This window comes from Pholcus phalangioides, unplaced genomic scaffold, assembly GCF_987345545.1.
Source record: "Pholcus phalangioides strain wild (caught in Gottingen) unplaced genomic scaffold, Ppha-v1.0 ptg000009l_1, whole genome shotgun sequence".
Lineage (NCBI taxonomy): Eukaryota > Metazoa > Arthropoda > Arachnida > Araneae > Pholcidae > Pholcus > Pholcus phalangioides.
In genome coordinates this window covers 36,419,515-36,660,028 of record NW_028301602.1, presented here as the reverse complement: position 1 = coordinate 36,660,028, position 240,514 = coordinate 36,419,515, and the positions used below count along the sequence as shown (strand labels likewise).

Below are 240,514 nucleotides of genomic sequence, written 5' to 3'. Positions count from 1 at the left end.
CAAAAATTCCTTTTGTCCCGAAAAATATAAATTATGCACGAAAAGATGTGCCACAAAAGATTTTCTTGCTGAAAGTAAGGTTTTTTAATTCCTTGGCTTTCCCAGAATGTGCATATTGCATCATTGCTGATGATTGTTGATTGGATTCATAAATATTGAACCTACCTCCAGAGAATGCATAGCAACACATAGTTACTTTCTGTCGATTCATTTCCAATGAATGGAAATTTTTTTTTGTTTAATATTTGTTACACTTGCATTTGGGGGGAAAGTAACCAAGGACATTTCACGATTGACAGGATTCTGTATCACCTCCGCTATTGCAAACACCTGTACTCAAATCAGACTCAGATTAGCAATGACAAAAAACCATGAGGGAGAAGCTGAGGGATTATGGTCAAAGGCAGCATCGCCAACGCATGCAATAAAACATTATTTTTCTTTCTATACATCATATATCTTTACTTTCTAAATAATCCTCATATTTAATGATAGAATGAGGAAACCAAAATGATGAAAAGAATTGTTTATTACAAACCAGTGATTGATTTGAATGAAGTAAGATAAACTCACAAGAATAATCTGTTAACAAGAAAATAATGATGCAAAACAAAAGTATTATGCTGGAAAAAAGTGTATTAGGTAAAATTATGTTGAGAAATTAGGAAAAAAGTCAAAAAGTACACAGTGATACCTTGGCTAATGAAGATGATTCGCTTCAGAATTACATTTGTAAATGTAATTCTATTTGTAAATGCAATTACATTCGTAAATGCAATTACATTCGTAAATGTAATTCTATTTGTAAACGCAATTCTATTTGTAAATGCAATTCTACACTGCTGGCCACCGTAAATGCAACACCCTGAAGGAAGCATGCAAATAATATGAAATTTACAACATGCATTAGCGGAGGTGAGATATGCAAATGATTAGAATTTCAACGTAGACGCACATCACGCGCGCCTGTGGCGCCACTTCAAAGCGCTATTTAAGGCTTGGAGATTTCGACGATTTGAAGTACGGCAATTGTGTTTTTCTTGTGGTTTTTTAAAAAAAACGATCAATTATGCCTCGTAGAAAACAGCGATCATCTTTTGATCAAGTATCCGAGTTCGACAGAGGAAGGATAGTGGCCTACCGAGATTGTGGATTATCTTTCAGGGAAATCGGTAGTCGTGTTGGACGAAACCAAACAACTGTAATGCGGATATGTGATCGTTGGATGCAGGAGGGTACGACGGACCGACGTGTTCGACCGCATCCACCTCAGTGCACCACTTCACGTGATGACAGGCGTATTGTGCGTATGGCAGTGACGGATCGCTCAGCCACATCACGAACCATAGCACAGCACATTCAGTCTGTACCGCATCATCCAGTGTCTGCGCGTACCATTCGACGCCGTTTACAGCAGAGTGGTCTGTCCGCAGGACGTCCATTGCTTCGTCTACCCTTGACGCAGAACCACAGACGTCTCCGCCGCCAATGGTGCGATGGAAGAAGGATGTGGACGGCACAATGGAATGAAATTGTCTTTACTGACGAGTCACGCTTCTGTCTGCAACACCACGATGGTCGGATTCGAGTCTGGAGACACCGTGGAGAGAGGATGCTGAACAGCTGCGTTATGCACCGCCACACTGGTCCTGCACCGGGTATTATGGTATGGGGCGGTATTGGATATCACTCTCGCACTCCTCTAGTACGCATTGCCGGTACTTTAAAAAGCCAGCGCTACATCTCCGAGGTGTTGGAGCCAGTTGTCCTTCCTTACCTTCAGGGCTTGCCCACAGCCATATTTCAACAGGATAATGCGCGACCACACGTGGCACGCATTGTCCAAAGGTTCTTCGTCAATCGCCAGATTGAATTGCTTCCCTGGCCAGCTCGCTCTCCGGATCTTTCGCCGATAGAAAACATGTGGTCCATGGTTGCTCAACGATTGACCCAGATTACATCCCCAGCTGCCACACCAGATCAACTTTGGCAACGCGTGGAAGCTGCTTGGTCTGCTGTACCCCAAGAACACATCCAAAGTCTCTTTGAATCAATGCCGAGGCGTGTGGCAGCGGTGATCTCCAATAATGGCGGCTACTCTGGCTACTGATTTTGGCAGGAACCACACTTCACAGAAGTCTATAAATTTAATCATTTGATGCTTGGTCAACATGTTATCTACAAAATAAATATTGTTGCGATATCTCTTGTCTTTCTTGGTGTTGCAATTTGGGTGGCCAGCAGTGTATTTGTAAATGCAATTACATTCGTAAATGCAATTCTATTTGTAAATGTAATTACATTCGTAAATGTAATTCTATTTGTAAACGCAATTCTATTTGTAAATGTAATTCTGTTTGTAAATGTAATTTTATGGAAAATTGTTTTATTCATTCCAGGTATGACCCAAAATTTTGAAGTAACTTTCATAAAACACTAATAAGCCCTATTAAAAAAAAAAATAGAAACTGACCGATGACTGAGATGAACAATTGCACAATTGATGAAAATTGTTTGTTCGGGTTTGCAATAGAATGAAGAATTAAAGAGAGATGAAAAACTGAACACAGTTTGATTTTACTTTATATACACAAGCTAGTTGGATTCGTTAGCCATAGTGTAAAATAAAAAGTGTGTTTCCCAAAGTGGGCAATATCACCCCCCCTGCAGGGGCGATGGAAGTTGCCAAGGGGCTGGTAGAAGCTTTGGGCTTGGTATGTGGTCCTATGGGTTGGATTGATTAGGGAAGTGATGAAAAGAGAAGGGGCAAATGGAACAAAAAGTTTAGGATACTATGATCATATAGTCCGCACATTTGTCTCTCGTGCAAATTAAAAAAAGTATGCTCCTAGAATTGTCCAGACTGTTCAGTTTGGTATTAAGTTTCTTACAGTATGCACTGAAAACCTTTACAAGTTTGGGCTCTTTTTTAAATGCATTTTCTCTTATCTTTCATTTTACATAAAATGGCTCAAAATATATTTAAAAGAGAAACAGGTTTATCTGGAAAGAAATTCTGATGCGAGAAATAAATTAATCTGGCTCAAATGACAATAACTCATTAAATTCATTTTGATTGACACAAAAATGTATCTCATGATGCAGCTGTTTAATGTCATTGTGTCTATCCATATCAAATAAAATATTTGTTAGCTGAGGCAAAAAACTTCGAAAAAGAGAAGACAGGCTTTCACGGCCAGAGTTTATAATAAATTTCATACCTTTTGGGCTGTTATGGCGTGTTCCAGGCTTTTTTGCAGCAGATGTTTGTCCACTATTGTGGTGGACATCTTCAATGCAGTTTTGGACGAGTGAGGAGATGAAATTACCTCCTTGGATGACCATTTTCCACTGATGCCTTTTGCTGGCACATCCCATCAACATGTCACTTGCTCAATGTCACACCAAGGTTGGTCGTGCCACATGTCCAGCAAAAGCATCAGTGGACAACGGTCATCCAAGGAGGTTGTTTCGTCTTCTTGCTTGTCCAAAACAGCACTGAAGATGTCCACTGCAGTAGTGGACGAAACATCTGCTGCAAAGAAACCTAGAACATGGCATAACAGCCTGAAAGGTATGAAATTTAGTGAAAACATTTTTTTTACCTAAATTCCTAAGCCAAGGTATTCATTGATATCTAAGGAATCACTTTATTGAATCATGTAAAAAGATGAGGAACACCGAAACAAAAGAGATGGCGTGATGAATATTTCAAAAAGAAAGATATTAAATTTAATATATCCAAGGCCTGAATCAGTCACTTGAATCAGCCCATATCATTACATGGGAAGTATTCAAATTTCTGAACAAAGAAAATTCTAATTTAATCTCTTCATTTAAGGATTTTCAGCAACTGTAATTTGGGAAATGTAGAGCGTTATTAAACAGAATTATTAGAGCAATGGTATTTAACGCATGGCCCATGGATCTCTTCAATAACATTTGTGTAGTGCACATCAGAGGTCTGTGGGGGCCTCATTAAAATGTTGAATGTGGTCAGAGCTGTGTCGAAGGTGTATCTAGAGCTTGGTGCTAGGCTCGTCATTTAGGGCCCCCCCCCCTGGCTTTTGAAAATACACTAAAAATGGTATATATATACATACATTAAGTACATATGCTTTGCCTTCCCCCCCCCCCCTGGAAAAAGTTGAAATGTTGGTCCTGCTTGATGCTTATCTTTCTTTCTCAAGCATTCAGTTATGTGTATTAAATGGACAATTGTGAACCATTGGTGATGAAGTCCCATGACAATTATAATTAGTATCGATTGCACAAAGCTTGTAGAGGGTCCTGGAGGACAATGATGCCCAAGTTGATCTATTGAACAAGGCTAGGTCCTTTCTTTTTTTACTCTATTTTTGAGCTGTTTGAATAAAGAAGGTTCTTGTGCATAGTCTCCCAAACTTTTTGTTCCATCGCCACCCCCCAAACTCAAGTCAGCCCATAAGATCCTATACTAAATCCATAGCTTCTACCTGGGGGTGATATTGCCCACTTTGGGAAAAACTTACAAATCTTAGGTACCAGGTTGCTATTTGGCAATTAAAAATTGACCAAAAGTTTCTATACATGTTTACTAAATCGGAATCTAGAGGCAATATAAATTTTTTGGAACTTTGTTGATGCATCTACCTATATCAGTGTGTCCCAAAGTGGGCAATATTGCCCCCTGGTGGGCGATGGAATGGTCCAAGGGGGCAATAGAACCTACTGATTTAACATAGGGATCCTATGGGTTTACTTGAGTTGGGGGGCAATGACAGGAAAAAATTTCTGATGAAGGGGGCGATGGAACAAAAAGTTTGGGAGACTATGACCCCCCAAAGCAGAATGTTTTGTGGCGTTCTGCAACAAGCCCTCAGCTGACTTAAAATGTTCTGCGGTAAAAATTCGCATATATATAATAGCATTTTTCTACACTTTTCTTAAAATTCTTCCAGATTGTTCTGCAACAGCACTGGTTGTTCTGCAACGTACGTCACAGATTTCGGCATATTCTGCTTTGGGGTTATGACCTATATGAAAGGAGGTTAATTAGTCCTAGAAAAGTTAAAAAAAAAAAAAATTGGACTTTTTTCTTGAAAATAAACGTGTTTGGCTCCTGAGAAATTTAGCTGACACCTAATCCCCACCCTGGATTTGTCAATCCCTTGTATATAGGCCTAGAGTTCTTGTTACAAGCTGTACTCAATTTTGACTATCTAAATAAAAAGTCATCAGCCAATTTCCCATCAATTTATTTGACTAATTAACAAAAATATATTTGAAATTTGTAATAGATAATGTATAATATAAATGTACATATAAACAATTTAAGACTCTGAAGGATTCCTAATGTACATTAGAAAAAAAAAATCACTTTTTACATGTGTTTGGATCCTTAATGAAACCTTTCCTTCTCAAGTATTTAACAATAAATGGCGTGACAGTTAGGGTTGTTCCTATTCTCACAGGAGCGAAGAGCTTATGTACAGCATAGGCAATAATCATTGTGCTTCCTTCAGATGCCAATCTGTTTGAAACAGTTTGTTCAGAGAAGCCCAGAAATTTCAGTGTAGCAACTACATCTAAGCCACTGTTTGAAAAGAATAATGGTAAAAAAAAAAGATTTAAATCATGACACACAAGCTCAGATACTTATGGATTCTTATAGACTTGATTTAAACAAATGGAACCATATTTTTGTCAAGAAAATATTTCAATTGGAATGATTAATAAAACATATTTATGAAAAGTTGCATATAATTAATATCTAAACTATCATCCAGCTCATCTTTACATGTCCTATGTTTTTCCCTTATCACTAACTCCACATGGAAAAGATATATCTTTTTCATGTGGAGTTAGCGGAAATTTGCTTAAAATTGAGTTGGGGTCATTCAAGTATTACATCACTGTCGATGGGGAGGTTCAGATTTGCTGATTTTTGATGGGGGGGGGGGGCATTTAAATGATGGTTACGTCACCAACACCCTTTATAAAAATATGAAACATTCTTAATGGCATCTTTACTAGGAATGGGAAAAACGAGAAACCTTTCTCTAGTAAATCTCTCTGACCTCATCAAACCCCCCCCCCCTCCCATGTCCTGTCTCACTTATAGTGGGAGAGGGGGTAGGCTAAACAGTTTTGTGCCCACTCATTGCATCACGTGTTGTTTTTAAGAAAGATTTTAAGACTCCCGTACATAAGCAGATATATGTTCTTCGAATGGGAGGTGGGGGGGGGGGGATTGTTTACTTACCTCTGCGAGCCAAAGGGCAATCTCAATCAGAGGCATATGCAAGTTTGAGGAAGCACAAAAGGCATAGGGGTCGGGTCACAAAGAATTTCTATGAAAGAAATTTTGAGTTCTTAGCCTTCATACAGCATTGAAATTAACAAATTGATTATAATAACATATAAAGGCATTTTCTTCCGATATTAAATTTTGTTTTTGCATCAAAAATCAATTTTTGTTGATTGTCTGGGGGGGGGGGTGATCAAAATGTCTAAAAGTCTGCTGACCTAATACTTGAATGGCTCCTTATGCACAATTTGAAATATCCTTACAATATGAAAAAAGTGAAGTAAGTTTATTCATAAGATTCTCTGTATGATTTAGTCCATATCAATACTTGTATTGGAATCAAATTTAAAATTATTTATTACTTAGAGACAGCCACATAGCATACACCCAGTGATGCAAGTGAAATTCCAACATGAAACACTATCACAGTAACACCATAATCCTTGACAGCTTTCATAAGTTGTGCTTTCTTTGTGGGTTTCACATCATTCATGGGAGCTGCATTTGAATATGTCTGTTTTTCATTTGAATCTGAAAACAAATATATTTTTTATTGCAAATTATGAGATAATTCTATATGTGTGGGGAAGATTTTTTTTAAATCAAAAATTTAAAAAAAATATAAATCCAGTGGAACTTTGATCTACCTAGAGTCTACTAACCGATGCATTTCCACAGACCAAGATTTTTCAGCAGTTATAATTTTGGGCTGTGGAAAAGTGCTAGTTGAGAAGGGACAAACTTATTCTGCTTTTCATCAGAAATCAGTAATGCAGCAGAGTTGATAGCCCTCAAAAAGTGTTAAATTAATATAAATTGATTAAAATAGCATTCAAAGATATCCTCTTTCGATAGAAATATTTTTATAAGAAAATGAAATATATTCCTGCGGATGCCTCTATTTATGCCCTCTTAGTCCATATAACTTCAAAAATATTTTGAAGATTTTTCCCATTTGTGAAGACATTTTGCTCATCTAACTTCAACAAACATGTGAAAAAATTATTGCCCTCAAATTTTAGTGTCCCATGCAGCTAGGTTCTACACCATACACGTGTCTCGTAAATATCCCTTTGGAAAATTTCTAACAAATTATCGAATGTGAGGCATGTGTATATGTTAGGGCTATATATATGCATAGTCCTCAAACCATAAGATGAAACTTGACTATTAGACATGTAATGTCGGATTATTTCATTCTTTTCTTGAAGCCAAACATGAAAGAGCTCAGTTACTGACGGGAGATTCTCGTTGTAAAATTGCTTTACCAAAACAAAAAGAATAGACTTGTCCAACGTGACTCTGCATAGTTAAGTCTTACCTTGCTCTTGGAAGATTACATATATGTGTGTGTGTGGTCCTAACATGTTTATGATGTCAGAGTTGTGAGTGTTTTGTGTTCAGTAGTCAAGAACGGTCTTCCACATTGAAAGCGGCAAATGCCTTAATTTTTTTTTGTTTATATAAGTATTATGTTGGAGGTCTGTCTGCTCTCTATGGGGAAATTTTTTTTTAATGGGAGACTGGCTTGTATTGGCATGTTGAATATGTATGTGCAGCCAACAGCAGATGCTTTATATGGCCATGCTGAAACAGTGTTGATCAGAGTTTCATTAACTTTTTGTTTTATCACATCATTCTTCAGAATTTTTATTTCATTCTCTCCCCCAACTCATGACAGCCCCAATGCAGCCGAATTTATGTCACATCCTTAGCTTCTACAATCCTTCCCGGGGAATATTATTCATTTTGGGAAACATATATAGATCAATCTTAACATTTTCAGAAAGTGGTTTCATGAAGCATTAACCCTTTCAGTGGCAATTTGATCCGCTTAATTTCTGTCACCCCAAGATAATTCAACTTCTAAAATGCAATGAAGCTGTTTTTACAATAAAACATGTTTTCCATCACCCCTCCAACCAATCAACTGCAGTGGATAGAGTCGCCGCTGTAGTAGTCGAGTGATCATAATTACAGACTCGCATTGCGGGGACCCAGGTTCGAGCTCTACAGTAGTGGTCAGCTAAAGTGGGTGTTCTGTGGTTCCCAACTTCAAGGTGCGAATGTGAGCCGATCTCTCCATTAAAAAGTCTAGCCACAGAGCAACTAGCTTACAAACAGTACAAATATTTGGTCATTACACTTCAGAAATATAGATGGCAGCACTGAAAAATCAAACACAACACTAGCTAAGCTCTCAGACTGTTAGGTACACACACTTACACTTCCGGCACAACTCACTAGGTAGTAAATTGTCCATGGCGATAGACCTGAGTGCTCAGTTTGAAAGAAAGAAAAGTAGATAGAGTCAGCTCTTGTTCAACATTAGATAAGAAGGAGCGAGAAAAATGAAGAAAATATACGCTCAGTATAAATGACACAAAGATTTTTCTCCCCCAATAGATGCCCGTAACTAGATGCTTGATCAACAGGAGCAAGCATGCATTTTGGTGTCCCCCCTTGTAATGTTGAAGGGTGAAATTTGCCCCTACTCTCCCCTCTAAATGGGGCACTCTTAGTACTGATTAACAAGTGTATGACAAATAGATATATCTTGGACTGGGGGGGGGGGCAACTGCCCCGGGTAGCAGTTTTAGGCGTAGAACAAAGAACACCGTTATAAACCTATCAAATTTTAAAGTTGTGGGAGCGGCAAAATCCGAGAAAAGGCGGTGTCTCGGACCGACATTACATAGGCGGCGATAGACTTGGAAGTCTGGGGGCACGATGATGTCAATTCTTTCTCTCATTTATACATTAGATCAGTCAACTCCACCTTTGACGCTGGGGGGCAATGCCCCTCGTATCTCCACCCATGCGACATTATCGAATCGGATCAATTTTTGATAATTGAAAAGAAATAAAAAGTCGAAGCATAAAAAGTTGAAGCAAGTTAAAAAAAAAGTACTTGTTAGCTTATTGGACGAAAACAGCTGTCTTGTGCTGCCGTAAACACAGGCTGAATAATTAAACCCACTTCGATAATTAGGATGAATATTTAATTTATTGTTGCAGTAGGTTACGTAGCGAAAATAATGTGAATTTTTCGATGTGTGCCAAAGTTGTTGATTGAACAATTTGTAACCCAACGGAAGTTTCCTCATGATGCTGCTATTAGCAAATAAACGATATCTTAACGATCCCATTTCAAGAATACTACTAGTCTCCCTCTCTGAGACAAGATGAACGGCTTCAACTCAAATTTTATAAATGGAACTAAACTATTCAGGAAAAGAAAAATTGTGGGGGTAGCACAATCTTTTATTTGAGTGAGGCACTTTGAGCTAAAGGAAAGCTTATCAGTGGAGTGAGGAAACCATATCATCACCAGTTGTTACCAAAAAAAGAATTCTTTCGTCAAACAAATGCTAAAGGTGAGCAAATTTGCTAATTATTGCTAAAATCACCGAAAAATTGCCAATGACAAAAAACGAATATTCAGGCTTTCCTAGGAGCCCTCACGCCAGCGTTTTACGTCGGGCTGGGCTAGGCGGTGGCCACCTAAAAAGCCGGGTTTTTCTAGGAATAGGAAAAGGTTTTCTACGGTGCGTGCAGCGTGATTGGTTAGAAAACTTGAATTTCAGGTTTTTAACCAATCGGCGTTTTCACGTTGCTCACGGCGCAGAAACTCTACTCCTAGGAAAACCCAGACTAAAGCCGGATCTTTTTCCTTGAAATCATGAGACGTGGCCCTCTCATCGTAGTGATTCTGTATCTTCTCGGAGCCGATGCTTATCCGGTCTTTGGCGATTTGACGATTCGTCCCATAAGCACCTGCGATCGTGAGAATTCAGCATTCTCGTGGGCGGCTCTCGGTAACGGTCCCAAGATGTCTCTGGTGATTATTTTCTCGAACGTCGCTTTAACGTTGTGATGTTGAAGGTTGACCTGGGTGTGCTTCGGAGGATTTTTGCGGGCGGTGCAGGTGTCGCAATTCTTGCACCACTCTTCCACATCGGTCCTGGATTTGTCTTAACAGACTCATTCACGGACCTTCTGGAGAGTCTTAATCATGCCGAAATGTCCACCGATCGGGCTTTCGTGCAATTCCTTTAATACTTCTTTTGCAGAAGGAGTTGCCACCGGAAAGTCTTTTCATCCTCCGACTCCCATTTGCGGTACAGCACGCCATCTTTCATCTCCAGGAAGTGTTCAGTACCATTTGGTCATCAGACTGGTTTATTCCCCCGGTAGATTCAAGTTCATTATCGGTCGTATGTCGGGATCTTCTAGCTCCAAGGGTCTTCACTTTGAGACTTGAGATGTTATCTGTCCCACTACAGGGTTCACTGGCTCGTACTTTTCTTCAGCCTTGACGCAATGATGACGGTTCTGTGAACCCAGCCCTCTTTTCAGGGCGTCGTCATTTTTATGCGCTTTTTCTTTCCGAGGCTGGATTCCTCTTCGTGCCATTGGGGATAAACACTTTTTCCGCTTCCGGAATGGTCATCACTTTCTGTGGAGGAAATTCGTCACAACCACATCCAAGTAGGGCGATGTTTTCCCTCAGCATGTGCAGCTGGTCATTTCTCATGTCAAAGGAAAATCCATGTTTCCTCATGAAGTCCAGTCCGATGATACACGGGTCTTATGTTTTGCCACGAAGACGGTAAGTCGATAGGCGACCGTGGTGTACTTCACTGAGACTTCCAATTTACCGCGCACAGTCATTTTCTCTCCCGTGACTCTGCAGCGTCAACGGTGGTGGTACGTAAAGAAGTCGTTGCTGGAATTTTTGAGCCAGGTCCGTCCTGACGACGCTCACGTTGGCTCCGGTGTCGATTACCATTTTACATGGGAGTCTATCCATTTCGCCTCTCACGTAGAGTTCATGGTCTCCACCATGCAGCTGTGACTGAGCATGAGCTCCACAGGTGGACTTTTTCAGGGCTTTTCCAGCACACCCGTGACTTGTCTTTCCGGCTCCCACGATCGTTGATGGCACTCTTCACGAGTTCTTTCAGCTCTCTGATGATGTCCGCCGTAGAGTCCTTCGCAACAGCACCCTATTCGTTTTTCTCTCCTCGCAGCTTGCCGGGTTGCTACGAATTTCATAGCGTAGACCAGAGCACTTCATTATAATAGCGTAGATCAGAGCGCCTGCTGGATGTAGGGGTCCTTGGCGGAGTCGACGAAGCACTGCAGGGTCAGTCCATCCTTGATGTCCGGCGGGAAATCGAGATACGCCAACTGTGAGAGCCTCTCGATGTCCATGGCCAGTTCCTGTAATGTTTCCCCGGTTCTCAGTTACAGCCGGTGGAAGTCTTTCAGGTAGTTCTCTTCGAATCAGCTCGAGTGCGTTCGTCCGAGCTTCATAGCTGGATCGGTTCTCGACGGCAAGCGTCTGAAGCACTTCAGCAGCTTCCTATCGGAGAAAAACTCGTATTTGAGAAAAAAACTCATAGTTTAAAAAATTAATTGCGGATGGCAGCACTACACATAACAAACATTACACAGAAACAAACTTCACAATACGTACACGCACATTCCAACATGTACCAATTCGTTAAGATGTGTATACACTAGCGCTCCGATCTTGCAACACACGACCCCCTGCAGCGGTTCTAATCAGCTCGTGGGTACACAAACAATCTTTGTGTTTGTTGAAAAACCCGATTCCTGATGGGTTCAGTGAAAACAGCCCAAGAATCGTTCACAACACTGTACAAATTACTGACCAGCCAATGGCGAATGCTTTCATTGCATGATCCGTAAGCTCGTGTGTACGCGTCTGTAGGAATTCCGGAGAGGAATATGGACGAGGTTTTTAGTAGTAGTAGCTTCCCCTTGGAGTGCGGTAGCTAGGTAGTTGGCTTTGAGAACAGTCCCATCCATTCGCAGAGGTGATCATCTCGAACTGGGTCCTGAAGATTGGCCACGATGTCCTTCCGTCATATGTCGAGGGCTTGATGTTCGGCCGACTGACATCAGCTATGGCTGGCAGGACATGGTGAGCGTCCGCGGTAAATGTAGGCTCTTGAATTTTCTTTCCTAGCATTGTTTTCTTGTATTGTGTTAGAGAACTTCTCGTCGACTGCATTCATTTCTTGGGCAGCGCGTTTTGCCGACGTTCTCTTAGCTCTTGCGTTTTCTTTCGACTTCAAACCAGTGCATGCAGACGACAGAGTAGCTGATGCCAAGGCCATATAATATAACCGTCCTGATCTGATGCGCCACGCTAGGAAAACACAAACGCTTAGCGTGATTATGTAACACGTTTCTACTGGCGCAAAATGGTCTAATTCGGCGCAAAAACCTATTCCTAGGAAAACCCGGTTTCAAGGTAATACATGTGAAGGAAAAAGAAAACTTTTCAGGTAGTCGTCTGTTAAGGGCGACAAAATTTCTAGGACCGCTCTGACGTCGGGCGTGATTGGCTGACTGCTTCTGGAACAGTCAAATACGTCGTGCGCCGCGCGTTTTTCCGATGTTCTCTTCATTTTTCTTTTCTTCAATTATTTTTCAATGAGCAAAATGGCAAAAGAAACTTGGATATGCTCACACAGAACAGCTAATATCTCACGCTAGGAAGAAACAAACGCGTAGTGTGATATAGGAAAAGCAGTATGTCTGTTTTCCTACAGAGCGCAATAAGTCTTATGCCAGCACTTTAGGTCGAACCAACTGTTTCTGGAGGAGTCAAAGCAGTAAGCGCCACGCGTTTCGTCGATCTCGTCAGCCAGGTATTCCTAGGGCCGCTGTGGTGGTCGAGTGGTTATAGAGACGGACTCGTCGCATCGCGAGGATCCGGGTTCGAACCCCACCGTCGCCGCAGTGGTGGTCGGCTGAAGTTGGTTTCCTGTGGTTCCCAACTTCGAGGCGCTAATGCGAGCCGATCTTCCCATTGAAAAGTCTCGTCACAGAAAGAGCAACAGGCCTACAACGATACAATTATTCAATCATTACACTTCACTATCATAGTTAAAAAAACTGGTGGCAGATGGCAGCACATAACAAGCATTACACAGAAACAAACTTCACGTCAGGTTTCACTACGCATACACGCATATTCCAACATGTACCGGTTCGTTAGAGGTTCCGCAGAGGAATATGGACGAGGTACATGTATGGTTTAATAGTAGTAGTAGGTATTCCTAGGAGTAGGATTTCTGCGTCGTGTGTGCAGCGTGAAGGAGGGGATTGGTTAAAAACCTGAAGTTCAGGTTTTTTAACCAACCATCGTTTTCACGCTGCACGGGGCGCAGATAACCTGCTCCCAAGAAAACCCGGCTTTCATTTCAGCCGAGTTTTTCTAGGAGCAGGTTCTGCTACGCATGAACCAAGTAGGACCATTTCCCGTCGGCAGTGTAACTATCGATGGAGGTATTATATGGGGTACTAGATAATACCTCGTGATTTTATCACGCCACGCGTTTGTGTACGCCACGCTAGTATGGCGCATCATCTGTTCTGTCGTCTGCATGTCTACGTATTTTTGACATTCTGAACAATAAAAAATTAAAGGAGACCTGAAGGAAGGGGAAAAAAAAACAACAAAAGTGAACAGAAGATAGGTGAAATATGTGCATGGCGCACGATGCATTTGACTCCTGCAGAAAGCAGTCGTCGACCAATCACGCAGGACGTAAAGTGCTGGCGTGAAGCGTGTTGCACTCTGTAGGAAAACAGTTATACCGCTTTTTCTATTGCTGAGTAGATGGCGTTATAAATCTGCTGAAAACCCGGCTTTCCTGCGGCCGAAGATCCAGGAAATATAGGTTATATTATCACGAAAATGAGAAACTTTGCCTAGTTTTATGGTCACACTATACTGATGGGATGATAGCCTATCGTTTATATTTACTCCTTCAGCTCTTCTGCTTTGGTATACTGCCAACCCTGCGTAAACATTCGTGATCCTGTCATTACGTTGTTGAAGGAGAAATATCTTGTAAATATCGAAATCTTTTCAGAGAAAATGAGTGAAATTATTATTTAATGTCGGAATTGCTATCTTCGTAGAAAAAAATCGGGACACCGTGGCCCTCAGACAATCGCCGTAAACAAGTGGCCCAACATTTTGATGTCAGCTGCCTGGGTATGTAACGTTTTCATGCCTTTTTTTTCTAATCAAGATAGTTTAGTATGTGTTCGGAATATAATTTTCGGCTCCTTAAATCGTTAAATTAGATGAATTGATTTCGATATTTGTTACGTAGGAACATAGCCGATTTTTAAATCTCAAGATTATAATGATGACGTACCAATTACGGCCAATGATTATAATGATGATGCACCACAACAGTCTAGTTGACATTAATGATTACTTAGAGCAGCGTGGCCCGGATTGGGCCCTGGAATGAACCCTAAGGGTGATAGTTCCTGAATACTCTTAGTCATGGACCCCCCTGTTAGAAATCTTGGTGTCTGCCATGGACGTCCACTCATAGTCTTGGTCCCCCGAAAATGTTGGTGTCACCATGGACCCCCTCCTTCAGCAGCAGAAACTACAGCTGTCTATCAGCAAGAATACTCTTGAAGAATGGAGAACATTCTATCCAGTAGTAGTAAATTCGATGTGATAGCAGTCATCTAATGCACTGCAAAAAAACCCTAAAAATGTTTCGTGCTCTTATACAGAGAGACGTCGCCACAGGTACAATTTTTGTCAAATCACACTATTACTACTACTGCAGTCCAACAACTTTGCAGCGGTTCTGTTGTGTGTTAATTTAATTAAAACTTTTTTTGAGTATATATATTTCAACTTGCCATTAACATTTTATAATTCTACATTTGGGTCGTGGATCCCCAGGGGGGTTTGGGCACCCCTAATTGGGAAATGTTGCTCTGGATAAAAAGACTAGTTGACTGAATGACTGAAGTTGCCCATTTTTCTTCCAAAACTCAAGAGACTGAGAAAGAATAAAGCTGGAGTTTGCTAGGAGTAGAACTTTTGTGGCGTGAAAACGCTGATTGGTTAAAAACCTGAAATTCAGGTTTACATAATACATAGAATATATTTATTTATACAACATGCAGGACCATTGTTTGCTTGTTGGTTTTAGCATTTTTATGCTCGCTCAATTCAGCAGTTATTTACGTTTCCATTTCTCTTGTGTTTCATGATATTTTTCATATTGTTTTCTATGCTGGCGATTTTGTTTTTCGGCGCTCGTAATGTGTCTAACGGCCTTGGCGACTTCTGATGGAGTCGTCGGACATATTTGGCGCCGAAAAAAAAAAAGTCGCCGAAAATCGCCAACCTGTCCCCTATACCGAAGCTGTTCCAAGTGAAGATGAGCATTTGCAAAGAAGTCTGAGAGGGAAGCTGTGCCATCTATATGCTACAAACACAACCCCTCTAACAGTCACCCCTGTTTACGGCCGAATAACAATTGTTTTATTTTGAACGCTTTATTAAGGATTTTTTTTATGGACGATTTTTTTTCTCGCCAAAGAGGAGTTTTACTGTATTGCAATACTGGAGGAGTAAGGAGACTAGCATGTGAAGTTGCCAGTCACCAATACCCCAATATCCTTGTCTGATCGGCACCATAGAAATACACATTTTTGTTGCCTCGATACCAAGTTTTCTGGTATCAGACAACATCAGCATCCGCATGTGAGGAGGTCCTTACCTTAATAGTATTTTTTGGTGATTTTCTCAACTAATATTCTCATTAACCCTGAGTTTCTTAACCAACCAAGAAGTTGAGCTGCTTGTGTAAATAATTTTGCCAGTTCAGAAATAGGCTGGCCAAAGCGCAAAATAGTTCAGCTTCTCATATGTTTCAGACTTCATCTGATACTCAGAGGTGGGGGATTTTGTGAAATAACCAGAAGAGAGGCATTTTGGATTAAAATTTTTTGTATGAAAGTTGTATTACACGTTTTATGTTAAATTTTGAAAAAAAATTATGTTCTGATTCTAGGTAATTGGTGTTATGGATCCTTTTGAGCTTATTAATATTTTGTGGATGATGTTGGACAATAACAATTCAATTATCTGATGGCTATCGACGTAATAGTTAATGAACTGTCATGGCTTCTCACTTTGATATGTCTCTGTGTGTTTGCTGTTCTCCTTGCCATGTGTGTTTGCTCAAAGAATAATGAACTGTAAGTAGTTTTACTACAATTGTTGTCAATTTTTTGAAAAGTAACAGAAAATGCACACATGCGAAAAAAAGTCTAACCGAGCACGATTTTTAGTCCCTAAAAATTGTGAAAAGTCCTTGGGGGAAAGTTCATTTTCAAGTCCTCAAAAGCAGGGCATAACAAATCTCAGCTCACCACTTTTTTAAAAATTGGAAATGACACTTAAAATTTTATGTATATAGAAAAAATTTTAAGATTTTAATTTAGTCTGAGGACAATACAAAATTTTCTGCGTTTCTACGTGTATGCCTACCAATATTGAAAGGGGCCACCAAATCGTTAGAAAGTTGAAAAAAAATTAGTTTAGACAAAAATATATTTGTTTCTGAGAAATTTGGTTGGTGTCTGCATTTTATTTTTTTGATTTGTCAAGCCGTAGTTCTCGTCTTCTAAAATGCATAGGTTAAGAACTCGAAGGGAAAAAAAGAGCATATGAGGATGGAGTGTATATCTGTTTTAACTGTAGGTATCATCACAGTGTTCCTAGTGATCTGGAAAAGCAGGGAAGATGTAAAAATACTTACTGAAAGTCAGAGAAATATGTAAATATTTGATAAAAGTCGGGAAGGGAAAAAACAAACTCAAAAAATGTTTAGAAGGTTGAGATTTTGAATTACATTTCTTTCTTCAAGCTTTTCAATCAGGGAAAATCAAGGAAATGGTCGAGCAGATTTTTCTGGGAACCCTGCATTAGTTCTCGTTATCAAGTGGGTGTAGTGCAAGCATCTTCAACCCATTGCTCGCTAGCACAACGGTGCTCCCCAAAGTACCCAGAGTGCTCGATGCTCATGTCCTATTTTGTACTCTTGAGTATTTGATCAACGTTCCAATTAAACACTTGTAGGAATTTCATTCAAGGATTGAAATCACGCTGATTTCATGCATTTGTAAGTCAAACTTGCCGTAAGGTGAGCTCTTCTTTTGATGATAGGTGCAGGTAGTGTTTGCGGCTGGAAAAAGGTTGAAGACCTCTGGTGTAGTGTATGACAGAAACACAAATTCAATAGTCAGTTATAAGTTAATAGTTGTGTAGGGTTCTCCCCCTCCCCCCCCCCACTACATTTCTGTTGAAAAATAGCTCGTGCTGTTGTGGTAGGACGAATTTCTTTTTTCTTCTTCAATATTCTTTATGCATTATTCACAGGTATAGACTGTTACTATTAAGCTACTGTACCATACACGCATTTCATAAACTTTCTTGCATCTGATTTTTGTAAACTTCAGTGCATGCCTGAAAGTTTTGTCTGTGTGAATGCAAGACCCTAACATGCTTATGATGCCAGAGCAAGGTTCGTATGGGTAAGGGAAAACAAGAAATTGTGGGGAAAATTTTTTTACTAAAAGCAGTCAAGAAAATCGGGGAAAATAGCCCATTTTTGTTGTAAAACTTCGGAAATATCTGACAAGTTCTGTGGAAAATTGTTGCAATTGCTTTCTGATCAAAAACAAAAAAGGGGGAAAACAACATTTTTTTTCCTTGAAAAGGGAAATTAAGAATGTAAATTGCGATCTGATAACATGGTAAATATTGATAATCATAAATCCTACTGTTGAATGCCAAAAATTGTTGTAAACAATCTCAAATAGAGATTTTTTTCCCAACTTTTCAATTACAGCGCCAACGCGAATGGGTAGTGTATAAACTAACTGCAAGGAATTGTGATGCAGTGAAACCAACTACATCTTTGTCTAATTATGTCACAAAGGAAACAACAGTGAAGGCTGAAATCCTATGAATATTGAAATTAGTAATTTCCCACTCATCCTATAATAACTCAAGGATGTGAAAAATTTTTAAGGTAATGTTTCCATGCAGTGATATTTGTAGAAAAGAAAAATCCTGCGTTTCTTGACCGTGTTACATTTTTCTATCAGGTGTAGTTGAAAAGCATATATAAGTGTATAAAAAATGTAACAGTAATCTATGATGGGGATGTTTATTATAATATAATATTATAATTAGGGGATTTAAATCTGATTACTCAGTCATCTCCAAGGGTATTTAAATATGACATCATTGGGCTAGTTATCAATAATTTATATTAAATTTTTGATTGAAAAATTACTTTGAACTTTTGGAAAATTTGACGGGAAAACCTGGAAAAATCAGGGAAATTTTTTTGCGAAAACGAGTATGAACCCTGCAGAGTTATGCATGGTTCTGTGATTCATGTTTGAGAAGTGCCGCCATCAGTCTTCCATACTTTACTGCACGCCAATTCCAGTCATATATCGCCATATAGCAATTTCCAACTCACATAGTTGGGTGGGAAATGAAGGTGCCATCTATCACCCCAGGCTTAATAAATAAAGAACTTTTCTTATGTTCTTTTTGCTGGATTCGAATCCATGGACCTTGACAGCAACTTCCATTAGTGGAAGACAAACATCTTACCACTGCGCCACCCTGGAACTCAGTCTTCCATACTGGAAGTGAAAGTGGCAGGATCCTGAATTTTTGCATTTGCGTTAAGTATTGATATTAAATCTCTGTGGAAAGACTTTTTTTAATGGGGGGAGGGGGACTGACTTGCTTTCTGGAAGTTAGAGAACCACAGAAAACTAACTTTGGCTGACCATCACTGTGCCACTTGCAGGATCAAACCTTGGTCATTGTGATGCTAGTCTGCCACAACGCCCACATATTGACATAACTTCCAAATATACCAGGGGGTGCACACCCTCTGGATCTCTGGCCAACCAAATGTGGCCAACAAAAGTGTACCATCCATTTTGCAAAATGAGTCCTGAAAGAAGTATAGGCCTAAATCTCCCTACTACACAATAATTCACCTGTTTATGGCCATAAAGGGTAGCCATCTCTCATAAGTAATGATATTGGAATGTATATTATAACTTTTCATTTGTAGAATAAATAGAAGATGCTCTCCGACACGACCCAGCCTCCTAGGAGGTGAAGAGAGGAAGTTGTCTTGCACAACAGCTCTGGGCATGAGCGGTCATCAATCAATCAATCATAAGTAATGAAGTTTAGCACTTAGTTAGCTAGGATATAAAACATTGTATCTTTACTAATTACAGTGGATCCTGCTTATAACCTTCTTCAAAAAACCATCATGAAAAAATATTGTAAGCGAGAAAGCTCTTCAAAAAGAAAATTTTGATGAATATATTATAGTGTGAGTTATAGAATCATATGAAAATAGGCAGTACTAAGCAAGAAAATGTTCTAAAAGAAAAAGTAGGAATGTTACATGCAAGATCGAATGTATTTTGATTTATCATAAGTCATTTGTTGAGTTTCTTCACAACTTTCTCATACAAATTTTAATATGCCCAATGAGGGCTGGACAAATCTAAAAAAATTTACATGCCTGAATAGCACCTGCCAGGATGTGATTGAAAAAAATTTATGCCTGGTTAAAATGTTTTCATGCCTTGGGCATGTCGATCAATAAATTTGTACAGCCCTTCATGCATGAAACGCTTAAAATTTTTTTTTTCTTGTAGTAAAATATACAAGAAATTATATTGATAATGATAATTTTTTCAGTCCATCCCATGAATATGGCACTGCTGGGCGTCTGTCCATGACCAGAGATTCACCAATATTTCAGCAACATCAAGTAAGATTGAAGCAAAATATTTATGTACATTTATATGCTATTTTTTATATTTCACATGTGTCATTTTGAAAGAGTTTTGAAAATTTGTAATCCAATTCAAATATCTACCATTAACATAGCTACAGGGAATTGCAATCGTATACAGGGAGAGAGAGAGAAAGAATAGCATTAATTTTTGCAAAAACATGGAATTCTTAAAGAAATTGCCAATTACCGCTGAAGTTTCTAAAATTAAGAATTGTTGCAAATCGCAGTAAAAATATTTGACAACAATGAAACGAAATTCATTCATCAACATCATTCATTATAAAATAAATATTTATTCAATTAAATATTAGAATTTAGTATAACACTTACATACTCAGTTATCGCAGTTAACTTTCTTCTCTTAACACATTATACTGAAACAATAATTTAGAACGCTCTCACTACTTGTCCAGACGACCGAAAATACATGCTTTTGCTCACATCATCTGTAAGACAGTCCGAAATACTCTGTCAATTGATTAGTCCTTTATACACCAAGTGGTCGGAGAAACCCTTGAGCCAGGATAACATAGGTTTGCAGCTTGAAGTGCCCGATCAAGCTATCGGCCAATCATTGAGTAGGAGACAGCAACAGATAAACATCGAGGGAAGTCCTGAGTTAGCCGGTCTGGCTACCAATCAATCCATATGATAGACGACGGACAAAGACAGCATTGTATTATCACATGTGAATGGGTGATGAGACGCTAGCGGTGCCGAGGCACACCTTTCCACAATTAGTAAATCACTATGATTGAGAGATCACATGCCTCAACAGTACGAAATACCTTTATGACAAGGTAACAGTTTTGAAGTAGCTGGAATCAGTGATGCATCTCACTATGCATCAAGTATTTATATGAGAGCGTTCCCACCATGCATCACAATAGGAATCAATCCCAAGGACGAAGGCACAGCACTGAACTCTATATCTAATTTACATATTTTCATGAAAGGGAAAATATTGCACAAAATGTATCACAGAATCTGGCAACAACACAAATAAAGGAAATTGGAGATCTGGCCAGGATCCATAACTTATAGGCCTATTGCAATTTGTATTAGCTCATGTCATTATTAACCATGAGATAGTCATAGGACCCACCGATGGCGTGAAGGTAAAATTATTGCACATTTCTATATAGCACTTGCAGGACAATATTGTATTACACAAATATATATAATTTTGCAAAACACTAATATTCCGTATTGCACAAACAATTCATTTCTCAACACAATAATTCAGTAATTCTGAGTTTTGACGACGACGACTCAACACAGTTCCCACAAACAAGCTGCGGAACCCCACAGTGAAAGAGAAGGCAACAAAACGAGCTATTGGGATCTCTCACATATATGTAAACCAGAATTTATATGGGACGTTGGCAGCCAGACCTCTGACCCTGTTCTCACCTGACAGTCAGGAGACCCCAACCCCTGATTGTCAGACTAAACAAACTAACTGGCCCATACCAGATCGCTAGTGGGTGCCTCACGTGGTTTCCAGTAGCCAAACGAATCCTTGGGGTCTAAATAAAGATTAAAAGTTGAAGAATTAAGGTTTTTAAGAGATCCTAGGTCGTCATGTTACAGAAGCTTTCCTCTGTTTTGCATAACATTATAAAATTTATTCGAAAAAGTGAGTGTGTACATCATGCCCTCTATGGTTCATGGATACCATTCGTAACTTTTTTCTTGAAAAGAAAAGAGCATTCAAAGAGTATAAAAGTGGATGAGGTGACCTATGTTTGTTTACTGATAAAAGAACAACATTGAAGAAAGCAATAAGAGATAGAAAAAAGGAAGTTGAATCTAGATTGGCAGATAACATTGGCCCTGACCCAAAGTCACTTTTTAGATACGTCTAATGGATGTAAGGGGACAAGTTGGCCCCCTCTCGATAGGAGGGTCTATCAATTTTTCGCATCTGTTTTTAATAGAGAAACTGATATTCAATGTATAGGCATTGCATGGGGTAATAAAATTCTCAACAAATTCAAGTAGAAGACGTGGAGGTCCTAAATCTTCAAAAAAATGTATGTGTAAGCAAAGTACTGAGACCAAATGATATCTATCCCAGGGTCCTCAGGGAGTGTGCTAATGAATTGTTGGGGCCAGTCACACAGATCTACAGGAATAGTGTTGCTTAGGGTATTGTCCCAAGAGATTGGAAACTTGCTAATGTTGTTCTGATATTTAAAAAGGGATAGTAGAGAAGCAGTGTCCAATTATCGTCCAGTCAGTTTGACGAGCTCCCTCTCAAAAAGTTCGGAAATTATTTTCAAAAGGTAGTTGATGAAGTGGATAGACGAGAATAATATATTGTCGGATAATCAGCATGGTTCAGGAAAGGGGAAGTCGTGTGTGACTAACATCCTTTGCTTCTATGATCACATGATAAAGGCTTTGGGTAAGGGTAAAAATGTAGATGTTGTTTACCTTGATTTCCAGAAGGCATTCGATCGGGTCCAATAGGGTGAACTCTTAAAGCGTTTACACGAGATTGGGGGGCAACTTGCTGAATTTGATGGAATCATGGTTAAGAGATAGGTCACAACGAGTTAGGGTGAACAGGAATTCTGTAGTTGGACAGGCATCACAAGTGGAGTTCCTAAAGGAAGTGTCCTTAGCCCCATACTTTTTTCATTTTTTATCGATAAACTCGATCAAGGCATCGATGGGATTGCTAGCAAATTCGTAGATGACGTGAAGCTAATGGGGGTAATCGCGAATCAAAGAGATAGGGAGTTGCTCCAGACCAACTTAAACAGGATTGCAGCATGGGCAAATGAATGGAGCATGACGTTTAGCTTTGACAAGCGCATGGTAACTCATTTTGGTTTGAACAACCCATGGTTCTCTTACGAGTTGAATGGTGTCACTATCCCGGATGCAACTAGGATCCTTAATTTAGGAATTCTCATTGATGAGTGGCTTAGGTTTTCTGAACATTGTTCAGCAGTGGTCAAAACAAATAGAATGCTTGGTTTAATTTTCAAAAAAGGTCTCTCCACGTTCTTTTAAAGTCATTCTTCCGCTTTTTCGAGGCTTAGTTCATCCTGGACTGGAGTATGCTGTGAGGGTTTTGGAGACCATACCTACAGAGGGACATAGACTTGATTGAAGGGGTGCAGAGAAGAGCTACACATACCCTTATTGGCCATCAGGGCTTGAGTTATGAAGAGATACTTTATTTTTTGAATATGCTTACATTGGATGAATGTAGGTGTCAGGGGAGATATGAACAAAGTGTTCAAAATTTTCAACGGGGTGGATAGGATGAACTATGAATTATTATTACACTGTCAATCTACTGCTTTTACAAGGGGACACCAGTATCGATTAGTAAGAGACAATTCTAAATTATGGTGTTATAAAGAATTTTTCTCTAATAGGGTTGTTAATGAATGGAATAGCTTATATACCCCCAGAGGGAGTAAATTCTAACACAATTGACACATTTAAAAAGAAATACTATAAACATGTGGGGGTAAATTGAGAAGCTACCCATATTTAGAATAAGAAAACCATAAGTATTCTTTTTTTATGGGCATTGTCTAATATTTTATTATGTATATATTGTTTGTAATTGCATTTTTAATTGGGTTGCTGTATTTTTGAAATGTATGACATCCATATTTGTATGGGCATCTTTTTCTCAGCCACCTCGTTGGGCATTTTGCCTGTGTTGGCGTTGTATTTGTATATTTACTAGTTATAAAGAATACTGTGAGTGAGGTGTGAGCGCAACAGGAACATCTCGAATTCACAAAACTGGCAGGGGCTGGTTGTCTGTTTGACAGATATTTAGTCACCTAGGGTTAAAGAAAAGGACAATTTTATGAGAAGTTCAATCTTCAAAATTTGATCCAACCAGAAACACATGAATGTCCCGTAAAATGTGGATTATAAATTTGTACTATATATAGTGATCCATAGAAGTATTTTAGACAGTTTACTGGTCCTTGGATGTAGAAAGGCTGAGAAACGCTGCCATATATATTTGTTTTTTGCCTGTGCATGTATGTGTTGCCAATGAAAACTTCAGAAATAAGTGGTACTAAAGTTTTTTAATTGTATTTTTTCAGTCAAGCAATGGCAATGTTGTTACTCTGAGATCAACAGAAATAGATTCTCCTGATGATGATGTCAGTTTAAAGAGGTATTTATATTATGACTTTATTAGGTTGCACAAGTTATTCTATCTCATGAATTACGACCTATAACTTATCTCCAGAAACTGGCATGATTCTGAGGAATTGAGTATGCTATGTGCGGTGTGTTTAATATGGGATGTGCCTCGAGCCGGGATTACACTATAAAAATTTAATAAAATATCTTTTACAAATTTTGAAAAATCAACTAATGAACCCATTCATTACATTCAAGTAAATGCAACCAATCAGCTAATTGATTGTATTTTTCTAGTTTTATAAAATAACTTTTCTACAACTTTTATAGTGTAATCCTGGCCTTATGAAAGGGTAGCCTGTATTTATGTCCCAAAGATATTCTGAAATAACCTTAATCATGGAGAGACATTTTAATCATGAAGAGCTAAAAAATGAAGTAAAAAAAAGTCATGATTAAGCACAGAAGCAGATTTATGGTTTTGCCTCTTGTAGGCTATACAAGTTTTTTGCCACCCTCTTCCAATTTTAGTCTAATTTTCTTGACCACCCACTCCTCAAATTTTCACATAGTCAAACTTGCTATAGCCTGCTTAACCTCTCGGTGAATATGTCTCTGATTGTGTATCTTCTATGCAATATGCTATTTTTCAGTGTAAAGTTACAGAAAATATGGGCATTTTGGTGAAACTTTTATTGCATGAAAAAGAATTGTTTTCTACAGGCCCTTCTGTATTTTAGTTTCATGCTTGAAGAATGTATTATTTATTTTAATTAACTTCATATAATCTGAATTTGTGAGTTACTTATCATAAAATGTTTGAAATATTTTACCTTGAATGAAAATTCAAATGGATTAAAGAAATCCATTTATGGTAAAGTAAAATTTTCTGTATTCCATTCTATAGATCATATCAAATTTTTATTTCTGTTAATTAAAAACCTGTTTCAGAAATTCGTGGATTGTGAAGGATAGAGCATTACCTGACATACCCGAAACAAAACATGGTCCTCAAATGGTCGTACCCATTGAAACAAATCATATTCCAGCAACTGTTCCTGTTTCGCAAGATGAAACAAATCAAAAGAAAAAAACGCATAACAAACCACTTGCACCCAAACCACCTGCTTCAGAATCATCATTGAAAGAGGTTTGTTAATCATTTAAAATTATAATTTGCATTGATTTTATGATCCTTCGAGTTCTTGAAGTTCAAGCTACATATTTAACTTAATAAATTCAATATATGGTTCATTATGGTAAAACCCCTCTTAACGGACACCCCTCAGATGCAATCACCCTCTTTTATGGCCATATAATAATTTCCCCTTGTATAACAAAGGTTTGCATTTCAAATCCCTGATTAACAGTCATCCCTCTTTTGCGGACAATTGTTTTTGTCCTACTAATGTCTGCAGAAGAGAGGTTTTGCTGTAATTCACTTGCATTATGTGGTTAATTGGTTGCATTAAATTATTCTTAAATGTGACAAGTTTAGTCTCATTTAGATCCCATTCCTTGATGAAAATTTTGATGGCATAGTCAATGTGTTAGGCATTCCATCGGAGCTGATTAGCTGATTTTTTTCTATATAGCAGTATTCGTACATGCCAACCTTGGGACTAAGATGCCCCATGGTGGCAATGTTCACTGGTGGGGGTCCCCCAACTTTTTCTTCATTTTAAAAACTCAAATCAATTTTCTTATTTTATTCAGCTTGACTATATCAGGCATTTACCCAGCTCTGACAACCATTTAAATTAGCCTTTTGTTTAAGTTTGGGTCTGTTTTTGAGTGATTATTTCTCAGGAAATTAATAAAAGTTCATTTTTTTTGGAACAAGACTCTATTACTGCTTCATCATTATCGACATCTCTCTTCTGCTTTCTTTGTAGAAACGTATCTATGAAAAATGTTATGAAGAAAACTTGATAAATTATGCTTACATAAATAAAACTTATAAATTATGCTTATTTGACAGATTGGTGGGCTTGGTGTTGTTTTCCTTTTTCGGCATTAAAATCGAGTCAAATTTCACAGGTTGAAAATTTTAAAATTAACTTTCTAAAATAGTTTTGCAGTAAAAACATATACAGTGATGGATGCAAGTATAAGTTTTCATTATTAATCATTAAAGTCAAACTTTAAACTACAGAATATTTTCGTTAAAAATATAAGACATTAATGGTTTATGTTATAATGATATTCACAAATCACTTTTCTTTAGAGCCAAGAGAAGACCACCAAAGAGGTGGCTCCTCGTGTGATGAAGATTACTGTTAATGACAAGAGCACGTCCACGACAGATGAAACCAGTGGAAGCATCAGTGCTCCTGTGATATCATCAAATTCGCGTCCATGGTCTCAGGTCATTGAAAGCATTCCTGGTACGTCATCGGGATCTGTTGTTTTGAAAGGCATTGGCAATAGTCATCCTCATGGTGATGCAGGTGTTTCCAGTAGCCCCCCACGTAGACTTTCAGACTCGGACACCTATAATTACGAACCTGTTAATTCTTCATATTTAAAACCCAGAGTGGAAACTGCTACTTCTAGTCCAGGTAAAACCAGCTATAAACTTTCTCAATTTGAGAGCAGTATCATAAATGCATCAGTCTTTGAATAAAAAAAAAAAACCTTAAGTTTTTAATACTTATTTGTTTTTTATAGTATGCATAAAAATAACTCAGAATGCTGCATCCAATGAAATGCCACCTTCTCCAGTCACACCAGCTGGGCTGGCTGTTGCTGGAGCTGTGCCTTCCTCAGATATTCCTTATATGACTCCACCTCTTCTTCATAACCCACCGTTGGTGAATGAGGATAGCGTTGAAAGACGAGCTGGCTCATCAGGTGCATGAATAAGAGAATTTTTCCTCTTTGTTTTCTACTCTGATGCATATGAAAATTGTGTTTAAAAAAATAAAATTATTCAAATATTATAGGAACTTAATTTTTATTTTGAAAGGTTCTCGCTCTGAGGTTCCTTACACAGTCATCTCTGTCCGTGAGCCCCTTGCTCGGGTTCGAGAAACAATGAGAAAACACAGAAATACTACCAATCAGGTAAATTTGTTCATTTCTAAGTGGAGACAGCATTCAATAAGCTAGTTGGTTTTGTGTGTGCATGTAAATGATGCTTTACAAGAGATCACTTTTATTCAATGCTCAAAGTTTTTGCAGTATATGTAATTCTTCATGAATATCTTGATTTATTAAAATTATCTTATTTATTTTATGGAGTTTGTGCACGACTGTCCTCCATTTACATTCGAAATATTTTCGGAGCAGTTACAAATTTTTTTAAGCTTGGAAAAAATTAAAAATTTCACCATATCCCAAATTATACTTTGCCAAAGATATTTCTTAAATGAATGTTTAAACAAAATTCTTCAAAACTATATCTATGAGCTGAGCAGAAGCATGGTTTATCAACATTTAAAAGTGCATAAGTAACTAAATTTTCACAAGGAGAGTTCTGTGAAGATAGAGTTATAAATTATGCCTAAGGACACTGATTAACCATACAAAATATTCCAGCATGAGATAACGATTCACACCTCATGTATATCTAATTATGTTTATTAATTAAATAGATCAAATATATATTTTTTAATATATGGTATGATCAGTGATGTCAATGACAAGCTATACTGCATTAAATGCTGTTATCTGAGATAGTTCGAATAGAATGACACCAGTAGTTTGATGAAGTAGGACCCTGATTATCCAACCCTTATTAATCTGGAACTTTCTGTTAACCACTGTTGATTTCCTTAGTTATGAGTAAATAATCTTTAAGTTCTGAAATTCTCTTACCAATGAATTTCTGTAACCTTCGTAACTTACTTTAAAGCTCTCATGCTTTTATAACAAATGTAATGCACTTTAATATTATGCCATATTATTTTGAGCCTTGTGGCGCCGCCGCCGAAACGAGTGGGAAAAGAAAGCCACTTCCTTAGAGCGATGATTGATGTACGCTCTCATAGCGCCATCATGTGATTATTCGAGTTATCACCCGTTTCTCCATCTCATAAGAATGCTTTCAAGATTGATGTTCATTCTTCCTTAAAATCTTGTTCTCATGTGTTCTTACGTGTAGACAAAGTTTGACTAGCATTAAGCGCACCCTATACTGGACCACATCCTGTAGTGCAAAGGACCGACAAAGTTTTTGTAATCAAAGTGAATGGTAAATCTATCTCAGTGTCTATTGACAGAGTCAAACCTGCATTCACAATGGATGACAGAGAATCTAAAGAGGACTCTGAAAGTCCAGTGTCAATGACAGAAAAAACAGTAACAACTCGCTATGGACGAAAAGTTCATTTTCCAGAACAATTTGTTTCGTATTTTTGATTGCACGTGTTTTTACAACCATTTATATTCTTGTATTTTATGTCTTTACATTTGCGCATATGTTTTTATACTATTTTCACATTTCTTGCATGAGTGTTAATTTACATTATTTTTTTTCAAATCCTTGCAAATATGTGTTTACATCGTATACATTCATATTTTTCATTTTGTCTCTGCAAAATATTGAATTCTAACCTGTCGCAGATATTTATACACACATGCATATTGGTTATTATTTGTTATAATTTTGTATCGTCAATATGTAAATGTCAATCTCGTATTTCCTACATTCTCGTTCGCTCGCTCACTGGGGGGGATAGTCTGTGGCATCACCGCCGAAACAAGTGGGAAAAGAAAGCTACTTCCTCAGAGCGATGATTGATGTACGCGCTCAAAGCGCCATCATGTGATTATTCAAGTTATCACTCAGTTCGTTTCTCGTCCTGTACATAGTATGTTGTGTAAATAAAGTCCGTCCTTTCGTGTAAGATAAAAATGCATGTCTCTGTCTTGAAACTACACAAACTAAACAAGTGGAAAAAGAAAGCTACTTCCTCAGAGCAATGATTGATGTAGGCGCTCAAAGCGCCATCATGTGATTATTCAAGTTATCACTCAGTTCGTTTCTCGTCCTGTACATAGTATGTTGTGTAAATAAAGTCCGTCCTTTCGTGTAAGATAAAAATGCATGTCTCTGTCTTGAAACTACACGCAACCATCTAATAATACAACCGATGCCTCTCATAATTCACGATAGCCTATTGTCATCTATCAACTCCATTTTCATTAATCATTGATTTCCAGTGAAAACCTCTAGTACTGCCATACTTTAAGACAACTCTAGTGGCCTAGCATTATATAGTGAAACCTCCCAACAATGGGCACTAACGTAACTTAGCAAATGTGGCTGTTATTTGGAGGTTACCATAGTTGAGAGTTTCATTATATCTGAAACATAGATTAAATTTTTGGATTGCTTGTAAAGTTATAACCACTCATGCTATGATTAATTAGAAGAAGCTGTTTTTTTTTATTGTAGCACATGACATTTATTTTGCATTTAAGATGCATAAATTTTTCATAAAGAACTTTGTGTTTTCTATTAATTTCATTCAAAAATTTCATGAAGAAAAATGCATACAGCTGCACCATCATCCTTGTATCCTGGGACATGTATTCTTTAGACCAGTTTCATCCTCTGGTACAATTAGCTATTTTGTGTTTTTAACTGAGGCAGTATTTTCAATTAGTGCTTATCTAGGCACGCTTGGCCAAACAGCATGAAAAACAAGGACTCTCTGGTCTATGACTAGTCACTTGCAGAATTTTAACCCTAAGTTCTGCTTTGTTCTTTTTGAAATGCAGCTAGTGCACCTGTTAGCATCTACGTGAGGAACCTCATGTATCTGTGGACCACATTTTGGAAACCACTGACATAGGAAAGAACCGGTACTTATTTTTATGTTCTAAGGGCTCAAGAAAGGAAAAACGCAATGGGATAATGCATAATTTTTCTTTCATTTTAATTTCCAAAACGGCCACTTTTGACCATTATTCAGAGGTTAATCTTGATGTTAATCCAATAGGTTGTGTTCTGTTCTTAGTAAATATGGCAGTTGTTCAGATGTTAACCTTTGTTTGGAGGTGACTGTTATGTGAGGTTTTATTGTATATATCATTGATGTATAATCATTGTGATGAGTGTGAGTGTAAAGAGAAATGCTATATTTGTTTTGTGCAGAATTCAGAAGATGGTGAAAACCATTATTCCATGGTTCCAGAAGAAGAACAAATGTATGCTGAAATAGGTTCAGGTCACGAATCCGGCTCTTCTTCCATAACATATGCACATATAGAACCGAGAGAATTACCACCTGTTCCTCCAACTGTGGAGAGCTTGAAATCGGTGGCCCATGCACACAGCCGACAAGGTAAGATTTCCTACATGAAGTTTAGTAAGACTAACTGTAAAACTTGTAAGACTTGAATAAATATTTTTTAAACTGATTAAATTTTTTTTGTTATTTTTCTAAAAAAACAAAAATTAAATTAATTTTTTCCTGATATTTTATTTTAATTTTTCTCGCTTATTATTGATACCTTGAATAGCTTCTACTGTTTCATCATCATCTGTGGGAAGCTGTATGTCTGGATCTGGTGAAAGCGGGTCACCACCACAGTTGCGTCACTTGTCATGTCTATATTCAACTGTTGACAAAGGTGGAAAACAACGTAAAACTATTCATATTGCTGAGGGTGCTAGTGCCATTTCATCATGTAATGATAAACAGAAGAAAGTGGAAGATCTATATGCTAAGGTACGCAAGAAAAGAGTTGAATTGACTGTTAGTGTTTCCAGTGCTGAAGATTATTCAGGTTATCAGGGTATTGGTGGCGAAGATTGCGAATGTTTTACTCCTCCTCCATCTCCATGGGCAACAACAGCTCCTCCAGCTCCACCTCCTATTAGGGGTAGGCTGCAAGCTGCATCACTAGGCATGCTTCCAACAAAAGCTCAGCATGTACGCAGGCACTCTGCAGATCCAAACTTCCCTGAGAAAATTGCTGAAACAAAAAAAAGTGAAGACAAACATCTTCAAAGTGATGGTGATGGTAATGATGAGAGTGAACCAGGCTACGAACAGATCTACAATGAAGATGACGACAATGGAAACGACTCTTGCTATGAAAAGATTAAAGACGAAAATGTTGCTGGAAATGAATTGAGATCAAGTTTTAATAAGACACGAGTTTCATTGAACAAGCCAGTATTTCATCGTTACAAAACTCCAAAATCGCCAGAAAAAGAGTTTTCTGATCCTGGATATGAAACTGTTGCTCAAGTTGAAAGTGAAGGAAACTCTTCAGATCCAGGTTATGAACCAGTGCGAGTTTCAATGAATCTGGATGATTCTAACCATGGGTATATGACTGTTGACATCAGTGAAGATCCAAGTTATGAAACAGTGAAAAAGATTTACAGATCAGAAAGTGATGCTGTTGATCCTGGTTATGAGAAGGTGAAAAAGTTGTTTCGAAATGATAGTGATGCTACAGATCCAGGATATGAAAGAGTTCGAAATAAAGTATTTGAAATCAGTGAACCAGGATATGAAACTGTCAACCGTTTTGACAGTGATAATGAGCCAGGTTATGAAACCGTTAGAGAACAAGCAACAAGTAATGTAATACCTAGTAATACTCAGAATACTTTAGCTTCAGGCATATCAGTAAGTGGAAATAGCACTGTTCTTTGCAGTGCTTCAAACAGTACTGTTCTTTACATTTCTGGCACTGAGGAGAATAATTTAAAAGAGCATTTATCAAAATCTGGCTCCGATGAGTCACTAGTTGAAGCTGATGCCTCAAACACAATGTTGTAGTTTTTTATATATGCAAAATTTGTAACATTAAGATTAGTGGTGTTTTCAGACGTGTATCAAGAGTTTTACTTGACTCGGTTCCCCTTCCCCTTACAAATTTTAATATATATTAATATGGTTATTGTTGAGTGAGTGTTTGATTTTTAAATATAAAAGTTGTTATTGCCATACAGAGGTTTTATACTGTATCTACAAAAATTCATACTGTTGGTTTAGTATTGGTGGTGCTTTTTCTGTGTGAATTTTTCTGAATGAAGCGGTATTGTTAATTAACTATGTGTACAAGGCGTATAACTTGTCAATGGTTTTAAATATCTTGCCAACTTTTGTGAAGTTTGGGGTAATTTATATAATTTTTGGTTGTTGTGCTGATTACTTTTATTTTTTTTGTAGTTTTTCTAGGTAGGCTAAGAGTGACGTACATTTTGAAATCGCTTCACAAATTATTTTGGGCTTTTTGTAGATATTTTATTTATTACCATGCCAACATTCCAATTCTTTTAAACTACTTTGGTGAATAATAAGTGGAACCGGTGACATTTTTTGATTTTTTTGATGACATTTTTGAATATCTTGACATTTTCATTAGACATTTTCAATTAGATTTAGTGATAGTTTTATTCTAGATTTATAAGATTATAACATTTCAAATAGTTTTTTCCTAATGCAAATTATGATATTTTTTTTTGTATAATTTTTTTGAGTAATAAGGTATCTCATATTTTTTTTTAATCAACAAATCGTTATACATCTGTGGTTTTGTATTTCTTGTCCTATCTGCTGTGGCAATTACTTTTTAAAAAATATGAATGTAGAGGCTTGCATTCCTTATACTCATGCATCCCATACATTATCTTTTGTTTTGAAAAAAACAATAATTTATAAATCAACTATAAGCATCATCATATAACTTTCAAATAACAATTAAATTGCATTCCAACTATTTGGAATTGATTCTATCTCTCTCTGTGAGCATTAAGCAATCATTTTCTAAAAAAGTTTGCTTGCAGAATACAAGAAAACAGTAATTATGTGGAAGTTAAATTTTAACTTAAAAAGGTGATATGCAGCGTTTATGTTAGGCTCACAAATATAATTTAATATTTTTTCAAAACTGCAGTGCATAAACCCAAAGCTGATCCCCCATTAAAAAAAGTCTCTTCACAAAGAGCAATCAGCCCTACAATATTCAAAAAGTGTCATGCATAACACAAGAAGCAAAATAACCTGCCAAGTTGTCCAAGAAGACAGAAGACAGGTAACACTTCTTTGAAACACATAACAGGCATTCCTCAGAAACAAACTTCATGTTAGGTTCACAGCACATTCTGACATGCCCCAATTTGTTGGGAGTTTTTCAGAATATTTATAAGGTGCATGTGCGGTGTAGTAGTGCATACAGCCATGGGTGCTTATTTTAAAAGAATATAGTCTGACTCTTTCGTATAATGAACACAGATATTACAAATTTCTATGTATAATTTTTTTATAATGAAGTTTTTTGGTGTCTCGTGAATTTCATATTGCTTATCTATGCTATTTTGATTGCTTATAACGAACACAGATATCAGGCAAAATACCCCTATAACAAATTTTTGATCAATTTTCAAACATGGAATTGTCTCACAAACTTGTGTAATCTCATCTAAATATTTTTATCTGTAAATTTACCTTTCTGCAACCATAGGCGGAGATTGACTTGGAAGTCTGGGGGGGGGGAGGGGCAAGGTCATTATTTCTGGGGGGGCACGATGATGATGATGTCATTTCATATATACATATATATTAGATCATTCGACTCGACCTATGACGCTGCCCCCCCCCCCCGTATCTCTGCCAATGTCTGCAACTTATACTGTCTCCATTCTTTCCGTGGATTATTTATTTCTGAGAATCTAACCTTCAAACCAGCTTAGTTCACATTTGCCATTCTCAAGCTAGACTCGGACATTGCTTGGGGTGGTTTCATCATTTGCAAATTGATTTTGAGAATTGTTCAAGTATAAAATGCTACTTGTTTTTCAAAAGCTGTAGCTATAAAGTTGGTTGAAAGCAAAGCAAAAAGTAAAAGGGGGGGGGGGGAAGAAAGTCACGTATAAAAAAGAAAAAAAAAGCTGGATAACTTAATTACTCAGTTTATTTTTCTGTCTTTAAATAATTATAAACAAGGAGATTAAAAAAAAATTCTCTGGTTCCGTGCTCTTAAAAAAAAAAAGAAAATTACGTTTTGCATGTTTATCTGACAAAAATTATTCAAGTGCAAAATATTTAAAGTTTGCAAAAATGTGAGGGTGAAAAAAAGCAATGATTGACATGTTTACCTATTTGTTGATGTATGATCATTTTAATTAAATTTTTAATTTTTATTAAAATATATTTTGATCCATTCATTTTAAGAATGCTTATACAGTTAAATCTTATTATAGCAAACTCCAAGAGGCCAAAGAAATTTCGTTATAATTCCATATTTTTACATTGTACCTATGTAAACTAATCTGTGGGATTAGAAAAGTTTTCGTTAAAACGATGTTTTTGTTATAATGGTATTCATTAAAATGAGAATCAACTATATTACTGAAAAATGCATGTTGTGCATGTAAAAGGTTTAATTTTGCTTAAAAGCATTATTTTTCAAGCTGGTACAGATATAACAATTTGCATATAATGAATAGTTTCACTGTTTTTTTCTGGCTTCATTATAAGCAGGTCTGACTATATATGGCAAAAAGTATAGTGAAAATCTACAGATTATGCACAGGAAATTATGGTAACATTAGCAACCTTGTAAAAAAACAATTTATGTTTATGCAATGTTGCAATGCATGTTAACTGATTTATCTGCAAGTTAAAAAATGTTTATATGGAATTATATAAATTTTTTTAACTTTGAAGACTTTATGCTAAAAAAATTTTAATTATATTTGATTAGCTGATTGAATATGCACTCCATGAGCCACTCCAGAGGGGAAGTCTAACAGTCGCTGTGGCTTGGAAGTTCAACTTCATTTTTTAATGGGAAATCATATAATTTTATTCATAGTCTTCTATTCTTGTGGCTAAAATGTTTTGTTTAAAAAAAAACTTTTACCATTGCAACCGTCTTGACTTTCAAAAAATTGCTCTTTTTTCTCATGTTTTTGAAGACCCACCGTGAGCATGAAAAACTTGGCATGTGTTCTTTTTTTTTTTCTGCTTATTGCAACCACTAGTAGGAATTAGGAATTTCTCTTCATTTATAATTAGGTCAGACTAATTAGATAAGGAGCTTGGTCACCAAAAACTAACTTGTTTGTAAAAACAACGCAATAATCTTGGTTGTTCCAAAATAACAGAACAGGTCACAACTTGGGTCAGAGAATTTCTTAAATTTTTTGTATTTTTTTGTTTTGTAACATTCTTGAGTTGAAGGATCTTATACTGGTTAAATGATTTTCTTCCTGTTGCAATAATTGATGAAATGTGACATTTGGCATTTGGATGTAACTTTGGAATTATGATCTTTGAAAGGTGTCACTTTTTTTACCAAATAACTTCATTATTGAAGTTTGATTGTATTTTATTTATTTTTCATTTATGAAAGGAGAGTCAGTCATGAAATTATATTGCACAGATAATGTAAGTTTCAGCAAAGGCCTCAATTATTTGTAGGGTATCATTAGGATAATTAAGAAGGTGGTGTGATTATTTGGAAAATTCAGACTTTTTTGGTGGTCTTTAATAATGAGAAAATAATGAGGAGGAGGGAAAAAAGAAACAACAAAGATTGTCTTCTATGACAAAGACTGTGGAGCCCAATTTTTGATGCTTTAATTGTAATCGGAACCTCTGATTTGCAGGTATTCCTGAAAAAGCAGGCATTTGGAGACTCCATGACTAGGGTCAGAGATGTATAGTTTGTTAGCAGATATAATTATGCTGTTTGACTGCGACGGATAAAATTATGGGAGCTCTGGGCAAATGCCCCCCACTTGTCTACGATGAAATCAGCCCTGCTCTTAGTGACTATATAACTGTATAAATAAATTTTGTTTCCCCTTAATTAAATTGTGATTTTCTGATATTAATAACATTAGCATATGCACAAAATATTCATTTTAAATAGCAGGCAATATGCATAAATATATTATTAATTCAGGTTATTTTGTGCTTATTTTAAAAACTTTTTTATTTATTCCTGGGGGTTTAACTGTAGTTCCCAATTATCTGTAGTTGTCTTTATCTTATTAATCAAGGCTCTAATGTATACATGATTCTCCCCCCCCCCCAGGATTTTACTGGAAAAAATCTGCTAAAAATTAAAAAAAAAAAAAACTAAGGAGGCGTAAAGGGAATTTCTTCCATATATATAAAATAGTCTCTGAGATTTTACTCATCATTATTGTTTTAGTTTTTGATATTAATAAAAATAATGTCGATTTTTTTGAAAACGCTATTATGCATTTTAATTTATTGGTCACGTATCAAAATAAGAGACTTGTATACCAGTTCACAGCGGTTTTGGAGAGGAAATAAATCAAAATTATAGTGTTCCTATGCATTATCAGAGACATTGTTTAAATTTTTTTTCTTCTCAAAGTTCCATACATTTAATGTTTTGAAATCAGAAGTAAAAATGAATTTTTTATTCATAAAATTTCATCACTTAAGGCAAAGAAAATATCTTTTTAAACTCAGGTGTATTTGCATTTATTTTTGAGTTTTGCGCATTAAGTATTATTTAAAAATAGTTTTTTAATATTATTTTCTCATCAGTGCAATTTCGTTCAAATAATATATATTGCATTTGGATATGTTTGTGATTGTAATCATATAACTTTTTTGTGTGTGGGTTTCATGTAAATGTTTATGTATGTTTTATGCATTTCTGGATTACCAGGTTTAAATTGATTTACGCTGTTTTGTATTTTGTGTTTAGTGTAAAAATGCTTATTACTTTCTTGTGTCTCAATTTTTTTATAGACATTGACATTTTAACATGCTTAAATGTAAAAGCTTTGACTTAGAGATTATATACATGTGTGATTTATACAAAAAGTAAATTTACTAAAGTAAAAAAAAGCTATCTTTTGCTAATACAATACATTCCTCATATTTTTTCCATTCCTTCCATCACTTATTTATGTTTGTATATATTATTAAAATTATTTGAATGACATTCGTATCTGTTGAAAAAGTTTATCTGGACGATATTCGAAAAAGGGAAACTTCATTTTTATTTTTTTAGCTATTTTTTTAAGTCAATTATTGAGATGAGTTAATCCTGAATAGTTTCAAATGAATGCTCTACTGCAGCAATTCTCCACCTTTTTTGACTCCCTCTTTAGTCTATAATTTCTATGGTGGTCTCTTTTTAAAAAAAATTTTCAATCAAATTCACATTTATTTCATCGTGCTGGAGTACATAGGCTGAGAACTTCTGTTCTAGTTGAATTCAAAATTTTTATTTATTGTTTTATTTCTTGTAATCTGTATTATGTTATTCAGATATATAAAGTAAATTAAATTTCAGTTGACTGAAAAAAATATTGAAGTGGTAATGAGAATAATATTATATTGAATCATGTTATATGATTGTTATGAAAAGAGAAGTAGAGGGCATTTTTGATGTTAAAAAGAAAAAAAAGTGTTATATGATGTTGCAAAAGAGATTTATGAAAAATACTGAGAAGAAAAGCTTTTAATATACTCTTTATACACTCATACAAATGCTTCAATTTTCAAACTTATTGCACATAAACTTAGTACAACTTGCTTATCCATATGCTTTTAGAAATAATATATTTTTGAGATGTGTAAAGATAGAATATGTTGAAACGTTTATAATTTTTTAATTTTTTTTCTTTTCTCTTCCCCCTGTACATTTTGAGAAAACTTCCTGCTCACTGCATACAAATATTTTATACTACTTGTGTATAGATTTTAATAATTATTTATATTGATATTTATATATATATATATATATACCTAGTTTGCAAGATTTATTGTATTGTTGAAACTATCAGGTTAGTGCACATCCATTTTCTCCAGAGTTGAGAAACATGTGCACTCCATTGGTCCGCATTGAAATAGAATTTTTTTAGCCAAGTTTCAGTGCATGATGTGTAATAGAAAGAAAAGTGTTATTCTTATTCATTTGTGAATTGTCCTGCTATTCATGTACTTCTCAAGTGCCAATCAATAAAATATATAATACTATATGTATTTGAATTTATTTTATTTCAGTTCCATTATTTTTATGTGGCATTTTCTAAATCACCTTATTAATGTTTGAACATATTCAATTCAGTCCAAGCAAAAGTATAAAATTACTTATCCAATGTTTGTTATTTCCGAGAATGATACAGTAGAACCTTTCTTATCTAGCCTGATTTGGACTAAGGCTCAGCCTAATAAGAGAAAATCTGGATAAATGAGGGAGATATTTTAACCAGTGTAAAATTAATTGTACAGTAAAACCTGCCAGTTTTCACACCTCTGTATTCTGGACATTTCCCTTCATTTAATGGTTTTGAATGGAACCAATTATAATCCTATAATACAGAGAATGTTCACAATACTTGCCTCTATATCTTGGACACTTCTCTAACGTGAATAGATTTTAATGGAAACATAGGTGTCTAAAACTTAGACAGGTTTTACAGTATTTATGTGTATTAAATATTGAATCTTTTGGGTATTTGTACGGAAATATTGCATTACACACATGAATAATTTATTAAGATTAGTCAAATAAATTGAAATAAAAAATTATATTATGTTAGGAATCATTAAGGAAATTCTTTGTAGATTCACCTTCACTCATAGGTGAACTTCATTCTTTTTTCTCTCTTTTCTTCCCACAATGAATAAATTGTTGCGGTATCACATGTCACTTTTTATCAACCTTTATTATAATCACTAATATAATAATAATCACACTTTTCTCATATTAAATAATTTTTGTGCAGATTCTGCCACTAACAATTTTGTCTCTCCTGAGCACACGTGCAGACCCCAAGACCCAACTCTCAATCTATCTTTTTGTCCAACATTCTTGTCCCTCAAAAAGCAGTTGTTCATTTTGGTAGATGTGTTTAGTGATTCTACTCCAAACAAAAAAAGGGGTTCTCTTCCCCTGAACTTTTCTTCTACCCATATGTCTTTGGATCAGTGGTTCTCAACCTTTTTGACTCGTGGAGCCCTTTCTGGTATAAAATTTGTAGGCCTATTTTTTATTTATTTATCAGAGTTACTGATTTATTTTTAATTTATAAAAATATTTATAATTATGTTTTTTGCGAATTTACTGTTTCTTATATTTTTGTCGAGTTGCCGCGGAGCCCGTGGGGAGTGCACACATAGCACCAGTTGAGAACCGCTGTCTTAGATGAAGCATATCTCACGTACATACTTCACATTACTATACACACACATGCCTACTGTAGTCATATAATAAGCTCACTTACTATACAAAGTAAGAAAGAGGTTTTTAAGGCAGATTTATGAAAAATTCTGGATTTAAGAAGTAGGGGTAGTGGATAAGAGAGGTTCCAGTGTTTGGTGTAAAACAGTTAAAATGAAACTCAACCATTTTCAAACATAGTATTTTAAATGCTTTTAATCTTTCCGTTTCATGTGCGTAAATAATGATAATAAAAAAGTAAAATTTTCAATATATATAAAAAAAAAGTTACAATCTTTATATACAAGTGTGTATGCATTCATTATATATTTGTTATACATTTCGATGGATGGAAGTTTTTTTTTTTGCAAAATTTACATTATATCCAGAAAATACACTTTTTTTCAAAACCAATTGAAAAGATTTATGTTTTTATGCACACTATATCAACTACCAAATACATTTTTCTCACTATTCCTATTTTTCCATCATATTCTTGGCAGCCAAATTTTAATATTGGACGTATCTGGCTTGATGATTTGTAACCTTTGATGCTGCCTGCAGCTGAACAATTCTGGGTACAAACCTTCAATTCCAGAATTTGCAATTCGATAATACATATTTTCAGCAGTTCAATGTCAGTTGTAAACTATAATTTCTAGTCTAATTAGATTGAAATAGATCATAAAATAAAATGTCGATGGAAAGTCATTGATTGTAACTTAGATATTAATCAATTTTGAAACACATTGTTTAAACTATAATGGTTAATTTTTAATATTCTTCCTGACAACCGTAAAATTGAAGGGTAATGGTTAAACTTATATGTAAATAGTTAAGTATATATAGTAATAAGTATAGTTATAGTTAATGAGTATATAGTGGGTATATATCGGGGGGAAGTGAAACACAGAGTTGAAAAAAAATGTGTGTGAAGGGCAGTACTTTTTGGAACTGGGGGGGGGGGCAACCACCCTGGGCTGCAAAATTTAGGGGGTTGCAGTTTTTTTAGGTGGGAACAAAGAACAACATTATGAAATTATGGGATTTTAAAATTTTTGTGAAGAGAAGTAGAATTGAAATTTATTCAGTGTAAAATTAATATAGGATATTAATATAATATGATATACCAATATCACAAATCACTTTATTCTTGGAATGGCTTTTGAATACTTTCTTTGTGTTTTTTAAAAGTCTACTACCACTTGGGAAGAACCAAAATTGAACAAATTTATTTTTTTATAAAGTTTCAAAAAAAAGTATAGCACATATCAATTAAATTTTCTCAAATCAGTTTTTCCCCCCCTTGACAAAATTTCAAGCAATGCCTGAATGTTTTTCTAATATTTGATGACTAGAAAGATAATAGCGATTATAAAATTTGAAATGTTTATATATTTTTTTATTGGGTTTATCCTCTTAGAATTGGTATTTTTGGTAGGCTTGTGTTTCAATAATTTGTTTTTTTTTATAAAGTTAGAATTTTCATTTTTAACAAATCTTGCCAATTTGTTTGATGATTTTGATGTATAGTATGTAGTAGGTTTGTATTTGAATGCAGTTTAATACTCTATTTCTCACTGATGGCAATTTTAAAGTCTGCATATTTTGTAGTTTTTGGAAAAATTAGCAATTATTTTAGTGATAATAAGTGAGTATTGACTAGACAGTCTCATTTTTGTTATACAGGGTGATTACTTTGATTATTTAATTCCCTTTGCTACCTTTTACTGGCGAACCATTGATCCTAGAGGCATACCAAATTAGAAAAGTATCCAAATTAGATCCAATTAGAAAAAGTATCCAAATTAGATCCAATTAGAAAAAGTATCCAAATTAGATCCAATTAGAAAAAGTATCCAAATTAGATCCAATTAGAAAAAGTATCCAAATTAGATCCAATTAGAAAAAGTATCCAAATTAGATCCAATTAGAAAAAGTATCCAAATTAGATCCAATTAGAAAAAGTATCCAAATAACGCCTAGATCTCAGATACATTGGTCATGTTGCAAGGGGCTGTATAGTTAATAAAATAAAAAAAAGTTAACTAAAAGTCAACTTTTTTATATGGACACCCTGTCCTAAAAAAACCCAATTAAAAAGTTGTCCTATCTCTCCTGAGGCCGACAGAAAAATACCATGTTTGTAAAGGCAATATTTGTTGAGATATTTGATTTCAAAATCAGAGAAAAATGGGAAAGGGCAGCATAAAACTAATGGACAATGCTTCTTTCTCTCATTTATGTTGTTCTTTCCCAACTTTTCTCCAATTTTTGAAATGCTATATCTTAATGAATATTGCGTTTAGAAATGTGGGATTTTTTTGTTGACCTCAGGAAAAGACGGGGAACAAACTAACCTGGGTTTTTTTTTTGAGGAAAGGGTGTCTGTATAAAAAGTTAACTTTTTTATGTTAATAACTACAGAGAGGGAGCACCTTGCAGCATGAATTACACATCTGAGGTCTACACATTATGTGGATAAGTTAGTTTTCTAACTGGAAGCATGTCTCTAGGATCAATGGTCGGCTAGTAAAATGCGACAAGGGGAATTAAGTAATATCTCCCCCCCCCCCCCCCATTTATATTTTTTTGGTATGATTCTTCATTTTCCCCCTTCAGATATTTGACTGATTATTATTCTAGCGATGTGACCGTTATTCAGGAGTTTTATTATGCAATGGAAATTATTATTTGCCTGTAAAAGAGAGGTGCCAGATCTGAGGAGTGACCATTAAGAAGACTTTTGCTGTAATTAAGTTCAAGTTTTGTAGCTTTATAACATAACATCCTAAGTAGAGTTTATTGGTGGCGTTTGTTGAATTCATCTCCCACATATTTTTCATCAATGGAATTAATGAGCTGAATTTTTCCATTTCATTATGATTCTAAACACTGGCTTTGTTGCAGACCTTGAATGTTTCAGGTTTAAAATCCATATGTTTTTGGATCTGATACTCATCAAAATAATGATCACACTTTGCAGTACAACATCTGCATTGAGTGCGATTCCAGTTGAAAAATTTCAGTTGATGACTTGCAAAGGTGTAATTTGCCCAACTGTTGGCAATCATAATGTTTCTTCATACTCTATGGTGGCAAATGTATCATACCTGATTGTAAAGTTTCACTTAGACTTGCTAATTGAATATGAACAAGATTTCAACTATCTCCAGTCATCATCCCATTCTGTGTCTAAGCTAGGTAAACTTTTTGCATTTTGAATGTCTGTGTTTGAAGCTGCCCAACCGGAATCTCCATTTGTGCTCCATCCACCACCGCCTCCACCTTTATCATTCCATCCACCTCCTCCTCCAGTGTTCCAGTCACTTCCACCTCCTCCTCCAGAATTCCAATCACTACCTCCACCAGAATTCCAGTCACTTCCGCCACCGCCTCCGGCATTCCAGTCACTCCCTCCGCCTCCTCCAGAACTCCAACCTCCCATGCCTCCACTGCTGCTTGGCCAGTCACTTGAACCTTTACCGCCTCCTCCTCCCTTTGATCTGTAGAATAAAGAGAAACAACCTAAATAGTGCACCATGAGATCATAATATGTGATGTTATATACAAATTGGTCATTTTCATTCAGAAAACATTTCGATTTATTTTTATTCCATGGATATGGAGATCATGTAACTACCCCGTAACAACTGAATTCAAATTTGCCAGGATATTAGATACTAAAATTTTTGTTTTTTGCAACTGCTTTTCTTGTTTTTTCAAAATCCTGGATTTAACTTACAAAAAGTAACAGAAACTAGTGGTTTCAATCATTGATAACTTGCCAAATTATCATTCAAATGTTACAGAGTGAATTTTTTTCATCCCAATACAGAGAGAAGTAAATGTTATGCTTTTGCTCTTTTTGATTGGGACCATATATAACTCCCCTTTATCCGAAAATAATCATTTTTAGGGGTATAACATCACAAAAGTTATGTGTATTTATTTTGCTGATTATTTTTCATTTTCCTTTGAATTTTTAAAATGAACTGCATAACTTTTTCTCTTCATACTTTTCATGAAACGCCCCCTTTGATGAAGTCAATATACAATATACGTCATGTTGCCTTATATCAGGCCTGTAGCCAGAAATTTCATCTGGAGGGGGACCAAAGTGATCGAACAATAGATCTGACCATCTTTTTTTCCTTTTTTCAGTCATTTTCCCACATTTCGGAGGGATCGAGGACCAGACCCCCAAGTCTCCCCCCCCTCACTACGGCCTTGCCTTATATGCAGTGCCGTCTTAAGGCATGGGCCTACCCGGGCCTCACAAAAACGAGACCTGATTGAAATTTTCGAGAATTTGTTTGATAGGGCCTCAGCAAAATCAGTTGGCCCGGGGGCTCATGATGCTCTTAAGACGGCCCTGCTTATATGGAGTAGATTTATATTTCTGTGAATTGAAATATGCCACATTATAAATGATTTTGAAAAGATGTTATGAGCTATGAGTATTAAATTAGCATTATAATTACCGCTCATCACACACACATAATTTACACATAATTATAGCTAGTACCATAGTGTGCCTTTTCGTTGCCCCGGGGCAGACTTTTCCTTTGGGGCTCTTCTTGAAAGGGTTGTTATTATGCAAAATAAGTATAAATTTCTTGCAGCCCCCATTCTGTGATAATTATGACATACCCAATGGCTAACCATAATTATTATGGTTTTCTATGGCAACCCTAACGGTAAGGAATATGAATATCGATATCTTATCGATCCATATCTAGGGATATATAGGGTCTTGCCGATTCGCAAATTTCGGACATTAGCCGGGTTAAATGGGCCGGCCAGTGCACGAAGTGACCAACTTCAGGCTTTGGCAGTAACATATAAATGAAAGAATGACGTCACTCTCCGCAAAGATACGATGGTTTTAAACAACTGGCTTTTGCGAAGATGAATTTTTGGAAAGAAAAAAAATTCAACTGCCTTTGCGGGGGAATCGAACCCACGTCCTTTCACTTTTTGGGTGAACGCACTAAACTCCAAAGGCACCGAATCTCTCAATCTATCCTTAGAGCTCGTGTGCACTGAAAGGGCACCGTCCATGTACAGCAGTGATTCCCAACGTGGAGAGGTAGAAGCTACGGGTATAACATAGGTTCCTATGGGTTAGATTGCTTTAGGGGGCGATGGGAGAAAAAAATTTCTGAAGAAGGGGGCGATGGGACAAAAAAGGTTGGGAAACTGATGGACAGTGATCCTTTCATAAGTCGCCATCTGGTGGCAGCGTCAGCAGTTGTGAGCTTGGCCTGAGTCAAGTCCGGTCGTCCATGTGCGGTCCCTTTCAGTGCACACGAGCTCCAAGGAAAGATGGAGAGATTCATTGCCTTTGTAGCATAGTGGTCTAGGGCGTTGGTTCGATTCCCTACAAAGGCAGTTGAATTTTCTTTCTTTCCAAAAATTCATCTTCGCAACAGCCAGTTAAAAACCTTCGTATGTATAGTTGAGAGTGATTTTTTTTCTTTCTCAATGTTCTTTTTTTCCAAAAAAAAAAAGAAGAGCATGTAGTCAGCATTATATGCAGTAGTGATACTGTGAGCAGTAACTTAATGGCTGAATTAACGAGGCTCGGACCCGAAACTGTTGAAAACTTTTGTGTGCTCTGAATTCTCGTCTGTACACATACACACACACAAAAAGCAAAAAAATAAAACTTACGGCATCGGAATGGGTATGTATTTGATTTTGACGTCATCTCCACCGCCATCATCGCTTCCCCCTCCTCCAGTATCACCTTTGTTCCCACCTTTCATCAAGCTTATGGACGGTAATGACGGCAAGGGTATGGGCATCGGTATAGGGATCGGCACCAATACGCCCTTGATGCCGAGTATGTGTTTCTTCATTCCACCCATCATCATCTGCATCATCATGTGCTGCATCATCTTTTTGACTGAGTGGTGAGCATTCGTCGGTAGGCAACATGTTGCGCTGAATAAGATAGCCAGAACGATACGAGCTACGTTATGAGTTGAAGAAGATACTGATCTTGACGTCGATAGCCTTTTACTTTGTCTCCTGGACCTCATTATGTTGTTCTGAAAGAAGCATTATTAGCATTAATAATGGCTAAACAAGTCAGTATAGAATCGGGTGTGCCAGTCATTCTCTTTGTCGGCAGTGGCGCATTTACACGGGATCTTAGCGGGCTATAGCCCAGGGCGGCAAGTTCTGGGAGGCGCCGAATTAGAGGATTGAGTTACCAAGAAAATTATTATAATGGGAGAAAGGCCATTGCGTGTGCAAGCATGTGGCTGATCAGAAGAGTGACCTAGAGCGTGTGCAAGCATGAAGTGTGTTAGTATGAGAGTGACCTAGACAGCAGGTAGCCTGAGTAGCCTCCGTAGGTACTCAATGGTGAGCCGCTGTGGTGGTCGAGTGGTCATAATGACTGACTCGCATCGCGGGGATCCGCGTTCGAACCCTACCGTCACCGCAGTGGTGGTCGGCTGAAGTTGGTTTCCTGTGGTTCCCAACTTCGAGGCGCAAATGCGAGCCGATCTCCCCATTAAAAAGTCTCGCCACAGAGAGCAACACGCCTACAACGATAAATTATTCAATCATTACATTTCACTCACAGTTAGAAAAATTGGTGGCAGATGGCAGCACGACACATAACAAGCATTACACAGAAACAAACCTCACGTCAGGTTTCACTACACGTACACACACATTCCCGCATGTACCAATTCGTTAGAGGTTCCGCAGAGGAATATGGACGAGGTGCATGTGTGGTTTAGTAGTAGTAGTAAGCGGCCCAAAGAATTGCCTAGAGAGTGCAAGCATGTGGCTGATAAGAGTAACCTTGAGTCAGGGCTGTCTCAAGAGCATCACGGGCCTTCGGGCCGAGTGATATTTCTGGGGCCCTACCTGGCAAATTCTTGAAAACTTCAACCAAGTCTCATTTTTGTGAGGCCCCTTTTCTCTTGTGGGCCCATGCCTTAAGACGGCACTGACTAGAGTGTGTGTGAGCATGCGAATAACCAAAAGAGTGACCTAGAGCGTGTTCAAGCATATGGAGTTTCTAAGAGAGTACGCAAGCATGAGAGTGACCAAAAGAGTGACTTAGAGGCACCAACTTATTTATAGGGTTGAGGGACAAGCGGTTAAAATTCGAGGAATGAGTGGTGAAAGAATGTAGAAAGGGGGGGGGGGGCTGCGGCAAAATTCGTGTAGCCCACACGCGGCGAAACCATAAATACGCCTCTGCTTGTGAGAAATCATGATGTTAGTTCATTAAAGTATCAACTGATATTGACATACAGGTCTAAAATGAAAGGCCTTTCATCGATATGTAATCTGAGATTAACGTCATCAATTGCTTAGAATTCATTACTACTAAAACACGGGTCCATCTAATAATCAGGGCCCGTCCTAAACGCTCGGGGCCTACCCGCGCATTGCCAGTGGGCCTCGTGATTTGGTGTTATGATTTTGGACAGTAAGTAAGCCTATATAAATTATTGGTAGACAAGGTAGTAAGGAACTCAGAAAACTACTTTGCTCGAGCCCCATAGTGGTAAGACGGCCTTGCTAATAATGCACAGACGTCAGGTCGTGAAGATGACCTGTGATCTTGAGTGGTTCACTAATTTTAGGGGGCGGAGACGACGACCAAAAACCCCGTTTTTAAATAATTGATTTTTACAGAGAACAGGGGGGGGGGGTGACAAAATCACACCCTCTTGAAAAATATTAGTTAACACTCTCAACGGTATTGACGAGATATCTCGCCACCTTAAAATCCTCTTGTTCCGTCAATGAAGAATTCGGATACTGCGTTGTGCCCCCCCCCCTTCAAGAAATGTTGTCCATACCCCCCCCCCCCCAAAACCTTATCAATTGCCAGTGAAAGGAGGCAGTTTTTGTTGTCATTTTGATATGAGGAAAAAAGAAAGACAGTATTTTTCGAATTCAAAATATACCGTGTTTTTCCCCTTCGGCGTTGACGTGTTGGAATATGCGTACAGTATAAGAAAGTGATTCCCAACGTGGGCGTTAACGCCCCCTGGGGGAGTGATGGAATGTTCCAGTGGGGAGGCGGTAGAAGCTACGGGTATAACAGGATCCTAAGGGTTAGATTGCGTTGGGGGCGATGGGACAGAAAAGGTTGGGAAATTATGGTATAAGCAATAGAAAAAGATTGAGATTTCTCTTCCTTTTATTTTTTTAATTTTAATTCTCAGAGTTTGGGGGGGGGGAGGATATTATCACCTGCAGGAAATCGGAAAAAACATGAAAGTACTCAGCGTTCCGACCCCCCCCCCCCCCAGATAGGGCCTCAAGTAGGATGGAACAGTCGGGTCTGATGTCCCGAGTGTCGGACAGGGGGGGGGGGGCAAATTTCACTTTTTAACCTCTCCTTCAACATTATAAAGGTGTTCCAAAATGAGTGCTTGCCCCGGCTGACGAGGCATCTAGTGGCGGTTCTGCCCCCAGACACAATTAAAATGACATATTCAGTTAATTGCTATGCTCATGATGACTAAGAGACCCCGGTCGTTCCAGGATGAGTATATGATTTAAGACTGCTCTGTCTCCATGAAGTCATTAACCCCCATTTGCATCTTAGAGGAGATATAGGAATATCTCTATACCAGCAGTTCCCAAATACTTTCAGTCGTGGACTTCCCGGAAATATAAGTGTTTGCATAGATCCCCCCTCCCCTCCCATTTATAACAGAAAAAACTACAGCAACCTCTCAGCGAGAATGTTCTCGAACAATGGAGAACATTTTATTCAGTACTAGTAAATGTTATGCGATAGCGTTGTAATCTACTGGACTGCAAAAGAACTAAAACAACGTTTCATACCCCTCTGTCAAGAGCTGTCGTCATAAATAGAATTTTAGTCAAATCATGACAAAATGTGTGTGTTTTCAGCGGTGCTTTCGCGCTATAATTAAAACTTTTCTTTTCTAGTAAAGTGTGAGATTAGGCTTTTAAGTTCTCTTTTTTTATGATTGTATAATGCGGCCGTGGATGGATCTCTGGAGGTCCAGGAACCCCCAGTGGGGAACCACTGCTCTATACCTCCTCTGATTTACATCTTCCTTCTAAATTCACTGCATGTCCCGTATCACCGTGCATCGATAAGAGAACGAGTTTTTGCGTGCTTTACGAGCAGATTATTCTGCACCTGGTGATGTCCCCCTTTTATGGGCATCTTTTTCTCAGCCCCCTCGTTGGACAAGGCCTGTTGCGGCCTTGTATTTGCATTGTATTGTATTTTTAAGAGAGGATGTCCATTCCCGAATTATTCAAATTGCACATTGAAATGAGGATTGGAACTAACTACTACAACGAACAAAAATTTAAATAAGTTCGCGGACAACACGTCGAACAGAAAAAATAGGTTTCGGTATCCAAACTCACCAAGGATACTTCATGTATCCGAACTCAAGTTATTGAAACAGAGTTGCAATCAGAAATTACATAAGTTTATACCCATTTCATAAATTAATTAATCAAGTATGTTTTCCAAATTCCGTTTCCTGATTCCAAGTAAACATTTCCGGAAAAAGACCGATAACATCTTGGTATTTAAATTGAAAAAAAAACAAAAAACATTGGTCACTCACCTTGCTTTGCGATCTTCCCATATTGAAGCCCGTAGTAAGCTTGTTTTCAGTTTATATACGTTTAATTTTATTTTTCATAAATTTGCGTGTTCGCGGTGACGTCATATTTCTTTTTTACTGTAAATTCATAAGGAAAATGAATTCGAAAAAAAAGTAAATAAAAATCAACCCAGAAGAGAAAAATGGAGGAGGTCATGTACCCCTGGGCAATTCAGTTTTTTTAGGCTCTTATTTTTATTGTTATTAATATCTCGAAGCCAGCAGAGAATGAACAAACACTCCGTTAGCGTGAGGATGCGAATCAGTGACTTAGAAAGTTCTCGGGAGCACACTCTCTCTATTTTCGAACTTTCGATAGTTTCTGAACGGTCTTCTCAAGCTATTTAATGTGATTTGTGTGACATTTATTTTACCGTGTTTATTTGTTTTCTTTTCTCCGAAGTGGATCGCAAAATTTACGTTGCATTCTATGTTTTCTTGGCCCGAAAAAAAAAGGCCGTTATATCGAATTCGTTGACCATGAATGAATTTCTCTTCCAAAATGGATGCCTCTTATCGCAGTGAGCTGGTTTCGAACTAATATCGCGGAACAGGATCGTGTTTTTAGGGTGAATTTCGTTTAAAAAAGAAACTATTTTCTTTTCTAAAGAAAAGCATTAAATATCAATAAAATGTCAAAAGAAAAAAAAACCTAGCAGTTGAATGTAACGTCAAAAGCGGTTACAACCACAACTCACCTTTAACGTCAACAAATGGCGATCCGGGCTGATTCCCAAAGAACAGTGGTTCTTTTGTCAAACTTTTGTCAACAGCGGCTATCTCAGCTGATTCATAGTTCATCTGCGGTTCCACAGAATAGTTTAGTATAGCGGTTCTCAATTGGGGCTGTCTGGACCCTCAGGGGTCGATGGATTTTTATTGCGGGTCCACGGCCCAGCTGTAGAATTAAAAAAATTCAAACCTTCTAGAGCAGATACGTTCTGCTCTAGACGGTATTGGTAGAGTTCGTAGGTGTCCTATTCATTTGTGATTTGGTCAGCTCATTTTTGTGTCTGATACATGCAGATGAAAAGGACAAGCTCCTAGAATGGCCAAACTGTTCAGTTTGATGCCTAAAGGATCCTGCACAAAAAGGACACGTTCTCTGAAAACATAGGCTTTCTCCCTTTTTTTCCAATGCATTTTATATTATCTGAATCTTTCATTTTACATGAACTAGTTAAAAAAATTTCATAACGAGAAGTGGAGGTACGTCTGGAAAAAAATCGAGGTGGATATGAGTTTATCGGGATCGAGTGACAGCAATTCTGGTGATGATTGACACTAAAATCATGATAAAAATCACTCTCGCGACGTGGCTGTTTTATGTTAGCGCGTGCATCCGTATCACCAAAAATGCTCGTTAGCCGAATCTGTATTCGTTTGCAGAGGCAGAGAAATCACGAAAAAAAAAAATCTTCGTTATCAGCTGTACTGTTATTGCTGGTATTGGTGTCATTGTACAATACCATACAATTATTGCATGAAGAACATACAGTCGACGCTCGTTACTTCGACCGTTACGATAGGTCATAAAATTTTTCCTATTTCCGCCATGTTAATTTTTATCCAATATAATAACCAGTAAAGATCATTCATTCCATTACAACGACTGAACTGAGCTCGGTTCCCCATTTTGTTTTTGTTATTGCTTATTTTTTTTTTTTTGCAAAGGAAATGGACAAAATCCGTCATTGAGTGTGTTTGACCATGACCTTTGATGCTTGGAGAAAAAAAGAGAAAAGGTTGTCACTTCTACGGAAAAACCCGGGGTTAAGTAAGGCCCTCACTGGAAACAGGACGAACTGCACTCATGCGAGTCGACTGGATGATGTTTATGTTACCCCCCCCCCCTCCTGTGCTTACCATTATGTTTTATTTTCTCACGTTTTGACTCACTCCCACTTCCCACGTGGTTGATTTTTGGTAATTTTACTTAATTTCTCAATGTCAGAATATACAGGCAAAAAAAATAGGTTCCATTCTGGAAACAAAATGTTCCAAAATTATATTCATTCTACATGACTGTCTTAAATGAATGGAGTGCTATATCTTTAAGCCTCGAATTAAAAATTTTGGCCGAAGTCGATAAGAAATTGATGTCGAAAGCCAAATGGCGAAATCATTGAATATTCCAAAGATTATTTTGTCCACCATAACTAAAAACTTTGATTCACAACTACGAAAGCAGAAGAGTTGTGGGGGGGGGGGGAGGGTTCTTTCTTCACGTAGTCGACTATGCAGGGCCGTAACAAGGCTGGGGCATCCAGGGCACTGCCCCTGGGCTCCGAGCCGAATGGGGCCTCACAAAAAATATATACTTATCTTGCGTAAAAAATACGACTACGGGAAAAAGAAATTCCAACAGTTGGAAAAAGCAGAGAAGCTAAATTTTATGATTTTTTGAAAATGTTCAATATAACGACCGCCCAATGTAACGAACGTTTTCCGTGGAACGAAGCGAGTCGTTATAACTAGCATCAACTATATTTAATGCTGTGAAATTGTATTTTTTGTAATTATTGTAATCTCAATCAATTTTTTTTATGATACGCAAATTATAAAAATGCGGTAATACATTTTGGAATATAAATGGGGAGTCGGTATGAACATTGATCTTCGCTACAGGGGGACTGTGATGCACGGATCTTAGACTTACTAGGGGGGGGGGGTTTGCCACATCAAAAAGGCTGGGAAGCACTATACTAGAGCTATTAATAGCGCTCAAGGAAATCGTGTCCGTGTGTTCAAACATTTCACTTTCATCACCAATGTTTACGACCGTAATTCCAAGTTGACGCTTCTCCATAATTTATATAAGTCATTCAAGAGGAATGGGATAAGTTTGGAAATTCTCCCTCCCACGGTCGTTTCTCTTTTATCTCTCGAGGCAACTACGACGAGTCACGCTCAGAACATTTAAACCCTTGAACCAATACACCGTACAATAGTACTTTCATGAAGTTTATTCATTGATGCATGAATTGGGCGTTTATGATATACGCGGATATGCCTGTCTGCATAAGACAGACCGACAGACAGACGTAATGACATACGTTATTTATTTATTCATTCATTCATTTGATTTTTCGATGGATTCACACTTGTCCCACCATGAGTATGACTGGAAAAGAAAAATCACATTACTAATCACAGAAAAAAAAATCGAGCTTTTCCTCAAAACTTTTTGGAGTTAAAACTTGATCTTTAAAAGCTTGTATAGCACGGTCTACCGAGTTCCCTCTCGAGCGAGGACGTTGTTCCCTGTTATGATGATGCTGGTGATGACGACGTGAGAAGTAACCTCCCCTTCAAAGTTTTCGAATTTCTGGCACGCAAGTGTTCTCACATATTTCTTTCCATTTAAAAAAAAAGAGAGAAGAAGAAAAATGTATACTATCATATGAGATTGTCTTACTCGGTACCCTGTCAACTTGGAAAATATTGTGCGAAATAAATGTGAAACGAGACAAGCAAAATTAAATACCGGGTGCATCACGCACAGCAAATTACTGGCGAACCGAGATCAGCGACGTTTTAACGCATGGCTCCAACCGGGCACGGCCCTGGGGCCTCAAGAGAAGAGGGAACCCACAAAAATGCGATATTGTTGAAATTTTCTAGAATTAACCAAGTGGGCCTCAGAAAAATCACTTGGCCCGGGAGTCCATGATGCTGGGCCTGCCCCGACCGAGATACACGGCTATTTTTTCTAAGCCCAATATATCGAGGAAACATACTTTCTTTACATTATGCCGAGGGAGGCTTTTCTTTCCAAGTTCACCTCGGCATAATATCCAAAAAATATGTTTCCAAGATACTGGCGAATCATTGGCGAATCCTATATAAAGGCACAATTCTTCTTTTAGAAAAAAGAAGTTATCCAAATAAAGTCCAGACCTCAGATAAATCATTCCTATTGCACGGGGTTTGTGTAGTTATTGAAATAAAAGGATTAACTTTTTAAACGGACACCCTGTGAGAGAAAAACCCAATTACAAAGACATTGCCCTACACAAAAGACAAAAAATCCACGTTTGTAAGTGCAATATTCACTGAGACATTTGAATTTAAAAAAAATGGAGAAAAATTGGAAAGAAGAGCATAAATAAGTGAAAAAAGAATCGTTCGTTAGCTTTTGAAGTTCTTTCCCAATTTTTCCCCAATTTTTGGAGTCAAATATTTCAATGAATATTGCATTCAGGAACCTGGAATTTTTTGTGTTGACCTCAGGAGAGACAGGGCAACAGATTTCAAATTAGATTTTTGAGCACAGGGTGTCCGTTTGAAAAATTAATTTTTTTTATTTTAATAACTATACAACCCCTTCCAATATGAATGATTTATCTGAGGTCTTACACATTATTTGGATACTTTTTCTAATTGGAAGTGAGGCAGTATTTAATAGCATACATAAGCCATACAGGGCAGTATATGGTTATTAAAATTCTTTTTGTCAGAAGTCTGCTGCTTCTTACATTTGACAAGCAGCTGTGAATGACTTAATTAATTTATAGATTTTATTCAACATGTGCGTTAAAAGTAACATTGATTTTTTAAAATAAAACGTGGATATGGCTTGCTAATTCCACCGAAATATACTTTTTTTAAAAATTATATATTTTGCAGAATAAACACATTCAGAGCACAAAGTGAAACTATAAATAAGTACCTATGTGAAAATGTGTTGGGCAGTTGTCTTCTTTGCACTTGAGGGGGAAAAGATTGAATGGGGGATGTAAAAAAAAACCAAATTTGAATCCATTAATGAGAAACAAATTTTCAGAATTCTCGAATCACCACAAACGAACTAATTCTGAAAGTCTTTCCAAACTTCGGGATTGAAAACAGCTATTTGCGGTGTTTTCGAAAATTTTAGTAAGTTTTTTGCCATAACTGGCAATTTCACCGTAATTTGGCAACTATAGCGATGGCCCGTATTTGAAAACTAATCCCGTATTTTTCTTGAGGAAATATGGTTGCCTCAAGTATGCAGGAAATATGTGTATTTCTTCATTTAAAAGCATTTTTTTTTTACATTTAAAACAATTATAAAGGGATCCATAAAAAATAGTGGCTTATATGGAGGAGGGCTTGGCTCGAGGATGCAGCAGCCAAAAGGACCTACCTTTGGGGTGGGGGAACCCACAGTAAAATTCCGATGAGTTACTGTACTAACCTTCAAAAATTATTTACATTAATAGAAAATGATCGGAACAGCACATAAAGTTTTTTTTAATATTTAAAATTATTTTGTGCAAATATCCTTTTGGAATTCAAATTGATTTAATTCGGAACATGGGCATGCCTGTATGCTCCCCCCGCCATGAGCATTGGAATCTGTGGGGGAGGGTTTCCCCTTGAGAAAGTTTGTTTTGAGGAAATTAATTAAAATGTTTTTCATTATTATTGTCCTTCACCATATTGTACGAATGGCCCCTACATCCTGGAGCAGGGCCCCCAGGCCAGCGGGCCCTCATAACAGACTTTCACGGGCCCCTTTATGATGAATTTATGCGTGACAAAACAAAAAATGACGAGAATTCTCACGGGTCCCAGGGCTAGATCCCTCTCAGCCATACCTTGTGGGGGGGGGGGGCTAAGATTGTACCCTCCTGAATACCACCCTTACCGGATACCTGTAGGTGCTTTAGCTCCGTCCGCCCCTCTCCAATGTTTTATTCATATGTCGGCGCATTTGTCTCTTGCTTACGCGTTTAGAGGAGGCATATACTTTTTTTCATAACCTTAAGATTCGCCTTTGGTCCTGATTATTTCACTCATGGAAGCCTCTTCTAACCTCCTTGATTTTAGCCTATAGGCCCACTGAGCTACAGAGGATTGGTGTTGGATAAGCTCACTGGGCTATAAGTAAACTCAGCTTCAGAGTAAACTCCCACTTTCCTTATAGTTCATTGGATAGGCCCCCATGGCCCAGAATCTGGTACGAGCGGCCTTGACCAGACTTTTTGACCAAAATAGGAAGCCTTTTTCCATACAACTGCTATCTAATCCAGTGATTCCCAACGTGGGCGTTAACGCCCCCCTAGGGGCGATGGAATGTTTCGGGAGAGGTAAAAGCTACGGGTATAACATAGGATCCTATGGGTTAGATTGCGTTAGGGGGGGGATGACGATGGGAGAAAAACATTTCTGAAGAAGGGGGCGATGGGACAAAAAAGATTTGGAAACTATGATCTAATCCAAAAAAAAAAACAAAAAAAAACACATATTGAAAAAGCCTTAGAACTAATTCAAGAGTACTTAGTTAAGAAAGAAAAAAACCCAATTAAGGGGAGGAGTACAATTCAAAAAGTCTGGTAAAATGATTTGAGTTTTTATTTAGGCACCTTTTTTCCCCTTTTTTTTTCCAAGTCGAGTTCCTGAAAAAGACACTGTTGAAAATGAAATGCTTGAGGAAAGAAAATCACTCTTCATATAAAATTATCATATTCAATTTTATTCATTTTTCTTTAACGATTGCGACTGCGAGCCTCAAAGTCAAAAAAGATCTTTGCCCGCAGGCTATCTCACAATGCGTATCCAGCGAGTCTTTCTACAGTCAGCCACACATGCACATGCGAAAACAACAACAACGCATGTTATTACGTAATCTGCATGTTTCGTGAAGATTTCAGATAAGAATTCAAATTATACTTTAAAGGTATCATTTTTGAGAGTTTCTCTTCCGTTCAAAAATGAACAGTTTCGAATAATTTCTTCTTTTCTTATAAAGAATTCATTGTTAGTAAACGTACCACGGAAGCGAATTTCAATGAAGGCCAAGGACTAATCACTCTTTTTCACTGCCAGGTACACATTCTATCTACCTACTCATTATACTAATTGTATTAATATTTTATTTGCCAATTGTGTGAAATTCTCGGTGATTGAAGAAAAAAATTACCTTTTTCTTTTTTTAAAAAAAGAAATGAATCGTGTAAAAAAAGTCTATGAATTATATTATTATTATTATAAATTTTATTAACATTAACCAATAATTTTTTTTCTTATATGTAATGGTAATATTTTTGCAGCAATTAGATTTACATAAGAAGGCAAATTACACTTAAAGTTTCAAGGAAATTATTTTCTTTTTTATGATATATATTATAAATTGAATAAACAGCATAATAGACAAAACAGACAAATTATAAACAAACACAACCTGCATATATTATACCTACATATAGCCTATATCAAATTTTGTCTTTGTTTCCAGAGATTAATTCTGATGCCTGGAACGATTGGCAAGTATTTTAACAAAGATGAATCCCGATTATAGTAGCGTAGCACTGATATTTATATCGATGTACATTGTGCATTTGCCAAGTAAGTTTTTGAGATGATTCCTATTTTATTTAATCGATCATTCTTTATTATTCTATTCCAATTTAACTATTACTCACAATGAAACTTAACAGCTTCATGTAGAGAGTTTCTGTCATTCAAAATGAATAATAATGTATTTTTCGGTAATGCATAAAAAAAAAGTTACAGATGATGGCTTTTTTTATTATTGGGATAAAAATGTTGGCTACTAGTGGAACTCAAACACATCTGCTTTTTTTTTTATGAATAATATTGCCTTATGACTAAATGTATTTGGGGAACGCTAGAGAGCATATATGAATACTTTAATGTTGGAACAAAAATATTCATTAATGTAAGTAAAGACTGATTTTTTTTTTTTAACAAAACTAATTTTTCTTTTCTGTTTAAATCTAATTTCAGGTCATTCAGTATCATCATATTCCCAGAAAGATGGAAGATCAAATAGCTTGAAGAAAGAGCATGAAAACTCTCCAGTGGCAGATAAAAACGTGTACAGTGAACAGAGCGACGTGCAGAGTGAAAGTGACGATGAAAACATGCAGCTGCATGGAGAGCTGGGTTACATTCTGCCAGAACAGACAAGTTTTGACAACAAAGAAGATCTAGTCACCAGCAAAGTTCTATCAACCGCTCCACCTAAATTTACAATTATGCCTTCTAGTGTTAAAGAGACCAACTGTCATACAAAAAGTAATATGACCAATTTTTTTGAGGTTTTTTTCTCATTTTATAAGCTAACCTTGGAGGAAAAAAAAAAGCACTTTCATTTCTGATCAAACTGTAGTTTTTCAATAATTTCTTACTTAATTTGACTACTGTAATATAAATCAGGGGTACATAACTTTTTTAACCCACGGGCCAGATATGTTGTGGTTTTATTACTTACGAGCCAGAAACTCTTGTATATATAGAGATGATTATATTAGGCCCGTACTTTACGAGACATTCCCATAATTTTTTTCTGTCCAAAGCCTTTTATAAAATGCCCCGTTTTTTTCGTATTTCCAACAAGGCTTGCTTGAAATTTTATTCTTTACTGAAACTAAGAATTGACAACATTTTAATAACTTAGAGATTTAGTTATCCTAATATAATATATATCATAATTAATTATAGTATTATATAATGTATGTAGTATATTATATAACATACTTTTATGGGTGAGTTAAATTTAAATAAATTGCGACCTGCAGTAGCTCTCTATTTCCTTTCATATTGATTTTCTGCAATTTATGTGACAGTAGGCAAATTCACAAACTTTTGACTAGTTCGTAGTTTTCAAACTTTTTGTTCCATCACCCCCTTTTTTTTTTCTCTCATCTTCCCCTAACTCAAGCGAACCCATAGCATTCTGTGTTATACTCGAAGCTTCCATCGCCCACCAGGGGGCAATATTGCCCACTTTGGGAAACATTAGACTAGTTTATTGGCTATAAAATATTCAAAGGCTAGTAAAGTTGCTAATTATATAATTAGCAACTTTACTTGCCTTTGATAATTTTTTTTGGTTGCAATTCTGCTATACTTCTTTTTGACAGTTTTTTGACCATAAATTGTAACTTTACTTACTTTGACAATTTTTTGGCTACAATCAACGCTACTTGGCTTTGACTTAGTTTTTTCTGACAATTTGTGATATCTCGTGCAGATCATGGTTTCATGTATTTTTATCAAGAAGATATGGCCAGCCTAAGAAATGCGCTTCGATTCTAGAAACACTGATTTTAATGTCTTTTTTTCTCCCCTTTCAGATTCCATCTCCTTTAAATCTGCTTGCGTTGAGATGACTAAGAAACATAATGATGACTGCCTATCTGAAACCTCAACATCTGATTTCTTGGTATCTGATGCATTAAAACCATCAACAACATTCAAAGATAGCGTTAGTATTATGTTTTTAGATCTCTGATGAGAGAAGAATTCATTTGTGTGTGAAATAAATATTTGGATTAACCTCATTAGCATAATGCATTAATTCTCACACGGGATTCAACAAAACGAATTGAATTTTTTTTTTTGAAATTGTGTTTATAAAAATTTTTGAATTGCATTTTTTATCTTATGCTTCAAAATGATCCCGCTTCATTCCACAGACTAAGTTTGTCAATATTAAAACATTTTTGTCTAAATGGTAGAATTTGTTTTTGTTTCTTTGCACTTTATGACCAAAATATGAGATGAACAAGAAAAAGTAATGACTCAATCAGCACCTCCTTTCAATAATGTGGGTGTTGGTACTGCTATATTTTTTGCATGTACGTATTAATATGTTATGGATTCTTATTAATCATGATCATATTATTAGGTTGTGGCAATGTCTGGAAGAGTGGAAACACAGTCAAGAACAGATTCTATTGAAGATGTGACTCCAGTGAGATTTCTGACCCATCCATCCACAACATTTGCTTTAGATTCATGTATGTATACTTTTATTTTCGACCATTATCTTACATTCTAAACTGACTTTTTCAGTGTGAAAGCAACCCAGAAAATTATGTAGATCATCAGCTCCTTCCTCAGATAAAATCCTGTGTAAGCTATTGGACAGTTACAGTTAGTTTGAATAGATTCTTGCTAAGGCTGCACACATAGTACAGAGACCAAGAGGTACAGTGGTGTATAATAAAGAATGGTGACGAAAACAATTGTATTGTTTTGTTCTACACTGCACATACTTGAGAAGCGAGGCAAAGTAGAGAAAGGGGCTACTCAACAAGATGCACGACTTGAACAAACCTGTTTGTTTTCACCATGATCTGCTGATTGGTCAGTTTCTCACTTTTTTTCTTTCCCTCTTCTGCGGAGGGATCATCACCACACCTTTCCATTTCAGAATTCCTCCAGTCATTTTCCCTATCTTCCTTCTGCTTGACTATGTGCGGATATCTTTCTCCACCCTATGTAATTTTTCTTCCCAGTCGCAATTCTTGTATCACCTACTTCTTCGTTTCACTATGTGCTCGGCTTAAGGAAACCATGCAGTTAAGTGTGTATTGATTATATGAAAATGTATATCTTCATATGAATAAGCTGTCAGTCTGAAAAACCAAGGTCAACTCTGCTCTTTCCTTTATTGAGGTTCAACACAGATATCGCATAAAAGCCTACATTTTTATCTACTTCTTGAGCATATTAAAGAATTTTCTTAAATATGGGTTTTACTGCTCTAATTTAGAGATGTAAAAGTTTTTTTGAATAATCTGTTTTTGGAGAATATGAGGAGATGAATATTTTTGAGAATATTCATTTTGAGAATCAGGGAGAATATTTGTGAATATTTTTTTAACGGCTACAATTCAATAACTTCAGGATAACTCGAGCAGAGTTGCCAACTGCTACTGATTGTCCATTGTTTCTACTGACAGCTGCAATGAACTTCAGAGCTGCGGGAGACACTCTCAATACTACGGAAATCGGTTTAAAAATATTGGGTCTGAGTTTCTTGTGGTTTTTATTTATTTTATAAAATTGCATTGATCTTTACTGTAATGATGAATTTGTGTACACATGTGTGAGAGAGTTCAAGAGAAGACAAACTTGAAGTTGATCTGTTTTATCTGTGCGCGGAAGTCAATCTCTAATTAAGCCATGTCTAAATCTGCAGCTCTACTCGATTCCCAAATACGCAAAAACTTGTTTTCTGTCAAAACTGCCCCACGCTGTGGGCTAAAAACAGGTTTTTAAATGGTTCAGTGTGGTGGGTCCAGACGTGGCTTCCTTTGCATAGTCCATAATGCATATTGCTAGACATCTATGTATACTGCCCACAAGAGCGTATGCAGGTTCGGATTGCATTGAATATTCATGAATTATTAAGGGATTCTACGACCTTGGAACATTGTTTACGGAGGGGGAGCTCATGTAGACACAACCCTCTAGGTTCCAGTGCCACTGAGATGCTGTATTTAATAAACTTTTAATTAAAATTAAAAATTAAATTTATAAGTGATTATTTTTTATTTTACTATGTTGTTCTGGGGGGTACCCTCCCATGGCAAAGCTGAACATTCACCACTACTGACAAGCTTTAAGCCAATGTTGGCATGTCTGCTCAAGGAATCAACCTTATCAACGAATATCTAGAAAAATATTTATAAAATGCTAGATCTTTAGAAATAAAAAAAAAAGATAAACAGATTACATTAATTTTAAAAAAACTGTATTTTGTTTGAGTTTTCTGCATTTTACTGCACTAAAAGTATAAGTTGAACATCAACATTCTCGAAGGACAAAGAACTGTTTTCAATGGGCACTTTGACTCTAATTATTCACAATAATAATTGATTCATGCATTCTAGATCAAGATATATTTTTTGCTGCATGCCTAAAAATTTCATGATTTTCTGAGTGGGACATTGCGAAATGTATTAGAATCTGCCAAACTGGCAGTCAGTATGTGGTTGTCAAACAATTTTTTCTGAAATCAACAAAAGCTTGCAAAATCTTCCATTAACTCTACAGTACATACTGTTGCTGATTGGCAACATCTATTTTAAATATGTTTCTTTTCTCATTGTCAATTGGCAACTTCATGTTTGAGACTTTCATTATTCCCATATTTCATTTTCATTCAAAAGCCATTGATAGATGGCAGTAAAACTCATCAATTAAAAAAAGAAATGTAAATGTTCTGTAACCAGTCAGAAAAAAAACTTGTGCACTGTAGGGTCAAAATGATTTATTTGTATTTATTTTTTTTATGTTGAAGTTTGCAATACAATTTTTTTTCTTTCTATAGTTTGAATCACAAAAAAGGTAGTTATATATTTGGAAAGCAATAATATATTTCAATACATTTATTTTATATGTGATTTTATGTTCTTTGTATATCCTCTTTAAGACCCTGTATAAGAGTTGCGATTCGGAATAGATTCTTTTTAAAATATTTTTCCCGGCTTTCTATAGGCTTAATTAATCATGGAAAAAATTATCAGCTCAAAATAAAAAATCATGCATTGTAGGGTTAACTCCGCTCCTAAAAAATGAAGAGAAAATCGTACTTATGAATCTGCATACAAAAGAAATAAAAGTTATGACGCTATAAAACCTATCCCCATGCTTCAGATATTTTGAATCTTAAATTTTCCAAGGTGCGAATTTAAGAAAAGATGAGCATGAATCGGAACCCTTTCACCACTACGCCAGATATACCACCAGAAGGGATTCTTCTAGAACATGTTACCAGGAGAAGAAAACTTGCAACAATATTTGGGCTTGTCAATGGCAAAATGAGAGGGCTTTAAGAACCCTAGATATTTTGGGATTGCCAAAATAATGTGGATCAATTTAGGCGAGATAGCTGGAGATCAGGGGCATATGCAGGATCAACTTTTGGGAGAAAGGCACAAAAGGCTTGGGAGGGGAAGCACAAAAATTTTCTGCCCAAGAACTTTTGAGTTATCACCTTTCAAAAAGCATTTAAATGAACAGAAATTGGTCAATATAGCATGGTATTTTCTTTCAATACTTTAATTTTTTCACCAGAGTATTAATTTTTCTCATAATATTTGTTCGGCTTGGGGGGGGGGACATGGGCCCCTGTGCCCCCCTCCCCCGCATATGCCTGTGCTCAGGATTGTCACTGTAACAGTTAAAGGTTTCCTAAATCTTCATAAGAAAAATTCTAATGAACTGAAATCTCTAACAATGGCCAAAGAATAGACTCTCAGTCATGATAGAGAATATTCTGAGAACATCTAATTAAAATTGCCATATTATAAGGTGGTTATGCCAAAAACTATTGTTTAAAATTTCTCAACACAAAAACTGAATTGTGTCTCATAATATAAACAGTAATTTTTTTTTCATTTAATGAGAAAAGAATATCCTTGATTGTTCTCAGAATTTTATGTTCGGGAGAATATTTTCAAATTATTATTCTTGCCCGACATCTCTACTCTAATTATGATATTAATAATTATTAATATTTTGATTAATTTATTCATTGAAGTAAAACTTTTAATTTTTTAGGATACTATTAAGCAGAATTAGGACCAAAGAACCTCAAGAACTCTATATTTTCCATACCAAAAAAGTGATATGCTCAACTCATATTGTATATTCATGCTGCATATAATATTGATCGATAGGTAAGATTACTTAAAAACTGTTTGATACCTGTAGTAGGGGGTTAAAATTTATGTGATGTATGAATGACGATCCTTGATAGCAGTCTCTCTGTCTGGAGATTGTATTTTATGACCCGATGATATATATGTGTATTAGGAAACTATGAAACCACATGTTCTTTCTGTTTACTGATTTTCTAATAAAGTTGAAAAAAAACAACTTTCAAATCTAGTTATTTATATTCATTTGAAATTTTTTCCTTTAAGAAAATTTATACTGTGCATGCTCCTTATAAGCATACCTGTACACCTTCCCAAATGCTTTCGTTGCACTATCCTACCCATCAGAAATAAGGCTGTGGACACTAAGAAAAATGTTATAAGAGGACATATAGTTATGTATCAAAACTATTGAAAACTGTTTCTTCAGATTCCTCATGTCAACCATCCTTGGAAAATAGGCAGAAAATTTTAGCACAACTTTACTATAAAATGATCACCAGCAGCTTAGTGCTTATTTTCGTATCTGTCAACAATCACCCTAACATTTATGCCTTTTGCAGCAACAATATTATTAGGAAAACTATTTCAGCACCATGTTTTAACTGTTCATATAATAAATTATGTGGATTCGATGGATAGCAATGATATCATTTTACGAAGATTTGGATTTGAGTGGAAGTGGAAACTTCAAATAATTGAAGTTGTGCGGCACACAGATGAAAGACATTTTGTAAATGTGAAAGTTAAACACTGTGGAACCCGCTTATAACGAGGAGCTTGTTTTTGATAAACATGAATGAAATGATGGCACACATATGAAATATTTTAAGATTTAAAATTTTTGCAATGAATCTCTCTCTCTCTCTCGTGACTATAGAGTCGAACATTTTGTAAATGTGAAAGTTATACACTGTGGAACCCACTTATAACGAGAAGGTTGATAAGATACTCGCCTAAAATACCAAAGGATGTGTAGAGGTGTCATGAGTTTGATACCTGGTTCATCCTTGTCAGAAAACTTTCCTGACACGGGCACACCAGAAATGGCGACATGACCACAGAAAAAATTGTTACTGCAGGGGTAATGAAATTGTGTTTTTATACTCATCGAGAGATTTGTGCACTAACCCCTCGATGGGGGGTTAGCGCACAAATCTCTAGATGAGTATAAAAAAAACAAGCCTGCCGTTCGGAATCGGCTATAAATTGTAGGTCCCAGTCTAATTAACCCCCGTGTGCAGAAAATGACAGTAGTGCGACAAAAATGATCAAGGTTTTCCTTTTGAATCCCTCAAATTTGATAACGTAAAAAAACCTACTTGCTAAAACTGACGGAATTGCTATACAACTGCAGTATAGTCTTTTTGTGGGAGGGGGGGGGGGGGAATCAACATGATTTTTCTTCCCCAACCACTGTAAAATTGTTTTTATTTCCACCTAAAATTTGCTAAACCCCCCCCCCCCACCACCACCACCACCATAAATTTTGTCTCCCTATAATTCTGCCTTGTTCTGCACTGTGATCACAGGAAGCAGCTTGCATACAATTTTGTAAGTCTTGCATATTATTTGGAAATCCAACCTTTACAGATTTCTCCCATAGGAAAGCTTGCTTTTCCAAAAAATTTTGTTACGCTTTCAGACAGCAATTGCTTCACTACTATGGCTTTTTAAAACCACAGCATCAAGTATGGAAACAGTTTCTGCTAATCAAAGAATGGATGAAGTATAATTCATATTGGCATGCAAAGATTGCATAAAAAATTTCAAAGAGGCACTTTAACATTTTGTATGATCCTTTGGTCTATTGGTCAAGGAGCAGCCAAAGTGCTTGTGTGAAATTTTCCTTTAAGAGGGTAAAATTTTTCCTTTCCGTTTTTGGGTGAGACAGGTTCTGTTTAATCCAGGTTTTTAGATATGTATTTTGGAATTGGAATCACAGGACCAAGATTTTTTTCATTGAAGACAGGTTTTACTATATTTGCTTATTAAATCCACTCTCTAAAAAGTGGACTCATTGTAAGCAGGTGTGACTGTATAAATATAATTTTACTGCACTGCAATTTGCTTGTGCATGATAAACTTTTCTCTGGTAATAACCTATGATAACAGAACCACTTGTAGCAGGTTGAGGCAAATCTTGATGGCTGGCACAAAGAATAGAGACACATTTTCCTGTGAATGATGAACTTGAAATATTTGTGCCATCTGGTGACCAAGTACATGATAGTTGACTTGCTGCTATTATTTACCAGAAATTTTTATTTCTTTTATTAAGAATTCAAAGATTCCTGTTATAATGATTAAAAATTACATTTGTTGATTTTTTTTGCTTAAAATTGAAGTACTGAGACCATTTGTTAAAGTATTGATGTTTGACACCCATAATATGTTCCCTGTCTCACAAAAGAGATATTGAGAATGTCTTCTCAAATAAAGTGGTAGGAAACAAAAAAGATTTTGTATTACTTTTATTTCAACCAAGGAAACTATACAAATATGTCTGCACCTATGCTATTTTTTTTGGTTAATAACATGGCCAGATGATATAATGAGCAATGCTTACATACATAATTTTTCATCATTTTTGTTTTATTTACACGATTGTTTTAATCATCATTAGGTAACACATAAGCTCATGATTAAGAACTTTCATTTTAAAGCTTTTTGTTCAAATGGTAAAAAAAAATATGAACACACAAAATAACACACTCCATAATATACCATCATAATTTCCATATAAAAATCTTTTGATCACAATAAATGAAAATTTCATCCAATAAAAAAGATGGAATATCTAAAAATAAAAAAATAAAAAAAAGTAAATATCACAGAATGAAAAAAAAAACATGCCCATTTTTTCTCAGATTCACATATCAGAATTCACCGGAAAAAAAAATTGATAAACTTTTGAAATTTATAAATGGAATGGATATTTAATAGAAAAATTATTTTCTCACAAAAAATCTTTTTTAAAAGAATCAAATTGATCTACATATATGATATTGAACTTATTTATGTAATTCAAATTCTTATTATCCCCCAATCTCTCGACCACAGGAAAAAGCTAGCTAGTATAAGATTTTAAAATACAAAAATGAAAAATATGGATGCTTTTTATATTTAATATATTTATAATGTGCATAGTTGAAATTTTTTTTTTGTCGAGTTAAATTAAAATCTGATTTAAAATTTCAGATTTGATTTTGTTCTCCACAGGATACAAAAACACAATATAAAAGGTATTTTGTTCAGACAAAATGGCCATAATTCATTTTATATGTTTTAAGAAAATACACTAAACTGATACACATTTTTTGCATATTTATTCATGGAAGAAGCAGTAGTGTGGAACTTGACCTAAGAGTAAAAAATGTAATTAGTGATCATGTTTTTGTCAACCATTTTTTCAAGGTGAAATTTTGGATGGATTGGAAAACAGATGATCTTTGTTCTCTGCGATATGAAAGGATATAAATATGAGAGAAAATCTTTTTTTTAAATGTCTATTATATTGTTTAATTTCTAAAATGACAAGTTTTTTTTATGAATATGGAATAAAATTCGAACTATGACAAGAATTTGTAGGCTTATGCTGATTTGGAATGTGTTGTTTATAGACAGCATATGCCAAATAATGAATGACTGTTTGCAAACGTTAAAATTATACACATTCTTCACTACACGAAGTGCTCGTGTGTATTTTGGACGTGCCTCACATCAAGTAACATTAGAATTAATTTTTTTTTTGAATTTGAACCCTTAATTGCTCCCATTATCTATAAGCGATTGATGTGATATAATCTTTATGAAACTTAATTTTTAAAAAATCTCACACTTCAACTTGCCTTAAAATAATGATTCCTCAATAAATGCATTTAAACAATTCTTGATAATTAAATATCTATACAATGGGACTAAATAAAACTAACATGTAATTTTTTGTGCACTCAAGTTGCTATTTATACAGTTATTGGCAAAAGATTAATGAAAATGCAATTTCCTCAAAGTAAGTTCCCTTAATGTATAAGTTGGTTCTAGTGAGATATTTCAGAGTACCACGAGTCTCTGTAGTTAAAATGATTTATTTTGATTAACTTTTATTTTATTAAAATTCATAAATCATTTTTTTAATCTGATGTTCAGTCCTCATTGATACATCATTGTTGAAAGTATATCATATTCTTTGAGGGGGTCTAGCATTTACATTAGCCATAAAATAAGCAATAAAATATGCATAATTAAAAAAAGAAAAGAAAAACAAACACATGCAAATCACAGCTGCCTGTATATTTAACTGTTCTAAAATTATCTTTTGAGATGGGATTTTGAGCTTGTGGAAATAAAAAGAAAGTATGTATAGTCAAGACTCGAAGATGCATTATGGGACAATCTATACTTTCTGGTTATTGACTTGTTTTTGATTACAGTTTGGCGGACGGTGTTCTCACCAGATTTGCAGTTGCACTATAAAATACACAAAATAAATCAAGGCATATAAAGTGTACACTGAAAATTTGTTGGACGCCCGTTTTTTTTCGACTGGACAGAATAAACTTTAAAAATTAAAAATGGAGGGTTTTTATATGGTGAAGTACGCTGTTCCTTTTCTCTAAGTACATAGGCTGCCATTTGACGTAAATTTAAGTAACATATATTCACATGTATTTTTTATCAAGAGGAGATGCCTTAGTAAGTTTTTACTGCATCTGTATTTTCTACATATTACAGGGATGGAGAATTTAAGAATGCAGTTGTGTGGTCTCACCAATTCAATATACTTCACAAAAAAAATCTCATCTACACAGTTTTCAATGAAATAAACTATTTATTCTATCTATAGCCATCAGTAGCTGCTTTGCTACTAACTCATTTAACGCCTAAACCGCTCCCCGATGACGGTCAACGTTTCAATCTTGGATATTGTTTATATTTAATATGATACAAATGATTGAGAGAGTTAAGTGAGTACATTACAATAAATATATCGGTACTGCAACAGCTGTTATGAGAAGAGTGCCTTATTAATGCCCAATGATAATTATTATTCATGCTGTGAATGCGAAATCTAGTCAATCTAAGGAAATACATAAAGGAATATTGTTTTCCATCACCGTTCTGTATCTTGAAACATGAAATGAAAGCACAAATACATATACATTTATATATATATATACCTAGAAGTCTTTCATGCAAAAAATGAGGAATAAGTTACTAATGCCAGTGAATATTAGGATCATACATGTTTGGTACACTGGAACAACACAAACGATATTGACGAGAGGTTAAACAAATTAATGAACAGATATATTTGGACAGTAGTGTTCATTTGATCTGACGACTGTTCGTAGACTGCTTCATCATTGGAATTCTGTGATCTTGCAACAATAGACGTCATGAAATGGTGATCTCAGGAATTCTTGTTATGAAGACCATAGGAATTGCGTAACATCTTCAAACCATTAGCTTTATTTTTCTTCTAAATGTTATTTACGGCTCCTGGCAAGATGAACTTTCGGATCTCTGCTTCGACTTCTTGCCTTAGAGGTTGTGAAGTTTGAATCAGATGTTCGACTCGTCCGCTTTTGACTTGTCAAATCTGCTGGACTTACAACTAAATTATTTGATGTAGAAAAAAAAAAAAAAACATTTATTGGTGTCAATTTCTTCAGTTAATACAAAAATGTTGAAATGTCAGTTTTTCCTTATCAAATGAGTTGAAGACTACTAACCATCAATTTTTGATTTTATTTTCTTTAAATTTGCATCGTTTGTAGTTGCAGGTGTATTTCCATTCAGTCTTGCAGCTCTCATGGCCCTACCCCTGCTGTCAACGACTAGTTTGTCTGGTCTCACAAATATTCCAAACTTTGGTTTACAATCGAAATATCTCACACCGTTTACATGGCCATCATTTTTGCCTGTAAAACAAAATAATTTTGGTAACAGTCATTGACTGAATTGAATACAGAGCCATCCTTGGGGGTGCAAGACAGGTGCGGAAGCACCAGGCCCTACACTTTTTTGGGGATGGGGAAGTACACGTGTAATAATGATAATTTCTTTCATAAATTCTGAATTTTCATTAATTCTGGGATTATTTCTTTCACTGATTTTGAATTGTTATCCATTCTGAAATTCTGAATTTTCACTGATTTTGAATTGTTATCCATTCTGAAATTCTGAATTTTCACTGATTTTGAATTGTTATCCATTCTGAAATTCTGAATTTTCACTGATTTTGAATTGTTATTCATTCTGAAATTCTGAATTTTCACTGATTCTGAATTGTTATCCATTCTGAAATTCTGAATTTTCATCAATTCTGGAATTGAAATAGTTCTGGGATTATTTCTTTTATAAACTCCGAATTTCCACCAATTCTGGAATTGTTTCTTCTATAAATTTTAAACTTTCATCAATTCTGTAATTATTTTTAATTTTCATGGATGCTTGAATTATTTTGTTCATTTATTCTGAATTTTCATGGATGCTTGAATTATTTTGTTCATTTATTCTGAATTTTCATGGATGCTTGAATTATTTTGTTCATTTATTCTGAATTTTCATGGGTGCTGGGGGGAATTACCTCTTAATATTTTTCTCTTATTTTCTATTCATAGATTATGAATTTTCATTAGTTATCAGATGATTTCTTTAATTAGGTCCAAATTTTATTGGATTTTGTAATTCTTCCCTCAATTTAAATTTTTTTTCAGTTTTGATATTTTTAATTTTCTGCAATTTTTTTTGTTAATTGATTAACATTTAATTCTGTCTATATGTTTTAGCATTCCTATGCATTTTGTAATAATGTTTGAATTTTTGAACATGATTCTCCTCTCCCACAGAATATATAAAATTAAGGGCTAAGGGGTCCCGAAACCATTATGATGCCTCTGGCCTCGCTATCATTTTCGCATTGGGCCCCGCGTCTGGTAAGGGTGTCCCTGATTGAAAGCCTTTATTATATGCAGTTACGTAAAATTTATTTTTGTCACTTATCAAACTAAAAGACCAAGATTAGCAGTGAAAAAAAATCAGAATTAAAATGAAAATTTACCAGTAGGTGTGTCCAATTCAATGCCAACCCACGATCCTGCAGCAAAATTAGTAGGACCCATATAAGCAACAACACCACTCTTATTGTATGGAGATATTAACACGCTTTCTCCAATTTTCAACCATGACGGGAACTTCATTTCAGCTGCTCCTTTACTTTCTGAAAAAAAGAAATCAATCTTAAGTATTCTGTGTGTGATTAAAGCTGTTATACAATTAAATTTTCATCACTCTTATTTTTTTTATACCGTGAGATGCACACTGTATGAGACAGTAGCCTGTCTTGAATGGAATCGAAAGATATTCCATCGATGATTAATGATTTACTGTGCATCTTTATAAAATGGAATATTTTCCAGTCTTTTGACTCTCCATTTCATACAGGTTACACTGTATAGTGTATGTACTATACTTCACATACATTACACATATATTGCATGTATTTACATGTATCCACTTTTGGTTGTTGGAATACTCAAGTTTTTGATTGCATTAGAAGAGCTGTTTTGAGGAAACTATCGAGCTAAATAATGTTGATTTTTCAATAATGAATAGAGAAAAAAATACTCGCCATGAATAAGGACTTCATCATGATTATTACGTATCTGAAAATGGATTGTAAAGAGGACTACATTAACTTTTTTTTACAATTTTACAGAATAGAATCAATACTTTGTAACTGATTTGAAGAGAATAAATATAAAAATACAAAATTTGTATTTTACCTTTAAACGACTCGTATCAGAATGAATGCCATTTACCATATTTGTTGAATCATTTAGATCTTCGCTGTAAACAAAAAATTGAAGAGGACTGTAGAAATTAGAAATCACTACAACAAGCACTTTATCAATATTTTATAATGTGTATATAGTTTTTAGTTTTTATTATTGCATTTTTAATTGGGTTGCTGTATTTTTGAAATAAATGCCATCCATATTTGTTATAGGCATCTTTTTTTTCAGCCACCTCATTGGGCATTTTGCCTGTTGTGGCCTTGTATATTTGTATTTTTATTTATTTGTATTTACATAATTCAAATTTTAAATAAATTTAAATGAATTTCAATTTAATTTTTTTATTTTACATTTGATTTTCAATTTTCAAATACATTATTTTTATATTTCAAATGAGAATTCCGTCATTTTGCATACAAAACTGAATAATGAGGAATAGATGGTTAATAATTGCTCAGTTTTTTTATGCAAAATGCCAGAATTCTCATCTGAAAAATAAAAATAGTAGTTTTGGTTAGTTATAAGAAGTTTCTTACCTATATAATTACTGAATGAAATTAATGAAAATTCATTAGAGTAGATATTAAAAAATATTTTAGTGTATGTATAATATATGTTAGTGCTTCAAACTAATGTTACAACATTTAAATGTGTTGTACTTTTAACCCTATGAACGTATTTTTTGAATATACGCCAGGCTTTGGAAAACTGTTAAGTTTGGAAAACATGAAATAAAAATGGATAAATTGTAAAGAAACCAAATTACACTGCTGGCCACCCAAATTGCAACACCAAGAAAGACAAGAGATATCGCAACAATATTTATTTTGTAGATAACATGTTGACCAAGCATCAAATGATTAAATTTATAGACTTCTGTGAAGTGTGGTTCTTGCCAAAATCAGTAGCCAGAATAGCCGCCATTGTTGGAGATCACCGCTGCCACACGCCTCGGCATTGATTCAAAGAGACTTTGGATGTGTTCTTGGGGTACAGCAGACCAAGCAGCTTCCACGCGTTGCCAAAGTTGATCCGGTGTGGCAGCTGGGGATGTAATCTGAGTCAATCGTTGAGCAACCATGTACCACATGTTTTCTATCGGCGAAAGATCCGGAGAGCGAGCTGGCCAGGGAAACAAATTCAATCTGGCGATTGACGAAGAACCTTTGGACAATGCGTGCCACGTGTGGTCGCGCATTATCCTGTTGAAATATGGCTGTGGGCAAGCCCTGAAGGTAAGGAAGGACAACTGGCTCCAACACCTCGGAGATGTAACGCTGGCTTTTTAAAGTACCGGCAATGCGTACTAGAGGAGTGCGAGAGTGATATCCAATACCGCCCCATACCATAATACCCGGTGCAGGACCAGTGTGGCGGTGCATAACGCAGCTGTTCAGCATCCTCTCTCCACGGTGTCTCCAGACTCGAATCCGACCATCGTGGTGTTGCAGACAGAAGCGTGACTCGTCAGTAAAGACAATTTCATTCCATTGTGCCGTCCACATCCTTCTTTCATCGCGCCATTGGCGGCGGAGACGTCTGTGGTTCTGCGTCAAGGGTAGACGAAGCAATGGACGTCTTGCGGACAGACCACTCTGCTGTAAACGGCGTCGAATGGTAAGCGCAGACACTGGATGATGCGGTACAGACTGAATGTGCTGTGCTATGGTTCGTGATGTGGCTGAGCGATCCGTCACTGCCATACGCACAATACGCCTGTCATCACGTGAAGTGGTGCACTGAGGTGGATGCGATCGAACACGTCGGTCCGTCGTACCCTCCTGCATCCAACGATCACATATCCGCATTACAGTTGTTTGGTTTCGTCCAACACGACTACCGATTTCCCTGAAAGATAATCCACAATCTCGGTAGGCCACTATCCTTCCTCTGTCGAACTCGGATACTTGATCAAAAGATGATCGCTGTTTTCTACGAGGCATAATTGATCTTTTTTTTGAAAAAACCACAAGAAAAACACAATTGCCGTACTTCAAATCGTCCAAATCTCCAAGCCTTAAATAGCGCTTTGAAGTGGCGCCACAGGCGCGCGTGATGTGCGTCTGCGCTGAAATTCTAATCATTTGCATATCTCACCTCCGCTAATGCATGTTGTAAATTTCATATTATTTGCATGCTTCCTTCAGGGTGTTGCATTTACGGTGGCCAGCAGTGTACTTATGAATGATGTCATTCAAGTACAATTTTTTAAGTAGCACATACTAAGCAAATCATGTGAATCATAAGATTTGTTTAATAGTATATATGAAATGCATCTATTATCAATTATGAAGTATATCTTACATGATCAAAGGATGTTCTTGTTCATAGTCTCCATCATGAGAATCGCCGGTAATACTGTGCACAGATATAGAATCCTCACTCGAAGCTGGAGTTGTTGAAAGAATCTGAGACCCATAGCCACTTGACATGATGCTTGGAGTTCCCACTTTGGTCTGAAAATGAATTAAATGTGTCTATCAGTGGTAAAAACAAAACTGTAGAAATATATTATAAGAAATGTGTTTGAATTGCAACATCATGCAATAATACTGTGCATATTGTGTGTTCGTACTTAATTTTTACAATCAAATTTATTTGATTGTTTTGCTCCTTTTTAATTAAATGAAGTCAAGATTTCTATTCAAAACCTGAAAAGAAGTTCTATGTTTTCTGGATTTTATTTTTTTATTTGCAGAAAAAAATAGTTAAAATAAATTGTAGGACTTATTTTTGCAAGGCAAGTTGCAGTACATAATTTTTCAATAAGTCACAAATTTTTAAAAAATTTAATTTCACTTGAGACAATATCACGTCAATAGCTTGCAGGCGATTGAGCAGTTTAAGGGTTTGAAACTGATAACACTACAAGTATAGCTCGTAACAAAAATGAAGAATTAATTAACTAACTTGTACTTCACTGATGCTATCAGGCGTGATTGATGAATGATGTTTCTTGTCTGTACTTCCGTTATGAAACCTGAATCTTTCAAGATCATTGAGTTCCTCTTCACTTTCCACATGTTTTTCTGAGGCTTGTTGCGCTTGAGATTCATTGCAAGTATCCTATGAAGAGTTTTAAACACCACTTCATTTCTCATTGATTAATTTTGCGAAATTTTTCTTAATTCACCCAATGTAGGGTTTAACAATTCAATTCTGCCTGACTTAATAATTTCTGAAGAAGAACCTTACTTTATCACAGTCATCTTCATGAGGATAATGATTTTCTCTTTGGCTTTGTTCTTCCAGAACAGTGCTCATCGGTTTCACCTTGGCTGACTGAGGCGTATGAGATCCCAAAGGTGAAGCTACAAATTTCATATTCATGAATGAATTTGAATAGATATGGAATTAAAAAAAATTTTTGTGGTATAATTAATTACAGTGTGAGAGGTAATAAAAATTTCTTAGGGCCAAAAAAGATAATTTTTTGCTTGTATATAGGCTGTACCAAATTGTTTGCACAGCAGATATCTCTGCAACCGTTGACTTTAGAAACATACTTTCAATTACAAAAAGTTTTCAAATGATGTGAAGTTACTTAAAATGTCTTAAATTTCCCAAGGGGTCATATACATAAAAAATAAATTTAGCTTTTTATGTCGATCCTGTATGCTAAAATTTCCAGTTAGTGAAATGTAGATTCCGCTCTAAAATTTGTCATTTGCAAAAAGTTTTATATTTTTAAATTAATTGAGATAATAAATATATCAAATCACACTATGTTTTGACAACTTATCATTGTGTTGGCAAGTTTTCATTGGCTGAAAAGTAGCCATTTTTAGAGACTGTACAAAAATAGAATGAACTCGATAATTTTTTTTTTTCACAATGAATAACAAGTACATTTTCTGACAATTGATAATTATTAAAATTTTTGCAACTTTGAATTTAGTTAACGTTCTGCAATTTGTGAATAGCACCCTCGATCATTGGCGATAGATGCTGAAAATTTCAGACAAATATCTCTGTTAATGTTGCATTTAAAAATATAATTTTTTTTTGTAAATGACTTCTCAAAACTGCATTTACATTTCACCAATCAAAGATTTTAGCACACGGTCCACATAAAAAGTTAACTTTACTTTTGTATGTATATGACCCCTTTTGGGAAATTTAACACATGTTGAGTACTTACACTTCATTTGAAAATCTTTTGTAATTGAAAGTATGTTTCTAAAGCTAATGGTTCAGACATATCTGCTGTGCCACCAATTTGGAACAGCCTGTATAGTAAATTAGATTTGTTAAAAAAAAAGAGAGAGAGGGAGAAATAAATGCATATGGATTACAATCACTCAAAAGAATAATCACATTCAAAAAGAGCAGAATTAATTCATGATTAAGGGGGTAGGAAATTCAATTTTTTTTCAAATAATGTCTGAAAAAATGAATTAGGTCTTTTTTATTTTCAAATTTTACATTCATGCTGACTGTATATCTGTTTATAGTGTCTCATCAATTTGTTTCACAGAGCGAGCACAAAGGGAAAAAATGTCAAATCATGCAAAAAAGCAAGAAATAATGCAATTTTAAAAAATCTCTAAGTGATTTCAAGCAGTTTAGATAAACAATTAATAGCCAAAGAAATACAGCCAAGAAAATTCTGAAGGATAAGCAAATCATTGAAGTAAGAACATTACATGAAAAAAAGGTTAAAAAGCAGAAGAAAGAAGTTTTAGATTCACATCAACCTACTTAAGCCCATAGTAGCTTGACGATACTGGTGATTGAGATTAAAGCTGAGATTCAGGAAAGTTGGCCGAGCTGAAATGTTAGATTAAAAGGGAGGAAAAAGGAAAGATAAGTCCCAAATCTACTGATAACTGAAAAATTTAGAAAATATCCTTAAACTTCACATGTATCAAACAAAAGAAGAAATCCTCTTTAACTATAAACACAGTATAACATTATTTATAAATGAAATTAATGATTGCGCATAAATTATTAACCCATTTCAGTTTTTTTTAATTCTTTTAAGAGAATGAAAATAACTTCTGTTCCAAAAGTTTCAAGTGAAATTTTTTTCCATTTATGATAATTTTGAGATGAATAGAATTATTTGCTCAAGGGGAATTTTTTTTTTGGCTATTTGGCATTAGTTGAGAGTTTTCTCTAAATGGCAGGGATCTTTTAGAGGAATATGATGTTGATAGTTACCTGACTGAATTGTCACAGTGCATTGCAAAGGCTCTTTCTTTGACACAGTATGACTACTGTAGATGCCCACCACTCAATGAATGTAATATCATGTGAAAACACACTATTGTGATGATCAAATAGCCCAAAAATATTCTATTGTCATTTTATTTTTCTAAATATTGTAAGAAGTTTTGCCCTCTAGCAACTATTCAGAGCCTTTAATTTAATGGAATTTAAGTTTAAAAAGTTGACGATGGCCAATATATATCTTCATATATGCAATATGTTATCCTGATTGATATAACTTCTCACAGTTACTGGGATTTTGAAAAAAAAATTTAACCTAAATAAGCTTTATAGTGCAGTAGACTCCCACTAATCAGGCACGTATAGAACCAGGGTGTGACGGAAAATCTTGGCAAATATTTCCTGTTTAACCCTATAAGTATTTTAAATTTCACTTTTATTAAAGTAAAAATTGTTTTTTAGGGAGTTTCAGATTATACTGAAAATAATTTTATTACTTTAAAAGTTATGAAATTATTTTTACTATGAAAATAAATTTGACACTCTCTCAATTTTTTTTAGAAAAATTAAAACAAATAAATTAAAAAAAGTAGCATTATGATATATACTTTTTTTTCATGATATTTGTTATGATATACTGTCAAGAATCCGGCCATTTGCTAGTCTGGCTCATCCAATAATCCAGCATTTTTTAGGCTGGTTTTGTTTGAGCATATATATATATATATGTATAGAAGATTAAAAGATATCACTGGATGACATACTGACTGTCCTGCATATTGTATAACGTTTCATGTTTCCCTTTTTTTGTGTAACCCATATCTATTTTGATTTTCTGTCTCGTATCATCTTAAGGGAGAGTGCTTGACTGGTGTGCGGGGACTCGTCTGTCTGGGTTACCGGCTGGAATTTTTTCCAACACAAGGATGTCCTTCAGGATAAGAGCTAAAATTACTTTGGTGTCAGAGCCTGATCTTGTTCAGTTTACCCTGTTCTCTTCCCCCGGTCATTGGATGTATTTGCGCAGAAGTTTATATCGTTTAAATGGATTTTTTCTCAATTGACTTGACCAGTGATCTGGCAATTTTGATAATCCATCACACCCTGGTTCGATACGTGCCTGATTAATGGGAGTCTAATGTACTATAAAGCTTATTTAGGTTAAATTTTTTTTTTCAAAATCCCAGTAACTGTGAGAAGTTATATCAATCAGGCTAACATATTGCATATATGAAGATATATATATTGGCCATCGTCAACTTTTTAAACTTAAATTCCATTAAATTAAAGGCTCTGAATAGTTGCTAGAGGGCAAAACTTCTTACAATATTTAGAAAAATAAAATGACAACAGAATATTTTTGGGTGATTTGATCATCACAATAGAGTGTTTTCACATGATATTACATTCATTGAGTGGTGGGCATCTACAGTAGTCATACTGTGTCAAAGAAAGAGCCTTTGCAATGCACTGTGGCAATTCAGTCAGGTAACTATCAACATCATATTCCTCTAAAAGATCCCTGCCATTTAGAGAAAACTCTCAACTAATGCCAAATAGCCAAAATAAAAAAAAAATAAAAAAATCATTCCATGGTTCTTTTAATAATAGCTGCAGAAGCATTGTATGTTTCATGTCAGTATTTAGCTTACTATTTTTATTTACAAGTCAAAGAAAAATTTTCTTATCATGAAACAGCACATACATATTCCAAAAGGTGATCCAACTGGACTGCTAGCACTACCATTGGAAGTGCTGTCTCTAAGAAGGGAACTTGACGAACTTGACCTCTTTTTAAAGTCTATGGTTTCACTAGTGAATTGGGATGATAGCTCACATGCTGAATCTGCACGGAACTGGTTTTCAAGCTTGGCTGGAAATGGTTCCATCCTTACCACCTAAATTCATTAAAAATATTGTTTATTTGAGAATTTGGGTAAGAAAATCCCTTCCAAGATAAGAACCAGTAATGTAGATATGAAATATATACACAGGCACATAACTTGAGCTTCTAAATAGCGCATTAGATCTGAATTTATAATAGAAAATTAAATAATTCAAGTAATTATATGCATGTCATATTTCATAACAAGTAAAATCAGTTATTGCAGTCCCAATAACTTATTTGTAATAAAAAAGTTATTCATGTGAAAAAATTATTCATTTAAAATTATTACTGTCATTTTCTTCATATTTTATTCATAATATGTTTTGTTATGCCTCAATTCTGAAAGACAGAGCAGTTCAAAGTACTGAAAAGATTCTTAAAAACTACCACCTATATTTGCTAACCTTGTGTAATATAAACAATATATTTTATTCATTTTTAAATCATAAATACAGTATATAGGGCTTATCTTTTTTCTAGTTTTATAAAACTAGAAAAAAGAAAATAATAGTGAAAATCCTATGTAATGATACCCTCTATAACAATAATTGCTTATATAATGATAATTTCTCTCTGGTCTAGATGCACGTTTTTAGAATGTTAATATATTCTATTTATAAAATGAAATAACACTTTTATTATGATTTGTTTCTCTGATCCCCAGAGTATCATTATGTAGGTGTTTCACTGTATATCATTTTAATGAGTGGTGAAAAGAATTTATAAATTTCATTTTGTAATTGCATTTAGGTATTATTAATAATGCATGCTTACATGAGTGATATTTGGCACGCTGGAAGTCTTTCTCAAGGGACGACCTTGAGCTGCAAGTAATTCTTTGACAGCAACTTCCTGTTGATAAAAATTAACACAATGTACATAGCAAATATATATAAATTACACACATATGGAGAGAATAAACTATTGAAAATTTTGGATTTATTTAATATGAGGTGTACAATCCCTCAGCTGAATACCGACCTGTCTTAATTTATCAAGCATAAGAATGCTTTCTACTGCTGATACACCTTTAGTGTACTTCTCGATGTAGCTTTCTCCATCATTTGTCAAAGCATCTTCTCCAGATGCAGCCATAAGAGCTAGTGTTTCCCGCTTTTCAGGATCTGATGATGCCTTCAGATAAAAAAAGAAATTATTTTTTAGAAAGATTCATGTAAAACAAGAGCTTAATGAAACAAATTACTCAAAGTCTAAGTTTAAAAATAAAAATATATATAGTCAGTAGTGGAAAATATTTTGTATAATGAAATATTGGAAATTCTCTGACAAAAAATGTTTATGAGGAGAAAAAAAGTGATTTTAATACGATTTTAGAATACTCTCTTCTGTGTTTTGCGATAATATTTTCTGAGCATGCAAAATTATAATTCAGTAAAATCTTTATAGGTCACAGGACATGAATTTACTTACTTTAGGAATGTTTGAAACTACTTCATAGGTAACCCCTGTGGATGTTGGAATGTCCTATTCGAAAAATAGAACAAATGAATAAATTAAAAAAAAGTATTTAATAATACCAAATATCTTAAAAAAAGAAGAAAAAAAGTGATATTGGTAAAATTCCAAGTACTAGTCATATTTGTAAAATTATCTCTGAAAATTAAACACAAACACAACGCCACAACAGGCAAAAAGCCCAACGAGGTGGCTAAGAAAAAGATGCCCACAAAAATATGGATGTCATACATTTCAAAAATACAGCAACCCAATTAAAAATGCAATGAATAAAAATTACAAACAACATAAACATGATTTAACTGATTTAGAATGAGTTATAATGTTTATTGAAAATGAAATGAAAGGGTTTTGATGTATCCTTCTAAAAAAAGTATGGCAAAATTGCAATTTTAGTTTGAAATGTGTTTTTTATTTCTTTCAAAGAATATGACAACGGTTATTTCACATAAAAGTATGAAATAAGTTTGGATAAATAAAAATATATTTATCATCTTCCATAACCCTTTCAGACTCTGTATGCGCAAATGTTGGGGTCACTTCTCACTGTCGATATATATTTTTTCACCCTCAAGGAGTTAAGCCCTGACTTAAAGGATTGTGGGTATTTTGAGTTGGAATATGGTGAATATGAACTTTGAGGGCTTTCATCAGAGGGCAGAACTTTTAAGTTGAACTTTCAGGGTTTTATAAGATGACTTCCAGGAGAAAGTGCCTTTGGGAAAAATGATTTATTACATAAAATTTAGCAATAAAATTATACGTGAAGATATAAATATACCTTGCATCATGTCGGCTGAAAAAATTTGAATGAAATGAATTATTTCTTCACACAAAAATAAAAATAAAAATTGAAAATTTGAAAAAAAATAAAGATTTGATGCCATTTAAACTTGCTGTTTTTTCAAGATGGCTTCCACGAGGAGATGCCTGTAGGGTAAGTACTACATAAAAATTATCAATAAAATTCTGGAAAAAAAATTTATGTAAATAAAAATATACCCTACATCATCTTATTTGAAAAAAATTGAATGAGAGGAATCTTTCTTTACTTATTAAGCTCAAAACTTTGACATGCACAATCAGGACTAAATTTCGTTGACAAACCTGTTTGAACTATTTTTGAACTTTCTGGTAATTTTGAAGCAGTTTTTTATGCTTACTCCGATACAGTTTTTTTGAATGAATGAGCAGTTTTTGCATCCTAAGATTGAAAATAATTTAAATTCCTTGTAGTGCACAGATAGATTGCATTTGATTCAAAAACGAATGCTTGAACTATAAAAATCTTATGCAATACAGATAGTATAAAAAAAACCCAACTGTTTGGAATCCGCATAGTGATGTATGAAATATCCCAGAATAAAAATGTACTGGCAAAGAAAGGCCAATTTTGGCCATTGGCATATTGTAGACGATCTCAAATTTGCTAGGTGTTGTAGACAGATAGGCTGTAAAAGAAGCGAGAGGAATGCCAAAAATGTGACATATTTATGTCAGAGAAAAGAGTTGAATTATTTTTATCAGTATCATCCGATGTGATGTTTCGCAAGATGAAACCCATATTACCCGTTTGTGTGGGTTCTATATTTTTGATAAAATTTAAAGAAAAAAATTGCTGAAATTTTTTTTATTATCAATAATGCACAAAAAAAAAATCTTAAAAATTCCAAAAAACGAATGCTCGTTTCTGAAAGGGATAAGCGTATGAGAGAAGAAAAATAATCAAACAAATATTTTTAAAGAAGAAAATACCTATTTTATTTTTATACTAATTAGAAACTAAAATGCTTTGACCTCCCTCGTTTTCTATTTGTTTTTGGAACTAAGTATTTTAAATTTTCTTATCTAAAACATTACTACATTACTGATTTCTCATTTAAATCATTACTAATGATTTCAATGATATAAGTTTTACTTTATAGCTGTGTGTTATGTGATTTTCTGTAACTTCAGTATTCAGTTTAAAAGTTTTAAGTCCCATTCCTTTCTTTAGAATTAAAGGTTATATGCAATGTGCTGAAAATATGGTGATAGCAATCCAAGATTGCAAAAAAAAAAAAAAAATCTGCATACTTTGCTAATAATTATTTTCTTCCGGATTCTATCTGTGATCGACTGTTTCTTGTAGATGTGAATAGCAAGCCTTTTCCTCAGCATGAGATCCATTGTAGCTGGGTGACTCAGCCGCACAGTTGCCCTGAGAATAACATAAACTCTGTCATTAGGAGAAGTGGGCTTGTTCAGTAAACTTGAGTCATGTATGGATGAATCCCAGGCAGCTGTTGCACATACCTGCAAAAAAATATGAATTTCAGGAAAAATATTTTCAAATTATATCAAATGTTAAAAAAAACAGAATTCCAGATTGAATTCAAAATCATCATTGCTGGTCAGTGATCACAATCATGCACATGTATTCTGAATTTTTATTTTTGTAATATTATTGTGCTATTAGAAGAGAAATCAGACCCCATCACATTCATTAATAATTTGCAAAAGACAATCAAACAATCATTAAATTTGAAGTTGTCTATTGCCCTGATTGCAAAAACAATGCTAAATGAACAGATATTCAACATAAACTTTGTAAAATACATAAGAAAATTCAATTAAAGTGAATTTTACTTCAAAATGTTGCATTGTTACAATCATAAGAAATTATTATTGACAAAATCACCAAGAATAGGCATGAAATATATTAATCAAGTATACCTCTTTCTCACAATATTTGACTATGGGCAGGTTAAACAACTGACTACCATGTTCCTTGGGTAAGATGGAATTTGCTCCTGCTACACGAACCTCATTCTCTCCAGTTGATTGAACACTCATGTCATCAGCTGCAAAATTAAAATTTTTTCTTAATAGCACGAACAAGCAAATCTAAATTTATTCATGCAAAGATGCATGTAAAATGAGTTGACATTAGTTGAAAATTTGATACACTGTTTCCCTCCTCAATCATTAATTCATCCCTCATTACCAGGGAATTATAAGCATCACTACTAAACCACACACGTACCCCGTGAACATTCTTCTGCGGAATTTCTAACAAATTGTTTGAGTGTTGAGTGTGTATAATGTGTGGCCTGAATGAATTTATGAAGTCATTAACAGAGTTTCTGCAATTGGCGATGCCCAACATCAGGAATTATATATACTGCAAATATTTCTTTTGTTTAATCGGTGTAAAAATATTTTCTATCATATGTTTTTTTATTTTGTTGGACAGATTCGAACAAATAAGTTATTACTTTGTTTTTTCTTTTTTACTTGGAATTCCGAATAAGTGAAATATATGATCAAGACACTCACCATTTAGATCAAGGAAAATCACTGGCATATGTTTCTCCATTCCTAAAGGTGGATCCCTATAATACATTTGAAAATGTTAAAATTCAGATATTTATTAAGATATTATTCTTATTTTTATCCATTATTTTATCTTAAAAGCTGTGTAAGAAACTTTTTATTCTTTTGGTAACATAGATTTTTGGAACTTGATATTATAAAAATTCACGATACTCTACACAAAAAAAATGTAACTTACATTCCACAGTAAGCACCTTTGATAAATATTTTAATTTCATGTATAAATTTTGATTTAATTTTCTCATTACAACATTTTTGTAACATTATCGTTATATACAAAGGCTTATGAAATTTGGCTTACAGTTGATAATCAAGTAAATAATGAAAAATCAGTTTATACAAATACAAATACAACGCCACAACAGGCAAAATGCCCAACGAGGTGGCTGATAAAATGATGCCCATAAAAATATGGATGTCATATATTAAAAAAAAAAAACAGCAACCCAATTAAAAATGCAATTAACACAAATTATAAACAATATATACACATGATAAAATATTATACAATGCCCATAAAGAATACCTATGGTTGTCTTATTCTAAGAATGGATAGCTTCTCGATTTACCCCAACATGTTTATCGTATTTCTTTTTAAACGTGCCAATTGTGTTACAATTTACTACCTCCGGGGGTAAGCTATTCCATTTATTAACAACCCTATTAGAGAAAAATTCCCTGCGACACCATAACCTTGCATTGTCCCTCACCAATCGATACTGGTGTCCCCTTGTAAAAGCAGTCGATTGGCGGTGTACTAAAAGTTCATGGTCCATCCTATTCATCCCATTGAAGATTTTGAACACTTCAATCATATCTCCTTGACACCTACGTTCATCCAATGTAAACATATTCAAAAATCGTTTGTTTGCATTTGTTAATTTTTTTTATATAATAATACCAAAACTGTCCATATTATTCAAATTTGTAAGCGATCAAATGAAAATATTTACTTCTCTACAGCTCAAAACATTTAGATAGTCAAACACGAAGGAAAAAAGACTCACTAACCATTCCTGAGGTGCTCCAGGTATTGCAGAGCCGGGTACAGGTACAAGAACAATATTTCTTTCTTCAGTGAGACATACCCATTGATCGATGAGGCTCTGTTCTCTTTCAATATCTTGATCAGTTTTATCTAGAATAAAAATCATTACTTGAACTAGATCTTTCAGACAGAATTCACGACCAGTTCAAAATATTCATAATATATGTCATTATTTTTAATGAGTTTGTGTGTCTCACTAATGGTCTGTTAATTATACAGGATGTCCTCTAAGTGCTAATGCTGCCTTTATTTCATAAACCGTCCATCATAGAGGTATAACTTCGATTTAAAAAATGCTCAAAAGACGTTCAAAAATTACCTTGTACCAGTTTTGAGAGTGAAAATACAGCGTGTAACAAAATAAAAATATAAATTTTTATACAGTCCCCCGTCTTCTAACTTCCAATTGGAAAGTTGTCCTGCCTTTTCTGAGCCCGACAAAAAAAAAAAAATTCCATATTTCCAAGTGCAATATTCGCTGATATATTCGAATTGAAAGAAAGGAAAGTCAGGAAAGGACAACGTAAATGAGAGAAAGGAGCTTTGTCCGTTAGTTTTTTGTTGTTTCATAACTTTTCTCTGAATTTTTGAATTCAAATATCTTGGCAAATATTGCACTTGGAAGCATGGAATTTTTTCTGCTGACCTCAGAAGATACAGGGAAACAACTTTCTAATTGGAAGTTGGAGGACAAGAGGACAGTATAAAAATTTAGATTTTTTTATTTTGTGACACCGTATTTTCACTTTCAAAACTGGTACAGGGTAAGTTTTGAAAGCCTTTTGAGCATTTTTGAAATTGGAATCATACCTCTACGACGGACGGTTGATGAAACGAAGGTCGTATTAGCACTTAAAGAACATCCTGTAAAAAAAATATTGTTCTTTATTTTGTTAGATTAGTTTAGTTACCTATGCTAACAGAATTTGTGGCAAAATAAACAACCGAAAACCATACTCATGCATATACACATGCTATGAAGTATAAATGCTATGTATCAAGCCATTTCAAAATGACTGGATTTCATATGGCTTACTTATAGCATGGCCGACTAGACATTGTTTTAGTGGGCTATGCTTATAGTGTGTGTGAATAATCTCTTTGGTAAACCATCAGCGACTTTGGTTTTGAATATTTTTTCGCTTTTATATTTATGTCCTACAAGTGCATAATTATCATACATTTGAAGAAAAATTGAAATTAAAAAAAAAGTTTCAGCATCACGTTAACATCATACCTTTCTTATTGATGACTTTCTGTATCTGGCTATCAAGATATTCACGTCTCTTCATCAAGGCTTCAGACCATTTCTCTCGCAGTAAAGAGAGGTCTTCCTCTTGGTAACTGTCCAAGGGTTTCTGTAATTTGCTTCTGGAGTATATTCCACCCATAGAAACACTAGTTATGGCTTCACATATTATGGGTAATGTACCGGAGTTGTGGACAGGCTTTACTGAGATGACAACTCTGCGTTGTTGACCCTAAATAGTAAAATGATTTGTGAGTACTTAATTTTGTTTATTCAAGATTTCAACAGTCGCTATTAGAAAATCCTTGGTTGGCATTGTTCTGGCCATTATAATGGTTAATTTCTAAGTACTTAACTTGAAGGTTGATTAAATTTTTGGGTTGCGTGCTTTAGTCCAAAGACGAGGATTTTTTTTAGAACAACCAATAAAATTTTATTTTTCAACTCTTAACTGGCGTGGAGGGAGGGAGGGTCATTTCGTACCCCTACGCATTGCTTATCTTGCCATTCTTTGAGAAAGAAATGTATCTGGACCAAGACCGTAGCGAGGGGGGAATTTGGGGTCTGGTCTCCCTCCGAAATGTGAAACAATGACTGAAAAAAGGGGGGGGGGTGAAGATGGCCAAATCTATTGTTATGTTACTGTCCTCCCCCGAAATGCAAGTGATCCCCCTCCGAAATCGAAATTTCTGGTTACGGGATTGATCTGGACCATCCTACTTTCACTACCTTTCAAGCTGGTTGTTTACATGTATTTGACAAATTTATGACGTTGTTCTACCTTTTCCTCCCTTTAATGAGGATCATCGATCAAAGTTTTCGTGTGGGACGAAATGACCCCCGCTACACCACTTGAGTAAGGCTTTTCCTGTCTGACGGCCCCGAAGTGTTCAGATCGGAATGGCATCTCGAAAAAAAGTCAGTTATTTCTATAACGATTTAAAATTAATCGTGGAATATCGGATATCTTATTTGAACATGTGGACGGTGCTGTTAGTGAATTAAGTACATAAAATGTGTGCAATAAACATGTCGTGGTGCTGGTGTGGCAAGACTTTTTCCAACTTCGAATAAGACTAACTTTGGTGCTACAGAGCTATAAAAAAAAAAATATATATATAGAAAAAAAAAATAGGGACAAGGTTAGTGAGTGACCTAGAGCGTGTGAAAGTTTATGAATGACCAAAATAGTGACCTAGAACACCTGCAAGTATGTGAATGACCAAAAGAATAATCCAGAGCATGTGTAAAAGATCAAAAGAGTGACCTATAAAGCAAAGAACCATGTCAGTGAGCGATCAAAAGAGTGACCAACAGCGTGTGCAAGTATGTGAGTGACCAAAAGAGTGTGCAAGCATGTGTGACCAAAACAGAGTGACTCAGAGAGAGTGTGAGCATGGGAGTGATAAAAAATGACTTAAGAGTCACAGGTGTACTTGCAGGGGGTGGGGGGGGGGAGCAAGCGGAATGTAGCACAGGGTGGCGAATTCGGGCAAAGAGTAATCAAGAAAATTAGGAATGTAGGACTAGAATGGTAGAAGGGCGGCAAAATCTGTGTAACCCACAGGCGGAAAAACTATAAATGTGCCTCTGACCACGATGCCAGTAAAGGATTAATAACATACTTGTCTTAGCTGATAGACTCCACCAGTGAAGATATCCGGCCGAGGTACAATCTCAACTGGTGCATATTCACCACTCTCATTCAACTCCTGTATCTCAACCCATAATTCAATCTTTCGTATTAATTCTGACCACCTGCAATAAAAATTTCAAAATTAAGTGTTGTTCGCCAATTATTTAACAAAAACGAAAATGCCCAAAAATAGTAATCAGAGGAAAAAAATTTATTTAATTATTAAAAAAAATTTAAATTTAGTCAAATTTTTTGAAGTGGGAAAAAAACTACGAAATAGGAATTTACAAGCCATAATTACTTTCACTGAATTAATTATATAAGAAAGGGGAAAAAACTTAAATATTGCTCATTCGAAATTCTTAGATAAATGAAATCTGACCATTTCAAGAAATTCCTTGTAATGACGAGAGGATCAGAAAGGATCTCTTGAAGGAGGGGGGGGGGGGTGGGGTGTTCAGGTTATGTCATTTATCTTTGCTGTTTGAATATGTAAGTACACAATAATAATAATAATGTGAAATTATTGAATTCTCTTATTTTTTTTAAGTCAGCATGAAATGAAATCTCTATTATAGTGCGACTAGTCATGTGATGACCCCTTTGAGAACTCCTTCAAATTTCACATACTCACACATATTATGATTTCAAAATATTTACCTGTCAGCCAAACTTCTCGACCTGAGCAGTTGCACATCAACCTCCCATCCGGGCTTAGAAGAGCTAAATCCAGCACTCCGATGACCCCAGACTTCAATTGATAATGCACCCTCAGTACAATGTTCCACAAACTCTTCCGTGACATTCAACGCAAATTCCTGGAAAAGCATCATCACAAGTATTAATAGTGGGGGAATAAATATTTTTCAGCCATTCTAGATGTTATTTTTAACCTTAGTGAGCTCAGCCTTCATTTTAAGGATTGTGGGTGTTTTTACCGTTGAAGTCAAAGATGAGGTCTCCATGAGGTTAAAAAACAGAATATCTATAGCGAGAAAAAAAGCAATGCTCACATTTGTGCGTATAAGGTTTGAAAGGGATAAGTAGCTTGGGATTTGAGGGAAATTTTATAATCTGTGTTTTTTCTTTGGCTGACTCTTAATAATACACAGAATCAATGTGTTTTTGTAAGCCTATACCAAATCTTACACTCACCATCTCATGATCAAACATGAAAGTCATGCAGTCTTTTCCTTTCCTTGAAGCAGGATATTCTGGATTAACAACTGGTGGTACCACAACAGAATCGGGATGACTCCAGAAAACATACTGACAAAACACAAAGTTAGAGAGGGATGGTGGTAGACCAGTTGCAGCTTTGATGCAGACCTACAGTAATTAAAAGAGAGGAAAAAAGGAAAAAAAAAAAAAATAAGTACGTAACTATATACTAATATTTATATAAAATGAGATTTTGCTTTCTCACATTTTAACAAAAAATATTCAGTTCAGAATATATGAATTAGGGTTTACAAGAAAATTCCTCAATATCAGCGATTAATTTTTAATGGGAAATTACATATAATAATTTTGAAATTATTTCAAGTTTTATGGGGGGCGGGGGGAGGACTTTTTCCGAACATTTAAATATTTTCATACCTTTATTTTCATCTGGCGACCTACAGCAAGTTCTTCATCATTTCCATCTTGGCTACTTTCTTGCTTTGCTTCTTTCTCAATATTTGTATCAGAGGTCTCTGTTGAAGACTCGGGAATATTTTCATCTATACGACATAATTCGACATGGAGACGACCAGCAACCTAGTGTTTATGAATGAATAAATTGCAAGTTAAGAAATCTTTTAAAAATACAAAAATGCAATTTAATGTATAACAGAACCAAAAATTTATTGTCTCTTTAATTCAGTCAGGATTTTTCTGTTTGAATATTAGGGGAACAATGAAAAAGAATTTCCCCCTGAACAAAACTTCTTTTTAACTGAATACTTCTAAAATCTGTAGCGTTAAATTTCAAAACATTAGTAATTATTTAAAGAAAATTGTTTACCTCTCCCTGCTGACTGATGATAGGAACTTGATAGTCTAATTTAACATCATGGAAAAGAACATCAAGGAAAACATTAGCCACTCCTATAAGGTTGTGATTTTCTTGTGACTCGTAGAAAGGATCAGATCCCTTTGGTGGTCCTTCATCCTGAATAAATAAATAAATAAATAAAAATTGAAGTTCAAGGGCTATTGTATGCCACCACCTCCAAAAATTTCCGCCTGGGGTAGTTGCCTCTCTTGCCACCCTTATAGTTCTGGTCTTGGTGGGAGTGAAGGGCGCACGGTAAGTATGTGAAAAGACAGTGTGTCACAAAATAAAAAATTATAAATTCTTATACTGTCCCCCTGTCATCTATAGTCCTCCTACCACGAGATGAGATTTGGCTACGGCACGTCATGTCACGTCAAACGATTCTATTTTATCCTAGAAGGACATGTCAATCGTGAAAGCTCAGTCATTGATGAACTTTTTTCGATGTGCAATCGTTTTACCAAAAAAAAATTGAATAAAATCATCCGACGTGACATGGCTCAGCGGAAATTCATCTCGTGGTCGGAGGACTATATCTTCCAGTTAAAAGCTGTTGCCCTGTGCCTGCTAAGACCAACAAAAAATTTCTATGTTTTTAACCAAATATATATATACTATATATATATATATATAGTATTTTCCGAGTTATTTTAATTCAAAATCGAGTCGGAAAAGTCGGGACAGAGCAGTAACGGGCAACAACCCTTTCCCTGATGCTGTTCTTTCCCAACTTTTTTCTCTCAACTTATTTTACTCTCAAAACTGGTATATGATGATTTTTGAACACATTTTGAGCATTTCTTAAATTAGAACCTCTAAATCAAAGGCTCTGCGGCGACTCGAGGAAAACAATAAAACAATATAAATCAGTAAATTTGATAAATAAATAAAAAAGGCCTACAAGGTTCTGCCATAAAAATTATGTATTATATACAAAAAAGGGCGCCTCGAGTCAAACAGGGCTCCGCCATAGAAATTATATACTGGATAGGGCTCCGCGAGTCAAAAAAGGTTGAGCACGGCTGCTCTAAATCATACCTCTACGACGAACGATTAATGAGATAAAAGCCGAATTAGGACTCACAGGGTATGCCATTGCCAAAGCACAAAGTGCTGCCAATTCGGGAAATGGCCGAGAAGTTTTTCCGAAGCCTGATTTTCAGAAATGATCCGGGCTTTGGCCGGCCAATTCGCGAAGTGGCTGGAGATCTATGACCAAAGTTTTGTGCTGATGTGAGACGGTCCGGTAGGTGTCAAATATATTTTTTTCATCGCCTATCTGTGATACGTGACTATACATAGCAGATGTATTGAATCAGCTCCATTTGACAAGAGAGAGAGAGAGAGAGAGACAAAAGAGAAATTACAGAGAAAAAACTATTTGTATATAATAATATAGAAATATAATTTTTTCTGTCAAGGTTCGAAAAAAAAAGAACATTACCGCACCGTGACTGCGGTTTGATGGGCTGCCATAGGCCACGTGGACATAATCATCACGAAAAAATACGTGAACTTGGCGATGACCCCGAATCATGTCTTTTGTTATTGAACTTTGGCCAGGAATCTCCGGCCACTTTGCGAACTGGCTAGCCAAAGCCTGAAATTCGGACATTGGCCAGGTCAATTAACAACGAAATGGCCACAGTTAGCGAATCGGCCAATTTCGGGCTTTGGCAGTAACATATATATATGCAGCCTCGAAGCGAGGGAAAATAGCGGGAAATTATTTCTTGTAAAAAGGGAAAGTAAATTTATTAACATTTCAGCGCGATAAAAATCAATTGCAGTCACAAGGAAATGAAAAATTTTCATTGCAACATGTAGAATTTGATATGGAAACGTGACTGGATGAATAATTAATAGAAAAAATCCAAAACCTCTAACAATTTCGAATATGTCAATTCATAAAATAAGTAGTTTTAATAACAGTTTCTGACTGAATCGTTGTTAAGATTTTACGGTTTTTACCAGTCACTTCGTCAAGCTACCATTTTTACATTTATCATTGAAGCTTTTTCACGCTTAACAGATTCGCGAACTTTTAAAATAACTAAAAAAAATATTGCCCTGTTTCATCAACATGTGATATAATTCAAAAGAGAAGGTTAAAAAAAAACTACCTCACAGTAAACACTATGCACTGTATGCACCTTTCCTGAAAAGTTTTCACTTAACAGTGAAGGAGAGAAAATCACCACATTTTGTAAAAAAAGAGTGTTGATTTGGTTAAACAAGTATTTCAAATACATCTCATTTGGCTGACGCTTCACAAATCTGGTGACAAATTTGCCAACATAGTGCGCGAAGCTAACACGTATTAACAAGAACTTATAACATCACACTACATGGGAAGAAAAGTGTCAATCGTGAAAGAAGGCTGAACTTGGTGTCTAAAGGGATTCAATATTTCAGTTCGTTTTCGAAAAGCTGCAACCTTCAGTTGGGGAAGAGATTTACTTTCGTTGTGTGTTTGGCTCGAAATTGACCATTACAAAACTGACACGTCACAAAAATGCAAAGCGTTATAACTCCCTAAATATTCGTCCGATCCTATTTTACATTAGTAATAAATCCATTATATACCAATTCCTTTCCTTATTTTTTTATGGTTTCAGAAAGTACATACATCTTAATGTAATTTCAGTACAAAATATACGGCTATATAAACATAATACTTTTTTTTATCTAAAGTAGAAAGAGACGATTCCTTGTCGGTGTCGTGTTTATTGACAGCTGCCGGAATTTTACGCGTATTCAGAGATTTATAAAAACGCACCAAATTGAGAGTATCCGAAATAAAATTCAAAGAGAGTAAAAATTATTCGGTTTCGATCGGCAAGATTTTATCTTTTTACAAACCGTTAAAGTCAAGACATACTGTATATTTTTCCCTTATATAATCAACCATTTTATCTAATTAAAATATATACTCTAATTAATTAAATTGCTGTGCTGATGTATTGCTCCAATTAAAAATATGCTAATAAAACCAATTAAAATTGGTTTTCCTAAATTTTTTTTCAACATGTTTTTATGAGGGTGAACCACAGGGAGTTAACGTATTTCCAGTTATTGTCATAAAACAAGTACCACACAGCGAACCTTCTTTTTCCTCACTTTTAGATAAATCACGTTATTCAAGTTTCATCGTAAAACGTTAAACGTCAAAAGCTTTTTTGAAACGTTTGAGGGGAAGCTAGCAGCATATGCACACTGAATGCTGATTATGCATTGTCCTTTATAAATTATGATTTATGATGCTCCAGTGAAAAATGTGACCACAGTTTTCTTTCTTTAAATAGGAAATTCAAAATGCCATGCTCCATATATCGAGCGTGACGTCACTTGCCTAAAAGACACCAAACGTTAATAATAACTTACTGCCCCCTTGTTCTAGGCATTGAACTCGGAGGTTTTCTCACGCGTAGCCTTAAAATAAGAAATTGTCACGAAGCTTTTGTTTAAAGATATAGGTGGACGGTCAAATTCATTTTGCGAGTTGATGTTGTTTCTGATGTGCATTTGCAAGAAAAAGAAAAGAAAAAAAAAGGGAAAACTAATTCAATTTTTTTTTCTTGTTTTACCTTCATGGGCAGATTTTTGTCTTTCCTGTCTTGATACATGTCTCGCATGTCTATCAGCTTATTCTCCAGCTTCTCCATCGACCAGACTTGAGGGTTCTTGTTCTTCCTTTTGACTAAAACGGCAGGTTCACTGACGAACGCACCTTTCTGTGATATTCGGAAAAGAGGTTGAAATGTTTTATTAAAATCAAAATCAATGTTTTTGCAAAAATTTCTCATTCTCAAACAAGATATGTTGTATGCTCGACTTACTTTTCTATTCGGGCTGAGATTAGCTGCAGGTATCTGTAAAGTTACTTTGAATTCCGTTTGCTTTCCCATCTCCTCGGCCAAGAAATTCGCTTCCCTGACGAGTCCATTGGCTCTTATGATGTCTTCTCTTAATTTGGCGAGACTTTTCTTGAACAGCTCCTCTCTGATGAATATAAAAAAAAAATAAAAGTAAAAATCTGTTATTTTTTAGGTTTTTGTCATATACAGGGTGGTTATAATTAATCCAACACTACTGCGACCCCATGTAGAGCCCGTTCTGGAGGGCGTATTTCGTTGAAAATTGGTACGTTTATTATACGTTATATGAATCATGGGGAAACTGCAATAAAAAAAATATAGTTCAATTTTACACAACAAGGTGCAAAAAATTGGGCTTAAAAAACAAGAATCACAAATTTGAAACATAAAACTTCATTTGCAGCTTTAGTTCCATGTGAATTTGTTCAATCATAGCATTTGTTTAATGTGAATTTGTTCAATGTGAAGGAATTGCAGCAACATGGCGTGTTATGTTTACTTTCAATTCATGCAGAGTCATAGGCTTCCTTCATGGACTTGATACTTCAGGAATCCCCATAACCAGACGTCGCAGGGGTTCATATCCGGAGAACGGGGAGGCCAGGCATTCGGAAAACCTCTCGAGATTACCCGAGCATCTCCAAAGAGGCACGAAACAATTCCTTCCTCCTACTCTACATAGGTCTGAGTAGGCCAGTAAGGGGCGTTGCACCTTCTTGCATGAAGACAATAGTCTCTAAACATTCTTTAAGGCAGTGAGTTGTTCCTGAGAGGTACGCAATAACGGTCATTCGTGATAGATCTTTAATAAGGGACCTTGGGGTAGAGCATTTTTCAAAACGCTAAGCATGTGATCGACGCAAATGAATGCATATTAAACAAATAGTTATTAAATGAAGTTTTATGTTTACCATTTGTGTTTCTTGTTCCCTGGTGGTCGAAAATTGGAGTATGTTTATTTCATATTTCTTTTTCTCGTGATCTATGCAACGTATACATGTCTAAAGAGTTTTAACGATGTATGTCTACCAGAAAGGACGCTACATAGGTCTGAGTAGTTTCAGCTCATTTACAACCACCCTACTCACCCATCAATGTACCGTTCTGAAAGGTATGGAAATATTTGCTGAAGAATAACTATAATTTATAAAATGGTGAACTATTTGTTGAGTTTGCTCTACTCATGGATATAGTCACCTGTCTTGAGCCCATTTATCAATTTTCGATTGAACGTTGAAAGTTGGAGTCCCCACTGGTGTTGGTTTGCTCAAACCCAGGGGGTCGAACGGTGAATATGGTCCGTACGGGGTTGTTGGCGACATTTGATTCCGAAGCATCTGCAGTTGTTTCTCATACATCTTCCGCTGTTTCTCAAGAGCATCTGTGAAAGAAGAACAATCTTGATCAACATTTATCATAAATAAAAATTGGCGGGATGACAAAAAAAATTTCCCTGAAGTACCTTTGTTTCGTTTATGGGAAACGAGTTCAAGTATGCTGGTGAAAATTACAGCTATTTTAAATTAATTATTGTACTTGAGTTATTTAAATATTCTATACCTAATAAATCGGTAAATTTGAGGTAGAAATGATGCTGATATTTTCGTATACAATTAAAAAACTACAACACGAAATTTGAATGTGCAATAGCAATATTAATAGGAAAATAGTGGAATCACTTAATCTAGTTGTTATAATAAAATCCATTAACTCGCTGAAATATTAAAATGAATATAATAATAGGAAAATATCTAATATTGCCAGATTTATACAGTATTATGCTATTTTTAGAAAAGCCTCTCCACCGAGAGCGATCAGGCCTGCAACATTTAAAAAAATACACGCATGACACAACAAACTAAATCAAAAAGCAAAAAACTAAAAGCAAAAAAACTAAATCTGCCGAATTGTCTGCTTCCGAATTCGGAAGACAGATAGCAGCACTATTTGAAGACATCACAAGCAATCCTAAGAAACAAACTTCATGTTAATTTTACAACACATACATGTACATTTCAGCATATACTCAAGTATTGGAAATTTCATCGAAGGATATGAACGAGAGGCATGTGTGTGGTTCAGAAAGAAAATATTATGCTTCTTACTATTTTTATCTTCCTCATGTAGTTTCTCAAGAGCAGTCATAGCCGAATTGATAGGGTCGTTGCTCAACTCATTCATAGTCAACTCTTCCCTCGCAAAAGCGTAATCTAGAGCTTTGTCTTCAATGATTGGACTGCTGCAAGGGGAACCTGAAACGTCAGAAAGACAATTCGTAAAAATAGCAATTTTACTCAGAACTTTTATATTATTTCTTTCTATAGTTAATATTAAGAAAAAGGAAAAACCCTGTCATCGGATTTGTAAAAGTTGTATGAAAAAAAAAAGTAATATAATTACTTCGAGAGATAAAAATTTAGATGGAAATGAAACAAAAGCGTGGGAGAAGTTAATGTAAAAGCGTGGGCAGTGTTAGAGCGAGAGAAGAGAGCTGAAATAATTCATATTAAGAAGAAATTATCGAAACTACGTTGAATAAATCCTATTAGTCACATTAAAGGATGGAAAAAAAAAAGAAGAGAGATTAAAATAGTGACAGGGAATATTCACAGGGACACGTACATGAATAATCGTGTCTCTAAAAGATGTCTCAAAATGAAATACTATCATTTCGTAGTCTTCATGTTTCTTGATTCAGTGTTTCTCAACCGTTTTGATTTCGCGGACCCCCTTGAACATACATCAATGCATCGCAGAAATAGGCAGATGGATAACTTGAAGTTCAAGGAGTGGGGGGGGGATCGAAATACTTAGCACCCCTTAAAAAAGGAAAAAATATTCATTTCTATGTTTCTTTAAATCTAGATTTGTTTATTTCATGAGTCGCGCAGGAAGTCGCCATATTGGTTAACTTGGACACGGTTTGTATATCCCTCAAAGAAAGAGGTAAATATCACGTGATCCAAAAAAGTTTCATTAAAGAAAACCCGGGCAGCGCCGGGTATTATAGCTAGTACTAGATATTAGTCAAACGCATGTTCATGATGAGCAAGGCCTGGATGTTGTTGCCCTAAAATACTTTAAAAATGTCCTAAAATTCAAAAAGTTCTCTTGAAAAAATCGGTTATGTACGAATGTTGAAAAAAAAGTTTTGACTGCATCAAAAATCATATGCAAAATTTTTCCCTCAAGTTTCTTCTTCTCTCTCGTTCATCAAAAACAACAATAATAAAAATTTCATCAAAATAACAATTTTTCTAATAAATGAGTTATAATTAATGAATCGGTTAGGAACAATGGCGTTATAGCACCAAACAAGGGTGGGACTGACAGGGCTCCGGCTTGTTCTGAGACGATTCTTATCATTTTTTTTCCAAAAAAATATACTTTTGAGAGGCCCGCGAAGAATGTAAACTGAAGGGCCCTATTGCTAGATTTAGGGGGAGGGGTGGGAGGAATGGGGTTTTTTGCAGTAAAAAACGAAAAATGCCTCCCCCGAGAAAATCCTGTATGCCTATGGTTAGGAAGCCAAAAAAGCATCTTTTACTTTATTGTTCAAGAAATTCAAGCATATTTTTTTCATAAGTGCTCAATGCAATCAGTATTCTCTCTCATATAATTTTTTCAATCTTTTCCTTTGTCGAAAAATTAAAAAAAATCAAAATATCGGGAAAATTGTATTCGATTTTTAAAGAGCCCCTTTGACTTCTTCCTATCATTTCTCATTTAGCCCTCATTTGAGGGCCCCCAGGTCAAATACCAAATGAATAAAAGACGCCTGCTCTATGTCATAGATCAGGGGTTCTTAACCTATGGGTCACGACCCAAACTCGATTTGCAAAGGCTTCCTACATGAGTAGATCTTTTTTTGACAAAATTTTCAATGACAATTTTCTTTTCTGCTATAAATGCATTCATTACGTCATCAGCGCTGAGTTGCGAAACTGATCTTAATGATTTTGGGTCACGGCTGAAAAGGGTTAAAAACCCTTGTCATGTCCTCTTCAAACCTGAGACAAAATTAACCATTAAAATTTTTTTTTTCGATTGATTTGTGTTTATTATATGTCAAAATACCCTTTAAAAAGATATTGAAAAAATTAATTTTTTAATTAATTTGGGTCAATAGCTTTATTATTTCCATTTGAGTTGGGTATCCTTACGCATACCTTAAGTCCTAACTTGAAAAAATAATCATTAAAACCATTTAAAAACCATAAAAAACCGTTAAAAATGAAGGTATCTTTGGAACGACGAGGTTAAAGATACTATTTATGTATTTCATTTTAATTTATGCTTTATTCTGAAACGCGCCTACCTTAAAAGGAGCCCTTTAAAACCTTTCGTAGGGGTACTTAGACCACCTTTGAGCACAGACTACCTTTAGTTAAAAAGTCCATCAGAATGTCAGAGGGGGTGGACAGCCAAATGAACTAATTTGAAATACTTGTGCGATGTTGGGAAGTCATAATCAACCATAAAAAATGGTCCTACCCAACAGTGACCATTTTTGATTTTTACTGGTGGAATAAATAGAAAGTCTGGTGGGCTGTATGACCCACCTGTTAGCATGTTAAACAAAAGCTCGTAATAAACAGGAAGTTCTAGAAACCATGTTAAAAAATTGGATTAAGGGACAGAAACAGGGCATTTTATACAACAGGAGGAGACGTGTAGGTTTTTAACAAGCCTAAATAACCATCAGGTTTATTCGTTTTGAATCGGGCAAAAGAAATAAAAAAAGTATAGAGATAATAATAATGATGATGATAATCCGCCTGTAACGAGAAGCAAAAAAGGAGGGGGAAAGAAAAAAAGTAGCCACCATAAAATAACGATTTGGGTTATGTGTGTGTCGTTTTGTGCTTACTTTTCTTCAAGCTGATGTCGGTCATGAAGTTTTTCTGCACGCAGCAAAAGGCACCGAGCAGTTTATTGGCAATGTCGAAATCCGGCCACGGTAAGGTCCGAAGGGCGGAAGATGCGTTATACCTGGCTATTGAAACGACAATAAGGCGATGATGATGATTTTGCATGTGCATGCTTCGTTTTCTCACATGCTGAGAAGATTGAATCCTCACTTGATGTCAGAACTGCCTCGGCTGATTATTGACGATGTACATCACTTGTACGCACATCTCAGTTGATTTAAATGGACGGAAAAGCTCAACATTTTCAGGAGTTGTGAAAGATCATAATATCAATTCTAAACTTCATTGGCGCATCTGTTGGAATATTTTATTTTTGTCCCATTTTATGTATAACGATCACGAAGAATAATCATAAACACAACAAATGTGCACATTTTACTTCAGCGGCAGTATTCATAAACTGATAATTGAAAGGAAACGTTCAAATTAGAAATGATTTCGTCAAGCCTTTGTCGTTTTAACAATTTGCCAAAAGCCGATTGGAGTCTACCAAGAAACCTATGCTAAAACTAAGATTCGGATTCAGACCTACTTGAGAGAAGTATAAAATGGCCAACATTCGCAAATCAGTACCTAAAATGCGTGCCCTTCTCCTCAACAAATTCCACATTATATCAGGTTATTTATAATTTATTTTACGAATAGGCGAAGATATATACATAAACTAGTTTGGTTCACCGACACTGAAGATAATTCTAAACTTCAAACACGGAAAAGTTCAGGGCGTTAACGAAATTCACGAAATAATTGGGGGGAAAAAATTCAAAATGTTTTAAGGAAATACTCCATTAAAAAACTAAAGAATTTTTTTTATATCCATTTATGCCGGATCTATGGTGGAATGAATTTTGAACAGCTAATAAAAACATGATTGAGTATTTTACATCATCGAACTCAGATAAGCTATGGATACATTTATTATAAATTATATTTTTAGCTTGATGTTTTACCGTCGATAAAATTATTAGCATCAAGTAATTTTGTATATTGTGATATAAGACCTATACTACACCAATCTGGATTTTTGCAGAATTCCCTACGTTTTTTGGTTAAAAAAAATGAAGCGTCAAGAGTGATGTTGAATTTAAAAATTTAATTCTTTCCAGTTAAACATCTCGTTCTATTGAATTATTTTCTTCTTTTACTTTAATTATTTCTTAATTTCCGTAATGAAGCTATGGTTTATGTAACTTCGAAAGTTAATTTTTAGCTCTTTCGGCTACTTCAAAGCAGCGGCCTATACAGTGACTTTTTTTTTTTTTTTTTAATTCTAGCAGAAATTACGGTAAACATTGTTCAATTGAACTCTTTTACGATTGATTCTTCTTCGTATTTGAATTAGGTGGCGGCAAAACTTGGCAGTTCCGAAATCAAGCTCGAAACAGTATCAGCAAATATTATTTACCCCGTCACCAGAAAAAAAAATAAGCAGAGAAGCGAAGAAGAAAGTAACCAAACGCCGTCCGCCAAACAACATCGCTATCACCACACATAAAACAGAGTATAGAAATTTCACACAATAATGTTCTGACATTGAAATTAGGAAAAAATCTACTGGGGTAATCCCAGAGAAAAGATTCGAATAATATCTCAATATAAAAACTTTTTATGGAACATAAATTTTGTATTTCCGGACAGTAAAATATTTTTGATAGCTCACGCACACACGGACATACATTCACACTAGTTTACCGGTGATATTTGAATAAATTTTTTGTTTCATTTACTGGCTGTAAAGGGGAAGATAAGTATTTTTACATAATTCAATGTCTTACAGTTACAGTTTCAATTAACCTTCAGAGTGCTCCCATCATCCACAGATGATGAGCGTAGTATCTTACTTAATCATTCTGTGATGATATGAATTTTTTTAGTTTTGACATGAAGTTATTAAAATGACGTATAGATGGCGCACGCAAATATATTAGTTTTTCTTCATTATTTATTTTCATTTGGTGACACTCATGCAGTGTTTATCTTAAGGCCACTACACATTACTCTGACGTGATCCTACGTCACTTCAGAGTAGTATGTAGAAGGTGTAGATAGGTTTCACTGTATTTGCATCCTATGAGTTTCAGTGGCATCTATCTTTTATAAAAAAAAACTTAAAAAAGAGAATTTTTTTTATGCTGCCGTTGTGAGAGAATCATTTCTCCGATTTTCCCCGCAGTCTAAAAAGGTTAATGAATAAGTTAAAGAAAGAACAGTTTTTTTTCCTTTAGAAGATCAGAAAACAAAAAAATTTAAATTTTTTGAAGACATATCGAATGTTTTCTACATCATGTGGATGTAATCTGGTTAGTGACCAATCGTTTATTTATTAGGATTAATTTAATGAGTCGATTTTCGTATGCAGGTAGAAAAAAAATACGAAGTTACTTGTATAAAGAATAACATTAGAAACTAATTTTTATGCATTTTAATTTTTGGATAGTATAGGTATATAATCATGATTGCCATTGGAATTTCAAATTAAGATTGTCGATCGATTCCGCAATTTAAAATGCTTTGACGCAAGACTATTTAAATACCAAAACATGAGCAGGGGGGGAGGGAAAGAAGACACCGAAAGCCTTTTGCGATTAAAAGTCAACTCACATCCGGATTTGGGACAATTCACTCTGAAGAAGTGGTTGTTCCCCCAAAGTATGCGATCTCCGTGCCTGAGTTGCATCGGCTCACTGATGACTGAGCCGTTCACGCATGTCCTGTAAATGACCAAAAGAAAAGAGAATAAATAATACATTTAGAAGAATATCATAAATTAGGTTTGCGGAGCAACAAACCTTACAAAAAAAAATCTGGTTCAGTATTTTAATAGTCATGGCTGGTGAGAGATTTCAAGAAATCTTTTGTGATTTTTATAAGTTATTGTACATATATACAGGGGTGTCCTATAAATCCTGACTCGACCTTGTCGTAGAGGTATGGCTTCAATTTAAAAAATGCACAAAATGTGTTCGGAAATCACCCTGTAGGTCTACTAGTTTTAAGAGTGAAAATACAGTGTGTCACAGAAAAAAAATCTAAACTTTTATACGGTCTCCTGGTCCTATAACTTCCAATTAGAGAAATGCTACCTGGAAAAATATTCAGATTACAAAAAGTCCGATAATCTTACAAAATTTTTTGACTGAGATACGAGAAATCAAAATCATGACTTTCTCCACTATCTATCACCTAAACGTCATCACTAGAGCCCGGATAAGGGCTGTCTCATCCCTTTGAAGTCACTCTTGCCACCTTGACTCAGTGAGCGTGGCCACGGATCAGGTGCGTGATATCACTACTCTAATACTTTCTAAATAAAGTGCGACCTTCAAATACCGAGGTAGCCAATGGCAATTAGCAGGTTATGTCAGGGCGATGACGCCAGATGGTAGCGACTCCGGCAAGTAACACGACAGCCCTTATTATATGCCCTAGGGATTATTTGCACTTAAAAAGTGGCGAAACATGCTCTTCATAAAAAGAAGCAAATAGGCATTCGAAAATGACAAAATATTCATAAAAAACTCTTAATATGCACTAAAAATCTTGAAAAAGTTATAAATTCTGAAATATGTACAAAAAGAAAATAAAATATTCATTAAAAATTACTATGTAAAAAAAAAAGATATATTTTTTAAAATGCATATTTTCTATTTCTCACTGCATATTCATTTGCGCAAAAAAAAAAAAAAAAAAAAAAAAAAAAATTAGAAACATCTCTATTATAATTCAATAACTCCCATCTGCGGAAGAAATAATGATGTTGTGAAAATATTTTGGCAATATTTATTTGAAAAATTATAAAAAAAAAGTGATTAATCTTAAATAATCCTTCAAACGTATATGCACTCATTCGGAAAATTTGATTTTAGGCATTTATATGCATTACTACTAAAAAAAGGCCAAAATATGCAAATGCATATGCACATTTACATTTGCATATAAATGTAGGTTCTAGTCATCACTTTTTCTGAGGTTTAAGGAGCCGTCTCTTGAAAAATGCACCACAATATTTTCTCAAATTTTCAAATGACAGCTCTTTAAATCTATGAAAAAAGTGATGATGTTTGGGGGGGGGGGGTGGATAGTGGGGAAAATATATGATTTTTATCTCGTATTTTGGCAGATAAATTTTGTAAAAATATCGGACTTTCTGCATTCTGAATTTTTTTCTTGCAGAGAACATATCTCTCTAATTGGAAATTATGACCAGAGAACCGTATAAAAACTTTTTATTTTGAGGCACAATGTATTTTCACTCTGAAAACTGGTACAAGGTGATTTCCGAACACATTTTGAACATTTTTTAAATTGGAACCATATCTCTACGACGAAAAGTTGATGAGATAAAGGCTTCCTCCTCCTCCTCCTAACCAGATCATGGCTAGCCGCATTCTAACAGGTGGTCGAAGAAGACTAGGGCCATGTTAGAAAATGTGAACCTAACTTTAAACGGGTTTCTGTGCAATGCTTGATATAGTGCTGCCATCTCCTATCGGTTTTTCAAGCTATGAGTGAAGGGTTATGATTAAATAATTGTATTGTTGTAAGTCTCTATGGCGAGACTTTTTGACGGGTAGATCGGTTCGCATTCGCGCCTCGAAGTTGGAGCCACAGAAAACCATCTTCAGACGACCACCACTGTTTCGACTAAAAGATTGAGGTCGAGTTAGTACTTACAGGACACCCTGTATATACATTATATTCATACGATCTGAATTAGTTTACAAGGATTCATATTGGAAATGGGTCGAGTGGTTAGAAAGCTAACCTCTCCCTGTGCAGGTCTGGGTTTGAATCCCGGTTCGGGCATGGATGCCTACTAACACTAACAAATTCCCTGGACGGATCATGCTGATCCCTTGAGAATTACGCCAGGATTACATTTTAAAAATTTAAAAAAAAAATTGAGTCAGGTATTATAATGGATTTGTGTAGTGCATATCGTTTTTTCCGATTGCTACAGGTGAAGAGAAGTTATATGACATAAGTCTTCTTAAGTCAAATGCTGTTAAAATTTTGTTTAATAAATGTTTAAATGTTTTTTCTTTATGAGATAACAATGTGTAAGGAAATGTGTGAACGATAAAGAGGATAAGGATATATATCTCCTCGAATTAAAAACATATATTATGTGTGTACCGAGCATCGCTAACAGGATGTAGCATCAGATCCGAGTTCTTTATGACCAAGGTGCAATGATGAGACATAATACCGAGACCACTCAGTTGAATATCAGGTTCTGGGGTCGAACCTGGTTGTCCTACAACTGTATTTTCCTATAAAGTAAAAAAAAAAAAATTTCCATGTATCAGTAGTTTTACTGATTAAATATATTAGTTTCGGAATAACGAACTTTTTCAATGTAGGCCTAAATTTTTACCAGAACATTCACATAAATTACTTTGCAAGTTTTCTATACTACAAATTTTTCGATGGAGAGAATTGATATCGTTATACAGACACTATGTTTGAATTGATCAAATTTAGTGAAAAGATACCTATAATAATACTCATTGATTTTACCATCACGTTTAGTATAGCTGGTCGTGTTTTATACCATAGGACATAGTGTTTCTCAACCTTTTTGACATTGTGGACCCTTTGTAGTGAAGTTTAATGCACCGTGGATCTCCCGTGTAGTGCCGATTAATGATCCGCAGACTCCTTGAAGCATCCGAAGGTCAGTTTTGACCCCCCCCCCTTTCCATAAAGTCGAAAATGTATTGTTTTTTTCTAATTTACATACGATAAAAAATTGTAAAACTACAATTTCACCACACAAACTGTTCGTTCATGCAGTGGTAGTAAATGGAAATGATTATGCGGAACCCATGCAGAGTATTCACGGACCCCCAGATGTCTAGGACCACAGATTGGGAAACCCTGCCATAGGATATACAGGGTGATTCAGAAAATATATGAGAAAAACTTTAAGAGGTGATAGTACTCACCAATACCAATTGTCATCAAAGAATGCCTGGTCTAACATGAAACGCAAATGCACTAGCGCGTTTCGAAACAGCCACTCCGCAAACGTTAAAACGGCATTCCTGTTGAAATTTATCGGGAGGAAACGAACATCATGCATATGCAAATGTAACCTGGGGAAAAAGAAGAAGCCGTATGCAAATCTGCGTCACAGTGAGTAAAAGGCGTGGACGCCAGTCCCGTGACGTTATTCCAGCGTGCAACCGTTCTAACAGTTGTAATGCACTGGATAATGGGGCACTTCAGTAATACTGAGTCCGCGCCTTTTATTCCCTGTGACGCAGATTTGCATACGGTTTCTTCTTCTTCTCCAGGTTACATTTGCATGCATGGTGTTCTTTTTCTCTCGATAAATTTCAACAGGAATGCCGTTTTAACGTTTGCGTGGAGCGGCCGTTTCGAAACACGGAAATAGCGCGCTTGCGTTTAATGTTAGACCATGCATTCTTTGATGACAATTGTTTGTATTGGTGTGTATTATCAAGTATTAAAGTTTTTCCCATCTTTTCTGAATCACCCTGTATATTATTATTATCATACAATATTATACCCTATCATATTATTCAATGGTATGAACTACATTTCGGAAATAACCGACCTTGGTAGGCGGTTCAAACAATAGCGATGGTTTCACGATAAGCGGTGTAATTGTGGAACGGGGGGGGGGGCGGCGGCTAAAAACAGGCTTTAGCCCCCCTCCCTTCCGAAAGGTGGCAAAGTTTATTCATCTGTGGTCAAGCACATCAAGTTGGAACTGGAGAAGGGAGACAAAATTTGAATAACCCCCAAGCGGCAAATACATAAATCCGCCTCTGTTTACGATTCAGTAACTTTTTTTTATAAGAAATCTATGAAGAAGACACGCACCTTTAGGTAATAGACGAGAAGTTCATTGAGCGATGGATCGGCGTTTAGGTTGACGAGGTAGTACTTGTCTTTTTCAACCTTAATGCCCGAGGCCTGCACAGAAATACCCATTTTCTCCAGAGCCTGTTGCCTTTCCTGTTTTTAACGACAAATGAATAAATCAAAATAATCAAAACCAAACGAAATGAGAATTTCACCGCAAAAATATAAACATTTATGTACCAATAATTTAATACGGCAATTTTTAAAACGGAATATGATATTATTTAAGCGGTTTCTACAATATTTTGAAAGTGTCATTGGCATATGGAGGGTTTAATATCATAACGGTACATAAGGAAGACAGCTGTACTTAAAGATCGTTGTACCTCTACGGACATTTCATTTTAACACTTTGATTACTAACGGGTCATATATGCCCATCCCGCCCCCCCCCCAAAAAAAAAAATTCCAAATGCTAAATTTGCCTTACTTGTGACCTATTTTGTCATTTTCCCAGAAAGCTGTAATTTTTAAAAAAATTCATAGTCAAAGGGTTGAAATTCGAAAATAGTTGAGAATGTAGGTTTGGGGGGATGGGGGGGGGGGTTCCCCCTAGCTGAGGTAAACTAGTGATAGGCAGTCACTCACGAAAAGCCGGCTCGTGGAAGACTCAAGGTAAGCAAATTTATTTTTACTCCTCTTTGAAGGTCAAAGTAAAAAAAATTTCATATTATTACTTTTCCTCTAATTTTTTTATGATTATTTGTCATAGTCGTAGTTCATTATCGAGGTTTTGATGATTTATTTTTGAATTTAATGACATTCAAATCTTAACCTGACTTTTGCTATCTCCTTTTAGAAAACGAAATTACTTACGCGAGTACATCGGCCATCTATTTTTATTATCAATTTTTCATTACTTTCTTTTTTTTCTCCAATGTTGTGTTTTTCTGCAAAATAATGTTTAATTTTTGGTTTTCTGTAAAAACCATATAAAAACATGATTGTAAAGTTATAAAGAAGTTGTAGGTCCTGCAAGAACGTTTTAAATTTTTTTTTTCCTAGATACGAAATTGGTTAGCGACTATGTGCTTGTGATTGTTAGGGGGGGGGGGAATCGATTAAATATTTTGTGGCATTATGTCCGCTGGTAAATCTGAGAGCGTCCGTTGGTACATCATGTTGTTTCAACTTAAGGACGAAAATTACAACTCCAAATTTTGAATTTTTAAAAGTTCAGTATTTAAAATTTTAGATTTTAAAAACTATGATTTTATTTTATTCACATAGGTTTAGATCTGATCATTTTACCAAGTGAAAATATGTTTCCCAGTGGCTGAGAGAAATTAAAATGTGAATTTTGTCACATACTGTGAATTTTTGTACCGTAGCAAGTACAGCGTATTTTAGACACGCGTACCTGATGTATTTTTTCGGTTTTCCGTAATTTTTCTTCCCATGTCTGCGTCATTTCCCAGATTAGTTTCTCAGATTCACGAAGGCGATCTTGGAGGTCAACGTTTTGCTGAAAAATAAAGAGATCTTTGATTAATAATTTACGAAAAATACTCTTTTTGAAAAAAAAAAAGAACATTTAAAATATGAATATTTAAAAGAGTATTGAAAAAGAATATGTAAAAGAACAAAATTTATAAAGCATATTTCAAAGAATAAGATAATCACAGTGGTATAATGTGGAAGGCGCGCTAAATAATAACGATCAACTAAAAAAACTGATCTGAAACACAAAAGTTATTTTATAATGTGACATATACCGTATTCCCTCGCATTAGCCGGCATGTCGTGAAACTCGAGAGATCCCAGCTTTTGAATTCCTAGCATGCCGGGAAAAGCGAGGTTTAATAAGGATCGCAATATGCATTTAGCCAATTCAATGGATTTCTAGAATAAAGATATTTAAGAGCTTTTCAGAATCTCAGACTCGATTTTTCCGACATACCAGAAAATACGTGTATTCCCGGCATGCTGGACTCCCTCACTGTTTCTCGGCATGCCGGATAATGTGGTAATATGTGCATCGCCCGAACCATTCAAGTATACCGTATCTCAAAATGGAATAATTATGCGAGTTAATTAGATTATAACAAGCCTATTCACAATAATAACAGATAATAAACAAAGGCCTGAAAATAATTTATACTTTTGTATTACGTCATATGATAAATAGAAAAAACCCGAGGAAGAGAATAGCGAACGTATTAATTCTTAAAATGAAAGTAATCCAACAAATAGACATGCCAAGTCTTTTTTATGTATGTTGTAGCAAACTCTGCGGAGAGACTTTTTTTCCAAATGCCAGGGTCTGACAACATAAATACGCTAGGGCTAAGGCCTGTTCCTCGCATGGGCAAACGGGGCATGTGCAAAGGGCCCGAAATTAGCTATCTTTTGTATTATAGGCACGGGACCCTTCTCCACACCTCAAAAACACTACATATATGGGGGGGGGGGGCCTCAAAAATTCATATTTGTCCAGGACCAGAACTTATGAGAAACAGGCCCTGGTTAGGGCCATGCATATACTGTACATACACTCACACAAGCCGCTCCGACATGTACCGATTTGTAAGGAATTCCGCGGAGAAATGTGTACGGTCAAGTAGTAGTAGTAGGTGTAGCAGCAGCAAGTTTTACTTGCTAAGTGAAACAGTGAAAAAGCAAATGAAGTAATTGAGTTGTATGCAAAATATTTATACTTTATCCTCCTTTTATTCGTTTTTACTAACCTTGTACATGCTCTGATATAAATTGAATCGCCAGTTCGAAGGAGGTAACGAATCCAAAAACTTGACGTTTTGTTAAAAAAAACAAACTTTCCTACGAATTTCAAACTCAATTTCTTCATTTAAAAAGAAAAATATTATGCTTAAAATTTGCCGTCGTCATACCAGTGGGAGCAATACTCGTATTTGTTTGAGAGATATCAGTAGGTCGATGGTAACAAAAAGATTTACTGATCAGGTTAGATTCATTCGTAATAAAAGGTTTTTTGCTTGGTTCTTCAAACCGATGATTCAGTTGAGGGAACTTATTTTAAAAAAGGGAACATTTTCACACTTTTAAGCGATTTCTGAATCTGCGATGAGCACTATCGAATTTTGCAACAGGGTTTATTCAAACGGTAATATTTTTGGTAGAAATCACAATGTAAATTTGGTCTTTTCTACCAAAAAGGGAACATATCAAACTCGTTCATTCACTTCGGTATTTTTCATTCAAAAGGGAACATAACAAAGCGGTTGTCCTACTTACGTTAAAAGATTTTTTTTCCTCCAAAACGACACGTTTTTCAGAAGCATTTTCAAAGTTATATTCTATAGCAGAACCTCTCGATAACGGACACCCATGATACCGAAGATTTTGTCCGCTAATGACGAGTGTCCGTTATAGGATAGTAAAATACATTGAGTCCCGTCGATGTAGTTCACGGTAGTGCCCGTTAGTGGAGGTGTCCACTAACAGGAGTGTCTGTTATGGGATGTTCCACTGTAAAATGATCGTGTTTCTTACGTTACTCATAAGAGAGTAGTAATGGTATATTCTCCTTGGCTAGGTGAAAACCTTCTGGAATCAACGGGTAGAGTAGAAATTTCCAATTTTTCAGATATAATCAGTTCCATTTTTGATTAAAAAAGTAACATTTCCATTAATTTTCATTCAAAACGGAACATTTCTAAAATTTAAATGTAGATAGCTCCTTTGAATGTTGATCAAGAAACATAATATTTATAAATATTATTATACCACTCCCGTGTACTACCTGTTGGGCTATTTTCCATTTTTGTAAAGCAGCCCATTCCGGAGAGAAAAAAGTTTTTTTACTTCTATTTTTTAGTAATTGTGGAATGTCCCCTTTTTGAAAATAAGCTCAGCTCCTCAATTATTCGAAATCCATTACTGCAATTTTTTTCTTTATTGTGAGAAAGTTGCCTAAAAGCTCTGTAGTATTGTAGTTCTGATATTTATGATGAAAGATGTCAGAAGAGAAAGGAGATAACTTACGTTAGTGCCTTTCAGTTGACTTCTCAACAGTTCGACTTCTTCGCGCAGTTCACGTATGATGCGAGCGTTCGGATCTTCATTGACGACGGCGTGATTGACGATCCTCTTGGCTCGGTCCGCGTACCTCAATGTGGATAGTGTCTCGTCGTAATTGTCCGCGGCTGGACTGATGGTCGCGACCATCACCGTTCTACTGTTTCCGCCAAGATTATCCTTTGAGGGAAAAGAAAAAAAGACAAAAAAACACGGATCAAATGATCACATAAATCACAGACGCATCTAAAGAAATATCAGGAAAAATATTTATTTTTTAGCTTTATGAAGAAAATACAAAACCTCATTAAGTGGCTCATCTATTTCAAAAGCATTTATTGAGACTCAAAACCAATAAGATATTTTTGAAAGTTATTTTTTCCCTTGTTATTTCATATAAGAGATGAACTCGCCTAATACGAGCATTTCTAAACCCATTTTTGGTTTGCATTTGTTTGCTTTTTACGAGGACTCAAATACGAAAATCGGTTATTAAGAGCAATTGTTTTGGAATTTCAAGTGAAGCAAATTTTTGTCTTACATGATAAATAAATTCCGAATAGCTCTTGACCACTCTCAAACTCCACCAGTTTAAGGCACTTACTAAAGGAGGGCAAAGAATAATGTTCTGAATGCATCCTCAGTACTGTTCAAGTAAATTAGATCTTCATTTCAGCCCTATCTCCTCTTCATGTACCACTTCGTAATATGGAACAGAGTCCACTTATTTCGGCAGAGAGTGTTGGTCCCTTGCCATAGTCTGTCGCGAATATGATAAATGATTAGACATAATTAATGTTTCCTCTCTGTGTACGTCGGCTTCATAATTCGCTATTGTTTTTTCACTATGACGAGAAATTTCGTTCTTCTATACGATTCCCTCTTGCCTATTATTTATATATAGAATTTTTTTTTGTCACGCGTTTAATGAGTCACACAAACTGGACATATTTTTGTAACAAAATTCCATATTCAAATTAAATAATCGCTTAGATGTAGTCAAAGTCGGTTTTACGACATCGACCCCCCCCCCCATACGGCAATGCTATAAACCGGCCTCATTCAAAAACACTAACATTTTCTTTTGTGATTAATTAGATATAGGACGGAAAAGTTTCTAGAAATTAGTTAAATAAAAACACGATAAAATAAATATTATATTTTACAGTTCCTTTTAAGATAAGTGATATATCTAATATTTTTGCCACCCATTCTATATTTTTCTAATTTTTAGTATATTTCTATGATTTTCTTTTTGTGAGACAAAGGAGCTTTACTTGGAACAATGTACAGCAGGGGTGCACAACCTTAACTGTACAGTTCCAGTGGGCCTACTAGAAAATTAGCAATATGATGTGTACCTAGGTCGACCATACATCCTCGATAAAGATACGGACAATCCGGATCCATACGAAACATCGTAAATTATCGCCAAAAACATTGTCAAAGGCAAGGAAAAATGCCAATTACAGTCAAAAATTAATTGCTAAAACAAGTAAAGTTGCCTTTCATAGCCAAAAATAATTATCAAAGGGAAGTGAAGTTGCCATAAAAAAAAGTCAAAGTTTAGTAAAGTTGTCGATTATAAACCGAACAAAATTTTTTTTTTCAAAATCAAGTAAAGTTGCTATTTATATCCAAAAAGAATTGTCAAAGGCTGGGCCACGTGTAGGGAGATGCCCCGAGCGCTGAACCAGGAAGGGTACTGAATTTGCTGTTTCTTCGTTTAGAATTACGGGAATAGGAGCGCCAAAATGTGGACACTAATTCCGGTTTACCGTGTGGATTTTCCGTGGTTGCCATTTACAGCTGTCAAAGGCAACTAAAGTTGCTAATTATATCCAATAAAATTTTCGAAAGTTTGTAAAGTTGCCAACAATCGTAAAATTGCTGAAAAATCGCCAATAACGGGAAATAGGGGGCTACTGTATGAAGCAATGGATTAAGATGCAATTCATCAAAAAGATGTAAGCCTATATGGTATATAACACATGACTTTAATTCATTACGATAGAATCATAATTACCATTATATAATTTTTAATTCACTAAAATAATCTTAATTCACAATTTCAGCAAAGAATAAAAATTCAAGCAAGCCCCTTGTTGAAAATGGGGGAAAAAGAACGATACAAATAAAGAAGCTTTGGATGGCCAAAAATTACGGATGTGTCCCGTAAAATAGGTTCTTGTGGTCACCGCTATATATATACACACACACGTTTCTGCCCAGCGAGCGGAAAAAAATACCGCGTGTGAGTGAAAAGGTTGTGCACTCCTGCTGTACAATATACCCCAACAGCAGCTGTGGTGGTCGAGTGGTCTACAACGGTACAATCATTCAATCATTGCACTTATTCACAGCTAGGAAAACTGATGGCAGATGGCAGCACTACACATAACAAGCATTACATAGTAATAAACTTCACACGTTAGGTTCACAACACGCACACGCACAATTGTACCAACATGTACCAATTCGTTAGAAATTCCGTAGAGGAATGTGGACGAGGTACATGTATGGTTTAGTAGTAGTTGTAGTAGTAGTACCCGTAGTAGTATATCCAATACGAGGCTTGTGTCATTGACACTATCACCAAGCATCAACTACTAAATCACTATCAAATGTTTTGATTGAGCACTTTTAAAATATAAATGAAAGGAAACACCATTTTTTTTCTTTTTCACGGTTTTTTTTGACAGAGAATCTAAAATAGATTCGTGTCCATTTTTTTTTCGGAACATGATTCGAGATGTTTACTTGTTCGTCCGACTAAATAGACCCATTGATGCATCATGACAAAAAAAAACGAACATCTTTTACAAGATGAATGGACGTTTTGCCACTTTTGTGTTAACTCAACAGACACACACTCACAGTGACATACTTTCGATCTTTTCAGTTTCGATACATATTGAAGTGTTAATATAATATTCGTTTCCGTCTTTTGAAATTGCTTTGAGTCAGTCAGCCATCTTTTTTTTTTTTCAACGTTTTAAGTCGGTCATCACCACCGATCAATCACACATAAAAGGAAAGACATTTTTCTTATGAACTAGGAAGTTGAAGACGTTCCGTTAAAAAAAAATCTCATGTTATTTACACATGAGTGGTGCAAAAGAGGAAACATAATAAGTACAATTGAGATTATATGCGCTAAAAAGTGGCAATATATGCACAAAAAACACAAAAAAACGCTGAAGTACGCACTATGAATAAAAGAGATCTTTTAAAAATCATGAAACGTGAGCGAAAAACGAAAAAAAAAAATCACGTAACAATGCCGAAGTTTAACAATCTAACAATGGCACTAAAAATAGGGGAGGGGGAAACCACTTTAATGTGCCGAAAAATGGAAAAAAAATTTTGTCAAAATAGGCATTTAAAAATGTCGAAATATGCATTTAAAAATGTCGAAATATGCATTAAAATTCCAAAATATCTATTAAAAATACCGAAATATCTATTAAAAATACCGAAATATCTATTAAAAATACCGAAATATCTATTAAAAATACCGAAATATCTATTAAAAATACCGAAATATGTATTTAAATGCACCGAAATATGCATAAAATAATGAATATGTCTTAATAATCGAAAAATATACGGCTAATAACAAAAAGTTTCTCTTAAAGAGGGAAAATATTGTATTTAAAAATACAGAGATACGACAGAAAAATGAAATATATGCACAAAAAGAAAAATATGCATTTAAAGGAGCTTAAAATATGCACTTGAAATAAATAATACTCATTGTTGAAATGTTCTCTTGAACAAATTAAATAAAGTTTGAAAAAAAAATTGAAAATATTAGTACAATATGCGATTAATAGAAAGAAATGCAAGAAATGTGTGCACTTATTCCAAAATATTGGGTGATTTTATGCATTTGTATGCACCGAATATAAAAAGTGCTGAAATACGCATTTGCAAATAAGCTCGGGCTCTAATAGTAAGTGACAATGTAGTGTATGAGAGTTTTTGCAATCGATTTAAATGCAGTAGAATAAAGATACGGATTTCGATCGTTTCTTAAAATGTTTTTTTTTACCTTAAGGAGCCACGTGAGAACAGAATCTCTGTAAGGTACGAATTTGTCTTTTGCTTTACCGGACGACTGATCGGCTAATTTTGATATCACGAGACCGAGCGTCGTCAAAGATCTGTCGGGAAAAAAATGCATCATGAAAGATTTTAAGGTCAGATTAAAATATAAATCAACAACGTTCACTCAATTATCATAGATATGCTCGAATATGCGATTTGATAAAATTTATTACTTTCATAATACCCAAGCAACGTCGGTAAATTTCATAAATAGTACAACAAAACTATTACTTTTACCGGTGATTATGCATAATACCCAAGTATCGTCAGTAAATTTGATAAATGCTTAAAAACTATCACTTTCACTGGTGATTATACATAATACCAACGCGTCGTTGGTTATAGTGAAGTTATAGTTAAGGTTGTTAAGTGAAAGTTCATTACATTGGGGTGCAATCGTAAAATTTGTGAAATAGTAGTTCGTTATGTCGAGGTTCGATTGCAGATTTCATCAACTAGGAGTCAATTACATCGGAACCCAACTTTAGAATTCATTAAATAGGAGTGGGGAGGGGGAAGTCTGATGGTATATTCACAAAACTTTCAAAAATTTGATGAATCGAATAATTTGTTAAATGAGAGTTTGTTATAACGGGGTGCGATCGTAAAATTTGCTAAATTGGAGTTCATTATGTTAAGGTCGGATTTCAGAACTCCTCAAATAGAAGTTAATTATAGGAGTTATTTTGAGGATGTTCAGAAAAATTCGTTAAATCAGAGGTTCAGACTTTGGCTCACAAGTACGGTCATCTAAAATATGTAATAAATGTTATCAATGCAATGGAACCAATTTATGATATTTATAATGCAAAATAACGATTATGCACAATTATTAAATGCGATGACCAGCAAATGTGATGGATTTATTACAACTTATCATATTTATACTACCGACGCATGGGTATTATGCATTACCGAAGGTAAAAGTGATAAATTTAGAAAAATTTATTATACTTACCGGAATGGTGGCGATTATGCATAGTAACCGGTTTATTATGCTTAATAACCGGATTTATACCTCAATATATACGTACAATAATACCCAGAAGTTACGCGATAGGTGGGGCCGACGATAACCGCGTAAGTCGGGGTATAATTTTGCATACAATGACATGTAACTATTAGTTAATTGAGAGCAGAAGTTGATAAAAATTGCAATAAAAAAATGCAGTTATTCCTGCACAACGTGCTATATGGAAAGTTATTTTTATAATAATGGCTCCATCAAAAATCTAATCAACTTTCGCTCTCCGTTGAAATGAATTAAGAGTTGAGATGAATTTATCATTCATGAGTATCGAGTTAAACAAATTTTTTGATGCTGGCAATAACGTAGGACCTCCGGTACGAAACTATAACCAGACTACTAAAATGGCAGATGCCACACCAAGCCTTGGAATAACGTTTCTAAAAAATCACGACAAGGTTTTCATCCTTAGCAACTACCCCAGCCTATACTGTAGCCTCTCATAAATCAGCGTATTTCAGTACATATACTGTTCTGTTCGACCAAACAATTCTCGCTTGATTACAACTTAATATTCGCTATCAATTCAGCAATTATCAAATAAATTGATTAAATAGTATTTTTGATGGTATTTCTATTAGAGCATAGTTTTTCACCATGGTAAAGGGTATGAGACCCCTTAAGGTGTAAAATAGAAACTGAGAAGTACTTGTTGATATTGGAGCCTTCTTTGAGCCTTTCACCGACTGCTCCGGTCTTGACGGCTCTTTCACTTCCAGCGAGATCGACTAAGCTCATCTTCGAAACTTTCTCTCCCGTGACCTGGAAAACACGAGAACAAGATCGAACTGAATCCAAACAACAGCAGTTATCATTATTATTTAGAGATTCAATTATATTTTTCTGAAAAATTTTCATACATACCGGAAAATACTCGATACGTGTTTTCGTGCTTATACGACGCAATCTATTGATTGCATTCTGATTTGAACATGTTTTTGACTTTTCAATGACTTTTTAATGAATAAATGAACTTCATGGGTCATTATAAACAGAAAAAAAAATTATCCGTAATCTTGACAATAGTAAAAAGGTGCGATCCGTAAGAACTTACAGTAAAATCACTAAGAATCACACAAGAAATATAAGTACCGCAAAAAATAATTCATTCTTTTTTTAAAGTATCTTCCCTAGGATGATATACAATGGTCCCATCGTTCAGTCTGCTTTCCAAAGCAAGTAGAGAAGGCCTTTTTCTGGAAGCTGCCTTAGTGAACCCTGCACAACTGAAACTTCTACTAGTTCACGACGCTTTCTCGATATGTGTTGTCACAAATTTTTCTAAACTGGAACATAATATCGTCTCCCCCCCCCCCCCATGCCGGAAGCACGAATGTACATGGAAAAAAAAAAAGAAAGAACGTCTGAAATGACGTTTGGATGTTTATTCTACCCATGTTACTCTAAGGAAGTTATTTCCTTAAAATGTTTTGAAATATGTGTTTCAATAAGTGAGACGCATTCGCGTTTCAGGCTAAACTTAGATACCAAAATAAGAATCCAACCAGCTTATAAAAAAGGGAAAAATTTTGCATATTCGTGCTTCTGCGGGGGGGGGGGGGTGATATGTAAATGCAATATTAAAATAATGCCACAGTCCGGATCTTGCACCATGTGATATGCGCTTTCTGCACTGAAACAACTTCCAGAAAAAGCCTTCTCTATCCGCTTTGAAAAGTGGATTGAATGATGTTTTATTGCCGATTTTTCTTGATTTAATGCTGATTTTTCTTGATTTAATGCTGATTTTTATTGATTTACTGATGATTTTTATTGATTTACTGATGATTTTTATTGATTTACTGATGATTTTTATTGATTTACTGATGATTTTTATTGATTTACTGATGATTTTTAATGATTTATTACTGATTTTATGCATGTGACTGGTTTTATTTGACACATTTTATTTGATTAATATTAGCTGGAACTCACTGACGATGTGCAGATTGCACCTGGCCATTTGTAAATCTTTTATTTGCTGCCAGTTATGGCGAAGATGTAATTTTAATATTCAATAAATCTCCGGAGGCACCCGAGTTCCCATGGGACAATGTGATTAAATCACCTTGTGTGATAGAGAATGGGTGTCTTTGGGTTCTCTCGGATCTAACGATGACACCATTGCATATGATCTGAGAGAAGATACTTAGAAAAATAATTAATTATTTTCTGCCGAACCTATCGATTCTTAATAATATATATTGCTTGATTTTGTAAGATTATTACTTTATTATACATGCATTACTTTATTAAAAATAAAGTAATGCACGTTCCACATTACAAGTTCTAATGGAACGTGCCCTGTGTATTATCAAGATTTGATGTCTCATGTCTTTTTTCCTCTCTGAAAAAAATTTGATTAAATATTTTTTCTTATTCAAACTATTCGTGATCAAGGTTACATCGTATACTTACTCCTGAATATTCATCGGTAATTGAGCACGTTAATATGACATTGAAAACGGCATGTGACCGACTGGATTCACTGTTCATGTTCGTTGATGCGACTGTCCGTGATTTGTTGCCTTCTTCCATCAGGCTACTAATTTCCTGTTAGGAAAATATCATTGATTTTATTCTTATCTACCACATTATGGAAAGTGGAATAAGAAAAAAATGATAATAAACAAAAATATTAATACGATGATGATAATTATTTATTACGCAAATTATTTTTGGTTGGTCATTTCAGTTCTGATTAGCGACAAAAAATTAGGAAAAAGTTGTTGTTCTCCAACAATCAGTGAGCGCATAACAAATTACAGTCCACGCCGCTTAATGTGATCACACCGAGACTCTGGGTTTTTGATAACAATAACCAAATGAAAACTATATGCGAAAAGTTCTGTTTACAAGTACGGTGACCATACATCCCGTTTAGTTGGCTAAACGGGACGAATTGTGAACGAGTATTGGGAAAACGGGACAACACAGTTTTTTTCCCTACATAATTTGTTGCAAAATGTTCAACCGTTCCATTTAAAAAAAAATTATTTTTTAAAACGGGACTTTTTCTTTTCCTTTGAGCTAAGTTCCCGCATTTTTGTTACTCAGCCATTGTGCATTAGAATAGTACTGTCTAATGCAGGGACTTTCAAAGTTTTTCAACCCACGGCGCCCCAGAGCAGTGAAACAAAGAATCTCTTCAAAAAACCTTTGTCAGGGCCACCAATCCGTGGCGCCCCTGACAAATGTTGGTGGCGCACAGTTTGAAAACCCCTGGTCCAATGTATATCACGAATTACGATATTTTCTTTAATGTACAATACACGTTTTATGGATCCCTTGAGAAAGTCTCTCGGAAAAAGAAATCTGAATCTAGTGAACTGAAAGAAACTGATCAAGAACTCTTTTTTTCCGTCATATAACGGAAGTTACTTTTGCAATGGCCTTCACTATAGGAAGGCCATTGCAAAAGCAGCTCTCCACGCACTGGGTCAAAAGTCCCCACACTTTTGATCCAGTTTTATCAATTCTCCTGATGATGCTAGTGTTGTGGAAACGTTGAGAACTAACTCAAACGGACGACGGTCTTCGAACCCGAACAAACAATTTTCATCAAATGATGGCTCAGGTTTTCATCAAATGATGGAAAACCTTATCATCTAAGTACAGAAATGCTTGTCAACACAGGAAGGAGGAGGGAACATTTTCTATAGTCTCTTACATAGTCTTGCAGTCTGATACACTGATAACTTGCACGAAAAAAAAAAGTTTGGTTAAACCTTAGCTTCAAAATGCACAAAAACAAAAAAATCTTTCGAGGGGAAACAAAAACTGATAACATTATTCGAAGTCCCGACGACAAAAAACGAATTCCCCCCCCCCCCATGTTATGATATTCATCCGTTCCGTTCTTTGCGAAAGTGGTAACAATACTCGAATTATAACATTATCTATGCTTCTAATAAGCGACGTTGACTATGTTTAACCGGGTACTTTGAAGTGCCGTCAGTAGATAAAGGGTTATAAAAAATATAAATTTTGTGGAGGACTTCATACAGTGATGGGAATTTGCTTCACGGGGAAAAAGAATTAGTTGCACATGTCGCCACCAGAGGACGTTTCACTATTACTCATACCTGTAGTAAACATGTAAATTTATGTGATATCACGCAGCAATGTGTGGAGTGTGTGTTAAGGAGATGTTCTTAAAACACATTTTACAGAAGAACGTCTCATCAGCCGGCACTTCCCGGATCCTTAATCCATGCGATTTTTGGCTTTGGCGGCATTTGAAACGTCTGTTAAGTCGTGACAATCCAAGAACTTTAGATGATCTTAAAGGCAGCATTTCATTCCACGTGCTGAACATCTCCCCGCACACACTTCGGCCAGTTGTGGAACATGCCATCTTGCGATTTCACATGGTATCTGAAAATGATTGCCATCATGTGGAACATGTTTTGTCCCGTGAAACAAATTCCCATCACTTCATGAAGTTCTCCATAGAATTTCACAATTTTCTGATGCCTGGTTTCGCCTGTAGGCTACTTTAAAATAGGATCTTTTAATTATGGACACCTGTATTATTATTGTACGTATTGTATGGACTATACAATAAAAATTGTATAGTATTGTTAACTCAAGAAGATTTAAATTATCTGTTTGATATTGTAATGTAACCTTCTTTTATCTTGCATACGCTACTAAATGCCAAATTTTTTTGTTTATCAATTCCATTCCTGTTGCCACTTATTTCTTGGTGTTATATACATGTGTGTTTTTTTTTCTTTCTCGTTATTATTTATGCCGACAGATATGTATCGGATATTGTTTTGTGGGCTCACAAGCTTGCTTAGCCCCTAAATGTTTTGTAACTGTGTTTAAAAATCTTAAATAAAGGAAATTTGAAATTTGAAATTTGAAAAATTGCGTTTTTTGAAACCATTTTCGCTCGATTATTTCACACTCTTATAAATAAAGGTATAATGTGTATGAAGTGATTGAGAGATATACATTGATCTACACTCAATAGTTCACACAATTATCTTAATTTAGTTCGCAAAAGTGGTATCTTATCATAGATTTATTTGAATTTCTGTCATTTCCGAGTTGAGAATACTGAGACCACCTCCATGGTGCTACAGTATTATATTCATAAGTATATTCATTAACCATGAAGATATAGGGTGTCCGAAAAATTAATTCATTTTTAATATTTATATTGAATACTAATTACGGCCACACTAACAAAAATTAATCATTTCCAAATGTTATCATTGGTTAAGAAATAGGAACATAACGAATCAGTGATGAAATATGAACGAGAAATTTCAACGCAAGCTCTAAATTTAATAAAATAGGATGAACCAATTTTATTTCTCTTATGATTCTGAGAATGAAATGAAATGCAATCGCAAATTTGCAGTCATTCAACTTTTGATTAATTTCATCTCATCAAAATTCAACTAACATTATTTGACTCAGCAATTTTAAAATGGGTTGCGCATCAAAAAGCTGATTAAATAAATTGAATATACAACCATAAATAAAGTTATGCATGAATTCAGTATGTTTGATTCGAAGTTTCTGATTTAAAATTGAATTTACTTTCAACGGATGAATGAATTGCAATCAGAAATCGAGTCGTCAAATTTTTGAATGTGATTCGGAATGGCACACTCAGATAGAGGAAAGTGCGTGTCATTCACTAGGGGCCGTTCAAGTATTACGTCATCATCGAGGGGGGTGGGGGTTTCCGATTTGCTGACTTTTGATGACAAGGGGGGGAGGGGGGGTTTGGATAATGCTTACGTCATCAACCACCCTTTATGAAAATATGAGTTAGGATTTAGAGGGGCAGAGCTGATGACAAAATTTTGCAGACAAGGGGAGAGAGGGGGTCAGCGTTTTGCTGACTTTTGCTGACAAGGGGGGGGAGAGGGGGGTCAAAAATGGCTAAAAATTTGCTTACGTAATACTTGAACGGCCCCCCCCCCTAGCTTTACGTCTTCATCTGCATATACATGCTGTTTCACCATGATTGACTGAAAGGAATATAAATTCTATGGTTCATTTTAAAAATTCAAAAAAAAAAAAAAATTGGAAAAGGGATCGGCAGAGAACGGAATTTATCTGTGATAGTTGAGTTCCTCCCATCCCACGAAAATCATTATTGGGGCAAAATACAAAAATTAAAATTTGTATACGGCCCCTCAATCTAAACAACGTCACGTCAATCAGTAAATATTGCGCCTTTCTATGAAACTCAGACTGCTCCGTAGAATTTGGAAAAAAACGATTAAAATTCGTCGAGATATTGATAGTCCTAACTCGTGATTTTTGAAACTTTTCAAGGGAAAATTTTCTAAGCCGACTTAGCTTTCATGGAGCCAAATGGGGAACATGAATAATATGTTTTTAAAAGTCCTGGACAAGCATTATATATAAAAAAAATCAAAAAACGAAAGTAAATTTCGTCTTTTCAGCCATAATACCAAGTGGAGTTTGTGATTAAAAGGATATTGTGAATATTTTTATTATTATCCATTTATCTCTAAATGAAAGCGCAGAATTTCCCGAACGATGAAAGACCTTCAAACTTGGTATTATACGTGGATTAAGACGTGTTGAAAATTTTCATACATAGTTAAAAATATTGATTCTGAATAGTTTTATTTTTTGATACGGAATTTCTTGCATTTAATTTGGAATAATTCATGAGAAATGTGCGCGTTTCTTTTCAGTATGCGGGAAATTCTTCTTCGTAAATATCTATCTTATAATTGCTGACAGTGAAGAAATAACCATTAAAATAATTATTCATAATTCATCCTATTCATTCAGAAAAATTCTGTTTTTTTTCCTTCAGTGATGTTTTATTTGTTAATTTCTTTTGTGTTTCTCTTTCTCATGTACTGATTAGTCCCCCAAATACCGTTAGATGAAGAAAAACTGTAATATCTCGGTAAAATTTGATCCAAATTTTACCAGGTAAATTTATCTGAGTTAGTTTCATAGAGAACGCCTCAAAATTTACTAATTAACATTTTTTACATTGGGGGGGGGGGAGTATACAAATTTTAATTTTTGAATTTCCCCCAATATTGATTTTTAAGGGGTTCAATTATCACAGATAAGTTCCGTTCTCTTTGCTGATAATTTTTCATGTTATCATTGAATTTTAAAATGAACCATAGAATTTTTACTCTTTTCGGTCAATTATGCTGAAAAAGGATGTATACTTACTATGTATGGTCAAATTATTTTAATTCTGAGTAATTAGAAGGTTTCTCAAGAATTGCACAGAAAAACAAAGAGTTGATGTGAAATAAGTATATCCTCTTATTTACCTCGAAAGAAGACACGGCCAAAGTAGAGAGACCGTCCACATATGGGCCTAAAATGTTATGCTCCCTGACCCTTAAAGTTTGTTTGGAGCTGCAAAAAACACACATAAATAAACACATAATAAACACACAAAATTAATTTAGCAATTTCAACGCATCAAAAACGAATCAAGAAACACCATTCATAACTATATTCACATAGCTATTCATCTTTCCACTTTTTGACATTTCAATTTTCGCTTCCCGTCAATGGACGCAAAAATATGAAGAAAAGCTAGTTACAGGCACGGGAAAACATCGGCGGAACCATTTCAATTATTGACCCCTGGTTCATAACATTACTGTCTAATTCGGGGGGGGGGGGAGTCCTTCAACGCGTAGCCTGCAGGCCAAATGGGGCTCTCAGAGCTTTTCACCGAGGCCAGCAGACCATTTTTAGGAAAATCTGAAAAAAAAGAAATACAATTTTGAATAACAATAACAATTCGAGGAAGCCCACACTCCACTACCATTAATGTCGTGCATCTGATGCATTACCAGGGCCGTCTTAACAAGTTGGGGAGGAACTTTTTGGATCCCTTAATTTCATTATGTCAAGCGGGAAAAGTCGGCTTTAAAAAGTATGCATTGTTACACAATTTACAGAAATGCTTGAAATCTCCTTATAATGAAGAAAAATTCTGAATTATAACGAAAATTCGTAATTAATAGAGAAATATTTCAGTAATTATTGAAAATCCGTAATTAATGAAAAATAATTTCAAAACTGATAAAAAATAATTTTAAAATTAATGAAAAGGCAGTTTTAAAACCAATGAAAAAGTTTTAAATTTAATGAAAAAATTAGTTTTAGTATTAATGAAAAAGTAGTTTTAGTATTAATGAAAAAGTAGTTTTAGTATTAATGAAAAAGTAGTTTTAGTATTAATGAAAAAGTAGTTTTAGTATTAATGAAAAAGTAGTTTTAGTATTAATGAAAAAGTAGTTTAAAATTTATGAAAAAAATAAAATCAGAATCATGCAAAGTAATTTCAAAATTAGTAAAATAAATAATTAATCAAAAAATAATTCCCCAATTGGTGAAAGAAAAGTTATTTCAGAATAAATAAAAAGAATCACCAATTATTTGGGCCATGTTTTTTTATCCAGAACAGTGCTGGAGAATCCTTTAAGACGTTACTGAACATTACATTACGTCTGGAATACACATGCTACTAAGTAGCAGGAAAGCTTACTATTTTCGAGCATATGCCACTAATGAGCTTATTGGTTGCATGTGAGCATGTTACCAATCAGCTCATTGGTTGCATATGCTCGAAAAAAGTTGCATGTTTTCGTGCTATTTAGTAGCATACGTATTCTAGGCCTTAAATCTCCTAATGTCGCAGTGTGAATCAGTGTTGTGTCCCGCGGGTTTCATAGGAAGTTCGATTGAGCTCGCAATGTCTGAAGGGTTGAAGATCTCTGGGTTAATTGATTAGCAATTATACTTACCCTTTAGGATCTAAGAGGTCGTGAACCTTTTCGTTATAGATCTCCATGTAAGAAACCTCGACTTTGTGATTGGAATCGGGTTGAGACCTGATGCGTTCGAACAAAGCATCACACAATCGTGGTATTAGACCTTTGTTGTCTTCAGAGCCCATCATGGTAAAAGATTTACCAGATCCTATACGAATCAAAAAATACATGTATGAATTTTTTAAAGCCTACATTTTTCAATAATGCATTCGTCTCGTTCAGTGTAAAAAAATCATTTGTGTGTGTGTATCAATTATTTTAATAACAGTTTTGAGCCCTAATTGAGAAGCTTAGATGCTGCTTCGAATATGTGCAGGGGGTGATTCATTAAAAAATATAGTTTCTAGATGTTGTTAAATATTAAGAGTAAGAATTGAAGACTCGGACCGCAGCTGCAGCACTTACTCATGTAGTTTGTGTCTCGCTACTGAAGGGCGTGACGTTGACAATGGCGTGCTCGTCGCATGACTAGTCACTCAAAGTTGCAGTGCCTGCAGTGAAGTGCTTTGCGTTTTTGAATTGAGTGAAATGGAATCTGTAAGAATTATTCAACAACATTTCAAATAGAATTTAAGTAGAGTTGTCACTGTCGTCCTACAATCGGTGCACCTGTGACACCAACTCTCTCCGAGACCGACCATCCCTTTGGGAAAGAGCAAAAACCATCCCAAGACGATCTCTCTGGGCGGACAGCGGTGATGTCTGTCTGTCCGTGACACCAACCAGAGACTTCACCTATCCAGAAAAGAGCCTCCTGTGACAGCTTTCTTGAGGAAAAAGAACTCCACTGTGGACGCTGAGATTGTGACTGACTAGCATGCCTATGTCACTTCCATCAGTAGCACGACGCAACTTTATGAGCACATCTACCTGAGGAATCGCAGTTTCGGTCTGTGTCTGCAACTGCTACTGCTTTACAACAACCGGAAACTGTATATCTCTTTGTGAATCACCCTGTTTCATTTCAGGCACAGAAATCCTCCGATATAAATTCATCAATGAAATTTATGCTGATGTTAGTAAATGTTACCTGTTTGGCCGTAAGCGAAGATGCAAGCATTATACCCTTGGAAAGCGTTATCAAGGATATCCGCTCCCAGACTGTTGAACACAGTTTCCTGACTGGCATAGCTCGGGTGATTATCCGTGAACGACCAGAAACAGTGATCAAATGTGAAACTCTGAAACACACAAATTTCTTATATAAATCAAACTGTAAATTTACATATTGGTAATTCATCAGTAATTAATACGCTAATTATTTGAAATTTTGAGTAGTTTGATACATGGTGTTTTACGAAGAGGGAGGAATAAGAATTCTATGACCAAATCTGAAATTAAAGTAAGTGTAAAAGAAAATTGTGTGTGCGATTTGCGATTCATTCCAGTAAAAAATATTATGCAGGACAATATACAAATTACAATTCTTATACAGCACTTAATAAAAAAATATTAAATTTACTCATCTTCTTATTTTACCGAAAATAACTCATTCCTCCAACATTTTAATGTGAATTTCTTGATTTTTGTTACTACGAATACATTAAGAAATAAATTGATGGAAATCCTGCGGCATACATGAAAACATAGTAATAGGTATTATAGGAAGCATGAAATCTAAACCGGAGTGTAGCATGAAAATGAAAAAAAAAAAATATATATATGACATTATACCATATTTTAATTTCCATGCTGCGCATATCGGTTCAAAACCAACGATAAATTTTTCCTGAACGAATTATTAGAAATAGTTTTGATTTTATTTGATAGGTGGCGGCAGGTGACCTAGCTCAACGCATTTTCTCTCATGTATATCATATATAATACAGCATATTATTATTTTTCTTAAACTACTGCCATCAACAGAAAAGAAATTAAAAATTACATCACAAAATATTCTATTGCCAATTATTTTCGAATTCAAGGACTGAAAATTCAAATTCGACACAACAAAAAGTAATTTGTGAAGTTCTACGAGAAACGTAAAAACATATTAACCGGTATTAGGGAGCATGAAATATACTCCAGTATGCGGCATAAAATGAACAATTTATGTGGTGTCATACTATATATTAATTCCCATGCTACGCACTGGATCGAAACCAACAATCAATTTTTCCTCAACGAATTATAACAAATAGTTTTGTTTTCATTTGATAGGTGGCAGCAGGTATCCTAGCGCGGTGATTTTCGTATTTTTAATAACAAAACAATATTATTCGTATTTTTAATAATAAGTCAATATGACGAGAGCTACGAATTTTATTTGATTGACATTTTTATTTTTATTTCTAGCGGTGTGAAAATTTTAATTTTCCTATTTCTCCGTATTACTTTTTTTTACGGAAGTAAAATCACTATAAGTCTATCACAAATATAAATTCACGTGAACAATATAATTTTTATTACTTTAGGGTACTTTTTCTGCGAAACACCCTGTATAAGCATTATTATTATTATAGGAATTTCATGTATGCAGTATACTAATCCTTAGGGGTTGTTCAAGTATTACGTCAGCAAATTTTTAGCCATTTTTGACCCAATCTTGTCAGCAAAAGTCAGCAAAACTCGAACCCCACCCCCTTGCCAGCAAAATTTCGCACCAGCTCTGCCCCTCTGAATCCTAACGCATATTGGTGGAATCAGAGACCTACACATGGGTGGGGGGAGGGGTTATAGATAAAAAAAATATCTTTTTAATGCAAAAAAAATATTTTTTTTAAAATTGAAATTTCGGAAGAAAATACCTTTATATGTTATTATAATAATCTATTTCTGTTAATTTCAATGCTATTTGAAGAATGAGAACGCAAAATTTCTCTTTAAGAAATTTATTGCAACCCACCCTCTAAGATAGCAGTTCTCAACCTTTTTTGACTCGCGGAGCCCTTACAAGTAAAAAATTCTATGGCGAAGCCTCATAGACCTATTTTTTAATTATTCATCAAAGTTAGTGATTTATTTTTACTATTTAAAAACATTTATAATTGTTTGTTTTAAATTTTACCGTTTTTTTAAATTTTCCTCGAGCTTCCAACGAGCCCCTGGAGAGCGCATAAGGATCCCCAAGGGCTCATCGGAGCACCGGTTGAGAACCGCTGCTCTAAGCCATGTATGGTAAATCGCATAAAGGCTCTTGTCTTGCGGACCAAATATGGCCCTGGGGGTTATCTGATGCGGCCTGTCCTCCTCAAACGTAATTTTGTAAAAATGAACTAAGCGGCACATTTACAGATCTCTTAAGTGACCCGTTGTACAATTCCAGAGCATTTAATCGGCCCGTGGCACATTTTCAGATCACCTAAATGACCCGGGACACAGTTCCAGAACACTTAAGCGATCCGTGAGACATGTAGAGATCCCTTGAGTGACATGTGGCATAATTTTAGAGCACTTAAGCCTTTAAGCGACATTGACGAGATAACTCACCTGTTTGAAAGCCCGTTATTTTAGCTTGTCAAGCCCAGATATTTTGTAAAGTTTATTTCTCAATAGAACATTTTCGCTTATACCGCTATCTTTGCACCTGCTGAAAATCGGAAGAAAGTCTACTCCATTAGAAAAGATGTCAGATTTTAGAGGGGGGGGGGGGTTGAGTGATTTCTGCTGTGCCGCTTAAAGGGTTAATCTCTAAAAATCTTCACCAGTTCTCATTATCACGAGGCCCGAGGTGCACTTAAGGACCGTGCGTGCCCATGCTTTAAGACGGCACTGGTTACACGTACCAACGGTTGTTGACCACCAACTGGAAAATTTATTTGAATTATCCTAAATTTTTTGCGTATAATAATACTGTGGTATCATGAATTAATTGAGAATTTGAATTCTGAAGCAAGAAAGAACACGAGAAAGCTCAAAAATCGATGACGATGTTTTTTTTTTTTGCTCAAGGTTGCTAATACTAACACGCATGAAACGATTACTTGGAAATTATTTTCAACAAAACTTTTTCAATCGATAAGGATGCTGAGGCTTTAAAGATTTGGAAAAGCACTGTGTAGAAAAAGAAAATCGATTGATTGATTTTCTTAGCCTTTCTTTACTCTGACGGTGTACGAGGGGGTAAAAAGGATTACCGAACACGGCCGTCGTCATTTAAATTCATTCCAGGTTCTCATTTATTATCCCACTTGTGTGTTGTTTCCTGTAAGAGCCCCAGCTGTGGCACATTTCATGTAAAAATTTAATCCTACAACAATTTCTTTAAAGCTAAAACCAAAGCCTTGAGTTGCGAAATGAATTTCTGATCGTTTTGTTACTTTTTGTTAAATTAATAATTTTATCATATCGATCTTCGTTTAATGAATACATATATCTCTGTTATCCCCTTTTTAATTTTCATACGAAAACATTGAAATGAGAAACAAATTTTTATCCAACCAAACGATAGTAGGACTTTGGATATTTGTACCAGAATGAAATTGGAAGCAAATAAAGAGCGAGTGCAGTTTCGATGATGACTGTATTATTATTTCAGTTGTAAATTAGTAATTATATTCAGTAGAAACTTGTAATGGTTTGGTAAAGCTCAATCTTAATGGGAAGATGGATTCGTACATGGCAATTATGAGGATCCATAGTAATAAAGACACAGGGTGTCCCATAAATTCGTAAATAGTTTGAAAACTCATAAAAATTGAAGAAATTGGTATTCAATACGGTTTGCAAAAAAGTGATTCTTGTTGAGGGAGATTTTTTTTTTTTGGTGCACGAAAAAGAAAATTAGCTTAAATTTTTTGTAGCTAAAGGACGCTGTATGAAAGCAAATCACTGGAAATATGCAAATCAGAGTCCTATAAAATACAGGGTGAACGAATAACAGCTCATTTTTGAATTTTTCTGTTATTGGTGCTTATGCAGTGCATCCTAGTCCGTATAGATGACGCACTCCCTCCCTTACGCTTCTTGTGTATTATTGTAAAAAAGTTCAGTTTGACTTGCACCATACGCAAACATGTCTTCCTTCTTGTTATACTTCTTCCTCAATATAAACTAATATATTATTAAGTTTTAAATACGTTTAATCTTATCATTATGAAGCTATCGACTCTTACTTAGATTTCATTGTGTTTTTGTTCAAGGTTTTCATTGTGATCTTGACATTGGTGGGTAAAGCATTATTGGTGAAGCTGTTTTACCTCAGCCACGAATCGTCGGCTAAAGCTTTATGAATGCTTCGGACACGGAAGAGCTTGAAGAAAGGTTCATGACCAATCGTTATAGCCGAATTTTCGTGCAGCGTCATCTATTGACATAAATCTGAAATATTTTTTTCTGTGCCAAAATCCCTCTACGTGAGAATAACTTCTCTCGCAAACCGTATTCAAATTCCAACTCTCCTTCGATTTTTATGAGTTTTTGAACTACGAATTAGTGAGACAATGTATAATAGTAAACTAACCACATTTCTCCTACAAGAAAAACCAAAATGAAGCTTCTTTTTTTCTAAAACAATTTTTAAACCTCCAGTTTATCAAATTTGAGAGAATTTACTGCAGTTTCCCCTCCGAAGAAGTGAGTTAACATCTCAGAATATTACCCAGATGGAATCTAGAATTGTATGGTATCTACATTTCACTTTTTCATCGAGAAATAAGCAATGTAGGAATGTATACTGAAATGACTTCGGCTGACAAGAAATCTTCAAATAACTACTTTTATTTATTAAATCGAGGGTGTCGTTGCAAAGTTTAAGGTCTTCGGGAGAACTGTGAAAATCCTCCCGATCCTAGGCTAAGACTTTCTCATGAATAGTACGCCGTACACAGCTGAAAAGAGGGGAAATATTAAAAATACAGGGTGTTCATAATTAGAATGGACAATTTTAGACATTCTGTATTTGGTATATCAGCTTGATTCTAGGGGAAAAAAAAAACTATACATAGATTGATTGATAGAAACACAGGAACTGATAGTACATACCTTTGGCTTGGTTTGACTGCAATCACACAGACCATGAAAAAGAAAAAAAATCAATTTAAGTCTATGGAACTTGAACCATTTAAAAAATAATTAAAATAAAAGTAAAATAATTTACAGACACACACACATTATGAAAATATATTATGAATCCTGGGGAAAGAAATGCAGTTTTTATCAAATAAATATACAAAGTTATTTTGAGATGGCTATTAATTATCGTAAGTACTGTATGTAGTATGTAGTTTTTTCCCCTCAAAATGGAAATAGTAATAAGGTGATGAGCGTTACTCCATCTATAGCAGTAATTTTCAAACATTTTGGGAAAAGGACCGGTTTAGCACTCGAACCCTTTGGCTACAGTCCTGAAGTAAATTATTCATATTAATCTATAGCAGAGGTCTTCAATATTTTTCTAGTAGCGAGCCCTGTCTGTACCCATCATCAAAAGAGGAGCATCCTTACGGCAAGTTTGCATGAGAATGCATGAAATCAGGATGATTTCAATCCTTGAACGCAATTTGTACGAGATGTTTAACTGTAACTTTGATGAAGTGCTCGCGAGCACAAAATCGGACACCAGCATCGAGCACTCTGGGTGCTTCAGGGAGCACCGCGGTGCTCGCGCCAACGGGTTGAAGATGGAAGATGCCTGATCTGTAGTGTTTACGACAAAATTTTCTCTCCATCGGAGGGGGAAATCGCACATACATAATAATAAACGATAAAAATTTTATTCCCTGAAACAGGTAATGATATCGATTGAAATCAGCTCGTAAATACGGGGTGGTTCGAAAGTCACTTAATATTCAATAATTCACGGAATAATGTACGTAGAGGAATAAAAATAGACACGTTTGTGTGCTGGAAACCACGAAATAGTGTTTAATTCAAACCTGAAACAAAAAAAAAAAATTGCAAAATAGCCAATAGATAACAAAAGCGAGATTTAGCATTACAATGCATCTGTTTGCAAAGATTAATTAATACAGTACAGTAGAGTCTCGATAATCCGAGGTGAACAGGACCCCGAGGCTAACTGAAAACTAAAAAACTGTTACTGAAAACTGGGATTATCCGAAAAACAATAGAAAACAACTTTCGGGGGGAGGAAGAAAGAACCTCCCAATATTAATTTTATATGGTAATTATATCATATATATATTGTGTAGAAAAAAATTAAGAGAATACAAGATCTCCCTCCCTGATTCACCAGGCTGGTTGGAACTTATCTCCCTTATTTGAGGAAATTGTTCTAACTTGAACTAAGCTCCAAGTGTTTTGTTGGGCCTACGTATTTGTATTTACTCTTACCTTTTTAATTCTTCATTCACGGGGTTAATACATTAGATTAGAGCCGCTACGATCCATGTTCTTTTCATAAGAGGGGCTCCAGGTCTGGGAACCCGATACGAAAATAAGATTTTTCTTTTTACACTATGAATTTACTGTAGAGGAACCTGCGAAAAATTCAGGCCTGAGGCCCCACCGGATATCCCGGCATAAGGATCAAGACCTCCTTTAGTCATGGACGGAGATCCGGAGCAAGTCCACTTCAAGCTAAAAAGGGCACATTCCTAGAAAAAATGAAACAAAACTCGTTCTTAGAGAAAAACCAAAAGAGTGAGGTTTTTTAAGGAAGGATTTCCAAAAAATTCCAGCATCTCGGATTATACGGAACCTCGAACTTTCGGGATTTGAATTATCGAGACTCTACTGTATATTAATTAAAGATAGATTATAAAAAAATCCGTTTAACGTCATCTGTTTTTGTACATATGTTTTTTGGTTTTCAGTAAAACTCTGTGTCGTTGTTTCCAGGTGTCAATTTTTATTCCTCTACGTACATTATTCTTTAAATTACAGTCGACGCTCGGTATAATGACACCCTTCGTCCCGTCGAAAACGGACGTTATATTGGGAGGGTCGTTTTACTTTCCAACATGGCCCAGGTCTTTGTCCAGCTTATATCTTTTTGTTGAGACAGAGCGGTGGGCCATGTTCCGGTTAGGAAGAGGAGGAGGATGAGGAAGGTCGTTGTATAGAAAGGAAAACATATATGATAAACGTATAACAAAGTATTTGAGACTTATCCTACCGGTCGTTGTATCGGATTGGTCCCTAATTGGTAATGTGGGGTCGTTATAACGAGCATCGACTGTATTAAACTTCCAAATGTCAACTGACTTTTGGATTAACCTGAAAACAATTGCAAATTAATTCTTGATTTATAAATTAGTTTCATTCAAATTACGGTGTGATTACTTGAAAATCTTTTCTTTAACTCGATGTCCAATAAATATGGTGGTAGTTGAGTTAAGTATTATTTAGCATGCAAATTTTCACGATGAAACCTGCTTTTTCCCCCTTTCATTAAATAGCTATAAAAGCACGTAATTTACTATAAAAAAATAAAAAAATGGGTACATCGTATGGACAAAGACTTCGTGTCTCTCGTAGCGCCTTCATAACAATAGAAATCGCACTCAAATAAAAATGCACACGTAGTCTCTCAGATCTGCAATAAAATTTTGGACACCTAACTCTATCACGAATGAAAATCCAATCTAAATTGGGGGGGGGGGGGAGGTGAATCCAGATTTTTTCTGTGTGACGTAACCTTTAAGAAAAAATAGCGCTATAGGCTAAGAAGCGTGAAAATCCGTTGGCTCTTTCCAGCCAATGACAAAATAAACTATCTCTCACCACGAAATAGAAATTCTCACCACCTCAGGGCGACCAATCCGTTTTACTATCTGTGAAAGTTAAGAGATGAGATTTTCGCGAGCAATTTTCGCAAATGAAATCAATTTCCGCGGAAATTACTTTCCGGATACGAGCTTAGCGGACAAATACATATTTTCGGAAAAGTTACTGCATGGGGGGGAAAAACTGCAATATTTGATCTCGTAATTGGATAAATGTTTGGTTTTCCATTTGTACGGAAGGAAGATATCTGCAGCTATCAACGTGTTTCTTTTAGTTTTATATACGCATTTTCAGAATTCATGTATTAAACTAGGTTCTCATAAACTGGAACGAATAGTGAGTAATTTACGCCTGTAACAGAGTAAAAAAAAGACATACAAATATAATTTTTCCTCCTATAGTTACCTGTAGGGTGACTGCTTTTATGACATTAGTAGGATGAAATGTGTGTGTGTGTTGGAGACATTCGGATTAATTTTCCCGTCCAGCAGTACCGATTCACGAGTTATACTCTTATGTCGTCCCCTTTCATCATGTTATTTTTCTTCAGTTCAATTACGTTATCAAATGATAAAAGGATGAAATTTTTTTTAAATGTCTTAACCCTCTAGGTCTCATATATATTTGCATATATATATCAAGTAAACATGGTAAAAAACACGTAATATACCTATTCATTTCTCAATTTTGTTGGTATTTTAGAAAGTGCATCTTTTATAGTGTCATTTAAATGTAAAATAAAAGAGAGATAGAGAAAGAAGAGATAGAGAAAGAAGAGATAGAGAAAGAGAGAGAGAGAGAGAGAGAGAGAGAGAGAGAGAGAGAAAGGGGAAAAATTGGCACCCATTTCAGAATATACAGGACGCAAAAAAAAAATAATTCCAGCAACAATAAAAATTTTAGGAATGGTGAATTAGCAAAATAACTGAAAAAATAATTCCAGCACCAATGAAAATTAAGAATTAATGAAAGAAATGATTCCAGAATTGATTAAAATTCAGAATCAATGAAAGAAATATCAGAATCAATGAAAGAAATATCAGAATCAATGAAAGAAATATCAGAATCAATGAAAGAAATATCAGAATCAATGAAAGAAATATCAGAATCAATGAAAAAAATAATTTCAGAATCAATGAAAAAAATAATTTCAGAATCAATGAAAAAAATAATTTCAGAATCAATGAAAGAAATAATTTCAGAATCAATGAAAGAAATAATTTCAGAATCAATGAAAGAAATAATTTCAGAATCAATGAAAGAAATAATTTCAGAATCAATGAAAGAAATAATTTCAGAATCAATGAAAGAAATAATTTCAGAATCAATGAAAGAAATAATTTCAGAATCAATGAAAGAAATAATTTCAGAATCAATGAAAGAAATAATTTCAGAATCAATGAAAATTCAAAATTCACGAAAGGAAAAAACTTCTATAGAATTTATGAAAATCCAGAATAAATGCAAGAAATAATTTCAGAATTGATTAAAGCCTCCAATAATTTACCATGAGTGCGGGGTTCTCACAAAGCCTTGACCCGGTGTGACTGCACTTGTCTCACACCCCTAAAGGCGGCTCTGCAATTAACTGATCTTTTCCATCGCTATGTAATGATTATTATTTTGTGAAGCACTCCACAAAAACTTAACACACACACTTAAACTGTGTGTGTTAAGCACAAAAACTTAAGAGAACCTCTGATTTAGATGAAATAATTTTCTGTGAGTATAAATTCTGATTTTTACCATTTCGAGGTGAATTGCGAAAATTCTTCTGTCGTTAAATATTTAAGAAATTTTCAAGACAACGAATTTTTAATACTCCAGATACATACAATTCCGAGGTCACTGTATAATTTTGACTCACCGCATGTTCTGGGTCACAGTTCTTAAAAGAAACTAGAACAAATGAAGTACGAAGTTGTAAAATGCAAATGGTGTGATTTGACAGAAAGAAATAGGAGAGAAACAAACAGAAACGGAAGAAACCTTTTTATCTCGTGGCTACTACAGTGGAACCTCGTTTATACGACGTTCTAGAAGCCTGGGTCAAAACGCCGTACAAATGCGTAAGTCGCATAACTGAGACTCCTTTGAAAAGAAAAAAGCTCACTCCCCACCAAAAAAAATACAAAATATTCATTGAATTTATTTGTAAATATTCAAATAAAAGTTCAATTGCATCTTGCGTTTGCACTGTCTGCACTACAGCGTTCATAGTCAACCCGTGATCGAAAACCTAATTTGGTAAAAATAAATTACGCGACACATTTTTCCGCAGAGCAGTTACAGATCACAGTATCCCACGGCACATTTTCAGATCAATTAGATGACTCATAGCATATTTACAGGTCACTTAAGTGACCTGTACGGCAGTTTCAGAGCACTTAAATGCCCGCGCCACAGTTCCAGATCGTTGAAGTTACCAGCAGCCTATTTACATATCACCGCGGCACAGTTCTAGAGCACCTTTAGCGATTCGTAGCACATGTGAAGATCGCTTAAGTGACCGCGGCTTATTTACAGATCACCGTGGTGCAGTTTTCGAGCACCTAAGCGACCCCACGGCGCATTTAAAGAGCATTTAGTGAACCAAAGCACATTTACATATCAGCGCGGCTCAGTTCCAGAGCACTTGAGTGACTCGTGACCAGATCGCTCAAGCGGACCACGACACATTTACGAATCACTTAAGTGATTCATGGCACTGTTCCAGATCACTTAATTAAGTGGCCCGTGACACATTTCATGACAATGAATCACTTGAAGGTTGAATAACTATGGTCTACAGAAAATTGCGCGCATATGATGGAAAATGACGCTTTTTAAAAAAAAGATTTGGAATTCGAGTTCAAGAGTGAAAGCGTCGAATAATTGAGGTTTTGCGTCGAATAATTGATTTATTTTAACCTCAAAATGTATAAGAACCGATTGCGAGCTAAATGTCGTATAAATGTGAAAGTCGTATAATCGGGCGACGTATAAACGAGATTCCGCTTCAGTATGGTCATGGAATGGTCATGTCAACATTTTCCATTTATCTGTCCGAAAAATCTTTCCAGGCTTAACTTAACCAGGCGTTTACCTCGTTTTGCGTGTAAGGTCACGTTCCAATGCATCATAAATACGTACATATAAATATATTTATATAACTTTATTCTATTCCTTGCAAACTAACCACAAACGTTGGAGCATGACCGCCGCGGCTTTTCAACAAGACCATGAGCCCGAAAAACAGCAATTCTAACAATGAGACACACACACATTTTTCCTCATTCGCGACACCCACGCTGCCTTGGCGGATTAATTTAGCGTCATTAAGAAGCCAACGAACTTTTATCATCACTTTAAATCACTTCTGAATTTGTGGTTTAGAATCTCAACAAATAAAAACACCCCTTTTCTCCAGAGACGGAGCAGGTTCTTTTCTCCCTTCTTGTACAAACTTAAGCGTTTTATTCCAATTCAAAAAACAGTTGAGTCATCACAAAGTAATAGATAAGGTAGTGAGTCACCAGGGGTGACGAAATTCTGTCAGGGTTCTCCCGGGGAAATTATAAGAATGATGAATATAGTGAAATCTCAGTGAAATATACGAACATTTCTATAACGTTTAGAAAATTTATTTAAAAATGAAAAATCTGAAAACATTAGAAAGAGAGAGAGGGAGAATGAGTGTCAGAACTCTCTATGGTTTTCACATTTTACTATTCCATTTTTTAACTTTAACGACATTTCTTATCATGAACTGAGTTATTAGGCTATCTGTTGTTCCGTTCAGCGTACATATCATTAAAAGAAAGGAAACTATCAGTGCTTCTGTAGCGTTAGTGCAGTTGCGCGTTTGAAACAGGGCCGTCTTAAGAGCATCATGGGCTAACGGGCCAAGTTGTTTTTCGAGGCCCTACGTGGTAAATTCTAGAAAATTTCAACCGGATTTAATTTTTGTGAGGCCCTTCTTTTTAGGTTCCGGATCCGTGCCCGAGTCAACCCCTGCGTTAAGACGGCACTGGTTTGAAACGTTTCACATAGTTCACGCGGAACCCTCGATAGTTACGGAATATCCGCAGAACCTTTGATGTGTGTGTAATTACGACACTTGAACGGAACCCTTGGTGATAACGAGACCTCCACTGAACCTAAACAAACAAATATTTATCCGATATAGCTATTTGTACTATAGTACCAATGAAAACATTTTACAGTTTCTGATACGCGTGAATGGATTTTTCGAGTAAATCTATAATGAAAAGAAAAAGTAAATAAGAGTCTATATATATATCTCCGGGCCCCTGGGCTAGAGTTCACGTGGCTACCCTCTTGTGGGGGTTCAGTGGACTACCCTCTTGTGATTACGATATGTACTTTTTGCCGATCTGAACCATTTCTGTCATTTTTTCATTTTTGTTTCTTCCATTTATTTATTTTTCGACGATCCGCAAATAATTTTTCAAATTTATTTAATTTTTTTGCCAGTCTGCAAATTATTTCTCCTATTACCGCCGGTCCGCGTATTTTTTAAACTATTTTCATCGATTCACAGCTGTAAAAAGTTTGAATAATGTGTGAGGACTGGCATACACTATATTCATGACATATATTTCTTAAACATTTTAGTGCAAATTATCAACTAAGACACAAATATAAAAACGAAGCTGACAAACTGAACATGTTTCGATGTGTGGGAGTCAGCGCGAGTGTAATACAGTATAAGAAATTTCTTTCTCTGGCAACGAGAAATAGTTTAGTTTGTGTGAGTTTCAGCCCAAACCAAAGATGTTCTCCGTATGCGGTTTACAGTGTCTGTGAGGTGATGGTCTGTGTCTCAAATAACATCGTTCTGAAATGTTTTCTGACTTTTGGATCATTTTCTATAAACAGTGAAATTTCGCTACAGCGGCACTCGATACAACGATAAATATTCCTCTACTATGACATTTCTTTCAAATCTTGTTTGAAATCGCCTATAGTTTAATGTGAAATTGCTCTCGATACAACGATATCCTTTACTACGATAAACCCCACGGTAACTATATTTTTTGAGATTTTGGAACCGCTACAACGATAATTTTTTACATTCAGCTCGAAATATCCTTTAATATACCACCGGATCACCGAAAGTGTTGATGACGTTTTCGGTATCGCTGCTTTTTGTCTGATACACCAGAGTGTATCGCGATAAACCTGTTTACAGAGACACTACACTAACTGATCATCTTTATCAACTAATCAATTATAATCATTTGCGGCGAATAAATACGGTTGATTACGCGTATAATGCTCCCACTTAGAACGTTTTCCTGCTTAGTAAGACTTTTTTCGTGGTCCCAACTCTAATTCGTTATAAGATTTCCCGTTTAAAAAGTGTTTCCCTCTTAGAAAGTTTTTCATGAAGGTTTTTTGAAAAACGGTATAAGCAGGATCCACTGCACTGAAAATCGCATTTTTTGGAGGTACAGTACTCAAAACGCCGATCTAGAAAAGGTGCCAACAGCTGCATAAATTTGATGGCACGAGATGATAATGCTTCATCAAGTTATAACATTAATTCCTCTATATACAACGATATTTTTTCTTGGTCCGACGAATATCGTTATATAGAGGTTTCACTGTAAATAGAAAGAAGAGCGCCTTTCTTCCAATATAACCTCCGTAATGATGTTTATTTTTATTGCTTTTAGAAAACCGATCATTTTATTGTTTTCGTCTTCCCTAAGTCGATATCGTATTTATGGAGCAAGTCGTGATCGGAGGAGAAACCGTATGAGAGAAGCGCATTCGGAATTGCCCATTGATCGAGTATTAGGCGAACTCTTTTTATTTCCCACCACAAAGTGTGTTTTTGTGTTCTTCCGGTCTGAGAAAGCGTTTGTTACGCATGGCAAGGTTTTCCCGGTTCCCATCGAGGAACTACTCACTTATGTGTATTGCACACATAAGAATGCAGTTTCTCCTCCAATTCGAAGTAGGGCCCATCGCTTCTGCGACCGTTTCTGGACTCCCAAAGAAGACAACATAATGGATTATGTTCTAGGTCAGCAATTCTGAATCATTGGAGCCGTAAGCGGGCAATTATCGGCCCTTTTAAAGTTGTTGTACTAACTTCGCTTCCACAACCACTGGCAACAACTACACCCATGATTATAATTTATTCGTCATAGTAGTTTATGGATGGATTGCTGGAAATCCCCGGGCGCAGAATAATAGAGTATTTATTGATAGGCGAGCACGGTGGGACACATTCGCATTTCCTAATTTTGAACACGTGAAATGTCTCTCGGAAATGAAAGTAATTTCTTATCAGTGAAGCCCCATTAACGTCAATTTGAACGGAAGGTTTCGTTTCGAGATTGAATAATCGTGACAAACATTGGTACTAATTATGTTGATGAATGGAGGACGACTGTGAGAGAGCGAAATTATCTTTTGTGACCTTTTAAGAGACTGTTTTTGTGAGTTTAAAAATAATGAACAATGTAGGAGCACGATGTCGAAATCTGGAGTACGTACACTATCTCTATCCATAAGTCAGTGAACACTTTGGAGTTCAGAGACTTTCGAATTTCTGTAAAAATACTTGATGAATCATTCTGAAACTTTTTTGTAAATCCAATGCTTTTGATCACAATTTTCAATGAAAATTTAGCCACGAATGCATTTAGGGGGCTGACAAAAAATTGACTAAGAGAAAATTGTTTTTGATCAACCCTGTATCAGGAAAAGCAGCAAATTATTTGTAAGCTTTTACAAAATAATATTTTATCTGCTGTTTCCAATGTTTGTATGCATTTTCGTGAAAATAGCATGTATATTCACGAAGATATAAATGTTTCTTATAAAAATTGTAATTTGCATTGCACGGTTTTTTTTCTCGTAACATGCGAAGTTTTTAACCGAAGTTTACGAAACTTACAGGAAACTTTACAACGTATAAATAACACGTTATAATGAAATTTTAAATGAATTTGTTTGATATTTCCTGATTTATGACACAGGAAATAATTTCAAAGAACGCATGCGCGAAAAAAGATATAAATTTTATTTTTCACAGTTTTGATTGTCAACTATATATATATATACTTCAGTGAAAACTACAGTTGTATCATGGGAAAAACAGAAAGATATAGAGCTGAAGACATTGAGGTGTATTAAAGTTATTTCCTGAAAGATCTGGTATCCGGATGATAAGAGCCTTTTCGGTTGTTTTTTTACGTAAAATATTTTGTGGGAGTTACGTGTCATTTGCAACTTTTTCTGATGAAGGGTTGATCCATAAACAATGCTTTTATCATTGAATTTTTTGTCGGTCCCTAAATGCACTCGTGACTAAATTTTTATTCGAAATTGTGAATATAAGCATAAGATTTTTCTAGAAATTCGGAAAAATCTCTGAATTTCTCTCTCTTCAAAATGTTCACTGACTTAAATATCTGGATAGTGTATATAGAGGGTGATTCAAACTCAAGGGCGAAACTTTACGGAGTTATAGAGCACATTCTAAACAAGCAAATTTATGGTCATAACGCAAGCTGTGAACAGCTAGACATCAATGAAACGCTGAGTTTGCCATTCACCATTTCAATCCTGGATTGCAGAAGGGATGGTTTTTTATGAATCAGAATCAGGAAGGCTGACACGCATTCCATGCCCGGGGCTGCAGAAAGGAATGCTCTGGAAGCCCAAAGAGTATACCTAAGTTTATTCCTACGAAACTCATGGCAAATCCAACAACCTTTGAGCGACTGCAAAGCGAAATGAACTCAGTCAACGGTATGCGGGATACAAGACATGTTAGGAGTGTGAAGACAACATAAGAAACCCGTTTCGCTCAGATATTGCTGCAATCACTCAAAGATTTTTTGATCTGGCATGTATCTTGTTGGGAAATCACTCCAGGCGCAGTCTTTCAGAGCATTCCAGAGCATTCTACCGTACACGAGGGCCTCCGAGAAAACGGGGAGTGGGCTCTATATTATTGGAAAATTATATTTTTTTCTGAGATTATTTTTTAAGATAACTTTCATAAATATCCAAATTATTTCTTCATTGAATGCGAATTTTCATAAATTCTGAAATTATTTTTCTATTGAATGGTAGTTTTATTAATTCTGAAATTGTTTTTTTATTGAATGGGAATTATATTAATTCTGAAATTATTTTTTTCATCAAATATTAATTTTCGTTGATTCTAAAATGTTTTGTTAAATATTAATTTGCATCAATTCTGAAATTATATTTTAAATATTAATTTGTATTGTTCGGAAAAATTTTCTTAAATATTAATTTTTATTAGTTCTGAAAAATTTTCTTGAATATTAATTTGTATCAATTCTAAAATTTTTTCTTAAATATTTATTTATATTAATTCTGAAATTTTTTAAATATTAATTTGTATCAATTTTGAGAATTTTTCTATAAATTCTGGAATTATTTCTTCATTAAATTTTATGAATTGCTTAATGTTTTTTTTTTCACCAATTCTGGGAATTATTTCTTTCAATAATTTTGAAATGATTTTTCTCAACGATTCTAATTGTTACTTTTAATAATCCTAAAAAAAATTACTTATAATTTCCGTATGTACCATTTTCCATTCCGAAACGCATTCAAAGAAACAAATAACCGATTGTGCTACACCTTTTTAATATCAGCGAACGCATTTCTAAACACAAAAGATCAACCATCAATGGACACGTGTATATTTGAATATACATGAGAAACACATGGCCGGAAAAAAAAAAAACACCATCATACCAATTTCTTTTTTCAATTTTTTTAATTTTAGAAAGTAAACCTTTTCATCTTTTCATGTCATTTCAGTCCGAAATACGGCTATATAAGTACAATACTTTTTCTTTTCAATCTTGAAAGAGTCGATTCCTCGTCTGCATCATTTTTCGAGAGTTGGTGAAATTTTACGTGTTCAAAGATGAAAAAGCGCCAAATATAAGGGATTGGGAATAAAACTCAAGATAGAAACTATTCAGTTTTGCTAAGCAAGATTTCATCTGTTTATGGACAAAAGAAAAATAAAGGAAAACTGTATATTGTTGTAGGAAAACTGTTGAATATGTTTACATTGGATGAACGCAGGTGTCGAGAGATATGATCGAAGTGTTCAAAATTTTCAATGGGATGGATAGGATGGACCATGAACTTTTAGTACACCGCCAATCGACTGCTTTTACAAGGGGACACCAGTATCGATTGGTGAGGGACAATGCAAGGTTATGGTGTCGCAGGGAATTTTTCTCCAATAGGGTTGTTAATAAATGGAATAGCTTACCCCCGGAGGTAGTAAATTGTAACGCAATTGACACGTTTAAAAAGAAATACGATAAACATGTTGGGGTAAATCGAGAAGCTATCCATTCTTAGAATAAGACAACCATAAGTATTCTTTATGGGCATTGTATAATATTTTATCATGTGTATATATTGTTTGTAATTTGTGTTAATTGCATTTTTAATTGGGTTGCTGTATTTTTGAAACATATGACATCCATATTTTTATGGGCATCTTTTTATCAGCCACCTCGTTGGGCATTTTGCCTGTTGTGGCGTTGTATTTGTATTTGTATTGTATTTGTATATTTTACCTTGATTAAACCATTTTAGCTAATTAAAAACCCCACTCTAAATTTATTAAATTGCTGCGTTGATGTATTGCTTCAATTAAAAATATGCTAAAACTGTCCACTTACATCCGGTTTGTGATTTTTTTCCCCTCAATATATGTTTATGGGGGTTGAACCGTTGAGAGTTTAGATCCGGGATGCCCAACCTTATTTCACGCCGTGCCACAATCAAGATTATTTCGATGCTCTCACAACTCTACGAATTTTACACCCAGACCACATGTCCCGTTCTTACGGGACACGAACAATCTCTTCGTTTTTGCAAAATATTGCTCGGCTGTAGTTTGTTTTCACGTAAAAAATTTTCAATTTATCCTTTCTTGAGTTCTTAATTGCTTTTATTTTTGAGCCATAAATCCGATTACCGTGGATTGTGTATGTACGTATAATCAGTAGAAGTTCATCTTACATACACCGGAATCTACAGGACTCTAGGAGCTTGGACCCCCCCCCCCCCTCTTCTCAATATACTTTGCAAGAGGGCTTAAAATGAGAGGCGCTCCCAAGAATTCATGGATGTACAATGGAATCTATACATATAAAATAACATGTCCTGACTGACTGGTTCACTGACTGAATTCATCATCGCCGAGCAGAAACCGATGAAGTTATACATATGACATTTGGTCCGTAGTTTTATTTCATGATGTAAAGACTCACTAAAAAGGGGGTTTACCAAAAGTCGACCCCTAAGTAGGTTCAAAGGTTATATAGAGGAAATCATGCAGAGCCGAAACTGCGGAACATATAAATATGAAATTTGGTTAGTTATTTTATTTCATGATTTTATGACATAAAGACTCCATAGGAAGGAGTGTTTCGGAATTAGACTCCTAAAGGGGGCTCAAAGTTTATACGAGGCAACCATCGCTGAGCCCAAACCGCTGAAGCTATAAATATGCAATTTGGTCAGTATTATATTTTATAATATAAAGACTCACCAAGACGGGGGATTTCTGGAAATGTAACCCCCAAGGGAGCATAAGGGGTTCAAATGTTATACGAGGGAATCATCGCTGAACAATTTCCACGCGAGCGAAGCCGCGAGTAACAGCTAGTTGTATTATACAGGGTGTCTTGTAAGTGCTAATGCGGCCTTTATCTCATCAACCGTCGTAGAGGTATAACTCCAATTTAAAAAAATGCTCAAAAGGCGTTCAAAAATTACCCTATGCCAGTTTTGAGAGTGAAAATACAACGTGTCGCAAAATAAAAAAGAAAATCTAAATTTTATACGGTTCCATTGCCTTTTAACTTATACTTAGAAAGTTGTTGTCCTGTCTCTTCCTAGGCCAACAGAAAAAATTCCACGTTTCTAAGTGCATTATTCGCTAAGATAGTAGAATTCAAAAATTGGAGTTATGAAAAAAACAGCAAAAACTAACGGACAACGCTTCTTTCCTTCATTTATGCTGTTCTTTCCCAACTTTCCTCCGATTTTTGAATTCGAATATCTCAGCGAATATTTCACTGAGAAAACTTCGAATTATTTTTGTTGACCTCAGGAGATACAGGGCAACAACTTTCTAATTGGAAAGTAGACGGGGGGACTGTAAAAAATTTAGATTTTTTTATTTTGTGACACTGTATTTTCACTCTAGAAACTGGTACAGAATGGTTTCTGAACACATTTTTGAGCATTTTTCGAATTGGAATCATATCTCTATGATGGACGGCTGATGAGTTAAACGCCGCATTAGCACTTACAGGACACCCTATATAATGTATGCCTCCCATGCTGACGATCCTGAATTTCGTGCACGTGGGACGTACAGCAACTACGGCCAAAGATGAAAACCGAAGAGAAACGCGCTGAATAGAAAGTCATCACATTATTATTATTTTAAGAGTGCTTATTATATTGAATAGGCCTATAGGTTTGGCATCCTGGAAGACCCATCATTCATAATAAAATTATTGTGTAAAAGTTGGAGAGAATTCTTTTTTGATTGAAAAATGAACAGAATTAATGATGAACGGATGTATATGGTTGTTATTGTGCATATGAGTATAGATCGATACATGTATATGTATGGTGTTACATGTAATGTACTAACTGATATATATAATACGTAATTTAATAATATAACCGTGATTATGACTCTCAAAATGAGAAATCTAACATCTTAACGTATACCGTAATCGTAAATATCAAAGTAAAAATACAATATAACATGTCTAATCTTTATAAAAGCTGTTGTCTGAAACATATGTGATTATAACCCCCTTTAGACCTGCTGGAAGGACTTTTAAGTCCCTTGGGGGTCACAAAGTGTTTGTATTCATGTGTTTTTATGTTTTTATGTTTGTACCTATGCGTATGTTTGTATTTGTATATATGTCTGTGTTTCTGTGATTTGTTTATTAAAAAAACAAAAAATTTTTGAAAGGTGTTCGTGTGCCACTCCTGGTACCAGGGCATGCCACTTATGGCACGCGTGCCGCGCTTTGTCCATCTCTGGTTTAGATCATCCAACTTATTGACTTGATTCATCTCACATGCGAGAATCCAATTCACGTTTTGAACCACACACCCATAAACTTTTCTAAACGAATCTGTTTCACAAATCGTTTCAAGAACCAGGTACCACAACCAGCATCATCATTTTAATTATTTAAAAATCTAGTGAGACTTGTTATGTTTTTCCGAGCATTTTTTTTTTTGAGCGTTGTATCGACATTTACGAAAACAAGAAATAAAATAGGAAAGTAATTATAAAAAGATACACTAATTACCTATTCGTTCGGAAGAATTTCAAATGAGATTTCGGAGAGAAAAAACGAAACAAAATAAAAGTTTCTCATCTCATTAGTTTCCTCAAAAGGAAAGGATATGCACGTTATAAATAAGAAATAAAAATTGGGAAAAAAGAGGGAATTAGGGGAAAATTCAGTTATGTTATAAAAAAAAAAAAAGGATGGAAGAGTATTTTCCGCTTGAAAGGATGTGCTTCCTAGTTCGTAAAAATCAAAGAGAAGCTATAATTATCTATTTTAATCCTTTGAGCAAATGTTTCGAATAATGTCCCCGTAAATTAAGAGTGTTATGTGTTCGCACATAACGTTGTGACTTGCATTTCTTTCACCAAGTCAAACACACGTTGTTTTTATTTTCTAAAAACAAAACCAATCGAATTTGTCAGATCCTTGTTATCATCTTTTAACTAATTTGCATTTTATGTCGGGGATCTTTTACGATGTACATTATGCACTTATTCACGTATTCAGGACGCGAGTAGTGACGGCTCCTTTCACTTTTATTTTACAGTTCAATGACTAAAAAAAATCTGACAAAAAAGATAAACAAAAAGAAAATAGCACGTGAGTGGTGAGATCATGCTCTTTCTTTCCCCCTCTGGTTAAAATAAACTTTTTTTTTTCTCAGCTTATTCATTTCCTTTTATTTTGTGAGTTAGAATATATCATACTGTATATTTCTTCCTTATTTCAGATATTCTCTGAAGGACAGAGACAGAGAGAGAGAGAAACTCCTGACAACAAATCAGAGAACGTTCTTTCAGGATATTGCCATGGTTGCAGAATCGTCATGGCAGAAAGGCGAAGATTTCCACGGATTTCTTCAAAGTTTTTGAGGAATTCAAAATTCCGTAGATAGATTTGGTGATGCAGCAAAACTAGAGGGGGAGAAGAAAACTACGCTGTCTACAGAAACAGCATTTTTTTTTTTAAAATCTTACATCAAATACGAAGACAGTAGAGGCATTTCTTTGGAATAAATAAAACTGGAATTTTTAGCCCTGGGTAAGAGTGAAAACAATCTGTATGATGCTGTGATGAATAATAACTATCAAAATTTGACGAAATTGTAAAACGACATGATTTCGTCTATTCGTAATTCGTAATTAAACAAAACTCGTAAATTCATCTGGAAAAAACCCAATTACCAATTTAACAAGATTTAGCTGTACGTGTTGTTTGAGCTGTCATCGTCAGAAGAAATATGGCATTTTGGACTTGAAGGCCGTCACTGGTTTGTCCCCAACATTTCTACAAGTGGTTGGTAGCATCAGGAGAAAATACTAGTACTACAGTGGTCCACCAATCAGAAAAAAAAATACCGTAAGCCAAATAGCTAAGGGATGCAAGTACAGCCCGACCACAAAAAATTTGATATGGTGTTCCAGTATCCAAGTATTGCAGTACGTGATGATGAGCCGCTCTGCGGTCGTTCGGGCATCGTGCTGGACTCTCGCCCTGAGGATCCAGGTTCGAACTTCATTGACAGCACAGTGGTGGTCGACTGCAGTTCGTTTTCTCGCTTCGAGGCGCGAATGCGAGCCGGTCCCCTATTTGAAAAAGTCTCTCCGCAGAGAGCAGGCAGACCAAAAACACGACATAACACGAAAATTCAAGCATTTCCATCTTTACTTCAGAAGATGGAGCAAATTGACAACATAAATACATTAGGACCACACATACACTGAAAACACACATTCCGACATGTGCCAATTCGTTAGAAATTCCGTAGAGGAATGTGTACGAGTTACATGTACGGTTAAGTAGTAGTAGTACCCGATGATGCTAACCACTACCGCTGGAGAAATGTTGAGGACAAACTCAAACCAACGACGGCGTAAAAAGCCATTTTTCACCTTAGCTGTGGGGTTTGTCATCCCAGGGTTTATTTACACCGTTCTTAGAAGACGTTCTTGATTTCAACTGTCATTTGCTAGCCTCTCTCGTTCCCAAACAACTTGTTGTCGATGAAAGATGATGTTCTGTTCCCTTAATAACACCAAGACGTTAGTTCGTAGCTCGATTAAACTACAGTTTTTTAACCGTTGTTCACAGAAAAGTTGGGAAAAACAGTATAAATTAATGGAAAACGCAACTCCCTTTTTCTCTCAACTTTTCCCGATTTTTGAATTCAAATATCTCGGTGAATATTGCATTTAAGAACATGAATTTTTTTTTTGTTGGCCTCAGAAGAGACAGACAGGAAAGCAATTTTCTAACTGCAAATTCGAAGACGGGAGGGATCGTAGAAAATTTTTTATTTTGTGACACTGTATTTTCACTCTCGAAACTGATAGAGTGATTTTTTGAATGCCTCTTTTGAGCAATTTTTAAACTAGAACCATGTCTCTACGACGAATGGTTGATGAGATAAAGCCCGAATTAGGACTTTCAGGAAAACCTGTATAAAGAAAGTATTAACTGTATGCAGATAAAAGTCGTGGTGATGACTCGTAAAAGTTTGGAAATAGTAGTTTTCCTTCGTGTCATGTGACAATTATCCTATCTGAGATAAGGTGGAAGTTGCACGATGTTATAATAGCTAAGTATTGCTTTTTAGGAAATGCTGTCATATAATCGACAAACAAAAAAATTAGCTAATTATTTTTAATAGCAGAAGTCCTTGAAAGTGGATGTGATTTTAAGAATTTAGTTCTCATTTCTCTGATTGGGTCATGCTTGGTGAGGAAAAAAAGGATTTTTTTTTAAAAAATTTTATTTTATCAGATACCCGCTTCATTGCTCCGCGACCGTCGAATTATTTTCTACAAACGAGCGATCTAATTCTTTTTGATAGGGAGCATTTAACACATGGACCTTGAAAATAAATAAATATTTTGTCTTACAAAGCTCTCAAGGATGTAGCGACAGATGCGTATAGTCGCACTTTTCGTACGACATTCAACAATATTTTTCCCCGAATATTGGGTTGAGGGGGGGTTACACATCCGTTAGTTACAGCTCCTCGAAATATCAGACTTGGCAATTTCACATTTCGGTCCTTGTAATGGTGCATTTCACCGCTGTGTAAATTCCTTTCAAAAAATATGAAGGGAACACTTGTTATACATTTTGGCACATTATTTTTCAAAACATTTTTCTCGGCCTCAAATTTTACCGTAAAATTTCACTGAATTCAATTTTAGTAACTGTTTCCTGTATGAAATATCATATAAGTTTTAAATTATATATTTTTTCCTACTGTAATAGTGAAATATGGGTTTTTGAAGAGGCAAAAATGTCCCAAGGTACAGCAAGGGGTCTTGTACCTTGAATAATGCAATGTTGTACCTTGAAACACGGTAAAATTACAAAGACATAAAATGCAAATGTTACAGGAAAAATAATATAATACGTATTTTTAATACTGTATAAATCATATATTCAAATATAAAATATCAAAATAATGACGCAAATATATATATATAAACAAAAGCAACAATAATGGAGGTAGGGACGTAATTATATAGATGAAATGCATAATTATTTTTTATTGTACTTGTAGAAAGGAAAAAATTATGTTCCTAAATCTTTAGTTCTTCCAGTTCCTTGGGTGCTAGTGATTTCATTAGAGGTACAATGTGGGTTTAAAGTGAAAAATGGCATATGCTAGATTTTCGTGTTATGTGAGTATCGTGTTGAAAGTGGGAGAAATTGCTACTACTACTTAACCGCACATGCACCTCGTACACATTTCTCTGCGGAATTTCTAACGAATCGGCACATGTCGGAATGTGTGTTCTCAGTGCATGTGTGGTTCCTAACGTATTGATGTTGTTGAGTTGTGCTTGTTTAGTGTTCATGCTGCCATCTGTTTTGTCTTCCATTTCCTGAAGTAAAGATGAAAATGCGTGAATTTTCCTGTTATGTCTGTATTGTGTTGTAGGTCTGCCTGCTCTCTGCGGAGAGACTTTTTCGAATGGGGGACCGGCTTGCATTCGCACCTCGAAGCTGGAAAACTGGGAGAAAACCAGCTTCAACCGACCACCACTGTGCCGTCAATGGGGTTCGAACCAGGATCCTCGGGACGAGAGTCCAACTCGATGCCCGTACAGCGGCGAGAGAAATTGCTGCGGAACGTATATCTATTATCATTCCTCTAGAGAACGAAATGACTCCAATAAGCACGTAACCATGGCTTACATCCCGGTGACGAGACACTATATTGCAAATACTCTAGTGTGAAAAACTAAAAAAAATAATGGGATTAATCCCGGGGCTTGAGATGGAATTCCTTTACGGGGAACCATGTTCACAATATCCGAGTCGACAACCGATTTGAGGTTTTTTCTCTTTAAATGTTTATAGAGTGTTCCAAAGACCATATGTTTTCGCACAGGGATTTCAACCTTTCAACAGATGCTGAAATGTTTCATTATTGGCAGTTACTGTAAATTTTTTGACATTTTAAGCCATTCCTTGGCTTACCGAGACTCGGCAACCATGAGGTCCCGACTTGATTTGAAGGGGCCCCGAAAAAAATTAAGCGTTAATATCTTCCGTAGCTGGGATCGAAGTGTATTTGGTTGACTTTCATTATTACTACTACTACTACTTAACTGTGCATACACTTCGGATACATGCTACTGGGGAATTTCTAACGTATCGGTACATGCCGGAACGTGTTGCATATGTATATGCGAGTCCGTAACGTATTTATTTTTTCCAGACTTGTGTTCCTGCTAGTGCCGCTTCTATATTTATCTTCTATATTTTGAAGTAGAGATGATAAATGCTTGTCATGCCTATGTAAGTACCAGGTTGAAGGTTTGCCCGCTCTTTATGGAGAAACTTTTCCAAATTGGAGAAATGCTCGTATTAGCACCTCGAATTTGGAAAACCACAGGTTTGGCGAACACATACAGTCAGCCCCGCTTAAACGGATATCAACGTTCCCAGCACACAATATTCGATTAAACGGGGAATAATTCAATTGCTTTGTGCAGTCTGTATATTGAAAACTGATGAAAGATCATTATTAATAAAGTTTCGGGAACAAATCAGACCAGACACACACACATCGAAATGAAATCAGAATTTTGAATTGCAACTATCAGAATACCTGAGATTTTTACTTTTCATTAAGAAAGTTAGCGCCCTTTATATGAGCTCAACAGAGAACAAAAATAAAATAATCAAAAGTGCGTAATGAAGACAAGTTTTGAAGCCAGTACCCACTCTCAAGGCTAGGTTTTCTTCAAGTCTTAAGTTGGCAACATATTTAGCATTAACACCAAATATTTTATCCAACAAAAATATTATACACATAGTGGTTAATGTGTATTAACAGTTGTCTTTTTAATCGTAATATTCGGTTAAGCGGATAACTTGAACATTATTTCTATACGAGAAATTTTGGTCTCAGAGGATATTATATCCGTTTAAGCGGGGTATCCGTTTATCAGTTATCCCATTAAGCGGGATCAACTGTATACCTCAAATTTAGGGCTACTAAATTATGCAGCCAGAAGCTCCTTTTGCCGAGGCCAATATGAAACCAAGGCGACCATAATCACGATTCCTTGATGCACGTGCGGCAGATGTGGATTATTCATCATCGGAAATCTCATCTGTGAGAATAACAAAGCAATTTTTTTTCCCATATTCAAGTCATCCCATAATCAAGAGACACATAAATTACATAAAAGAAAAATTCTTTTCCCGTAATATATCCATAAGCTTTGACGACAGGTAGTACCACAAAACACGATGATTCGCTGATGATACCCGATATACGATATTGCGATGAATTTTGAATTACGAACGAAAAACCAGCAACAGTATAATAGTAATATAAGCAAACGCACAACATGAACAGATGCATATCAGCAGGTAACGTTATCCGAAGAATGGAATTCGACACGCTACACTGACAAACTGAATCGTAAGGAAAGAATTGCTTCTTACAAGGACAGGGGCTTTTTCGTTAATCCGGAAAAATATTTCAATGCTGTTATTAGGTAATACAATATATGTATACGGTAAATAAGGCCTTGCAAGGATATCCTCTTATATTCGATATACGAGGATGTAGCGAGGCCTAACGGAATGCCGCCAGTGTATATTATGCAACGCATTTCCAGCCTGTGATCGGGTTCTTACTGACTTTGTTAGAATTTACTTTGAAGGTTTCTTATATTTTTAAAAATTAATTTCTCATTTTCCCGAATTACAACAAAAAAAAAAAAAAGTGTCAGTGTAGATTGATTATAAAAAACTGTCAGTTTGGATTTTAAAAAGTTTCTAGCATGAGATGACTTTCCGAAAAATTTTACTCCGAATATCTTGAAAAATGCCAGTTCAAACGGATTGTGATTATTCAGTATAGATGGATTTTTTTTAAAAATTTAAAACAGATAGGTTAAAAAAAATTCAGTATAGATTCTAAATGAAACTCCAGTAAAGGGCGGGTGGGGGGGGAGGGTGGAAAAATATCAATTGGATTTTGAAAAATTATATTTAGGATCAGTATGGGATCTAAGAAAAATTCCAGTATACAGTCTAAAAAAATTCCACTATACAGTCTAAATTCCACTATACAGTCTAAAAAAATTCCAGTATAGGGTCTAAAAAATCCCAGTGTAGGGTCTAAAAAATCCCAGTATAGGATCTAAACATTTCCAGTATAGGGTGTAAAAAAATTCCAGTATACGGTCTAAAAATTTCCATTATAGAATCTAAAAAAATTCCAGTATAGGGTCTTAGAAAGATTTCAATTGATTTTGAAATACTCCAGTAGTATAGACTTGGAAAAATATCCAGTATTATCTTTATTTATTTAACTATATACCAAGCTACAGAAAACAATCCAATTACAGCAAGGTAGGACATAGAAATGAAAATACAATGAAATCAAACAGGATTATAATGCAATACACTGACATAAAATACATAAAATAAGAACAAACACTAGTCACAACACAAAATAAGTGAAATGAAGGCCTGTATAAAATCACCGGATCAATTAAAAATGAAAATAAATAAATAAAAACACACGACGATTGATCTTGAAAAACTCCAGTACTGTAAACTGGGGTGACGGGTACATATTCTAATTTTTTATTTTAGATGACGCCATAGAAACTATTAATAAAGTAAAAAGGTGGTTCCAAATTTAGCCGCTATAATGTGCCTCCATGACTAAAAATGGTGCATAAATTTCTCATAATTATTTTTTTTGCCTTTTTCTCGCCTACGTTTATCATAACCTGATTTTTAAGGTTTCGTGAAAATATTGAAAAACTTCGTTTACATTGCTTAGTGGTTATATTTTACAATTATTAGTGGTTACATTTTACAATTATTAGTGGTTACATTTTACAATTATTAGTGGTTACATTTTACAATTATTAGTGGTTACATTTTACAATTATTAGTGGTTACATTTTACAATTATTAGTGGTTACATTTTACAATTATTAGTGGTTACATTTTACAATTATTAGTGGTTACATTTTACAATTATTAGTGGTTACATTTTACAATTATTAGTGGTTACATTTTACAATTATTAGTGGTTACATTTTACAATTATTAGTGGTTACATTTTACAATTATTAGTGGTTACATTTTACAATTATTAGTGGTTACATTTTACAATTATTAGTGGTTACATTTTACAATTATTAGTGGTTACATTTTACAATTATTAGTGGTTACATTTTACAATTATTAGTGGTTACATTTTACAATTATTAGTGGTTACATTTTACAATTATTAGTGGTTACATTTTACAATTATTAGTGGTTACATTTTACAATTATTAGTGGTTACATTTTACAATTATTAGTGGTTACATTTTACAATTATTAGTGGTTACATCTTTATATTTTACTTATTGATGGAAATTTGTTTTGGTAAGTATACTTTTTGTAACTTACTTTTGTAAGTATACTTTTGTTGTAACTGTGGGGAATGATGATTTTCCTAATGAAATCTGCTTTTTAAACACTGGTTGTTATATTAGTGAAATGTTTAATATTTGCGGGGTGCTGGAGATAATATTTTACATTCCTTACAAGCACACGCAGCTATACAGTTGACATGACCATATAAGTAAATGTTAGGCTTCAGGCCCTATAGAAATTACACACAAGATCCGATTAACAACAAAACAGACATCTTCGACTAAGTAGATTTACATTGCAGACCATCTATATATATAAAATAGGCCGTCCTGACTGATTCACTGATTCATTATCGCCGAGACAAAACCGCTGAAGCAATAAATATGAAATTCGGTCAGTAGTTTCATTACTTAATGTAAGATTCATTAAAAAAAAGTTTTTTCTCTTCAAAACTCCACCCCTAAGGTAGTCATAAAGGGGTTCCAAGGATACATGAAGAACCACTGAAGCTATTAATATGAAATTTTGTCAGTATTTTTATTTTATGACTTACCAAGAAGGGATTTTTCAAAATTCAACCCCTAAGGGGATCATAAGGGGTTAAACATGAAATTTAGTCATTAGTTTTATTACGAGGTAAAGACTCACTAATGAAAGGGACTTTTCAAATTTCAACCTCTAAGAGGTTCAAAAGTTATATGGAGCAATCATGGCCGAGCCGAAGCCGCTGAAGCTATAAGCCTGAAATTTTGTCAGTAGTTTTCTTATACAATGTTAAGACTCACTAAGAAGGGATTTTTCGAAATTCATCCCTTAAAGGGGTCACAAGGATGTTCAAAGTTAACATGGAGAAACTTTAAAGCTGTAAATATGAAATTTGGTCAGTCGTTTTATTTTATAGTGTAAAAAGGATTTCTGCTGGTGTCACATTTTTTTAACTGTCTCAGAGAATTTCTTAACCTCATTAACACTCGTTGGGCAGCTCGATATTGCATAAGATGACGGAATTCACAGCGCATGTACAAAACAATTCATAATTCAATAAAGGAGGCAATTTTACCCTTCTTTTTTCAACTTGTTCAAATATACTCGAAAACAAAACATTTCTTTACATCGACGAGTACGAGTAGCCCGATGAGTAGGCCAATTCAAATCGTATTTCGATGCAGTCTTATAAATTTCTGCCTGGACGACGCGGCGCCTATTTCTTTTTATAGACTCAGCACTTATTAACTCCGAACAAAAGAAAAAAAAAAGTAGTTCTACTACTTCTTTCCTAAAATATTAAAATAATAATAAAAGATAACTCTATTATAAACCGGTAGAAAAAGCTGTGTGTAGGAGAACAATAGCTTTAACAGTAATAAAAAAAAGCAATGAATGTTTTTCAATACGTGATAAAACATGCATTTAACTTTCATAATTATTTTTTTGTTTCTGGAACAGAAGAGGTCTTTGTTTGTTTCCTTTTTCAGAAAAGAAATTGGAACGAGGAAACACAAATGTTAAAGAAATAATTTTTTTTTTTTAAAAAGGAGCAGATCTGTTTTCCCCCCATAGAAAATATCCTGCATCAAGAAACATTTGTTTCGGTCGATTCTCAATCAACCAGTTAATTCCAAACGCTCCAGCTGTTTAATTAAAAAGTCTCATAAAAATGAAGTCATCATCTACGTGAATGACAAAAAACAAAAGAGATATGGAAAGGAATAACACATTTATGTACCGAAACCTTGATTAGACACATTTTTACACGTGATATTTTTTCTTTAATTTATGCGCGTCTGGCGATGATAACAACGATGATAACAGAACTCTTTTTCTCTCTTGTTAGAATTATTTCAATTTTTATTTTAAAGCATTTCAGATTGTATGTGCACAGTTTCCAATAGAGTAGACCAGTGTTTTCCTATCTTTTTAATATCGCTGATCCCTTGCAGTCCCAGTCAATGCTTCGCGGACCCCCCCCCCCCCCCCCCCCCCCTGTAGCGACAGGTCAATTTCGACTCTCCTCTTCCGATAAAATACAAAAGATACTTTTTTTTAAAAAATTTGCATGTCATATAAGATTACAATAAATATAAATTACAATTCCACAGCACAAAATATGTATGTCATTCATGCAGTAATAGTGAATGAAAGTGATCCCGTGGATTCCCGGGGTTTCGAGTTACATAGGTTGAGAAACATCGGAGCAGAAAATTTTAAGTATCCAGGAATTTTCTTAGGTTATTCCAAAGTTTTTTGGAGGAAAAACTTTTTTACTTTTTGAGTCTGGAACTGGTTCACACACAACGTTAGTAAACTCATTTGATCGGGAATTGAATGCTCCCAAACAATTTTAAAACTAGTTCATTTTGCGAAGTAGATTGAGAATTAGTAGAATCAAGATTATATTCTGATATAACATACGTAATAGCAGGGAAGGGGGCATCGGCAATATTTCTACACTTTGCGTCACACAGAAGTCCTTTATCCGTATTATTATAGATCAGTGGTTCCCAAACTTTTTAGGTTGCGGAGCACTTTTTTTGACGAAAAGTTCACAGCGGAGCACTAATGTTCATCTAGCACTTATACGACCTAAACACTAGGCAATTTTATAAGCGATACGTAGTGCAAATGATCTTCTAATGCAGGGGTAGCTAACCATTTCTCGAGCGCTGCCACTATAAAGAACATTTTCAATATTCGCGCACCCTGCTGAAAAATCTAACGTGCATACCATACGTTCCGCTTTTACGGAATATACTGCCTTCAACCCGTTTTTGTGACCACCTTCTTGTTTCCATAAAAATGCTGTTTTTGTCACCTTTTTGAGCAAAATTTTGTTTTGATTTTTCAATCACAAATTCGATGCCCATAATGGAAATCGTGTACGTGCACCTATTAATTTTATGTACAATATGTTGCGCATAGTCATCGGAATCCGAAGGTTTGAAGTAATGTCCCCCCCCCCCCCCATCCAATAATTCACGAATATACAATTTAATCCATGTGGGACGCTGTGGAATTTCTTACATATGGGCAGGTCCGTCATTTGCGGAAGGTCGGTGTCTGAGAAAATTCCTTGCCTGGGTTTAAAAAGTGCAATAGAAATGGACAATATATATATATATATATATATATATATATATGTACATACATATAAAAGCCAAAATACCTTTAACAAAAGTTATCTACAATGATGTCTGTGTCTCAATGCATGGGGCCTGGGGCGTCGTGATAATGCGATTGGTACTAAGATTTTTGAGAGTGTAGTAATCGGTTGACATGGCGGATCGATTGTGTCTAATTGTAAATCAAATGCGAAAAATTTCATGTCAATCGGTAAATTTGTTCTTTCAAAATGAAATAAAGAAGAGGTGAATTATGATCTAAATGTATACAGGAAAATCACTTTGAACGCGATTTTCTGATTGCAATTTGTGAGCTTATCCACTAGATTAAAAAAAAACCACGCTGCACAAGAAATTCTGAAATTTTGCATAAATATTTATTCGACATTTGTTGAATGAACCTCGAACTTGGATATCTGACCATTCGTTAGAATTTTACGAATTTTTAAACTTTGAAAAAAATATATAAATTTCAAAAATTCTGAAAAATCAACATTTTTTTAAAAAAAATTACTCCTCATAAGTCAATTGCTCAATCGGATGTTCATTTTACTAACGCAATTGTCGATAAAACATTTCCACAAAATTTTCAGGATTTTAGGCGCAGTATTTTTTTAAATCTTACGATTGAAATGAGCTCAAAAACCAATCTGAGAAAATCACATTCATAGTGTTTTTCCTGTATACAATTTACACTACAATTAATTACTCCTTTCTGTTATTTGGAAAGAACAAATTAACCGATTTACCCGAAATTCTTCTTTTTTGCATTTGATTTGCAATTAAATGAAATATTTTTTAAAGTTATTTCTGAAAAATTGACTTCAGGAGTCGCGACACCCCTTAAATTCTCAATGCCAACAGCTTTGCGTAAATGAACTGGTTAGCACTATCATGATGATACAGGCATCTAAGAAAGAATTCAGCGTGTATTATTTTTAGTTGTCAGAATTCCCGGTATTTTCAGGAAAAAACAGAGAAACATACCCGGAAAATTGTCTCTCACGAACATAATGGTATATCAAAGCGGATGATTTATAATCAGCACCGAGACATTTGAAATCAATTTCAAGGAAGAAGAGTTCTGGATCATAGCCAAATGGCCAATTTGATCCCCTGATTTCGGTGTATCGTTAAGAGTATGTCTTCTCTAAGAATGAATGTCGGAAGTGTTGTCATACAAATATACGGTAATTGCATCAGCTCTAGAATTGAGCTTAAACGAGTAATACATCATAATTTATGGATGAGTTACTGAATTTCAACGAACATCTTTGAACATCTCGAATAAGTTTTTGTACATAAAAAAACTCTCATTTTGCATAAAACTCTCATCATGCATAGTAGGTAAAAAATGATAATAATTTAAGGACAGACAGTAAGTGCAATTTGTATTCAAAAAATGTAAATTACAGTCAAACTGTTATAACGCCCTTAGTTGTACCGACGCATCGGCTTTTACGTAAATTACTGTCGATTCGAACTTAGACATGCACCTCGTCCATATTCCTCTGTGGAACTTCTAACGAATTGATCATGTTGGAATGTTTGTGTGCGTGTAGTGCACAATCCGTGAAGTTTGTTTCTGTGTGATGTTTGTTATGTGCAGTGCTACGATCTGCCATTCATTTTTCTAACTATGCGTGGAGTATAATGATTGAATAGTATACCATTGTAGGCCTGTTACTCTTTGCTGCCAGACTTTTTAACGGGGAGATCGGCTGCCGATTGAAACTGATTCACATCGAGAGTAATGTTAAAGAACCTTGCTTATAACGTTGATAAAGCAACCACCTCACTTATATAGGGATATAACGTCAAAGTTTTCATCGGTTTTGTTTCTTGTTGAATGAAGTTTTGCTGAAAAATTTCTAAGATTAGGGCTGATCACACCCAGGGAATGTTTTTCTGTTGTTCTATCTATACCTAACATTGAAAAAAAAAGAAGATATACTACATGTTTCATGTGCCGCCTTGACGTGACCACTATACAGAACATTTCCGTATTTTGATCATTTGAATTATTTTTGTCGCACCACGGTCATTTTCTGCACACGAGGGCTAGTTATGCCGGGACCTACAATTTATTCCGAACGGCAGGCTTTTTTTTTATACTCATCGAAAGGTTGGTGCGCTAACCCCTCGATGGGGGACTCTCTGCGGTAGCAGTTTTTTCTGCGGTCATGTCCGTATTTTTCCGTTCCTGACTTTTTCCTTATAACAATGTCCTGTCTTCTCAACGAAGCTCTCTTCAATTTCTAATCTTTACTAGAATCAAAAATAAAGGTAATTTGCGTAATTTATAAATTGTGCTTTAATGAATATGACCATAAATATTCATCTCCTATGTTTGCCAAATTCATTTTTCCGCATGAAATACATACCTTTTAACAGACTTGCTGTAGCATTGCATTTCAACCGATCAACCGATTGACACAAAATTTTTAGTATTATATTTACAATTGAATGAAATATTATCTGAAGTCATTTTTGATAATTCGACTCCAGGAGTCGTGACACCCCCTTAATCGTCTGATTAATTAAATTTCAATCGAATATTTTCAATATGACAAACGTAATATTGATAGCAATATAATATTAAGCAATGCTATAAAAAAAAAAAAAAAAAAATATATATATATATATATATATATATATATATATATTATTCTCATTTTTATGCATCTATTCGCTTGATGTAAACAAATATAGTAATAGATTAAGAAATTGAGGCTGCTCATTTGAAGAAATTTAATATGTTGAAAATATGTCAAAAAAATCCTAGAATTTCTTTAGTTAGATCTGGAAACAAATTTCATGGAAGGTTCACTATACGTACACACACACATTCCAACATGTACCAATTCGTTAGAAGTTTCGCAGAGGAATATGGACGAGGTGCATGTCTGCTTTAGTAGTATAGTAGTAAGTTTAGGTTAGTCACTGATTTCGAGAAACTAGACCTTCTCTTCATACTGTTGTTCGTTTTCCTTAGAAACTGTAAGAAATATTTAAAAGTGGGTTTCCCTTCTAAATAGTACTGGAGAAGAGCTTCTCCGAATACGAACACTTCTGCTCACACAGGGAAGAGAATAAATTTTGTTCTTTCCTTCTAAAAACTCCCATCAAACGTAATTTGAAACTGGAATCATCACCAGTTTCCGTTGAGTAGACTTGTATTCTACCCCAATGCCGAAAAAACTGACCAATATATTGATTCAAAAAATTTTAAATAAGATCACTTATCTGAAATATGCTTAGGAACAGAATTTCAAACATCGTCAAATAAGCAGTTATTTTACTAACTTTCATAACTTTTAATGAAAATTTTATGATCGAATCAGTTAATTTCATTGAATTTTTGAATTGCGATTAACAATTTTTAAATCAATAACATTCAATCAATCGGTTCGATTAATCTATAAATTGAACCAACAGCTCTAATTTTTAATCGCAAAATAACTCGCGTAACCTCAGGGATCTCACGGTACTGCGCGATGCATTGTTTGCATTGTTGTACATTGTTTCGGATTCATTGCTGTAGTAATTTGGTTTAGATAATATGAAACGGAATTAGCCTTACAAGGAATTTTATGAGCTTTTGAGATAAAGCGAATTCTATTCCGATGATTTCGAATCGAATGTTTTCAAGAGAAAACGGCAGGAATCTTATATCATCTCGAGATCTAAAACAACCGTCTGAAGATGCCGAACACAAGTGTTGCTGAAACATTGAATAAAAAATTGGAACCTACGACAACTTTTCGATCAGGAAAACATTTTTCATGTTGCAATGTTATCATTTAATAACCATTCGGTGAAGAAAGAGCAAAACGAGAGAAACGACTTGAAGCATCATTCGACTTCTTAGTTATTTTTTTCTTTTTGGGAGTGCCTCTCACAGATGTTCCTCGCTCTTGTACGATAAGAATCATAAGTTATTGTCAAGTCTTCGAGCACCAATCGATAATATCTTGAGCTAAGCCTTTTTCTGTCTCGTTTACCAAGTTTTCTTTTTCTGTCCTTCGAGTTAGTAAAGAGGCATTCCTTTTCTTTTCCAACCAATAAATACAAGAAAGTATAGAATCCAAGAAATGAAAATCTTAGCTAACCTCCTACATACACTGTTTTTCAAAACCAATGCCATAAGGACAAACAAACTGCAAAAAAAAAAAAAAGTATTGGGAAGAAAAAAAACAGAACCAGGAATCGATGGTGACAGAATCATCAGTCGGGAAGATTCGAGAATGTTCTACGTTTATTTCTATAGAAATTGTTTTTCTTACAACAAGGAACAATATTTTGTATTTATGAGTGAAATACGGATGTTTATTTTCTAAAAACAGAATAAATATCGACGTATTTTCTTGTGTTTAGGATGTTTCGCGAGTGTCTTTGACCTCGCAGTTCTAGGCGTTTTCCTCCACATTTACGCACCAGTAAATCCAAATGTGGAGTTTTTAATATCGCTTCAGTAGGTGTTCAGGCCACCACGTAACGTTTAAAAATCATTTCTCTATTTTTAGCGCCGATAACACTATTTTTTCCCCCAAAAAAAAAACACAAAAAAAAACTTCCCCCTATAAAAAAAAATTCGTTTTTTGGAGTAAATAAAATAATATGTATAATTATGAAGGTATATGTATACATGGAGACATCAATTATCGATTCACGTTCAGCTAATCTGACGAGCTTGAGGCGAATTGATGTCTTAATCAGTCTTCGACGTAAAACGAAGATCGAGGAAATTCTAGAGGGAAGAAGCTGTAGCGATTAAGTGAAAACGGAAATTCGTTTTCTTTTCTGCAAAATCCAATAATCGTAATGGATATTGTGTGCTTTTTTTTCCTTTTTCATAAATCACATCGAGAAAACTATAAATCGTCGACTTGTAGTGCTCACGTGGTTTCTTTCATATTCTCTCTCTCTCTCTCCCTCCGGGTACTTTTCACTTAATTCCACGATTAAACTACGCTACATGCTTTATTTAATTGCTTTTTTAAAAAATCACAAATCCATTTTTAGTCAGTATTGATTGTATATTAACTGGCTTGAAGGAAAAACAAACAAAAAGGAGTCGGCGGGGGAGCTAAGATTCATAATTGTAAATAACTAAATACGGTTGGCCCCCGCTTAATCGTGTAACGGATAATCTGATACAAATACAACGCCACAACAGGCAAAATGCCCAACGAGGAAGCTGAGAACCCCGCTTACACTGATAAAATCATCTGGAACCAAAATTTCTTCCATTAAAGTTCTCCGCTTAGTGAGATTCCGAAAAATTTCCCCGCTTAATCGAATATGACGATTCACACGACATCAGTAAATACATATTAACCACTACAAACATAATATTTTTATTCGACAATTATACAAATTAATACTAAAAGTTTAAATTCATGAAAAATCAAGGTTTGGGGCTTCACGGTGTATGTAATTTGGCTGCGGTATATTTAATTACTGTACTTTATTTTTGTTTGACCAATAGAGAGCGCAAACTTTTTCAATGAAAATAGAAAATTTGCGCAACGCTATGGTTTCATGCAATGACTTAAAACGAAATGAAAAAAAAAATTATTTTATGTTTTTGTTTGATTTATTCGAGAAGCTTAATTAATGCTGATCTTCCATCAGTTTCCAATATATAGTACGAATATATACTAACGTTGCGGAACGGCAATTTAATTAATCTCCGTATAATCAGATATTGTGTGCTGGAATCGCTGATATCCGTTTAGAGCGAGGCCGACTACTAAGTACTACCAGATTTTATTAATTTCGAAAGAATTAACGTTGAAATGCTTAGTTTTCTTTATAGTTAATGATACGTATTTTTTGAAAACCAGAAAAATCAGAAAAAAATTTATTTCGATTGTCACTGGTTACACAGTGACGAAGACATTGAAGACGTGCAAAGCCTCAAAAATCGCATATAACATAAATGAATGGAAGTAATAATTACTTTCCAAGTATATAATTAAACCATCTTTGTGATTTAAACTATAATAAAAAAAAATTCCAATTTTGCAATCTTCAAGAAAAAAATGAAAAGAAAAAAAATGAAAGAAAAAATGAAAAGAAATGAAAAGAAAAGAAATGAAAACAATTTTTTTTAACAAATTGGTGAAATCACAGCCACACATGATCTGCAACAAACAAAAAGTTGTTGTCTTAATTGGGACACCGACCAACAAATTCAAAACATCAAATTTAAAAAACACGACTTCACCTTATCTACAAAGATGATTCTGAATTTTCATCTTCACACTGGCTGCAGTAATGAACGCTCAGAGAACCTTTTGCACATATTCAAATCTACGCACATTTAAGGGTTAACCATTTCGATGCTGACGTATTTTCGATAAAAGTGGTGAAAATAGAGCTTAGCACACTTTCTGGGGCAAATATGGATCTTGCCGTATTCGTTTTCACCCATCCTCCTTTTCCTTTTTTCATGAAGAAATTGTTCTTCGCCTTCTTAGATACATCAATTGTATTTTCAGCCTTTTAGATATTGTGCACCAAAGTGTAAATCTCGAGAGAAGCCAATTATCCGGGAAATATATATTGTAAAAATTTTGTATGTTTGTTATTTTTTTTCTTTTTTTGATTCAAAATAAAGTGTTCCGGACTCCGCCACGAAGCTGGGCTGGAAAAGATCTCGGCAATGGGATAAGTCCATAGTCCAAAGTCCTGGCGTGCATTGATTGTGCGCCGAATTAAAATTTTTCATAAAGATACAGACATTCGCTTGAATGTAACAGTTACGCTTATTGGTTGAATTTTCCAAGTTTTTTAAAAGATCTTTTATCAGACCTTTATAGTGCAATCCTGGCCTTATATGTAGTTTATTCCTGCATATATGGGCATACTACTCATATTGTAAGTTAGTGGTAATGTAATCCCGGCTTAGCCGGGTTATTAATGTGTATTATAATAGTTCAATTAGGAAGCTTGGCAAATGCTACCAGTAAACTTATCGGCTGCATTAGCTCGAATGTAATCGATCAGCTTCTCGGTTGAATTTGGCAAGTTTCATAAAGGAACTTTCATAAAACTTAAATAGTGTAGTTACCGGCCTAAAATAAATATTATTTCAGTCTTTTGACATTTCATTTCGTACCGGTTTCAATTTATAATACAATCGGAAAAAAAGGTGTGATATAAACAGAGAATTCTGTGCTTGAACCCACAATCACTGACAAAATCGGGAATGGTGGCAGACAGGCGCTCTACCACTACTCAGCAGCAAGCACCCATCCTCTATAGTACATGCAAATTTGTTAGAAAAATAGAAAAATGGTAATAAAAAACAAACTAGAATATGTGTATGCGTATGCCATCTATACGCCATTTTAAGAACTTCACGTTAAAAAGAAACAGAATTCAGATCATCGCAGGATGATTGAACAAGGTACTACACTGATCAGCTGTGAATGATGGGAGCGTTCTGAGGGTAAAAAAAAAATTTAATCGGATTTATCGAGTCGATTAACTGAACTAAAATTTTTAACTGCGATTAAGAATTAATCGATTAACCGAACCGACCCGATTAATCACACCAGCCCTAGTATGTATACGTATCGCCATTCTTCCTCTGGCTTCTTTTCGGTTATCACCATGATACGATCAGTACTCTCTTTGGATTACGTTATGCCCCAAATGATTTAAGTTCAAATCCCTAATCACAATTAACCCTTAGAAGCGGTATGATATATATTATAACCTCTTCAATAACACTAAAAGTAATCTATCGTGGATCAAATGAGTAATACCCTATATTGTGGTGGTTTGAAATACGTGAATTATCGCGAAACGCGTCCACTATAATTGGAGGCATTTCGATTTCTCAGGGATTTGGAAAAAAAAAAGAGGATATTATAAACAGTATATTGAAAAGCTTTTAGTAAATACTAACGTGTGATTAGCTCTATATTTTTTGTTATTCCGTGCGATGACCCGTTTTTTTTTCTCTTGCCTTAATGATGATCCTCACAGTTAGCCATATAAAATAATTACCACATTTTTTTAAAGAAAGCACCAGAGCAGTTTCTCTCTTTCTTAAATACGCCGGTTCTTTTTCTGTTAAAACACAAACAAACAAACAAACATTGTTTTCGTTTGTGTGCTTGTTTTACGAGGAATTCAAAGCGATAGGGTTTAAATGGAAAGAGATGGACATCTCATCGCAGAAAATGGAATAGAAATGCTCCGTTAAACTCTCTCATCCGTTGTGAGATAAGAGTCCCGTTTTTTTTGCTATTTCTTCTGCTAAATAGAAGAGTGAAGTTAAGAAATAATAATAATAATAATAAAAAAAGAAGCCAACGCACACACAACGAATGTACTAACTTGAGAAAATAGGTCGATTTTTGTAACAGGCGTTCGACGTTTTGGTTCGTTGGAATAGTGACAGGTCAGCCGTTCAACGCGAGTTTAGTACACGGGGTTAGTGTTTGCGTATCGAAATCGTAGTTGGAGCATAAAACAAAAAAACACGCCTATTTTTTCTATTTTTTTTTTTTTTTGAAAAAAAAGTACAACTACTAATTTTCGTTGTATTCGCTACTATTTACGATAAAGTTTTCTAGAAAACACGGAAAAATTCCGTATCGTAAACGTAAGACATATTACAAGAAATGTGGATGCCAATATTAGAAATCGAGCAGCTTTTCTTTTCCTTGATATCTTTTATCAACAACAAACTTAATAACACGAGGGATGCTCTTAAAGTACGGATCGTTTTTAAATCAAAAATGAAATGTGTCGAGCTCAAAATCTCACCTCCAGCGAGGAAATACCGCATAAGTGAAAGCAAAACTGTCACACAATGAGTCGTTATATAGAAAATCCTATGGAGTGATACCTCGGCTAACGAATGCCTCGGCTTACAAATTTTTTGGCAAACGAAGATTTTTTGTGCGATTTTTTTGCCTCGGCTAACGAACATTTTACCTGATATGGACGCACGCGCTGACATAAAATAACCGTGTCATGATGATTGGTGCTAAAAACTCAGCTCATCAGAATAATTCGCACTCGAGCCCTTAAAACTCACGCCCAAATCAGGGACTTTTTCCAGGTGTACCTCAATTCCTCTTTCGGAAAGTTTTTGAACAATTTCATGTAAAATGAAAGATTTAGCCCATGGAAAATGCATTAAAAAAAGGAGCGTGTGTTTTATTGGCACGCGTTCTTTAAGTGAAAGACTCAGCATCAAACGGAACATTCTAGGAATTTATCTTTTCCATCGGTATGTACGAGACACAGAAATGATCTGATCAAATTACAAATGGATGGGGATACCTACGAACTCAACTGGGTTGTGTTATTACCTCTAAGATACGTGTCATCACACTTGGAACCTCTGGGAAGTAATGGTTGTGCCAACATCAGTTTTAGTAGACCAAACCAAATGTTGGTTATGTACATACATAGTACGAAATAAAAAGATCTTCAGTATTTTTAATCTTCCTGTAAATTGACATTTATTCAATTTTGAAGCTATTTATTTTAAGCTTCGGTAGGTTTTTGTCTTTTACGTAGTTTGGCATTTAAAAAAAACTTCTTGGCGTTGTATGTATGTAACAGAGGTAATAGAGATGAAGAAAGAAAACTCTTTTCAGATAGTCGTATCTTAACCCTTCAAGCGATTTTTAAAGTTTTGATCCGCATTATAATTGTCACATTCGGAATAAAAGCGTGTTAAAAACCCGAGATATTTCGGGGTGACCGAAATAAAGCAGATCAAGTTTGACGAGATATCTCGGGATTGCCGCTGTAAGGGTTGAGGGCGGCAAAATATTATGCGCCTCAGGCGGCAGAATTTCTAAGACCGGCACTGCTCACACCTATGTTTCAGAAAAACAACGAAGGAAAAATGCAGGGTGATTATGAAATTAAAGTTCTCTTACTCTGAGTAGTTTTTCCTCAAAAACTGCTCATTCGAATACGGCCAAATTTTTAGGATATCTTAATGAGATCATGAGAGAGAGATTTATGAAATAAACCATTAAATGTTCAACCACCAGGTGAAAAAGTGTCGCTTTTTCATTGAATTTTCCCTTCTCCTATGGACCATTCAAGTGAATGCGTCTACAAGAACGGGCGCTATACATATTTCTGGATAGTGTCAGTATACTGACGGTTGCATTGGTCTGAGCAGTGTCAGTATACTGAAACGACTCAGACCTATGTAGCGCCCGTTCTGGTAGACGTATTCCATTGAAACTTAATACATACGCTATATGGACCGTGAGAAAATATAAAATGCAATAAAAAAGCGCCACTTTTTCACCTGGTGGTTGAAAATTGAATGACTTTTTTTATTTCATAAATCTCTCTCTCATGGTCTCAAAGATATCCTAAAAATTTGGCTGTATTCGGATAAGCAGGTTTTGAAGAACAACTACTCAGAGTACGAGAGCTTCAATTTTATAATCACCCTGTACGTGGAAAGGTAGTAAAAGGTGAGTGGAAGTAAAACGTAATTGTTTTAAAAAGCAAAAGCTTAAATACCGTGAAAACACGTCATCGTCTACCCGCGAATGCGTCAGACAACGAGCAACATAAAGACCTTAGGCTTTTCCTTATTACTCTTCAAGTTTTCACCAAAAAATGCACTGATGTCATTTTCAAATACGCTAACTTATTGTGGCATTCGGAGGAAACTATAATAAATACAACATTTGAGTAATTAAGAATCGGGGAAAAAGCAAATATCTCAGTTCGAAGTTTTCAGCTGAATTTTAATTTTTCTCTCTCTCGTTAAGCTCCTTCAATTTCCATATTTTGTACAAAATTCACTATTTCTTTTCAAAGTCAAATACAAATACAAAGGCCACACCAGACAGAATTCCCAACGACGTGCCCATAAAAATATGGATGTAGAATTACATATCTAAACTATATCAAAAATACAGCAATCCGATAAGAGCAATAAAAAACCAATAACTATAATAAAATATAAATATCCTGCCCATAAAAAATTGTGGTTGTCTCATCTATAGTCCGTTTCAGGTTAACTTTGCAGTGAAGAGGAAGCTACGAGGGAACCTCATCACTCGTTGCTATGGCAACAAAAGCCTCTTAACCAATGTATCGATGCGCGGCCTCGGTAAGGTATGGACGATTTCTAGGATACCGCGAAAATGTCGTTGTGGTTGCTATAGATTTTTGGATAATGGTAACCAATATTTTTTTCTAATTTAAAAATTTCAAACGAAGAAACATCGGTTCAAAACGATATTTTTCCTTTTTTTTCACAAAATCATTAAAAAAATTGAAATATTCTGTATAAATGATCATCATAAAACTCCGATTTATGGGAACTTTATTTTGCGGCGGAGGAGTACACTCTCTACCTTTCTCTCCACTGCAAAGTTAACCTGAAACGAACTATAAGTATGGATAGCTTCTCGATTTATCCCAATATGTTTATCGTACTTCTTTTTAAACGTGTCAGTTGCGTAAGTATTCACGAGTCCCTGAGGTTAGCTATTCCATTTATTCACAACGCTATTGGGGAACCCCCCCCCCCCCGCGACAACACAACCTGGAATTTTCCTTTACCAACTGATATTACTTCACCGCACCTCGTGATGTCTTTGCTCGGATTCGAGCCCGTGTACTTCGACGGTAACCTTCGTAGTAGAAGACGAGCATCTTACCACTGCGCCACACTAGCACTACCAGCTGATACTGGCGTCCCTTTTCCGAAGCAGTTGATTGACGGTGTATTAAGAACTCGTGGGCCACCCTATCCATCCCGTTGAAAATTTTGAACACTTCGACCATATAACTCGATACCTGCGTTCTTCCAGTGTAAACATATTCAAAAAATCAAATCTTTCTTCTGAGCCCCCAGCACGGCCCAGCCGCAAGGCAGCCTGCTTATATCCCACAAGGGACAGAGCGGGGAGAGAAGGTCGTTGTCGACCACCAATCCACCCCAAGAAAAATGGGCTTTTTGATGAGCTTCTCTCCCATCTTTTTATTCCCTACGAGGGGAAAAAAGTTGTCATGCCGGTAATTATCACCAAAGCGACCCCCAATCTTGTACATGTGAACGGGGCATATATAAATTTGGTTGTCAATGTCATGGCAATAAAAATCTTTGTTACCATTTTTTAAATATTTATTTAAATAATGAGATAAGATAATTTTATTTAGTCAGTTGAAACACACACACAAAACATTTAGGAGCTAAGCAAGATTATGAGGTCACACAAAACAATAATTGATACATATTTGTCGGTACAAATAATAACGAAATAAAAAAAAAATTCACATATACTGTATAATAATACTAAGCAATAAGTGGCAACAGGAGTGGAGTTGATAGGCAAAAAATCGGCATTTAGCGGCTTATGCAAGATGAAAGAAGGTTACATTATATATATATATACAATGTGAAATAGATAATTTAAATTTTCTTGAGTTGACAATCATAATTTTAAAATTTTTGAAAAAGGATGTTCATGAAGATTTTTCACTTATCAACTGAGAAAGTGAATTAAATATTTTGGGAGCAAAATAAAGGAAAAATTTTCTGAAACGAGTTTTATTTGGCTTTGGCACATGTATAATAAATCTAAATTGTATTCTAGATTTATAGAATTTCAGATTGAGATGGGTACTTCTTTTATAAAGTATTTTCAAACTTTTATAAACACACAAATGTTGTAGAAGGATTACCTTTAATTGATTGAAAAGTGTGGAAATGTATGCGTGAGTCTATTTTTACTCAGAATGATACGGATGGAAGACCTCTGTCGAAGAGTGTAGAAATATTGCTGAAGTATGTTTCCCACTACCCCACATGTAATGCCATAACTCAATTTAGATTGTACTAACGCAAAATAAAGCAGTTTTGAAATGGATTGGGAAAATTTATTCTTGATAAAATAAAATTTCCTAATGTTGCCATTTAGTTCCATACTCGAATAATTAATGTGTATATAATATAATAAATTGCGTAATTAAAGTTCAATATCAATCATTTGAAATTACCAATAGTTTTATTTTCAGTTAAATACACCAATTTTATTAATTGCGATGAAGTTTAAGAAAATTTATATTCGGTCAAAACATTAGCAGAATATTCGGTATTCAGCCAAATCACAATTCGTTCCGCCCTACTTTTCCCTAGTGATAGCGTAGATGGAAAATGAGTAGCTCAGCTAAGGGTTAAAGTGTGTTTTAGGTTTGACATATATATTTACTTCCGTTGCGAAAGAACAAAATAAATTTGTTTTAAGGCGTTTAAATTTTGGAAAATATTTCGCCACCCCTACTTTGCTCATTCACGTACCTTCTCCCCAAAAAGAGTCACGACCCACAGTTTGGGAAACACTGTTCTAATCAAACACGAGCCTTTGAATGAGTCATACAAAAATAAACCCAGAAAGTCCAACAATTTTTTGACTTTTTGGGTTATTTTCGTTTGGTTCACTCGACTGAAACATTAAAAAAAAAAAAAATCGATATTTTGTTTCGTATTAAATTTGTTGAATCAGAAATCATTATCGATGATTGATCAGCGATGTATGCATCCATTATGATTGTCCACTACCATGCAATTTTGGACTAATCACTTCAGAAAAGAAGAAAACTCAGCTTATAGGTTTTACACAAAATAAACGGAATCCTATTTGTATTGTCAGATCTATTTGTAATACTATATAGAATACTTGTATGCGTTTTCATTCGGCGTAATGCTTTTTCCTCTGTAATAACAAGTTTAGAGCTAACATTAACCAAGCGCGAACAATGGTCAATAGTGAGAGTGAGTTTGATGTCTTTGAAACCGCTGTTACGAAATCAGTCGATCACGTGATCCGTTCTCTGATGTCGACCTTCTCAGACAATGAATGCCCGGTTCATAGAAATTTGCAAAAAAAAAAAGAAATAAAAGCCATTGAAGTAAAAAAGGCTACGGCCAAGAGAGTGAGTGGTTCATGTGGTACCTCGTGTAAAGTGTTACCGAGCCATTTGAAACTTCCTTCGGAAGAAAAGTATCGTTTCTCGTGGTAAAGCAAGATTGGTTAAAAAAAAAAGACATTGGGAAGAAAGTTATCTCTTTTGTTCTTTTCTTCACTCGAAGGTAACTTTCGCAACGTTTCGAATAAATATTTAATTTTTCCATCGTCCGATGACAGAGCACCATTTGTCATTGATGACGATGGTAACCTATAGAGACACTTATCGAACGGAAATTCCGCATAAAATTTGAATTACTAGATGAATAATATTTTGGAAATCACTCATGCAAAGTACAGGGTTTCGCATAAATTCGTAAACAGTTTAACCGTTCATAAAAATTAAAGGAATTGATGTATTAGAATGTGGTTTGTGGAAAAATTATTTTCACGAAGAGAAATTTTTTTTTGGCATAGGAAAAAAAATAGTTCAAATTTTCGTCGGTAGATAGATAGATAGATAGATAGATAGAACCGCTCACAACCCCGGACTGATGCAAAGCACCTTACTTCCGTTGCCTCAAAAGAGGCAGGGCTGTATCGGAAAAGTTAGCAAAGATTTATAGTGGTTGCTCCCCTTTTCGTCGGTAGAGAGAGTTGCACAAAAGCAAATCAGGAGTGATTGTACCTGAATTTCTCTTCAATCTCTTCGGTGTTCGAAACGTTTACAAAGACTCAGCCGGTGATTCGTGGCTGACGTACAACAACTTCACCGACAGTGTTTTATCAACTAATGGCAACATCACAATGAAAATTTTGTGTATGCGACAGCAACAAGAAAATTCAGGAATGCGCTTTTAATCGTACATCTCACATTATAGGATAGGACATTGATTCGCACATTTCCAGTGATTTACTTTTTTGCAGCTTCATCTATCGATTTTAAAGGTTTTGTTTTTCTGTATCAGCTATAGTTCCTTCGTGAAAATAACTTTTTTTTTCTCGTAAAAACCCCATTTAAGTCCATATACTAAGTCCTTCAATTTTTCTGCATTTTTTAACATTTTACGAATTTACGAGAAAAAAAAAGATCTTTTAGGAGGTATACCTTTGTTCGGATATAAGATGTCTTTTGACGGGAAATAACTTGCGAACACGAGAAAGAGCTACTGCTATGTGATTTAGATCAGTGTTTCTCAACCACCGAGCCACGGCATTAGTTAGACAATAAGATACAAACACCCATATGATAACTAATCTGTAGCCAAGCCGTTATAACTCCTATCAGCCCCTTATGATGAGGTTCTACTGTAATACCTTCTGGTTTCGTAAACGCTTTTAGCGAGATAAAATAAGACGAACTCCCTCAATATATATATATATATACATATATAAACTTAAGGCATTTATGAACAACACCGTTTTCAGGGTCCGTTTCTAGCATGGGCAAGCGGGCACGGGCACAGGCTCACAAATTTTCGGGACCCATTAAGATGACGAAATTGGTATCTTCTTTCGATATTTTAATTTTTTACAAAAATATTAACAGATATTTTACACGGACCCTCCATGCAACACCCCCTAAAGAAGAGGGGTTCTTTAGGGGGTGTTGCTGCTCCATGTCCTTCAACTCCGGCGTTCGCCTCCACCTCAAAGAATGCTATGCGTATAAGGGGCTCCAAAAAGTCGTGTTTGCCCAAGGCCAATTTAAAATATTCCGGAGTAGGAGTAAAATATAAAAAAGCTATTTATGTCCACAACAGGAAAAAAAAGGATTAAACGACGGATGATGAAATGAAACGGATCCCACGGAGTTTTGACATGAATCCATATCTTGAGATTTTTCTTCTCGCATCACTGAGTGATGGTTATTTGGTCAGAAACGATATAAAATGGGTCACTCGAGGCATTTCATATCGCAATGCAATGCAATGCAAAAAAAAATAATAATAATAATAATAATAACACGTTGACATTAAAACAACGGAACATAATTAAGCGGCACAACTGAGTGGAGAATCAATGAAGGGCAAAAAATTGAAATAATATCTCTAAAATCGCAGGTACAGAAACGTACATCGACCAATCAATACTTATTTTTTCCCTACGTTAGAAAACTTTGCACAAAATCTGAGGAAAAAGGTTTTTTTGAGACAGAAAAACCTACCCAAGTTACGGAATATTCTAGAACAAAATAAGAATTTTTCTTTTATTTTCTCGAATTTCTAAGACTGCGAAGAATGTCATCTGTCACCAAGCGTTATGAGAAATAAAAGCCTGGAATATGTAGAAAAGGAAGAAAAAAAATGTATAAAAAAATCGAAGAGAGGAAAGTTCGCAAAAAAAAAGGCGGAAATTGCTTCAGAATTTTTGGGATTGAACGGAATTCCTCTTGTGCTCCCTTGAACTTCTATATATTTTCTTTTTAATATAATATTTCCCGAAGCACGCTGCAATTTCCGTTTCGCGTGGTAAACGAAATTCAATAAGACTCTCGAAACGGAGAGAAAAACATTGTAAAGATAGGAAAAAAATGTGCTACAAAAACAGAGCGAAATGAAGAAGGCAAACACGTGCACGCGTGATAAACGGGAGAAGTGTTTTGTTCAATTTCACCGTTTACATCATAGAATTGAACAAAATTTAAATTTCTTGTTTATCCTAAGTTCCATGCTGCATCTACACGAATTCGTTGTGTATCTACGACAGAGGTTGCTGACCTTTTGTGTTTACGAACCCTTTATGCCATTGAGATGAAGGTCAAGGATGTACCTGCTCCCCCAGCCTATGAGATGAAGGCCATGGTCACCTTCACAGAATAATATTCAAATACAAGCACAAAGCCCACAAATGAAAGTCATTAAGGCAAATTGCCAAAAGAGGAGGCTGAAAAAAAGGTGCCCATTAAAAATACGGGTGTCAAAAATGTAAGTAAAATAACTATACAAACCTAATATAAAAGCATATGCAACGGAAAAAACAAACTAATTATTAAAAATAATAGTAATACACCGCCCGTGAAAAAGATCATAGTCCTATTCAGATCATATTGTATATTCAACATATAATTAAGTCGAAGTCGCGTAGCATAAAAACGGTTTTCCAACTTCGAGATGAAATGCGAGCCGGTCTCCCATTTGAAAAAGTTTCTCCGCAGAGAGAGAGAGAGAGAGAGAGTAGGCAGACCTTCAACATGATACATCACATGAAAATTCAAACATTTACCCTCTTCACTTCAGATTATTAAATGTAGATGGCAGCATCAGAGCAAGAACTCGAAACAAGCACAACTCTCACAACATAAATACGTTTGGGACGCACCCACGCACACTCATTCTTCTGTATGTATCGTTAGAAATTCCGCAGAGGAATGTGCACCAGGTGCATGTGCGTTTGAGTTGCAGTAGCAGCTTAAAAACCTACTCTGCCCGGAACACCTTCAAAGACGGTCTTGGAAATAGCATCTATTATTATCTTTACTAATATGCACGAATTTGACTCTTTACTATTGCGGATAAGAGTAAAGAAATTCATAAGAATTTTTAATGTAGGCATGTGTGCGTGTGACAACATATGACACATCGTGAAAGTCCGTAATAACGAGTACAGCTTATAACGAGAATCTCGCTATTATGAATAGTACAAGCGATTGCCAAAGAGATGCTAAGAGATGCCAAAAAATATTCGTTTATCGCGAGTTGCGAATTAGGAAGTTTCCGGAATAATGTCAACAAAATTCTCAAAAATCAGTTGTCCCTTTCTATCGTTCCAAAAATTAGGATGCATTAATTACCATTCATAATCGCACGCGCACCTTGTAAACATTATTCAGAGGTACTTCTAACAAAGGGTGGACATTACCACATTGTCTACCTCCTTTTCTTATTCTCTGGTTCTACTAATGTACTCACGAGACTCGACTTTCGTTACTATCAGGGAATGACAGAAAAAAAAAAAAGTCTTCTTTCACTGCCAGGATTTATTTGACAGGAGCTTTCGTCGTTTCACTTAACAAATCGTTCTGTAACTTAGGATTAGTAAAAAACATTAACGAGTCCATATTGCTGTGAAATTGAGCAGATATAATAATTGGGAATTTTAGTTGTTCGGTCTCAGTCCGCTAAATCGTTTTGAGAATACCGAATTCTGCGCAAAAGCGTTGTTATAGAGAATCAACTGCCGTGAGCCAGAAAAAAGAAAATCAATTATACCAAATGCTGATCAATTACCATTAAGAATCCTGTTCATTTGTCAATATCAGAACGAAATGATCTAAAAGCGAAAAGATCTATTAAAAAATGAAATTGGCCTATAAAGAGAAGTCCGTTTTAACAATATTTTATTTTTGACAAAAAAGTATAATCAGATACAATCAAGTACTATTATACTATAGAAGCTATTTCAGTATGATTAGGGTGACCGTATTTGAGGAGCTTTATTTTCAAAAAGAAACATTTCCACTTTTTTTCCGAAATGCACTTTTTAACTGCTTATGAATATTTGGGATAAGCTCTATGTCAGATTATGCAGCCGAGATCATTCAGAAGGGAATATTTTTGGTAGAAATTGCAAGTTAGTCGTTTCTATAAAAAGTGAACATATTCACTTTTTTCATACACTTCGGTAGTTTTCATCTCTCGGTAACGGACATATATGGGATCGAAAATTTTGTCCGCTAACGAGGAGTGTTCCGTTAATGGATAATAAGATAGATTGTGAGTCCCGTCGATGTATTTCAAAATTGCGTCCGTTAGGGGAGGTTCTACTGAAGAGTGATGGTGTTGTGTTACTCAGGAGAGAGTAATAAGAGTACCTTTCCTAGCTAGGTGAAATCTTCCGGAATTACTAGGTGGCGTAGAAGTTTCCAATTTTTCAGGCTTAACCAACTCCAATTTTAATCAAAAAGTAACATTTCAAATGATTTTCTTTGAAAGCAGAACATTTCCAAAATTTAAATTTAGATAACTTCCTTGAACGTTTATCAAAAAACATGATATTTAAATATTTTTATTCTACTCCCGTACTCTACCTGTTGGGATATTTTCCACTTTTGTAAAGCATATTTTTTTCATTCCAGAGTACCTGGAATTAGCACTTTTTTTACCTCTACTGTAAATTTAGCAAAAGTGAAAAGGTTGAAAAGTGAAAGGTCATTTGACTAAGAAAAATATGGGAGATTCGGATCCTATACATACGGTACATCGCCGATTCTTGTCAATAGTTAACGAAATTTCCATAAAACTGGTGAGATATACAATGCTAAAACTGCAGTGATGCTGACTGAGATCTCTGCAGTGGTTTAAAATAAATTTCTTAAAAAAAAAAACTATGAAGAAATTTGCAATTTTGTAGGATGGAAATTTGTAGATTAATATTTGTATTGATATTTGTTCAAAACACAATTTATAAACTACGCATCCCTGTTTTCAGTGAAGATTATAAATTAAAGCAAGCTTCGTTAGAAAACCAGGCATTTTGATGTCATTTTGCAGTAATGTTTTTACGCGTTAATTTAATTAAAAACTTTTTTTTAAAAGTATAATTTGTTAAATTTTTTTTTCAATTTAGCATCAATTTCTTTTATAATTTTAAAATTGGACCGTGGACCTCCCAGTGAAAAAGCCGTGGAACCCCGGGGCTTCAGGAACCCTAATTCCCAGTGGTGAATATAGATATTTTCCTAACGAGCTTGAGGTGACCACCGATAAATGGTGCCTTCGTTTCCAACCCAACTGATAAGGGCTGCAACTAGGTGCTTGGTCAGCCGGGGCAAGCACGCATTTTGGTGCCCCCTCATAATGTTGAAGGAGAGGTTAAAGAGTGAAATTTTCGCCCCCCTCTAGTCCGGCGCCCGAGGAACCAGACCCGCCTGCAACTCCCTAGTTGCGGCCCTGCAACTGATTAATGGCAGTAAATTGCAATATAGTGACATCGCCAGATTTGGTGAAGTAGTAGTAGGCACCAAATTGTGAACCGCTGGTATAAAACATTCAAAAATATTAGCTGGTTAAGAATAATATTTGAGGGAAGCATGTTTGATTAAACGTACTATGGATAAATATGGTACTGAAGAGAAGATTTTCCAATGTAAACTCTTTGGGTTACATCACGGATGCAACTCCAGTTCATTTCACGTGATCATTTGTATTCGGAAGTGGAAGGCTATAATAACGCTATTCAAAGGATTTCTCGGTCGTGAAATTTTAAATATGAATTAGAGAAAAAAAGAAGAATGTCCTGTATATGAAAATCGGTCGCTTTTTTATTTTTGTGCGAAGCGATTCCGGTAAAAGTTCTTCGTACAAATGATACCGCAGCGTACGTACGTACGTACAACACGTACAACGGATGAATAGAGCCGTCGCCATTTATAAGGCTCATTCCTATGCATATGACTACTATGAGCTTATAAATGCTTATAAAAATGTCGCTTGTTCATGGTTGGCGGAACACGAAAACAATACCCGAAATCAAACTCAAACTACACACGCCAAGCTGTTGTTATACTTAAAACAAATTGGCCCTTTTTTTGATTCTATTATTCGGTTCTTTCCGGCAAATTAGGCAAATTGAATAACTTCCTGGGTTTTTCCGCAGGATCTACGCACTACAAAAAGGCGAGATGTTCCATTTTTCTCTGGCCCACGTTTATATTATTATCTGCCGGTTGCATTTTAATGCATTTTATTGCATTTAAAAAGTACAACACGTTTATTTCTCTTGAAATGAGGGCTCTTCCAGCCAAAGCATGAGATCTTAGCTCTTCAATTGAGCTTCCACTTGAAAATATCAATGAAATAAATTATTCAGAAGAGAAGTACTGATCATACAAATTAATAACTATATTTTCCTAATACATATACAAATACAAATACAACGCCACAACAGGCAAATTGCCCAACGAGGTGGCTGACTTAAGAACATCATGGATCCCCGAGCCCCTACCTACTACTGCTACACCACACATGCACCCCCCCCCCCGCGGAACCCCCCAACGAATCGGTACATGCGGGAATGTGCGTGTACGTGTAGTGTGACCTGACGTAAAGTTTGTTTCTGTGTAATGCTTGTTATGTGTAGTGCTGTCATCTGCCCCCAGTTTTACTAACTATGAGTGAAGTGTTATGGTTGAATGATTAGGACTGTTGCTCTCTGTGGCGAGACTTTTTAACGGGGAGATCGGCTCGCATTTGCGCCTTGAAGTTGGGAACCACAGAAAACCAACTTCAGCCGACCACCACTGTGGCGCCGGTGGGGTTCGAACCCGGATCCTCACGATGCGAGTCCGTCACTATGACCACTCGACCACCACAGCGGCTATGTAAAATAACCGGAAGTATCATACTCCCCGTAACATATGTTTTTGAAATTAAGAACCTATTTTTCCCTCTCATTTTACGTTCTGTGTCACGTCGGAAATACTGTACATCTTGTGAATTAAATAGAATTTTTTCCACAAAAGAAAACATGATGGTAAAATCAAGCTCCCGAATTATATTGTTTAATGTCTTTTCGGCTGTGGCTCATGTTGAATTTTGGCTTTTTTTTTTTGAAAAATCATTTCAAAAGCGAAACTAAAAAAAAAAAACTGTTTTTGTAAAATTTTTTTGAGATTTGAAAAAAAACTCATTAATTACTCACTTATTAATTAAAGCTACAAAAACTATAAATCAACGTTCCTTTGACACTTGATAGAATTTTTTGACGTGTGTTCACGACAGTCTGAAATCTAAGCACAACATGCTAATAACACGAGGTACCAATGTAAACAAACCACGAAATGTTTTAGGTAAATTATGGTATTTTATTATTAAAGTGCAAAACAAGTACGATCGCTCGTTGATCGAAAAAGAAACTTTTACAATGCAAAATTCGTATACGAAGGTTTTTAACAACTGGCTGTTGCGAAGATATATTTCGGAAAGAGAGAAAATTCAACTGCCCCTGCGGGGAATCGATCCCACGTCCTTTCACTTTCTGGGTGAACGCCCTAGACTACTAGGGGTACCCACAGTGTACACGAGCTCCAAGGAGAGATTGAGAGAATCTGTGCCTCTTTAGTCTCGTGCGTTCAACCGGAAAGTGAAAGGACGTGGGTTCGATTCCCCGCAGGGGCAGTTGAATTTTCTCTCTTTCCGAAATATATCTTCGCAACAGCCAGTTGTTAAAAACCTTTGTATGGTAGCGGAGAGTGACGTCATCCTTGTAGAAAATTAATATAACCCATTTCTGCGAGCGAAGTTAGATGAGGCTTCAAAATATTGGTATGATTCATGCTTTTTTAGGAATTGAAAAATTCAATTTTTATCATTATTTTAATTTTCCTGAATAATCAGTCAACGTGTTGCAAATTTTTTTTCCATCTCGTACTCCCAAAAATGCTCTCCCGCAAATCCCAATTGGGAACCACTGGTCTAAAGGATATCTAAATGATCAAATGACTATTAATAACGATTTCATTTTCTTTGTTCGATTTCTTCAGGATGTCGATAGGGTTCAATCAAAAGACAAACAAAAACATAATTCCCCAACATATACAACTCGTTCTGCTCCAGTGAAATTTAGTTTCGTTTTAATTGAATGGAGGTAATGCATTATGGCTATATGACGTCGTTTAATTTAATTTATTTTTTATGACAACATGGACCTAATTGCAATTCGTCAACCACGTGTTGATTATTAGAGCGGAGAACGTTGACATTATTGGCGTGCCGAATGACTCACGATGCCGTTATCTTTGAGAAGTATCAGTACAGAACTACAAGAGGCGTAGTTGCTCAATCAAAGATTACATATATCTCGCCGAGGAATTGATAGGATGATGACGGTGATTCGAGTTGGTTGAACGACTATGGATGGATATTATTAAATGAGTTACCAAAACCTGAAAATTCCGGTTTTGATAATTTCAAAATGCTCGTATATATATCTGATTTCACTCATGTCAGCTTGAAACATAACTTAAGACCATGAATGCGTAGGTGCCGGAACCTAGGGGGCATGAGGCTGTTTTAGCCCCCTTCCCAAAAAAAAATACATTTCGTAAAATTTTTTCCTTTTTGTATATTTTATTACTCATTGTCATTATAATTATGATTTTTCCGCAATTTGAAGCTAGATATTATGGAAAATGTCTATACAGGGTGCATAGCTAACATCTCGCATCGGATTTTTAGGTATATTTCAATTAGGAAAAGTTCCCAAATAACGTGTGAACCTCAGATCATCCATGTTGCAAGGAGTTGTATAGCTATTAAAATAAAAAAATTAACTTTTTATGGGAACACACAGAGCTCAAAAACCCAATTAGAAAGTCGTTGTCCTGTTTCTCAACAGAAAAAAGTTCCGCGTTTCAAAGGGTTTACGGAAAATTCACCGCCATGCAATTCACCGCCGGAAAATTCATCGCTAGGAAAATTCATCGACCAACAATTCACCGACAACAGTTCGACGCGAGTCAGAAAGCGAGAGAGTGAGCGATTGAGTTACTGAGTCAGTGAGTGAGGGATTGAGCGAGTGAGGTACTGAGTCCATCAGCGAGTGAGTGAGGGAGTGAATCAATCATTTGTGACACTACTAGGTTAAAACTAACTAATTCACTCACTCACTCCCTCACTCACTTACTCCCTAGGTCACTCGCTCAATCACTTAATCACTCACTCACTCCTCTCTCACTGACTCAGTAACTCAATCGCCCACTCTCACGCTAACTGACTCGCATTGAACTGTTGTCGGTGAATTGTTGGTCGGTGAATTTTCCTAGTGGTGAATTGCATGGTGGTGAATTTTTCAGAGGTGAATTGTTGTCGGTGAATTGCTGGCGGTGAATTTTCCGGACACTGTTTCAAAGTGCAATATTCGTTGAGATATTTGAGTTCTTGAAAATCGCAGAAAAGTTGGGAAAAAGCAGCATAAAAACTAACGGACAAGCTCATTCGCTTTTCTTTTCGATTTTTCTCCATTTTTTTGAATTAAAATATATCAGCGAATATTGCACTTTGAAACTCTTTTTTGGCCTCAGGAGAGACAGGGCAATGACTTTCTAATAGCACAGGGCATCCGTATAAAAAGTTAATTTGTTTATTTTAATAACTATGCAACTCCATGCAGACTTATCTGAGGTCCACACGTTATTTGAATAAATTTTCTAGATGGAAGTATGCTTCTAATTTCGCCAGTAAAATGCAGTGTGAGATGTCGGCTACGCACCCTGTATGTAGCTTATGTAAATTGCATTTTACAAAATGAATATACAGCACAATGCAACGCGCCCTTACTTCTCCTGCGTACACGCTTGAGTAATATATATACGACACGATTGGCAACGTTCAGTCCCCCCCCCCCCTTCAGCAAAATGTTTTATTCATGTGAATTTTCCTCTGCACGACTGACGAAGTTTTTTGTAATCAAGAATGATGGCATGTTATATTCACTGGGAATTTACCATATGAAATTATACAAATTTGCTTCGATTCTTGAAATTAGAAGGTACAGTATTTTTAAAAATGTGTTGTGTCAAATTAGCCATAAACAATTGTCATGCGAAAGTTATACGATATGAATGTATATGAATTTTTTACCTCCTTGAACTTGAATTGTGCAAAACTGTCTGATTTTTGTCAACTTCTACGACACATTTGGTTCCCAGTTGAATTTCTGAAAATACACAGAAAGAACATTAACAAAAAATACTTCATATGTCCTATTTTACATGAGACAAGATCAAAAAGCATATATGTTTCATAGCTTTCACACACATTTACAATCGCAGATTCGGGTTACTATTATATTCATGGAATAATCATTCGAAAACGGTATATTGACCCTAATTCAAGTTCCCCCCTGTTCTGAGTTGTCTACAGCAGTAGCTATCCATTGAAAAGCTTGCAAACGTCTTAATGAAATAATAAGATTCATGGAAAGACCCTAAAAAATCTCCCCGAATGATTTTTTTTTGTCACTCTCCTAATCCCTTTATTAAGAAATTCTAGATGTTTCATGGCTTTCTGGTCAATAATTATCGACACCTTATGCTAATTTCAAGAAAATAGGCAATCCTGGTTTTAAAACACCATTATTATACAATGCGATTATTATTCAAAATGACATGATATCCAAAAAAAAAAAAAGATGAAAAAAGTAATTTTATGGAATTGATATCGAGGTAATTGTTTCTCATTACCGTCTTTATTTAGTTCACGCTCCCCTCCTCTTTTTTAGGGCTAGATTTTTATCGTCATTTAGGATTAAAGAGTTTTTAATTCTTTTTCTATGAGCCGGAGATGTTAATTTCATAAACTATAAAATCAGACGATATTTTCTTTCCTTATGTATATTTTATTGCTCATTGCCGTAGCAATTACAATTCCTCCGCAATTCGAAGCTGATATTATGGAAAAAAATGTCTGTATATATATGCGGGATAACAGAGCGTATGGCATTTTAACGGAGCGTATGGATTAGAAAAGTATCCAAACAAGTGCAATACTCAGATATGTAATTCCTGTTGCAAGGGGTTGTGTAGTTATTAAAATAAAAATTTTAACTTTTCGTACGGATACCCTGATGCTCAAAAACCAAATTAGAAAGTCGTTGCCCTCTCTCCTGATGAAAAAAAAAACCAAACAAAACAATGACGTTTCAAAGTGCGGTATTCACTGAGATATTCGAATTCGAAAAATGGAGGAAAGTTGAGAAAGGACAGCAATAAATTCGGATAAACCGTTTTACCCGCATTTAACGCAGTTTTTTTTCTAACTTTCTTCCGTTTTTCGAATTCGAATATTTTAGCGAATATTGCACTTGGAAATTTGGAATATTTTCTGTTAGCATCAAGAAAGACAGGGCAAAAACTTTCTAATTGGGTTTTTGAGCACAGGGTGTCCGTATAAAAAGTTTAAAGTTTTATTTTAATAACTACACGACCCCTTGCAACATGAATTAAATATATCTGAGTGTTGCGCGTTCTTTATTCGGATATTTTTTTATATATATATATAACTGGAACTTTTTTTCAACCTCTATGATCAACGGTTTGCCAGTAAGATGTCATAAGCTTATTAATTTACATTTGACTCAGTTTTTTTCTCCTCTGAAAGGGAAATTCAACTTCAAATGCATCGGTAATGTTGTTCCTCTATATTAATTAGCGACTAATGAGTACAATTAAAATATAGAAAAAGTATTCCTTCTCAAACACAAATATTACTTTAATATACCGACAGACCATTCAATCCGGAACCCAACGGAACAATTCTTTTTTTTTTTAATATTGTATACAGTATATATGTAATTATAATAGTTAAAAATAGACTACATACAAAATATTGAAACATGAAACCTAGCATTAAAACAATGAGATCAGAGGCATTCTTCGCGCAGCTTCAAACACTGATAAATATGTTAATTTGGTGCGCGAAGACTTTTATATGAAGACATGTTATTATTGAACGAAATACGCTTTGGCCATCCGTGTGAGTCAGACGTTTGCAACGCATGTTACGTGGGGCAACTTGTGGGTCACTGAGCTGTTTGATAACGTGTGTATCTTGGTGGCCCGCGGATCTTACTAAAACGTGAAATGTGGCTCGCGATGTATCAGTGGTTGAAGATCGTATGGCAGCACCAGCAAGAATACGAAATAAGCACAATTCTGACAACATAAATACGTTAGGGGCTACACATACAATCAGAACACTCATTCCGGCATGTACCGATTTGTTAGAAATTCGTAGAAGAATGTGTACGAGGTGCATGTACCAAAAACCTTCAGACACTGTCTTGAATATTGTAAAACAAGTACCCTCGAACTCATCTAGGTATACAAAACAAGTGGTGTACATGAAAGTACTTGGTTACTGGGCAAATGGGCAAAGTCGTGCTGTAAAAACTGGTAGATGTTTTTTCCATATATGTTACCACTCTTAAGATCTTTATTTTCTGCGACGTGCTTAAATAGGTCATTTGCCTAGCGTCACGACTCGAACAATCAGATTAGACATGAGATATGGACATGTTTTCTCTCGCTACAAACATTATATCAGAATTTTTAGAGAAATTACCAGCAAGCCTGCATAGATTCTGACGTTTGGATTTAAATTCCGATTATTTCAGATTCCAACCTTTTTGAATTTCTGTGAGTTACATTCAAACAACAGCTGATGAGAACAATTTACAGTCTCGAAAGAAACAAGCAGAGCTTCTTACCACTCTACATGATGACAAAAAACATTTGCTGAATTATTCATTCACGCTAGTTTAAAATTTCTTTTCAAGTCACAGTTATAGCTGTTATGGGTACGCGATTCGGCCACCCTTGCTTAAAATAGAAATGATTCATCATTAAAATCATGTCCGAGACACGTTAACGAGATCCCTGGCAGCAGAACTAACTCCGAAAAACGAACTTGTCTTCGGGATCTATTCCTGGAACGAAAATCCACGAATTTCCTTCCAATGATTAAACTTTTAAAATCGATTACGATTTAATCAATTTTCCACGCCCACCCAGCCATCTCAAAATAATAGGGACCATTCAAGTATTACGTAAGCAGATTTTTAGCCATTTTTGACCCCCTCCCTCCTTGTCAACAAAAGTCAGCAAAACACTGAGGCCCCCCCCCCCCCCATCAGCAAAATTTCGTCAGCAGCTTAAAATATTTCATATCTTCAAAAAGGGATGGTTGATGGCGTAAGCAACTTCCAAACCCCCCTCCTTCATCAAAAGTCAGCAAATCCTGAACCCCCCCCCCCCCCTAATACTTGAATGACCCCATGTGTACAGTAAAACGGATCGTAGTAATTTCCCCTAACAGTAATAATTTCCCTTTCTGTAATAAAGGTATGCATTCCAATTCCCTTATTAACGGTCACCGCTCTTTTAAGGGCGAATTTGTTTGTCCCGCCGACGACAAAAAGAGAGGTTTTAGAGTAATTGATTTTCCCCCGGAACTTTCAAAGAAATCTCTTTCCTGACTAGAACGCCAATATGCAAGTTTGATGACGCTACACTGGGTACATACACGGAAATCTCGTGCTGCATATTATGTTTTATTCAATGTAATTAATATTATTTGATTGCCACGTAAAGGAGAGGGCTTTTCTCTCTCACTGTGAATCAACGTAAAGAAAACATTTCTACAAGTGGTGAAGAATCCACAGCATGAAACGGTTTATGAGCATGTGTATGACCGATTGCTTGTTATACCACCGTCGTCGTCGCGCTGTCAACTTACCCGGAAATTACTCCACGCGTGACAGACAACATTGATGACGAAGACTTCGGACGTCATCGAGGAAATGCGAGAATCGGTGCATGCATTACACACACTCATACACACTCACTAACTTGGATAATTATATAAAATCAAAACACGACTACCACTGGATACGAATGCGACTGATACGACCATCGTTGTCTATGTTGTGGTTAATTTCCCTTGAAAAAAAAAAAATTACAGCTACCACACTAGACGCATAAATCATTGCCGCTTTTACCAGACACGTTACCCTGTGTGAAAATTATAGACTAAATATATATTATTATAACTCTATGGTGAAAATGGTAGCGGGGCCAGGTGCGTGCAAAAATGTTTAGGACTCCTTTGCCCAGATTTTATATATTTCGTGGGTAAGGGAAATCGACATCTATTATTTCAGAAATAATGAGGAATGCTGTGGAATTTTTAACACTCAATTAAATTTAAATTTACACAGAAATAGATGAAAACCCAACACTGAAGGTAATTTTAAACAAATGAGAGAAACAATTCCTGAAACTAAGGAAAATTTTAGAATTGATGAATTAAAAGCAATTGAAAGAAATAATTCCAGAACAAATGAAAGAAATAATTCCAGAACGAATTAAAATTCTAAGTTAATGAAAGAAACAATTCCGTATCGATGAAAATTCAAAACTAACGGAGGAAAAATTCCGGAATCGACGAAAGAAATAAGTCCGGAATTGTGATAAAAATTAAGACTTAATGAAATTAATAATTCCGCAATTGATGAAAATTTTGAATTGATAGTAAATAAAAAATTCCAGAATTGATGTAGACCTGATTTAGAAATAACAGTATGAAAAATTCCGAAATTGATGCAATTCAGAAAGCGCGGGGCCCGGTGCGACCGCAGCTGTCGCAAACCCCTAAAGGGTGGCTCTGTCATGAATCAAATAGGTACAGAGTGTTTCCATGAAAAATATCCGAAACGCTCGAATGAAAATCTTACGGTCGATTACCAAAATTAGATTAACATGTGAAAAATATAATCAGTAGAAAGAGAAGAAGTGAGTGAAAGAGGAGAGGACAGTTTCACTCCCGTGAAATGGAAATGGGGAACATAAACATACACATTGAACCTTTAAGAGGGTTGGTGCACGTAAATTTTCCAAAAAACACATTTTCCAATTTTTAAAGGCTATGAAATTTTATGCGTCTGTGTTTAAGATTTTTTCCTACCTGTAATAAAAATATTTTAAAATAAATTGCGGGCAGACATTATACATGCTAATGTTTTTCACTGAAATAAGTTTTTTGTTAGATAAGAAACATGTTTTCGAACACCACTCGTTGAAATGTCTTGAAACTTTGTGCGTCTCTCAACACTATGGTGTTACATACTTTAACACGAGGATTTTATTAGAATTATTTTAAAAAAATTATGGTGTAAAATATGGGTAAATTTTAGCGATTTTTGAAAAAGTTGCATGTTGTTACAGTTAAAATTCAAGGAAAAAATAACCAACAATTAAAATCCTAGAAGCTCCTGTTAAAGTATGTAACGCCATAGTATTGAGACACACACAAAGTTTTAAGACATTTGAAAGAGTGCTGTTCGAAAACATGTTCTTTATCTAACAAAAAACATAGTTTTGAGAAAAACGCATATTAGTGAAAAACATTAGTATGTGTAATTCCTGTCAGCAGTTTATATTAAAATATTTTTAAAAAAAATTTCTAGTGCAGGGCAGAACAAAAACTGGAACACAGTTAGACGCAAAAAATTTCATAGTATTTAAAAATTGAAAAATGTGTTTTTCCCAAAGTTTGCTTTCAACCAACCTCTTTAACACACGGCCCAACAATAATAAAAAAAAAATGCCAATTGCCATTATTTCCAGTGTATTATACTCGAAAATAGTGAAATTCACGAATACGAATTTCATTATTTCGAGAGAAAATGTATAATCCACATATGCGAATATCATTTACTCATTTCATCTCTCTATACGCCATCTATAAATCTTAAAAATTTATTTTTAGAAGAGCGCGGCAGCCTAGGCCTATAAGATACTCTTATAGACGGAAAGTACGGAAAGGATGTTCAGAGGTGCCGTGAGTTCAAAAGGTAATAAATGTAAATCCATATTCTTTTTCTTTTTTTTTGGCATGATAGCAGCTTCTAACCCTTTGACGGGCAAGGCCGTACACATCTGTCAAGAAAAACCTTTTTATTTTATCACTGATAAACCCAGACATCTTGTAAATCTGATTTCTCAATGAAACACATTTTTTTTCATTTCCCCCTGTACTTTGCACCTGCTGAAAATCGGAAGAAAGCCTACTGCATTAAAAACGATATGACAATTTAAAGGGGGGTTTAGTACTGTGCTCATCAAAGGGTTTTAAAAGTTGGTTCATGGACCTCCTGAAGTCAATGATGGTCATTAAAGCTCAATAAAGTTCACCAAAGGTACATGGAATATATTTTAGAACGAAGGAAAAACAATTAAAAATATCCATGTTTCATTTCGGACGTGGTGAGGGCCTTTGGCACGCTTGATAGATCAAAAGATCCTTGGGTTAAGAGCTTATAAAAACACTAGTCTATGTGAATCATGAAGAATCGATGGAACAAGAAACTAGGATTGACCCGATAAGAGACTTACGGCTATATGTATATAGCCCACGAAACACGTGTTTTACGTATGCGTATCCTTAAGTACAGAAGCATTAAAGCCAGTGTTCTCGAAATCTAATTACTACCGAAGATAAGCGAGACGGGCGATTGCAATTACCAGTCGAGTTTCTACCAATTTGACGAACAAAGAAGCAATAAGACTCGGCTCAACATTATTAATAGCAATAGCGAAAACAAATAAATAAACAGCTTTGAGAGGGATGCATTTCTCTCAAAGCTATTTGAGAGCTATTCAACACAGCTGATAAAAAGCCGTTTCAGCAGACGCCACAGTCTCTTTCTCTCTCTCTCTCTCACTTTGCAAGAGATAAATTGAGCAGATAGAACTCGTAACATAGAACGTATACGTGTATGCAGTTCATATGATTTCATTTAATAACCTATACAGAAGCCCAAAACAAGGGTGAAAATAATATTTCACAAAAAAGGTATCTAAACACCATCATTGACAAAAATGAAAAAGCCGAAAGCATTTTTGAAAACAGTGAAATCAATTTAACCCTTTAAGTGGTTTTCAAAACTTCCCTGATCCTCATTATAACTGCCGTAGAGGAAATCACCAAACCTTCTAGAAATTGCCACCTGTTTTCAAGAAGAATATTTTCCCCGATCTCGCGTAGTGATAAATGCTTGCCCTCCCCAACACCAAAAATAAAATAATAAAGAAACAAGGAAGATAACTATAAATACCATCTCTTTGTTATAAATACTCTATCATTTGTTCTGTACGCCTATATCTGTACAACTCCGAAAAGATGGGGGGGGGGGGAAACACCGTCTTTCTCCTGTTGAACAAAAGCTGATTAACGTCCACTGGCAGTTGATTGACAGGACGGGGGAGGGGAGTGAAGGAAAACATGTTATCAGGCAAAGATCTCTGTACGGAGTTGGTTCGGCTCGGGATTGCCGAAATTTTCCCAGCATGGCAAAGATCTTATAGACCACCTGCTAAAATCTCTTCATTGAGACAAAGCGGCGCGGCGTGCCATGATCTGGTTAGGGGGGGGGATTGCTGAAATGAAAGGGTTTTAACCCATTATTCGCTATAACTCTATTACTTAACTTTTCAAACTAAAAAAACAAAAACATTTTGTGAAACACGAATGAAATATGATATAAAAATGTTTTGGGGAAAGAAATTCTATGAATTAAAAATATTAATTTTTGATTAATTAATTATTATTATTCATTGAACTTTTTACCATATTTTAATTGAGTTTGTAACTTTTTCAGCAGTCAATTTAAAATTTAGGTACAACAATTGAAATTAGAAGTTCTATTAAAAATAAAAACAAGCGTCCCAAAAAGAAAAAAAAACAACAAAAAAAAGGGTTTAAAAAGACGAGATGTCTCAAGATTGCCTCTGGTACGGGTTAAGATCAATCTTTCTCAGTCCCAAGGAAAAGTTTACGTCCTTCGCTGTAAAACAGCCTAACATTTGTTTGTTTTGACAGATGAATATGAATCAATTTGCTACCAAATGGTTACAAAATCTTTCGTGAGCCCTCTATCTCATTTACGCGACAGACCCCCCCCCCCAACTTTTGGAACCCAACTTTTTGCAAAAATGGGTTTCCTTATACATGTTAAAATACGGTAAATAAACATTTTAAAGACTTGAAGATGGTGTATAAATGTGAGAGTAGAAAAATCATAATTTTTCTACAAAGACGTGACAAGCATTCCCTTCCATTCTTTGACCCTTTAACCGGCATAGCAGAAATAACTAAACTCTACGTAAAATGCTATGTCTTTTTTTTATGAAGTAATCTTTCTTTCGATTTTCAGCAAGTGCAAAGTTAGGGATATGGCAAAATGAGTGCGATTTAGAAATCAACTTTGCAAAATATCTGGGTTCATCATTGTTGCAATACAAGAAGGCGAGATATCTCGTCAGTGCCTGTGAGTGGGTTAAGAAACTCATAATTAATCAATGAAATTTTGACTTGCGGATTATACGCCACTGCGGACTATATGATGATATTTCTTCTCAAATTAGCGAATTTGCATCTATGGATTATACGCATGAAATAACGGACCTTGCAACCGCATCAATTTAAATGAGTATATAATCAATAATCCTAAGAACGTGGTAGCCCAGGTCGATAGGATACTCGCCTGAAGTACCAAAGAATGTTTAGAGGTGTCGCGAGTTCGATACCCGGTTCGTCCTTGTCAGAAAACTTTCCTGACACAGGGGTACAACACAGAAATGGCGACATGACCGCAGAAAAAATTGCTTCCGCAAGGAGTCCCCCGTCGAGGGGTTAGTGCACCAACCTCTCGATGAGTATAAAAAACAAGCCTGCCGTTCGGAATCGGCAATAAATTGTAGGTCCCGGTCTAATTAGCCCTCGTGTGCAGAAAATGACCGTGGTGCTACAAAAATGATCAAAACGGTCAATAATCCTGAATATTCTTGGCAAGGTTCATTCACATTCAGCCCAGCACGTGACTTTGGTCCTTCCTACTTTAATTTTCAACTTCTAACGTAAAGAAGTCCCTTTCAGGAATCATAACGTCTTACCTTTAGAAATAATTTTATAAGAACTCTTGTTGAGAAGTACACTGTATTACGTACAATATTCTTTTTTTTGTTTTGTTTCAGTTATGTACATCTATCATTCAAGTCTCGTCGCTTTCTTTTAAGGCGAACGAGGTTTCCAAAGAAGAGGACGGAAAGAAGTAAACACATATTATACATAAGGGGGGCTCTCTTTCAATCGATCAGGAAGGTTGCGATGGTGGTCTTCGTCATAGTACGTGCTCGATTTCTTAAAGGAGGCTCTGGTACTGACACCAATCTTTTCTTACTATCGAATCGGGTATCGCACAATCTTTTTTACTTATTTTCATTTCTATTTTTTTTTTTTTCTGGATCACTGTTGATACGGGTTCGTGATTCTCTTGAAACCAATTGGACTCGAGTAAATGCACGCAAGTCTTGTTCAATCGTGTGCGTGTATGTTTTATCAAGATTGCTACGAAAAACTTTTCTTCTACAATATCTAGTCGACTGACTTCCATAAACAACCGCTAGTGTAATTGCCTTTAATGATCTTCGGGAACTAAGACTATACTGAGATTTGAATAGTCGTGCTCTTTGGGACGTTTGCCTTGTTCTCTTATGAGGAAGACATCTCAATATTATTTGATCACATTCAGAAGTAAAATGCTGAATATAAAAGCTCAATGCTAAGTGCCAATCGCTAAAACTAAGGCCAATTGAATGTAACCGGAAGTTATCGAGCTGAATACTACTTACGATATATACGAAAAACTGACTGTGTGAAGAAATATTGATATTTAGGAAAGGAAAGTTCATCTCTGTCCTCACGCAGACTCGAACCCAAGTCTCTCGTATGCCGGATGAGTGCTCTACCTCTAAGCTATAAAAGCAGATAGAATATTCCCCTCCTCGGAGCGTATATACAGTATGTTCCGAACGGCTTCGTGCGATGGACGGCGGCAACATTACACTAATAGCTCGCAAGGAGAGAATATTCTGATTTCATATCTAAGAGCTAGAGCACTTATACGGGAGACCGGGGTTCGAATCCCCGTGAGGGCAGAGATGAATTTTCCTTTCCTAAATATCAATATTTCTTAACAGCCAGTTTTCCGTATATATTGTATTAGCATAGGAGAGGACGTTTTTCCCTCTACATGAAACGCTACTTGGTTTCAAATTGAGAATTGATATTAAATAATTGTAATTATTTTTCATTAAGAAAATTTTATTCAAACTTAATACTGTAAAATCGTGAAACAAATTTTGAGCACATATTTCCGATTTTATATGCTATAGTATAGCAGCTATATATGCTAGCATTATATTCCCCATATCTTCAATACTTATTTTATTTGCAAATTTTGTATCATTAAGGAAAAAAATTTTGTATTAACATGCACATGATAAAATAGCATGACATCGGCGTAATTGAATAAAAATTTATTCAAAATAAAGAAAATTTTATCAAATGAGGTGAAATGCTTGAGAGATCAATTCATCTGATTTATGAATAAAAATATATTTTCTTAATTTTTTTTCATTTTAAATTTAATTTTAATCAAGATTAAGTCGATGAAACTTTAGTATTTTGCTTCATTTGATGAACTGTATGGTTTCCTTCATTTTCAATCAATTTTTTATTCACTTACATTGATGTTATTCACTTTTATCATGCAAGCAAGGTGCTAATAATGTATATATATATATTTATTTCTTTTTAACTTTTCCATTAAAAATTTCCATTAAAATAAGTATCAGAGATATGGGAAATATTGCGCTAACATAGATTAGCATATACAGTCAACTTGGTTAATTCCAAAGTAACTGAAAAAAAAGGTTCGAATTATTCAATTAATCTATTCGGGATCCGTGAACTGGCTACAAATTGCAACTTAATCATAGGCGTAGATAGACTTGAAGGCCTGGGGGGGGGGGGGCACGGTCAATATTGCTGGGAGGCACGATGATGATGATCATGATGCCAATTTATATATACACATATACATTGGATCAGACGACTCCCCCTTTGACGCTGGGCGGGAACCCCCCCCCCCATTTCCGCCCATGAACTTCATTATCAACATTCACACAGGATAACAATTATCAATTATTGAAATTTTATCATCAGTTACGGAACAGTTTCCTAAATTTGAATAATTGATAATTGTAATAATTTATCTTAGCAGCTACATTATTCCACTGCTCTCGAATCAGCATCACAGAAGAATTTCTCGACCATGTTCAAAGCCCGATTTACGAAAACAGTTCATGATCATTCGTTACGAAACTGTTTCCCAAATTCTGTTCTTCATTCTTTTATGCTATCAAGAAAATACTTTCTAATTCTTTCATTAACGTATTACAAATCCGAACTTTCCGATACTTCCATATTCTTAATGACAAAAAGATTCAGATTTTGAATGTGGTCCACGATATTCATTATCGGTATTATGTGATACACAGTCTCGAAGCACTCCAGCTGAACAATGTTAAAATGGGCATTAAATTATAAAAAAAAGAGTAGAGAGAGAGAGAAAAAAAAACAGAATCGTTAAACTTTTATTTGCCTTTGAAAATTTGTTGTTTAATAACTTGGTAGGCAAAATCAAACTCTGGAATTTTTCCAAGTTAAATTTCATCATACAAAAATCAGGGTTTTTCCCTCCAACTTCGAATCATCATCAAAAAAAAAAAAAAAAAAAAAAAAAAATTATAAATAAATTCAAATTAAAGAGGAAATTTCAACATATTAAATTTTATAGTAAACTCAAGGGAAGTCGTAAAAGTTCAAATTAACCAAGTTCTACTGTACAATCAATAATTGTATTGTGTATTTAATTTGAAATAAATCTATGCTTGAACAATATTTTTAATATTTATACTAGAGCATAAATATTTTTGATAGAAATATTTTCATTAGCACAAAAGTTTTGAGACTTTTGACTATACAAAAAGCTACGAGAGAGAGAGACCCCTTTAATATTATATTCTCCGCAATATAAGAAACTGATCTGGTTGCTATAAAAAATCTTCCACATAGTTGACACATGAGGATTTTGAACGGTAATTAAATATAATCATGAAAATAGAATTTTTCTGAATAATAGTGTTTTATTTATTCGCATAAAATAATCATTCGATGTTCGAGGGGGGGGGGCTAACAACTAAAATTTATAATAAAAAAAATAGTTAAAAGAGTTCTATGAGCACTCTCTGAAATTCTGTGACGATCTAATTATTTTTTCATGTCTGTTAATGATATCATCGGAAAGAACGTTACACATACTGTCTGCCGTCAATGGTGATTCATTCTTTGTCTAGGATTGTATGGCACTGACTGGTGGTCCTTGACCTATATCGATGCTCTGAAAAGTCGGTAGTTTGTATTGAAAGGGAGAGAGAGAGAGAGAGAGGAAGAGAGAGGTATATAGTAGTAGCATCATCATTAGTTCCAAAACTACTGAACAGAAAATTGGAACTGAAATATCGACACTCGACCTATCGAATTCTAGGAGTTAACTTTGTTAACGGCTTTGCGTGATATCAACTGAAATGATTTAAGGACAAATTATATTTTGATACCGAGAATTTTTTTTTTCTGCCCTCACCCCGAAAGGAGAAGGTTGGTGGGGTTTTGAGGCTCACGATGAATTATATTACGTTTTGTTTTTCACGCTATGAACTTATCCAAGGGGGGCACGACTCCAGTTCGTAGACACCCAGCTTTGAATGATTTTATTTCGAAATACGGTCTGGTGGGTAATAATAAGAACTCTATAACGACTATTCAAATGTTTTGGGGAATATTCTTCATGTCCAGAGGAGCGTAGTTCGGGCGTGATTATTTCTGATCCGTGTTGTCACAAATACATAATAAATACCCGTGGCGTCGGAGCCAGGGATGCTGTGGGTGCTCGAGCACCAGCAGAAATTATAGTATGGGTTCGAGCACTCGCAGAATTGATTTAGATTTCATTCTTCTTCTACGTAAAATGTAAAAAATCATATTACATGAGTCATATTTTACAACCTGGACCTGATTTCCTTATCGGTAAGTGGACGATTACCCAGGTAAATGGTTATCCAGTTATCGGTAAGTGGTCTTACCTGACGCGGGTCCCTGCGCGGAAATAAAAACCAGAATTTTCAGAGAAAAATATCTAAAAACTCACACATTAACGCAAAACATGCAGGCATGCTGAAAAATATCTATACAAAAACATAAACAGTTAAATGTGAACACAAAAACTAATCGAAATTTCGACTTGATGAAAATTCGGAAGTACAGAAAATTTTAATTAATGAAATAAATTGTCCAAACCTATGGAAAAATTTAGATTGGATGAATCAGAAGCAAGAAAAATAATATTAAAACAAATAATTCCAGTACCTATAACGAAAATTCAGAATTAATGAAAAAAACAATTCCACAATTGATGGAAAATTGAGAAAATATACGAAAGAATTAATTTAAGGGAGTCGGTGGGAACATCAATAACTTGGGGCCCCCGTTTGATTTGTGGGTCGGAATCCCTTTGATCCACATCTAGAAAAAGGAATGCAATTAGTTACTTGGGGTATGCATTTATTTCTAAATAATCGCTATATACATTAATTTTACAATTCTATTGCTGTGAATGCGAGGCCTCCCAATGCGTGGGGCTTGATGCGACCGCAACTGTCATAAGGGCAGTTTTACAATTATTATATATTGTTATCTACAACTCCTGCCTATAACAATATTTTTATTCTAGGTCCATATTAAGGTGTCCATAATTTTGGTAACCTGATTTAAATCACATATATAACAAAGCATCTTTGACCTTAATCACAAAGCTTCATTGCTTCACCCTAAGCCCCTGAAATTAAAGTCGGGGCTTTACAGTAATTAATATATTTTGAGATATGACATTTTATTATATGTCATGGGTATCAAAACCAAATACCGTCATTTATTTGGGAGAGAATGATATGATAAATCCTGGAACAACAAAATTTAATAGATAATATAAATAAATATGAATATGGATAGCACGCGCGCGCACACACACACACACCCGCCCTTGGGGGGGGGGGGTGGTAGCACAAGGTCCCTGTTGGTGTGGTCGGGGGAGGGGGAGCTTCACCTAACGTTACAATAAATTCTTTTATAAATATTCTGAATTTTCCTCTATTCTGGAATTATTTCTTTCATTGATTATCAATTTTCATGAGTGCTGGAATTATTGTTTTCATATATTCTGAATTTTTTTATAGGTGCTGGAATTATCTTTGTCAGTTATTTTTCTTATTATCATTTTTTCGATTCTGAACTTTCATTAGTTCTCAGACTATTTCTTTGATTACATCATAATTTTAATTAGTTTTGTAATTTTTTTTTTTCATAACTTAAAATTTTCTTCAGTTTGAAATTTTCATCAGCTTCTTTTTTTGTTAATTCACATTTAAATGGGGTAATGTAGCATGAACAATATGCAGTGACACCTGTGTATAACGATACTGACTATAACGATGAAACTGACCACAACGATATTTTCGTTGGCCCCGGGGGAATAAATATTCAATAGGAAATAATGCAAATGCTCAAATTATCTACAACTCTCAATATTTCTTTCTAGCTTCCTACGGCATCGTTTTAGACAGGTTTCACTGTTGTAATAAAATACCAGAAATGTCAGATAAAAATGATTTTCAAAGGGTAATTTTACAAGACATTGATCATTTACTGAATCAACTGAAATTGTTCTTAACTTAAAGTATCCGACTACGTTTAAAACGTTATATTAGGAGAAAATGTGGATTTATGCTATTTTTGACATTTCTCTTGAGTTTGAAACATGATTTTTAAACATCTATACTGATTGTATCATTACAAAAATTTTAATATGATATTCTGCCTCATTTTGTTAAGGTTCTGTACTAAAATCTAAGGTCTATCACATGTATTTGTCTAATTAGATTGTTTTATACAAAATATGTAGAACTAGTGTTATCCGAAAAAAAATTAAAGAGTAATTTTGTTCCTTTCCAAACTTTAGAGGTAGTTTAGTTATAAAGGGTTCTTATGGAAAGAGAGGAATAATCCCATTTTAAAAAATGGCCTAAAATTTGAAGGAGTATTTTCACTCCTCAACGAAGAAATTTGTAGGGAAAAAATGGAATTTTGATGCGTGAGTCACACATCAAGATGCATAGTGGCGAACATCGCGTAGAATGAAATTTCAAAAAATTCACACGTACATCAACAGATTTAGGTGTAACTTACTTGTATAAGAAGGGCTCGGATTTTCATGACGTCATATTTTTATATGACAAGCTGGATATTTCCGATTTATTGGCTATATTTAAAAAAATTTTGAGCAATAGGTCATATCTTTGAAATTTTCCAAAAATTGATCATATTTGTTGCTCCTTTATCACCAAACAGATTAATCTGTCTGTATTTTATTATGGAAATGTCTACAGATTAGGACAAGAACAAGGTAAAAAAAGACAAGAATTCTTTAAATGTGAATTATTTTTCTTTTTTGAAAAAAAAAAACCCTTTTGCTTTCCCTATAGTCACTACTTGCTTCTTGGGGGTGAGCCCTTGCTTTGCTTCTGAAGGGGAACCATGGATGCCACGCCAAGCACGTGCAAAAGATCTTTTTCGTTTTGACACACGAAATCTTCGAATCCAAAGCGTTTTCATCATGCCTAAAGTCAGTAACTAGGGTTTTTTTTGAGGAGGGGTAAATTTGATTTTGCAGCTACCTCCCCCCCCTGCTGTTATGTTGTTGTGCGACACAGATTTGAACCCTACTAGTGACGGCGTACTGGTGGTGGTCGGTTGAACAGAAGAAAAAGAAGAAAAAACAACACACTGTTAGTTGTTTGCTTTTGCAGAATCAAACGACAGATGTCGACACTTCATAAAACGCATAACATGCATTCCATAGAAACAAACTTAACATTAGGGACACAATACATACACGGCACATTCCGACATGCACAAGTTCGTTAGAAGTTACTCAGAGGAATGCTCACGAGGTGAATGTGCGATTAAGTCGTCACGTAAAACTTTAAAGCTCTATAACAGTGCTTTTGTTGCATTATGAGTTTTGAAGTAAATATCTTTTTCTTCAATTTTTATCTCTTTTCAGTATACTAATATTTTCAGTATACAATTTAATTTTTTTAATATGTTAGAAGTTCTAGCACAAAAGTGATTTAACGTGAAGCAACATTGCTATTCAGCTGAAGTGAGAGTTTGCCAGATTGCAGAAACAAAACGTCAGCTTTATGATATATCTTCTTCAGATATTGCTCTATTTGTTTTTGATTTTCAAAAAGACCTTTGTTGGTTTATTCAAATATTTCTTAGAAGAACCTAAACTACGACAGCTTTTTTCTTTTGTTGTGTGAACATTTCAAAATACATTTCACAATTAAATATAACGTAAGTGTGTAATTTTCATTTGAATTTTGAGTGAGATAGTAGAAATTAGAAATCCTTAGAGTTTTTTTTAATTTGGCAAATTGATGCATTTAATGTGTTTAGTTTTTAATTTAATAAGATAAGAACTATTAACAGAAAAAGAAGATATATATGAAATAATCTGTAAAATTATAAGGCAAATTTTCGTATTTTAAGGTCATATTTCTACGTTTTTTAGGTCATAAATGCTTGCATATTTCTAAGATTTTTAGGTCATAAAAATCCTAGCCCTACTTATGAGCATACCATACAATCCTTTAAATTTTAGTTCATATCACTATATCATCATCATCACTGGCTAAATCTACTATGTGGGGGGAAAAAAAAGCAAAACATTTCATTCACAGAATTTTTTTTGCAATCGTGTTTCGAATATTACGTGATTTTTGCTTAAAATTTGGCAGAAAATGACTTTTCATATGAAATGACATAGTCCAATGATTTATTATTGTTTTCACCATTTTCGTGAGACTTCTGTTAAAAAAAATGTTATTGAAGTTCACTCCAATGCCATTTTATAGTATAGTCACAAGAAAAGTGATCGGATATCTTAAGTGAAGATATTAGAATACTCGATGTTTTAAAGAATGCTGGAGACTATATAGGAGGATAGCGATGATGTAACCCCATATTTATTTTTCTTCTATTTCCGTAGGATGAATATTGTTACTACGGTAATTATTCATCAAGAGCGGATATTGTTTGCTTTCAAAATTTAAGGTGGGGTAAAGCAAAAATAGTAGAAGATAATGTAGTGCTTACCTCTTCGATTGAACGGTCTAACACGAACAGCGACCCTAATTTTGTCGCTGGCCATCCTAGAGATCGGTGGTAGTATCCACGCTGTGAAATGAAAAAAAATTAAAAAAAAAAAAAATGAATTTTTACGTGTCCCTCTGGTTAATCCTTAATCCCAGGTGCACTGTAAGGTTGGGGCGCGAAACAATATAATAATCCGAAGTTTATCCGAAGTCGGTGGAATGTGCGCAAGAAAGTCTACTCCATTTCCATACCGTCATACTGACTGATATCGAATTGACTTGTGAGTGTCTGTGGTGTCTCCACGAATTTGACAGCAGGGGGATTTTCAGCTGCTGCATGCGCCATGGGTTGCTACATGCGGTGGCGATAAAAAGATTTTTAGAGGCTGAGTTCCGCCAAAAAACTCGCCAAAAAAGGGTTAATGAATTAGAGAAATGATTTTATATTTTCGTCACATTTTCTTCTCTTTCAGTTTGATGTTAATTTTATTTTTTACCGTTTTAAAACTAATCTTTTTTTGATTTTTGAAGTAGTTTTTTGCAGATTTAAAATGTAATTTTTCTAATTTTAAATTTAATTTTTCATGTTTTAAAAGGTTCAGTTTCAAAGGTCAGTTCAAAGTGGATTTTTTGATTTTTATATTCATTTTTTTTTTCATTGCAGTATTGAAATTCAAGTATTGTAGCTTTGAAATAATTTTTTCAGCTTTAAATTCCTCTTTTTTTTGTTTACAGTTTTAAAATTGACTTATTGTAGCTTCCGAATCAGTTTTTCGCAGTTATTCAGTTACCAGTTTCTTGCAGGTTTGCATACATTTGCAAACTGTATGTTTTTTTCCACTTTAAAGTGAATTTTTTGGTTCTTAAATTACTTTTTTATTAAATTAAGTTTTTGAATTTTCTTTTGAGTTTTGAAATTTAATTTTTGCAGCTTTTGAATCAGTTTTTTTTGCAGTTTCAAATCAATATTTTTTCAGTTTTTAAAAATATATCTTTTGTGTAGTTTTACAAATTTATTCTTTGCCGGGTAAAATTAAAGTTTTCCCAGTTTAAAGTCAATTCTTTTTGGTTCGTAAGCAAACTACACGTTCGTATCTACTACATTATGAAAAGTGGAATAAGAAGAAAATTTTAACAAATGTAAATAAAAATATAAACATATATAATGCTAATAATAAATAACTATCATGTAAATTATTTGGTTAGGCCATTTTAATTTTAATTAAAGATAAAATAAATAGATAGTGTTTCTCAAACAATTAGTACATAAATTATCTAACCTGTTACTTTAAAATACCGTCAGTAGATGAAGGTGTAAATTAATTTTTTTCTGAAGCTTTTGAGTTTGGAATTCAATTTTTTTTTCGTATTTTCGCAATTCACTGAATGCAGTTTTTTAATATAGTTTTTGGTAATTAAATTCAGTTTTTTTTCAGTTTTAAATTTATTTTCATTTTTTGTTTCAATGTTTTTTTCTTTGCCGTTTCAAATTCTCTTTTCTCTCTCTAAAATACAAAGCCGTATAAATTTCATTTTTTACTGCTTTAAAACTTATTTTTTGTAATTTTGAAACTGGTATTGCATAGCGCCTGCATGAAAGAAGCTGGCAGAGTAGCGTGTTATTTGGCATAAGGGGGAATAGGGGAATGATATCCCCTTCCAACCGAGGGAAAAGGAATAAATTTTACGATTCAAAATCCAGGTTTGAGGAGCCACTGTAATCTATATTTCGGGGCTTAATTAATTTAATAATTAATTCAGTAATGAAAATCTCCCATTTGGATTAAGACTGAGCACTGGATGATCCAACACACTTCTGAGGCCACCTGGAGTTGTCGGAAGACTCAGAAACATTTCTTAATTAAAAATGTGGCATATGAAGGGGGATGGATAATATATAAATGCAGTAGAACTTGGATAATTCGAATTTTGCGTGATTTGAACTCTCACGAATTCCCCTTGAGTTTTCTATCTAATTTAATTTATGTTACAATTTTTTGTTTAATTCGAATTTGTTTTTGAATGTTTTGGATAGTTCGAAGTTGGAGGAAGAAAATCATAATTTTGGATACGCAAATTTAGTTTGAAAAATTCTACAAGAAGTCACAGACCAAGTTGTCAAACAAACAAATCTTTAAAAACAAATAAAAGTTTTGAAAATTCGGTTTTTCTCCACTCTTTCTTTGATGAATTAATGACCATTTTAACTTCGTTCAGCTGAGGTGCATCGAGAATGTGTACCACTTGATACTGACTATGTTGTTCAACCTATGGACATTAGTTAGCATTCAAAAATCTGAATCTTTTCACCGTGATTAAGAGTATGCAAAGTATCGGAAAGTAAAACTTTTACGTTAATGAAAGTATACAGTGATATCTCGGATAACAAACGCATCGGTTTACGAATTTTTCGACTAACGAAGATTTTTTTCGTGATTTTTCTGCCTCGACTAATGAATGTGGATTCGGCTGACGAACATTTTCAATAATATGCACTTGCTAACCTAGCACAGCCACGTCGTGAGCTGAGTTTTAGCTCCAGAATTACTGTCACCCGATCCGGAATAACTCCTGTCCACCTCGGAATCTTTTTTTCAAATGTACTTACACTTCTCTTGCTGAAAGTTTTTGAACCATTTCATGTAAGATGAGGGATTCGACTAATAGAACATGCATTAAAAAAACGAGCATGGGGTTCTTTCGGTGCAAGATACTGAGCATCAAATTGAACAGTCTAGAATTTCTAGGATCTTTTCTATCTGTATGTATCAGACACAGAAATGAGTTCAACTGAGTCAAATCACAAATGAATGGTAATACTACGAACTCAATTGGGTTGCATCAACCGCGCAACTTTAGTAAATAAGCTTCTGTTAATAATAGTTATTAAATTAATTAATTAATTATAATAAATTATAAGTTATTAATTTCTGTTGGTTGTATGTGTGTGTACATTAGTGTAAAATAAAAATATCTTCAATATCTCTCATATTCCTGTAGATTTTTATTTTCCCAATTCTAAAGCTGTTGATCGGTCTTCGGCCAGTTTTTGCTTTTTTCCATAGCGTTCCTCGTTGTTTTATAAAACTCATCTTTAAATTGTAGGCAGAACCTGGAACGAATCAAACGATTTTCCGTAGAAACCTGTGGGAAATTCCATTCCGGCTTCTGAAGATTATTGCTAATGAACGTGATTCCGGAACGAATCATCTTTTTTAGCCGAGGTGTCACCGTATTTCCTTGATAGCATAAGAATGACAAGCAAAATGTGAAAAGAGTTTCGTAACGGATGATTGTGAACTGGTTCCTTAAATCAGGCTTTGAGCATGGCCAAGAAATTCTGCAGCGATGCTGATTCCAGAACAGAGGAATGATGTAGCAGCTGAGATCAATAATTAAAAATGATAAATCATTTGAATTCGAGAAATAGTTTTGTAACTGATGATAAAAGTTTAATAATTGATAATTCAAATTCGATAAATTCATAATTCCTATGTGAATTTTGATGATTAATTTGCAATTTATTGGGCAGCTCGTTTGCTCGCAAACGAGTAGGCACTGCCAAAAATTGGGATACATGTTCTCATGTTCCCTTGTTCTTGTTCTTCTTGTTCTTCAATTTACAGTAATTTTACGGATCCCGGATAGATTAATTAATTGACTCGAACTTTTTTCTAGTGATTCTGGACTTTTTGATTGAAAACTACTTTTGCGTATTTAATGTCACATAATTATAAATTTCGAGAATCAAGATGGGGAAAAGAGAAGAAATTTTCGCGTAACGTTTAATTTAAAGAAAAGCAAGATAATTATTATAATTATTCCTTTTTCTTATCGCGTGGACAACCAAGAAATTCAATAAATCAAAACACCTCTCCATACTAAACAATAACGGTATTATATAATCACAATAAGAGAGAATACTTGATCCGATATTTTTTTGCAGCCATTTGTCGCCAAATTAGAGATTACGTAATGTTTCCTATGGTTGATAGATCTCACTGGTCGATAGACAGATTTTCTTATAAATGATGCTGCCATCTATTGAAGCTATTTTGAAACGAAGAACAATTTATAGTTTTGACATGAAATTTGTTTTTAAAATTCGTTAATCGAAAATAAATTTGAAAAAAAATCATCATTAATTTAGTTATATTAAATAAAAACTAAAAAAAGTACTACAAAAAAAATTTTTTTTATTCCTTTAAAAGTTACTTTAATTTAAAATACTATTATACGTATTTAAATACTTTGAAAAATTTTCATCGATCACTACATGTACAGGTAACTCATATGTGATAAGCATACCCACAGAAATTGCTTATTTACAACACAATTTTTCACACACGCACGCACACACACACACACACACAAATAAATCCTTTATAAATGCTTCATGTTACCTAAAATTAACTTTAAAGCTACAGATTACCTTCAGATTATTTACTGGAATACTGGCCTGTTGTAACCCCCAATGCTACGGGAAGTATGTAACGATATTATATTCATCAATTCCGACACTAATATCAGAGCCATCAAAAAGTTTCTCTGTCACACTCAAGACAGTCCAGAGATGTGTAAAACTTGTTACAGAGGCCTATCAACTAAAGTATGTAGACATGAAGCTAGAGATGGCTACATCCAACGTACACTATTATCAAGGTCAGTTACGCCTGATTTTGAACGTGTCAATTTTGGTAAATAGTTTTTAAATATAATGTAACTAGCTATAATACCCGGCGCTGCCCGGGTTTTCTTCAATGAGGCTTTTTGGATCATGCGATATCTCCTTCTTTCTTTGAAGGACATGCAAACCGTGTCTGAGTTAACCAATATGGTGACTTCCAGCACGACTCATGAAAGAAACAAATCTAGATTTAAAGAAACGTAGAAATGAATATATTTTTTTTCCTTTTTTGCATCTTCGTGCACCCACTCCATGGTCTTCCCCAACATTGGCGTACGCAAGGGGAGGGGGGGGGGTTCCTCCCTCAACCCGAGATTATAGTGTTATTTTGCCAGAAAGAAGGTAAACCCCCCCCCCTTGAGACTTGAGAAGAAAAAAAAATTGAAACCCCCCCTCCCCCTGATAAAATTATGCGTACGCCTGTTCCCCAATCACACAACCTCTTCGATAAGTAGTCAATTTTGTTCATGAGCTAGCCTTTCAAAGTCACGTTCAATAACTGAAATCAGTCCACGGTTTTCTCCAAGAATCTAAAAACCTTCAAACGCATATACGCATAGCTGCAATGCTACATCTACACTCATATCCATAAATTAAGGATAATTCAGAATCACACGGAAATCGAAATCTAAAGTAAAAATTTCACCTGTAGAATTATCACACACATCTGCAAGAATGATATGCAAATTTCAGGACGCCACCAGATGATGCTGATAGTACGTCACAATGACGAGAGTGTAAGAGGGGGGGGGTATATAAGGAATGGTTAGATAGATAGATAGAACCGCTCACAGCCCCGGACTGATGCAAAGCACCTTACTTCCGTTACCTCAAAAGAGGCAGAGTTGTGTCGGAAAAGTTAGCAAAGATTTATAGTGGTGGCTCCCCTTGCCCCATGCTCGCAAGTTTCGAATTACTCGCGTCGTTCTCCCCATGAAGACAGCCATCAACTCGATGCAACGTACAAGCCATTTGACTAAAATCGGTGACTGAATCCAATGACTAGGGAGAAAAATTGCACGTGCGCCCAGTGGCACATAAGGGCCGGAGACCGCAGCCTGGGATTTCAAAAGAAGGGTGGAAAAGACTTGTGGACAAGAAAGAAGAAAAAGAAGCTGGCATGTTGAAGTGGGAGAGATTTGAGAATGGTCTAAATACACAATGCATACAAATTACATATATACAGCGCCTCGACTGTGACGGGAAACGAAGAAACAAAGCCTCCTTCCACAGCGCTGAGCAGTTCTGCTAGCCCTTCCCCTTACAGAACATGCAATATATACACACACAGAGCCCACACACTGCGACGGGAACAATCAAACAGAGCCTCCGTTGACAGTGCTGGGCATTCACATTTGAATTACATGCATACATTATTTACTTTACAAAAATTTCCCTTTTTTATACTATTGGGAATGCACATAAACATTACTTATGAAGGTAGTATTGGGTACAAATATCACCCTGAGCTCATACAAATATATATTCAAGGTTACAAAATTACTATCATACTATAAAAGTGCGGCGGGAACAATCAAACACAGCCCCCGTTCACAGTGCTGGGTGGCAGCGATCACATTTGAATTTCCCATACATATATTTACATAATATATTTATATAATATACACTATTTACATAATATAAATTTCCATTTTTATATAATTGTTGATACACATAAACATTACTATGCACGACACATATATTGGAAAAAATGCCATAATGAGCTCATACAAATATTCAATTACTAAACCACCATCATACTATGAAATTGTATATACAAAAACATTCATAATTTATACAGGGTGTATTACTAAAATATTATAGTTTAGCAGCGTATATAAGTGCGCCCCTCTATGTTGAATCTGCATCTGTTTCAGATTCTACTTCCGAATCATTAGTGGATTGTTCACTGCTTTCAGTTATTATCAAAATAGTTTCTTTATTATTCATCAAATAGCCCAAGACTTGTTGTAGTTTTCTCGTTGCAGATCTTTGCAAAATAATTTTCCGTTTCCACAAGATCTCTCTTCCGCTCGGCGGCGCCTCCAAATGGTATCCCTTTGTGTACTCACACTGTGTCACATAGTGTATCACGCTTCCCGGATGGCCGCATCTACACGTGCTGGTCTGGCTGATTTTGAACCTTTGCATGTATTCACCGAATGGACCGTGTTCTGTGAGGAACATTATTATTTCTCTCGGCATGACTTCTTTCATTTTACCCACTTTTGGTATAACGTCGAAGACCTTTCTTCCAGTTGTGCATATTTGCCAATGGTGTTGCCATTTCTCTGACGCTTCTTTCGAGAGCAGATTTTTAATATAGGATGCCGGCAATTTCATTAGGTGGTTTTCAAGTTGATGTTTTGTAGCCTCTTTCGCGAATTTATCCGCCATTTCATTCCCCTCAATGCCTACATGAGCTTTCACCCATCGTATTGTAATCTTCCTGTTGTCCATCAGTATTTTTCTAATGTCATGCACTAGGCTATGAGGGGATTCTACGTCTCTTATTGCCTGTATACATGACATGCTGTCTGTGTTTATAGTTGATTTCTCTGCAAAATGTTTTGCATAATTGACTGCCATCCAGATTGCGTATAACTCTGCTTGGAATACAGTATTGTTATTGAGCAATCGGCAGTTCCATTTGTCCGTTACTTCACCCATATATATACTGACGTAGGCGGCCCCTACACCGTCCACGGTCTTTGAACCATCTGTGAAAATAATTCGATTTGTTGATTCTTCTGCATCTGTGGTCAAGACCTGCGTCGGCAAAATATCTTTCACCGGGTGATACGTCCATGGTGGATGTTTATGCTCTACATCTGTAGGAAGATATGTTACATTGTTTATTTTAATCTCACGCTTTAGCCTTAAATTTGCTTTCTGTACTTCGTTGTCCAAAAGTACATGTAGTGGGGGATTGTTAGTTAATACTTGTAAAGCACTGTTTGGTGTTGTGGAAAAGGCTCCAGTGATGAATAGCAGGAATTTTCTTTGAAGAGAGTCTACTTTTGTTCTTAACTGTTGTTTGGGATCACCGAACCATGCGATGGCACCATATGCTATAATGCGGATGGCGACAACTTTATAAAGCGTATTTCTAATTCTTGTATTAATGCCCCATGCAGGACCAGCCATTCTTTTAAAATTTTGTAAGCATTTCTGTGTTTTCGTGATCAGATAATTCACATGTTTGAACCATGTCAGGTTTCTATCAAACATTATTCCTAAATATCTGATGTTCATATTGTGTCTTATTGGATTGTTTCGCAGTCTAATGGTTGGTCTTCCCTTTTTGTGAGAAATCCACAAGTAATTTGATTTGGAGAATTCGATCTCTAAATTATTTTTCGTGAGCCAAGTATCCAATAATACCATTGCTGCTTTTGCGTGCTCAGTGACCTTGCGGATTGTAGAATCACCAATTACCATAGCAATATCATCCGCATACACTTGAATTTTTATATTTTCAGGCCAGTTTTTTGTGAGTAAGTCATTTATGACAAGGTTCCACAGCATCGGCCCACTGCAGGAACCTTGAGGGCACCCTTTCGTTTGAACTATAGTGGCCTCGCCCTCATCTGTAAAAAGGGATATATGTCTTTCTCTGATTGCATCAATCATTGTTCTTCTCACATTGTCCGGCATTGAGATGTTGAGAAGTTGTTTTACTATTGTTTTATGTGAAATGTTATTGAAGGCTCCCTTAATATCTACTGATATTAGGGCAACATCTTGTTTTTGGCTCTTAAATGTTTGTATGCTGTCATGAATCTTTGAGAGTGCTGTCTCAGTCGAGAATCCTCTTCTAAATCCATGTTGTTTATCGCTGATCCACTTCGTTTTCTCGATGTAGTAGTTGATCCTTTGTGTCAGCAACTTTTCGAGAATTTTGCCCACTGTGTTTAGAAGAACTATTGGACGGTATGAATTGATATTGTTCGGATCTTTTCCTGGTTTTAGAAAAAGTATCAGTTGCCCTTTCTTGAATGCTGTAGGGAAAATATTGAAGCTGAGGCATTTATTGAAGAGAGTCAGGAAAAAGAATTTGTGGAAAGCATGTATACTTTTAATCAATGCGTTTGTTATTCCATCAGGACCGGGAGCTTTTTTCACATTTAGTTTATCAATTAATCTATTAATTTCTTGAAATTAGAAAGGTGGATCGTTTCTAGTATCAGTATTCTGTGTATTTCTTGACTGCCTTACAGTATTTTTATAAGGAATGGTGGCAAAGAAGTAAAACTGTTCACAAGAGTTCTGTAAGGCGCTCAGTGCCATAAGCAAATAGTTATGACACAGAGAACGCATGTGGATGATTTTTTACGTGGTAGAATTATCGGTCGCCTGGAATGTGGGCGTACTCAGATGGAAGTATCCGAGGAACTTGGAACTGCCCAAAGTGTCATCTCTAGGCTTTGGCAACGATTCCAAGATAACGGAAATGCCAGTAGACGTTACAGTACAGGTCGCCCCCGAGTTACAACGCCGAATGAAGACCGGTATTTGGCAGTAACTGCCAAAAGAAGCAGACGGAGCACAGCATCCGACCTGTCTCGTCAGCTATCTGCAACCACGGGTACCACAGTTTCAAGGCAAACCGTGTACAGACGTTTGGGAGATATTGGTCTATATGCTCGCAGGCCTGTCAGATGTGTTCCGCTCACGGCAACTCACTGTCGGCAGCGATTAGCCTGGAGTAGAGAACATGCAATGTGGACATGTGTGATGTTTTCCGACGAGTCCAGGTTTAGCTTGCAGTCTGATTCACGTCGGACTTTCATATGGAGAACGCCAGGTACCCGTTACCACCAAGACAACATCATTGAACGACACCGTTACGGTGGTGCAGCATTGCTCGTTTGGGGTGGAATTATACTGGGTTCCAGAACAGATCTGCATGTTCAAACCGGAACCATGAAATCCCAAATTTATCGGGACATCATTCTGGAACAACATGTACGTTTGTTTAGGGGTGCCATGGGCGCGGAATTTGTGTTTATGGATGACAACGCCCGTCCTCACCGAGCAAACATCGTAAACGAATGCCTTGAATCTGAGGATATAACCCGTATGGAATGGCCAGCATTCTCACCTGACTTGAATTCGATAGAGCATGTGTGGGACATGCTTGGCCGACGAGTTGCAGCCCGTCAATCACCTCCTACATGTGTACCGGAACTGCGGAGAGCATTGCTTGCTGAGTGGAGTGATCTTCCCCAAGATCAGAACGATAATTTGATACTCAGCATGCCTAGGCGTTGTACGGACTGTATTTCATCACATGGGAGACATACAATACATATAACCATCATACCAACCATGTAACAGAAAGTTTTTGTAAAGGAGATATTTTGTACAATTGCTCCAGGGAGCAAAAATCGCAGTTTTTATGAATGGTATCATACATACACCATCGTTTTTGTTCTTTATCTTTTGTTTAACAAATGGGCTTTATGAATAAGTAACGTTTGTTTTGTTTCTGAACCTTTATTTGCCGGAGCTGGCATTATCCTTAATTTATGGACATGAGTGTAGTTTTGTATCGTAAATATTCACACTCTTACGTGCCAATTTTTCGAGTGAGGCAGGCTTACCGGAGACTTTTGGGGAGAATATTATCCGCAATTCCATAACACGTGTGTGGGCGAAAGCAAAAAATCATCAGCTCAGTTGTGATAACGTGGAAATAAATGAACAAAGCACAATTTTTGCTCGTAATGCGGATCATCGCTCGTTAACCGATACAAAATTTGTACAAAATGTTTCTTCCTTATGTGAATTGCTCGTTTACTGAACCGCTCGTGAACCGAAGCTCCACTGTATTCGGATTATTTAATTTATTTTCCAAAAATTTAAAAATATATTCAGCGTGTACCACCTGTGCCCAACTCTGTGAGCGTATGCCTCTGTGCACATAGGATGGTTCCCCATTTTCCTATTACAGTGAAACTTCAGTTAACGAGTGGTTCGGTTAACGAGCAAACATTTTGGACAAATTTTGACTCGGTTAACGAGAGATGATTCGCATTACGAGCAAAAATTTTGTGCTTTGTTCATTTATTTTCACATTATCACAACTGAGCTGATAATTTTTTGCTTTCTCTCTCACACGTGTTATGGAATTGCGGATAATATTCTCCCCTAAAGTCTCCGGTAAGTCTGCCTCACTCGAAAAATTAGCACGTGCGTGTGTGAATATCTACGATACAAAACTGGATGTAGCATTGCAGCTATGCGTATATGCGCTTGAAGGTTTTTAAATTCTTCTTGGAGAAAGCCGTGGGCTGATTTGAATTATTGAACGTGACTTTGAAAGGCTTAGCTCATGAACAAAAGCCACTACTTGTCGAAGAGATTGTGTGTTTGGGGAAGACCATGGACTGAGGGGGCATGAAGATGGCATTCAAGAACTAGCGGTAAAAAATGTCTAGGAAGTGACGGTAGATGAAGTGATGTATTTCTTTTGCACGTACCAGCAAGAGCTTATAAACAGTATTTCATCTGAGGAGGCGAGAAGTAAGGAAAAGTCCCTCACATAAAATGAGAATAGAGAGATGTGTAGAATGTGGGAATCTGTGCAAAAAACTCTGTAGAAAAGAACCCCCCAAATAAAGCTGTAGCAGTGTGTGAGCAATGAATCTGTTCCACGAACACTGCAATTTCCCATTTCCTAGAAATCCTAAAAAGGAGACAAAAGCAAGTGTCATTGCATAAGACTCTTTTTGAAAGTCATGTAAAAAAATTAGTTTGCTAACAACAAGGAGAGTCTAAATTGTCCTAAATAATAGTCCTCCTTTCTTTCGTCGTTTAGAGTAAGTTGTCAATCATGTTCGTATACATTATTGTATTGTATATTTATTTATGGCGTTATTTATATTATGTATATTTTAATGTAATATTTGTTGTTATTATTATTATGTTTAATTATTGATTGATTGCCACTTTTTTTTAATAATTACCCAAGTTTCTATTATTTCCTACGGGAAGTTTGATTCGCGTAACGAGCTATTCGGATAACGAGCACGTTCGTGGAACGAATTAAGCTCGCTAACAGAAGTTCCACTGTGTGTGTATCAGTCCTGTCTTTCATTTCTAAAGGCGGAAGGGGTATCTACTTCTACCTTAACCGTACATTCAACTCGTACCAGCACCTCCTAGAGATTGGAGGCCTCTGCACTGTTAGTCATAAACGTCATTCAGACTACCAAGCAAGAGAGAGTTTGCCACATTTTGAAACAAAGATTCTTCTTATTTTGGCGAAGAATCTTTCTGAATTGCTCACAAATGCCGCATAGTGATCATTCAATCACTATACATAGAAAGGGCCATAGAAATCGCCAATTCTGAGCCCGATCATTTCTTTTCCTCACAACAATGATATTGGCACAATCAGGGAATTTTTCTCCCTAAATATTCTGAGGGAAAATGGACTACTTACTGACGTCACAAGCAGATTGCGGAGGCCTTCTATCTCTAGCAGGTGCTGCTCGTACACATTCTTCTATGGAATTCTTAACGTATCGGTACATGCATGAATGTGTGTTCTGAGTGTATGTGTGGCCCATATTGTATGTTGTGAGAGTTGTGCTTGTTTCGTCTTCGCTGGTGCTGCACTATGTGAAATTGGAGGTAAACGTTTAAATTTCCATGTTACGTAAGTATCGGGGGGGGGGGGGGTTGGTGCCTGTGTCTGCAGATTCAGTAGGCAGGGCCGGACTTGGTCGTTTAGCAGCCCACTGTGAGAATAGCTTTGCGGCCCCTTTGATATTACGAGAGAGATGCTCTATACATCTCATTGAAATTCAATTTATGGGCCCAGTAAAATTCTTAAAATTCGGATCATTCAAAAAAAACCACACAAACAACACCTTTTCGAAGAAGTTCCTGAAAGCAGAGGGTCGTCTCACACTGACATACCGGGCAGTGCAGGTGGATAAAGAGCCTTCAACAATGATAGTGCACGGTCCCGGAGAATCACTTTCCCCGAAGGCTCATGATGTCATTGACCATTGTTTCCCCTTCCTTTGAAAAGGCTAAGGGGGCTCGGGAGATGGGGGCTTTAGGTATCGGTCTTATCTTTCTAATATGTAAAACCTTGAGTTTTCTTGTAAAATCAATATATAAGAAGCCAGACAGCTATAAATATCTTAAGTCTGTGGTCCCGTCAAAAATCAAAGTACTATTCATGATCGTGGGCTAACGGACTCACTACCATATGCGTGTCCGTTAATAAATCGACATATTTTTCACCAGTAGATCGATAGAATTAAAGGTCTGGCTTTTTAGAGAAGTTATTATAGGTAGTCAATTGCATCCAGTTTTACGGCCGGATGCGACAGCTCCCTTCGCACCTGCTTAAGTCCGGCCCTGTTAGTAGGTTACGTAAAATAGGGCCCATGGTAAGTAAGAAGTCAAGAACCATATACTTTTAGGAGGTATACTTTTACCTCCAAAATTTCCGACACCAATTCGCGTGATCATTCGAGAAATCGTTAGAAGCTAGTTCCGGATTCTTGCAACAGATGGCTCTAGTGTTCGTCATAAATATTTCTTTTATCATAATGTTATACCACATCATTAGTACGTACAGACAAATTGCTGATTAAAAAGACATCACACTGAAGTCGATTGAAAGAAAAAAACATTCCTAGTAAGGTCACCTTAACAATTATCGGTCCCCCCCGAATATTTTTCACGGGGCCCTTCAGTGCTTCTTTTAAAAGAAGTGAGGGTGGATAGAGTCATATCCGAAAGACATTCACAATTACAGAACTGTACGTAAAAATATCAGCACGAAATCAAAAAATCAGAATTCAGAATCAATCCATGAAAATTTGGAACAGACAAAAGAAATAGTTTCAGAGCTATTACAAATCAAGAATCAAACGTATTTAAAATTCAGAATCAAACGTATTTAAAATTCAGAATCAAACGTATTTAAAATTCAGAATCAAACGTATTTAAAATTCAGAATCAAACGTATTTAAAATTCAGAGAATCATCTGGAGTCAGAATCGATGGAAGAAAACACTTCAAATTAATGAAAATGCACATTTGTTCAAGAATTATTCTGATTTATGTAGAATTATAGAATTTGTGGCACCCGAAGATTTTCCTGCTGCTTGGATTTAAGTCTGATTCGAGGCAGTGCCGTCTTAACGCATGGGCCCACCCGGACATGGCCCGGGGGCCTCAAGAGAAGAGGGGGATCCACAAAAATGAGATCTGCTTGAAATTTTCTGGATTAAACCAGGTGGGGCCTCCAAAAAATCACTTGGCCCGGGGGCCCATGATGCTCTTAAGACGGCCCTGATTCGAGGACCTTCCCCAAATGTTTATAACTAGACGCGGAAGTTCAAGCAAAATGCCATAAATGCCTTTTTTTAGATATTTTCAAACTTTTTTGGTTTTTTTTTTTGCAAAAATTCCTTTTTAGAATAAATGCTAAATTTCTATTTCAGTATTGTTTTATGTATTCGTGAATTTGTATTGCGTCAGATTTTTTCAATATATATTTCACAAGTGATCTTGTCTATGACCACCACAGGGGTTTTGTAACATACTGTATTGTGTTTTCACTCTCGAAGTAGTACATGGTGATTTCTGAACACATTTTGAGCATTTTCTAGATTAAAACCATGCCTCTACGCCGAACAGACGATGATATAAAGGCTACCTTAGAACTTACAGGAGAGTAATAGCAGTCAATTTTTAAGTAATTTTCGGACCCTTAATATCGTTAGCCTTTGGGTACTTTTCGTTATTTCCATTAATTATAATTGCCTTTTTTTTGGCTGAAATTTTTAGTTCCCTTTTGTCTGCCTATTTTGACCATTTTTAGCGTCTAAACTTCCGGACTCTATCTATAACGTTGATTTGACGACTGAACATCTTAAACCCTTCCCTTATTAGAGAAGCTGCTTAATGTCTGCTTTGCTCAGGAGTGCTTTAAAAGTCAAAATCAATCCTCTTTTTCTTGGTTACTCCAGTGTTTGACCAAAGGTAGGGTAAATGTTAATTGAAGAGCACTATCGTAGGAAAAACAATTAAAAAAAAAACACGTATGAAGACGACGCGAGTATTTCCATGGAAATGGCCAAGAGATTATCGTTAAATTATAAGGTTTCTCCGTTCATAATACACTACTTAACATGTACACCAAATTGCATCAGCTTCGAAGACCCCGCATTATATCGGCATTGCAAGGGTTTTGTGCTCGTAACGTATCCACAAATACTGTAATTCTTTCTAGAGATGACCACTGGGTAATTGTTTTTTCCGGCTATCACACACGTCTGTGATTGTGAAAACACGTGATCGAGTTTTTTGTTTCTTCCTGTAATAACTTGGAGCGTGACCAACGAACCCACAATTCGATTCTCTGGGCTGGATTGGAATTCTTTTGTTTGTATATTCATGTGTGACGCAGTGTGATTGCCAAACAGAAAAAATAAAATAAAATATGGCACAGGTATAAAAAGAGTAAAAAAGGGTGGTGTGTTAGAGACAATGACTTCAGAAAAACGTCAAAACGTCATCTATCGATTTTTGCGTCTCCAGAAATACATTAGAGGTCTCGGAACGCACAAAATGTACGGGACGATGAACCGTGCGTGACTTTAAAGGAATATAAATGCAACCCGACTTGCAATAGAGTTACAACGAAAGGGTCAGCTAACCCTTTATCATGCCATCAAATGAATCCAGCCGCTGTGGTGGTCGAGTGGTTATATTGACGGACTCGCGATGCGAGGAACGAATGCGAGGAACGATGCGGGTTCGAACCCCACAGCGGTGGTCGGCTGAAGTTGGTTTTCTGTGGTTCCCAACTTCAAGGCGCAAATGCGAGCGGATCTCCCCGTTAAAAAGTCTCGCCGCAGAGAGCAACAGTCCTACAACGATAAATCATTCAATCATAACACTTCACTCATAGTCAGAAAAACTAGTGGCAGATGGCAGCACTACACATAACAAGCATTACAGAGAAACAACAAAACTTCACGTCAGGTTTCACTACACGTACACGCACATTCCCGCATGTACCGATTCGTTGGGGGGGTTCCGCGGGGGGGAGGGGTGTGGGCGGGGTGCATGTATGGTGTAGTAGTAGTAGGTAGGGCCTCCAAAAAATGGCTCGGGGATCCATGATGTTCAAGTCAGCCACCTCGTTGGGCAATTTGCCTGTTGTGGCGTTGTATTTGTATTCGTACAGGGTGAACTGAAATGTATCGATGGGTTTTTAAAAAGCAATATCACGAAACGCTTATTGTCAAAAAGTAAGAAAAAAACAACAAAATTTATTTTAGCCTTTACGGTGACAATCCCGAGATATCTCGTCTTCTTAAAACTCTTACATTTCGGCAATTCCGAAATATATCGGATTCTTAAAACTCTCTCAAAATGGCAACCCCGAGCTCGGGTAACTTTGTAAGTTTTCTTCTCCTGATAACAGGTTTTCTTTTCCTCCGTCCTGGCAGTCAACTGCCAGCGGGCGGAGTCAGCTTCAGTTCAAAGTCTGATAACAGAAGGGGGAAGAGGGAGGCGATGTTTTTTCTTCCCCTTCGAGGTAGTACACGATTAAGCGTACAGCATTTCTCCTCCCTTTTTTTTTTCATTGTTATTTTGTATCAGGGGAAAGCATTTATCAACTCACGCAATCGAAAAAAAATATTCTTCTTGAAAATAAGTGGCAATTTTTCTAGAAGATTTAATAATTTTCACTGCCGCACTTATAATGCGGACCAGGAAAATTAAAAAAAAACCGCTTGAAGCAGGGGTTCTCAAACTTTTTCCACTCGTGGTGCCCCTTCTCGTATTCAATTCTTATCCGCGGCTTCCAAGAACATTTTAACGAAGAGTCTCTTCGAAAATCCTTTGCCAGGGCCGACGCATAGTTTGAGGACCACTGGCTTAAGGGGGGGTGGTGCAAGCAAATTTTCCAAAAAATACATTTTCCAATTTTTAAATACTATGAAACTTTCTGCGTCTAACTGTGTTTAAGTTTTTATTTTACCTGTATTAAATACATTAACTGCTGGCAGGCATTACACATGCTAATGTTTCTCACTATAAAATGCGTTTTTCTCAAAACTATGTTTATTGTTGGATAAGGAACATTTTTTCAAACATCGCTCATTCAAATGTATTGAAACTTTGTATGTCTCTCACCACTGTAGTGTTAAACGCTCTAACACGAGGATTTTTTATTAAAATTATTTTAAAATTGTTTATGGCACAAAAATGGGTGAATTTTGATGATTTTTGAAAAAGTTGCATGTTGTTGGAGTTAAATTTCGATAAAAAAACAATCAACAATTAAAATCCTAAAAGCTCGTGTTAAAGTATGTAACACTATAGTGTTGAGAGGCACACAAAGTTTCATGACATTTATATGAGCGGTGTTCGAAAAAATGTTCCTTATCTAACAATAAACATAGTTTTGAGAAAAACGCATTTTATAGTGAAAAACATTAGCATGTGTAATGTCTGACAGCAATTTTTATATTGAAATAAGCAGTTAATGTAAAAATACATGAACAATTTTTTTAATACAGGTAGAACAAAAACTTAAACACAGTTAGACGCAGAAAATTTCATAGTATTTAAAAATTGGAAAATGTGTTTTTTGGAAAATTCGCGTGTACCAACCCCCTTAAAAGGTTAAGGTAACACGGATACATAAAAGCAAATCCAACGATACCCCAATTTTTGGCGGAAACACGTCTCCTGGTTTGCGTAGCAGGCCCGCTGTACTATACCATTATGAAAAACAAACCACTTCGCACTCCAGGAAGTAGCCAGTAGAAACACCACTGGTAGTCGTAGATACACCTAGTTTTTTTTTCTTCTTAAATTCGACGATATCCTGTTCATGTGAATATTTCTTCAGATTTTGGTCCTATACCCAACTAGGTATACTTAGGTCGACCCTAACATCAGGGGCAGTTAATAAACTTATGAGTTAATGAAATTATGAGTTGACCCTAAAAAATAATTTTAAATTAACAGAAATTGATTAAAATGGTGTGTAAAGGAATTTTTCTTTCAATATTTCAACTTTCGATCGTCTTGGAAAAAAATGGTCCCTTATGCATTTCCCTGCGTACGCTTCTAAGCCATGAATATCAGACAAACAGTGCATATTAGCAATAATGACGAGGTGTGAAAAAACGTATTATGTTTGAACTTGTCGATGACACAGCCGACATCTTTGATTTTAAGGGGATTCTTTAGAATAGAGATGAAATATTGTTTGCCTACGTATACTCTGTTTGACAATGTCTTGGCACGTGCTCCGTCTCAGGAGCACGGCCGAAACTAGGGGGTAGTAGACCTGAGCGGCAATCTTAAGCGGTTGGCAAAAAAAGCACCATTATAGAATCAAGAATCAGACATTTACAGTAAAAAGGGAGCAGAAAAATTACGTTCTCCCCTCCTCTTCCGATATATATATATATATATATATATATGATATAATGAATTGAAAAAATATCGTTATGGAGGAATTTATCGTTATATCGAGCATTGTTGTAGTGAGGTTTCACTTTATTCGAATTATACTGGATAGAGTATTCTCGTTCAACTGAACCATTTAATAATTCATCTCATGCAATTCATCTCATTCTCTTTCATTACGCAACGCATTCCGTATTCGGTTGGGTTAAAGGCCTTCGCATCTGATTGAGGCGGTAGTAGACGACGATAATATCAAGTAGAAGACGAGATCAGCAGGTCTCCTCTCTCTCCGCGAACGAAGGTTATCGAGCTTATGCCCTTGGAAATGTTTGCCCTTCTTCATCTCATAACGTTATCCACTGAGATGAGATGAGAGAATGCACATAAAGGAACGCCATGATGGACGCTATCATAATCTCCGAGGAGAAAGCGATAACCACACCTCCTTTTCCCGATAAACTCTTTGCTTCCGAATTCTCATTTTCAAGGATGTTGTTGCCTACTCGTGCAATTTTAGTCATTGAGGGAGGTTATTTATTTACGCATTCAAAGTATATTATTTATTCATAACAAAAACTAATATCATAGTTATGCATCAGTTACCTTGGGATTGGTTTCTTTCAACTATTTAGCAATTAAACACAGTCTCAATTGATCCATGTTATACGTATGCATTTAGGTCTTGCCAGAATTTCTTAGCGCTTTCGAAGGGTCATGTTTTAGCTGCTGTTAACATGTGTTTATGTGTTTTTAATTATGTATTTTTACATATAACACACACACGCACACACACTAAAAGGTATTAATGCACTTACACTGGGAAATACACACAATGTACGGTAGAATCTCATCATAATTGACTATAATTGTTCGTTTTAATAATAGCCCGAGATTTATAACAAATATTTCTTATAGGAGTGTAATGCAACAAGGTGTATGTCAATGAAAGTACAGTAGTTAGCTATAAAAAGTGTTTGTTATACATCAAATGAAAACAACCTTTAACATAGGTTGAATTTGAAAAAGATGTGCACGTATATACGTATATATTACACTGCATTAATCTAAATTTTTCTGGCTGGCGAGCGGTATGAGTCATGTAGCTCATTCATGTTAACGCAAAACGATTGATGCTCAATCGCGTGCTTGGGAATGTAAAATTCGTCAGATAAAAATTAGCACTTTTTACTATTATTATAATTTTTTAAACTGTCCGGTGTAATAGTTATTTTAATTTTTAATTTCTTAAATTTCTTATTTTCAATTTCTAAAATTTCTTATTTTCAATTTCTTAAATTTTTTATTTTCCATTTCTTAAATTTCTTATTTTCAATTTCTTAAATTTCTTATTTTCAATTTCTTAAATTTCTTATTTTCAATTTCTTAAATTTCTTATTTTCAATTTCTTAAATTTCTTATTTTCAATTTCTTAAATTTCTTATTTTCAATTTCTTAAATTTCTTATTTTCAATTTCTTAAAGTTATTTTAATTTTCAATTTCTTAAAGTTATTTTAATTTTCAGTTTCTTAAATTTTTTTAAACTTTCAATTCCTTCAAATTTGTTTTGATGTTCAAGTCATTAATATTCTTTATGATTAAAACTAATCGCTGATGTCAAAAGATACACATGGATAATTCTACTGCTTTTATAATCTGCTAAGTTTTACAAGCAGAGAATTTTGAAAAAATCACGAAAAATAGCTCAGTAAAATAATAATAATAATAAGTAGAAAGAAATGAAGTTGCAAAAAAAAAAGAAAATTTAAATGTCTTTCCTTTACTACCTTAATTCACAACAAAAACACAGACATTTCTGGACGACCCAATACAACACACGTCTGCAGCTATTTAATTCGATATTTTCATGTACTTTGAAGCTTTTTTCAAACCAGTTATTAATACTTATAATTGCATTCCTTACGTTTTGAGAGATAAGCACTTGAACACAACTGAAAATTAATAAGCACCATCAACCCGTAACGAAACAACTATACGCGTGAAACCTATACAATAATCTCATCTTCAATTTTTGATGTTCCGTATGTCTACCAGGAAGACGACGAATAGTTATTATTATCATTTATCTCCGGAATCCATGAGTGGCAATGAAATTAACATGGTTGACACATGAACCGAAGAAATAGGGTTTCTTTCCTCGATCGTACGATGCATGAGTCTCACAAGGACATTTCCTTCCGTAAATCCATTCAGCTTTTTCCTTTTTTTTCTTACTAAATAACAAAAGAAGAGAAAAAGATAGACAAAGAAAAATGAAGGGGAAGCCATGACCATAAATCACAGAATATACAGAGGATGAGTAGGAAATGTTTTACATATAAGAATTTCGTTTCTAATTCACTTACACTGTCTGCTTCAACGAATGCAACAAAGCAACAATAACTTGTCCCAACTATATAGATGGTTTTCATTTTCGAGATGGATAATGTGGGATTATTCATACAATTAAGATGCGATAGTTCCTAATCTACGAGTTTAATTCATTCCCGAGAGTTGCTATGAAGAACCCGTAAAAATCGAAGCAGATACTTTTTCATTAAATACTAGATGGATCTCTTTAATCTTTTATCTACTGATGGTAGTTTGAAGTAAAATTGTTAATAATTTGTTATGAGCTAACTACTTGTACGAAAAACAGTATTTATGTCCTGCCAAAAATTTTATGACAATTGTCTATCATTAGCATCATCATATTTTCTGCTTACTCTACTTTTCATAATCTCGTAAGGGTTTAATTCGTTGCTCATCCCCAAAATATTAGTACTTTTTTATAAAAGTAAATTTACAGGTAAACAACAGAAGCATTTTATGCTGATTGAAAGTATTTTTGATGAAAACAGTGCACAGTATATTGACAGTTATTTTTTTATAGATAAGATAATTACAATTAAATTAACGGTGGGAAAATTTTAGCTACTTATAATTAAGATTTTATCTCTTTAACGTACAGAGACGAAATATCTCGGCCCTGTGTAGATGGAAGAAATGCATTCGAGCAATCTCTCACTCAAGTTTTCCTTTGACGAGGAAGAAAATAAAATTATAATTTTATCATTCACGTAGATGTTCATTAAAATTCTTCATGCTACTGATGAAGGAACTTCATATAGTTCCGAAACACGTTTAGCCGGGGTTCCTTTTTAGCAATTTTTGGTCGACATACGTTGGTTTTCCCTGGTATTATATCCCCTGAGAGACAGAGCCCGGGCAATGTCTGTACGTAAAAAAGGCTAAAGGACTTTGGATAAAGCGATGTACTGGAGTCATTCTATATTTCAACAGTAGATGTTATTGCAATGCAAGATTATTAAGGGTCAATAACGCTCATGCGTTAAAACCCCGTTGTATTTAAATCACACATGGATTAGGGACTCTAAATGTATAACATGCACTTCACTACAACTGCTAAACCGTACATACAGCATGTTTTCTTAGATGATTTCACACCGATTCCCATATTTTTTAATCCTAATTTGAAATTATACTCCCAGTCATATTATTTGGGGGAATTTGAATTATTACTTGGTCGCTGGTCTTTCGTCAAAAATTCATCCTTTTCTTATCTCCTCCCTATATCTACGCTTACTGAAATTTTGTGAGCGAGAATACAGAGAATATTCGGGAGTATATATATATATATATATATTTGTGAGAGAAGCCACCAATTTATTCTAAGATTATTCGTTTATCCTACTACTACTTAACCGTACATGCACATCGTAAACATTCCTCTGCGGAATTTCTAACGAATTGATGCATGCCGGAATGTGTGTTCTGAGTGAATGCGTGGCTCTTAACGTATTTATTTTGTCAGAGTTGAGCTTGTTTCGTGTTCTTTTTGCTGCCACCAGTCTTGAAGTGAAAAATGTTTGTAAATATCGGATTTTTCGTTATGCAAATATCGTGATGAAGGTCTGCCTGCAAAGATACTTTTCAAATGGGAGACAAGCCCGCATTCACGCCTCGAATTTGGGAAATCACTAGTTTTACTTTCGAAACTACCATGTTTCCCCCGAAAATAAGACCTAACAAAAAAATAAGCCCTAGCGTGATTTTTTAGGAAGCTCCTAATATTAGTGTTACTCTGAAAATAAGCTATAAAATCGTCAGTCAGATGGACACATTTTTATGTCCGTTGTTGCATTCGACGAATGCATTGAATTTTAATTAAAATAATAATATTAACATATATATCTTATAACTCGCAAAAAAAACGCCCATCTGTTTAATAAATTTATACTTGGAAAAATGGCAATATCAGTCAAATAACTGTGTACAGGGTATCCTGTACGTGCTAATGTGGCCTTTATACCATCAATTGTTTGTCGTAGAGCAGTGTTTCCCAAAGTAGCCAATATCACCCCCGGTGGGCGATAGAATGGTTCAGGGGAGGGAGGGCGATAAAAGCTACGGATCTAACATAGGATCTTATGGGTTCACTTGAGTTGTCGGGCAGCTTGAGAAATTGACGGGCATGAGAGGGGAAAAAATTGCTGATGAAGGAGGTGATGGAATAAAAAGTTTGGGAAATTATGTCGTACAGAGGTATGATTCCAATTTAAAAAATGCTCATAAGGCGCACAAAAATTACGGTTTTGAGAGAGAAAATACAACGTCTCACAATATTAACAAAAATGTAAAATTTCATACGCCCCCCACCCCCGCAACGTCCAATTAGATAGTTGTCTTTTCTGATCTCAACAAAAAAAAAATCAATGTTTTCAACTGTAATATTCACTAAGATATTTTAATGCGGAAATCAAAGAAAAGTTAAGTTGGGAAAGAACAGCAAAAACCAACGGGCAACGTTTCTTTCCCCTCATTTATGCTGTCCTTTCCCAACTTTTCTCCGATTTTTGAATTCGAATATCTTAGCGAATATTGCAGTTAAAAACATAGGATATCTTTTGTTTGACTCAAAAGATAAGGCAACGACTTTCTAATTGGAAGAGTTAGAGGACGGGGGGGGGGGGGAACGCATAAAAATTCTGATTTTTTCTTATTTTGTTACATACACACTGTATTTTTACTCTCGAAAACTGGTACACGGTAATTTTTGAATTTTTGAACACGTTTTGAGCATTTTTAAAATGAAACCATACCTCCACGACAAAGACCGCATTAGCGCTTACAGGACACCCTGTATACACTCAATCGGTTGCCTGCTTAGACTATGGGAGATTCGTGGTATATTGTAGGTATATTAAACGAGCAATAGAGTAAATAGAGCCGTCTTAACGTATGTTGTCTACCCAGGGATCAAATTAGTGATAGATGTATTGCAATGCACGCGCGCGTTAGGAGCAAGCCCCACAGAAAATAAATGCTCATTTTAGGAGAGCCTTCTTGCTGGGTAAGAGATCAAGGCTAATGGTTCTCTGTAAATGTAATCGTAAAAAATTCAAGCCCGAATTCGATGTTTCAGATAATGAATGCAGATTTCTGTAGATCAGAGAAATATGACATAATTCGAAAATAAGCCCTAATGTATCTTTTGCTCAAAAAATTAATAAGACCGTTTCTTATATTCGTGGAAACACGGTATGTATTGCGAAAAAAATCTCGAATAAATAATTCAAACGTAAAATCAAAGAAGGGATAAGGATGTCTCAAGACACACGGCGGTATTTCAACCTTGACAGAAAATGATGAGTTTCACGTCTTTGATTACCTAATACATAATAATCTACTATTCGTTCGATGAAGAACTCTTAATGGGAAAGGACTGACGCACGGGATCCTCAACTTTTTCGAAACCTTTCAATGGGACGACATTTTTAATGCAGGAAATTAGTCAATCGTTCGCATCAAATTGCGTACGCATCGTTGTTCAAGTGAGAGGATGTTGAGGAAAAAAAGAAGGAGAAACACACCACATATCGATCATGATTAATTATAAAGGACCGAAAAATTATTTGGAATTAACAACCGTGTGTTCGGCGTTTCACGATAGGATTTAGAAAGACAGAAAAAATCTGTCCATTCGTTGGGTTATTGACTGCTCATTATTATAATGTTTTTCTTGTTCTAACTCTGGAAAAGACAAAAAAAAGCTTATTTATTTACTCTGAAGAGTGACTCGAAGCAGTTTAGACTCGTTTTTGATTGATCAGTATACCCAAATTACTATCTCGAGAAACATGTATCAGCCAACCGGACACGAATTATCTAAAAAAAACTGTCATTTCTTCGGAAGAAAAAAGAAAATGATAATTCGATGTAGAAGTCGATGCTGAAAAATTTCAGAAAGAATAAAAAAATTCGAAATTTTGTGAGAGAAAGAAAGAATTGGCGTCAAGGATGCGAATTGAGCTAATCTTCGTGGAGTTTTAGAATTAGGCGTTGCGCCAAGTTGAATGTACCTGAATCGGTTTTGCCATGGTCCAGTTCATGAACAATTTTTTGCATTAAAAATACTCTTTTCTCTTTAAAAAACTTTCTTTCCGAGCATCATTGATTACACTCTGGACAACAATGAAATTGCATACGACATTAAAATGTAAATTGCCGAATGGTTTTGACCGGCTGAACACAAATATTACCATAAAAAAAAGTTTTATTGGCTATGGTTTTGGATATATTACCCTGTTAACAGTTGAAAAGTGCTTTACCAGCGTCATTTGTATCGCGAAAAAGTAGTAAAGACTATAGAAAAACGTCAACTCCTCGATGACTCAGGCTGACTACCGTTGGACAACTATAACAGATGCTCCTTGTGTCCAGTACAAGCGTAATGCAAAACGCAGTACATGTCAGATGCCTATAAACTGCTGTAATACATTTGCGTATCTATGTGTTTTTGAGTTTTTAAGTATACTAATGTCGTGCATCTGTATATTGGTGAAGTTTCTATTTATATTTGTGTTGTTTTTTCTGTACATCTAGTTTGTTTTCTAGTACTGTATATATATACTTATATTGCGTTTCAATGTACCGTATTTTAATGAGTATAAATGAACCTCGTAGTTATTAATAACAGTATTAACAACGAGTATAAAGGAACAAAATAAGAGAACTATTTTGCCAAAATAGTCGCCTAAATATAGGAGAGGTGTTTCTTGTACATGGATAGTAGATATTAACAAACTACTCAATTCCTCAAAACAAAAAACTTCATAATTAATTCATGTAGTCGATTATGATGTATCAGATAAGAGAGTGGTGAGGAATTTAATGGTGATGATGAATAAGATGAATAAACAATTTCCTTTTTTTCCATATATATATATATATAGTCCAAAATATCAGAGGTTCTCTCTCCAATGTTCAAGCATTTCTCATATATAACATCAGACACATGTCTTCGCTCATTCGCATAAAACTGTGGGCTTATTTTTGAAATAATCAATTAACATAATATACGGCAGAGAAATCACGAAGAAAAAAAATCTTTGTTAGCCGAAAAATTCGTAAGCTGAGGCGTTCGTTAGTCGACGTATCACAGTACATTTGTCTTAATTGCCTTTCGTCAACGCATCCGGGTACTGTATTAACAAAACGGCGTCTGCTGACTGACGGTAGAAACTCGGTTAAATCCGTAATGCTCGTGAGTTTTCTTGATTTATATCCGTCACTTTTGGCTCAAGGTTTTGTTCCGAAAGCTCTTCTACTATAGCGCTATAGCTATCGATCCTGAAAATGGCTTTTCTTGGCCGACTTGATGTAGGTTATTTTATCCGAATTACTACATCGTTTTACCCGTTTAGGAACAATTTTCAAATTCCCAAAACGCGGACTGTATAAATGTTTTTTTGTCTTTGCAATTTAATATATTTCACACTTAATTTAGAATTTCCAAGCATTTAATTTTAAAGATTGGAACAAGGGAGATCGTCCACTTGTAATTTTTTTGTGGATGGATTTTTGTACTGATCGCATCAATTACTACGTTTTGAATACGCATCTCTGAAAGCAAAATCTTTGATGGAAAAAAGAAAAACTTGTACATAGTCATTTCGATACAAAATTTTTCCTACAACTTACACTACGAAATAAAACGAGTGTTCAGTCGTTTTCCCAATGTAATGAAGTTTCTGAATTTATGGGATATTTATACAGCCAATGCTCGTTATAATTACCGTACGTTATTGCGGCACTTCCATTATAATGACCGGTACCATGAGTGTCAATTTTTTCCTATATTAACCCCCTGTTATTTTTATCCATTTTATATTCATCCATCCAATACAACGTCCGAACTCAGCTCTGCCTAACCCTTTTTTGAAATAAATGTATAAAAAATCCACGTTTTTCTTTTGCTAAAATTGTGCTTGACCTTGACCCTTGATATCGCAGAATTCTGTATATAGGTGCACGCATGAATAATTGAATATATATATATGCAATAGGTCCGTATCGGAGGTCCTTCAGAGTCCTTCGATGAGGTCTGCGATTATTTTTTTCATTTTAGTCACTTGTGAAAATTAACTAAATTATTGTTCTTACATCGAACCCTCATGCCAGAAGCGCGACTGTGCAAATTTTCCCAATTTTGGTTGGATAACTTATTTTGCTATCTAAGTTTTGCCCGAAACACGAATGTGTATCTCCATTGAAACACATGTTACAAAACATTTTAGGAAAATAACTTCCATAGCAACATGTGGGTAGAGTGAATATTCAAACTTCATTTCCCACGTACTTTTTTTTCCAAGAAATTGCGCATTCGTGCTTCTGGCAACAGGGGGTTGACATGAGCTATTCCGCTCTATTTCTACGTGATTAAACAGTGTTTGTGCCTTAGGCCTGGATTACACTACAAAAGTTTGATAAAAGTCCTTTTATAAAACTTGAAAAATGACATCAATAAGATTATTGGTTACATTCTCGAAAATGAAACCGATGATCTTATTTGTAGCATTTTTCAAATCTTAAAAGAACTTTTATCAAACTTTTATAGTGTAATCTCGGCCTAACACAGGCTCTTTTATTTCATGTTTCGCCACTGCAGTTGCCAATGAGCCTGTGAAAATTTGAAATTTTTATTATTGTAATTTTACCTTGTTTCTAGGTACAACAGCACATGCTTCAAGGTACAAGACCCTTTGTTGTACATTGGAACATTTTCGCCTTTTAAAAAATAAAAATTTCATGATTACAGAAAAAGAAAAGAAAGGAAATTAAAATTTTATATGATGTTCCTTACAGTATAAAATTACTAAAAATGAATTTAGTGAAATTTTACGGTAAAAATTGACTGAGAAAAAAAAGTTGGAAAAATAATATGCCAAAAGGTATAGCAGTCTTCCCTACTTAATGGGTCATGCAATTATGAAATGTGTACTTCAAAGTTGTTATAGAATTGATGGCTACGGATCTTGGTATCCCAATATACGTACGATCTGAGCCATGTCTCAATAGCAAATTAAGATTAACATATTCAAGAGGCGTCCGTAAAATCCTTCGGCAAATTTGCACGATTTTCTGATTATCCAGGCCTTGCGCATTCCTGGCTGTGGCCCTGGTTTAGAAAATATCTTTCCTAGAGAGCCGCCAGATAGACACCACCGAAATATAATGTCGTCTCCTGCTAAGACAAAGGCTTTCTTGGCGCCAAATAAAATCTTTCTCTCCCACTTGTAGGTCTAATAGGATCTCGGTAAGTACTCGGAAACCTATTTCTCACACACACACACGTTTCCACTTCAGAGCTGATGAATAAATAAATTCAGGGAGTTTTAAAAGGAAAAAAAAAAAAATAAATAAAGGGTTTCGGAAGAGAGCTGTGAACTCCGAGTGTGACCTTTACGTTTTCTTACGAAAGAGAATAGCGCTTAAAATAGCGATACACGTTCCGGTTTTAATCCTGGAACTAATAAACGAACGTTTTGTTTCGATTATGGCAGCTACTTGGCGCGTTTTGAAAATGCTAATTCAGTGATTTGAATAGAAGTCACAGTTCGATGAATACGTCTGTTATCTGGGTACTTTGCTTTGTGTCGATTCTTTCAGTTCCTTTTCATTTGAACTCTTATTTTTAGAAATTAAATGTAAGTATTTTAGAACTTACCGACCCTCTATAAGTCACATTTCATTCTACTTCAGTAACTCATAACAGCGGATTAAATGGAGACATTGAAAACATATAAGATGAAAAAAATGACTTCATTATAAGAAATCTCCTATATAAAATACGTATGACCTTATGTAAACAGTCACTTGTGATTTCAATTTTGATCCCATACAGTTCTGTTCTTGAGCGTAAGTACTGTATCGACAAATGAGTCCCATTCGGTCACGGCACCGGGGCCTCAGGTGCATGAGAGAGCCTCATGATCCCGAGATCTAGAACTATGATTTTCGAGATTAGGTATGCAAATTGTGACTGGTTGGTAATTCCAGCCCGATAGAGGTCCATGAGCATCATTCGCCCAGGTTAGCCCCATAATGCTTATGAGACGTGCCTATGAGACGTACGATGAATTGACGAATAGGGAATGAAATATCTCCTTTTTGGTATTTTTTGGATAGTTTGCAACAATTCCGGACACATTAGGAAGCAATTGGTGACTACTATACGTGATACTAAGCGACGATCTCTGACTGTGAAAACATTTTCCCACCTGTTTGATGATGAATGCTTTTGTCCCCACTGCCGATTAACGCTATAAGCAGTGTTGTATGACGTAACGGGAAATTCATTAATTTTATTCACCGTGTCCCTTTGAACGTCCCAATGCTAAAAAACAATCCTTTCAGCCAATCACAAATATAATTTTTATGACCAACCCGGTATAAATTGCAAGAACTCTAAGCATACAGAACGCTATTTCAAGAGCATACTCTTTTGATTATACTACTTGTTTTAGATATTCTAGTATAGATTACCAACTTCGTCAAGACATGAAAGCAAATTTGTAGAATTCACCACTTCAGAATATATCATCAACTACTGTAGTGAGGTATAAACCTCTACGCATTCTACCGAAAAGGCATAACTTTTCTGTTAGAAAGCACGTATAAAAATATTACAATAATAAAAGATAGAGATTCTCTTGAATTATTAACAAGTCATTAAAAAAAAACGATCACATTCTTTTAATGCGAATTTTTAAACTTTTGGCAGCTGTTAATTCTCTGAACCATAATCCCAAAGCGAGCATCTAGGTGAGAATTTTCACTTGGGCTAACATGATAAGACTTTAAGGGGGCACCTACATTGATTTTCTAGTAATTATATGTTATGTAAGAACAGTTCTTCAGACTTCCGCTCTTGTAGGATGGCAGATGGCAGCACTATAACAAGCATTACACAGGAAAAAAAAACTTCGCGTTAGGTCCAAAACACGCACATGCTGATTCCAACATGTACTAATTCGTTAGAAGTTCCGCAGAGGAATATGGACGAAGTGCGTGTGTGGGATAGTAGCTCTTGCAAAGACTATTGCCATAAAGATAACACAGTATATATAAGCATGTTATGTCGTTTCAGTTAATGAAACGTCTGTGTAATCGACGAAGATGTGTATTTTTTTTTATTTAAATCGCATCAGCGTAGGGAAAAAAATGCATGGGAAGTAAATTTAAAAAGGGACGAGGTTATCAACAAGAGATGGATAAGTTCATATTTCCAGTTGAGCATTGCATCCACGCAATGAAACTTCATCTATGTGTAAAGCGGAGAATTATTATTAGACCAAAATGCATGCAAAACTTCTCAGAAGTTTACGGGTTTTATCTTAAGAAAAACAATTTCAAATACGAACCAAAGTTCAATTTGATAAGGCTGTGTCCGTTCATATCACGGCATCGATACACCAATCATTCGCATTCTTCACGCAAGCGCAACATCAGCGTATCAGCTGCACCTTACCAATATAGTACGAAATATAATAGTTACCGTTTTCCTGTATTCTTTAAACAAATATTTTCCCGAAAATGCTTGCCAAATGTCCAGAACCACACAGTGAAATACTATTTAATTATTTTATTGATATTTGAATACTATACAAAATTTTATGTATATATTTTGGCCCGGAGGTCATTCGGGATTCTGGTCTACTAAATCAAATTCCTCTGCGGAACTTCTAACTCATTGGTACATGCTGGAATGTGCCTGTACGTGTTGCGAACCTGATGTAAGGTTTGTTTCTGTGTACCGCATGTTACGTGTAGTGCCGTTCCATCTGCTATCAGTTTTTACATAATCACATCATCAAATAATCATAATCATCACATAAAAATTATCGAGATTTTGGTCTGTGTAATACTGTAATGGTAACACAATTAATATTCATCAGTTTTTTTTTAATTGGCTTTCGAAGTTATTCAGCTCTCATACGGGCACCGAATAAAAATGATCTAGTTTTTATATGGACTTCACAAAAGAGTTATTTAGCTTTCGCACAGGTCTCCCTCAAAAATAGATTCAGCCTTTACACTGGCATTTAAAAAGTACAGTCGGCTGCGATTAATTGGATATCAACGATTCCAGCGCACAATATCTGATTAAACGAATTATCCGATCATGCGGGGCAATGGAAATTCAATTGCCATTTTACAACGTTAGTATAGTTAGCATATTGAAAACTGATAAATGATTTATATTAATAAAGCTTCTCGAATAAATCAGGTATAAATATGAAATGAAAATGATATTTAATAATAATGATCACATTACTTGATTTCGATTTTTCATCAGGAAAGTTTGCGTCCTCTATCGACTCAATAGAGAACAAAATAAAATAATTAAATGCACGTATTGAAGGCAACTTGAATACTTAGAGGCCAGTACCTACTCTGAAATGTATTTATCTTAACTTATTAACATATTTGCCAATAATTTTGAAATTTTTCATTCAATAAAATCATTATCTGTATAGTGGTTGATGTGCATTAACAGTTGACGTGTGAAGCGTAATCGATTAATCGGAGAGAAGTTGAAATTATCACACATATTAAGCGGGAAACTTAAACATTGTCTCGATCGGAAACATTTTGGCGCCGGAAGATTTTATTCGTTACCCGATTGAGCTGGGCCGACTGTAATTCGTGAGGCCTTTTTAAGAAAAGATCCAGCTTTTGTACGGACCTCGAAGTAATTCAGCTTTCATGAAGCCCCGTGAAAGAAGATTCAGCGCTTTAACGAGTCCTAAGGAAAGATTTAGCTTTCACGAGGCCCTCTAAAAAAAGATTCTTAAAGGATGCGGTCTTCGAAGAAGTGATACAGATTTTATACTGACCTCGAAAATGTTATTTAAACTGTAGGGCTTTTATGCGGTCCTCAAAAATAATCTTCTGCGGAATATGGCCCAAGCGAAATAAGTGTGCCCCTATATTATATTTGTTGTATTTGTATTTGTATACGATTATGCTTAAACTTAATTCTTTGAAAATAGTGGAATAATTTGAAATAAAAATTTACGTATGTGCCACATCAGTGTGAGTGCCGCAAGCTTCCAAAATTATGTTTTCAAAAACGTTAGCGCCGTGGCGAGTAGATAAACAAATACGGAACACACTTCGATGTCCCCCCCCCCTCCTCCTAAGACAGTGAAGATAATCTATCTCTTTAGAAGATTATCTAATCTTTAAGAGTAAACATTTAAGAGTGAATCATCACTTTCAGGGCTTCTTGCTCTAGTAAGAATGCTAAAAATCTCGCGGAAACCAACATTAATGCGTGTTTATAACGGCAGATAAAGTCGCAACAATTTGTTTACGACATTCCGTCAGGTTTATTTTTATACAGCAGCTGAACAAATACGAGAAATAAATCCAGGGAACTTTGATCATCGACCTCGGGTTGCTAATATCTAACGTCCAATCCTAATCGATCCATTACCCATTTAATGAATTAGCTCGGTCTAGTTAACTCTAGACAAAACAAGACAATGGAACGACTGTTTTCATTGTCTTATTTTTTCCATCTCCTCTCTGAAGATAGCGTTTCAAACTAAGCGAATTTTCTTAGCTGGGTGACGTTCCATCGCAAGCATGATGAAATTTCGTTTCAGTCGGTATATTAGAGAAGACGATAAAATGTCTCTTCTTTCGCCATCATTACTTTTCCTTATTTCTTTTGTGTCTTGTTTCGCACGTGCTTCGTTGTTTGGCACAGGTCCAGTCGATGACCTTAAAGGTCATCTGGCGGATGCATGAGATCATCGGCTGCGAATCCTCTCGCGTTCAAAAGAAACGATAGCACGAGTACACATGCAGCCTTTGATGTATCTGCTACTTGTCTCTCCTCGCACAGCATCTGGTAGTTGCTAAGTCTTCAGATCCTGAAAACGTTTAACGGGCAAGATGTGATCCCCTTTTCATTTGTTCTTCTTCATAACCGTGGATTCGGCAAATCGAAAATTAAACTGCTTTGAACAGGGCCGCTTTTATGAGGCACGGGGCCCGGTGGACTCCTTGGCCGGGACTTTGTACAGGGTGTCCCGTAAGTCCTGATGCGGCCTCATTAAACATTTGCCGTAGAGGTATGATTTTAATTTAAAAAATACTCAAAAATTATTTCAAAAATCATCATGTCCCAGTTTTGAGAGTGAAATTTTGAGTTCCCTAACCATTCACCGCCTGACAGTCGAGTGGTTAGGGAACTAGCTTCTGACTGTGCAGGTCTGGGTTCGGGCATGGATGTTTACTAACACTAACAAATTCCCTGGACAGATCGTAAAGATTTCTTGCGAATACGTGATGATCAGTTTATTATTAAAAAAAAATACAGTGTGTCACAAAATAGAAAATCTAAATTTTTATTTGGTCACCCTCTCCTAAAAAATCAATTTAGAGAAAGTTGTTCCCTTGTCTCTTCTGAGGCCAATAAAATGTTTCACGTTTTCAAATGCAATATTCGCTGAGATATTCAAATTTAAAATAGGAGGAAAGTTGGGAGAAAGAAAGAATAGCAAAAATGAGGGAAAGAAGCGTTTTTTTCCGTTAGTTTATTCTATTCTTTCCCAAATTTTCTCCGGTTTTCGAATTCAAATATTTCAGCAAATATTGTGTTTATAAACGTGGATTTTTTTTGTTGGGTTAGGCGAGACAGGGCAACAACTTTCTGATTGTAGGTGTGTAGGTTATAGGATAGAGAGGGACCGTGTAAAAATTCAGACTTTTTATTTCTGACACACAGCATATTCACTCTCAAAACTGCTGCAGGGTGATTGTTGAACACATTTTGATCATTTTTCAAATTGGGACTATATAACTGTGCGACGAACAGTTGATGAGGTAAAGGCCGAATTGGGGCTTACAAGACACCCTGTATATTTTGTGAGGGAGGGAAATCGAGTATTCAAAGATTCATGCATTATCACAGAATATACAGGAATTCTGAAGAACATCTACTTGAAAAAATATAGATATAATCAATTGTAAATTAACACAAAAAACATAATGAAAAGTTTAAATCGATGAAAGAAAAAAATTTTAAACTTAAAATTAGGGCCTAATGATCTGGGAACTAGTGAAAATTCAGAATTAAAGAAAGTAAATAATCTCAGAGTTGATAAAAGTTAAGAATTAATGAGAGAAATAATAAAAGAACTGATGAAATTCAGAGAATATTTCGGCAGATAAAAAGATTGAGTCTTAAAAATCGTTCAAAACTTAACGAGAAATACCCAGAGTTTTGAGAAAAAGACCGAAAACTTCACAGATTTATTATTTCTTTATTTGAAATAAGATTTAAAAAAAAATCCATCATTTTTGGTTCCTTTCGGTTTATAACAAGTGAAATAAAAAAGTCGCATTCATTGTGTAGGTTTTCGATTGAAGTTGGTAAAGTTTTCGATCCAATTTCTCAAACGTTTAATATTATTAACACAGCGACATTGACGAAATATCTCGCCTAACTTGATTTCTTTTATTTTGGCAATCACGAGATATCTCCCTTCCTTAAAACCCTCTTATTTCGGCAATGGCAAGCCCAGATACTACATTGGGTTTTTTGCAGTCAAAATTATTTTTCATCTCCTTCAACCAGTATTCACGTGTTTGATCTAACAAAATTCGATTTTACTCCTCCGAATTTCATTGAACAGTGAAATTACTCCTGCAAATTTTAGGTTTTTCATTTTTATATAATGTAGTTATTTCCCATGGAGTTATTTTCTTTAAAAAAAAAGGATCCCCCTTATTACAAAACTACCACCTTGAAACTTAAGAGAGGAGTGAAATTACTCTCCAAAATTATTTTATTAGAAAACACTGCAGTACAGTAAAATGTAAGAAATACCATTGAACTGGAGCTCCTGCTGCCACCTATAATATAAAAAGGCCACTTGTATAATTCTTCGATTAAAATTAGTGACCAGTTTCTGATTCATGTGCCATACAAAAAAATATGGTGTGGTTCTAAATATTTTATAAGCAATATTATTAGTTTAATCATCAAGCTTGCTTCGAAATTTTAACCGTAGTTGTTAGCGTGTTGTAAAATAACACAAGTAAAGCAAAATGTAGTCCTCCTTAGCTTTGTGTAATTCTAATCGAAAATAAAATCGACCTATTTCTGGTCTCCGACACAATTTTATAAAGCCTGGGAGGGCTACATTCTACCAAACATTTGATTTTGGTCTTACTAATACTATTTTGCAACACACAAACAGCAACTGTTAAAACTTCGAAGCAAGCTTTTTCATTAAAGTAATATATTATTGCTTTTATAAAATATTTATTAATATCACACATCATATTTTTTTTCGTGCGACATATTAATAAAAAACTGGTCACAAATTTTAATCAAAGAATTATAATAGTTTTGTCTTTTTTATATGATAGGTAGCAGCAGAAGCTCCAGTTTAATGAAGTTTCTTACATATATAATACAGTATCTTCTGATAAAATAATTTTGTGTGAGTGAAGAGGGTAAATTTATTTTTTCACTCCTGTCTAAAATTTCAATGGGTAGTTTTGTAAAAAAAGGTAGATTTCGTTCCAAGTAAAACAGAGAAATAACTAAAATTATAAGGAAATATAAGAAACACCCTTTTTTTAAAAGAAATACCTAAAATTTGAAAAGGAGTATTTTCACTCCCCAACGGAATTTTGAGGAGTGAAATCGAATTTTGATGCTTGAATCACGCATCTACGTAACGTATTGGTGGACACTGCTGTACTGTATAGTTATTTTCAATATTTTCTTAAAGGCATGTTTTTGCTGATAAAATCTTATTTTCACTATGAGCAACAGTAACTGAGAAAGGTACCATATTTTCATGGGGAATAATTTTACAAAATATGGACGTTTCAGTCTGAGAATGACTGAGAATGCTTCTGTGTACAGAATGTTTTGCTCAGCAGAAAAAAATTCTCTATATTGAATAAGTTAGCACATTGTTTGTCATTCCTCACACATGGAAATTCTGTGAACAGAGAAACACAACAGGTCTGTGCAGGTGTGCCCTATCTCGGGAAAGAGAGATCCCTGGTATCAGTGTTCACCAATACGCAACTAGATGAGTGATTCCCACATCAAAATTCAGTTTTACTCCTCCAAATTTCGTTGAGAAGTGAAAATACTTCTAATAAAGGAATTTTTCAGGTTTTTTTTTAAATAGGGTTATTTCTTACCGATAAAAAAAAACTTCTTAAAATTTTGGACAGGAGGGAAATTGCCCTTCAAGATTATATTTTCGGATAAATCTGCCCCCAGCCTGTCAGATCAACTGCCGGTGGAGGGGAGGAATCAGCTTTTATTCAACGTTTGATAACGGAAAGAAAAAGTGACGGTTTTTTCCCTTCCCTCTTCCTGAGAGTATAAGAATATGCGTTCAGTATAAATAGGAAAAGCTGGAGTATTTTTCTCTTCCGCGGTTGTGTTCTTTTATTGCTACATTTGGAGTTGGAGGGGGCACTATTAGCTGCACAAACTCGAAAAAAAAATCGTCTACGTGAAAAAAGATGTGGCATTGGCAGAGGGTTTAGGGATTTCCACAGCGGCAGTTATAATATGGATCAGGGAAATTTTAAAAACCACTTAAAGGGTTAATGAAGGAAATTCGAAAAATTAACGTTATCGTAAAAGACTATCAATATTTATTTGAGATCCACTTTAGAGTGACATTGGGGAAAAAAAGGTCATTACTGGGAATTCCTCCGATATGATATAATATCTAGTGTCATGTTTCATTAGATAATACGTGATAAAACCAATTAAAGGTGAGTGACGTAAGGATAAAGGCATGTCATGTTATTGATGTACGTTTGGGAAAAACAAGTGTTTGAGAGCTCTTACTGCGCCACACTGTGACGATTTGGAGGTGTTGCCTTTCCTCGTAAACATTATGAGAGAAGCGAGAGAGAGAGAAATTATCTTAATGTAGATACCACACACAACTGGACTGATATGAGGAGAGAGAGAGAGAGAGAGAGAGAGAGAGTATATATGTTATTGAGAACCTTGAGAAGCCATCAGCAGTCAAGTAAGTTGGCTTCAAGCCAAACGTGCATAGAATCTGATGCGACAACGATGTTATGGTGTTTACGCTTCCTTCTCCTTTTTGGCTCCTTTTAAATTTTCTCCACGGTAGATCTCCAGCATTGCTGCGTGACCCCACATCACCCCTGTTTACATGAACTACACAATTCGTTGCATCGTAGTTCGTACTTGAAGAAGAAATTAAATAACAAAGGCTTTACCAAATTGTGAAACCCTGTTTAAAAAAAAAAGAAGCGCCTAAGTATTACGTCGTCTATGAGAAATACATTAGATTTCGTGACTAGAAAGGGGAAAACTAATACAGTGAAATATTCTCGATAAAACGATACTCTGTGGACCAAGAAAAATATCGTTGTAGAGGGATTTATCGTTATAGAGAGGTTCCACTGCTTCCGTATTCAAGAACATTCAAATACCAATTTTGCGATATATGTTGTAAAAATCGAATCAAATGAATTCTTATCTAACCATGGCCCTTACCAGAGAGGTGCTGACAGGCTCAACTTCGCCTCACTGGCCGTGGACATCAAAGAATTTTTCTCTTGAAATTTTAGCTAAAATTTACCACGTGACATAAGCATGAATATTCACCTAGATATCGGTGATTGAAATTCTTGATTTTTGTTACTTTTTACATGCTAAAATGACTGTCACAAAAAATTTCAAGACTTCTAAATGGCGTGGCAAGTACTAAAGATCGAAATTTTTTATCCGTATTGGACGCGTGGTAGATTTTTCTTAATAAAATAGGAAACAAGAGCAAATTTCACTAATCGACATTTTTTAAGTGGGCCGTATAAAAAATTTAAATGTTTATATTTCCTCTAATTATCATTTCACGAAAGTGTCACTATCAAGAGTGAATTTACCTTCTATTCCAGACATTTTTAGCGTTTAATTTTAATTTTAAAATACTCCGTAGAAATTTTATTCCTTACGGACACTTCATGGAACACACTGTGTAGTATGAGCTTGAATTTTTTACGTGTATAAGTTATATCAAATATGATAAATTTGGTGACCTTGTGTATTATGTATTGTGCATTATCGCCGGTCTGCACAACATCCTTACCGACCATTGTGGTGTGTTTGATATACCTTGTTCATATATTGCGAATTTACAACATTTATTGGTGATTGTACAGGGTGTCCCATCAAGACCACCCGAACTCTGCACAGCCAGATTCCTCGTTTGGAATACATAAAAAATGCCTGAAGAATTATACCTGAACGACCCATAGTTTTCGAGAAGAATGCGGAAGAAAAATATGACGTCATATCTGGTGCAAGAAAAAAAAACTTTATTGGAAACATGAACATCGGTATTTGCATGCCTCGATAGGCGCGGTGGACATTTTGAACATCTTCCTATGTAAACATATGCAAATATCGATGTTCATGTTTCTAATAAAGTTTCTTTATCTTGCACCGGATACATACTTTTCTTTCATATTACATAGTTTTCGTCATATTTTTAACTATGGGTCGTATAGGTACAGTTCTTTGAGCATTTTTTATGTATTCCAAGCGAGGAATCTGGCTGTGCAGAGTTTGGGTGGTCTTGATGCGAATCATTGATCCTAAAGGGTACACTTTCGATTGAAACATACACACACTTGATTGATTGAGCGGGGGGGGGGGGGCTACTGTGCTTCACTTCGATTAAAAAAGGCTTTAATTTAAGAATTCCATTACTTGCACTAAGCAAATTTTTATTGACAGTAAAACTCTTCGTATTTTGATCGGAATTCATCTTTTAAATTGATAACTTCTAAAAGAAAAGCTGAACTGTTGATAAATTTTATAATATCATACATTTAATTATTTCCCAACAAATGAGATATGGTTCTTAGGGGGCAGGCTAGTATAGACATAACCCCGTCATACATTACCTACCAGTATCCTTCTTTTCTTCCGGGAGTTTCCATCTGGCAAAGCTAAGATCGATTGCAAAAGCTAAATCAGCCTCATCTTCTGTGTGATCAATATGATCGGCTTTGTACGGCGCCGCCGTCTGGTCCCCCTATGTTCCTAGCTGACCTCGAAACTATTGTGTATAAATTTGCCAGGAAAATTTTCCTTCTGCCTCGACGAATTCCAGGCTATATGATAAGAGCAGAATTTGGTCAGTTCCTAATTGCAGTGGAATTTAAAAAAAAATGATTTTAGGTCTCTGGATTTGATTACTGAAAATGCCAGATCATAGATACCCGAAGCAATGTTAACCTCCGGTTGACCGAAAATGCGGAAACCATTACCTCCTGTAGCTCTAGGAGGTAATGGCTAAACTCGGTTTGGCGAGTTCTGGATCAAAGCGGCTTCTCTTTCCTAAGGCAAGTGAGGGACCCGATGATCATCCGTACCTACATTCCCCTTATCATTCAATCACTGAGAGAGTATTTTTCCCAATATAAATTCCTAAGAACGAATTTCGGCCAGGAAAATGATCTCGATGAAAATTGGGAAATACGGGCAAAACGGTTTTTCACCCAACTTAGATTCGCTTAGCACTAGATCTTTGCTAACGGTAGAGTAATGGCAATAAATCAGGAAGAGACCTGCTCCTTCTGTAATGAAAGGGTACCAGAGACTTGGCAGCACGTGATCCTGAGTAGATGTAAAGTTTACAGTTATTATGGAATAAAATACTTAAAAGCTCCTACAACAAACTAATCTTTCACATATTGCTGATATACAAAATATTCTGGTTTCTTTCTGACATCTCAAGGTTTCGGGAAACGTTTGCATTATATAACGTTACGGCCCGCTTTATAGAGTTCTGTTATTGTATTTAACTTACAGCTGTGCACCTTCAGATTTAGTAAATGTACCCCTTTCTGCGAACGTGTAAATTTAGTCGTATAACAGGCATACTTTTATGCCATACCTGTCTTCAAGTTTGTTCTTATTTGATCATTTTTGTCGCACCACGGTCATTTTCTGCACACGAGGGCTAATTATACCGGGACCTACAATTTATTGCCGATTCCGAACGGCGGGCTTGTTTTTTATACTCATCGAGAGGTTGGTGCGCTAACTCCTCGACGGGGACTCCTTGCGGTAGCAATTTTTTCTGCTGTCATGCCACCGTTCTTTTTGTACCCCTGTGTCAGGAAAGTTTTCTGACAAGGACGAACCAGGTATCGAACTCGCGACACCTCTAAACATCCTTTGGTACTTTAGGCGAGTATCTTATCGATCTGGGCTACCGCTCCCCAAGTTTGTTCTCATTTTATATTTAATTGTGTTATTAATTATACCTTATTGTGTTGTCACCTTTGTTATTGGTTTCATGACCAGAGTAATTTGAATTTGAATAATTATTTTTCCGAACAATAATTTGTTTTCATGATAATTATTGGCGATGCTTCCTATCATCATCATGAAGAATCTTAATTCCTTGACTAATAAATAAATGATTGAGTGTCGCGCGATGTTTTCTTTACTGTGGAATACAAGGCCAAGCTCTCACACACTCACCTCATAATATACATATGATACGACATCACGTAGATATCGGATGACAACTTTGAAAGTGGAAAAAACGAATGTGACGTAAGACGTTTTCGCCGAGAGAATGATGATTATTTTTTCAAGGGCGGTTCTTATATCAGCGACGTGAAAGTGTTATCATTGATAAGATGGCCTAAAAACTATACAACGCTTTATCCACTTTATCTTATTTTGAGGGAAAAAAAAATTTGGAACAAAATTCTGATAAAAGATTTTTCGCAATTAGAGGCATCTATTTGTACATTCAATTCTAAAGTTCTAAAATACCTTTACTTTTTTGCTTGACCAACAATTCCCCGAAATTTCCGCCTCGGGCCGACTTAGCCTCCCCTTCCTCGTTAATATACAGTAATACGCCCTCACCCAAGTCTGAGACTGAGAAACTTGCACTATACAGGCGGAAGAAATAAAAATTGATTTTTCTACTAATTTTTTTATTCACATTCGGAATTTTTCACTAATTTTTGAAATTAATTCTTCAATTATTTTTGGCATTAATTTTTCACTAATTTGTGACATTAATTTTCGACACAAATTTTTCACAAATTTTTGACATTAATTTTTCACTAATTTTTGACATTAATTTTTCACTAATTTTTGACATTAATTTTTCACTAATTTTTGACATTAATTTTTCACTAACTTTTGACATTAATTTTTCACTAATTTTTTCTATCCGTTAGGACATATACATGTACATATACAGGGTGCATAGCAAAAAGGGGGTATGCCATTTTACTGTCGAACCGTTGACCCTAGAGGTACACTTTCAAGTAGAAAAAGTTTCCAAATAACATGTAGTACTCAGACATGTCATTCATATTTCAACGGGTTATATAATTATTAAAATAAAAAAGATAACATTTGATATACACTCCCCGTCAGCCTCGAAAAGTAATTAAAAAGTTGTTGAACTTTCTCTCCTGTTGCCAACAAAAACGTTTTTAAGTTTCAAGATATTCGAATTCGAAAAAAGGAAATTTTGGAAAAAAACCACACACACACACACACAGCGTTAAATGCAGGTTAAAACATTTTTTCCGAATTTTTTTAGAGCTGTTTTTTCCCCAACTTTCTTCCATTTTTCGAATTCGAGAATACCTCAGTGAATATTGCACTTGGAAACATGGATTTCTTTTTTGTTGTCATCAGGAAAAACAGGGTAACAACTTTCTAATTTGGTTTTGGAACTCACGCGGGAACTGTATAAAAAGTTGATTTTTATATTTTAATAACTACACAACCCCTTGAAACATGAGTGACATGTCTGATGAGTACTAAACGTTATTTGGATCCTTTTTCTAATTGGAAGTATGCCTCTAGGATCAAAGGTTCACCATAAAAATGCGGCGCGTACTGGTAGCTATGCACCCCATATATGTGATGTAAGCCTATATTATTATAATGTAGGCTTACATAATTACCTATATTATTATAATATACGAATAGATTTGTATTATTACTCTGCACTTACCCATTATTATTACTTTTTAATAACTTCACAACGGGACATGGTTTTAGAAATACGAATTTTCACAATTTTCAGGAATTGAAATCATTCGCGTTTGAGTATTGTTTATTGAAATGCGGTATTCGAATGGTCAGAGAATAATATTCAGATCGAATTTTATATAATCGGCTTGAAAAATCTACGAAACAGGCCCGTAGCCAGAAATTTCATTCGGGGGGGGGGACCACTTTTATTTCGGGAGAGGGGAACGAAGTCATATAACAATAGATTTGGCCATCTTTTTTCACTTTTCTTCGGTCATTTTCTAACATTTCGAGGACGGGGGTGGGGGACAAGACCCCCCAAGCCTCCCCCGCCCCGCTACAGTCTTGCTACAAAATAATGAAAAGAAAAATCTGCCGAATTTCAAAATATTTTTGATCTGCTCATTTTAAAATAGATCCTTGAGCAACTGTTCATATTCATGAGAAAACGCGAGATCTACGAAGTAAAAGTGAAAAAGTTTCAATGTATTCCATTACTAATAGAAGAGAAGAAAAAGATAACAACACTTTTTTTTTTTTTCTGAAAAAACTGAAACGAAAATGATCTCAATTTGAGAAATAAGTTAGAAAGCAAGTAGAGTGTTGAATGACGGATTTGGGTCAAGGGGGCGAATCCGTTTCCTGTGGAATTCACGTGAGTTTATTTTCGGTACTTTTCGTTGAAATATGAATACGCAACCCAGAGTGATGCTTCACAAGAACCACTTTGATCGGGGATTCTGTTAATTTATGTTATTAAGTATCTCCCACATTTATTCTAAACCACACGATGATTTTTTTGCTACTCGCAAAGCTGTTTTTTTGCGATTTCCTCGTTATATTTATATCATCGAGAAATATTTATCTGGTATTTCTATGAACAAAGGATGCTCAATCTTTTGGAGAGTGTGGACCACTTCATTGATTTCAAAACGTGTTGCGGGCCACTCAAGTAATTTGTTAATGTGCAGTGGTCACTCAAGTTATGTGAAAATGTACCGTGGGACGATTGTATGATGTAGAACTGTGCCATGGGTAACTTGACTGGTGTGGAACTGTCCCGCGGGTCGCTTAAGCGCTCTGGGACTGTGCCACACGCCAGTAAAATGATTTGTAAACATTTCACGGGTCAGGTGAGTGAATTGCAAATATGTAGCGGGCCACTCAAGTCGTGGGGAAATGCGCCATGGGCCCCTTAGGTCACGTGGAAATGTACCGTGGGCCACTTGTTTTATCTAAAACTGTGCCATGGGTAACTTGGGTGCGCGGTCCCATCCCGTGGCAGGGTCCCTCAGCGGGGATCTTTAGCAGGCCCCCATGCCAGACTTTTCACGGTCCCTTCTATAGTAAATTTATAGCATGAAAAAAAAATAGAGATGGTATTTGTCCCGGGCCCCGGGGCTTAAACCCTGTCACCGCACCCTTGTGGGGACCATGCTTGGGTGAAGTGGAGCTGTCCAGCTGGCCACTAAAAGTGCTCTGGAACAGTGGCATACGCCGCTTAAGTGATCTGTAAATATTTCGCGGGTCACTTGAGTGATTTGTAAATTTGCTGCGGTTCACTTAAATAATCTATCAATGTGTGCCGTAGGCCACTTGAGTGATGACTATAGGCAATCTCAAACAAGATTTGAAAAAATGTCGTTGTAGAGGGATTTATCGTTTTATCAAGTACATTCCAGTAAGGTTTCACTGTAAATTAAATGATTATAGATAGTACATATTGCGTATGAGGGGTATAAAAAAAAGAATCGTGTGTTCAAATGTGACCACTCCCTAGTCCGTATCAAATGTCCCTAATTTCAAAAATGGGTTAAAAATCAGTAATGTCAAGCAGGGTGCCAATATTAGAGCATATCTGCTGAACTCTACAAGTTGATGATGAACTTTCTCTGAAAGCGTCATTACAAGAGTCCATTCAAGCAAAATGTCAAAAATGCACTTTTGTCTGTTTTCAAACGTTTTCTTTGTAAAAATGCCTTTTTTTGCATTTTTCCATCCATAAATTCCCATTTCAATATTTTTTTATGTTTATACGCAAATTTTAGATGCCATATTCTGAAGAACTTTAGCATTGAGAACTTCAAAATATATGTATTTTTAAATTTTCAACCCTTAGCTCCATCGATTGCTCTCTAGATGGTAGGGTCTGAATTTTAAACTGTCCCCGCAACAAGCTGATTGCCCCCATTCTGATTTTCTTCATTGTAGGTGATGGAATGGGGGGGGGGATTTGAAACTTCTCAAAGATGTTATTTAAACAACCAGTAATAATATCTAAAAATTATGTGCAATTTGGTTAAGAAATCGAAAGGACGATCAAAAATGTGTGCTAGAACATATTATTTTTATACTAGCGTCCTCAGCTGTTGGCTTCAAACATTAATTTCTGGATTAATGAATATTTTAGGAACATATGTTATAAAAACTTATAACATATTTTTTTAGAAAAAAAAATGTTATAAGTTATCACTTTGGTAGAATTTATCGTAGTTATACTCAATTGTAGCGAAATTTTATGCAGATAGATATAAGCTTATATAATCTTTTAATTCAGTTTGAGTTTCGATTTTGTGCGCCTGTTTTTTAGTGTCATCTATCTTTGAATTTTGCTTTCTAACTTAACACGTATAAATTTTAGACATATTTTATCCCACTTTATCGTTTTTTCTATCATCCGAAAAATCAATTTCTCAATTATTTACAGAATTTTGATAAGTTGTGCCCACTTATAAAATAATAGGATACAGTGAAATATCGGTTAAAACGGTGTTTCTTATGCTTTCTGAGCCTGAACTATTAAAATAACGTTAAAACTCTCGATGTTCATCGTCAGTATCTTCAGTGTTCATTTATTATTTTAATTGTTGGAAACACGCTAGACAAATTGGCTGACATACCCAGGGCATGTAAAACTTTTGACTGGTCATAATTTTTTTACATGCTTTGTGTAAGAAAAAAAAAATCAATGCGTTTCCATTGGAGTGAACCATAGAGCAGGGGTCTTCGAAATTTCAGACATCGGGGACCAAATATAAGTAAAATATACACGCACTTAATAGATGTCCTGAATTAAACAGAAACAGGGACAAAAATAATTGAACACTTTTGTTTATTTTGAAATTATTATTTTTCACTAATAATAATTTCTTTTTCATAATCTTTATATTAGTTCTGAAATAATTTTTCTCACAAATTTTGAAAAAGTTTCTGTGGTCAATTACTTTTTCTCATGTGAAATAACTTTAAATGATTCTGTTATTATTAACTTCGGTAATTCTAAAATTATTTCTTCTCAATATGCTGAAATTATTTCTTTCAATAATGCCGCAGTATAACTCACAGTGGTTGGTCTTTGGGCTTAACTGTTATTTTTTAATTTGATTGTCTTTTAATGCGTTCAGCTATTGTTTAAAAATGTTCGACGGGCCACGATGAAAAGCTCCAAGTGCTGCATGTGGCCCGCCGGTCATTCGTTGAAGACCCCTTCCATAGAGGGTTAAGGAGAGATTCAAACAGCTTAAATTTTAAATAATGTTCATTTTCCTTCTTATTCTTTTGTCGATTTCTTTTCGTAGAAATTAAAAACGAACCGTTTGTCACATCGGTGGGGATATCACGTCTCTAAAAAATTGGCTTTTTAAACTTTTATGTGCTCCAAGTATCTAAAATTGTTTCCGAAAACTTTTTAAGAGCGGCGCTTGTTCCGAGAGA

At 35.4% G+C, this 240,514-nt stretch overlaps 5 protein-coding genes across 8 annotated transcripts; 2 read left to right on the top strand and 3 right to left on the bottom strand.

Moving 5' to 3' along the window:
• Positions 1–5,221: 5,221 nt before the first annotated feature.
• On the bottom strand, positions 5,222–9,803 carry LOC149082995 (mitochondrial inner membrane scaffold 2-like). The gene is made up of 3 exons (XM_089236044.1): positions 9,201–9,803; positions 6,652–6,820; positions 5,222–5,575 (listed from the first exon to the last, which is right to left on the bottom strand). The coding sequence occupies exons 1-3, from the start codon at positions 9,436–9,438 to the stop codon at positions 5,356–5,358; spliced, it is 627 nt and encodes a 208-aa protein (XP_089092170.1). The 5' UTR covers positions 9,439–9,803; the 3' UTR covers positions 5,222–5,355.
• A 4,308-nt stretch (positions 9,804–14,111) lies between these two features.
• Positions 14,112–31,979, top strand: LOC149082994 (uncharacterized). The gene is made up of 10 exons (XM_089236043.1): positions 14,112–14,330; positions 16,168–16,354; positions 19,908–19,980; positions 24,096–24,169; positions 25,090–25,288; positions 26,366–26,699; positions 26,809–26,991; positions 27,107–27,204; positions 30,242–30,431; positions 30,610–31,979. Exons 2-10 carry the CDS (start codon positions 16,245–16,247, stop codon positions 31,881–31,883), a joined length of 2,535 nt encoding a protein of 844 aa, XP_089092169.1. The 5' UTR covers positions 14,112–14,330; positions 16,168–16,244; the 3' UTR covers positions 31,884–31,979.
• A 9,855-nt stretch (positions 31,980–41,834) lies between these two features.
• Positions 41,835–48,892, bottom strand: LOC149082993 (uncharacterized). Its single transcript, XM_089236908.1, has 3 exons — positions 48,864–48,892; positions 44,941–45,320; positions 41,835–42,770 (listed from the first exon to the last, which is right to left on the bottom strand). The coding sequence occupies exons 1-3, from the start codon at positions 48,882–48,884 to the stop codon at positions 42,431–42,433; spliced, it is 741 nt and encodes a 246-aa protein (XP_089093034.1). The 5' UTR covers positions 48,885–48,892; the 3' UTR covers positions 41,835–42,430.
• A 6,562-nt stretch (positions 48,893–55,454) lies between these two features.
• Positions 55,455–72,657, top strand: LOC149082992 (uncharacterized). 2 transcript variants are annotated; one of them, XR_016193207.1, is made up of 7 exons: positions 55,455–55,715; positions 56,125–56,234; positions 56,637–56,927; positions 57,989–58,119; positions 58,543–58,654; positions 62,208–62,326; positions 72,439–72,657. XR_016193207.1 is itself a non-coding variant. In XM_089236042.1 (6 exons), coding segments are annotated over exons 2-6 (600 nt in total). In that variant the 5' UTR covers positions 55,455–55,715; positions 56,125–56,170; the 3' UTR covers positions 62,210–62,533. The 2 variants fall into 2 exon arrangements, 1 of the variants encoding a protein (XP_089092168.1); XM_089236042.1 differs by lacking the exon at positions 72,439–72,657 and having other exon boundaries at positions 62,208–62,533.
• Positions 64,765–195,528, bottom strand: LOC149082991 (kinesin-like protein KIF13A). 3 transcript variants are annotated; one of them, XM_089236039.1, is made up of 42 exons: positions 195,231–195,528; positions 178,137–178,212; positions 127,567–127,582; positions 122,675–122,825; positions 121,618–121,792; positions 120,127–120,214; positions 115,247–115,381; positions 113,478–113,590; positions 111,746–111,857; positions 107,659–107,871; positions 105,056–105,160; positions 103,654–103,788; positions 101,938–102,074; positions 99,403–99,512; positions 96,741–96,866; positions 93,976–94,122; positions 93,068–93,251; positions 91,832–91,994; positions 91,580–91,726; positions 87,960–88,106; positions 87,551–87,712; positions 87,107–87,280; positions 86,612–86,769; positions 85,941–86,073; positions 84,304–84,547; positions 83,030–83,156; positions 81,962–82,017; positions 81,359–81,486; positions 80,720–80,938; positions 78,599–78,652; positions 78,149–78,301; positions 77,942–78,019; positions 76,985–77,177; positions 74,809–74,877; positions 73,303–73,418; positions 73,018–73,173; positions 72,412–72,563; positions 70,096–70,159; positions 69,942–69,975; positions 69,372–69,530; positions 68,041–68,229; positions 64,765–67,922 (listed from the first exon to the last, which is right to left on the bottom strand). In XM_089236039.1, exons 1-42 carry the CDS (start codon positions 195,283–195,285, stop codon positions 67,795–67,797), a joined length of 5,481 nt encoding a protein of 1,826 aa, XP_089092165.1. In that variant the 5' UTR covers positions 195,286–195,528; the 3' UTR covers positions 64,765–67,794. The 3 variants fall into 3 exon arrangements, with proteins under 3 accessions (XP_089092165.1, XP_089092166.1, XP_089092167.1); XM_089236040.1 differs by lacking the exon at positions 74,809–74,877; XM_089236041.1 differs by lacking the exon at positions 96,741–96,866.
• Between the last annotated feature and the right edge of the window lie 44,986 nt (positions 195,529–240,514).

Excerpts from the sequence above, each read along its gene's own strand:
- LOC149082995 (XM_089236044.1), bottom strand. The coding sequence starts at position 9,438 with ATGGGATCGTTAAGATATCGTTTATTTGCTAATAGCAGCATCATGAGG. Across the intron at positions 6,821-9,200 it reads TTCGTCCAATAAGCTAACAA|ATTCAAATGAAAAACAGACA; the intron begins GTACTTTTTTTT and ends ATTTGTTTTCAG. Across the intron at positions 5,576-6,651 it reads TGCTATGTGGCTGTCTCTAA|TGGCTTAGATGTAGTTGCTA; the intron begins GTAATAAATAAT and ends CTTTTCAAACAG.
- LOC149082994 (XM_089236043.1), top strand. The coding sequence starts at position 16,245 with ATGGCTATCGACGTAATAGTTAATGAACTGTCATGGCTTCTCACTTTG. Across the intron at positions 16,355-19,907 it reads TGCTCAAAGAATAATGAACT|TCCATCCCATGAATATGGCA; the intron begins GTAAGTAGTTTT and ends TAATTTTTTCAG. Across the intron at positions 30,432-30,609 it reads CCATGCACACAGCCGACAAG|CTTCTACTGTTTCATCATCA; the intron begins GTAAGATTTCCT and ends TACCTTGAATAG.
- LOC149082993 (XM_089236908.1), bottom strand. The coding sequence starts at position 48,884 with ATGGGAAGATCGCAAAGCAAG. Across the intron at positions 45,321-48,863 it reads TGGGAAGATCGCAAAGCAAG|AACAACATAATGAGGTCCAG; the intron begins GTGAGTGACCAA and ends TGCTTCTTTCAG. Across the intron at positions 42,771-44,940 it reads TACATACCCATTCCGATGCC|ATCAAAGGGAGGAGGAGGCG; the intron begins GTAAGTTTTATT and ends TTTATTCTACAG.
- LOC149082992 (XM_089236042.1), top strand. The coding sequence starts at position 56,171 with ATGAATCCCGATTATAGTAGCGTAGCACTGATATTTATATCGATGTAC. Across the intron at positions 56,235-56,636 it reads GTACATTGTGCATTTGCCAA|GTCATTCAGTATCATCATAT; the intron begins GTAAGTTTTTGA and ends ATCTAATTTCAG. Across the intron at positions 58,120-58,542 it reads CAACAACATTCAAAGATAGC|GTTGTGGCAATGTCTGGAAG; the intron begins GTTAGTATTATG and ends TCATATTATTAG.
- LOC149082991 (XM_089236039.1), bottom strand. The coding sequence starts at position 195,285 with ATGGCCAGCGACAAAATTAGGGTCGCTGTTCGTGTTAGACCGTTCAAT. Across the intron at positions 83,157-84,303 it reads GAAAGTCATCAATAAGAAAG|ATAAAACTGATCAAGATATT; the intron begins GTATGATGTTAA and ends TTTTTATTCTAG. Across the intron at positions 72,564-73,017 it reads ATAGCATCAGTGAAGTACAA|ACCAAAGTGGGAACTCCAAG; the intron begins GTTAGTTAATTA and ends ATTCATTTTCAG.